Raw genomic sequence first — 284765 nt, 5'->3', positions numbered from 1 at the left:
TGAGCCAGGACTATCATTGCACTCCAGCCTGGGCAACAGAGTGAGACCCTGTCTCAAAAAAAAAAGTAAGTCGACCAGCATCTACCCATACCCGCATGGGTCACGCTCAGTGCAGAGGGTGAAGCTGAAGCTCCATCTGCTGCAGGTTCTGGAAGGTCACTCCATTCCCCCATGAAAGCAGAAGCCTTAGCCCCCTGGCCTGACGGACAGCAGCAGCGGCTGAGATGTCCCAGAGGGTCAACATGTTCTAACACTTAGCATATCGACCGGTCTAACCCTCACCAGCACCCTTGAGGAAGGTGCCATTCCTATCCCCATTTTTCGGATGGGAAGGACTAAGGTGGAGAAGCTAAATAGCTTGCCCAGGTTGCCTTGCCAGCAAGAGGCAGGCTCCTGGCGGCAAACTCCAGAGCCAACACTCGTCCACAAACAGGGAGGGTCTGGGAAGTGTCTACTGAACGGTGATCCGCTGGGATATCTGAGCAGAGACGGGTAATGAGTAGGAGCATGGCAGGAGAGAGAAGCAGGCAGTTCCCGAGGGTGGGAGGCATTTCTGAAAGCACAGAGAGGCACTAAAAATATCATCAGCCATCATGAGTGGCCCATTCTGGCTGGGACACTCATGACGGCTCTCCATGCCATACCCTGGGGAGGGGGAGCGGGGAGGTGGCTCCAGGCTGGATGTGGAGGCGCTCCCCAGGCTGGTGCTCCGCAAGAGGATGCTGAGAACTCACACTTCATCCCGGAGGCGGTGCATTCAGCCTGCAGGTGTGGACAGTCAGTGACTTAATGGTGAGGTGAGAAACTTGGTACTGAACTGTGCTGAGTCACATGGTGAGAACTGAGAACGTCTTCCCTTTTCAATGATGGTCAGTCCCTCTGAACAAAGTGAGATTTCATCTCAGCTAATGATGACTAATGTGTTTTTTTTTTTTTTTTTTTTTTTTTTGAACTGGAGTCTCAATCTTTCTCCCAGGCTGGAGTGCAGTGGCATGATCTCAGCTCACTGCAACCTCCGCCTGGGTTGAAACAATTCTCTCTGCCTCAGCCTCCTGAGTAGCTGGGATTACAGGTGCCCACCAACACACCTGGCTAATTTATGTATTTTTTAGTAGAGATGGGGTGTCGCCATGTTGGCCAGGCTGGTCTTGAACTCCTGACCTCAGGTGATCCACCCGCCTCAGCATCCCAAAGTGCTGGGATTACACACGTGAGCCACCATGCCTGGCCTTATTATCTTCCTTAACAAAATGAGCAGGCCTGGCATGGTGACTCACGCCTGTAATCCCAGCACTTTGGGAGGCCAAGGCAGGCAGATCACAAGGTCAGGAGTTCGAGATCAGCCTGACCAACATGGTGAAACCATGTCTCTAGTAAAAATACAAAAAAATTAGCCGGTCATGGTGGCATGCACCTGTAATCCCAGCTACTCAGAAGGCTGAGGCAGAAGAATTGCTTGAACCTGGGAGGCGGAGGTTGCAATGAGCTGAGATCATGCCATTGCACTGCAGCCTGGGTGACAGAGTGAGACTCCAACTAAAAAAACAAACAAAAAAAACACCCAAAAAACCCCAAAGTGAGCAGCCCTCAGGTTCAGAGCCTGGAAGGCAGTGGTGTGTATGACGAGTTTCAGAATGTCTCCAAATAATAATAATAATAATAAATAAATAAATAAAACAGAGAGAGAGAGAGAGAGAGAGAGAGAGAGAGAGAGAGCGAGCCTGGGAGAAAGTGGGAGCTGGTTCCAGAAGTGAGCCAGGCAGGGAGCAGGAGACTGAGTGAGGTGAGAAGGGGCACTTTCCCCTGAGAAGAAAGCAGGCATGGGGCCCTCCCAGCAAAGCTTATCGGGGTCTTGGAAGTGGGAAGCAAGGCCGTGGCCAGCAGTGGTTTGGGGGAGCGTCACAGGTCTGCCCAGGGGTTAAGAAGAGTGTGGAGGCTTTGAAGCAGAAGTGGCTGTGAGACGGGAGCAATGTCAAAGCCCGAGGCTCCTGCCACGCACACGGGTGGGGCTGCATGAGCCAGTGCAGATAACGCATCAATGAGGCTGGTCACCTTTGTGGGGCCCAGGACGTGCCTGGCACAGACAAGATCTCCCCTGCTTCCTAACCCCCTCACAGCACAATAAGCCCACCCCCATCTCCTAGAGGGAAAGCGCCCCTTGAGCCCTCCAGGCCTGTCCACAGCACAGCAGATTCGAGTCGAGCCCAGCAGCCCCTGCTCCATCTGCCCTAATGCCACAGACAGTGCCTGGCACACAGAGGGAGAGGCACACGTGCCTGCGGGTGGATGAAGGAATGAATGGAAGAGTCAACTCCCGCTTCTGTGCCTGATCATTGTCCAGCAAAATCTCACAGGATGGCTGAGCACAGTGGCTCACGCCTGTAATCCAAGTACTTTGGGAGGCTGAGGTGGGCAGATCATGAGGTCAGGAGATCGAGACCATCCTGGTTAACACAGTGAAACCCCGTCTCTACTAAAAATACAAAAAATTAGCCTGGCAGGTGGCACATGCCTGTAGTCCCAGCTACTTGGAAGGCTGAGGCAGCAGAATCGTTTGAATCTGGGAGGTGGAGGTTACAGTGGGCCAAGATCATGCCACTGCACTCCACCCTGGGCGACAAAGCGAGACTCTGTCTCAAAAAACAAACAAACAAAAAGCCTCACAGCACAATGGCAGCCTCAGCTTCCCTCCCAGAGGCAAGCTCCTGGTGGGAAGGGTTTGATTTTTCCCAAAATAAAAGGGTGTGGGACCGGAAGTGTGGCTCGGTGGCCCCTCCCTGACTTCTCTGGGCCGGCAGCCAGCAGACAGGTTTATTTTCGATGCTGGCCGGCGCGTTCAGTGGAGTATTTCTGGAGTGTACACAGCCTTGTTTTAGCTTTTGTGGCCACTCCCGTGCTGCTGTGAAGCCACCTACTCCCTTGTGCTCCCGGTGACTGCCTGTTGTAAGATGGGGACAGTGGCTGGTCAGTCTTCCCTGGGAGTCCCCAGAAAGGGACAGAAGACTGCCAAGGACTAAGCTGGGCGTGGTGGCTCATGCCTGTCATTCTAGCACTTTGGGAGGCTGAGTCAGGCAGATCATGAGGTCAGGAGTTCGAGACCAACCTGACCAACATGATGAAACTCCCCCTCTACTAAAAATACAAAAATTATTTGGAGGCCAAGGCGGGCGGATCGTTTGAATCTGGGAGGTGGAGGTTACAGTGAGCCAAGATCACCTGAGGTCGGGAGTTCAAGACAAGTCTGACCAACATGATGAAACCCCGTCTTTATAAATAAATAAATGAATAAATAAAAATTAGCTGGGCATGGTGGCATGCGCCTGTAATCCCAGCTACTTAGGAGGCTGAGGCAGAAGAATCTCTTGAACCTGGGAGGTGGAGGTTGCAGTGAGCCGAGATCGCACCATTGCACTCCAGTCTGGCCACAGAGTGAGACTTTGTCTCAAAAAAAAAAAAAAAAAAAGAAGGAGAAGAAGAAGAAAAGTAAAGAAAATCGCCAAGTACTGTGGACCGTGATGGGCTTCGCCCCTGCCCAAGCTGGGCCACTTTCTGGGTCTGCCGTGCCCGTCTGGGAGCTAGAAGCGTGTGCAGGGGAAGGCAGCTCCATCCATCCTGCAGAACGTCTGGGTGATCTGGGCCCCAGCCCTCACTCCTCCACGTCCTAGGGGGTGACCCCCGTTCTTATCACCAAGCCTGTCAAATGGGACAAGCAGAGCCTGCCTTAATGACAGCTCAAAGTTCCCCGAGGTTAAAACATGATGCTAGCCCTCAAAGAACTCTGGGGAAAACAGAGCTACTATGCAGCCTTAACTAACACACACGGCTCTAACGGCTCTAACGCAGTGACGGCATTGAAGAGCGAGACCCAGGCATCTCAGATCAACTTCCCTTTTCCTAAGACTGTAAACTTCCCCTTTTCATTCCTAAGACTGTAAACCAAAGCCCCCCCCCTTTTTTTTTTGAGACGGAGTTTCGCTCTTGTTACCCAGGCTGGAGTGCAATGGCGTGATCTCGGCTCACCGCAACCTCCACCTCCTGGGTTCAGGCAATTCTCCTGCCTCAGCCTCCTGAGTAGCTGGGATTACAGGCACGCACCACCATGCCCAGCTAGTTTTTTGTATTTTTAGTAGAGACGGGGTTTCACCATGTTGACCAGGATGGTCTCGATCTCTTGACCTTGTGATCCACCCGCCTCGGCCTCCCAAAATGCTGGGATTACAGGCTTGAGCCACCGTGCCCGGCCTCTTTTTTTTTATTTTTTACTTTAGAGTCTGAGTCTCACTCTGTCACTCACTCTATCTGGTGTGCAGTGGTGGGATCTCAGCTCACTGCAACCTCCGCCTCCTGGGTTCAAGTGATTCTCCTGCTTCTGCCTCCCGAGTAGCTGGGACCACAGGTGTGTGCCACCACATCCAGCTAATTTTTTGTATTTTAAGAGAGACTGAGTTTCACTGTGTTGGCCAGGCTGGTCTCTATCTCCTGACCTCATGATCCGCCTGTCTCGGCCTCCCAAAATGCTGGGATTACAGGCGTGAGCCACCGCGCCCGGCTACTCCTTTATTTTTATTTTGAGACAGAGTCTTGTTCTGTCGCCAGGCGCCAGGCTGGAGTGCAATGGCACGATTTCAGCTCACTGCAACCTCCGCCTCCCAGGATCAAGCAATTCTCCTGCCTCAGCCTCCTGATGAGCTGGGATTACAGGCATGTGTCACCACGCCCAGCTTATTTTGTTTTTTTAGTAGAGACGAGGTTTCTTCATGTTGGTCAGGCTGGTTTCAAACTCCCGACCTCCAGTGATCTCCCCGCCTTGGCCTCCCAAAGTGCTGAAATTATAGTCCTGAGCCACTGCATAGGTCCAAAAGCAGCTCTTGATTGGACATAGGATCTGTGCTGGAAGATCAAAGGAGAAAGCGAGGTCAAATTTGAGATTCTCTGTGGCTTTGTGGCTTTGGTATACTGGAACTGAATAAACGTCCTGAAGGAGTGAAAAAAAAAAAAAGAAGATATTAGGTCTCTGTCAGCAGGCTGGAGGGCAGAGTGATGCGATCACGGCTCAGTGCAGCCTTACCTCCTGGGCTCAAGTGATCCTCCTGCCTCAGCCTCCTGAGTAGCTGGGACTATAGGGGTGCACCACCACACCCAGCTAATTAAATTTTTTTTTTTGTAGAGATAGGGCATCACAAATTTCTGGGATCCAGCAATCCTCTTGTCTCGGCCTCTCAAAGTGTTGGGATCACCGGCTTGAGTCACCACACGGCTCCTTGGTGTTGAGAAGATAAAATCCTGGCCCTTCTCTACCTCCAGGCTCCACGCCCTCTCCTGAGTCTTCCTGGAACTGGCTTGCCAGGAGCTTGCTGCCTCTGGAAGATGCCTCTGATCCCATGCCCCTGGCCTTTGCCTCTGCTGTTTCCTGCGACCGAGCTGCTAGCTGCCCGAAGAGCTCCTCCTTGTCCTAGGGAATCAGCTCAAAGGTCCCCTTCTCTGGAAAGGTGGTTTGGTGTCCTGGAAACCATATGGGCCCTGGAGTCAGGAGCTTTGGGTTGAAGTCCTAGCTACACCTGTGACTTGATAAATCACTTCAGCTCTTGGGACTCAGTTTTTTTTTTTTGTACGTGGAGTTATTTCTCTTAAGGAATCATTGCTCCTTAAGGTCCGGAACTGCATTTAATGCAGCCTTGGCCCTCTCCTTCCTGCTAGTCCCTAAAAGCATGGGAATTGTGAGAGATGGGAAAGTTCTTCAGTTTATATCTTAGACTATAGTAGAAGGAGTTACGATCTCTTGCTCTGTGGCCATTATCCGCGATTAGCATAAACATGTACCCATGATAGTCTCTAAATCAGCTGCGTCTTAAATCAGCTGCCTTGACTCGCACCGCTGTGTCTGAACAGAACTGGGCAAGCTCCGAACCCTGGAGCATGCCATTCCTTATTTGGAAACCCTCCTGACCTTCTCCTGACTAGCTTCCTCTTCTTCCATGTCTTCTTTCCCCTTATCTATTCAGGAAATTTCTAAATTTTCAGCCAATCCGTCCAGCAGAGACTGTGAGGTCCCGTTCTGGCCAATGGAAACTGGACACAGCAGTAGGGCGATTGCGTCAGGATATGAAAGTTATCAACATCCCTGTCTCCTTTGTTCAGGTGTGCACTCGTGGCGAGCCTGCTGGCAAGTTGCTACCCTTCCTGCAGGAAGTAAGCTAGCCTTGCTGAGCGATCCATTGTCTCGGTGTGGAATTTTCCCTACGTTATAAACCAGCTTCCCACAGGGATATTGCGTGACTGTCTCAGGATAATAAGAACTCAAATCGCCAAGTAGCACCTATCAACCAAACAATATCTGAGCAGGTCTTGATCAGTTTAGAAAGTTTATTTTGCCAAGGTTAAGGACAGGCCCGTGACAGCCTCAGGAGGTCCTGACAACTTGGGTCCAAGGTGTTCGAGGTATAGTTTGCTTTTATACATTTTAGAGAGGCACAGCACAGCAGCTAATACATGTGAGATTCACGTTGGTTGGATCTAAAAGGGCCGGACGACTCAAAGGCGCAGGAGCTTCCAGGTCATAGGTGGATTTAAACATATTCTGACTGGCAATGGGTCGAAAGAGTTATTATCACTAGAAAGGAATGTCTGGGTTATGATAGGGAGTCGCGGAAACCAAAGTTTCATCACGCAGATGAAGCCTCCGGGCTTCAGAGAGAATAGATTGTAAATCAGGCTTGTCCAACCGATGGCCTGCGGGCCACACACGGCCCAGGACAACTTCGAACACAACTCACCACAAACTCGTAAAGTTTCTCAAAACATTGAGATTTTTTTTTTTTTTCTCATCAGCTATTGTTAGTGTATTTTATGTGTGGCCCAAGACAATGGTTCCAAAGTGGCCCAGGGAAGCCACAACACTGGACACCCCTGTGTCAGCCTCCCTCCCTCCCTCCCGTCCGTCCTTCCGTCTTTTTCTTTCTTTTTGTTGAGACAGAGTTTCACTCAGTCACCCAGGCTGAAGTGCAGTGGTGCGATCTCACCTTATTGCAACCTCTGCCTCCTGCGTTCAAGCGATTCTTCAGCCTCAGCCTCTTGAGAGGCTGAGACTACAGGCACCTGCCACCACACCTGGCTATTTTTTGTTTTTTTCGGCGGGGATGGAGTTTCGTTGTTGTTGCCCAGGCTGGAGTGCAAAGCACGATCTCAGCTCACTGCAACCTCTGCCTCCTGGGTTCAAGTGATTCTCCTGCCTCAGCCTTCTGAGTAGCTGGGATTATAGGCATGCGCCACCTCGCCCAGCTAATTTTGTATTTTTAGTAGAGACTGGGTTTCTCCATGTTGGTCAGGCTGGTCTTGAACTCTTGACCTCATGATCCACCTGCCTCGGCCTCCCAAAGTGCTGGGATTACAAGTGTGAACCAGCACGCCTGGCCGCTAGGAAGGTTTTAAATCTGGGGCTCAGCTCTTGCGGGCATTCAGTTCACCAGCAGACCACCCACTTCCCCCAGAAACACACTGTGTGCCCTCAGGGATCCAGGTCTGGGGGTTAGAGGGTGAGGATGGTCATCTAGGAGCTGGGGCAGGCTTAGAGTCCCCCCACTGTGGCCCTGGTCTGTAAAACCTGCTTTTCACCGGCAGTCTGAGATCACAGAGGAGTTACAATGGTCCTTCCTGAATGATGTGGTTGAGAAGATGAGATACAGGGCTAGCCCTGCTTTAACAGCTGACAGCAAAAGGGCCCTTCTGCCTGTGGCAGTGCTGGAGCCTTCCCGAGCCCCTCCTGAGACTGAGTCAGACTCCCTGGTGGAGGGACCGGGACACACTTCCAGGAGATCCTTCCACGTGCGTTTTGCAACTGAAGCTGCATGTGTGTGTGGAGCCGGTGCAGGGCTTGATTTCTGAGTTGTCACTGCTCAGCCCTCAACACCTCATCCCCTGTCCTTGTCCTGACAAGCCCGTCTGGGGTCTGCCCAGCTCTCCCTGGACAGCCGTTCCCACACTCAGGGAATCCTCCCCCAGGCCCTCGGACAGGCCTCCTTGCTCCCAGACACCTCCTGGGGAACCTCACGTTCAGGGTTGATCAAAACCAGGCCATTGCCTTTGTGGCTCTGTCGTTGTTACCCTGCACACGGCCTCTGTGTCCCCTCCTCTCAGCCTTCTTCATGCCACCCCCACCCTCTCATGCCCCACGCCCATGCCAAGGCCCCAACACCCCTCAAATGCATGCCCTGCTGCCTCTTCCTCACCACACCCTGCCCCACTCCCCTCTTTCTGCCACCACTTCCCCCGCACCGGCCATTCCAGCGGCCTCTCAACTCAGCTTCCCACATGGTCCCCTGCTCCCTGCAGCCTAGCCTGTGGCTGAGCCTTGAAAAATGCAAATCTTGGCCTGGTGGTGGCTCATGCCTATAATCCCAGCACTTTGGGAGGTCGAGGCAGGCGGCTCACGAGATTAGGAGTTTGAGACCAGCCTGGCCAACATGGTGAAAACCTATCTCTTCTAACAATACAAAAATCAGCTGGGCGTGGTGGCACGTGCCTGTAATCCCAGCTACTCAGGAGGCTGAGGCAGGAGAATTGCCTGAGCCCAGGAGGCGGAGGTTGCGGTGAGCCGAGATCGCGCCATTGCACTCCAGCCTGGGTAACAAGAGCGAAACTCCGTCTCAAAAAAAAATTATTGTTAACAAATTTAAGAGGCAGATAACCACCTGTGTTCCCATTTTATGGTGAAAAAAACCGAAATGTAGATTACATAGCTTCGCCAAATCATTCGTTCATTCACTTTTCAACAAGCATTTATTGAGCCTCTATGACGTGGCCAGGACCGGAGGGATGTCCCTGCTGTCACGGTGTTCCCATTCTAGCAAGAGTTACACACTTCCTGGAGGAACCGAAGGGCTGAGGTGGCCAGGCCGAGGGCTGGGTGACGCTTGGGTGGGGCAGCAGAGCAGCGGGGTTGGAGGGCAAAGGTCCTCTGTCATTCTCGGATGTGAGGAAGGAGGGGCCTACCCGTCCCAGGCGATGCCCTGCCCGTGTCTAAGAAATGTCCCACGCTCCAGGCCAACCTTGTGGGTCAGCCTCCTTTGCAGCTTGAGCTGACAGGCGGCCCGGGGACCCAGACAGGGTTGGTGACGCAAGTAAGCTCGTTTCCCAGGCCGGCAGCAGAGATGTCAGGTTTCCGGACACGCAGAGGTGCTGTGTTGGCGTTTGGTGGCCGGCCTCTGTGGCAGAGGTAGCTCACTTGTCCTTCCAAGGCTGCCAGCTGCCCACTGTCCTTGGACCACTTGCTTTTCGGCTTAAACAGCTTCCAGCTCTGTTCTGTGTTGCCTTCTCGTCGTGTTTTGCAGCTGGAGCTGGCATGAGTTTGGTTTTGTCCCAGGGGCCAGGGCAGGGCCCTAAAGAGGTCCAGGCAGGGAGGTCAGATTTGCGTTTTTCTTTTTTCTTTCTTTCTTTTTTTTTTTTTTTGAGACAGAGTTTTGCTCTGTCGCCCAGGCTGCAGTGCAATGGCGAGATCTCGGCTCACCGCAACCTCTGCCTCCTGGGTTCAGGCAATTCTCCTGCCTCAGCCTCCTGAGTAGCTGGGATTACAGGCACGCGCCACCATGCCCAGCTAACTTTTTGTATTTTTAGTAGAGACGGGGTTTCACCATGTTGACCAGGATGGTCTCGATCTCTTGACCTCGTGATCCACCTGCCTCGGCCTCCCAAAGTGCTGGGATTACAGGCATGAGCCACTGCGCCCGGCCTACAATAATTTTTTTTTTGAGACAGTGTTTCACTCTTGTCAGCTAGGATGGAGTGCAGTGGTGTGATCTCTGCCTCCCAGGTTCAAGCGATTCTCCTGCCTTAGCATCCCAAGTAGCTGGGATTATAGGTGCCCACTACTACGCCCAGCTAATTTTTGTATTTTTAGTAGAGACAAGTTTTCGCCATGTTGGCCAGGCCTCAGGTGAACCACCCGCCTCAGCCTCCCAAAGTGCTGGGATTACAGGCATGAGCGCTCGCGCCCAGCTCAGTTTTAGATTATTTTATTTTATTTTATTTTTTTTTTTGAGATGGAGTTTTGCTCTGTTGTCCAGGCTGTAGTGCAATGGTGCGATCTCGGCTCATTGCAAACCCTGCCTCCCAGGTTCAAGTGATTTTCCTGCCTCAGTCTCCCAAGTAGCTGGGATTACAGGCATGCGCCACCATGCCCGGCTAATTTTGTATTTTTAGTAGAGACAGGGTTTCTCCATGTTGGTCAGGCTGGTCTTGAACTCCCAACCTCAGGTGATCCACCTGCCTCGGCCTCCCAGTGCTGGGATTACAGATGTGAGCCACCAAGCCCGGACCATTTTTAGTTTTTTTTAAGCAATCAAATTGGTCAGGGTTTTATTTCACAGCCCTTTCCTTCCTGTTCATAATTATAAGGAAATTCCACCAGGTTGACAGCTTCTTTTTCTTTTTTCCATTCATATCTTGTATCCATCTGGAATTTATTTTGGTGGAAGGAATGAGGTAGAAATGCCAGTTTTTCCCACTATGCCAGTCCCAGTCATGATTTGCTCTTATACATTTGAAACACCATTTTACCATAGTTCAAATTTCCGTATCTATCTCCATGATGCCTTTCACTGCAAATATCAGAAAGCTCAACTCGAACTGGCTTAAATAGTTTTTATTTATTTTTCTTTTTGAGACAGTTTTGCTCTTGCCCAGGCTGGAGTGCAGTGGTGCGATCTCGGCTCACTGCAACCTCCGCCTCCCAGGTTCAAATGATTCCCCTGCCTCAGCTTCCCTGGTAGCTGAATTACAGGCACCCACCACAACACCCTGCTAATTTTTAAATTTTTAGTAGAGATGGGATTTTGCCATGTTGGCCAGCTGGTCTTGAATTCCTGGCCTCTGGTGATCTACCTGCTTTGGCTTCCCAAAATGCTGGATTTACAACAGGTGTGAGCCACCGTGCCAGGCCTTAAATAACTTTTTAAGTAAGAATTTCAGCTTTTATTTTATTTTATTTTATTGAGACTAGGTCTCACTCTGTCATCCAGGCTGGAGTGCAGTGGCGCAATCTCAGCTCACTGCAACCTCCACCTCTCGGATTCAAGTGATTCTCCTGCCTCAGCCTCCTTAGTAGCCGGGACTATAGGCATGTACCACCATATCGAACTAATTTTTTTTTTTTTAAATTTTTAGTAGAGGCAGGGTTTCACCATGTTGGCCAGCTGGTCTTGAACTCCTGACCTCAGGTAATCCACCCACCTTGGCCTCCCAAAGTGCTAGGGTTAGAGGTGTGAGCCACTGTGCCCAGCCATATTTTTTCATTTTTAAATTTCTAGACAGTGTCCTGCTGTCACCTAGGCTGGAGTGCAGTGGTGTGATCTTGGCTCACTACAACCTCTGCCTCCTGGGCTCAAGTGATCCTTTTGCCTCAGCCTCCTGAGTAACTAGGGCTACAGGGATTTCAGTTCGGATTTCTCTGATGATTAGTGATGATAAGCATTTTTTCATGTGTTTGTTGGCTGCTTATATGTCTTATTTTGAGAAGAGTTTGTTCACGTATATTGCCCATTTTTCAACGGGATTATTTGGTTTTGATTGTTAAGTTCCTGATCGATACTGGATTTTAGACCCTTGTTGGATGCATAATTTGCAAATATTTTCTCTCATTCTGTAGGTTGTCTGTTCACTCTGTTGATAGTAGTTTCTCTGCTGTGAGAAGCTCATTAATTTAATTAGGTTCCACTTGTCAATTTTTGTTTTTGTTGCAATTGCTTTTGAGGACTTAACCATAAATTCTTTGCCAAGGCTGATGCTGAGAAGGGTATTTCTTAGGGTTTCACTAGGATTGCAGTAGTTTGAGGGCTTATGTTTAAATTTTCCGTCTGTTTCAATTTTTGCATGTGGTAAAAGGTAGGGGTCCAGTTTCATTCTCCCGTGTACGCCTGCCCAGTTATCCAAGCACCATTTATTGAATAGGGGGTTCTTTCGCCATTGCTTGTTTTTGTTGACTTTGTTGAAGATCAGATGGTTATAAGTGTGTGGCTTTATTTCTGTGTTCTCTATCCTTGTCCTTTTATCCAGCTTGCCACTCTATGCCTTTTTTTTTTTTTTTTTTTTTTTTTTTTTTTTGAAGGCAGTGTTTCACTCTTGCTGCCCAGGCTGGAGTACAATGGTGTGATCTCGGCTCGTTGCGACATTTGCCTCCCATGTTCCAGTGACTCTCCTGCCTCAGCCCCCCGAGCAGCTGGGATTACAGGCATGCACCGCCACACCCGGCTAATTTTGTATTTTTCTTTTCTTTTTCTTTTTTTAAGACGGGGTTTCACCATGTTGGTCAGGCTGGTCTTGAACTCCCGACCTCAGGTGATCCACCCGCCTTGGCCTCCAAAGTGCTTGGATTACAGGCGTGAGCCACTAGGCCCGGCTGTAATTTTGTATTTTTAGTACAGGTGGGGTTTTTCCATGTTGATCAGGCTGCTCTCCAACTCCCAACCTCAGGTGATCTGCCCCGCCTTGGCCTCCCAAAGTGCTGGGATTACAGGTGTGAGCCACCATGCCTGGTACACTCTATGCCTTTTAAGTGGGGCATTTAGACTGTGGACATTCAGGGTTGGTATTGATAGGCGGGATTTTGATTCTGTCGTTGTGCTGTTAGCTGGTTGTTTTGTAGATGTGATTGTGTAGTTGCTTTAGAGTGTCTGAGGGTTATGTGCCTAAGTGTGTTTTTCTGGTAGCAGATACTGCTCATTTATTTTTTCTTTCTTTTTTTTTTTTTGACAGACAAGGTTTCTCTCTGTCACCCAAAGTGGAGTGCACTGTCATGATCATATACAACTCACTGCTCAGCTGGAAATATTGAAACAAAACAAAACAAAACAAAACAAAAAACCCAAAACAACTCACTGCAGCCTCAACCTCCTGGCTTCAAGCAACATTCCTGCCTCAGCCTCCCTAGTAGTGGGGACCACAGGCACACACTACCATGCCTGGATCATTTTTTTATTTTTGTAGTAATGGAGTCTCACTATGTTGTCCAGGCTGGTCTCCAACTCCTGGGATCAAGAGATTCCCAAAGTGGAGGGACGAACAGCGTGAGTCACCTTGCTTGGCTGGTATCGTTCTTTTGTTTCTGTATTTGACATTCCCTTAAGGAATTCTTGTAAGGCTGGTCTAGTGGTAATGAATTCCCTTAGCATTTGCTTTCTGAGACAGATTTTATTTCTTCTTTGCTTATTAATCTTAGTTGGGTGGGATATGAGATTCCTGGAATTCTTGAAATGATTGGAATTTCTTGTCTTTGGATGCTGATAATAGCCCCTAATCTCTCCTGGTGTGTAAGGTTTGTGCTGAGAGCTCCATTTCTAGCTTGATGTGGTTCTCTTTGTAAGTGACCTGACACTTCTGTCTAGCCGCCTTTAAAATTTTTTGTCTTTCACATTGACCTTGGTGAACCTGGTAACTACGTGCCTTGGGGATGGTTGTCTTGTACAACACATTTTTTTTTTTTTTCTTTTCTTGACAGAGTCTCGTTTTGTCACCCAGGCTGGATTGCAGTGGCTCAGTTTTGGCTCACTGCAACCTCTGCTTCCCGGGTTCAAGCGATTCTCTTGCCTCAGCCTCCCGGGTAACTGGAATTACAGGTGTCTGCCACCATGCCCGGCTAAATTTTGTGTTTTTAGTAGAGACGGGGTTTCCCCATGTTGGCCAGGCTGGTCTTGAACTCCTGACCTCAAGTGATTTACCAGCCTCGGCCTCCCAAAGTGCTGGGATTAGAGGTGTGAGCCACTGAGCCTGGTCTAAGTTTTTTTTTTTTTTTTTTTTTTCTGAGATGGAGTCTTGCTTTGTTGCCCAGGCTGGAGTACAGTGGTACAATCTTGGCTCACTGCAACCTCTGCCTCCCAGGTTCAAGCAATTCTCCTGCCTCAGCCTCCCAAGTAGCTGGGATTACAGGTGTCCACTACCACACTTGGCTAATTTTTTGTATTTTTTAGTAGAGATGAGGTTTCACTACGTGGGCCAGTCTTGTCTCAAACTCCTAACCTCAGGTGATTCACTCTCCTCAGCCTCCCAAAGTGCTGGGATTACAGGCGAAAACCACCGTGCCTGGCCCCGTACCAACACTTCAATTATAAGGCCACTTGTTTTAAAACAGGCAGTCCCTCAAGAATAGTAACAACGATGACATTTAGTGATGTTTATACTGGGTTGTCACTCCCAGGCCTCTCCACACCACATCTCATTGAATCTCACAGCATCCCTGGGAGAGAAAGCACCGGTGAGGGAGAAGAGACAGGCACTCGCAGTCTGAGCTGGTAGCCCTTTGCCAAGAATCTACCGATTAAATGAATGAATGAATGAAATGAATGAATGAATGGTGAATGAAGCATACAGCTCAGAGTGCCAGGAACCCAGAGGTGTGTGTTTACGTGGGCATCACCCTTCTTGGGGAGTGGGACCCCTGGGGTGGCCTGCAGTGACTCAGGTGGTGGGGGCTCCTCCCTGGGATTCCTGGCTGGAGCTCACTGGACCGGGGCAGAGTGAAGGGCACCGCAGTGAGGGGGTGTGGGCCAGGGGCGGGGAGCAGAGGCTCAGGGCACAGGGGCATGATGTGTAAGTGACAGACTCAGGGGCACGCCTGGCTCCCCTGAGAAGATGCCCTCTTGCCCTGCCGTGCCCACTCCGGGGCAGGCGCTTTCACAGCCCCACTGACCTCCCAGCCCAACCAAAAGGGAGAGCTGAGGGTGGATCCGGGACTCTGAAGTCCTGGGGTGGAGGCAGCTTTGCCTTTCCTGTGTGCAGGAAACTCGGGCCCCTGAGCCACACTAGTGGGCCTCTGATTGCTGCTGTTTACTTATTCACGCACTCAGCAAACACAGAATAAGCCTTCACTCAGAAGCCGCTGCAGAGTGCTGGAAGCGGCCCTCAGGGAGCTGTGCTGGGAAGGGCAGGGTTGGGGCAGGAGTGGGGGTGCAGGGGTCCCACTGTGAGAGTGGGTGCGTGGGCAAGGCGGCATCAGAAGGACGTCTTCTGAACCGGGGGCACTTGGGGTGGATAGTGAGGAAGGCCGTAGAGAGAGGAAACAGCCAGGGCCAGGGCTGCGGGGGAGGGGGAGGTGGGTGAGGTGTGGGCCCTGCTGTGGAGGGAACGTGGCACCCAGCTGGGCTCCGTGGGGTTGTGTACCCCATCTCATGCACGATGATGTGTGGATTAAGATTCCAACCTGGGCTGGGTGTGGTGGCTCACGCCTGTAATCCTAGGACTTTGGGAGGCCGAGGTGGGTGGATCATCTGAGTTCAGGAGTTCAAAACCAGCCTGGCCATCATAGTGAAACCCCATTTTTATTATTTTTATTTATTTTTTTATTTTTTTGAGACGGAGTTTGGCTCTTGTTACCCAGGCTGGAGTGCAATGGCGCGATCTCGGCTCATCGCAACCTCCGCCTCCTGGGTTCAGGCAATTCTCCTGCCTCAGCCTCCTGAGTAGCTGGGATTACAGGCACGTGCCACCATGCCCAGCTACTTTTTTGTATTTTTAGTAGAGACGGGGTTTCACCACGTTGACCAGGATGGTCTCGATCTCTCGACCTCGTGATCTACCCGCCTCGGCCTCCCAAAGTGCTGGGATTACAGGCTTGAGCCACCGCGCCCGGCTACCCCATTTTTATTTAAAAAAAATAAATAAATAAATTCCATCCTGAGGGATGTATGGATTTCGTAGCTGGCTTTCTCCCGCCGGAAACCAATTTATTTTTTATTATTTAGGTTTTAGAGATGGAATCTTGCTTTGTAGCTCAGGCTTTTGGACTCTTGGCCTCAAGAGACCCTCCCACCTCAGCCTCCCAAAGTGCTGGGATTGTAGGCGTGTACGACCGTGCCTCGCTCGGCATTTTTTCTTCATTCCAAACCGAAGCGCATTCTGTGTAACCCCTGAACAATATGTATGATGCCGTTTTGCTGAAATGAAATGGCAGTCTTGTGTCTACAGACTGTCACCAGGTAGGCGTGGGAGTTTGGGTGGCCCTGTACTTGCCATGTGCCTGAGGTGACTCAAATGGCCCATGATATTCTTTTTCTATATGAGCCACACCTCAAAAACCGAAATCATATGTCATTTGGCTTTCCGTGAGGACCCCATTCATGTGTTGAATTGGCCTCTGTTCCTTGGTGACCATTACTGGGAGTTGGCATCCATGATTCTTGCCATGGGGGTCTCGATTTAGTAAATGATTCAAGAAACTAAGGGCTTCTTTGATGGAAGTGTCTTTCAATTGCAAATTTCCCTGCGAAAGAGAAGTCCTGCCTTTATCTCAGCAGACGCTGGGGGACGGGTCACTCTGGCAGAAGCACAAGCTACCCCACGTCATGTTTGCCTGTCTGGTTCCAAGTGCAATTCACACAGCATTTGTGTGGCTAGAAAGCAGTCAGCAAGATGACTCAGATTAATTATCATGGAGATAAAAATGTAAAACCAAAAAATACGGGCAGAGAGCTCGTGGCTTCTAAGAAGAGTCAGGGGACTGTGTTATGACTCAGTTTGTTTCTGGCTGCTTACGAGACAGGCTGGAAGGGTGGAGGGGGCAGGGGCAGAGGCGGGAGATGAGTTGGGAGGTCACTCACTGTGGTTGTCAGGGGAAGGGCTGAGGCCCCACTGGTGGGGGTAGGGGCAACGGGGAGCAGAAGAGGTGGACGGGAGAGACACTTGGGAGTTATAAGGTATAGGAGCTGGTGCTCGGTTTAATTAAATTAATTAATTCATTAATAAATTTTGAGACAGTTTCACTCTTGTTGCCCAGGCTGGAGTGCAATGGCACGATCTTGGCTCACCGCAACCTCTGCCTCCCGGGTTCAAGTGATTCTCTTGCCTCAGCCTCCTGAGTAGCTGGGACCACAGGCATGTGCCATCACACCTGGCTAATTTTGTATTTTTAGTAGAGACGGGGTTTCTCCATGTCGGTCAGGCTGGTCTGGAACTCCCAACCTCAGGTGATCCCCCCGCCTCAGCCTCCCAAAGTGCTGGGATTGCAGGCATGAGCCACTGTGCCCGGCCTTAAACTCCTGGGTTCAAGTGATCCTCCCACCTCAGCCTCCCAAAGCACTGGGATTACAGATGAGAGCCGCTGCACCTGGGCTAGTGCTGTTTTAACTGAGGGAAGAGAGTGACAGTGGGGAGAGGAAGGAGGGTTTGCGGCGCGGGCAGCTGACTAGATCTCGGTGTCAGGCAGGGAATGGTTTCGGGGAGGCTGAATTTGAGGTATGGCTTGCACTCCTCCGACAGTGCCCATGTCCTAATCCTTGGGACCTGTGAAAATGTTCCCTTACATGGCAAAGAAATTCTGCAGATATGTTTAAATGAAGGCTGTTGAGATGGGGAGATGATCCTGGGTTACCCAGGTGCCTGATGTAGTCACAACAGTTTTTGTAAGAGGGAGGCAGGAGAATCAGTCGGGGAGATGGGAGCCGCTCACCTGCCGGCCTGAAGATGGAGGGAGGGGCCATGAGTTAAAGAATGTGGGCGGCCTCTAGAAGCTGCAAAAGGCAAGACACAGAGTCTCTTCTAGGTCTTCCGGGAGGAACCAGCTTGCTGACCGCTGATTTTTAGACCAGGGAGAGCCATTTGGGACCTCTGACGTCCAGAACTCTAAGATAAATTTGTGCTGCTGAAGCCGGTAAATACGTGGTAGCTTTGCTACAGCAGCCCCTGTGAGGGTGCCCCCAGGCAGCTGGGGTCCAGGGCAAGAGAATGATCTCGGCTAGAGAGATACCTGGCAGGCACCAGGGACCTGGGATGGGTGAGGCCAAGAAAGCGCTGTGCTCCCTAGTGGGGGGGTAAGGCTGGGGGCGTGAGGGAGCCCATGCGGGAGAAGAGCTCCTGGAGAGAATGGTCCTGAAAGCTGTCAGATGCCCTAGAGATTCAGATAGAACAAAAAAGCTGCAACAGCCTGTGACTTCAGCAAGGGCAGTTTGCGAGGGGTGTGGTCTCAGGAGCACCGAGTGAGTCCTGGAGCGGGGTGGCCGTGAGAACCCGGGCGTGTGGCATGGAGGGGCACCGTGTAACAGAAGGCAGAAGGGCAGGCAGCTGGAGGGCTGCGGGAACCTGACGATGGCGGGGGTCGACCCTCTGCTCCAGGAAACGCTATGATCAAATTCCCCTAAAGTCTCCTACAAAGCACAGCCGTTAGGACTTGCTTCCCTCTTCTTTCTCAGGGGAAAAAGGGGCCAGAGAGCAAGTAGTGGCTGTTACCTTCAACTTTCAAGTAAGCACAAGATTTATGTGTATCTTTTTCAGAAACAGGAATTCTTTTTTTTTTTTGAGATGGAGTCTTGCTCTGTTGCCCAGGCTGGAGTGCAGTGGGGTGATCTTGGCTCACTGCAATCTCCACCTCCTGGGTTCAAGCGATTCTCCTGCCTCAGTCTTCCTAGTAGCTGGGATTACAGGTGCACACCACCGCGCCCAGCTAATTTTCGCATTTTTAGTAGAGGCACGGTTTCACCATGTTGGTCAGGCTGGTCTCGAACTCCTGACCTCGTGATCTGCCCGCCTTGGCCTCCCAAGGTGTGAGCCACTGCACCCAGTCGAGAAACTCAAATTCTACCCGATTGCAAAAAATAAAAAAGAAAAGAGGAACATGGAATTTTATTTATTTATTTATTTATTTATTTATTTTTGAGACGGAGTTTCGCTCTTGTTACCCAGGCTGGAGTGCAATGGCGCGATCTCGGCTCACCGCAACCTCCGCCTCCTGGGTTCAGGCAATTCTCCTGCCTCAGCCTCCTGAGTAGCTGGGATTACAGGCACGCGCCACCATGCCCAGCTAATTTTTTGTATTTTTAGTAGAGACGGGGTTTCACCATGTTGACGAGGATGGTCTTGATCTCCTGACCTTGTAATCCACCCGCCTCGGCCTCCCAAAGTGCTGGGATTACAGGCTTGAGCCACCGTGCCCGGCGGAACATGGAATTTTAAAATTCAAGTTGCTGTTAAGAAATCATGTCCAAAACTGCAGCAGCCTCCTACTTCGGGTGGAGGCGGGGGTAGGGGGGTGGCTGTCTTGTCCCAGAGAGGTTCCGAAGATCCAGAACACCTTCCCCTTGGAGCAGCCTTTCACATCAGTGGCAGAGAAACGCTCTACCTCTGCTTCCCCCATCTGAACTGCAGAGGCTGGGGGGTGAGAGGCGGCATCTCAGGACCAGAGGCTGAAGCTGGGCCCAAGGGCTCTGCGGGCCAGCGAGGCAACATAATGACCTGTAGCCTGGCCTCTGGGGTTCTAGGTGAAATCTCATTGCTTATTTTTAATTTTTTTTTTTTTTTTTTTTTTTTTTTTTGAGATAGAATCTTGCTTTGCCATCAGGGCTGGAGTGCAGTGGTGCAATCTCTGCTCACTGCAACTTCTGCCTCCGGGTTCAAGCGATTCTCCTGCCTCAGCCTCCCAGGTAGCTAGGATTATAGGCATGTGCCACCACATCCGGCTAATTTTTGTATTTTTAGTAGAGACAGGGTTTCACCATGTTTGCTAGGTTGGTTTTGAACTCCTGACCTCAAGTGATCTGCTCACCTTGGCCTCCCAACGTGTTGGAATTACAGGTGTGAGCCACTGCACCCAGCTTCACTGCTTATTTTTAAGGCTGAGAAACAAGTTGCCCAGATTTTGGCAAGCTGTTAATATTTATCTAGTGGCCTCTCTTAGAGGGATGGGAGCTGAATGACTGAGCCAGGACTGAAACCCACGTTCCCACGTTCTCCAGGAACACTCCCTACCAAACGGTCCAGGTTACACCTACTACTGTACCTGGCAGTTTTTTGTTTTCTTTCTTTTTTTTTGAGACAATGTTTCACTTTTGTTACCCAGGCTGGAGTGCAATGGCGCGATCTCGGCTCACCGCAACCTCCGCCTCCTGGGTTCAGGCAATTCTCCTGCCTCAGCCTCCTGAGTAGCTGGGATTACAGGCACGCACCACCATGCCCAGCTCATTTTTTGTATTTTTAGTAGAGACGGGGTTTCACCGTGTTGACCAGGATGGTCTCGATCTCTTGACCTTGTGATCCACCCGCCTCGGCCTCCCAAAGTGTTAGGATTACAGGCGTGAGCCACCGCGCCCGGCCTGGCAGTTTTTTAAAAATGAAAAAGACTTCCTAGAAAATATGGAAAGCAGGACCGGGCACAGGGGCTCACGCCTGTAATCCCAGAACTTTGGGAGGCGGAGGTAGGCAGATCACAAGGTCAGGAGTTTGAGAGCAGCTTGACCAACATGGAGAAACCCGTCTCTACTAAAAATACAAAAATTAGCCGGGTCCCGTGGTGGCACGTGCCTGTAATCCCAGCTACTCAGGAGGCTGAGGCAGGAGAATCGCTTGAACCCAGGAGGTGGAGATTGTGGTAAACCGAGATCACGCCATTGCACTCCAGCCTGGGTGACAGAGCGAGATGCTACCTCAAAAAAAAAAAAAAAAAAAAAAAGAAAAAGAAAAAGAAAATGTGGAAAGTATAAATAGCTTATCATCCAGAAAATAATAGCCATGATCAAATACTGGCCACCATCGTCTGCCCAGCTGCAGAGCCACAGAAGCATTTGCGTTTTCCGGACACTGGGAGTGTGTTCTGTACCTTCCTCTTCTGCTGTAGGAAGAACATTCTGTCTCCTGAGGACGGCTGTCTGTCTTGTGCTGCTCAGCCTCAGGGCAGTGCCTGGCACAGTTATGGCAGCTGCTTGGTGAGTGGATCGATGGGTTGGCTGAACAAATGAGTGTTTCCCCCTGGCTCTGAGTCCCATCTTCCGGGGGCAGCAAGGTCGCCGCATGTTGCCATGCTCTATGGCTTTGCTGCCAGGGGCTGGTCCACCTCTCCGCTGTCCTGGGCGGGGATAGCAGTGGCCTAGCGGGGAGGATGGGTGGGACTACTGAGAATGAAAACCCAAACCCACGCCTCATCGGGGGAGGCTGAGTCACGTGGGGGCTCAGGGAGGGGCTGGGAGCCGACTCCAGTCTTGAGGCCTGAGCCCTTTCCCCCACGGTACAGGGAGATCCTGGAACGTCTGCGCTGGCCAGGAGCACGCGGGTGAGCTGGCAGACGACGGCCTGGGCCCCGTCCAGTAGTTGCTCCCAAGCAGCAAAAGATTTGAGGTGCACCCCTCACACCCGCAAAAGCCCTTCAGATCACCTGGTGTTCAGGGCCAAGCTTTCCTTCTAGGTGTGATAAGCATTCAGGGAGACACCGGGTACGGAGCACAGAACCTCTGAGAGCGGCCTCTCTTCAAGAAATATGAATACCGACCGGGTGTGGTGGCTCACACCTGTAATCCCAGCACTCTGGGAAGCCAAGGTGGGTGGGTCACCTGAGGTCAGGAGTTCGAGACCAGCCTGGCCAAGATGGCGAAACCCCTTCTTAAAAATACAAAAAATTAGCTGGGTGTGGTGGTGCATGTTTGTAGTCCCAGCTACTTGGGAGGCTCAGGCAGAAGAATCCTTTGAACCTGGGAGGTGGAGGTTGCAGTGAGCCAAGATTGCACCACTGTACTCCAGCCTGGGCAAGAGAGTGAGACGCCATCTTAAAAAAAACAAGCCGGGTGCGGTGGCTCAAGCCTGTAATCCCAGCACTTTGGGAGGTCGAGACGGGTGGATCACGAGGTCAAGAGATCGAGACCATCCTGGTCAACATGGTGAAACCTCGTCTCTACTAAAAATACAAAAAATTAGCTGGGCATGGTGGCGCGTGCCTATAATCCCAGCTACTCAGGAGGCTGAGGCAGGAGAATTGCCTGAACCCAGGAGGCGGAGGTTGCGGTGAGCCGAGATCGCGCCATTGCACTCCAGCCTGGGTAACAAGAGCGAAACCCCGTCTCAAAAAAACAAAAACAACAAAAAAACAAACAAACAAAAAAAAAACTTTCCCACTCACCCCGGGAAAATCTCTTCCCCAAAGCCAAGCTGCTGTCACAGTTACGCACGGCGAGGGGTGATGTCTCTGTTCTCTACAGAACTAGCACTGAGCCGCGCCTTGAGAAGTGGGTGCACGCCGGGTGGGGTGTACAGTGTGTAAGAGGTCAGGCCACGCTGCTGTGGGACAGCAGCCAGCTCAGCTCCACAGCGGCACCCCCAGCTAGCGATGAACTGGTTAAAGCCTGTTTCTGCTAAGTTTCTGAGGCTGACGGGGCAGGGCTACACTTCTGTCTTATCCACTGCTATGGCCTTTCCTCCTCACAAGCTGTCTGGCATCTGGAAATCACAGGTGAAGGTGGGGAGGGCTCACAGGCCGGGGTCCGCAGCTTAGAGGGGACAGTGTCCTGTGGCCTTGGCTAAGATCTCATCCACAGCATGGCACCTTAGACTTTCCCAAGGTCATAGCTGGTGAGCTGGGACAAAGAACAGCCACTTGGCTTTCTGATACTCTTGGTGGGGCAGGCAGATTCTAAAAGCGGCACGAGCCACCCTAGCAGACCGCCGTTTCCCACGGGAGCCGCTGCTCGTCAGCCAGTGAGCTGTGGGGAAGTCCGGCCATGTCCTCCCAGGCTGCAGCCCTTGACAGGGACCCTGAAACCCGCTGTGCTGGGAATATCCAGCGTATCTGAGATGAAAGAATCACCAACAGGAACGGAAACTTCTTTGTAATATGGAAGTTGTAAAGTCACGTGTTTTAATGGGATTACCTGAGAAACAAGAGGCCTGCTTTTTAAAGATACAAGATCCCACTGCCTTGGCAATTCTGTTACTGGAAAGAGTGAATTTGATACAAAATAGTAAGAAACTAGAATCACAGGACCCATAATCCTTGTAAGACGGAAGCTTTAGAGAGTGCTGCGTCTCCCATGAGCACCTAACAGATATTCTCTGAATTCGTCCTGGTGACCATCACTGTCCCTACTTAGCAGTCTGAGGAGACTCAATTCACGCAGGGGCCGAGAGCTGGACCACAGCCAGCCAGGCCTCCCCACTCCTATCCCAGGAACGCGTCTCCCCCCGACGCCACCTGACCTCATCCTCCTGTCCAGGTCTGCCCTGATGGCCGCCAAGGAAATGGCACAGATCACCCTTTCTGTCCACGGTGAGGGCAGAGCGACACAGTGGTTGAGTGTGCGCGCCGGAGCCGGATGGTGGGGGTTCAAATCCCAGCTCTCCCCTCCTCTCTGCTTCGCTCCAGTTCCTGGGCCTCGGAGCTGGTCCCCTCCGCCGTGGAGTGACACACAGTATGACTGCTCATCTGCACAGACTCTTCTGTGCTGGCCACGGTTCCAGCTTTCCAGCTACTCCCGCAGGAGCTCGTTGAATGGGGACAACAGGATCTTGCTCAGAGCGATGGCGAGGAATAAATGGAAATATCTGTGCAGTGCCAAGCCCGGCCTGGCATGGGAGAGGCATCCAGAAATGCAGCTTGAGATCAGAAGCAGCTGGTCGTTGGCTCCCTCGGCCTGGCTTCTTGTTGGGTGTTCAGTGCTGGGGTACCGTCCTTGACACCCAAGTCCAGGCTGTGCAGGTGCCTGTGGTCCACCAGGGCGAGCAGCGGCCCGTCATGACGCTTCAGAGGTGGATGCGTCCGAGTTCCACGACATCGGGGACACGGCCCCGCTCCTGCTCTGGAGCTCCCGGGCCTGCTGAAGCTCTTCCACAAGGTCAGCCACCAGGTTCATCTGGCAGGCCCGGAGAGCCCCCACCAGGTGGGCCACAGTCGCGTTCTCCTTCTCTGTGTTTCTCCAGATTCTCAGCGACTCCCTCACGCGCTCCGTCAGGTTGCGGGGGTGTCTGTCCTCAATGCTGTCGATCTTGGCGTCTGAGACTTTGAGCTGACGAGCGAGTCTTTTCCAGTCTTTCCCCACGTGATCACATATGAGGTCAAATGCTGCACCCAGGTCTGGGAGGGAAGGAACAGAACGGTTTACAGAGGTTTGGAGACAGGCGACCCCACACTCCTCCCCAGGGCTTTTTGCCACTGACATTGAGTGGACAGAGGTGCCTACACGAGGTCCTCTGCAGAGGCTAAAGTCACCTGGCAGCAGAGGGGCTGTCACCGAACGCCCAAGAGTGGCCTGATTCCACCTCAGCCAAACCCCCTGCTCTCCAATACTATCCTTGGAGGTGTGGCCCGATGAAGACTCAATTGCCAGTGGAAAGCGTAGTGGAGCCACCCACCTAGGGCAGGAGACACTAATGGAGGGGCTGGGGAGCTGTCTGAGGGAATAGGGTTGATCCCACATCCTGCCCTAGAGCAGGCTGAATGTCACCTCAAAAAGGTATGTTCATGTGAAATCGCTGAAACCACGCATGCTAACTTCCTAGGAAAAAGGGGCTTTTACAAAGGCAAGCTGAAGGTCTTGAGAGGCCAGGGTTACCTGGATGCTACCAGGACAGCTGTCCTTGTAGGAAGCACACCGGAAAGGCCGGATGAAGGCAGAGGCAGAGTCTGGAGGGAAGTGGCCACAGTCAAGAAATGCCTGGAGCCACCACAAAGCAGACCTGGAAGGGTCTCCCCGCAGGGTACTCGGTGTGAGAGCAAGTGTGGGTCTGAGACATCCTGCTCCTTCAGGCTTCTGGCCTCCAGACTGAGGGCAGATTTCTGTTGGTTTAGGCCACCAGATTTGTGGTAATTTGTTATGGCAATCACAGGAAACTAGCAGGCACCCCAGTTCTTATTTTGAAAGCTGCCCTGACTGCCTACCAGTCTTTCATCCCTGGCTACCATACTCCTCATCTGCTGAAGTCACCACTGAGATCAGGGAGCTGGTCACAGGACTATAACAGGCCGTTTCTGGAATGTGGAAAGAGGAAAGGAGAGGCAGGGCCGGGACAGGAAGTGGCTTGACGTCTCCTGGCAATTCGGAGACATCGTCGGCAGGTGGACCAGCTCCCACAGCTCTGATAGCCCTATGGGCTGGGCACCCTGTTATCATGACTGTACAGATAAGGAAACTGAGGCACAGGGAAGCTGACTGACATTCCCGAGATCGTGTAGCTATACGATGACAAGAGCCATGATCTGAAACCCTGGCGGTGTGGCACCAGAGGCCACCGTTAACCGTTATGCTGAACTTCTGGAAAGGAGTCACCCACTATCAACCTGTCCATGCCCACTGTTCACCTTCTGGCGTACGTTTTCCAACACACAGTAACTACACAAATGAAACCAAGCACACATATATCTCAAATGTCAGCTATGTTTCGTGGGCTGCCTTTAAAATGCAAATGTTTTTCCAGATATTAAATACCCTTGAAACCCGATTTTTCTACATCCTGTTTGGTTTGTTCAGCACTGTTAACGTATTTTTAAAATCTGGACTTGACTGCTTCAATGCAGAGAGCTGTTCTGTACACCTTGTCCTGAACGGGCACCAGTCCTTAGAGAGTCAAACCCATGGCATCACATTTATGCCCCATCTGGCTTGTGACTGAATGGCTCATTGCAGGCCACAGCTCGACGCCTCTGAGGGGCGTCCCCAGGCCACTCCCAAGCCTCTTCCCCCGCCTCTGAGAACAATGGGAAAGGGCTGAGAAATCCTGCTGTACTCAGGGGTTCTCATTTTTATCCTGGAAGCTGCTGCAAGCCACAGGCGAGGGTGGAGAGGGAGTGACCGAGAGCAGGACAGGAAGCCGGTCCACAATGAACTTGATCAGAGAGGCAGTGCAGTGGCTCCGCCACCCATCCGGAGGCCGGGCTGCTTGGTTCAAGCCTAGCTGTTAAGTTACCGGCTGCGCATTTCCGCAAGCCACCTAACCTCTGAGCCACGTCCTGTCCTCTGTAAAATGGGAGCAGTGACAGATAACGATATCCAAGCCACAGGGCTATGGTGAAGGTTCTGTTTAACGACTGGAAGGGTCACTGAATGAAGTATTAACTCTCAGCCGTGAAGGGCATTCGCTGGGCAAATTCCGAGGCAGAAGCGAGATGATGGGAGCAGGCTCATCTAACCTCTGTCCGCACCTTCTCTGACTCCTCCTCACCTTTTCTAAAGTGAGTTTTCTTATTGACCCAGACAGAATGGGGTGGAGGAAAAAGCACTGTGCGTGTCCACGTCCTGTGACCCTGAATAAGTTGACTTTACTGCGTTTCTGGCTCTCCCATCAGCAAAACCAGGGTGGTGCAGAGAAAACCCTCGCAAATCAAACCTGGCAAAGGAGAGGCGCCTGGAGGCCGTGGGGAGGAGCCTCGCGGCCCCCGAGCCCGGCGATCCGGCCCCGGCTCCCCCGACCCGGCCCCCGCGCCCACCTTCTTCCCCCGGCGCCGCCGCCCCCGCCTCGAAGTCGTCCAGGCGCCGCAGCAGGTCGTGGCGCCGCAGGGAGGCGAGCAGCTCGCGCAGCAGCTCCGTGCGCCCGGGCTCCAGGTCGTTCTGCTCCAGCAGCACGGAGAAGAGGTCCAGGCCGCTCTGCACGCGCTCCAGCTTGCGCTTGCCCACGCGCCCGAGGCACAGGAACTTGAGCTCGGTCAGCTCGCTGCTCGACAGGCCGGACGACACCGAGTGCAGCAGCACCAGGAACGGGTCCATGGCGCTGCCGGCCGGCGGCCCGATGGTCCGCGCGCCCGCTGGCCTCGGCTCGCTGGCCCTGGCCGGGTCTCGCCACTTGCCCGCCGGCCCACGGCTTAGGCTCCGCCCGCGCTCGCCCCGGGCCCGGCACTCCGGTGACAAATCCGGTACCGGAAATCCACCGTGGCACTTTTTCGACCGTTATCTCGCGAGAACTCCGAGGACCCCGCGCATGCGCTCCGAGCGAAGCCGTAGCCGTTTCCGCCCTGGGTGGCGGCGCCGCGGATGGGCGCGGCCTCTGCACCTGCGCCCGGCGGATCCCGTCTTTTCCGGGTGGGAAGTGGGGCCTTGAATGTCAGGAGACGCCGCCGGTGGCTCAGCTCTGTGCAGTGAGGGTGGTCGCGCCTCTGCTGAGTCTACCCGTTTGCCTTCCGCGGTGCGGCCCTACTGCGGGCAGAGCCGGGGCGGGGCGGGGTCGGCCGGCGCGTCACGTGACCTCTCATCTGTTGGTGACTAACATTACTTGGCATTCACGTGTAGGGACAGACGTGGAAATGCGTTCTTTGGTACCCTTGGGGACATCGTGTGTGTACCGAAAACACTACCCAGAAGTTTATTTGCGTTTAAAAATGTCATTTAAATAATATTTGCTTTCTAAAGTAACTGTCATTTATTCAATCAACATTACTGAACGCCTACCGTGCCGGGTAGTAGGGGCTAGGGACAAATTAGTGAACAAAGCGAGAGGGTCCCCGCGTGCCCGGAGTTTACATCCTCAGTACAAAAGCGACACTCTCCAGAAGAGAAGGTTGTGGCGGGCGCGGGGGCCCAGCTTGCCATCTCCACACTTTGGGAGGCTGAGGCAGGATTGATTGAGCCCAGGAGTTTGAGACCAGCCTGGGCAATAAAGCGAGACCTTGTCTCTATTAAAAAATAAAAATAAGTAAAAATAAGGAAATCGTATAGTATGCCAGAAATTCAGGAGAGCCAGGGAAAAGGAAGTCTGTTCATGGGGTGGGCATGTGGAGGGTGGGGGCTGGGTGGTCTGATAGGGTCTCTGTAAAGGTGCAGGTGAAGGCTGTGAGGGGCCAGGTACCTAGGTGTGGGGGGAAGTGTTGGGCACACAGAGAACAGAAGAGCAGAGGCACCGGGTGGGCTGGGGTTCCAGGAGCAGCAAGGCCATGGGTCTGGAGGTGAGGAGGGGGTGCAGACTAGGAGAGCCCTCATCAGCCAGCAAGGACAGCTTTACTGCAATGCAGGGTGGGGACAGGCGGTGGTGCCAGCTGAGTTTTTTTCTTTTTTTAAAATTGAGATATAATTCACATACCATTCAATTCACCTTTTTTTTTTTTTTTTTTTTTTTGTCTGACATGGAGTCTTGCACTGTCCAGCCTAGGCTGGAGTGCGGTGGCATGATCTCGGCTCACTGCAACCTCCACCTCCCAGCTTCAAGCAATTCTTCTGCCTCAGTCTTTTGAGTAGCTGGGACTACAGGCATGGATCACCACACCCAGCTAATTTTTGTATTTTTAGTAGAGACGAGGTTTCAGCATATTGGCCAGGCTGGTCTGAAACTCCTGACCTCAGGTGATCCAGCCACCTTGGCCTCCCAAAGTGCTGGGATTATAGGCGTGAGCCACCGTGTCTGGACTCAGTTCACCCCTTTAAAGTGCACACTTCAGTGGTTTTTAGTGTAACAACAAGGTTGAGGAACTCTTAACTACTGTCTTACTTTAAGACATTTTCATCATCCGGAGAAGAAAGCCGTTAGCATTTGCTTCCCCTCTCCTCCACCAACCGTGAATCTACTTTTATTGTCTTTCTTTTTTTTTCTTTTGTGAGACAGAGTCTCCTCTGTGGCTCAGGCTGGAGTGCAGTGGCGCAATCTCGGCTCACTGCAACTTCTGCCTCCCGGGTTCAAGCGATTCTCCTGCTTCATCCTCCCGCATAACTGGGATTACAGGTGCCTGCCAGCATGCCTGGCTAATTTTTGTATTTTAGTAGAGACAGGGTTTCACTATGTTGGCCAGGCTGGTCTTGAATTCCTGACCTCAAGTGAGCCTCAGCCTCCCATAGTGCTGGGATTACAGGCGTGAGCCACTGCGCCCTGCTGAATCTACTTTCTTAATCTATGGATTTGCTGATTCTGGACATTCCATGTATACAGAACCATACAATATGTGGCCTTTTATGTCTGGCTCTTTTCAGCATCATTTTTAAGGTTCATCCATGTTGCAGAACATATGAATACTTCATTTTTTTTTTTGAGACATAGTGTGCTCTTTTGCCCAGGCTGGAGTGCAGTGGCACAATCTTGGCGCACTGCAGCCTCTGCCTGCCAGGCTCAAGTGACTCATCTCTTATGCCCTAGCCTTCCAAGTAGCTGGGATTATAGGTATGTGCCACCATGCCAAGCTAATTTTTGTATTTTTAGTAGAGACGGGGTTTTGCCATGTTGGCCAGCCTGTTCTCAAACTCCTGGCCTCAAGTGATCCTCTCGCCTCAGCCTCCCAAAGTGCTGGGATTACCGGCATGAGCCACTGCACCCAGCCTCCTTCTTTTTTTTTTTTTGAGACGGAGTTTTGCTCTGTCTCCCAGGCTGGAGTGCAGTGGTGCCGTCATAGCTCACGCAGCCTCCAACTCCTGGGCTCAAAGGATCCTCTTGCCTCAGCCTGCTGAGTAGCTGGGACTACAGGTGCATGCCACCATGCCTGGCTAAGCAAATTGGGTTTTCTGTCTGTGCGCATGCGTGTGTGTGTGTGTGTGTGTGTGTGTGTGTGTGTGTGTGTATTTTAATTCACACTGGCAATCTCTGAGTTAATTGGTGAACTAAGAGCCTTTTCATTTAAGGTGACTATTAATATGTCACCTCTTAAGTCTGCCATTATTTTTTTCTCTGGTTCTGTTTTTATGTCTGTCTTCTCATGCCTTCTGCTGTGCCTGCTAGCTTTGGAGCCAGTGATGGGGGCTTGAACGGAGGTTTGTCTGGAAGGCCAGTGGCTCCCACATTCACAGCCTCGGCTGCCTTCAGGTCCGTTGTAAGTCAGTGAGGGTGAAAGACAATGAGAATGGAAGCCACAGGGACCCAGCGCATGCATAACATAGCAGTAGCATCTTCCTGCCCGGGTGAAGGTTGTTCTGGGGGAGACAGGTCTAGGATTGTCAGCAGGCAGAGTCCTCATGCCTCCAGGACATCTTTCTACGTGTGTTGAGCAGTAGTCTGTCCCGGCCACCTGCAGGCGGAAGGTCTGGCCACCCTAGAGCAGGCTGGAAGAGGGGCTGGGCTGCGAGAGTCCAGCATGTGTGTGGGCTAAGCCCTGGGCTGTGGCGGGTATCTGAGTGATGGGGAGGGTCACCTGGCCTCCAGAGTCCCCGCCTGGACTGGCTCTGGTCTCTGATGGTTCCTTTTTTTCTTTTTGAGATGGAGTCTCGCTCTGAAGCCCAGGCTGGAGTGCAGTGGCGCAATCTCAGCTCACTGCAACTTCCACCTCCCGGGTTCAAGTGATTCTCCTGCCTCAGCCTCCTGAGTAGCTGGGATTATGGGTGCCCACCACCACACTCAGCTAATTTTTGTATTTTTAGTACAGATGGGGTTTCGCCATGTTGGTGAGGCTGATCTCAAACCCCTGACCTCAGGTGATCCTGCCACTTTGGCTCCCAAAGTGCTGGGATGACAGGTGTGAGCCACTGCGCCCGGCCTTCCTTTTTCTTTATTGTGATAAAGTGTACATACCATTGCATTGACCATCTTAACCACTTTTTTTTTTTAAGATGGGGTTTCACCATGATGGCCAGGCTGGTCTTGAACTCCTGACCTCAGGTGATCCACCCACCTCAGCCTCCCAAAGTGCTAGGATTACAGGTGTGAGCCACCGCGCCCGGCCCTTAACCATTTTTTAAGTGAACAAGTCAGTGGCGTTAAGTGTATTCACGTTGTTGTTTCCATCGCTACCACCCATCTCAGAAACCTCTTCTTGTAAAGCTGAAACTGCACCCATTAAATAATGCCCTGTCCCCTCTCCCAGGCCCTGGCACCCACCCCTCTACTTTCTGTGTCTGTGGATTTGATGACTCTTGGGGCCTCATGTAAATGGAATCCTGCAGTATTCTGTCTTTTCGTGACTGGCTTGTTAATATTATTTTATCTTTTATTAATTTTTTTATTTTTATTTTTTGAGATGGAGCCTCCCTCTGTCACTTAGGCTGGAGTGCAGTGGTGCAATCTTGGCTCACTGCAACCTCCGGTCTCCTGGGTTCAAGCCATTCTCCTGCCTCAGCTTCCTCAGTAGCTGAGATTAAAGGGATCCATTTAAAGCCACTGCACCCCGCTAATTTTTGTGTTTTCAGTAGAGACAGGGTTTTGCTATATTGGTCAGGCTGGTCTCGAACTCCTGACCTCAAGTGATCCACCTTCCTCGACCTCCCAAAGTGCTGAGATTACAGGTCCAAGCCACCAAGCCCAGCCTATCTTTTATTTTTAGAGATGGGGGGGGGCTTTATTTATTTATTAAAAAAAATTTTAAAATTATTTTCTTTTTTCTAACCATATCAAAAGGAGAGAGACAGGGTCTTGTTCCATTGCCCAGGCTGGAGTGCAGTGGTGCAGTCATGGCTTACTGCAGCCTCGACCTCCTGGGCTCAAGTGAGCCTCCTGCCTCAGCCTCCTGAGTATCTGGGACTACAGGTACGCACTGGCGTATTTCACTGAGCGTAATGTCTTCAGAGGCTCATCCACGCTGTAGCGTGTGTCAGAATTTCTTGCCTTTTAAGGGCTGAATTATATTCCATTATATGGATAGCGCACATTTTGTTGATCCGTTCATCCATGGATGGACACCTGGATTACTTCCACGTTTTAGTTGTGTGAATGACACAGCTATGAGCATGGGTGTGCAAATATCTGTTCTAGTCCCTGCTTTCATTTCTTCTGGGGATACACCCAGACGTGGAATTGCTGGATTATGTGCTGATTCTATGTTTCATGTTTTTGTAGGAACTGCCAAACTCGACTGGGTGTAGTGGCTCACACCTGTAATCCCAGCACTTTGGGAGGCCGAGGTGGGCAGGTCACCAGGTCAATAGATCGAGACCATCCTGGCCAACATGGTGAAACCTCGCCTGTACTAAAAAAAGTTACAAAAATTAGCTGGGCACAGTGGCATGCGCCTGTAGTCCCAGCTACTCGGGAGGCTGAGGCAGGAGAATTGCTTGAACCTGGGAAGTGAAGATTGCAGTGAGCTGAGATCTCGTCACTCCACTCCAGCCTGGTGACAGAACGAGACTCCATCTCAAAAAGAAAAAAAAAAAAAGAAACCACCAACTCTTTCCATAGTGGCTGCTGTACCATTTTACATCCCTACCAGCAAGGGTCCCAGTTTCTCCATATCCCTGTCAATTCTTATGACTTTCTGTTTTCTCTTTTCTTTTCTTTGAGATAGAGGCTCTTGCTATCACCCAGGCTGCAGTGCAGTGGCGTAATCATGGCTCATTGCAGCCTCAATCATTGGGCTCAAGTGATCCTCCCGCATCAGCCTCCCAAGTAGCTGGGATTGCAAGTGTGCACCACCACACCCAGCTAATTTTTGTGTTAAAGTCTCACTCTGGGCCGGGTGCGGTGGCTCAAGCCTGTAATCCCAGCACTTTGGGAGGCCGAGGTGGGTGGATCACGAGGTCAAGAGATCGAGACCATCCTGGTCAACATGGTGAAACCCCGTCTCTACTAAAAAAAAAATACAAAAAATTAGCTGGGCATGGTGGCGCATGCCTGTAATCCCAGCTACTCAGGAGGCTGAGGCAGGAGAATTGCCTGAACCCAGGAGGCGGAGGTTGCAGTGAGCCGAGATCGCGCCATTGCACTCCAGCCTGGGTAACAAGAGTGAAACTCCGTCTCAAAAAAAAAAAAAAAAAATAGGCCGGGCGCGGTGGCTCAAGCCTGTAATCCCAGCACTTTGGGAGGCCGAGGCGGGTGGATCACAAGGTCAAAAGATCGAGACCATCCTGGTCAACATGGTGAAACCCCGTCTCTACTAAAAATACAAAAAATTAGCTGGGCATGGCGGCGCATGCCTGCAATCCCAGCTACTCAGGAGGCTGAGGCAGGAGAATTGCCTGAACCCAGGAGGCAGAGGTTGCGGTGAGCCGAGATCGCACCATTGCACTCCAGCCTGGGTAACAAGAGCAAAACTCCGTCTCAAAAAAAAAAAAAAATAAAGTCTCACTCTGTCACCCAGGCTGGAGTACGGTGGCGTGATCTCGGCTCACTGCCACCTCTGCCTTCCAGACGCAAGCAATTCTTGTGCCTCAGCCTCCTGAATAGCTGGGGTGGCATGCGTCACCACACTTGGCTTTATTTGTATTTTTAGTAGAGATGGGATTTCACCATGTTGCTTAGGGTAGTCTCAAACTCCTGGCCTCATGGGATCTGCCCACCTCAGCCCCTCAAAGTACTTGAGCTCCCACATGAGCCACTGTGCCTGGCCTATACCCAGCTAATTTTTACATTTTTTGTAGAGATGGGAGGTGGTCTCATGTTGCCCAGGCTGGTCTCAAACTCCTGGGCTCAAGCAAACCCCCTACCTCAACCTCCCAAAGTGCTGTCTCACAAGCATGAGCCACTGTGCCCGGCTTTTTTTTTTTTTTTTTTTTTTTTTTTTTTTTTTTGTGATAGTAGCCATCTTAATGGGTGTGTAAGATGGTGTCTCATAGTTCTGATTTGTACTGAAAGACTCATGATGTTAAGCATCTTTTTGTGGGTCTAGCTGCCATTTATATATTTTCTTTGGAGAAATGTTTTTTCAAGTACTCTGCTTTTTTTTTTTTTTTTTTTTTTTTTGAGGTAGAGTGTTCCTCTGTCACCCAGGCTGGAGTGCAGTGGTGCGATCTCAGCTCGCTGCAGCCTCCGCCTCCTGGGTTCAAGCAATTCTTCTGCCTCAGCCTCCTGGGTAGCTGGGATTACGGGTGCGTGCCACCACACCCGGCTAATTTTTGTGTTTTTTGTGGAGATGGGGTTTCACCATGTTAGCCAGGATGGTCTCAAACTCCTGACCTCAGGTGATCTGCCCGCTTTGGCCTCTCAAAGTGTTGAGATTATAGGTGTGAGCCACCGTGACTGGCCTAAGGAAAAATGCTTAATTTTGATGAAGTCCAGCTTATGTATTTTTTCTTTCACTGAGCCTTGTGCCTTAATAAAAGAAAGAAAGAGTCTGGGCAAGGTGGCTCACACTTGTAATTCCAGCACATTGGGAGGCTGAGGTGGGCAGATCATGAGGTCAGTAGTTTGAGACCAGCCTGGCCAACGTGGTAAAATCCTGTCTAAAAATACAAAAATTAGCTGGGTGCAGTGGCACATACCTCTAGTCCTAGCTACTCCGGAGGCTGAGGCAGGAGAATTGCTTGATCCTGGGAGAGGGATGTTGTAGTGAGCTGAGATTCCCCACTGCACTCTAGCCTGGATGACAGAGTGAGAGTCCATATCAAGAAAAAAAAAAAAAAAAAAAAAAAAAAAAAGAGAAAGAAAGAAAACAGTATCTTATGCCGGCTTTGTGAAAGCAAATTTATCTTTAATTTGTGAGGATGATGGTCAGAATTCTTTTGCTTTCTCTTGAAACAGGGTCTTACTCTGTTTCCCAGGCTGGGGTGCAGTGGCGTGATCATGGCTCCCTGCAGCCTTGACCTCCCAGGCACAAGCAGTTCTTCCACATCAGCCTCTGGAGTAACTGGGACCACAGGCACAAACCACCATGTCCAGCTAATTTTTTTTGTTTTTGTTTTTTGAGATGGAGTTTCACTCTTGTTACCCAGGCTGGAGTGCAATGGCGCGATCTCGGCTCACCGCAACCTCCGCCTCCTGGGTTCAGGCAATTCTCCTGCCTCAGCCTCCTGAGTAGCTGGGATTACAGGCACGCGCCACCATGCCCAGCTAATTTTTTTTTTGTATTTTTAGTAGAGACGGGGTTTCACCGTGTTGACCAGGATGGTCTCGATCCCTTGACCTCGTGATCCACCTGCCTCGGCCTCCCAAAGTGCTGGGATCACAGGCATGAGTCAACGTGCACTGTTTTTGTTTTTCTGAGACTAGAGTTTTGCTCTTGTTGCCCAGGCTGGAGTGTAATGGCGCGATTTGGGCTCACTGCAACCTCTACCTCCCAGGTTGAGATGATTCTCCTGCCTCAGCATCCCAAGTAGCTGGAATTACAGGCACCATGCTTGGCTGATTTTCGTATTTTTAGTAGAGATGGGGTTTTGTCGTGTTAGCCAGGCTGGTGAGCCGCTTCATCGCGCTAATTTATTTTTTACGTGTTTTGTAGAGGTGATTCTCCTTTTGTTGTCAGGCTGGTTTTAAACTCCTGGGCTTAAGAGATTTGCTCACCTTGGCCTTTCAGTGTTGGGATTCCAGGTGTGAGCCCCACGCCCGGTCTGGCTTCTTTTTTCTTTGTATTGTCTCAGTGTCTTTGGGCTATTTTTTCTCTTTTTTTTTTCTCGTTCATTTTGGTCTTTTTCATTGATGTCCAAAGCTATTCTAAGTATGCAGGCATCCTTGGCTCTCCTTGGGGGTAGTTTTTCTCCAAAAAAAAAAAGAGGCTGCTTCCTGAGGAGTGGGCTGTGTGGCAGGCAGAATGCCCCCTGATGCACACAGAATACCCTAGATGTCCACATCCCCCTGGCCCTCAGCCTGATACCCAGACCTGCACCTATGTTTGCAGGGCAAGATAGAATTTAAGATGCCATGAAGAGGTTGGGCACGGTGGTTCACTCCTGTAATCTCAGCAATTTGGAAGGTCGAGGTGGGTGGATCACTTGAGGTCAGGATTTCAAGAACAGCCTGGACAACATGATTAAACCCCATCTCTACTAAAAGACAAAAACTAGCTGAGTGTGGTGGTGCACACCTGTAATCCCAGCTACTTGGGAGGCCGAGGCAGGAGAAACCCTTGAACTTGAGAGTTGGAGGTTGTAGTGAGCTGAGACTGCGCCATTGCACTCCAGCCTGGGTGACAAAAGTGAAATTCCATCTCAAAAAAAAAAAAAAAAAAAAAAAGATGCCGTGAAGACAGAGCTTTGGGACTTATCCTCACAGACCCAGTTTAATCATGAATCCTCGTACAAGAAGAACCAGAGAAGAGGCAGTGTGAAGACGTGGTCAGCAACTGGGTCACAGGCGGGAAGGCTGGGGGCTCTGGATGCTGGAGAAGGCTGATGGCTTCTCCCCTGGAGCTTCCACAGGCAGCCAGCCTTGCTGGCAGGTCGATTTTACCCCAGTGAGAACTGTGCCAGCACCTGACCTACGGTAAGGGAATAAATTCATGTTGTTTTGGGCCACAGAGTTGGTGGTCATTTGCCACGGCAGAAAATATTTTAGGTTGGTGCACACGTAATTGCAGCTTTGCACCAACCTAACAGAAAGCTAAGCCTGACCGGGCGCAGTGGCTCACGCCTGGAATCCCAGCACTTTGGGAGACTGGCGTGAGTGGATCAGAAGGTCAGGAGTTTGAGACCAGCCTGGCCAATATGGTGAAACCTGTCTCTACTAAAAATAGAAAAATCAGCTGGGCATGGTGGCGGGCACCTGTAGTCCCAGCTACTCGGGAAGCTGAGGCAGGAGAATTGCTGGAACCTGGGAGACTCAGAGGTTGCAGTGAGCGGAGACTGCACCACTGCACTCCAGCCTGGGCGACAGAGGAAGACTCTGTCTTAACCACAAAACCAAGTAAGGTAGGTGACAGGTGTGGGGCCTTGCCCGTCCGGGTGCAGCTCCTGCAGATAGCCAGCAGAGGGCAGCAGCCACCAACCAGCCAAAGCAAGGGAAAGCATTTCTGCGGCAGAGGCTGGGGCCGGTCCCGGCAGTGGCAACAGCAGGGAGAAAGGAGTTTGGGCGGATACTTGGGATGTGCGATGACATTCGGTGTCTAACTCCTGGCCACAGAAGTGGGTTTTTGTTTTTCTTTTGGAGACAAATTCCTCCTCTGTTGCCCAGGTTGCGGTACAGCGGCACAATCATGGCTCGCTGCAGCCTCAATCTCTCAGGCTGAAGCCATCCTCCCGGCTCAGCCTCCCACGTAGCTGGGACTACAGGTACATGCCACCACACCTGGCTAATTTTTAGCTTTCTTAATTATTTTTTTGTAGAGATGAGATCTTGCCATGTTGCCCAGGTTGGTCTCGAACTCGTGGACTTAAGTGATCCTCTGACCGCAGCTTCCCAAAGTGCTGGGATTACAGGCATGAGCCACTGTGCCCAGCCCAAAAAGTGTGTATTTTTTTGTGGAAGTGGACCGTGCACTTTTGTGCAATTTTTTGTATGTTATACTTTAATGAAAATTGTGTAGGGGGGAGGGGAAGAAGGGAAGGGAGGTGGAAGACAGTAAATACGTTACTTGGCAGGGCTGAGGAAATCAGACTTGGGTGTCTACTGAGCCTTTGCTCTGTGGCCGCATTCTGGGCAGGCTCCGGCAGGGGCAGCAGACACCATCCCATCTGAGGAAGCCAGGCAAAAATGCCTGGCCTGGTCCCATGTCTCCAGGCATAAGCTGTCTCTTTGCCATTTGCTCTTCTGCCAAGGCTGTGTGAGTGAGGGGAGGTGAGCTGCCCGCTGTGAGCATGTCTTCGGGTCAGAAGGCATCACGTTTACCTCCCGCTACCCGCTTACCTCCTCCATGAACACCCCTGCTAACTTGATCCTGAGGCCCACTCTGCTTGGAGGCAAAAGACCCAGTTGTCAGCCTATTTTCCATCCATCCGCCAATCCATCCACCCATCTATCCATCCATCCATCCCCTCATCAATTCATCCATACTCATATCCATCCATCCACCCATCCATCCAACAATCCATCCTCCATCCACACATCCATCCACCCATCCATCATCTGTCAATTCATTCATCCAGTATCCATCCATCCACCCACCCACACATCCATCCATCCTTCTATCCATTTATCCATCCACCATCTATCCATCCATCCACCATCCATCCACACATCCCTCCATCCATCCACCCACCCACCCAATCCATCCATTCATTCATCCACACATCCACTCACTCATCCACCATCTATCCATTCATCCAGCATTCATCCATCCACACATCCATCCATCCTTCCATCCACCCAGCCATCCACCATCCATCCATCCATCCACCAAATCCATCCATCCGTTCATCCATGCACCCATCCATCCACCCAACCATCCATCCATCTACACATCCATCCACCCATCTACACATCCATCCACCCATCCACCATCCATCCATCCATCCATCCACCCAACCATCCATCCATCTACACATCCATCCATCCATCCATCCATCCATCTACACATCCATCCACCATCCATCCATCCATCCATCCACACATCCATCCTGCCATCTACCATCTATCCATTCATCTAGCATCCATTTATCCATCTATCCATCCATCCACCCAATCCATCCATTCATTCATCCATACATCACTCACTCATTCACCGTCCATCCATCCATTCATCCAGCATCCATCCACATATCCCTCCATTCCCCTATTATTTCATCCAATCCATCCATCCATCCATCCACATATCCATCCATTCACTCATTCATCTACCAATCCATCCATCCATCCACCCACCCATCCATTCACACATCCATCCATCCATCTATCCATCCACTCAATCCACCCGTCCACACATTCACCCACCCATGCACCCATCCACCATCCATCCATCCATCCGTCATCCATCCACCCACCTGTTCATCCATCCATCCATCCATCTATTCACCAAATCCATCTGTAGGGTCCAGCCCTACAGGGTTCTGTGAGCCCCTCCTGGCTGGTGAGGAGAAGAGAAATTGTAGAAATAAAAGACACAAGACACAGAGATTGAGAAAAGAGAGTCTGGGCCCAGGGGTTCACTGCTACCCAAATCGTGGAGACCAGCAGTGGCCCCCGGGACACTCTCAATTTTATTGAATTGCAAATCTGCGGGCAGGGTAGGTAGGGTGTGGTCTTGGTGGTCGGAGACTGGGGGCAGCGTACATAGGGCGTGACAGTGGTAGGGGCAAGTACGTCACGTGTTGTTCAGGTGAGGATTCAGGAATTTCTGGCACCCAAAGTGAGGTAAAGAGCATAATGCTTCAACACTTTTTCCATACTTATTAAGAAAGAACCAAAACATTAAGATTTATATTACTATTACTGATAATCTTTTCTAAGAAAAAAGGAACTAGGTGCAGAATTAGAGCCAGAATATGAGAGTAGCCATGGAACGTGACCACTGAAGCACAGCATCACATAGAGACAGTTAAGCCCCTAGATGTTGGTGGGCCCCCTGACAGCATCAGGCCTCCCACAAGAGCTTGGAGGAGCAGAGTTTTCTCCTCACTCTTCTGGGGAAGGAGACGTCTCAGCTATTTTGGACGTCTCCTTCCCTAGCTGGCTAAACAGCGGGAGCTTTCCCAGCACTGGCGCTGCCGCACAGCCAAGGCACCCTCCAGCAGCCCTTATGTGGGTGTGACAGAGGGCTTAGAGCATCTTGCCTTAGTGTCATTTATTTCACAATGCCACCCCGGGTTCACACTTCCGACCTGAGAGGCATTAGTAAAAGAATTAAGATCACCTATGAATAACCAAGATCACATATGAATAATAACTACTATGGTTATATTTCTAGTTACTTTCTTCTTCATTATTTATATGGAAATAGGCCGAGGCCTTTTGCTCCTGCCTCAGCATTTATGGGATCTCCCCCTACATCCGTCCACCCAATTCATCCATCCATTCACCCATCCACCATCCATCCATCCATTTATCCATCCATCCACACATCTATCCATTCACCCATCCACCATCCACCCAGTCCATCCATCCATCCATCCATTCACCCATCCACCATCCATCCATCCATCCACACATCTATCCATCCACCCATCCACCATCCACCCAGTCCATCCACCCATCTATTCATCCATTCACCCATCCACCATCCATCCATCCATTTATCCACCCATCCACACATCTATCCATCCACCCATCCACCATTCACCCATCCATCCCTCCACACATCCAACCATCCATTTATCCATCCACCCATCCTCCCATCCACTCATCCATCCATCCGCCATCCAAACATTCATCCATGTATCCCGCATTTATCTATCCATTGATTCCTCACTTGCTTATTCATCCATTCAGCACTTTCTGGTGCCTCCTCTGTGCCTGGCATTGTGCCAGTACTTCCTTCTGGCCTGTTTTCTGGCACATGTTAAAATGTCTCTTCTTTGCTGTGGCTCTTACAAAACCTGGGCAGGTAAATGAGTGTTGCTTGACATGTGAGGACACATATCACCTGGGGTTGGGGGCACATGAGTGTGTGTGTGGGACTTGGTGATGTGAGTGCCTTGGGCAGGGCTCTGAGTCCAGCCTTGGGCTGAAGACAGCCCTGCTTCAAGCACATACTTTGGCCAAGCTCTGAGTCCACTGCTGGTTCTAGATCCGTAGCCAGGCACATTGGTCTGAGGCTTGTCTGGAAAGGCCACAGCCTCAGTTGCCCCTGGAGCCAGTGGGCAGGCATGTTTGGGAGGGTGGGGATACTGGCGAACACAGGCACCATCTTGGGAAGGGCAGGCCGCACCGGACTGTGGTCGAATGTGAGAACGTGACCTGGGGGCTGTGCAGCAGCAGGTGTGACTTCTCAGGAGAACACACAAATGTGGGCTTCAAATGCCGGGTTTTTTTTTTTTTTTTTGAGACAGAGTTTTGCTCTTGTTACCCAGGCTGGAGTGCAATGGTGCCATCTTGGCTCACAGCAACCTCCACCTCCTGGGTTCAGGCAATTCTCCTGCCTCAGCCTCCTGAGTAGCTGGGACTACAGGCACGCGCCACCATGCCCAGCTAATTTTTGTATTTTTAGTAGAGACGGGGTTTCACCATGTTGACCAGGATGGTCTCGATCTCTTGACCTCGTGATCCACCCGCCTCGGCCTCCCAAAGTGCTGGGATTACAGGCTTGAGCCACCGCGCCTGGCCAAATGCCGGGTTTTTATGTATTAAGTTAACTGCAGAAGTTAACAAACGCCGAGCCTACCAAACAGCGGTCGTCTTGGGCTGGATGCTATTCGTGGTCAGCCTCCACCCTCAGAGGAGAGCGGCAGAATCCTCATGGCCGGACACCAGTGTGGCCTTGCTGGGCTCCAGGGTGCAGCTGGTGCCCTCAGACCTCAGGGCCTGCTGGGCTTGCCCCCAACCCTGCACCCAGCCACGCGACCCCAGGGACCAGTAGCAGAAGACTCTTTGCACCAGGTCTCTGGGGCTGAGGGATGGTGTGCTGCCAGCTTGCGGATGGCTGCAGTGGGGCCCTGAGCCTCTCTGAGCTTCCTGTGCCCGTCTGTGTAATAGTGGGACTGGCTGCAGTTTCCACCCTACAGCGGCCATGACCTCAAACGTACATCAGATCCCATCGCTGCCCTCAAAGACACCACCCAGCCCCGCCCAGGGCACCTACCACCAAGTTCAAAGCGTCCACTCAGCCGGAGCCCTGCACGAGTTGGCTCTAGCCACCACTCCAGCGTCTCCCGTCACCTCCCTGCCCCTCTGCTCCCGGAGCTCATCCAGCGGCTGCTGCTTCGGCCTCCGCACCTGCTGGTCCCTCTGTTGCATGTTTCTGGCTCCTGGCTGCTCAGGTCCGGGGCCTCCGGCACAGCGTCGTCACCCTCAATAAGGCATACTCCCTGCGTTACTGCCATCAGCACCCCCTTGTCCGAAGTTGTCTGGTTCCACTGTTGGGTGTCCGGTTCAGCATTTGCCTTCCTGTGTGAGGATGTCATCTGGGAGGGAAGTGGCTGTGTCCTCGGTCTCCACCCTTCTCTTCCTAGTGACACACAGTGGAGTTCATTTTTATTTTTATTTTTTGGTATCTATATTTTTAGTAGAGACTGGGTTTCACTTTGTTGGCGAAGCTGGTCTCTTAACTTCTGGTCTCAGGTGATCCACCCACCTGGGCCTCACAAAGTGCTAGGATTACAGGCATGGGCCACTGTGCCTGGTCTAACTTTTATTTGTGTTTTTGGACAGAGTCTTGCTCGCTTGCCCAGGCTGGAGTGGAGTGGTGCAATCATAGCTCACCACAGCCTTGACCTCCTGGGCTCAAGCGAGTCTCCTACCTCATTCTCCAGAGGAGCTGGGACGCCAGGTGGTTGCCATCAGGCCCGGCTACTTTTTTTTTTTATTTTTTGTAGAGATAGGGTCTTGCTATGTTGCCCAGGCTGGTCTGGAACTCCTGGGCTCAAGCAATCTTTTTGCCTGGGCCTGTCAAAGTGCTGGGATTGCAGGCATGAGCCACTGCACTCAGCCTACAGTAGGACTTCAATAAATGTTTCTTGAATGTTCCACGTTTGTGAGGTCTGGCCTTCCAAGTTTGTGAGACTTGGCATTAAAGCTTGGTGAAGAGCCTGTTTCTTTATTTCTCAGATGTGGCTGAAGCCCTCCCAGGCTCTGAGAGGACCCATGGAGACCGGAGGGCAGAGGGAAGGGGTTCCTGCGGTGCCGATCCTGGGGTGCCGTTCTCCCGGGGCCCTCCCTACAGGATCCAGGAAGTGGGGCCTAAGCTTTAGGAGGTTGTCCCCGCCAAGGTGGCAAGGTGCTGTGCTGAGGAGAGCCAGCCCGAGGGGGCGCCTGATGCCTGCCGCGGGTGGGAAGAGGCCCTGCCTGGTCCCGGCAGTGAGAGGAAGGTGGGCCAGGCCGAGGGCTGCACAAGGGGTGTCCCCAGTCAGAAGCCCTGTGCTACCTTGCTGACATTTTGGTGTTAAAAATATACATTCTTTTATGAAGTGATAGTGATTATAGGTGGTGTTTCTAAAAAAAAAAAATCCCCACTTGCCCAGATGAAAACATTGGCAACCCAAGGTCAGTCCCGAAAGGTTTTGGGGTCCGTGAAACCTGAATTCTAGTCTGCTGGGTTGTGGGATTAAAGGTTAAGACATGGGGATCTGGGAAGACCCTGCTGAGAAAGCGTGACCACAATCCCCCATCCCAACACACACACACTCACACTCAGAAGGAATACGTGGCACGTGCGCATGCATACAAGCACACACACACACCAGCACACATGCACACACACCAGCACATACGTACACACACACACCAGCACATACACACACAGCACATACGCACATACACCAGCACATATGCACACACACAGCACATACACACATCAGCACGTATGCACACACACCAGCACATATGCACACACACAGCACATATGCACACACACAGCACATATGCACACACAAAGCACATATGCACACACACACAACACATATGCACACACATACACCAGCAAATATGCACACACAGCACATATGCACACACCAGCACATACGCACACACACCAGCACATACGCACACACACCAGCACATACGCACACACACAGCACATATGCACACACAGCACATATGCACACACACCAGCACATATGCACACACAAAGCACATATGCACACACACCAGCACATATGCACACACATACACTAGCACATATGCACACACACAGCACAGATGCACACGCATCAGCACATATGCACACACACAGCACATATGCACACACACCAGCACATATACACACACACCGGCACATATGCACACACACAGCACACATGCACACACACCAGCACATATGCACACACACAGCACATATGCACACAGACAGCACATATGCACACAATACATCACATATGCACACACACAGCACATATGCACACACACCAACACATATGCACACACACACCAGCACATATGCACACACACAGCACATATGCACACACATACATCAGCACATATGCACACACACAGCACATATGCACACACACCAGCACATATGCACACACACACACCAGCACATATGCACACACACAGCACATATGCACACACATACATCAGCACATATGCACACACACCGGCACATATGCATACACACAGCACATATGCACACACACCAGCACATATGCACACACACAGCACATATGCACACACACCAGCACATATGCACACACACAGCACATATGCACACATACCAGCACATATACACACACAGCACACATGCACATACAAACACAGGCTAAGGCAAACGTGTGTGAACACTGGGGTGATGCACACTGACGTGTTTTTGCTCTGTGTCCACACCCAGCTCTCACATTTTTTTTTTTTTTGAGACAGAGTCTCACTCTGTAGCCCAGACTGGAGTGCAGTGGCGCAATCTCAGCTCACTGCAACCTCCACCTTCCGGGACCTGGTTCAAGCAATTCTGCCTCAGCCTCCTGAGTAGCTGGGATTACAGGAACGCACCACCACACCCAGCTAATTTTTGTATTTTTAGTAGAGACAGGGTTTCACCATGTTGGCCAGGCTGGTCTTGAACTCCTGACCTTGTGATCCGCCCTCCTCAGCCTCCCAAAGTACTGGGATTACAGGTGTGAGCCACGGCGCCCGGCCCAAATCTCATGTCGAATTGTAATCCCCATGTGTCAAGGGTGGACCTGGTGGGAGGTGACTGAATCATGGGCGCCTTTCCCTCATGCTGTTCTCGTGGTAGTGGGTGAGTTCTCACAAAATCTGATGGCTTGGAAGTGTGGCACGTCCCCCCTTGCTCTCTCCTGCTCCACCATTGTGAAAACGTGTTTGCTTCCCTTTCACTTTCTGGCACGATCATTAAGTTTCCTGAGGCCTCTCAGTTATGCCTCCTGTTAAGCATGCAAAGGCGTGAGTCAATTAAACCTCTTTTCTTCATAAATTAGCCAGTCTCAGGTAGTTCTATTTATTTATGTATATTTTTTTGAGATGGAGTCTTACTCTGTCAACCAGGTTAGAGTGCAATGGCACGATTTCAGTTCACTGCAGCCTCCACATTCCAGGTTCAAGTGATTCTCCTGCCTCAGCCTCCCGAGTAGCTGAGATGACAGGTCATGCCCAGATAATTTTTTTTTTTTTTTTTTTTTTTAAGTAGAGATGGGATTTCTCCATGTTGGCCAGGCTGGTCTCAAACTCCTGACCTCCAGTGATCCACCCACCTTGGTCTCTCAAAGTGCTGGGATGACAGGTATGAGCCACCATGCCCGGCCTCAGGTAGTTCTTTATAGCAGTGTGAGAATGGATAATACACACACAGACCAGGCAAACAAACACACACATTCACAAGCACACACACACTGCATACATACGTGCATGCGCAGATAGACATATGTACATGTATGCACATGTGCACGCATGTGGACATGCACAAACCCCTGCACCCATATGCACATACAAGCAAATACACGTGTGATGTACACCAACATGTAAACACACATGCACATGCACACAGCAAATGCAAATGTGTGCATATGGTAAATGCAAAGCACATGCAAATGAATAAGCACACACGTGTGCACCACAAATGCACACACTCCCAGAGAGATGAAGTCCCAAGAACGTTTAGAGCAACCCACATGCTGGCAGCACGGGAAAGAGACGCCTGCCAGTCGGTGCTGAGTTTGCGGGATCCACCGGACTTTGAGCTTCCCGGGAGGATGTCACACAGACAGCATTCAAGTGAGAAAAGTGTCGTAGACTCAAATTTATTTAGATGAATGCCCAGCCACAGTCTTCTGTGGGTTTGTGTACATTCACTTTTTAAAAAAACGGTTTCCATAAAAGGATTTTTGGTAATCGCCTACTTTTTCAATACAGTATTTATATACAAAACCCATTTCAAACTACTTACTGTACAAGAGAAAAGAGAAGCATCAGATTGCATGATTTTAGCAAATAATGGAAATCTACAACACCCACAAACTTTGATCACAGTTGGCAGATTAACGGGAGCATCAACGTCACATCAATGAGGTGTTCAAGACAAATATGTTTATGCTTTGCCTCCTTGTCTTTGCTAAAATGATGTTTCTCTTGGTGCTTGAGAAATTTCAGAGAGTTGTTTAGTATCATTGCTGCAGATTTAGATCACTCAGGTAATTTATGAGACTTGGTTTTATACACTTTTAAAATAATTGTCAACAGCAACATTCCTGTGAGTAAAAATATAGAGAAGTGTTACCAAAATAGAAGCCTTTATTAATAAAAATCTTTGGTAGTTAACAGTATTTTAAATTTCTCTCAATGATATTTGGTTAATTAATAAACTCCCTCCACCTTTGGGCTACAGAAAAAATATCCTCAATCTACCACATAATTGATTTTTGAAAAAAAAAACACACCAAAAAACCATGAATATTCTAAAGCTTCCAGGGGATTCTGGGAAGCCGAAAGACTTCTCGAAACCCTGACGCCATCTGTGGAAATGCTTCTGAGGTCCTCTCTCCCTGCCCATTTTCTGGTCAACCAGTTTTGTTGCATAAGGAAGATGAACAGCTCTGAGGTCAGCTTGGGGCCACGCGGCAGGTGTGTGGCTGACAGCAAGGCCTGCCGGGGACGCCAAGGGTGCTGGTTCCTGCTCAGTCAGGGACACCTGTGCCCACTTCTAGCTTTCCAGGAATAGCTGGGATGCCCCCCGCCCCCGTGCGGTCAGCGCTGCGACACTTCTCGCTCTGCCCAGAGTGCCTCAGCCACTGAACTGAGGAAGGAAAAGGTGATTGAAAGTCGAGCTTTTCTGAAACAGGCAGGTGACACCTTCTGGAACCAGAAGCCATCATTATTCTTTCTTGCTTTTTCCATTTTCCCTGAAGCCTCGCACCAGCTTTTGCACGATGCCTTGGCTTACCATTTTGCATCTATCTTAAGGCATTAGGGGGATTGAAAGGAGGGTTTCTATTGGCCTCTGCTCACTGCTCGCCGCCAGGGAGACTCGCGTTTCCAAGCATTCTTTCTGCAAAGCACCTGCCTTTGCTACTTGATTGCTTTATTACCAGCCATCATTTTGATTCACCTTGAAAACTACAGATTGAAAAAAAATTCCCTGCCTAGTGGCTCTGTGCAAAAACAAGGGAAAGAAAACAGAAAGAAGAAAGGAAAATGTTCTATTAGAAAGTGGTCCTCCATGTTTGCAGAAAACCCAGGAGCCTCCAGGCCCTGGTGGGAGCCAGCAGCTGCCTGCCCCGGGAGAGGGCGCCTGTCGGTCAGGATGCCCGGCTGGCCTGCCCAGCCCCGCTGGGTAGCTACAGGACGCCCCCGTGGTAGGCCTGGCTGGGGGCCGGGCTGCCGAGGCTGTCGGGGCAGGCTTTGGGGTTGTGGTGGTTGCATGGCGCCTCGTCCTTCTGCCGCTGCTTCTCCATCCACGTGACCAGCAGGTGTTGCTTGTCCTGTTCCTCCCGCATGAACAGCTCCACCATGAGCACCTTCTCCTTGTGGATCTGCTGGCTGATGTCCTTGGGGATGTCCGGGATGACCCAGTCCACGAAGTCACTCATGAACATGACCAGGTTCTGGAAGGAGGAGGGCAGTGCATGGCAGCAGGGAGGAGGGTGGCAGCTGGGGAAGTGCCCCCCGCCTCTCTGCCTGGCCCCCGCCTGGCGGAGCGCCACCCCGTGACCTCCTGGCCCTTTGACCTCCCTGCGCCTCAGTTTCCCTGCAGGTAGGAAGGAGGCCCAGAACCACCACCCCGCAGGCCCTTGAGAAATGCTGGCCGACTTTCTCGAGCAAATCTGAACTCAGTTATTGTGGGAAAATTATCTGAGTCATTCTGAATTCCTTGACCAGGAGACTCGGGAAGTGACCTGATGGGTCGCACATCGCCAAATCCAACAAGCATCGAGGCTTTGGGGGAAAGCATAAAACTAGAAAGAGCCGCAAATGGATCAAACTTTTACAGTTTGCGAAGCCTCCCAGGGTCCCCCGAACATCGACCTCCTCCATGGAGACCTTTCTGGTGGATAGAAGGCAACGTAAGTCAGTTTTTACGGAAAAACTGAATTTTGTTTTATATGGAGTCTCGCTGTTGCCCGGGCTGCAGAGCAGTGGCGCGATCTCGGCTCACTGCAACCTCCGCCACCTGGGTTTTTGCGATTCTCCACCTCAGCCTCCCGAGTAGCTGGGATTACAGACGCGTGCCACCACACCCGGCTAATTGTTTGTATTTTTAGTAGAGATGGGCCAGGCTGGTCTTGCACTCCTGACCTCATGATCCACCCACCATGGCCTCCCAAACTGCTGGGATTACCGGCCTGAGCCCCTGCGCCTCGCCTGAGAAACTGACTCTTGCTGTTTGCTGAATGCCTGTCCAGCAAGCATGTGTGAGCAGGCTCCCGAGTGCCACCTCGAATGCTGTCTTCTCCTGGTTGGCGCTCCCAGGTGCCAGCTGTGGCTGGGGTTGGCTGCTCACGCTTACAGCTGCAGAAAGTATGCCCCTCCCATCTCCCTCTTCCCAGCCTGGACAGCCCAAGCAGTGACTGGCCCATCTGGGGCTGCCTTGCCTCCAGGTGAGACCAGTCTGGGGTGCCATGTATGCTCCGGGGCTCCCTTGGGATGAGGCCGGGCTGTTTCTGGCTGACACCCCTCCTGGCTGAGCTCTCAGGCTCTGGTCTGCGGAACCCAGCCCCATACACCTTTTGCACTGCTTGCTGTGAAAAGCTGACAGATGAGGCCACCGAGCTCAGACGAGTGGAAGGGGCTGCCCTGTGACAGAGCTGGGACTTGAACCCAGTCCTGGGGATTCCAGAATCAGAGCTCTTGGGCTACTGACTTCCTAGCATCAACTTCATCAAGGTTAGAGGGACACCGGTGAGCAGAACCCACAGCCCAGGGTGCCCCCCATCCAGGACGTCAGCCGCCACTGCACAACTGGCACCCTAGCCTGGGGTCTGCTCCACGGGGAGTCCCTCTGGCCTCAGAAAGTTGGCTCAGATCCTTCCCCAGAGGCTGGGTCAGTGGGGGCTGGGTCCCATGGCTGCTGGCTGTGTGTGGGGTCACCTGAGAGCCCACTGCTCTCCTGTCTTCCTGTCTGTCCTGGCTCTGCCTGCTACCACAGACATGGTGTGAGAACGAGACGGGGACAGAGGTGGGGGCCCCTTTCTCTATGTCTCTTTCTTGCTTGTTTTTTTTTTTTTTTTATTTGAGTTAGGGTTTCACTCTTGTTGCTCAGGCTGGAGTGCAGTGGCGAGATCTCAGCTCACTGCAACCTCTGCCTCCTGGGTTCAAGTGATCCTCCTGCCTCAGCTTCCTAAGTAGCTGGACTCACAGGTGTGCACCACCACACCCAGCTAATTTCTGTATTTTTAGTAGAGGCAGAGTTTTACCAGGTTGGCCAGGCTGGTCTCGAACTCCTGACCTCAGGTGATCTGCCTGCCTCGAACTCCTAAAGTGCTGGGATTATAGGTGCAAGCCACTGCGCCAGCCCTGTCTTGTTCAATAAAGAAAACTCCGGTGGCACACGCCTGTAATCCCAGCATTTTGGGAGGGCGAGGCGGGCGGATCACCTGAGGTCAGGAGTTCAAGGCCAGCCTGGCCAACACGGTGAAACCTTGTCTCTACCAAAAATACAAAAATTAGCCAGGTGTGGTGGCAGGTGCCTGCAATCCCAGCTACTCGGAAGGCTGAGGCAGGAGAATCGCTTGAACTCGGGAGGCGGAGGTTGCAGTGAGCCAAGACGGTGCTACTGTACTCCAGCCTGGGCGACAAAGAGTGAAACTCCAGCTAAAAAAAAAAAAACAACTTCTACTGGGTTAAACCCACCAGCAAGTCCGAACCCTTCTGCCGGTGCTCATCCGGCCCCTCTCTTTGCCTTCCTCTCTCATGAAGTTGTCTTGGGCCCTGTGGGTACAGGGGGCCTGCGGCCAGCCGGGTCCCCTCCTCGGGTGTCCCAGAGCAAGTTCTCCAAGCCTCTGGTGGAGGCTCTGAACCCGTGGCTCTGGCAGCTCCTGCCTTCCAGACTGTGGGCACAGGGTGGCCCCTCAGGGCCTCCATCCCCAAACCGGAAACACAGCGGGACCCGCCGCACCTGGAAGACGATGACAAATGCCAGCCGGGCGGCCAGGACGGCCCAGAAGTCCTTGGAGATGTCGTACTTGTTTTCCGACCACGGGGGCTCTCGGTAGTCTTTGTACCTGTAAAAGACGGTGGCAGAGTCGAGGGTGGGGCTTCGGCGGGGCTCAGCTCGGGGGCTGCCCGGACAGGCTCAGCTGCCCAAGGAGGGCAGCCCTCTCTTGGGCGAGCAGCCCGTGGCTCTGCACCCGGGGAGTCTCTCTCCACAGTGGAGGGGGGTGGGCAGGACCCCCCATGGAACAGGCAGGACCGGACGGGCTTCGTGTAAAACACGTGTGGCAGGAAGTATTCCCGAGGCCCAGCTGTGGGCTCACGGAATCAAGGGTGGGGACCATGTGGACCAGGAGAGTCCAAACTTTTCTTTTTGAGACAGAGTCTCACTCTGTGGCCCAGGCTGGAGTGCAATGGCACCATCTCCGCTCACTGCAACCTCCGCCTTCCAGGTTCAAGCGATTCTCCTGCTTCAGCCTCCCGAGTAGCTGGGACTACGGGTGCCCGCCACTATGCCTGGCTAATTTTTGTATTTATTTATTTATTTATTCATTTTTTATTTTTATTATTATTTTTTTTTAAGACGGAGTTTCGCTCTTGTTACCCAGGCTGGAGTGCAATGGCGTGATCTCGGCTCACCACAACCTCCGCCTCCTGGGTTCAGGCAATTCTCCTGCCTCAGCCTCCGGAGTAGCTGGGATTACAGGCACGCACCACCATGCCCAGCTAATTTTTTGTATTTTTAGTAGAGACGGGGTTTCACCATGTTGACCAAGATGGTCTCGATCTCTTGACCTCGTGATCCACCCGCCTCGGCCTCCCAAAGTGCTGGGATTACAGGCTTGAGCCACCGCGCCCGGCAATTTTTGTATTTATTTATTTATTTTTAGTAGAGATGGGGATTCACCATGTTGGCCAGGCTGGTCTCAAACTCTTGAGCTTGTGATCCACCTGCCTTGGCCTCCCAAAGTGTTAGGATTATGGGCGTGAGCCACTGCACCCGGCCAATTCCAAACTTTTAAAAGCACTGGACCCTTTGTTCCCAAAAGAAGTCTCACTGGCAACTCCCATAGGGCCCCAAGAGTGCTGAGCCTACTTGGTTGAAGTGGTGGGGGTTCCCCAAGCTTGAACCCCCGGAACCTCAACCCAACCCCCATGCTCCGTAGAACTCCAGGATGGGTTCCATGGAACCCAGTTTGAAAACCACCTCTCCAGTCCATCCTCTCTTTGAGGGAAACTATCGAAGAAAAAACCGTAAGCGCCTCATCAGCCAGGTGTGGTGGCTCGTGCCTGCAACCTCAGTACTGTCGTCTCAGGCTGGGCAACACAGTAAAACCCTGTCTCTACGAAAATACAAAAAATTAGCCGGGCATGGCGGTGCATGCCTGTATTCCCAGCTACTCGGGAGGCTCAGGTGGGAGGATCACCTGAGCCCTGGAGGTTGAGGCTACAGTGAGCTTTGAACATGTCACTTCTCTTCAGCCAGGGCCACAAAGCGAGACCCTGTTTCTACAAAAAGCAAACCCGGCCGGGCGCGGGGGCTCACACCTGTGATCCCAGCACTTCGGGAGGCGGAGGTGGGCGGATAGCCTAAGATCAGGAGTTCGAGACCAGCCTGAACAATATGGTCTCTACGAAAAATACAAAAATTAGCTGGGTGTGGCGGTGGGCGCCTGTAGTCCCAGCTACTCGGGAGGCCGAGGCAGGGGAATGGCTTGAACCCGGGAAGCAGAGGCTGCAGTGAGCCGAGATTGCACCACTGCACTCCAGCCTGGGTGACAGAATGAGACTCTGTTTCAAAAAGGAAAAAAAGAAAATGCAAACCAACCAGCACATCAAAAAACCCAACAGAAGCAAACCCCGAACATTCGATCAAAGTAACTTAAACAGTTTATCAAACGTTTGCGGAAGAAGGAAGCTAAGCATACCGTTGGCGCAGGCAGGGGCCTGTCAGGCAGCCGGCCCCGCCCGGCCCGCCCCACCCGGGGCTCGGGGGCTTCTCCTCTTCTCTTCTGGGGCTGCCGCAGCGCCTCACCTCCTTATCTCTAGGAACACGGCTGCCCTGGTTCTCGAGTTACCAGCTTTAGTTCGATGTGGCGGACGGACGGATTCCGGGCGTGGAGAGTCAAGCTGACTCGCGCCCCTCCCCCTGAGGTCCTGCCACTGACCTTGGCTCTTCCATGGAAATGACTGGAGCCTCAGGAGGGAGGCCCACCCCGTTCATGACGGCTGCCCGTGCTTCCGTTCTCCCCAGCCCCTTCCCCTTTTCACAGAGATGCCCAGGGTCTGTGGGAGCAGTGTGAGGTCTCTGCCTAAAGCCTTCCTCCCTCCACAGCTCCCCAAATCTGGGGCATGCCACACATCAGCTGCAACTCCGTTTGAATGGAGCTGACATCCCCACCCTGCACTGGAAAAGCTTCCCAAAGCTGGACAGAAATGCCTCCACTAGGGGCAGGGTTTCTGGGGGCTGAGCTGCAGGTGTGCCCCTGCTGGTCACTAAAAGGTCAGTCAGGGAGGCCAGGAGAGGGACCAGCTGGCCCTGTAGGCATAGCCCTGGCCTGGACCCACATCCCTGGTGCTTGCCCTCTCGAACTACTGCCTTGCTGTGTGTGCCCTGGGTAATCACTTGACCTCTCTGGGCCTCAGTCTGGGCATTCCCTCACTTCCTCGTGTCATAAGCATTTATTGACCAACTACTGTGTGCCAGACCCCACTCCAGGGATGGAGAATTCCGGGGGATGCCCAACAGGTAGGACCTTTGCCTACGGAGCTTGATTTCTGGAGGGAGCTGGATGGGAGTTTCTGAGGGCCTGTTCAGCACTGTGCTGCCAACCTCTGAGACAGGATGGGGCTGGGCCATGGCTCTGGTGCCAGCTGCTGGGCCAGGCAGAAGTTGCATAACCCACTTTCCCACGGGGACGAGCAGCCCTGGCCTCCCAGTGTCAGAGGCCGCATGTGCCAGCTCCTCCCTCTTCACTCTGTGCTCAAGGCTTTGTCTGCTGGCGTCTGTCTCCTCTTCAAGTCACAGCACCCCAGTTTTTCTTAGGATCCTCCAATTCTCTATGACTTCACACCCTGGCACGTGACCCAGGCCAAGCCAAGGTGAGCCCTCCTCCTGGTGGCAATAGTGGTTGGTTCAGGAATGGACATCTGACCCAAGATGGGCCAGTAAGACTCAGTCCCTGGACGTTTGCTGACTGTTGGGAAACAGGAGACCTTTCCACAGGGCTGCAGAGCAGAGAGGGTATAAGCCAGGAGCTGCAGGGGACCCTTTCCACCAGCAAGAGAACAATGCAGACGGAGGAAATCAAAGTGGAGAGGCGGTGCCAGAGTGCAGCCTGATGGCAAACTGTAGCTCCTGGATCCAGCCATGCCTGAAGCTATCCTGGGCTTCTTAGTTACAGGAACTGGTAAATCACCTCTGATTTCCTCCCCTCAGGCATCTTTTTATTCATTTTATTTTATGGATTTTTTTTGAAATTATAGGTAGGGTCTCACTCTGTTGCCAGGCTGGAGTGCAGTGGTGTGACCATAGCTCACTGTAGCCTCAAATTCCTAGACTCAATCTATCCTCCCACCTCAGTCTCCCAAGTAGCTAGAACTACAGATGTGTGCCACAAGTCCTGGCTATTTAAACATTTTTTTGTAGAGATGGGGGGTTTCTTACTATGTGGCTCAGGCTGGTCTCCAACTTCTGGGCTCAAGCGATCCTCCTGCCTGGCCCTCCCAAAGTGCTGGGATTACGGGTGTGAGCCACTGCACCGGCTTTTTTGTTTGTTTGTTTTTTGAGACGGAGTTTCTCTCTTGTCACCCAGGCTGGAGTGCAATGGCGCGATCTCGGCTCACCGCAACCTCCGCCTCCTGGGTTCAGGCAATTCTCCTGCCTCAGCCTCCTGAGTAGCTGGGACTACAGGCACGCGCCACCATGCCCAGCTAATTTTTGTATTTTTAGTAGAGACGGGGTTTCACCATGCTGACCAGGATGGTCTCGATCTCTTGACCCCGTGATCCACCCGCCTCGGCCTCCCAAAGTGCTGGGATGACAGGCGTGAGCCACCGCGCCCGGCCTTTTTTTTTTTCCTTTTTAAGCAAGTTTGAGTTGTTTCATGACTTGCCATGATGTGAGACCCGCCCAAACCCAGGCTCTCCCAGAAATGCAGTAAACGTGGCTTTTCAAAGAGTGGGGGTCGGGGGCAGTACCTGCAGATCTGCACCTCGTAGCCCAGGTCCAGGGGGTCGCTGGGGGCTGTGCCGTTCTGGAAATCGCTGACGTTGAAGGAGGAGAGGGTATGGTTGACGAAGCCATGCATGGTCCCATCCTTACTGTACATGTACATGTACACCAGGCGTGGGATGAAGTCGGACGTGAAGGAGATCACGAAGGCCTGCGCAGGGGACACGGCGGTGAGGGGGGCCCCAGACTGGGCACAGAAGGGCTGGCCGCAACCAGGGGTGACCCATCCACAGCCACACTGCGCCCCGGCCACATGCTGCTGCCCCTGGCAGGGACTGTAGCCGCAAAGCTTTGGCATGTGGACGGAATGGATGCAGGGTCGTGGGTGCTCCTCTCAGCCCCCTGGCAGCTGAAGGAGAGCACCCGGGGGTCAGGGACAGCGCACTCCTAGGAGAGAAGGTGCCAGGTGGACGCTGGAAGCCTCTCGCTGGCTGTGTGGCCTCTGGCAAATCACCCAACCTCTCTGTGCTTCCATTTTCTTCTTGTCAAAACAGGGCTAACAACACCCACACCATGTATGCGCCGCGCCTCTGGGCGTGTTGGAGAAGGGAATGTGGCAGGAAGGGACAGTGTTTTGTAGGCTGTCGAGCCCTCACCCAGCTCATGCTGTTACAGCCCTGGCTGTGGCTGGTACGCTTACAAAAGAGGAATCGGAGGCCCAGCGGCTGCCTGTCACGTGGCTGTGTGGCCCTGGGCAAATCACCTAACCTCTCTGTGCCTCTGGTGCCATAACAGTCCCCACGTCCAAGGGCTGTGTGCAGACTAGTGGGCTGGTGTGTGGAAAGACCTTAGCAGGGTCTAGAACATTCTAGGTGCCTCGTGAATGTCACCTGTTATCTTTTTTTTTTTTTTTTTTTTTTTTAAAGAGACAAGGTCTCACTATGTTTCATTATGTTGGCCAGGCTGGTCTCGAACTTCTGGCCTCAAGCGATCCTCCTGCCTCAGCTTCCCAAAGTGCGGAGATTACAGGCGTGAGACACCGCGCCCGGCCTGTCCTTGTTGCTGCTGCTGTCGTCCTCAGGAGGTGCCCCTGTGTTCTGTAGCTGCTCACGGTGCCCGCTTGCTGCAGAGAGGATGCACCTCTGTTTCCAGCCTCACAACCCAGCACAGCGCAGCCCCTGCCTCAGGGCCCTGCGCTCCCTTGTCTGGGTGGGATAAGGAGCCGTCCCCGCGTGCACACTCTGCCTGCAGCCTCCCTATCATCTGGTGGGAGCACGTGCCTGGCAGAAGGGGTTGCCCGCTGGGAAAGGGCACTGCCCGCTGGGAAAGGGCACTGTCCGAGGGCTCTGAGGGGCCCTTCTCCGGGCCTGAGTCCCTAACTTGGCATCCCAACCTTGCAAGAGCATTGACTGTCAGCTCTGGGGAGCCACCCCACTGTCCCCCATGTGCATGGTGTCACCTTTTGGTGGGGAAGATTTGGCTCAGCTGGAGGGTGGAAGGGATGAGAGCCCTGGGGCCCTGCGACAGCGGACTCCCTGTGGCTGCCCGGGATTCTCATGCCTGGGATACAGCCTTGGGATTGAAGTATGTGCTGGGGACAGCTGGACACAGCTAAACCCAGGAGATCCAGGCCATAGGCAGAGCCAGGCAGACCCCGACGGGGAAGGCTGAGGGCCGGCCGCCCGAGCCTGCAGTCCTGGGGATAGGAGAGGCTGAAGGGGCCGCCGGGCTGGGGAGGGGGCGGAGGGGCCTGGAGCAGTGATTCTCAGCGGAGCCGTGTGTGAGGCTGACAAACGCTCCTTTCTCGCTCTGCTTCAGCATCTCCCAAACCTCCACAGAGCAGCCATACGTTTTGGATTAAGGAGAAAAATCAACTTTGTTTTCTTTAAATAAGAGAACAGAAGGATTGCCAGTGAGGAATCTCTGTGTCTCCGTCTCTGTCTTCCTTCCTATCTCTGCCTCTTGTTTATTCTCAGTGGACTTAGAGGCCAAGGTGGGCACGGTCAATGATTTTGCTCAAAGCTTGCAGAAAGGCTGGGTACGGAGGCTCAGGCCTGTCATCCCAGCACTTTGGGAGCGGGGCCGAGGGCAGACCACCTGAGGTCAGTTCGAGACCAGCCTGGTCAACATGTCGAAACCCTACCTCTGCTAAAAATACAAAAATTAGCTGGGCGTGGTGGTGTGGGTCTGTAATCCCAGCTACTTGGGAGGCAGAGGTTGCAGTGAGCCGAGATGGCGCCACTGCGCTGCGGCCTGGACCACAGACGGAGACTCTGTCTCAGAAAGAAAATTAAAAAAATTAAAAACTTGCAGAAAAACGTTAAAGAGAATTAGTTATGCCTCCTCAGAGCCCACCCTCCCGACTCCACGTGGTCAAGGGACATTTATAACCAGAGAATCCCGGCAGCCTGGGCCGAACCGTGGCTGGAGTGGAAACCCTATGCCCAGTGCTTCTCCGAGGGGCCCCCGGCCGCCTGGCAGCTCAGCCAGGACCATTCCGCCCAGGTCCCTGATGTCACTTACATTGATAATGACAGCAAGCTTCCCAATGCCTCTGAGGATATTGTACCAGATTCCTGTGGGAAGAAGAAGTCACAGTTTTAAAGCGCCCTGGACTCTCAGTCACTGCAGCTACGAGGCTGCAGCCTGAGGGGGACCACCCTTTCAGGGGCCAGGCTTGTTCCTTCTCACGGCAGTCAGTTCGCTGAGGTCCTGAGGACGTCAGGTCAGTGCCAGGGCCTGGCGTGCACCAGCCCTTTCTGACAAGCTCACCAGCTTCTGAAAGAGGTGCTTAAAAACAGCCGCTCCCCGAGGGGTTCTGCAGATCTCGCCAGGAACCTGTTTAAATACTAATTGGCTTAGACGAAACTTTTTTTTTTCCCCCTAAAATGTCAAAGATTCAATTAGGGTGGAGTTCCTAAAGCTCTGCCGGAGGATCCCCGTATTTAGGGCGAGACCAGACATGGCCTTGCAGTTGAAGAACAGGGCCAGGCCCCCGGCTGGTGGTACTGAGGCCACAGCACTGCAGGTCGAGCCGGTCCCCATCTGGCCACCTCCTTGCTCTCAGAACTCCAAGACACAGGGTTGTAGCACATCACAGGCGAACAGGAGCAGCACCACACAGCGCCGGGGCCTCGTGGCCTCTCCGTCCGTCTTCCCAGCAGCCATGAGAACTAGCAGGGCCCACGAAGGAAGCCTCAATGGCCCAGGAGGCAGGGCCTCATTGTTGCAATTCTGGAAATGGTCCCGTGTCCTGGGCTGACCCCTGCCCACCCTGACTGCGCCCTCCCATGCCCGGCACTGCCGAGTGCAGCGGTGGGGTTGGAGGCCTGTCCTGGACCAGCCCTCCTTGCCCTGGGCTGGCTCTGAGATGGGCGATACCCAGCACTCATCAGAAAGGGCCAGGATGAGGCAGGTGGACTTTCTACCTGGTTGGGGGGATGCAGGGAGAGCTGTACACAGTGCTTCCGCCCTAGTAGCCGAGGGGAGTCTCCCAGTTCCTGTTTTTGGGGTGCATGCTGGTGGCCTGCAAAGGCAGCAAGAGTTCAGACCCCTCTGTGTGGCTCAGAGCTAGAAACCACGGGCTCAGGTGAAATCTCCCAGGCAAGCTCTCTCGCCCCCTGGCCCCAGCCAGTGCCAATTCAATGAGAGACCACAGTCACAATCATCATCCATCAGAAATCCCCACTGCGAGCTGGGTGCGGCAGCTCATGCCTGCAATCCCAGCATTTTGGGAGGCTGAGGTGGGCAGACAACTTGAAGCCAGGAGTTTGAGACCAGCCTTGCCAACGTGATGAAACTCCATCTCTACTAAAAATTAGCCGGGCGTGGTGGCGTGCGCCTGTAATCCCAGCTACTCAGGAGGCTGAGGCACGAGAATCGCTTGAGCCAGGGAGATGGAGGTTGTGTTGAGCCGAGATCACGTCACTGCATTCCAGTCTGGGCGACAGAGCAAGGCTCTGTCTCAAGAAAAGAGAGAGTACCCACTGCAACCCATTGCTGGTGGGCAATTCGAGAAGTGACAGTCACACCCCCCTGCCACCTGTCTCCAGTCCTTGGGCCATAGGGGCCATCGTCTAACCCCAGACGAGGAGTTTACTGTACCTCTGTGTGGTCTTTCCCACGAGCGCAGCGCTCCTGACTTTATTTTTCTGCCAGAGCGGGTGGTGGGGCAGTCACGTGGGCTCTGCGCACTAGCGGCCCTAGGGCCCCCCCATCCTGCAGAAAGCAGCTGGGAATGCAGGTGAGTGAGGGTTGGACGGCACGGCCCCACAAAGTCAGCAGTGAAGCCCTCCCTCGGGAGTGGAAACGCTTCCCGCCCAGCTTCCCTCGGTCGGGTGTCGGGGCTGAGGGCCCGTCTCAGAGCTCCTAGGGCAGGCTGCAAGTTGCACATCCTTGTAGCTTCTGTGTCTAGCTCGGGGTCTGGCACATGGGGTGGGTGCTGCTGGGTAAATGTTTGCTGAGTGGCTGCACGAGCGCAGGAAGCCCTTTCCAAGCGGACTCTGGTGCAGGAGCAGAGGCTGCAAAGCGGTCCGGGCAGGCCCGTTGAGGCTGGATGGTCATTTTGTTGTGCAAGCCTACTGCTTAAAAATACAGACTGTTGCTTATAAACCGGGAAGCTGTATTTTAAAAAATCGAGGCTGGGCGCAGTGGCTCATGCCTCTAATCTCAGCACTTTGGGAGGCTGAGGCGGGTGGATCACCTGAGGTCAGGAGTTTGAGATCAGCCTGGCCAACATGGCAAAATCCCTTCTCTACTAAACATACAAAAATTAGCCAGGCGTGGTGGCGCGTGCCTGCAATCTCAGCTACTCCGGAGGCTGAGATAGGAGAATCGCTTGAACCCGGGAGGCGGAGGTTGCAGTGAGCCGAGATCGCACCATTGCACCACTCCAGCCTGGGCAAAAGAGAGAGACTTTGTTAAAAAAAAAAAAAAAAAAAAAAAAAAAAAAAAAAAAATCCCGAGGCTCTCCTTGGCTCTGGTCCTGGCTGGCTGGTGAATCTTCTTGGCAACTGGCTGTGGTGCCCAGGGGCACCCCCTGCAGGCCGAGCCGTGCACCCACCTCCGTCCCTGCCGCCAGCGGGCCCATTATGATCGCCTTCGAATCCAAACCCAGACTCCCACTAGAGAGTTGAACGTTTCAAGAAATGTGGGAACGGGCACACTGGTCTGCGGCCATGAAGAACTGCCCCAGGCCTTAGTCTCACATGTGCCTGCAGCCCGTGTGGCCCTGATGCTCTGAGTTTGAGGCCTCCCAGGCAGGGTGCTGAGGTGCGGTGGGCCTGGAGTGGGGGCTGAGATCTTTGGGTGTCGGGGTCCTGAGGGAGGTGGCTTCTGAGCTCGGGGCCGTGGAAGGGCAGGATTCAGGCAGGAAAGGAGGTGTACCCAGGTAATAGCCCAACAGGCCCAGAGAGAGGAGGGAACGGGAGGGGTGAGGCGGGATGAGATGGAGCTGGGAGCAGGGTCTTCCCGCCTCGGGGGCCGGGATGGAGCCTGTCCTGACGGGTCTGGGGGATATCTATGTCCAGGCAGACAGCTCTCCGTGTGGCCCTGCACATCCGCAGGATGTGTCTGAGAAATGAAGAACCGGGACCCCAGACCCAGCCCACGGAATCTACCTCTCCTGGGGTGGGGCTGGGAACCCCGAGTTATTCCAATGCATGCTCCAAGGTGAGACTCACTGCTCTAAGGAGCTCTGTAAACCAAAAATAAAATTCTAAGCACCCCCCAACCATCTGAATGGAATCCATCATCTTGGCCAGGGCACCCCCAAGTTAGCCTTAAAGACTGGTTCAGGCTGTGACGGGGCGTGGGGGGTGAGGGGGTCGGACAGGCCTCATAATCTCCTCCTCCCTTTTGGAATTCAGGAAAAGCCGACCAGCATGAGCATCAACACAGACCTTTAGTCTGCTAAACATTTAGTCTCTCTCTTTGAAGCCTGTTACCTGGAGGCTTCATCTGTGTTATAAAACCTTGGTTTCCACAACCCCTTATCATAAACCATGCTTTCCTTTCTATCGATAATAACTCTTTCAAGCAATGACAACCAGAAATTTTTAAAATAGCCTGGTGTGGTGGCTCACAACTGTAATCCCAGCACTTTGGGAGGCTGAGGCAGGCAGATTACCTGAGGTCAGGAGTTTGAGACCAGCCTGGCTAACATGGTAAAACCCTGTCTCTACTAAAAATACAAATTTAGCCAAGTGTGGTGGTGGCCGCCTGTAATCCCAGCTACTCGGGAGGCTGAGGCAGGAGAATCTCTTGAACCCAGGAGGTGGAGGTTGCGTCTTGCCATTGCACTCCAGCCTGAGTGACAAGAACAAAACTCCGTCTCACAAAAAAATAAAAAAATTTACCTATAACCTGGACGGGACCCCACCCTGTCCCGCCTTTCTGGACCAAACCAATGTGTAGCTTAGATGTATCTGATGTTTCATGTCTCCCTAAAATGTCTAAAACCAAGCCGTGCCCTGACCACCGTGGGTCCATGTTCTCAGGACCCCTGAGGGCTGTGTCATGGGCCATGGTCACTCAGATCTGGCTCAGAGTAAATCTCTTCAAGTAGTTTACAGAGTTTGGCTCTTGTCGACATCTCTTAGGAAAAGGGGATGCTGTGCTTTTGGAAACTCTTTGGACGGGCTTCTTTTATGAAAGTCCCGTTGGGGAAAACGGCCTCATTTTTACTTCCCCAAGTACATTCCTTCTTTTCTTTCCCAAGGAATGTTTCCCCTCTAGGGGGCTCTAAGCCCCATTTCCCAGAACAGAACAGGGAGGTACTTGGATACAGCCAGGTGCTTGGCGAGGCCACCACTCCTGCCCACACGCAGTGCCCGGGAGCGGAATGCAGGCTGCGCTTTCCCACCGCCAGGCTCTGAAGAACCAGGAGGAGAACAGGAAGTCGAAGCCAGAGCTGGGGAGCTGGAGCAGATTCCCACGCATGGGCTGGGTCCCCGCTGTGACCTGCCGGACTGCGGGGTGATCAAGGCACCTGCGCTTTGTGGTACAGCTTCTCCCAGCCACCCAGGGCCCCAGAGGCACAGGTCACAGGGCCACAGGGGCCCTCTGTCCTCTCAAGGAGCTCGCCTGGGGCCCCTGCACGGATCATAGATGGAATACAAAAGCCTCTTCAAGGAAAGGTTATGGTTAAGGAACCCATAAACAGAGGCGTGAAAGGACGCAGATTATGCCTTCAACCAAGCGGACAGGAACCAGGAAGTGAGTAGCTGATCCGTAAGAACTGGGCAAAGCGAGCCAGGGGCAAAGAGTCCAAAGTGGCACATGTGCTGGAGGGGCTGCAGGAAGCCAGGGCCACCCAGCTGCTGCTCTTTCACCGGGTGGGTTTGCAAGCTTCAGCCAGCCACCATCTGGGCACAGCCAGAACTTCTCGAAACAGAGGGTGTCAGAGCAAACACAGGTGCATCGTGATGTGGCAGGTGGCGGGAGCAGGGGGCACTGTCGGGTGCCCGAGCTTCAGGCCTTTGTGAGGACTCAGTGTGGGTCGCACTCTCCTTTTCTCTTTTAGCTGTACCTGCTGGAACGGGCTGGCACTCTTTTCTTTTTCTTTTTTTGAATCAGTCTTGCTCTGTTGCCCAGGCTGCCATGCAGTGGCGCGATCTTGACTCACTGCAAACTCCGCCTCCCGATTCAAGCAATTCTCCTGCCTCAGCCTCTGGAGTAGCTGGGACTACAGGCATATGCCACCATGCCCAGCTAATTTCTGTATTTTTAGTAGAGGCAGGGTTTCACCATCTTGCCCAGGCTGGTCTCAAACTCAAACTCCTGACCTCGGGATTCACCCACCTCGGCCTCCCAAAGTGCTGGGATTACAGGCATGAGCCACTGCACCCAGCCCGCCACTCTTTTCTTTACTGCCATGGGACAGAGAGTTGCAGAATTTCCGAGGACTGCAAGGCGCACCTGGAGAGCTGTCCCAGGCCTCCCCTTTTGGGGTCTTTTGGTGTGCAGGGTGAGGTTTTCAGAGGCAAACTCTCTATGCATGCAGGAGGTCCAGGGCTTGAGCTCTCTGGTTTCGGCCCTGTAACCACCTGAGCCTCGGTCTCCCATGGGGAAAGTGGGACTGGGGAGGATTTACCCAGGCTTCCTCCAGGAGGACACAACAGGCTGAGGTTCCGAGAAAAGTTAATGTCGGAGGCGGCTCCGTGGTACTGATCTTCAAAGCAGCGCTATGCCTAGGCACAGCCAGCGTGCAGTCTCACCTGGCTCTTGAGAGCGGACGTGCAAAGATGGCCATGGTGGCTCATTTTTCATTTATTCCCTGTCCCACCAGTTAAAAATGGCCTTTTACACTGTTGTTTGTTTGTTTGTTTGTTTGTTTGTTTTTTGAGATGGAGTCTTGCTCTGTTGCCCAGGCTGGAGTGCCATGGTGCGATCTTGGCTCATTGCAACCTCTGCCTCCCGGGTTCAAGCAATTCTCCTCTCTCAGCCTCCTGAGTAGCTGGGACTACAGGAGCCCACCACCAAGCCTGGCTAATTTTGTATTTTTAGTAGAGATGGGTTTCTCCATGTTGGCCGGGCTGGTCTCGAACTCCTGACCTCAGGTGACCCACCCACCTCAGCCCCCCACAAAGTGCTGGGATGACAGGTGCGAGCCACCGCGCCCCACCAGCTTCCCACATTTTTGTAAGATGATGTTTGGCCTACAGAAGCCCAACCCAAAACTATCTTCTCATGCGGGTGTGGAATCTTTATTTCAGCAAGGTGAAATCCCCAGTATTTTGTTTATTCCAATAATTAGTACGAAGGTGCTATTCCAACTAAAACGGTGTTAAATTTGAGATAAAATGCTTGTGTTTTTGTAATTTTGTTTTCACCCTGAAAAGATAGGCTCACCCTTCCCGTGAGGGCTGGCTCTGCTGGAAGTCTTCATGGGGCTCCCATGTCCCTCACCCTCCAGCACACAGTGTCGCCCTGTCTCTGCTTAAATGCCTCTGGTAACAGGGAGCTCTCTAACCCACAAGGAAGTCTGCTGTGTTTTTGACACCTCTGACTATTACAAAGTTATTATTTTTCTTTTCCTTCCCTCCCTCCCTCCCTCCCTCCTTTTCTTTCTTTTTTTTTTCAAGGTCTCTCTCTTTTGCCCAGGCTGGAGTGCAATGGCACAATCACAGCTCACTGCAGCCTTCACTTCCTGGGCTCACACGATCCTCCTGCCTCAGCCTCCCAAGTAGCTGGGACCACAGGTCTGTGCCACCACATCCAGCTAATTTTATTTATTTTTGGGGGGCAGGGTCTCACTCTGTTGCCCAGGCATGGGAACGGCTCACTGCAGCCACAACCTTCCTGGGCTCACTGATCTTCCCACCTCAGCCTCCTGAGTAGCTGGGACTACAGGCATGCACCATCATGGCTAATTTTTGTATTTTTTGTAGAGACAGGGTTTTGCCATGTTGCCAAGGCTGGTCTTGAACACCTGAGCCCAAGCTATCCATCCTCCTTGGCCTCCCAAAGCAGTGAGATTATAGGAGTGAGCCACTGTGCTCAGCCCAAAGCTATCCTTTATGCTGCCCGTAAATAAGCGTTCTCCCAAGCCCACTCCTCTCCTCCGCACGATCAAGGTGCCTGAGTGACTGGCTCAGCAAGCTGGAGTTGAGCTGCATCTTGGCTTTGATCCCCAAGGCAAGCCATGCGATGACTTGGATTGTTCTCCCCTGTCTACAGACGGGGGGTCCTTCCTTCCTTTTCTCTCTCTTTTTTTTTTTTTTTAGAGATGGGGTCTTGCTATGTTGCCCAGGCTGGAGTACAGTGGTATTCACAGGTGTGATCCCACTACTGATCGGCACGGGAGTTCTGACCTGCTCAGTTTCCGACCTGGGCCGCTTCACCCCTCCTGGGCAACCTGGTGGTCCCCTGCTCCCGGGAGGTCACCATATTGATGCCAAACTTAACGCGGACACTCGACCGGCATAGCACAGAACTCCTGGGCTCAAGCGATCCTCCCACCTCAGCCTCCCGAGTAGCTGGGACTACAGGCACACGCCACCGCGCCTGGCCCTCCCTTTTCTCTTTTGTGAACATTAAATGATGCCATGACATGCGACGTAGGAGGGCACTTGCTGAGCGGCTGATACTGCTTTTCCCTTGCTCTCGCCCTGGCTCTGGGGTCTCACAATTGCTAGAGGTGGGTGCTGTCAGCCATCGGAGAGGAAATGTGTCTCTTGCACCTCCCAAGGCAGCAGGTTGTTGCGACATTCAGATGTCTGGGACTCACTCTGCACACCTCCTCTGTGACCAGTGCATCGTGGGAGGGGAGGGTGGGGACCTGCAGGTCTTGCGTCACCAGCCCCCAGGCTCTACCTGTGAAAGGCTAAGTGAAGAGCCCCAGTGGGGACACCCGGCCAGCTCTGGCTCTAGCTTCTGAAGAGCAGCACTCCCCTCCCCAAACCCGGCACACACTTGGAACTGGTCCCCCCAGCCCACGGGCTCACTCACCAATGTCTTTGGCTCTGACCGCCACCGGCCTTCGGAGCTCGGTGACAAACTTCTTGGCGTCCAGACGGATCTCAATGATGTTGTTCAGCAGTGCAAACAGCGGGGCCAGGGGGAAGGAGGCGACGAACAGGGTGACAAAGCCAAACTGGATGACTGCAAAGAGAGTCCAGTGCCAGTCAGCACCCTGGGAGCCACAGCCCATAAGTGGGGGGGACTCCACTGCCCCATGTGCTGAGCCGCACAGGTCTGGCGGCTGCCCCACCTCCAGTGAGCCCACTTGCACGGCCCCCACCTGCAGATGCATGAGAGGGACCTCTTGGGACGGACCCTCCACGGCCCTGAGTGACCTCCAGGCCAGGAGTGGGGCCCAAGGCAGAATTCTGAATTTTGCTCCGAATCTCAGTGTTGGACTCCTGAATAATGGGAATGCTCACTTATCTATGGCTAATATCGCTCTGTCACCCAGGCTGGAGTACAGTGGGACAGTTATGGCTCACTGCAGCCTCAACCTCCCAGGCTCAGTGAATCCTCCTACCTCAGCCTCCCGAGTAGCTGGGACCACAGGCATGCACCACTATGACCGCTTAACTGTTGTCTTTTTTGTAGAGCTGGGGTTTTGCTGTGCTGCCCAGGCTGGTCTTAAACTCCTGAGCTCAGTGATCATCCAAAGTGCTGGGATTACAGGCATGAGCCAGCTCACCAGCCTACGTCAGATTAAAAAAAAATCACCAACAGGAAAAGGACTATCATGAGCGCAAAGGCCCAGCCTGAGGTCATCCCCTTGCTGGTGCTGGGAAGGGACATGGCGGTGGCCCTGCTGCTTCCATCACAGGGGCTTCCTGGGGCCCGGGGGACCTGCCTGTATCTTCCAGAGTCCCAAATTTCCCTTGGCATCGGGCCTCCTGGATCCAGGCGGGGACCCACTGCCCAGGGCAGTCCCTTGCCTCTGCCCTGTGGCCCTCCCTCTGGGGATCGATCGCCCCATCCAGGAGCCAGCTCTGGGGTTTCTCGGGCTTTGGATGAGGCATCCAACATCGGGCTGGGCTCCTAGGAGAAGGTCAGGAAAAGGTTGCTAAGGGGAACTGAATAGGAAAGCTGGTTCAGGAACTGCACAGTAGGACCCAGTCCAAGGGCGTTTGTTGCCAGGCGGTAAACAAGGAAGCCGGCAAAATGTCACTGTGTGCTTGACGGGCTGAGTGTGGGCATTGTTAGCATGTGGGATGGGCTGTGGGGGTGGCCCTGCAAATTCTCTCCCTGGGCTGTCTTGCTCGCCCTGGCAAGGTGGGCTGAGTGGGAGGCCTCTGGTCCTGCCTGAGGTCCCTGGAGGGGACGAGGCATTGCTTATGCGGGGTGGTGTGTGCTGTGCTGAGGCCTGAGGCTGTGGGTCACCCACCGGGGTGGGCTTCCCCACTTCCGAGTGGCACTGCCTACTCTGGCACTAAGAGCATGACCGGCGAGCTGGAGACGCTGCCAGGGCTGGTGCTAGGGAGGGAGGGTGCGGGGTGCGGGGAGGTGGGCATTCCCAGATGGGCTTGTTCTCCCCATCTATCCACATCCGTGGCTTGGGCCTTCTTTGGAGGAACAGACTGGCAGCCGACGGATGGGGAGAAACCCAGTGGGTGCAGAAATGTGCCTTGGTGGGTGGGGGCAGGGTGGGGCCTGGTGAGCCACTCCCTGTGTATGTGGGGAGGAGGTGCCTGCTCCAGAAATCCCATCAGGAGCTCGGGATGCAACGTCCAGCCACTCGGAAAATCAATCCCGAGAAGGGGCTGCCAGTCTCATGGCTGTGCTGGTTTCTGGGGATCTAGGGTTTCCTGTGGAAGGGGAAGGCTTGCAGGGAGGGTGTCACCTCCCAGATCCGGGCTCTCCTGGCCACATGGCCAGCACTGAGTCAAACAGCTGGGAGCCGCCCGCCTGTCCAGCAGCCTGACCCTGGTTCAGCGTGGACTTCATTCCAGGAGAAAACAGAGAGGAGCCACAGAGCACCATGCTTAACAGTCCTCTCCTCTGGAGTCAACTGCAAGGTGCTCCTTGCACAATTGTCTGGGAGCCAGGAGCGACATGTGGACAATTTGGCTAACATGCGGGCACAGGGCAGCAGCTGCAGTGCAATGAAACAGAAACGCCCCCCGCCCTCGAAGGTGCCCTTACCCCCAGGCCTTTGCGAAAAATGCGGCCTGCTTGGCTGGGTATGGTGGCTCACGCCTGTAATCTCACCACTTTGAGAAGCCGAGGTGGGCAGATCATGAGGTCAGGAGTTCGAGACCAGCCTGACCAACATAGTAAACCGTCGTCTCTACTAAAAATACAAAAATTAGCCTGGTATAGGGGTGGGTGCCTGTAATCCCAGCTACTTGGGGAGCTGACGCAGGAGAATTGCTTGAACCCGGGAGGTGGAGGTTGCAGTGAGCTGAGATCGTATCATTGCACTCCAGGCTGGGTGACAGAGCGAGACTGTCTCAAAAAATAAAATCAACTAAAATAAAAATGCCGCCTGCCAGGTCTCGCCTCGAATAGACCAGGAAGAAGCCTGGGAGCCGGCATTGTAGAGAAGTTGAGCTTGGTGGTCAGGGCACTGCACACTGGGACCCCCCTCTGCAGGAATCTCCCTGACTGCCTTTGCCTATCCAGTCAGCAAACACATATTGAGCATCCACTGTATACCTGGACCTGCTGTAGCGACAGGGCTAGGGCATGAGGAGCAAGAGAGGGCCAGGCTGCCGTCCTACCAGGGGAGCCAGGAGAGGGGTGACGGGGGAAGGCTGTCTTCTGAAGGGCGCGAACCCCAAGCAGGGGAGGGTGGGGGCTGTGTCTATGTCGAGGAAGGGCTTCCCCTTGCAAACCCAGTGGTCAGGGAAGACCCCTCTGTTGGGGGACATTCTGAATAAAGCGTGGGAGGCAGGGTGAGAGTGAGTCATGCAGGTATTTGGGGGAGGCCACATCTAGTGCCTGGGGCGACCTGGGCTCCATGGGGCTGGGGAGCAGCAAGGAGGCCAGCACACCCAGAGCGAGTGCAGGAGGCGGGACGGAGCGGTAAGTGACCAGGTCAGGGAGACTCCAGAGCTGTGGGGCCACACCTGGCCTCTTCCCAGTTCTCCTTTGCCGCCCCCCAAAAGGTATGTGCCATCCCTTGGCATCCTCCTGGCCAGTCACACAGTTGAGGGGGTAAGGCCTGATCCCTGGGTCTCCTGTGAGCACTGCTCTGTGCCGGGGGGCAGCTGTAGCTAGCCCGCAGGTAAGCAGGTCCTGGCTCCCAAAACTCAGGAGCTCACCGTCGGGAAGCGGAGGAGATGATTCACGGACCCAAAGTGGGTGCTTCAAGGGCCCTGGGGCTGGCAGGAGGGACCTCGGATTGTGTGTGGGGGGTCCCACGTGAGGCAGGAGCCTGCCGCTCAGCAGGGCTGGGCCCTCGGCTGCTGAGGGAGACTGAGGGAGAAGGAAGACCCGCACAGCGGAGGCTGGCTTGGGCTGTGCTGACAGGTCCGTGCCTGGGGATGGTGGCTGCTTGACCTGGGCCTCTGGAAGACAGGACTCCATCCAGAGCAGCCATGCCCGCCGACCCAAGGGCGTGCACCTGGATGCCAGGGTCTGCACTTCCCTCCTCCCCGCCTGATGCTTCTGGAGGGACGCTAGGCACCGCGGGGCCGGGGCATCACACCCTGTGGCCCTGCCCCACCCCAGCTGGCATGCTGGCCTGTTTCTAGCCTGACGTCGCCCGCCTGCCCCGGCTGGCACTCACTCATTTCCATGTACTCTGGGGTGAGGCCCGCGAAGGGCTCCAGGTTGTAATCCACCTCGTACCGCTGCCGCCTCTTCACGCTCTCCTCGTGGTGGGCGGGGCTCTGCCGCTTCAGCCTCAGGTAGCGGATGAACTTCTTCATCTTCCTGGGAGATGCGACATCACACAGTTAGGTTTGCAGGAAGCTGAGTTTGGGGGCTCAGGTCTGGCATCTCCAGTGATTTTTTTTTTTTTTTTTTTTTTTTTTGAGACAGAGTTTTGCTATTGTGGCCCAGGCTGAAGTGCAGTGGCACGATCTCGGCTCACCGCAACCTCTGCAGTCCTGGGTTCAAGCGATTCTCCTGCCTCAGCCTCCCGAGTAGCTGGGACTACAAGCGCACGCTGCCATGCCTAGCTAACGTTTTGTATTTTAAGTAGAGATGGGGTTTCACCGTGTTGCCCAGGCTGGTCTCAGATTCCCGAGCTCAGGCAATCAGCCCGCCTCTGCCTCCCAAAGTGCTGGGATGACAGGCATCCGCCACCACGGCTGGCCTGGGGTGGCTTTTGCCTCTCTTCCCTCTGTATCCCCCTCCTCTCCCTGCTTCTGGTGCCCCCATCTTGGTTGAGGCCCTGCGTCCACCCAGACCACGGCAGAAGCCACCGGCACACACCCCGCCCCGCCCGCCCCGCCGCTCTGACCGCTTCGCACACTCACGGGATTCCGATCTCAAACAGGTTGTTTTGGATCAGCTGCTTCCCCAGCATGATGATGCTGAGCTGGATGCAGAGTTCCATCAGGCAGCCCCCTGGCGCGCACTGTGGACAGAGAGCAGCGTCAGCCCTGCCGCGGGGACACCGGGAGAGGGGCCGCCCTGCGGGGAGACCCACCCCCATGCCATGGGTTGACCTGTGTCCTCCAAAAGAAGATGCTCAGGTCCTAATCCCGCCACCTGGGAACGGGACCTTATTTGCAAAAAGAGTCTTTGCAGATGTAGCCAAGTCAAGGTGGGGTCGTGCTGGGGCAGGGTGCGCGCCCACCCGAGGACTGGTATCCTCTTAAGAAAAGAAGGCGCGGGCTCAGAGAGGAGAGGCCGCGTGAAGATGGTGGCAGAGGGTGACGTGGCGAGTGGAGGAACGAGGAGGACTTCCGTGGCCCCCAGAAGCTGGGGGACGCGGGGCGGGTCCTCCCCTGGAGCCCGTGAAGGGAACGCAGTCCGGCTAACGCCTCCATGTTGCACTTCCGGCCTCCAGGACAGTGAGACTCAATCTCTGTTATTTGAAGCCTCCCAGTCTGTGGGGTTGAGTTGCAGCCCCAGGAAGCGGACACACCCCGCCGACAGGCTGCTGGGCTTGGGGCTGGGGCTGGGATCAGGGAGTGCGTTGCCAGGGAGTAGGCAGGCGGGGCGGGGCCACAAAGTGCCTCCTTTTTCCCAGGGCCGCCGCCCAGTCCCATGAACCAGTCGCCATCCACCGGCTCTGCCCGCCACCACGCAGCAGCCACCCCTCTGAGGCCTGATGCCCCTGACTCAGTGGGCCTCTGCCACCTTAGGCCGCCAGGGACCTGGCAAGCAGGTGACGGTCAGACACCTAAGTGGGCTGGAAGCTTAACTTGCCCAAGCAAAGGAAACACCGGGCGCAGTAAACCTGTTTTGTGTTCCAAATAAAACCTAATATACTCCAAACTTGTCTTGGAGGGCCATGCTTTCAAAAAAAGCAATTATACCATTTGCTTGATTATATAATGTGAGAAGCAGAAAAGTTCCTTTTTAAAGTTTCCTTTCTTGTTAAAAAACAAGTGTGTTAGTAGCTCTTTGTGAAGCGCTATCCTATGTAGCTGTGAGACACGCGTGCTGACAGGCACGTAGTACGTTCTATATCCTTGTACTTTCACCAAGATATCCGTGCTGGACGTGCTCACAGGCATGGCCCAGCTCTCCATGACTTTTACCCTGTTTAGAAAAGTTTTAAGTTGTAGCCAATCGGGTTTTAGTTTCCGTTGTGAGGTCTGGCTCCAGCCAACGGAGATCAGACACAGCAGTAAGGACGACCCCAAATGCGTGAGGGATGAATTTGTGTGTTTGCCTTTGTTCATTGTGCTCTCATGGCACAATGGCTAGCGAGGGTGCCCTTCCTGCAGCCCAGGAAGTAAAAACTGCATTGCTGAAAGATCCTTTGTCTCGGTGCTGAGTTTTCTTTGTGGCACCAAACATCTATTTCCAACATATGACTTCTCTAACCTGGGACAATTGTGACAGGGGATCATCTATGTCATATAAAAAGGAAAGAGCTTTTCACAAGTTTGGAGCAGATGCCCATTACTGTGGAGGAGACCCATGTCTTGGGCTGCCCCGGGCCTGCATTCAGGTAGTCGAACCTCCAGGGTTGCACTCCAGACAGCCAGATCGCCCTGTACCTGATATCCACCCCATGCTCGATACCTTATTCCACAGGATCTTTATCAAGAAGACCCACTCTCTTATCTTCCAATACGCTGAATTATTCTGTGGGTTAGAAATGCTGAGACCAGAACCTCCGACCGGCCCTGAAACCCTGGTTTGGTCTGATGGAGCCCCTGGTTGTGGGACGGACAGTGGAGCAAGCCCATGGCCGAGACAGCAGCAAAACCAGGCTGGTGTAACCAGACCTTCTGTGGCCAGAATGGCTGGGCAGAAACCAAATGGCACCAGCGTGGCGTTTGAAGGTAAAGAGATAAGCATTTCAATTTCGAGTTAAAAAAGGTAGCTGAGTTCTGTTTTGTTCCGAGTTCTATTCCTCACTAACTCATCTTTTTTCTTTTGAGCCAGACCCTTGCTCTGTTGCCCAGGATGGAGTGCGGGGGTGAAATCTCGGCTCACTGCAACCTCCGCCTTTCAGGCTCAAGTGATTCTCGTGCCTCCGCCTCCCGAGTAGCTGGCATTACAGGCGTGCACCACCACGTCCAGCGAATTTTTTGTGTTTTTAGTAGACATGGGGTTTCACCATGTTGGCCAGGCTGCTCTCAAACTCCTGACCTCACATGATCTACTCACCTCAGCCTCTCCTAGTGCCGGGATTACAGGCCTGAGCCACTGCGCTGGCCCTCATTAATTCATCTTAACCAGAGAGAAATATTCAGTCTCACAGAAAAAGAAAAGAAAACCAGATGTCATTTTTTTTTCTTTCCTTAACGCTACAGCAGCTTTATCCTTCTAGGTGGTTCTATGTGAACACACCAAATAAGATCAAAGCCCCCCTTCCCCGCCCCAGACATGTCAGGAGAATGGAAAAGGTTCCATCCGGACGGAAAGAAACCGCTCTTTGCTGAACAGATACGCTGCGGCTGCTTCCCCCAAGTGCACAGTGTGGACAGATGGTGAGCGAAACAGAAGGCGCTCCCGGGAACGAATAAAATCTCGGTTACCTCTTCCATTCGGAAGGAATGGAAAATGTACACGTAGTCTCCCGGGCGTCCAACAAACCTGAAATGACGGGGGAGGTCGTTAGAGAGATGAGCCCTTGGCTCGGTTCGGGGAGAGACCCCCCAAGTGGGGACGGCGCGGTGTGTGAGTCCTGCAGGCATCCACAGGCGGCTCTCCCTGCTGATCGCATCTGCTAAAAGATGACCACAGTGGCATGGCACGGGTCAATCATGATGCGGAGGAGGCAGCCTTTCGGGGGGGCTCTGAGATCAGCCCAGCCAGCCCCTTGCAGAAATGGTGGTGGTGGGGGCCTTGTCGTGGGTGGGCCGCAGGCCCCGCCACAGCCTGGTATGGCTTCTGAGGGTCCAGGTATGGAAGGTTTCACTCCACCAGGAGCTGTGAACAGGGCTCAGGTGGCCAGCAGCCGCACTGCCCCGCCGCCTCTCTCCTGTCCCCACTCTGTGGACTCCTCCCTACCTGTCGTGGGAGTGCATGAAGCTGGCTTCTGGGGTTCTTTGCCTGGACTCCCCGCTGCCGATGCTTCCCACTGTCTGGAGTCCCGGGGGTCCCCTCTGCCCAGGGTCCTCACTGCCCAGGGCCCTTACTGCCTGGGGCCCTCACTCCTGGGTCCTCACTGCCTGGGCTCCCTGCCACCTGGGCTCCCTGCTGCTCAGGACCCTGCTGCTCAGGACCTCAGCAGGGCCCAGGCCTTCTCCCTGCCCCTCACTGGCTGTGGGTGCCACGGTGTCTGCCCTTCCCTGGGCTCCAGGTGCCCCCCACCCGTTGGGAGGGAGCGTCCCCCGCTGCACCTGGGAGAAGCGAGGTAGGGGAAAGGCTGAAGATGTCCCTACCGGCCTTTGAAGAAAGCCACGTAGAAGATGGGGGTGTAAGAGTTCACAAACTTCAGCAGGAAGGCCTTGAAGATCAGCCTCTCCTCAAAGCTCTTCTCCGTCTTTGGAACCTCTAGAGGGAGGGGTAGGGAGATGCTGAGGCAGCGGCTGGGATGGCCCTGACAGCCTGGTTCAGCCTCTGCCGGCCACTGGCACCATCGTTTAGTGGGCTCTCACGGGTGCGCCAGGGCCTGTGCTCAGGATCTCCGTTCAGACAGGGAGCCAGGGCCCAGAGAAGGTACACGACAAGCTGAAGTTTGCACAGCAAGAGGGAGGTGGCTCGGGCCGCCTGAGTCGAGGGCGAGAGCACCGGGGGTGTGGGCACTCACCGATCTTGGTGAGCCACCGGGCTATGCAGCCGTACACCTCATCCAGGAGGATGATGACCACTAGGTTGATGATGACTGCGGTGGCCGTGACTGTGACCCGGATGTTGGAACGCACGGAGGGGGAGGAGTTCATGGCCAAGGCGGCTGCCGTGGAGATTCTATAGATGATGACGCCAAGGACGATGGCAAACGTCACCGCGATCTGCAGCGGGGGAAGGGTGCTCTTGGTTGGAGACCCACCCAGGACCCTCCTGGACCCGTCCTGTCTACTCCCTCAGCCCAGCTGTCCCCCACCTCTCCTGCTCTTCTGTGTCAGAACAAGGACTGACATTTCTTGGGCACCTGCCAGATGCCAGGGGCTTTCTGTGCACTAACCCACCAGAGATCGATGGACTAGGAGCTGGTTTCTGTCTGGTGGAAGAGGGCACTGAGTTTCAGAGAGATTATGTAGACAGGCCGGGCCACCCAGCTCAGGAGCTGGGATTTAGCAGGCGGGCTTGCCCAAGCCTGCAGTTCACACCATCTTTGCGCTCCCATCTTCCCAGAGCTGTAGTGCCCTGTCCAGGCAGAGCCCAGGACACAGTATGGCCACGATGCCAGTGACTGGTCCAAGAGCAGGCTGACTGCGGGGTGGGGCTTCTCCCCCAACTCATGGTGAGCTCAGGGACATCCTCAGATGCTTCGCAGGGCTGAGGCATACCACCCTCACAGCCACCTCCCAGGAACCCTCCCCTGGTGAAGGAGGTGGGTGTGGCCTGGGATGAGGCAGGGGTCGGGGCTGGCCGGAGGTGCTTCGGGTCCCTTCTCGCAGTCTGCTCGGAAGCCAGCAGCACCCTTCCGGCTCTCTCACCAGAGTGAGCCTTCCTCTTGCCAAACCTACCGTGGGACCAGAATGTTCCATGAAACAGGGGCTGGCGGTTGCCTGAGAAACTGTGGTGGGGGCTGGCTACCACGACAAGCTTGTTCCACACACTGCTGTCTGTCTGGGCTCCCTCGCCCTGCCCTGCCCTGCCCAGGGGTGTGGAGGCCCCATCCCGAGGGCTCACCGAGGACGGACGGAGCGGGGGCTGGGCAGGAGGGGCACACACAGAGCCAGGCTCCTCACCAGGCGTGAATCCGCCCGCGGGACACAGGCTCTGTCTTGTCACCCTGTGTCCTCATGCCCCGGGAAATCGCACATTTGCACCCATGCAGCGGTGCAGAAGGCAGGTCCCGTCCCTGCGCGCACGGTCACGGGTGGCTCCCAGACAGGCCCAGGAGGCCCGGGTTGACCTGTGTGTCCCCCAGTTGCAGCTTGGGTTTGGTCTGTTCGCCCCAGAGGGAGTCTGCAGCTTTCGGAAATCTAGGAAAGCTCTTATTTCACGTTCTGGGCAGTTACCACCAGCTTCTGCAGGCGTATGCCAGTGACTACATGGTGACCGCACCCTGCCCAGGAAGACGTCTGCAGCCACGCCACGCCCTGCTGCAAGGCGTGGGGACCACTCCCTGGCCAGCTCTGGGGAACGAGGGCTTTCCTTGGAAAACCCCTCAGTCCTGCCAAGAGGCCTCCAGGATGTCTGTCCCTGTGCCAGCGTGTGGAGGCGCAGGTGGAGTGCCGGGCCTGTGGGTGACTCAGCGAGGGAGGCCCTCCGCCCCAATGGGCACGTCCCCTGCCCTGCCACGGGGCAGTCGGGTCCACGACAGGCACACCCTGCAGCAGGCTCCCTTCCAGTCTCCCTAGCCCATCTCCCCTCTGGAATGAACCTGCGTCTCCAGGACCAGGAGCATGCGGGGCACATCCTAGGTGCTCAACTAACGTTTGTTCACGGAATGAAACACCCAAGTTGAGGACAAAGCTGTGTCCTCTTCAACCCTATGAAACCCTTGTGACCGGGGCTTACCAGGATGTCAAGGGCTGGGAAAAGAGCCGGCTAGTTCCCTATTCAATATCGTCTGTCTTTCCTCTAGCATCCTGCCTGGCTGAGCCGGCAGTGAGCTCATTCCTCAGCCTCCTGCAGAGCTGGTGGCCAGGCGAAACGGTTCTGACCAATGAGATGCAAGCAGAGGTGTGGCGAGTCTCCCGCGAAAGCACCTTCAGACAGGGGCTGCCTCCCCAGCCCATCTCTTCCCCTGCCCGTCCCCTTCTTCTGGCCTGGAGGGTGGGAGTGATGTTGGAGGTGCCGCAGCCATGTTGTGACCGGGAGGGGACCCACTCCTAGGACAGGTGAGCAGAAGGTCAGAGAGGCCAGTGACTCTGATGGCATCGTGGAGCCACCAGACCAGCCCTAGATGGCCGCCTCCTTCCCAGCCCCTCACTGGCCCTTCTGCGACAGTGCTGCTGCTTCTGCAGCAGGAGTGGCTGAACCCCACGCCAGCCTCTGCTAGGCGAGCGATGGGGAGGCTCTGGTTATCCCCCAGTCCCCTAGCCTGGCACCTGGCCCGAGGGGACACATCTCCTCAACACGAGGCCAGGTGCCCTCCCACCGAGTCGCCAGAGAGCACAACAGCCCCCAGCCCCCACCGAGGGGCTCCCCTTCTCTGGGTAAGGGGGGAAGAGCAAGCCCCACCACTGAGGCCACCCTTCTCTGGACTTCTTATGTGGGTCGGGGTCCCTGTTACTGTGCCTGAGAGCACAAGGGGACACTGGGTCCTCCCGCTGCTTCCATGACTCGGTCGGGGTTCGCAGCCCGTCACTCAACCTAGAGAACCCACGTGGTCCCTTCCTCTGTCTCTCCAGGTCCCTACAGAATGGCATGGATCTTGGAGCAGACAGTCCAGCTGACACGTGGCTTCTGCAGGCATATGCCAGTGGCAACATGGTGACCACAGCCACCGCCGCTGGCTGGCGCCGGAGGAGAGGCTGCAGCCTTCAGCCTCAGTTTCTGTATCAGTGGAAGGGGACAGCACCAGGACTGGGTGGCAGCAAGGACTGATGAGACGCTCTGGTGCGGCCCTCGGTGCACAGCTGCCAACCTGGGCCCCTGAGTACCAGGCCTCGGGGCCAGGCGGCCGCAGGAGGCTCTGACTTCAAGCTGTGGGGCTGGACGAGGCCAGGGTCATTTCTGACAGGACCACAGCTGGCTCCGAGGACTTGGCAGGTGACGGGAGCACAGCTAGCAGGTGGCTCAGGTGGAATCCATTTGGGGTTGAAGTCCCCAGGATTGAAATCCCCTAGAAGCCACAAGTGGTTTGCCCGCGAGCCACGCCACAGGCTTGCAGTCCCCTGAGTGGTACTATCATGTCCTATCTGCGCATTATTTATTTAGTGGTTTTCTTTTTTTAAATTCGAAAAATTTGTTTTTACTTAATTTGATGCTGATGCCCGTATCAGGACTCAAGTTACATTTTAGTCACAAAATACCCAGGTTTCTTTTCTTTTTTTTTTTTTGAGACAGGGTCTTGCTCTGTCACCCAGCATCCTGGCAGCCATTGCAGTGGCTTGGCCACAGCTCACTGCAGCCTCGACTTCTCAGCCTCTAGCGATCCTCCCAGTACAGCCTCCCAAAGAGCTGGGACCAGAGGCGTGCACCACCATGCCAGCTAATTTTTGTATTTTGGTTTTGCCATGTTGCCCAGGCTGGTCTCAAACTCCTGAGCTCAAGCAGTCCTCTGGCCTCGGCCTCCCAAAGTGCTGGTATTATAGGTGTGAGCCACCGCGCCCAGCCCATTTAATGGTTTTCTTGAAAAGTCTTTAGTTTCACCTTAAATGACATCTTTGAATCCCAGGCTTGAATTAGCAGATACTTAAATAACCGTGTCTCTCAAAACGAAAGCTGTGTATCAGGGACCACCTGGAATCATCACATGCACTCCCTGGTTGTGTGGAACCCTCACTGGGGGTCACTTTGAAACCCTGGTCTCTTCCCAATTTAGGGATAGTGGTGGGTCTCCCCCCCCCACCCACTGCCCTGAGGAGATGGGGCCAACGCACCCTGGCACCAATGGTACCACCACGCACGAGGCTGAACCAGGGCTTGGTGGACACCAATCACTTCCTTTTTTCCATTCCCTTTTCTTTCTTTTTCTTTTCTTTTTTCTTTTTTTTCCAACAGAGTCTCTGTCTATTGCCCAGGCTGGAGTGCAGTGGTGTGATCTCGGCTCACCGCAACCTCCACCTCCTGGGTTCAAGTGATTCTCCTGCCTCAGCCTCCCGAGTAGCTGGGATTACAGGTGTCCACCACCACGCCCGGCTCATTTTTGTGTTTTTAGTAGAGACGGAGTTTCACCATGTTGGCCCGGTTGGCCTCCAACTCCTGACCTCAAGTGATCTGCCCGCCTCGGCCTCCCAGAGTGCTGGGATTACAGGCGTGAGCCCCTCACCTGCCCAGCCGACACCAATCATTTCCTTGAGGTTTCCCCTGCCTTCCTCCGGCCTTAACCTTCTGGAACTTACCATGAAGATAATGGAGACCATGTTGGTGAGGTAGGCTGGGAACCGGTCTTTCCAGGTCAGCTTCACTTTGTCAGTCTACAACAAAAAACGACGCTGGTCACTGGCTGGAACCACCACGGCAAGACGCGTCTGTGTGTCAGCGTGGGTGCGTGTGCGTGCGTGGGCCCAGGGAACAGCTTGAACAACAGAAATAGTAAGAAAAACCTTCAAAAATGCTCGCTGGCGACTAGCCCGTGCCAACGCCTAGCGTTCCAAGAAGTACTGGGGCTTTATCACCTCTGTCACGGGATGACGGGAGTCGGAGCCGTTTCGCACTGGGATTCCTCGGTGTATGGGGCATTGTAAATGCCAGCTGCCTTTCTAAAGACGGTTAGACCCACGTCTGGGAGAAGTGTGGACTTGAAGTCCATTTCTTTTTCTTTCTTTCTTTCCTTTTTTTTTTTTTTTTTTTTTTTTTTGAGACGGAGTCTTGCCCAGGCTGGAGTGCAGTGGTGCGATCTCGGCTCACTGCAACCTCCACCTCCTGGGTTCAAGCGATTCTCCTGCCTCAGCCTCCCAAGCAGCTGGGACTACTGGCACCTGCTACCACGCCTGGCTAACTTTTGTAGTTTTAGTAGAGACGGGGTTTCACCATGTTGCCCAGGCTGGTCTCGAGCTCCTGACCTCGTGATCTGCCTGCCTCGACCTCCCAAAGTGCTGGGATTACAGGCGTGAGCCACCATGCCCGGCCTTGGAGTCCATTTCTTCAGCTCAAAGTCTCAATTCTAGGTCTAGAAGATCAAAGATGTCTTCCCAGTGCCACGCAGACCATAATAGTTATTTTCCCTTTGTGGAGCAAGTTGAAACAAGCAGCTGGCATGACAAGTTACAATGTCCTCTGTGGTGACACACGGCCCGAAGGCTCTCAGAACCCAAGACTGGCTTGGTCTGGAGAAGCCCCAATCACTAACCCAGGATGTTTTAAAGGGGATGGAATCTTCGATGGGAAAATACACGTTATCAGGTCACAGAATGCAGACAGGGGCATGGCACAGGAGGCCCCTCATTCCAGGGGCGGGTGGCATGCGTGTTAACAAGAAGACCAAGGCACGCTTGCAGGCAGTTGTGACAAGCATGTATCACGAGCTCCAATCCAAGCCCGAGCCCCCCACCCCGCCCGGCCCCCGCCCCCACGCACCCACCATAGCCATGCAGTGCCATCGCTACACGCCGGGCTCACTGGGTGCCAAAGGAAGGCAGAGAGACACGGATGTGAATGTTAAAAAAAAAAAAAAAGACACAACGGTTTGTCGATGAAAAACACGATCGCCTGTGATTGTCTGCAAACAGTCAAGACTCGCGTTGCCCGCAAAGTAGAGAAGTACCAATTTCACCCCCGCCATGGCTGTCTTAACCCTCTGCTTCCATTTGTTTGTTGAGTCCTCTGGGATATGCCGGCGCTTCTGAGGGTGGGTGGGGGGAAAGAGAGCAGGGTGCGGTGAAGCGGGAGGCGGTGCCACAGACCGCGGGGGCCCAGGGAACCGTTCCCATCTTGGCAGCAGGCCGGCCTCTCCGGGTGCCAGCGGTAAGCTCGCTGCCAAGGCTGAATCGGGTTCTGGGCGTTTTAAACGAATGAGAGATGGCAGAGACCCAGGCTGGAAAGGAACATCTGTAACGAAGGTGGTGGAGACCGGAGAGACTCCGGCACGCACCCTCCCCTGGACCTCGTGATGCCCCGTCTCACGGAGGGCGGCGGGATTCCAGCGGGAGGTAGCGGGCAAAGGCGCCGGTCACCACCAGCATCGTATGACAGCAGGAAGGAAGCCACGCCCAGAAGCCCAAGCTCAGGTGCCAATTAGGTGGTGGGTCTCTTTTTAATAAACGAATTCAGTGCCACAGCTGGGGGGAAATCAAACCACAGAGCAGCCTCTGGGAGCCAAATGAAACGGAGGAATAAAGGATATGCCCATCAGAAGCAGACAGGGCCTGGGGGTGCCTCTGTCACTTTCATGTCATCAGAAAGCCTGGGCTGAAACCAAGCCATGGGCCACAGAGGCAGAGGGACCCTGTATCCCAGAGGTGGCTTCCTTCCGGCACCCGCTGCCCAGAGTTGATGAAGTGGCTTGGTTAAGTCCCTTGCCTTAAATGGACTTGGTGTGTGCCACAAAGCCCCTTTCTCCCCCTAGGAAGGAATGAAATACCCACCCATGCTCACTCTAAGAGGTTCAACCACGCAGCCACAGGGTGGACCATCTTGGGGGCCAGACACTGACTCCCGACACATTTCCAGCCAGGCTTGGGGGCTGGGACGCCACCCTGAAAACATGCCAGGCGCTTGCAGGGCCTTAGAGATGGTGGCATCCAGGCCTTTTGCTTCTTCAGGAGGGATTGAGGGGCAGATGGCCTGCAGGGCCGGGGCGGAGGGGAGCGTGCACCCAGGCGTGCCCGCCCATGCGTTAGGTTGCACAGACGGTCTCTTTATTTTAGGGCGATAACTCCTGCTTTTGTGATTGTATTCTGCACACCTTTGAGTCCCGCCCAGTTCCTCGGGGGTGTTTGGAAAGACATACTTCCTGCCTGCCTGGAGGAGGACTGAGCTGAACCCCAGATTCTCACTGTATTTGAAGAGCTGGGCCTTGGGAGGGGGCTTTCCAGAACACCCAGTTTACCCTCCAGATGGGATTTCAGCAAGTGTAACCCCCGGCCACTTTGAACCTGTGAGCACTGTCCCCTGGCACACTGACGAGGGAAAGACAAACCCAGGGGTTTGTCCTGATCGGTCCCCGAGGCTGAAGTGCAGATGGGACACGAAGTCAGGACTGCGAGAGCTCCTTCGACTGTCCTCACCCCCCGAGGGCCAATGCGGGCATCTCCAGGCTCCGTTAGAGGCTGACAAGGCCAGCAGCTCCATGCCTGCTTGTCCCAGGCCATGTGAAAAACACCGTTAACAAAGCTTTGCCGGGTATGGTGGCTCACGTGTGTAATCCCAGAACTTTGGGAGGCCGAGGCGGGCAGATTTCTTGAGGCCCAGAGTTTGAGACCGGCCTGGGCAATATCATGAAACCCGGTCTCTACCGAAATATGAACAATTTAGCTGGGCGTGGTGGCGTGCACCTGTAACCCCAGCTACCTTCGAGGCTGAGGCATGAGAACTGCTTGAACCCGGGAGGCGGAGGTTGCAGTGAGCCGAGATTGCACCACTGCCCTCCAGCCTGAATGACAGAGAGAGACCCTGTCTCAAAAAACCAACCAACCAACCAACCCAGCAAGCACCTCTGGAGGTCTGCAAGAGTTCTGGTGGCACATATGACTGAATTTGGTTTTTGTTTGTTTGAGATGGAGTCTCATCCTGGCCCTGTCACCCAGGCTGGAGTGCAATGGTGCTATCTCAGCTCACTGCAACCTCCGCCTCCCTGGTTCAAGAGATTCTCCTGCCTCAGCCTCCCGAGTAGCTGGGATTATAGGTGCGTGCTACCACACCTGGCTAATTTTTTGTATCTTTAGTAGAGATGGGATTTCACTATGTTGGCCAGGCTGGTCTTGATCTCCTGACCTCCTGATCTGCCTGCCTCGGCCTCCCAAAGTACTGGGATCACAGGCGTGAACTGCGCCCAGCCACATGACTTAATTTAAATGAGAGGTTCAGGAAAAAAGAAAAACGCTTATTATAAACAGACAATGGCCTCAAGAACAGCACAAAACACGTCTCTCCCTCCTTCTCACAGTCTGAGTGAAACAAGGAACTGGGCGTTTGCTCAGGTGCTGGTTTGGCAAAGGCTTCTGTTTCATTGTTCGGTATAGAACGAGTGTACTGTGAAAAAGTTTCGAGGGTTCAAAGCCACATGGTTCTTGTGGTTGAAATGCTTGCTGAAATTTGAGATTACCCTCAGGATACATCAAGATGAGAGATCTAGAGCAGGTTTGATAAACTATAGCCCTTTGGCCAAATCTGGCCCCCTGTCTGTTTTTGCAAATAAAGTTTTATTGGAACACAATGCGTGGAACACAGGCCCATGTATTTACTACTGTCTCTGCTCCTTTCGCTGCTACCATGGCAGAGTTGAACAGCTGCAACCCAGGCTGACAGAGCCTACAATATTTGTTATCTGGGCTGATCCCAGGTCTACACTGTTGATGAACCCAGTTTATTGCTGGGGAAGTTAAACCACAGTGGCCACCATACCTCTTTGTTTTTGGACTCTTTCTTCAGAGACTTCTCCAAGACTCTGGCTTCGTATTCAGCTCTGGGATGATCCTGTGAATGAAACCAAGTCGAGACGGAGTCCTTGTTAGTTGTGAGTCTGGGCTCTTCAGCGACAGCATACTTGGCAAATCAGCCCCTGGATTAGCCTCAGGCACCCTTTGGGTCCAGTTCATAGTTGGCTGCTGAGAACATTTCCAGTGTAACCCGCCTCACCCCGTTTGTGGTCTGGATGGTGACCCAGGGTGATCCCGCTCGTTGGGAACCCCAGCCCATTGGGAGGGCCACAGAACCTGGCCTCTGTGTCCTCTTAGAGGTGGAGAAGCTGTGCCAGGCTGCAGCGAACGCCCAGCCATGAACTGGCCCTGAGAACATTCTATGGAGGAGCTGTGGGGGTCAGAAGAGACGCAGTAAGTGTTGGCAAGCGCGGGTAGCCCAGAGGTGCCAGGCCTTGAGGAGCTGAGAGCAGGTCAGCGGAGGGCGCTGGAAGGGAAGAACGAGTTAGGAGAGACCGAGGTGGGAAGAAAGCGGAGACCCTGCCCGAGGGGAGGAACCGCAGGAACTGCACGGTAGAAAGAGATTAGGTGCCAGAGAGGGCCCCTCTCCCAGGGAGACGGGCCGTGGGAAGATAGAGGGGTGAGTGACGAAAAATTCCAAACCTTGACAGCCTCCTTCAGGGAACCAGAGAAGTAAAAACAAAAACACAAAGATGTCATTACTCAGGTTGTTATTTTAGAAACAGGGCCTGTTCACTAAAGACAGTTTTCTTAAGAACTAGGATGGAGGCATATAGGGGCAGGTGAGCCAGGACCGGCGGGGGACCCTGGGTTCCAGGAAAGTTCACTGCTGCTTGAGGGTCGCTGTGGGCTGTGGCCTTTGCAGCTCCCATGGTTTTGGACATTCCCCGAATTTCCAAATTTCAGTGCTGGACTGAAAAGTCTTAGACTCAGCTGAGGCACACAGGGGCCACATGAAGGGACACAGAAGTGTCCTTCTGCTTCAGGGCCAGAGTCTGGGGTTCAGGCTGTGTGGAGGGGCGGCCTGAGGTTATTACTTCCAAAGGAGGCCCTGCCCAGCTGTTGGGGGCTGTGAGTGGCTCACTTTGGGAAATTCGTTCAGGCCCCTTGGCACCGTGTCCCCAGTGACTTCGGTCATCACCTCCATAATCAAGTTCCCAAGCCATTGGTGTTAGGAGATCAGGGAATGGGACCCCAAGGGGTTGAACAAAGGAGACTGGGCTCCCCTCAACTTTCCTCCAGCCACAGGGACATCACAGAAAGGGCATTTGAAATCGACTTCTGAATAAGACGACAACTGCTTTTTTTTTTTTTTTTTTTTTTGAATCTTTCTAACTGAAACAGCAAGGAAAGAGACCACCCTGAGGGCCCCGTCATGGACAAGGCTCTGGGCTGGGTCCCGGCCCCGCCCTGCAGGGCTGTGTGCCGTGGGCAGGTGGTGCTGGTCTCTGTCCGGTCATTTGTGACAGGATCATGAGACTGGCTGAGGAAGAGTGGGGAGGCTGTTGTGCGGGCGGGTAAAGGTGTGGCCCAGCAGCCACCAGCTGGGCAGCCATTTACAGGGCACTGACTCTGTGCTGGGCCGGGATCTAAGTGCTTCATATATATTGACCCATTGAGACCCCACAAATGCTATCAAGTGAGGACACTTTGGTACAGAGATGTTAAGCAATTTTCCTGGGGTCACACAGCAAGGCTGGTGCCAAATCTGGATGGCACTCAGGCAGCCTGGTCCCAGAGGCCCATTTTGTACCCTCTGAGCTGCTGTGCCTCCCCCAGAAAACTTTAATCCCCTTGCCTGTTGACAATATTGTCAGCCCAGAGCTGCCACATTTTTCTGAAGAGTGACCCTTGGATTCAGTCTGAGAGGGAGCAGATTGCGTGAGAAAATACAATAGAAAAGTAAAAATTTTTTTAAAGAAAAAATATCCTTTAAAAGAAAAATATTTTTTAGAGGAAATGTCCACATTGCAATAAAAATGCATGAAAGTTTCTCTTTTTAAAAGGGGGCGTGTGTAGTGTAACCCGGGCAACACCGCAAGACCCTAACTCTTACCAAAAATCAAACAATTAGCCAGGCGTGCTTGTGTGTGCCCGTGGCCCCAGCTACCCGGGAGGCTGAAGTGGGAGGATGGCTTGAGCCCGGGAGGCTGAGGCTGCAGTGAGCTGTGGTCATGCCATTGCACTCCAGCTTAGGTGACAGAGGGAGACCCTGTCTCCAAAAACGGGGAGCATGTCTTATAAAATGAAATAGCGGCCTGCGTGGTTGCACCTTACGGCGTGTGCATAGGGTCGCCTCTGTTGTGCTCCAAGGCTGATTGTGGGGACTGTCACTCCTCATTCCCACCGACCCTGAAGGGAATTGCTGCCGGGCTTTGGGATCCCTGGGAGTGCGGGTCACCTGGCATCCCGGGGGCCACGTAATACTGAGCGTCCCTCTCTCTGGAGCAGGCAGATGCCCGGTGCTGCCTTTCCCTCTACGTTGGTAAAGGACCCGTCCCCACTCGTCAGCCACGGCCCAGCTGCCGGCACAGAGCTGGCTCCGGGGAAGGTCAAGGAGGGAAGGGCTCACGGCCACTTTTGGAGATCCCCGGGCAGCGTCCATTCCCTCTCCACCCCCACGGGTGGTGCCGACAGCCCGGGCAGCCCCCAGAAACAATAAAGTCAGTGTGGTGGGCCCTGGCATGAGCCCGAGACCACGCTGGTGGCTGGTGTGCCACGTGAGCATGGGGATGAAAACACTTCAGCAGACAGGGAGCGGTCACTCCAGCCACGGAGGGCATTCGGAATGCCAGGGCAATACGTGGCGAGGCAGAAGGTGGGGTGGGGTGCGGGCGGCCTTGCTTCGGCTTGGACCGGGGGCGCTTTTTGACCTTGGGCTTCCCTGTGAGTCCTAAGGAGGTCCTGGGGCAGGGGAAAGGGGGAAGGGTGGGACGTGCCTGGCGCCAAACCCACTGACCTCCTCCTCCTCGAAGCCCGTGAGGTCCCAGCGGTAGTTGAGCCTCATCTGCTTCCGTTTCCAGTGCTCCATGAAGGTGGCAGCTATGGGGGCAAAACCAGAGTCTCCGATGACATAAAGGCATTCTTTTCTTTGCTTTTTTTGAGACGGAGTTTCGCTCTTGTTGCCCAGGCTGGAGTGCAACGGCGCAATCTCGGCTCACCGCAACCTCCGCCTCCCAGGTTCAAGCAATTCTCCTGCCTCAGCCTCCCGAGAAGCTGGGACTACAGGCAGGCGCCACCACACCTCGCTAATATTTGCGTTTTTAGTAGAGACGGGGGCTTCACCGTGTTGGTCAGGCTGGTCTCGATCTCCCGACCTCAGGTGATCTGCCCGTCTCGGCCTCCCAAAGTACTGGGATTTCAGGCGTGAACCACCATGCCTGGCTGGCGTTCTTTTGCCACTGTTTGGTGAGCAAGGGTGATATACTGGGGTAAGAACTTCATGTGAATTCACGCGTTCAGCCCTCCCACCAATCCTGTGGGGCAAAAACCGTCATTCTCTCTTTTCACAGATGAGGAAACTGAGGCACAGGACAGTCAAGTCCCGGCTGAGGTTACCCAGCCAGTCAGTGAGGGGTGGGCAGCCTGGCCCAGAGCCTGTGCCTCAACCCTCCTGCACCACTGCTTTCGGCGACCCTGGCTCAGAGGTCAGGAGGAATGAGGGCTGAGCCAAGGCCACTCACTCACTCGGGCTTCAAACCACCCCAGGGGTCTGCCTGCTGAACTGCACTGGCAGCTGCTGCATTCAGCTCCATATTCCCAACAGACAAAGCATGGTTCAAATGCCGCCTCCTCCAGGAAGCCACCGATCATTCCCCTCAATGTGAGAAAAACCCAGCGCCTCTTGGGACCTTCCTCAGCCTGCATCTGTCTCGCTCACGGTGTCAATGCTGCCTTCCATAGGGATCCCTGTCTCGTGACTTGTGTGTGGGGCAGGAATGGGGCCTCGTCCCCCGGATCCTCAGCTTCCAGAGGTGCCTGGCACAGACAGCTGCTTGAGTGTGCATTGAATGAGTGACTTTTGTGAGCGCACAGCTTGCAAAAGAAGAGGCCCTGACTGGAGTGTTTATCATGAATGCTTCTCCCTGCAAAAGAAAATCAGCAGAGGCTGAGGGGCAGAGTGCCAGGATGGTCACGGAGTTCCCTGGAGCTCAGGATTCTCGAGCTGTTCCACGCCAGGCATTTTTGGGAGCTGGTCAATCTACAGACCACCCCCAGGACAGGGCTCGTGCATCTGCCTGAAGACACTCAGTACAAATTTCAGGGCAAGAATACCAGAGTTCAATACCAGCCACAGAGCTCTGTAACCTTGGGCAAGTTATTTAGCCTCTCGTGCCTCTGTTTCCTCATCCGTAAAATAGTACCTTCTAATACTCAGACTTGGGATATCAGTGAGGGAGCATCAATGTTATTTACACCTCACAGTGATCATGGGAGGTAGGTGCTAGTCCCCTCGCCCCCACTTTACAGAGGGGGAAACTGAGGCTCAGAGGGATGAATGGCTTATCTGAGAAGCAGCAGCACTGATGTGCAAACAAAATGGGCTGTGGGACTGTGAGCATGCAGGGTGAATTCACAAATGTGGTCCTGGATGGAAAGCAATGTATGGCCGGAGAGAATGCAAGTCTCGGGCGTGAACCTGGTTCAGAGGCCGTTAGTCTACGTGTGACAAAGCTCTTCCCAGTAAAGTGAGGTGGGAATGGGGCTTCCGAGCGTGCACGAGTTTGTCTAGGATGCCTCCACCGACAGGATTAGCTACCGTGTCAGCCGGCCCAGCCTGGAAATAGGACACCCCCCAACGTCGCGCGGGTCTTTCACACCGGGGTGATTTCATCCTGGGACTTGCTCGCACAGGCAACGGAAGAGCTGAGAAGCCACGTGCGGATGCTGGGACCACCCAGAGATGACCCACAGTAGAAGCTGGCATCCGTTTCAGGGTGGCAGGATAGTAGGAGGTGCCCAGCGTCAATACTGCAGAAGCAGCTAGGATCACGGAGGAAGAAGGGCTTCCCGGGGGAGGCAGAGCCCGGAGAAGACGCAGTCATTGCTGGGGACGTCCCAGCAAGGGGAGGAAGGTGGGGAGAAATGCCTCGGCTGCTCCCTTCCTCCCGCCTTCTGAGCTCCCAAAAGGGCTTCCCACTGGCTGCACCTACTGGGAAGAGGGAGAGCCAGGGAGCCTGGGGATGCCAAGATGCAGACCCGAGCAGGTGAGCAAACGGCTATTGCTTAAACACCTGCTGGGAACCCGGCCGCTCAGCAGACACGCTCTGAGTGGGGAGGCTGTGGCAGGTGAGGAGGGCCGCACGGGGCTCAGGAGGAGGCTGCCAGCCCCCAGGGCCCCTAACCGTTAGCAGGCAGGCACTGAGGGCGGCCTGTCTGCAGTGGGCACCCTCCCCAGGAGGCAATGCAGGGAGGTCTCCTCCTCTTTGAGGTGTCCTTTGTCCGCTGCCACTGCTCTGGAGTACTGCGGGAGGCCAGCTGTCCCCTGGTCTCTGCCTGGTCTGCAAGGCCCCCGCCGGCACCTTCCCCAAGCTTTGAAAGCTGCCTCTCTCTGTCCTCCTCTGCCCGCCCAGAGCAACGGTGCTCTGTGACAGCTCTTTTTTAGGCTGAGCACTGCCCAGGAGGGCTGGCTGAACGCACTCCTGCAGAGCTGGTCCGTTTACCTGCTGTGATGGTTAGTACTGAGTGGCAACTTGATGGCATTGAAGGATGCCAAGTATTGTTTCTGGGTGAGTCTGTGAGGGCGTTTCCAGAGGAGATTAATATTCGAGTCAGCAGAGGGGGAGAGGCAGATACACCCCTAACCTGGGTGGGCACCATGCCCTGTGCTGCCAGCGCTGCTGGAAAAAGCAGGCGGGAGGAGGCGGAGGGGCACACTGGCCGAGCCTTCCCGCCTCATCTTTCTCCCATGCCGGACGCCTCCTGCCCTTGGACATCTGACTCCAAGTTCTTCAGCTTTTGGACATCTGGACTTCCACCAGTGTTCTGCCAGGGGCTCTCAGGCCTCTGGCCACAGACCGAAGGCTGCACTGTCAGCTGCCCGACTTTTCAGATTTGGGGACTCAGATTGATCCACCACTGGCTTCCTGGCTCCTTGACTGGCAGAGGGCCTGTCGCGGGGCTCAACCTTGTGCTGGTGTGAGTCGATCCCCCGGAATAAACTCCCTTTCCTACGTACAACATAGCCTATTTGTTCTGTCCCTCTGGAGAGCCCTGCCTCAAGCGCGCCTTCCCTGTCTTGCCGCCCCAGCTCCGCCCCTTTCCCAGACTTGGCTTCCAATCCGACACTCACCCCCTGCCGCCCCGGCTTCGCCCTCTCTGCACTTGTCAGCCTAACAACGGCCACCAGTTAACGAGGACGTATCTACGTGCTGGCCTTTCACAGACATCAGTCAACCTCATCCCCACAGCGACCACAGGCAGGAGGGATGGTTCCCATTCATAGATTTACAAAGCTGAGACCATCAGAACCCTGACATTCAGAGGCCGGAGTGCTGTGCCCAGGGTCAGCTGCAGGGGCACAGCAGCCGCTGGATGTGAACCTCATTCTATTTGACTCCAGCGTTCATGGAACCACGATACTGGACTGACTCTCTGTGTAGATATTTTGTTTTCCTCAAGGAAATAATAGCTGTAGTTGTCAAAAGTCTGAGTATTAGAGCGTACCATCTTATGGATGAAGAAATAGGGGCACAGAGAGGTTAAGTAACTTGCCTAAGGTCACAGAGCTTGGTGGCTGGTATTCCTTTCTTTCTTTCTTTCTTTTTTTTTTTTTGAGATGGAGTCTTGCTCTGTTGCCCAGGCTGGAGTGCAGTGGTGTGATCTCAGCTCACTGCAGAGGCCTGTCGAGTTCAAGTAATTCTCTGGCCTCCCAAGTAGCTAGGACTATAGGTGTGTGCCACCAAGCCGGGGTAATTTTTGTATTTTTAGTAGAGAGGGGGTTTCACCACATTGGCCAGGCTGGTCTTGAACTCCTGAGCTCAAGTAATCTGCCCGCCTCGGCCTCCCAAAGTGCTGGATTATAGTCATGAGTCACCACACCCGGCCTTGAACCCTGGTATTCTTGCTCCAAAATTTGTACTGTGTCTTCAGACAGAAGCAAGGAGCATGTCCTGGAGGTGTGTGTAGATTGAGCAGGACTCAGGCTGGAGCCTAGAACAGAACCTGTGGCTGGGGCTGGGATGGAGGGTAGAGGTGACACAAAGACGAGGCTTGTTTGGCTCAGTTACGTTTAAAAAATAAAGACATTTGACGTAAAAATGATGCCTTTCTTGCTTCTCCTCTAAAAGGCAGAAGCATAGCCAGCAGAGGGCTGGAGCTGAGCAACGATCACCCCTTTGTCAAAATGTGGGCATGCGTTTTCCACGTGGCCACAGACCCCACCATGCCCTATTGTCTGGCTTCTGTGGGCACTGGGCGGGGAGCTGGAGCTGTGGAGTCAGACTTGACCAGCAGGAAGGGAGATGTGAAGGCTCACGCTGTGCCTGGTGGGCAGCCCTCAAAGCTGGCATCATGAGTGACAGGAAGAACCACCTTCCAGCGGGCTGAACGAAGGCAGGAAGACCTCTGAGCATCATCCTTTTCGAGAGTGCTCCTGCGGCCCTCCCTCCTCACCCACACACGGTTCCCATTCCTGCCCCCCGGCTCCCAACCCTGACCCTCCTTGCCAATGTGCCAACCACATCACACAAACGCTGCATAATACCCAGCTGCCACCAGGCACTGGCATGGGGCTTTCCCATGTCTGATCCCCTCGGATCCTGCCCCGGCCCCCTCAATGTGGAGATGACGGGCTCCATTTTACAGACACGGAGCTGAGGTTCTGAGATGTCAGGGGACTTATCAAGGAAGGGCAGAAACCTAGACTCAGGCCTTTCGATGCCCACATCAGCCAGCGGCAGGGACGGGGCTTCCCATCCCCATGAGTGCACAACGAAGAAACAGCGAGAAACGGCCTTGAGCACAGCAGCCTTACAAGGTGGCCAAAGGGACGAGCCCATCCCCCCGAAATGCGGAGCCCAGGAGCCAGCACAGCACACAGCACAGCGGGTGGCAGCAAGCAAGAAGCCAGGCCGGGCGCAGGCGGGTGGTTGGGCTACCGTCCCTTCCCACATTGATTTTCACAGCAGAGTCACACAAACTTACAGAGGCGTCCGGAGGCAGCAGGTGAGCGAAAGACTCTGAGTCTGCATAGGATCTCGTCAGGGGTGAGCATGGGCAGTCGACCACACCGCTGCCAACCTCAGTCTCCACATCTGAGAAATGGGCTTGCTACCAGCGCCTGCCTGAGAGGGTCTATCATGGGGTGTCCCTGACTTCATCTACAAGCGATGCTCAGGGCAGGGCCTGCGTCTCTGTAAGGGCTTGACGGAGGCCTGCTCTTACAGCCCGGCTCGGTTGCGGGGATCTCCGCGTGTCCCCTTCAGAGGCTCAGCACAGGACAGACGCCGTATTTTGTATCATCTCATTTGCATAAAATACTCAGAACATTTATAGTTAAATCCATAGAGGCGGAAAGCAGACGGGTAGTTGCCAGGGGCTGGGGTAGCGGGGAATGAGGACTGACTGCTTCATGGGGCCAGGGTTTCCCTTCGACATCATGAAAACGTTCTGGAATTAGAGGCGTGGATGCATAACACGTGCTAAATGCCACTGAATCGTGCACTTAACATGGTTAGGTGAATTTCGCTGCAATTTACAAAAAGCTAATGATAGAATGACGGGTGCAGATTCCCCTTACGTGTTCATGTGCACCTGCCACGTCTTGCCGGAACCACAGGGGAATGGGCGGGAGGGACATCCACGTGTGGTTGGTTATCTGTCGCAGGAGTGGGGTGGGGGCAATCTGTCCAATTCCTCCGGGATTTCTCAGTGTGGGTCCGGGAATCCGAGGTGTTTCTGAGTCTCCCCAGGGAGCTTGTTAAAATGCAGATGCCTGAACAACAGAGCCACCCAGGGCCCCTGGAATCTGCGTTCTCAGCAAGCGCCACAGCTGCCCTGGAGCCAGCAGGCATCGGGAAGCACCGACCCCTCCGTTCTTCTGCCGTCCTTCTCCAACCGTCCCTCGATCCATCAGGCTAGCTGTCTCTCCTCCCAGGCTGCATCCCACCCTGCTCTGACCTATCCCAATGCCTCCACCGCTCAGGCCTCACTCCCATTTCCCTATTTCCACGGCACCTCCTCGGCTGGCTGCTGGACACCCTTTCTGAGCTCTCTCTCCCCTGAGATGCTGTTGCCAAAACCAGGGCAGTCTCAGGCGCTTCATCTGATGCTCTCGGTTCTTCTGAGCGAGCTGCCCAGTGGACGGTCCCATTTCCCCAGTGAGACCTGTGCTCACTGAGGTCGCATCTGAGCCTCTGCCCTCTACCCCAGAGCCCACCAGCTCTGGGAGGCAAGGAGGGCACAGTCCCCGACATGACCACAGAGCAGGGGTGCATCTCGCTCGGACTGTGCATGTGGGGTCCCTATCCATTCCCCTCCTTGAAATGTGACTCCCTGCTCTGGGCTAACTTGCGTCCTCCCAAATTCATGTGGAAGCCCTAACCCTCCATGTAATGGTATTTGAAGATGGGCACTTTGGGGGCCGATTGGGTTTAGCTGAGGTCATGAGGGTGGGGTCCCCATGATAGGATTCGTGCCCTTGGAAGAGGAGACAGCAGAGAACTGGCCTCCTGTCTCTCCCTTTGCCACCTGAGGACAAGGGGAGAAGGTGGCTGTCTGAAAGCCAAGCCGTGGGCCCAATCAGCTGGCACCTTGATCCGTACCCAGAACTGTGGGAAATACATGTCTATTATTGCAGGCACTCGCCCGTGGCATTAGGTGACAGCCGCTGGAGCTGACTAAGACACCCACCCTTCGCTGGAAACCACCCTTTGCTAACCCGTAGCTCCCAACACCGTGCAATGTTTGCTTAGTGCAGACTCCAATTCCACGAACTGGAGGTCAGAGCTGGGTCTCCTGGGGATCGGCAGGACCGGGCAGAGCTCCGCTCACACACTTGAGTGCTCAGGGGAGGCGGGCAGGGCACAAGGGCCTTCGGCCTTCCCTTTGCTCTGAGTCACCAGGCACCCTACCTGTTTATCCCTGGAACAAATTTAGTTCCCGCAGACGATCCCAGGGCATTCCCTACGTCCCCACCTAGCTGGGAGTGACTCAGCTGGGTGACTTGTCAACTCCACATACAATCTCAGGCCCAGCCCCTGGGAGGGTTCCAGTTCCAACTCTGGAACATTTCATTAAAGTTGAGACTGTCTTTCTCGGGCTTTCTGCTGCCAGGCTCAAATCAGATACATTCCTTTGCTCTTTGTGGAACTGACAGGTAGTTAAAACCCCGTGATTATGCTATAATTTCAGAAAACGGATCCAAGTGAATAGCTAAACAGGGCTCAGCATTGCTTAATGAGACGTCTTATTTGAGGCTTTCAAATCTCAGAAATCCCAGACAGCAAGCAGCAAGCTCAAGTCTCTGGGACCAATGTGTCAGCTCCAGGAGAGACGGACCCCAGTGGAAGCCACGATTAAAACAGCAGGCTGGAAGTGATTCATCCGCCTGAATACGGAGCCCCGCACCCTGGGGAGCCCCACACCCTGGCGGGCAGGTGGCCACGGCCAGGCTGCCGGCCGCCAGGCGGTAACAGGTTTATGCCTCTTTGCCATTGTAGGAGCAGAAATGAGAACAGCTGTAGGCAGAAAAAGAAAGGAAGCAAGGGGAGAAGAAACATCAGAGGGAAAAGAATCCCTTAGAGGGTAAAGAACAAATCACTGAACAAGGGATTAAAAACACCCAGGAGCGATCCCTGGTAATTGCCCTGACAGCCAGTGTGAAAGGGCCCCAGGCGGGGTCTCGCTCACACCTCTCAGCTGAAGTGGGTTCTTTCCTGTGGTTTCTGTCTTGATTTAGAATAAGCTCCTTTTCTCTAAAGTAAGGGCTTCTCGGGAGTGACCTGGCTGTTTTTGTGAACTCCTCCCGCCCCTGCTCAAAATGGGAGTGTGCAGATGGAACTCGTACTTGACTCCATGTGAGAGTCAGGGCACATCTGCCGTCTCCCAGGGTTGAAGTGAAGCCAGGGAGGGGTGAGACCAGCAGAGAAACCTCCCGCAGGGTCTGCAGGCACAGAGTCCCGCTCTCCCCGAGTTGGTGGGGGGAAAGAATCCCGCTCTCCCCGAGTGGGGGGTGGGTGGTCAGCAGGCACAGAATCCTGCTGTCCCAGAGTCTGGGGGGTCAGCAGGTACAGAGTCCCGCTCTCCCAGAGTTGAGGGAATGCAGCCAGCTGCTAGGAAGGGGATGGCCCGCAGTTCTTGGGGCGTGAGGCCCTGGGTGCTCAGTGAAGAACTGAAAAACAGGCAAGGTGACTTCAGGAAACAGGGCCCCCAAATTGACAAGCACAGCCCCGAGGGTGCCGGTGTGCTCAGCAGTACCGCACCTGCCCGTCCCGGATACTGGCTCGAGGCACATGTCTGCTCCCCCAAGAGGGCCCATGGTGAGGGCCTGGAGAATGTTTGGGTGCAGTGGTGGAACCGGGGCCCGCGCTGGGACCTTGGAGGCACATGGGCCGGGGTGCACATCTGAGACGTCTGTTAGGGATCTGTTAGCTGTGTGAGCTCGGGCAAGTCGCGTAACCTCTCTGTGCTTCTGTCAGAGGCATTCCCACCAGAGCAACTCCATCCTGAGTGAGGGCTAGGAACAATGAGGCCTTCATTCCCAGAAGGTCAGGCATTCCTAGCCTCCAGATGTTTACGTTAAGGGAACAGACTGATAATGTTTACTAAACAGACCCAGACTGGGAATGCCCTGATATCCTGGTATGTTGCAAACAGAGGCATTCTTAACTTTGCTTTAAAGATAATAATATTGATTATTGCAACATAGAGTAATAGAGAAAATTAATCCTTTATCACAAAACACTGAAGCCAGCCACATCTCCCCATGATTTTCTTCGTTAACCTCTATATAAACACGCTCTGCACCTAGGGTGGGCATGTTCCTTCTCTTACTTTTGGAATGCCCTATTCTGTAGCAATTCTTTCACTGGTTTTCTTTCTTTCTGTTTTGTTTTGTTTTTTCTTTTCTTGAGATGGAGTCTTGCTCTGTCGCCCAGGCTGGAGAGCAGTGGCACAACCTGAGCTCACCGCCACCTCTGCCTCCTGGGTTCAAGCGATTCTCCTGTCTCAGCCTCCCAAGTAGCTGGGATTACAAGTACACACCACCACACCCCGCTAACTTTTTGTATTTTTAGTAGGGATGGGGTTTCGCCATGTTGGCCAGGCAGGTCTTGAACTCCAGACCTCAGGTGATCCACCTGCCTTGGCCTCCCAGAGTGCTGGGGTGACAGGCGTGAGCCACCGCGCCCGGCCACTCCTTCACTTTCTTGATAAACTTGCTTTCACTTTGCACTGTGGACTCACCTTGAATTCTTTCTTGTGCGAGAGCCAAGACCCCTCTACTGGGCTGTGGATCGAGACCCCTTTCTGCTAACATTTTAGCGTCTTCACCAGAGGAAAGAACAGAGCCTCGGTCTGGGGCTGCTGTGGGGTTACAGAGCGAGCCGAGGGCCTGGCACAGAGGCAGTCCTCAGTGCAGCTCCCAAAGGGAAGGAGATGTATTTTTGTGGATATAGACGAGGAAACTATTCTAGGTGAGAGAGAAACTTGGAGGTGACCCAGTCAGGAATAAGTAAGGCACCCATTCAGCGCACATGCCAGCCGGAGACAGTTAGAAACACCCGCAGAGTAAGGCCTAGAGTCAGGTATTTGAGGCTCAAAATGGAGATTTCTCAAATAACTTAAAACATAAGTACCATTTAACTCGGCACTCCCATTACTGGGTATGTGCCCAAAGGAATATCAATTGTTCTACCATTAAGACACATGTGGCCGGGTGCGGTGGCTCACACCTGTAATCCCAGCACTTTGGGAGGCTGAGGTGGGTATGGATCACCTGAGGTCAGGAGTTCAAGACCAGCCTGACCAACATGGAGAAACCGTGTGTCTACTAAAAATACAAAATTAGCCTGGCATGGTGGCGCACGCCTGTAATCCCAGCTACTTGGGAGGCTGAGGCAGGAGAATCGCTGGAACCTGGGAGGCGGAGGTTGCAGTGAGCTGAGATCGTGCCATTGCACTCCAGCCTGGGCAACGGAGTGAAATCTCCATCTCAAACAAAACAAAACAAGACAAAAAACAAAACACAAAACAGAAAGAGATGCATGCGTATGTTTACTGCAGCACCATTTATAAGAGCAAAGAGATGGACTCGACACAGATGCCCATCCGTGGTGGACTGGGTAAAGAATATTTGGTCCAGGCCAGGTGTGGTGGCTCATTCCTGTAATCCCAGCACTTTGGGAGGCTGAGGTGGGCAGATCACCTGAGGTCAGGAGTTCAAGACCAGCCCAGCCAACATGGTGAAACCCCAACACTACTAAAAATATAAAAATTAGTCAGGCACAGTGGCGGGCGCCCATCATCCCAGCTACTCGGGAGGCTGAGGCAGAAGAGTTGCCTGAACATGGGAGGTGGAGGTTGCAGTGAGCCGAGATGGCGCCACTGCACTCCAGCCTGGGTGACAGAGAGACACTGTCTCAAGAGAAGAAGAAGAAAAAGACGTGGTCCATACAGACCCTGGAATACTGCGCGGTCATGAAAAGAAGGAAATCACGTCCTTTGCAGCAACGTGGATGAGACCATTAACCTGAGAGAACAAACCTAACACAGAAACAGAAAACCAAACGCCGCATGTTCTCACCTTTAAGTGGGAGCTAAACACTGAGTGCACAGGGACACAGAGAAGGGGACAGGAGGCGCCGGGGCCCACTGGAGGGTGGAAAGACTACCTAGCAGGTACTGCGCTGATTATCTGGGTGACAAACTAACCTGTACACCAAACCCACGTCACACAATGGACCCATGCAACAGATCTGCACAGGTAACCTCTGAGCCTAAAACGAAAGTTGGAAAGAAAAATAACTTCAACTAAAACAAAAGCTATGAGGAAGGATTTGGGGCTCAGAAATCAGAATTCAGGGGTTCAAGCCCTGCTTACCAGCTGGCGTAAGCTTGACGTACATAAAGCTATTTATCTCCTTTGGGGAGTGAGTCAGGACACAGAAGACGCTACCACAGTGCCTGGCAGAAAATAAAACTCACTTACTTTCAGCTGTGATTCTTTTCTTTCCCTTTTTTTTTTTTTTGAAACAGAGTTTCACTCTTTTTGCCCAGGATGGAGTGCAATGGCACAATCTCGGCTCACTGCAACCTCTGCCTCCTGGGTTCAAGCAATTCTGCAGCCTCAGACTCCCAAGTAGCTGGAATTACAGGTGCCCGCTACCGTGCCCAGCTAATTTTTGTATTTTCAGTAGAGCTGGGGTTTCATGAACTCCTGGTCACAGGTGATCTGCCCTCCTCGGCCTCCCAAAGTGCTGGGATTACAGTCCAGCCAGCTGTTATTCTTTTCTGAAGGAGAGAAAGTCACTGAATGGACAGAGGCCACCAAGCACAAGGTGAGAGCTTTCCTCCTCTGTGAACTGGGGACAGGTTCTCAGCTGTTCAGATACAGCGTGATAAATAACAGGGAGCTCGGACACGTGCTTTTCAGCAGTGACAGACTGCTGCTGACCTTACATTTATAATTCTAAATTTATAGTACATTTTCATCCCCAAATTAAAAACCAGAGCTGGGCTGCAGGCCTGGGGCTCGTCCCATAAACCACGTGGCCTTGGACCACATGCAGCTACCACACAGACATCACCTCCCAATGCTGTGCAGTAGCCCCAGCAAGAAGTCCTCCAACCTCAGCTTGAATGCTTCCAAGCACGGGGCGCTCACCCCCTCCCTGGCTAGCCCAGCTCAGCACTTCTCCCTGCTCACCGCTGGAAATCACTCCCTACATTGTGCTTCCAACTCACAGCTCCCATTCCCCACTTCCTCTGGAGAATCAAACGCCTTTGTCCACAAAGAAGACGGCTGCACTTATCTCGAGGCTATGCTGATTTCTGCTTATGTCTGTCCCCACCTGTGACTGGAATCCCAGGAACGCAAGACCTGCCCCTCACACTGCTCGGCCCACAGCCTCGTGTGGTGGAGCTGAGGGTGTCAGAGGGCGGCTTCCAGGCAGGGGCAGATGGCCGGCCACGGGCACCTGACCTCACTAGGAAAGGCCTCTCCTGACTCTCCCGGGCCTCCCTTGCTCACAGAGGCTTTCGGGCCCTGGCTGAGCCCTCGAACCCCAGCAGAGGAACTCACGTCTTCCCCTAACTCACTCCAGGCAGAAGTCCCAAACTCGATATCGGCCACGAGTCTGCGTTCATTTAAATCAGGACCGAGACCAGGGTGAGGCGAGGGAGGGGCCCGCGCAGGGTCTCACGACGCTCACGCTCAGGTTCGCAGGCACCTGCGATGAGATGCCAGTTTCCATGTGTACCCGGGCATCCCTCCCTTGCCCGTAAACCTCTTGACGGGTGCGGAACCCTGCAGAGGCCTATGGGACCCAGTTTGAGAACCCTGGGGGATGGGCACACTCAGTGCTGCTGCTGTCTGGGAAGCAGGCCCGGGCCCAGAGCCTTCAGCAGGAGCCCGCGTGGGTCGGCCAGCCCTGGGGCCACAGGGCCACTGCCCAGGCCAACGCATGAGGGACCAGGCGCTTGTGGGTCTCTCCCGGAACAACCAGGGTGTAGAGCGGTCTGCGCTGCCCACACCCTCTCAAAGGATGGTCTTGCAGAAGGAACTCCAAGAAGGAGGGAGGCCTGGGGGAAGAGGCTTGTTCTATAGGCTCAGCACCCACGCCTGCCCAGGAGGCACTCCCAAGGGTGACCTGGAAGGTGTGAGCGGGTGATACACTGGCATTTGGAAGAAGGAATCTGCAGTGACCAGAATGCCACGGAGCTCTTTGGGCTCCCCAAAACAAGAACCTAGCAGGCCCTTATCACAGAGCCCTGTTACCGCCCGGCACGCTGGCTGGGCGTGGGATCGCGGCAGCCCGAGACGGCTTCTTTCTCCATCGGGGCTCCTCCGGCCTCTCTGCTCCCATCCCCTGGGCATGGGCTCTCGCTGGGCCGGTAGTGCTTATGACTAGAGAAGGAGAAAATGAAATACCACGTGCTTCTTTCTCCACGGAGGAGGGAGGCCCGGTTCCGTGAGCCCAGGAATTACTGGACGTTTAGAGAGTCCCACAGAAGTGGGTGCCTTTGGAGGCCACTGCAGAGAAGGACACCAGCCAGGGGCTCTCAGAGGGCTGTGCCCTCCCAGACCGGAAGGTGATGGCAGGGATGGGCAGAACGTGGGGTGGAAGGATGTGGAGGCTGCTGTCTCCAGGGCCCTTAAACGCCTTTTGTTCATGGTCAAAGTGTGGGGATGCCAAGCCCGCCCGTGTCTCCTTAACTCTCGGGAGCAGCATGAGAACTGAAACAAAGTGTGGAGTCCTTCGGAATGATCTCTTCTCCGTCGGAGGCCCTTTCTTTGGAGAAGTAGGGAGTCTAGGGGCTGGATCGCTCCCAGCAGTTTTGGCAGGGAAAGAGGAAACGGGAAGAAGTCAGGGACCCCCAGGGCTGGGGAGGATGCAGTGAGGCTCCCAGTCGCTTTTCTCACACTTTCTAGTAGGTGCCCTTCCCGGAGTTGGGCCCCGCTATGGCACCCCTCTCTCCTTCTCTTAATTCCTGTACGAGCTCCCTCTTAGGCTTGTGGTCTCTGCCTCGAGCATAAGACAGGAAAACGTCGTTGACAGAGCAGCCGACGGCACTGGGTCCTGATTCCTCAGCATGAGCACGCTAAGTTCTTCTCAGCGTGTCCTTGCTGGCCTCTTCAGATGCTCTGACGCCCCTCCCACCTGCAGCTCCTGCCACAGCCCCGCACCCTTGCCATGGGGCCTTGGCCCATGCCGCCCCTCTAGAAACCTATACTGCAGCTTTCAGAGCAGCACATACATCAGGTTTGGTTCCTGACCCCATCTCCTGCAAAGTGGGAGCTCACAGGTAAAAATGGGGCCTCGAGTGCCTGGCACGGGGCCGGGTCTGGGATGGCTCAGTACAGGCTGCCCACTGGGGGCATCTCAAAGCCCAGCTGGCAGAGGCTGTGACCTGGAGCCACAGAGGATAGAACGGCCCTGCTTGCTGATCCAAAACCTCTGCAGAAATGCATTCAGCCACCACCCCGAAAGCTGGAGTCGGGTATCAGGTAGGACTGGGGTTAGGGAAGCTTCCTGGGGGAGGAGCCTGGTGCCTTAGGTTTGGGTGGCAGCAAAGTCCAGCAGCAAAGGGCACAGTTTTGGAATCAGGAGCTGAGTGACCCCAGGCACTTCCCAGCTCTCTTAGGCCTTTGCTTCCTTATCTGTAAACCGGCAGAGGAAGCCTGTGGGAACGCTGAAGGCTCTAGTGAGAGACGGTGTCCCCGGGGCCCAGCCGCGGTCAGCTTTCCTGCAGGGTCTGGCGGTCACCAGCAGCAGCAGCAGGGATGGAGGCAGGGCCGGGCCTCTGCTCTCAGTCAGCTGCCCTTCCCGGGCCAACACACCCTGGTGTCAGGATTTCTCAGAGCAAAATGTCCCTCCTCGGCTTTCCCTAAGGGCCTCTTGGCTGGGTCAGGAGAACCCCTGTGTGTCTCTTGATGCAGTGCAGACCCCAGTAAACTGAACACAAAACGGGGGTCACTTCCACCTCCCCCTTCGTTTTTTCCTGGCCATGCCTGCCTGAGGATGATTTCACAAAGGCAGACAGAAGGGTAGGGACCGCTCAGACTCACCGCCGCCCCAAATCCCAGCGCGCTGGGGCGCTGCTTACCCCAGAGGGCCATGAACACGGAGAAGAAGACGGTGGCGGGGTTGTCGAAGAGGTGGCTGGCCCGGGCCGTGGCGCAGGCTGAGCTCATCTTCCAGTAGCTGCAGGTCTTGTCGCAAAGCGGACACATGGTGATGTTGTAACTCTGGTCACACATCTCCATGCTGCAAGAGAGGGGCAGCCCTGGAGTCGCGGGGCCATGCGGATGGAGCGCCTGCTTCCTGGGTGCTGAGCTGGCCTGGGAGGACGTGCGGGGCCCGAGCCGGGGGTGGGTGAGGGTCCCGGCCACGGTGGACACCAGCCGGGTGCTTAGCCGTGCCCCGTCCCTCCTCGCCAGCCAGGGTAGCTTCGCAGGCCTGTGACCATGCCGTGGCACTGGCCCCGAGCTCAGCAGAGCCTCACGCTTGGTTTGACACTCCCCTGTTGCCGAGATTTTTGAACAAGGGACCTGTGTTTTCGTCTCGCATGAGGCCCTGCGGTCTCTGTTGCCGGGCCTGGGGGTGGAGTCACCCAGACTTGCTTTATGGCAGGAGATGGGCCGGGAACATTCACCTCTGGGGTGACCCTGAGGCAGCCGCCTCCAAGGCTGGTCCTTGAGCCACTTCTAGGAGAGGTAAAGTTCCCAGCCTGCGCCCTCTAATCAGCAGCCACTGTCAGGGCTGGTGCCAGTAGCAGGTGCTCGCCAGGTCTTTACGTGATAAGGCCCTGGCAAATGGTGAGAGAGGAGGGCGCTCGCTCTGCACCAGGCACTGTCCAAGTGCTGTTCTCGCAGCCACTCCATCACCTTGTGGGGCGGCTGCCTGGACGCGGCCTGGTGCTCTGGACACAGGAAGTGGAGAAACAGGGATCCCAGGACTCCTCTCTGGGAGACCGGGCACTGGGCCAGGAGGAACAGGTCCCCAGCCACCCGGCGCAGGGGAGGCCCACCCTGTAGGCTCACTCGGGAAGCAATGGGGGCCTGCCAGGACGGTGGTCCCGCTCAGTGCAGGCGTCTGCTCTGCTGAGCACGGGCAAGCCTGGGGCCAGAGCCCAACAGTGCGGCCAGAAGACAGCATCTTCGCGATGCCCGAGAACCATCTCTGCCTCCTTCCCACTCAGACTCTCTCCCACTCGTATTAGAAAACACCAATACTTCCAGGCGATCGGCGGCATGAGCCTCATCACTGGCCGGGACAGATGTGCCACCTGCCTGGACCAGCACTGGGGACCGTTACAATCCCGGAGCCCAGAAAGTGGAAGTGACTTCTTCAGGGCCACACAGCAGAGCGGGATGTGAATCCTGATCTCTGTGTCGTCAAAGCTCGAGTGCCACATGGCTCTCATCTGCTCAAGGGCCATAGGGGGCTCCTTGTGGGAGCCGGGTGGCCTGGCTGGGCCCTCAGTCGGCTACGCGTACCCTCTGTGACCCTGGCCAGGTCCTTTAGCCTCAGACTCAGTTTTTCTTACTGGAAGATGAGGAAGGGGTCAGAAGCAGGTCCCTTCCGCTCTGGCCTGCTTTGAACTTTCTCCTTTCTGCTACTTTGGACAAGGCTGTGGCTCTAAACACACACCCAGGCTGGTTAGGTCAGAGGGTCATCTGGGGGAAGTGGGTGTTTGTTTTTTGACTTTCTGGATACACTGAATTTGTGCACAGAATTATGCCTGACTCACAGCAGCCGGTGTTTAGGCAACGTCCTCCGCGAGGCTCCGCGGGGCCTCTTCTCTGCCCAGCATCATGGGCATCCTGGTTCAGTTCTCTTCCTTCAGTCCCTAAACATTTATTAAAAAGCGGTGTAGGGCCAGGTGAGGTGGCTCACGCCTGTAATCCCAGCACTTTGGGAGGCTGAGGCAGGCAGATCACTGGAGGTCGGGACTTTGAGAACAGCCTGGCCAATGTAGTGAAACTCCGTCTCTATAAAAATACAAAAATTAGGCCAGGCGCGGTGGCTCACACCTGTAATCCCAGCACTTTGGGAGGCCAAGGCGGGCAGATCATGAGGTCAAGAGATCGAGGCCATCCTGGCCAACATGGTGAAACCCCACTTCCACTAAAACTACAAAAATTAGCTGGGCATGGTGGCGTGTGCCTGTAATCCCAGCTACTCAGGAGGCTGAGGCAGGAGAATCGCTTGAACCTGGGAGGCAGAGGTTGCGGTGAGCCGAGATCACGCCATTGCACTCCAGCCTGGGTGACAGAGAAAGACTCCGTCTCAAAAAAAAAAAAAAGTGGTAGGTACTGCATGTGCCGGGCACTGTGTTGAGCACAAAAGGTGGGCAGGTAAGAATGATTCACTGCAGCCATGGCTATGCCTGGAGCATGAAGGAAGCATGTATGTGTGTGTGAGTGTGAGTGTGTGCATGGGAGCAGGGGCTGGGTGGGGTCAGCAGGTTCACACAGGTGTGAGTGTATGTGTGTTTGTGAGTGTGAGTGTGTGAGTGTGTGCATGGGAGCAGGGGCTGGGTGGGGTGGGCAGGTGCACAGTGTGAGTGTATGTGTGTGTGTAGCAAGTGTGAGTGTGTGTGTGAGTGTGTATGTGTGCATGACAGCATGGGCTGGGTGGGGTGGGCAGGCACACAGTGTGTATGTGTGTGAGGGTGTGAGTGTGTGTGTCAGTATGGCAAGTGTGTGTGCGTGCATAGGAGCAGGGGCTGGGTGGGGCAGGCAGGCACACACGTGTGAGTGTGAGTGTGTGTGCAGGGAACAGGGGCCAGGTGGGACAGGCAGGCGCATACAGGTGAGTGTGTGTGTGTGAGCGTGTGCATGGCAGCAGGGGCTGGGTGGGGTGGGCAGGTGCAATGTGTGTGTGAGGGTGTGTGTGTGTGTGGTGTGTGTGTGTGTGCATGGGAGCAGGGCCCAGGTGGGGTGGGCAGGTGCACAGTGTGAGTGTATGTGTGTGAGGGTGTAGGGGTGTGAGTGTGGAGAGTGAGTGTGTACATGGGACCGGGCCAGGTGGGGTGGGCAGGCGCACACAGGGGTGTGTGTGTGTGTGTTTGTGAGTGTGTGTGCATGGGAACAGGGGCCGGGAGGGGCGGGCAGGTCCATACAGGTGTGTGTGTGTGTGTGTGTAAGTGTGTGTGTGTGTGTGCATGGCAGCAGGGGTTAGGTGGGGTGGGCAGGTGCACACAGGTGTGTAAGTCTGCGTGTGTGTGTGTGCATGGAAGGAGGGGCTGGGTGGGGTGGGCAGGCGCACACAGGTGTGTGTGTGTGTGTGTGTGTGAGTGAATGTGTGTGCATGGGAGCAGGGGGCTGGGTGGGGTGGGCAGGCGCACACAGGTGTGTGTGTGTGTGTGTGTGTTTGTGTGTGTGCATGGGAACAGGGGCCGGGAGGGGCGGGCAGGTCCATACAGGTGTGTGTGTGTGTGTGTGTGTGTAAGTGTGTGTGTGTGTGTGTGTGTGTGTGTGCATGGCAGCAGGGGCTCGGTGGGGTGGGCAGGTGCACACAGTTGTGTAAGTCTGAGTGTGTGTGTGTGTGCATGGAAGCAGGGGCTGGGTGGGGTGGGCATGCGCACACAGGTGTGTGTGTGAGTGTGTGTGAATGTGAGTGTGTGTGTCAGTGTGAGCCTGTGCATGGGAGCAGGGGGCCGGATGGGGTGGGCAGGCGCACACAGAGGTGTGTGTGTGTGTGTGTGTGTGTGTGTGTGCATGGGAGCAGGGGCTGGCTGGGGCGGGCAGGCACACAGAAGTCGGGCGAGAACTTGCCCTCCGCGGCTGGCTAGCTCTGGGTTCGTATCTCAGCTCTGGCATTTGTGATCTGTGTGGCCTTGTTTTCCCGTCTGCAGAATGGGTTTGCTGATAGTGAAGAGAAGCTGTGTTAACAGCTTGTCAAACAACCAACAACCAACAACCAACACGAGTGACCCTCGGAGCAGCGCCTGGCAGCCCTCAGCCGTCATGTGTCACCAACACTCTTGTCATCATTATGCAGTAGCCGGGCGCCTTGCAGCAGCAGCGAGCTTTAAGCAGAGCCAGGAGCGGCCTCTCGGGGCTCATCTCTTGCCCCTCATTCAGCCTCATCTCTTCTGGGGCCTCTCAAGGGCAGAGGAGGCAGCGTGTTGTAGGGCAGGATGTCCCTGGTTGGGCACAACGCGAGCCCCACTCTCAGAGAACAGGCATGTGGAAGGCCACCCCCGTCATCGTCAGCATATGGCCCAGCCCACAGTGACCACCTGGGCTGAGGGTGGCCTGGAGTCCACAGTGGTGGGATCCGGGACGGGCAGGACTCAGGCGTACACCCACGGCCTGCCGTGAGCCCTGCGGCTCTCCTGGGCTCTCCTCCCCGCCCACTCAGCTTCCAGCACAAACACTATCAGCCCCACAAAAAGCCTTTTCCTGCCAGCTTTAAATCCTCCTCCGCCTCTCACTTCACCACCTTTAGCCAAAATACAAAGAGCAGGAAGCTCTGTTGCGCAGGGAGGCCCAGAGGTGCAAGGGCGGCAGGCAGCTCCACACTGGGCGCGGGCTTCCCTGCACACTTGGGGGATGGGGTGGACCCTGCGGGTAGCACGCACCTCCTGCTTCGTTCCAGGTCACCCGTGGGGCGGGGGCCTTGGCTTTGGCCTGGCCGCGCCCCATGGTGGCTGAATCCTGAGTTAACTGCTGTTTCTGGCCATGTGGTGGAAGGGCCAAGCTGGCAAGGCCAACCCCTGGGAGGCAGAGCCTCCCTGCTGAGGCCACCCCCAGAGGGAGGAAGGAAGGAAGATGGCCGTCCCCCAGGCTTCCTCGGGGGTCATGGTGAGAATCCCCACCTTGCACTCACCATGGCCCTCTGGCTTTGAGCTCTTCGCCTAAAGCCGGCATTATAATCCCCACCAAATCTGGGCTACTGTGATTTTACCACAACCAAACCCAAGTGCCCATGACCTCCTATCACATGAGCAAACACAAGGAAACGCTCTCTCCTGTCTAGGCCCAAACAGCGCCAAAGGGGAGATAAGCCAGATTCCTCGGAGCTTCGATTCGGGTGGGTGGAATATTTCAGGTGTTATTCATGTATCAAAACAGCATTTAAACAAAAATTGACCAGATATAGTCTTTCCGTGCAACTAAGAGTCAGTTTCTTTCCTAGGGAAGACTGACTGGGTCTTTCCAGACAGGCTCAGCAGACACAGTTTCCGAACTGTAGCTCTGCTCTAGAGACCTGGCAGGAGTGGGTCGAAAATAACCAAACTGACATTTTAGGGCTTTTCTGAGGTTTTAAGCCCCTGCAGGCCAGCCCAAATTCCCCTTTAGAGTCGATTCCCTGGCGGAGCGATTTGCACACCGAAGGCACTGCCTGTCGGCACAGGGTCCCCGCCAGAGGCTGCGAGCCTGAAATTACCCCCTGGTTCGTGTCAGGAAATCTAAGAAATAGCTACAAAAGCACCAGAGGGGCTCTGCACACTGAGGCTGAGCTTCTGAAAACTTGACTTTTTTTCTTGTGGCTATAGGGTCTCACTCTGTCCTTCAGGCTGCAGTGCAGTGGTGAAATCACGGTTCACTGCGGCCTCGACCTCCCAGGCTCAAGGGATCCTCCAGCCTCAGCCTCCCAATGTGTTGGGATTATAGGCATGCATCACCACACCAGGGAAAACTGGACTCTTGTTCTGGAGTCACTTAGGGGAACTGCGCCCCTGAGTGAGGCTTGGCTGTCTCGGGCCTGGGCCTTCTTCTCTAGGCTCCTGACATCTGACGTCCCCTTGGTGAACAGCAGAAGGCACATGGGATCTACATTCAGACGCCTGGTTATGCTGTGCGGTGCAATCCTCCATTATGGAATGGTTCCTGCAGCATCTCCTGGGGCCGTGGGGATAAGGGAGGCAGGTACCCTTAGGAAGCTGAGTGGGTAGAGCCTACTGCACAGCCTGCCAGTGCCAGCCTGCGCCGAGGCCACTAGCCTTCACATCTCACCTCCCCGAGTGCCAGCCTGCACCGAGGCCACTAGCATTCACGTCTCACCTCCCACGAGTGTCAGCCTGCGCCGAGGCCACTGACCTTCACGTCTCACCTCCCACAAGTGCCAGCCTGCACCGAGGCCACTAGCCTTCACGTCTCACCTCCCGTGAGTGCCAGCCTGCGCCGAGGCCACTGGCCTTCACATCTCACCTCCCGTGAGTGCCAGCCTGCACCGAGGCCACTAGCATTCACGTCTCACCTCCCGTGAGTGCCAGCCTGCACCGAGGCCACTAGCATTCACGTCTCACCTCCCGTGAGTGCCAGCCTGCGCCGAGGCCACTAGCCTTCACGTCTCACCTCCCCAAGTGCCAGCCTGCACCGAGGCCTAGCATTCACGTCTCACCTCCCACGAGTGTCAGCCTGCACCGAGGCCACTAGCCTTCACGTCTCACCTCCCGTGAGTGCCAGCCTGCGCCGAGGCCACTAGCATTCACGTCTCACCTCCCGTGAGTGCCAGCCTGCGCCGAGGCCACTAGCCTTCACGTCTCACCTCTCACGAGTGCCAGCCTGCACCGAGGCCACTAGCCTTCACGTCTCACCTCCCCGAGTGCCAGCCTGCACCGAGGCCTAGCATTCACGTCTCACCTCCCACGAGTGTCAGCCTGCACCGAGGCCACTAGCCTTCACGTCTCACCTCCCGTGAGTGCCAGCCTGCGCCGAGGCCACTGGCCTTCATGTCTCACCTCCCGCGAGTGCCAGCCTGCATCGAGGCCACTAGCATTCACATCTCACCTCCCGCGAGTGCCAGCCTGCGCCGAGGCCACTAGCCTTCATGTCTCACCTCCCATGAGTGCCAGCCTGTGCCGAGGCCACTGGCCTTCATGTCTCACCTCCCGCGAGTGCCAGCCTGCACCGAGGCCACTAGCATTCACGTCTCACCTCCCGCGAGTGCCAGCCTGCACCGAGGCCACTAGCATTCACGTCTCACCTCCCGCGAGTGCCAGCCTGCACCGAGACCACTGGCATTCACGTCTCACCTCCCCAAGTGCCAGCCTGCGCTGAGACCACTGGCCTTCATGTCTCACCTCCCCAAGTGCCAGCCTGCGCCGAGGCCACTAGCCTTCATGTCTCACCTCCCCGAGTGCCAGCCTGCGCCGAGACGTCTAGTGTTCACGTCTCACCTCCTGGCTGCACAAGGAAACAGATAATTTTCTTGTCTCATAATGACCGAAAATGAAAAGGAACAAGCCAACCAGAACAACCTCCAAGAATGAAAACGGTCGGATGTCTGTTTTATGCCTTTCTCTTAACAATACAGCACAGCCTAGCACAGCTGGGGCTGAGATGGGCACTCAGACTCCTAGATGGCTTCAGACCTCGCCCTTTCCTCCTGACGGCTCGTGGCTTGATGTGAGATTTCCTCTGTACAGGAATTGGTGTGAGAGGCCTGTGTCCCAATGAACGCTGTAGCTGGGACAGCAGGAGAGGGCTCCCTGGTGTGCACGCGGGGGAGGGCTGCCGCCTACCTGGGGATGTTTTCATCCATGGTGGCGCATCCGTACAGGAAGACGATGATTCCCACGACGGAGGCAGGGATGAGCATCTGGGTGTACACGCCCAGCCAGGCGAAGTACAGGCCGATCTTCTCCCCAAAGTACTTCCTACACCGGGGGGCAGAGCCAAACAGAGACAAACCCAGTGTCATTCCCTATCAGCAGGGCCCCCAGCAAGGAGCAACTGCACCAGGGGCACTGGGTCTCTTGTCCCAGAGCAGAGAGGGGTCCTGGGCTGCCCCATCAGGCTTGGGGTGCTCACTGCTTTTCTGAAGCCCTTCGCTCTTCTCTCTCTCTTTTTTTTTTTTTTGAGAGGAGTTTTGCTCCTGCTGCCCAGGCTGGAGTGCAGTGGCACGATCTCAGCTCATTGCAATCTCTGCCTCCCGGGTATAAGAGATTCTCCTGCCTCAGCCTCCCGAGTAGCTGGGATTACAGGCACCCACCACCATGCCTGGCTGATTTTTTTTTTTTTTTTTTTTTTTTGAGACGGAGTCTCACTCTGTCCTTTGTCACTCAGGCTGGAGTACTGTGGCATGATCTTGGTTCACTGCAACCTCCACCTCCCACGTTCAAGCTATTTTCCTGGCTCAGTCTCCCTAGTAGCTGGAACTAGAGTCATGTGCCACCATGCTTGGCTAATTTTTGCATTCTGAGTAGAGATGGGGTTTTACCATGTTAGCCAGGTTGGTCTCGAACTCCTGACCTCAAGCGATCCACCTGCCTCAGCCTCCCAAAGTGCTGAGATTACAGGTGTGAACCACTGTACCTGGGCAATTTTTTTGTATTTTCAGTAGAGGCAGGGTTTCACCACGTTGGCCAGGTGGGTCTCGAACTCCTGACCTCAGGTGATCCACCGCCTCAGCCTCCCAAAGTGCTGAGATCACAGGCGCGAGCCACCACACCCGGCCCCCACTTCTCTCTCACGGAAGGTGGGTGCATTTCCGTGTGCGATGGCCCACGCTGGTGGGTGTGGACGTACTTTCCCTGAGGCTGTGGGCTTGGTTCCAATCCCTGCTCAGCATAAGGACCGGAAAGAGCCTCAGCTGGGAGGTGCCAAGAAAATCAACCGCTCCTCATGTGCAGCGTGGTTGGCACCTTGATCGCTCTGGTCTGGAAGTTCCCATGGGACACACACTGCCTAACCTGGTCCACTCCGCCTTCCTGCCCAGTGGGGACAGAGATCCCCTGGGGAGAGGAGAAATTCTTTCACATCGGAGGTAGCCTTTTCCTTCCACTGTACGTCTCAAAGCAGGAAACTCCTCCAGCCGCCCAGGGAGGTCGGGTCAGGCAGTGAATGTGATAGAAAAGAGCCCGCCCTCCAGGGAATTTGAGTAAACTGGCCCAGACCGTCGGCCCTGCAGGGACACTTGGGGTCTTCCTACACAAGGTCCCAGGTACCGAATATTCAGAGCAGTTGAAACCCACAGGGATGAATCTGACTGCCATCGGACTAGGGACTTGATTCCCCCAGGGTGTGGGGCGTTCTTACCTGACCAGGTCGATGGGCTGGTACTTATAGAAGACCCCATAACGCGCCCACTCTTCATACAGGAGCTGAGGGGAGGAAGCAGTGAGGTTAGTGATGATGTGGCACTCTGAGAGCTGCGGGGACTGGGCCTCAGTGACATCATTCATTCATCCCTCAAACGCTTCCTGAGATGGGCTCTGCCGGCAAGAGCAGGCCTCCCTTTTCAGGTGAACGTGGGGATGGGAAAGAGGCTTCTGGCAGGTTACGGAATCTGTGCTCTTCGTGATTTGACTTGGAATTGGCCTAAATGGGCCGGACGCTGTACGGCTTCTCACATTTAGGGTTTTTGGTCAGCCCCGTCAGACACCAAACCATTCTTTATAAAGGGCACAAAACCACCAGGGTTTTGAGCAGAGAAACAAATACCAGCGGCGAAAATTTAAAAAATCTCATGGGATGCAAAAGATACTCGAGGTTTATCTCCCGCGTTGGGCCGTCTGATTAACAGCGCTTCGTGAAATAAATGCAATTGACACACACCCTGTTACCCCCCAGGCTTTGGGCAGGGACGGTAGTGAGTTTGGTGGATTGGAAGCCTTGTGTGAACATGCAGAGGGTGTCCTAAGGAAGATGCTGGCCTAGGACTGCTGGTGATAAAATAAAATTAAATAAAACCAAGCATGTGGGTAGTTAATGCCTTCCAGACCTCAACTCCAAGCCCAGGCTCACACATCACGCGCGCCCAGCTACAGGGCTTCCCTCAGGGAAGGGCAGGCTGCAGGTACCATGAGGGGCCCAGAGACTGCCCACCAGGAGCCAGAGGTGGGGCCAGCTGCCCTTCTCCTCAGCTCAGAGCCAAGCTGGGGCCAAGCTGCCTCCCAGACTCTGAGTCAAGGTCACCGCTGGGGGACAGGGAACCCCCCGGAGCCTCCGTAACTGCTCCCAGTGCCTGGAGGCCGGGAAGCGGGTGTGAGCCATCTCCACGGCTGACGGAGCCCGGCGTGCCCGAGCGTCTCGGGTAACACTGGGGCTGTGGACTATGGAGACTCCCACAGACAAACAGGAGAGGAAGGAGCCCAGGCGCACCCATGGCTGCCCCCACCCAGACTCACAAGTGGAGGGCTTCCTGAAATCCACAAAGGGGCCGCCTGCTGCTGCACAGCCCCTCGAGCCACCAGCCCCACCTGCAGCTGGGCATGTCCATGGTCAGAGGGACTTGTGACTTGCCTGTGACCCTGGCCAGGCACCCCTGCCAGTTGAGACTCCTGGACGGACCGCCCCCCATTCCTGCCTCCTCCTTTACACTGAAGATGCCATATCTCCTCCCCGGTCACGGAGGGAACCCGAGCCACAGAGGGAACTCGTGTAAGTTGGTGATATGTGAAAGGCAGCATGGTGCATTTCGTTAGGCAGACAGCGACGAAAAGCCTACAGTTTTCCTGTGTACACAGGGAGCCCTCGGCCAGCAAACCCTGAGGAAGCCGAACCTCGCCTCTGCAAAAGCGAAGCTGCCATCGCTAACCTGGGCAGCTTCTTCCCCTCACCTAGAGTCAAACCGCAGATTTATGCCAAGATAGGTGGAAGATGCAGCAGAGAGGGAGGAGGAGGGAAGGAGGAGACAGAGAGACGGAGGGAGGAAGAGGCAGAGACAGAGACATATGGAGAGACAGAGACAGAGAGAGAAGGAGAGAGGCAGGGAGAGAGACAGTCAGAGAGGTAGGGGAGAGGGAGAGACAGAGACAGAGAGAGGTGGGGGAGAAAGAGAGAGACAGAGACAGACGGAGAGACAGAGACAGAGAGACAGGCAGAGAGAGGTGGGGTGCGGGAGAGGGAGACAGGGACAGGGAGAAAGGACAGGTGAGGAAGGACCCACCCTCAGTGGCTCCACCCCCAGCTTCCTACATAAACCACTTGACCTCGGTGGACTTTTCTTCCTGCCAAGAGGCGACACCAACCACCCTGCAATGTCAAGGCACAGAAATCCAACTGAAGACTCCACTGTTAGTGCTGGAAGGAATCCAAGGTGGGCACCTTAGCCCTGGTGAGCGGGCAGGGCGTGTCCAGGCATAGGGGCCGTGGGCTGGAGAATGAGGCCAGCCAGGCGGCTGCAGCCACTGTGACCTGGGAGCCTCCCAGCACCCGGACCCTGGAGGGATCCCAACAGCCCTCAGGCATCCATCTCGTCGTGATCTCGTGCCTGGACTCACACGGCTGCCGCAGGCCTTGGTGACGTGGACGCAGTCTTTAATTAGTGTGCGTCCTTGCCCCTTGCCCTTCCCTCTAGAAACGGACGACCAACCAGAGGGACCCGGTTTGTCTGGTCCCTTCTCACCCTCCGGGCCCCCAACAGGGCCTGCAGGTTTTCAGTAAGTGATTGTTGAATGAATGGACGGATGAATCACAGGTTGAGCTCTGTGGCTCCCAGTGTAGCCCAGGGAGGCAGCAGACCTCAGTCCACACCGGGAGGAAATCCCCCCATGACCCAAGCCAGCCCTCCTCGGGGCCCAGGTGGTCCCACTCTTCCAGCACCCTGGCTGCCACCACAGCACCTTCTGCGCGTCCAAACACAGACCTGCGGGCATGCCTTGCTCCGCCGCAGTGTAGTGCTGTGTAGGTGTGAACTCGCCCGCGTCCTGGAGGAAGGGGCTCACTCCCAAGTTCTCCTGTGTGTTTGTGATCCCATGATCAGGCCTGGAGAGAGTGATGGCTGTCCTGCCATGGCCCAGACCTGCCTCCTGCTTAAACTCCCCACACTGTCTCCTGTCCACACTCCGGCTCAGCACGGGAAAATGTCCTTGGCTGCCCTGTCCTTTCTGCTCTGTGAGGTACCCAGGGCCAGGCACCCGGGCTCCGGCCACTGATGGGAACGATAATGGAGAAGCCACAGCCTCTGTCACTGGAAAGGCAAAAACTCGGCACCAGGCTGTGATGTGGAGACATCGTGGGAGAATGCAGAGGACTTCCCCGCAGCTCTGAGTGAGGACCCAAACACCCATCTAATCCTCTCTCCCTCTTCTTCTTCTTTCCGCCATCCACCCACCCACTCATCATCCATCCACCCATCCACCCATCTATCCATCATTAATTATTCATCCCTCCAGCCTCCATCCATTCCCCTACCCATCCATCCACCCTTCATCCATCATTCATCCTTCCATCAGTCACCCACTCATCATCCATCATTCATTCCTCCAGCATCCATCCATCCATTCACCCACCCACACACCCACCCATCGTCCATCATTGATTCTTCCATCATCTACCCATCCACCCATCATTCACTCCTCCAGCATCCATCATTCATCCTTCCATCAGCCACCCATCCAACCATCGTTAATTATTCATCTCTCCAGCATCCATCCATTCACTTATCCATTCACCCATCATCCATCATTAATTCCTCCAGCATCCATCCATCCACCCAGCCACCCACCCACCTATCACGCATCATTCATTCCTCCAGCATCCATTATTCATCTTTCCACCAACCACCCATCCATCTATCATTAATTATTCATCCCTCCAGCCTCCATCCATCCACCCACCCACCCATCATCCATCCACCCGTCCATCCACCATTAATTATTCATCCCTCTGGCATCCATCCATTCACTTACTTCCCACCAACCCATCATCCATCATTCATCCTTCCATCATCCACCAACCCACTCATCACCCGTTATTAATTCCTCCAGCATCCATCAATCCACCCAGCCACCCACCCACCCATCATCCATCCACCCATCCACCCATCATTAATTTTCCATCCCTCCAGCATCCATCCATTCACCTACTCATCCACCCACCCATCATCCATCATTCATCCTTCCATCATCCACCCATCCGCCTATCATCCATCATTAATTCCTCCAGCATCCATCCACCCACCCACCCATCATCCATCATTTATCCCATCATCCATCATTCATCCTTCCATCAGCCACCCATCCACCCCCCACCCCTCATCCATCATTAATTCCTCCAGCATCCACTCATCCACCTATCATCCATCATTAATTCCCCCAGCATTCATCCATCCAACCACCCACCCACACACCTACCCATCCATCAACCATCCATCTCTTCAGCGTCCATCCATGAATTACCCAGACAACCATCGATCCATCAACCATTATTCATCTCTCCAGCATCCGTCCATCCACCCATCCATCATTTATCCCTTCATCTATCAATCCATCTATCCCTCCATCCACCCGTTGTCTATCCATTTATCCATCATCCAGTCATCCATCTCTATCTCCATCCATCCGTCTATCAGCCATTAGTCCATCCATCCACCGAACTGTCATTCATTACTCCCTGACTACTCCCATGGGCCAGTCCTTGTACCCACTGCTGGGACCTAAAATTAAATGGGGGGTGGGAAGCATTCCAGGTAGAGTGAACAGCTGGCCCTGGACAAACCCACCCTGTGTTGGCTGGGCCTGGCACAGAGTCGTGCCCAGTAAATATTTCTTGAATGAATAAGTAACTGAATGAGCTAGTCCTGGCACAGATGCAATCATCGGCCGAGCAATCCTGAGATTAGAAAAGCGGCCAGTGTGGCTGGGGCACGGAGGACGGAGAGAGGGGTAGGGTTCAGGGGCTTGTGACCCAGAGAACCGAATTCAGCCAGAAAGGGGCTGCTGGTGTCCATGGCAGAAGCATCTTTAGGGGGAGGACAGGCATCCGCCAAGCGCCAGAGGGGTGCAGAGGAACGAAGGGGGCTGGCTCTGAGGCTGGAATTGGTCAGGACCGGCCCGTGGAGGGGATGGTCCTTTTCCAACAGAATCAGAGCAGGGAGTTCTGCAAGTCATGGGGTCTCAGACGATGCCAGATGTTACACTAAAAATAACCAAATATGTAACTTGTGCTAAGTCAGATAGCATCTTCATCTGCATTCCCGGGCGGGCAAGTTGTATCAAGTACCAAAGGTTAAAAAACATGTTTGGGGACCTGGGGGGAGGCTGAAACGAAGAACATTCCAAACACAGAGGTCCTGGCCCCTGGGAATTGGGACAAGGCCACTATTGTGAGGCTGTCGGAGAGGCATCTCTACCCACCTCCTCCAGAAGGACAAGCCATCGGGGCAAGGGCTGGACGTGCAGGGTCAGGAAGGACTGCTCCCCCTGGGAGGGAAGGCTGGGCAAGTTTGGGGAACAGAGGCTGATGTGGAGGCCTGGGGGGGAGGCTGAGATCGGGTGTGGACGCATGGTTGGGGGAGGGAAGAGCAAATGGCTGTGGTGGGGAGATGCTCTTTTGGGGGCATGGCAGAGGAGCAGAGCTTCCTGGGAAGCCTGGGTGGGAGGGGTGGAGGTCCCGCGCTCAGAGCGAGGGGCAGAAGATGGGGACCGACGCTTCGGGTAGTGAGGGAAATTAGCAACAGCCGCTAAAGAATAAAGGGAGCAGCTGGGTGAGGGTGCTCACTCCTGTAATCCCAGCACTTTAGGAGGCTGAAGAGGGTGGATCACTTGACGCCAGGAATTCAAGACCAGCCTGGCCAACATGGCAGAAGCCCATCTCTACTAAAAATACAAAAATTAGGGCCAGGTGGGGTGGCTCATGCCTGTAATCCCAGCACTTTGGGAGGCTGAGGTGGGCGGATCACACGGTCAGGAATTCAAGACCAGCCTGGCCAATATGGTGAAACCTCGTCTCTACTAAAAACATACAAAAATTAGCCGGGCATGGTGGTGGGCGCCTAGGTAGCAGAGCAAGACTCTCAAAACAAAAAGAAAAGCAAAAATTAATCGGGCCTGGTGGCAGTCACCTGTAATCCCAGCTGCTTGGGAGGCTGAGTCAGGAGAATCACTTGAACCCGGGAGGTGGAGGAGGCTGCAGTGAGCTGAGATTGCGCCATTGTATTCCAGCCTGGGTGACAGAGTGAGACTCCCAAAAAAATTAAAAAAAAAAAAAGGGGTCACCTAGTATTTCCCAAAGTATGTTCCCTGGAACACTAGCTCAACCACTTCTCCATTTAAAAGGGTTCCAGGTCAGGTAATGTTGAGCAAGGCTTCACTGACCACCATCAGAGAGTCCCCCAGTGTGCTGCTGGGGGCCACTGCTCTCTATGCACCTGGCCTCAGTGGTTCTCAAGTGGACTCGCCTGGGAGCCCTGCGGGATTAGGCCACATGCCAGCGGAGACTGCTGGAGGCCCAGGCAGGGTTCAGGTGGTCCTGAGAAGATAAGGGAGAACATCGTGCCAGGAGCGGCCCCTCCACGCGCTCACGGCCACCTGCCAAGGGCACTTTTGAGAATCAGAAAGAGGAAAACAAACCAGCTACACAGTCCCTGACTTTCCTCCTGAAAAGGTGAGAGGGGACACCTGCCACCAGCCCCCCACCTTGAGCACCCTGGGGAGACCCTGCAGGCCAGCGAGTCCTCTGTCCTGCTCCCAGGCCCACCCCGACCCAGAACTGCTCCCAAGCTCACCCCACCCCACCCAGAACTGCTCGCAGGCCCACCCTCCCCAGAACCGCTCCAGGCTCTGACAGAGCCGCCTCCTGTCCGCTCCATCAACTTACTTTTCTGTCGTTGAACTCGACGTTTTCGCCCTCATAGTCTCCCTGTTAGAAAAGAGGACAGGGACATTCTTATCATCCAGTGGAGCTTCTGAGCCGCCCGCCTCCATAATGTCACAACACATAAGCCCCAGCGACCCTCGCCGACGCAAACTGAGACCATCCCGGGACACGTCACACGGATCGTGAGGGTTGCTCAGGTATGCCCCCTGTTCTGATAGAGAGGCTGTGCACAACCCCGTTGGCATCCACCACTGGGAAGGCCTGAGCTGCCTCTTCCCTCGACACAGAGGGGAATCAAGGAGAGGATCCATGGTCGGGTCCTTGGAACCAGAAACACAAAGGAAAGGGGGCTTTCAGGGGCAGGAAGAGTCACATCAATCGGGTGTGCATCTGTCCCACTGCTCAGATGGTCCTGGTGTCTTGCCCCCTTTTCACCGTGGGGCATCTCAAGAGGGACAGTACACGACATGGTCACTGTCGTCTAGATCAGTGAGTCCAGCACTCCCATTTTACAGATGGAAACTCTGAGGCTCTGAGAAGCAAACTGACACGTCTGAGGACGCACAGCTAAGTTTGGTCAGACCCCGACCTGGATCCAGACTTTCAAACCTGAAGGAAGAGAAAGGTCTAAGGGTGGAAAGCCGGTCTTGGGACATGGTGGGTCTAGACTGCCTGTGGCTGTCCGCACGTTACCCTCGAAAACACTCGGAAATGATACTGAACTGTCATTCAGGAAACCCCAGGTAGCTACGTTGACATGAGTAACTGGGGAGGAGCAGCTGGGCGGAGGTTCAGGGCATGGCTGGCCTGGCCTGGCCAATGGTTGTTTTTTTTTTTTTTTGAGATGGAGTTTCGCTCTGCCTCCCAGGCTGGAGTTCAGGGGTACAATCTCGGCTCACTGCAACCTCTGCCTTCTGGGTTCAAGTGATTCTCCTGCCTCAGTCTCCCGAGTAGCTGGGACTACAGGTGCCCGCCACCACGCCCAGCTAATTTTTGTAATTTTAGTAGAGATGGGGTTTCACCATGTTGGCAAGGCTGGTCTCAAACTCCTGACCTCAGGTGATCCACCTGCCTCAGCCTCCCAAAGTGCTGGGATTACAGGCGTGAGCCACTGTGCCTGGCCTGGCCAATGGGTTTTAAGAATATCCAGACAGATCAAGCTCTGGGGCTCTTGGGGGCCTCTCCAGTGTCCTCTCCACTCACCAGCAACTTGCATGACCCCTTCTAACCCCCGCCAGGCAGGGAGGACTTGACCACACACTCAAGCAGGCAACCCAGGGTGGGTGGTCTTGGAATGAAGACGCTCTGAGAGCAGTTTAACCCATTTCCTTTTAAGTCTTCAGAGGGTCCTCACCCACCCAACCGTGACTCCTTTACTGTTTCCCAGTATCTTTTCATGGATGGGACAGCCACACGATCCCAGCAGCACCTCATTTATACGGTGGCCCGTATACTGGTGCCCTCAGACAGGGAGGTGTCAGCCAGGAAGAAAAGTAGCCAGCATCAACATCAAAGTCCTTTCAGTACAGGTGACACACTCCGAGGCCTGGAGACTTCCTCGGGGTCTCGCGGGGAGCACGGGACTCTTACACACACAGTTCTATCAGGTCGTTATCTGGCTGACAGTGGCATTCGCCAGATAATCTTTTTTGTTTTGTTTTTTTTTTTTTAGATGCAGTTTTGCTCTGTCGCCCAGGGTGGAGTACAGTGGCATGATCTCAGCTCACTGCAACCTCCGACTCCTGGGTTCAAGAAATTCTCTTGCCTCAGCCTCCTAAATGGCTGGGATTACAGGCATGCGCCACCACGCTCGGCTAATTTCTTTTTTTATTTTTAGTAGAGATGGGGTTTCACTATGTTGGCCAGGCTGGTCTCAAACTCCTGACCTCAGATGATCCACCCGCTTTGGCCTTTCAAAACGCTGGGCTTACAGGTGTGAGCCACCATGCCTGGCCAAACAGACATTCTTTTTTTTTTTTTTTTTTTTTTGAGACGGAGTTTTGCTCTTGTTGCCCAGGCTGGAGTGCAATGGCACGATCTCGGCTCACCGCAACCTCCGCCTCCTGGGTTCAGGCAATTCTCCTGCCTCAGCCACCTGAGTAGCTGGGATTACAGGCACGTGCCACCAGGCCCAGCTAATTTTTTGTATTTTTAGTAGAGATGGGGTTTCACCATGTTGACCAGGATGGTCTCGATCTCTTGACCTCGTGATCCACCCGCCTCGACCTCCCAAAGTGCTGGGATTACAGGCTTGAGCGTGATCCACCGCGCCCGGCCTCAGATATTCTTAATGGATGAATGAATGCAGTCAGCACAGGCTTGGAACGGGGTAGGGTATAGGACAGCTTAATGGTGAAGAAGATGGAAGCAAAAGGTGAAGGCAGAACGCCAGAGCATGCAGTGAGAGCCTCCCCAGGACCGGCAAGGCCAGTCTGAGCTTCTCCCCCGTCGGTGTTCTGGGTAAGGACGTGGGTGCATGCAGCTCAGACCAGAACCAGTCATCTCCCCCGATGCTTAAACATTAGCTTTGGTACTTAGCAGCAGGAGTGCCCTTCAGGCATAAGGAAAATTTGTGGCTGTAAAATTCCACATTCCCTAGGGATATGTGACACCTCCAGCCCGGGGCTTCTGAGCTCCCCTCCTTCCTGACTATGCGCCCCCGAGCAAGGGGCCTGAGCCCCTTCAGCCAGTTTTTCTCTTTCAAGTGGGAACAGACATGCATGGCTGTATAAGGCGTGATGAAGATTCTGAAAGAGGAGATTCTCTACTGGATCTTGGAGATGCTTCTTGTGAGACTGGCTTTCTGACAGTAAACAGATCCAGTTCTGAGGAAATTTTGTGCCAGTCAATTTAAACTCTTGACAGTCAACCCCTAAGACAAATGCAGTAGTGGCAACCAAGAAGAGGGATACATGTGGCCTCCATGACGGGATGAGGTGGGGACGCGGCGGGGGGGCTGGCATAGCAGTGGGACAGCTTTTGGCCCCAGCTCCTCCGCAGGGGCTGTGTGACCTCAGGCAAGTTACTAAACCTCTCTGAGTCTCTGTGTCTGCATGAGCTAAATGAGGTACAGTTTCTCCTAAACACTGGGATCTGCACACAGTAGGTGCTCAGACATGTTGATTTCTCCCCTTTCCCTTTTAAGACTTAAAGGGCTGACTCAAAACAGGCCAGAAGCCCAGACACATTTTGGCTTCTGTGCCTCAACCTCTCAGCAGGGATTACCCGCTAAGAGGCCAGTCAGGAGCATGGATGTAGCTCTAGGCTGCCTTCTTGGGGTCATGGGCTGTGCCAGACAGGGCTGTCTTCTGGCACCCAGCCGGAGACCGCACAGGGTGAGGCAGAACAGCTGGACCGGCCAGGTCCTCAGGAGGAAAGCCTGACAGAGTGGAGGAGTGAGCCCCTCCAGACTCAGGGCCTCAGGGCAGGAGCCCGGAGCCACTGCCAGGACCCTCGGGGCCTGAGCCTTCCCTGGAAAGCTCCTCAGACCTGCTGGTCACTGGCTGAGGCAAGCTGACTCAATCCAATCTGAATCGACACCACATTTATTGAGCATCTACTAAGTGCTGAGTGCTGGGGCTTCTTGAGACGACACACATCACCAAAGGTGGTCAGATGGTGGTGTCTTTGCAGGATAGGGACCGTCCGAGGCCCAGAGAAAGGAGGAAGAAGCCACCAGTCCTGGGGCGGAAGGCTACAGGAAGGCTTGGCGTGGGTGCCTCTGTCCACCTGGGGTGGGGTGGGGCGGGGCGGGGTCAGGGAAGAGTGCCGTAGCAGAAGGAACAGCATGTGTGGGTGCATGATGGGGGCGAGCTGGGCTGGTCAACCCCAATCCCCGGACCTACAGTGAGGAGGAGGCCTGGACAGAGAGCCAATGAGGTGGCGGGTGGGAGATTGGCCCACACTCTTTCCTTTGGGGTCAACCGTCTGAAGAAGACACCCCTGGACAGACTGCCCCGCATGATGCCTGCACCTTACGTTTGTCTAATCCAGTGTTTCTTCCTCAACAAGAAAGGAATTAGGCCGGGTTCGGTGGCTCACGCCTGTAATCCCAGCACTTTGGGAGGCCGAGGCGGGCGGATCACCTGAGGTCAGGAGTTTAAGACCAGCCTGGGCAACATGGAGAAACCCCGTCTCTACTAACAATACATAACATTAGCCGGGCGTGGTGGCGGGTGCCTGTAGTCCCAACTGAGGCTGGAGAATTGCTAGAACCCAGGAGGTGGAGGTTGCAGTGAGTCGTGATCACACCACTGCCCTCCAGCCTGTGTGACAGAGCGAGACTCTAAAAAAATAATAGAAATACAAAAATTAGCTGGGCGTGGTAGTGGGCATCTGTAATGCCAGCTCCTTGGGAGACTGAGGCAGGAGAATTGCTTGAACCCAGGAGGTGGAGGTTGCAGGGAGCTGAGACCGAGCCATTGCACTCCAGCCTAGGCGACAGAGGGGCGAGACTCTATCTCAAAAAAATAAACATAAAAATAAAAAAAAAAAAGAAGAGAATTAGGGCAAGGCGCGATTCTTCCTGACCCACAGATGGGGACACTGAGACTCAGTAAGACAAGGGGCTGACTCCACCACTCGAGGCCGAGATGCGGGTTCAAGTGGCTGGGACCAGAATCTGGGTCGCCTTAATCCCAGGCCTGTCTCTTCTCTCCTGCTTCTTGGCCCCCGGCCTTTGCACATTTGCAAAGTCTCAGAGCTCGTCTGTCCGGGATTCCCACACTGTGTCGGCCCGGCGGCCCATTCCCAGAGCCCTGCTGAACTTGAGTGCCTGTTTCCATAGGGACAAGAAGACAGTCCTCCCTCTCCAGCCCAAGCCAGCCACGGACACAGGCTATATTTGTCAACGGGAGACCAGTGGGATCTGGAGATTCAGCTCAGAAAGCTGGCCACTGCTCTGCAGAAATAGATCCCCAGTCACTCTGCAAGGGCCCCGGGGCCAGCGGGGGTCAAGGAGGCCGAGCCGGGAGGACATTGTCCGGACTGGCTGGGCTGGCTGCGAGGTTCAGAGAAAGCTGGGGCAGAGCAACTGCCACCCGTGCCCCCGTTTCAGTGGGACTGTTCTGCAAGAAAAGATGGCCCTGTGTGTGACTTTTCGTTCCTCACACGGGGAACAGGGAAGGCCTGTGTATGGTTGACATTTACAGTGAGAGCCAAGCAGGAAACTGTGACCACAGGGTAATTACAGCTCCCGGGGGGGCGTGGCCCGGCAGGATTTGGGGAGTCAAATGTCGCAGAGATAAACCGTGTGTCAAGGTTACTCACGTCGTGCAGTGGGTATGCGGCCGCGTACACGCCATTGGCCAGCAGGCTCGTGATGCCTTAAAAACAGAGGCAGAGAGAAGGTTATGGAGCGGGCGGGTCTCCGCTTCACATTTTAAAGTCACAGAGGTCACGGGGCCCTCTCAGCCACCAAGAGCTTCTCAAAGTGAAACGAATCTGACCACACAGAGCCCCGACACCTTTCCGGGGTTTCTTTCCCAGGAATGACAGGGCGCAGCTGGGTTATTGATCTATCTGCTAGGAGATGACGAAACACATGCTCGATTGGCAGAATTAGGAAGACCCAGAGAAAACCCCAAGAGGCGGCTCCGTCTCAGAGGCAGGCGGTGCGAGCGGACCGGACGGTGGCCTCACTCTGTCGCCCCCAAGCCTCCGATTCACCGGATCCCCCCACCTGTCCGAGGGCAAGCCTGCAGATGGGGAAGGTGGATTGTAAGTGGTTAGAGAAGCTGAATCATGAGGAAATATACGGATGGAAAAATTGATGGTGTCAGAAAACACACATACAATTTGGAATTAGGTTTTAGGTTGATTGGGAAAGCCGGAGGCGGCCCACACTTACCATACTTCCCACATTTCCGCCTTTTACTTAGAAGGGCGGAGTCCTTTCTTCTTCCCTCGCCTTGCCCTGTTTATACATTGCCTATTAGTGACGTGAAGGGCCGGAGAGGATCAAAGCCACATTTGGGGCAGCAGGTGCCGGTGGCCAGCGATTCCGGCGGACTCAGGGCGGTCCAGTGCTCCCAGAAGCGGTGGAATGCTGGTGAGGTCCCTTTTCAGGTGACCCCCAGGGCCTTCACTGGGCACACTATTAAAACACCACACCTGCGTGTCCTAACAGGTGCGCATGCAGGCGCCCAGCCCAGGAGACTACGAGAGAGGGTGGGACGACCAGGGCCAAGTGTGGGGAAGGGGCTTCTGGAAATCTGATCTCGCTCCAGACACATCATAGGGGCCCAGCATGGTGGGGGCGTTTCCATGGGACCCTTTGCTGCTCACGGAACCCTCTGCCTGGCTGAAGAGGCCTCCTGGTCAATAAGAGCGTCAGGTTTTCACAGCAGCCTGGGCAACCCACCCTCTGAGACTCCACCTGATAGCGGTGGGAAAATGGCTCCGGAAATCCCCTTGAAAATGAGCCATCTCTGTGATCAGCGACCTGGAATAATCAGGGGACCTGAAGGATACTCAGGGGAAGGGGCTTCAGCCACACATGTGACTGAAAAGTTTGTCTGCAATAGGAAGTGGACCTGGGGCCTGACCCAGGCTGGCCGGCCTCCTTCCTGCTGCTGGGACGCTCCAAACCCGGTGCCGCCTGCCGCAGGGCCTTTGCACATGCCGCTCTCTCTATCTGGAAGGCCTTCCCTCAGCACAGTTCCTAAATCCCCCAGCCGGCCCCGCCCTGCTCATCCTGTAAGACTAAGGGACACAGCCTGGGGGGGGGGTGACGGGAATCCTCCCTACTTGAGGATGAATTTAGAGGCGGTCGACTTTCAGACAAGGTGCCACGGTGAAGCAGGGCTGGAGAGGAGGACGCGAATCTATCTGCCCGTTGCCAGGTGCAGGGGACCAGCCCTGCCCTGACACAAAACGGGTGGGAATATGGAGACCCTGTGTCTCCAGGGACCTGAGAGTCAGCCCGGGCTGTGCAGCCCAAGGCACCCTGGACTTTTACTGCAAACACACACGTTTCTACTGGAAGGAATGCTGCAGGGACCCAGGGGGAAAACTGAGGTCCGAGACCCAGCCTGGGACCAGAACCATGCCTCCTCCTTACCCTAGTGACCAAGGCTTTGCCCTGGCAGCGGTGACCTAGAGGAGCAATTTCAAAAACCCAAACTCCCAGCGTCACCTTCCTTTCTGCCTGAGCTCGAAGCAGTCGTGTGGACCAGGGTTTGGCCACTCGAGAGGTTCTCGGTCCTCTGCACCCTGGATGGGACTCCTCCACATTCCCGTTGACTTAGGACATGGACTTAGAGATTTTGGGCCTGCCAGGGTATCCCTGTGAGTGACCACAGGCCACATGGTCGGGGGCGAAACAGCCACCAGAGGTGGTCAAGGGTTCATTTTCTGTCTCCTGTGCCTGACCCTGGGAATTCAAGTCCCAAGCCCTTGACTCCCACTGCTCTCCATTTTACTTCCCACGGCATTCCTTCCACCACGGGAAGCCAAGACAGCAAGATGGTCCCTCTTGTACGCACAGACTCCAGCTCTCACCAGCCCTGCTGTGCTCCCCGGGAGCTCTGGCCTCGTCATTTTAGAGGCTTCTACAGAGTGCCGGATGCTCCCCTCTAGCACGGCTCTCAGCAGGGCATGAAACAGCTCAAGAAGGAGGGCAGGAAAGGCTGGAAAAGGCTCTGCAATGTTTTTGGCACAAACTGCCGGCAGCTGTGGGCAAGGGACCCACTGTGGGGGACGGTCCCCAGCTACACAATTTAACTGGGAAGAGTTTGTATCTATGGCTTCAGGGGTTCTGGAAACGGTAGCCAGGGAGTCTGGTCAGGATGGTTTTGTGGCAGCTTCAGGAATTAGGCTGTCTGTACCTGGTGGTGCCTGGCCAGGGAAACTGCTTTCCGTGAGCCCTGGTGTGCCTTTAAGGGTCCAGAACAGCTGCACGGTGATCCCCACCCTAAACCCTGATTATTTCCCGATGGACTGTGAGGGTCAAGAGAGGGCCCAGAACCCTTGGTCACCCCTAGCGCTGCTCTGTTTCCAGCCTGGATTTACCACCTCTGCTGGGAGAGCCTGTCCACACGCTCACAAATGGCCAAAGCGGAGGCTACCTTCGTACCGAAAAGTGCTGGGCCATAAAACTGCACTGCAGCCTCCCAACCCAGCCCTCCAGCCCGAAACTGTCACACAGGCTTAAATCAAAGGCCTCTTCAACACCCTAGGCCGGCTGCCCAACCTCCCACAGAGATGGCTCGGAGTGAGATTCCCGCTTGGAAAGCAGCGCTGATCTCAAGCCCCAGACACGTGCTTACCCATGCTGTACTTGGCTTTGGTACACGTGGTTCTCTTCAAGATCTCATAGACCTATTGCAGAGACAAGACGGAGGGTGAGCAGTTGTTTTGGGCACATCCTTCCGGCAGAAACGGTCCGTCTGCTGTGGTTGCAGTGGACCTGGTTACCCATGACGCCCTCCTTGAGCTATTTTCCAAGGAAGGATGGTGGCCTTTATTCAGTGGGCCCAGCTTGAGATTCTCAACAATGTCAGAGGCTCGAGGTCCTCAGGGAGAAATGGCTGCATCTGCAGGCCCCATCTTTCACTTCCCAACGTCGGAGTCATGGCTGCTGGGCCCAGCAAAGCAATGCAGGGCCCTCCTGGGCCTAGTGCTGGTGTCCCATGTCACAGCTGGGCCCCGTCCCCAGCCTGGTGGGTTGACAGTCCCCTCGTGCTGAGAGATGAGTTCGAACAGCACCACTCAAGGACACAATCCTGAATGTTCTAGGACCCTGGGGGATCGGTGGGAGGACAGGCTTTGGGATCCATTCCCCACGGTGGCGGCAGGAGGTGGCCGCCATCGGGCTCTGGGGTCCCGGTGCCTGGGCTGAGCTCTGCTGCAGGGATCCCACCCTGGGTATGTGCCACTTGGCTAGTGAAATGTCTTGTTTGGTGGCCTCGGCAGCTCCGGCTCAGGAGTCCTTCCGCCTGGACCCGGGCGCCGGCTCTGCCCCTTGCAGCTATGCGATTTTGGACCAGTGACATCGCCACCCTCTGCCTCAGATTTTCTATGTGTAAACTGGGGTGAGAACAACTGGTCCTGCTGCACAGATGTGCATTTCAGAGCACACAGATCCTGCCTCGTCTCGCGGGCAAGGCCAGCGTCCTTCCAGGGGCCCCAAGCCCAGGGGGTCGGAGCTCTTCCCCTGCACCTCTGTGGAACCCACCCATGCAATAACCCCGGCTGCCTCTCTCACTTTCCAAACTCACTCCCGCAGCCGCAGGGCCCCTGCCCACCGGCCGGATCAGAAATGCGCTCAGCGTCTTTTTCCTCCCACCAGGCTTGGGCACACAGCAGGTGCCCAACACATCCCTGCTGAATGAAGGAAAGAGTTGCCCATTCAGCTGCTCTCAATGGCTCCCTCCCCATCATCCCTGAGATCTCATCGGTCCTGACCTTGCTGATTCTCCTGTAACCACCTCCTCCCTTCCACGCGCAGCTGCGGCTCCCACTCATGACCACTGCCATGGGCCCTCCTCCACCAGTCATCTGGCCTCCCGCAGCTGGCCTCTGGCAGTGATCCTTCTAGAACAGATCTGACCACACCCTCAACTGTACCCCACAACCTTCCATGGCTCCCCGGTGCCTGAAGGCCAAAAGTCTAAGACCCAGGAGAAGTACAGTGGGCCCATCACTGTCAAGCACTGCTGGTCTCCGACTCCCACCCACTTGTACCCTGGGCCACCCCAGTGCCAGGACAGAGTGAACAGTGTGGACGAGAGGAGTGGGGAAGGGCTGGTTCTTTGGAGCACGTTGGCCGTTTAGGAACTGGCCTCTGGGGTCTCTGGGAGAAACTGCCCGTCCTCCCCACCCCAGATCTGCCTGTCCCAGGAGTGGCTCAGAATCCCCGGTGCTGATGTGACCTGCACCGCCCTGCTGCTGGCTGCCTGCCAGGCTCAGGTGGTGGCCATGAGGAGCAGTCGTCTGGACAAGGTCACCCCGGCTGCCTCCTCCCAGCCCTCCGTCTCTGCCCGGCCAGGCTGGGCTTTCTGGGCAGGGAAGAGAGAACACGGCAGCAGTTTGGCTGCCAGGTTCATTTCTTGTTTCGATAGAAGTTGGGTCCTGAGCCAGGCACAGCCCCAGTTTGGCCGGTGGACAGGTTGGCGGCCGACGGATAAACACAAAGCCAGTGCCTTGAGTAGGGCAGGGTGGCCTGGTCAGAATTACCTCGGTCGGCTCCTCTGGAAAAGGCCTGGGAAGAGATCCTAACCCACGTGCCTTCGCCTCCCCCGCCCCTCCCTCCTGCCCCCACCTCTCTGCTCCAGAAACCCCCAGTTGTGGCCTGATGGTCAGGCCCACACAAGCCCACCACGAGCAGGCTCTGAGGCTCTGAGGCATGTGCTGGGAGCTGCACAGACACGGGAATGCCAGCCTCTGAAATCACTCTGGGGGGCTGGCGTCCCTTCTGCTTTCCAAGCCCCATGCTTCCTCCCTTCTCCCAGCTGCCCCAGCCTGGGGCACGGCCATCCCCTGGGCCCCTCGCTGCCCTCTCCCTTTCATTATTCTAATTATTTCTGTCACAGACAATTAGAGCCGGCTTCCACCCGAAGGAGTTTCACCAAAATGAAATTATCATCTGCTTCCCCAGGGCCACCTTGCCGGTGAGCTGTTTCCAGGAGCCTGTGATACTTACAATCGTGCTCCGGGTTTTGCTGTCGAAAAAGGAATCCTTATCAGACAGGTCAAATCTGTGGAAATACGGGAAGGAAATAAGATACGGTCCAGTTCCTCTGGGTTTCAAGGCCCTGGGAAACCACACTGTCCCCATTAGCGGTGGCCCTGAAATGGACGGAACTCTGCCCGCACATCAGGTATGACCCGTCCACCCCTGGGCCTTCGGGACGGCCTGTGTTACCGCCCCTGCACCTGGGTGAGGCCTGAGACCTACACAGCTGGGAAGTGACCTGAGAGGCAAGCATGGCCAGACGCCCCCGACCCCCATCCCCCATCCCCCATCCCCCATCCCCTACAGCCCCCACAGGCCCCCGGAAGATCCCGGCTTGATGACATCTTCAGCAGGCAGTTTTTAAAGCCTCTGCTTCAACAAGGCGAGGGACGGGGGCAGTGCCACCACTGCCATCAGACAGTTTCAACCTTGAAAACCATCTCCCTGGACTTCTAATGGTTTGGGTCTTGACGGGCCACACAGGGATTGCCTGAGGCTTCCTGAGGGTGGAGGGGCATCTTGAACACACTTCCTGCTCTCCAAGGCACTTGAGGTAGAGCTGGGGAGGGCAGCTGGGCAGCTGCCATCTCCATGGGGCCTGGAGGTGAGACCAGCCCTGGCCAGGCAGCGGGGCTGACGGAGGCGTCTCAGGGCAGAGACAGGGGAGGTGGGCAGGGGTCCTGGAAGGAGGGCAGTTTCCTGTAGTGCCCTAAGCCCCCATTCTGGAGCTGGAGGAGAGGGCTGGGCTTGGGGGTGCTTCCTTCTCTCCGGGGGAGTGCCCTGTCCCCTCTAGGAATTAGGACCTGGTAAATGCATCCTCTGATACTCACGGCTCCACCCCTCCTACATTAACAAGCAAGGACCCCTGTGGGCTGGGGCACCTGTTCGTCCTCCCTGTCCATTCTTCCCGGGCCCCGACTCCGTGAGGACCACTGTCCAGGAGCCCTCCTGCCCCCGCGGGCTTTCATCCAAAGTCCCTCTGGGTTCCCATGGCTCAAGCTTTCGATTCCCGCCTCTGCCCGCACTCCAGCTCTGCCAGTGAGGCCAGCAGAGGCTTTGCAGTCACTGCTGACCCCGGTGGCTACGCCCTACCGCCCCTCGGGAGCGGGGGAGGAGGGAAGGTTCCAGAATAGGCGTGGCCCTGCCAGGCAAGTCAGCTGGCGGTGAGTCCCTGGGGCCTCAGGCCTCCCGCCTGGGGATGTTTTTTAATTTCTGCCACAAGGAATGAGACTTCCTTGGGCTCAAGGCTGCCTGGGCTTCAGGAGGCCTGGGTACCCAGACCCGGGTGGGGGAGGGGCGGCGGGGGGGGGGCGGCTGGGGCGAGGGGAGGCAGGTGGAGACAGTGCTTTGGGGTTCTCACTCAGGCTGAAGAAGTTTTTCCTGTGACCCAAGCAGGACATGATGCTGTGGCCCCCTCACTCCTCAGATAACAGGGACCCTGGAAATCATTTCCACGGCCTCTTCTGGGTTCAGTAACCACAGGGCTCTTACAAGAATACGCTCTTCTTTGGGGGACAGAAAATCAACCCACATTTCTCAAGCTAGAGGGTTAAATCCCCACACACAGGACCCTTTGGGGAGCAGGATGGGGGCCCCCACTTACAGATGCTGCTTCTCTCGGGAGAAGGGATAGGAGAGTATCTTCATGGTCTGGGGTCTGTGGTCAGCCACTTTGGGCTGGATGGGGTCTGTGATTTTCTGGAGCACAGAGTTGATCTTTTTCAGGAGGCCACGGGTCTCATTAATGTGGTACATCTGCAGATAAGACAAGGGACGGGGAGATGTGTCACCCTGCTGGACCACGGTCCGTGTCTGTCCTCAGATGGTCAGAGAACGATCCCACCCTGGGCAATGGCACATCCTGTGAGCAGAATGCCTGGGTGGGCCAGAATGTCCCCCACCCCCCGCCCACGCTGTGAAAGCCCGGGGTTTCAGGAGCGCCCAGCCAAAAGCACAATTATAATGCGTTCCAGAGAATTTCCCCCTACACTTTACTCATGCTTCACAAGAGGAATCCAAGTGGTCTCTGAGGCCGAGAGGCCGAGGGCTGATTTACTGCCTAGCCTGCTTCACCCTTCTGCCCGCCAAAGGAAACACTGACTCCACGCTAAGCTTCTGGGAAAACACTGTCAAACTGTCTTTTAGATATAAAGTTTTCACAGATTAAAGAGAAGAATCCCAGTAAGCCCGCAAATGTAATTAAAATGAACCTGATAAACGGAGACGCCACAAGCACAAAAGCACCGGGGCCCCAGGAGTAACTGTGTTTGCAGTTACGGTAAATTCCCAGGGCGGAGAGGTGGGCTCCTCCGCCTGCACCGTCTCTTGGTGGGGTTTGCTCTGCAGTCTCTAAAGACCACCTGGGGCTGGGTCACATTCACCACGGTCAGGACCCCGGAGCTTGGGGGCCTTGTCACATCAAACCTCTTTGTCCTCCCAGGGGTAGCCTTGAAGCCTGCTCGGCTTTTTAATAAAACTCAGGGCCTCCAGGTAGGTATGCTTCCTGTGACCCAGGCAGGCATTCAAGTGACGTGGAGACTTGACAATACATTTCGAAACAGAACCATCAACACTAACCTTCTTCGTCGGCATCTTCAGTTTCAGAAACTCCGCCTCTCTGCACAGCACATTCCAGGGGGCGTGGATCTTCACAAACCCAACTCCATGGATTTTAGTCTAGGTAGAGGAGGAAAGTTCTGGGTCAGGGTGGGCGGACCTGTGTGGAAACCCACCTGGATCTTCACAGGTGACTGCAGTTCACTGAGCAGCTGCTGCGCACGGCTGCTTGCGCTGCGGTCTCACTCCATGTTGATACTTTGAGGCGCTGCCAGAATCCCTTTTTTGCAGATGGTGGGACGGAGTGCAGGGGGTTACGGGGGTTCCCCCAGGTCACATGGGAACCTTTAAGAGCCAGGAGGGTCTAGAGGAGGGTCCCCAGGGGTATAGACTCCAAAGCACCTGGGAAGTTCTCAGGAGGGTTTAGCCGAGGACCGCAAAGCAGCCCAGGCCACAGAAGAAAACCTTTCAGGATGCAGAACCCAGGTCCCCCGGCCTCCACCTGGGATCACTCAGGGACCTGTGAGTCCCTGAGCAGTGCTGAAGAGGGTCACCCTCTGGGTCTCTTCCCGCTGTGGGTCAGGACCACACCTCTGCCTGCTCCGGGTCCACTCCCTGGGGTCCCTTGTATCTGCACTGACTTTATGCTAAAAAGAATGGGCAGCCTCACGTAGGGGCTCGAAGATGGGCCCGAGTTCAACTCCGGCTCCCCCCCGAAATGGCTGCAAGCTTGGCCAAGTCACCTCTCTCTGGTCCTGAATGACAACAGTGCGTAGCAGAGAGTCACCGATCGCTGGCTGCTGAGGAGGTGGCATGAGCTAGCGGCTTCATGGGAGCCCACTCCGTCAACCTTCACGGCAGCTTGATGAGAAAGGCCCCCGTCACAGATGGGAACACTGAGGCTGAGGGAGATGAAGTCGCCGCAGCCTACAGTCCTGCTGCCAGCAGAGTGGAGCTGTGTTCAAACACAGGCAGTGTTGCCCGGACTCGCCACTTTTTTTTTTTTTTTTTTTGAGACGGAGTTTCTCCCTTGTTGCTCAGGCTGGAGCACAGTGGCGCGATCTCGGCTCACCGCAACCTCTACCTCCCGGGCTCGAGTGATTCTCCTGTTTCAGCCTCCTGAGTAGCTGAGATTACAGGCATGTGCCACCATGCCTGGCTAATTTTTGTATTTTTGGTAGAGACGGGGTTTCTCTATGTTGGTCAGGCTGGTCTTAAACTCCTGACCTCAGGTGATCCACCTGCCTCGGCCTCCCAAAGTGCTGGGATTACAGATGTGAGCCACCACGCCCGGCCTCCCACTCTTAATTGGGGATCAGATGCAAGATGCCCTCAACATCTCCAGCTTTCCCTCTCCCCTTGGGATGCCATGTTTAAGACAGTCCCTTTATCAAATGAGCAGCATCTATGCAGCCACAACGTATTTCCCATCAAAGACACACGTCACATTGATCGGCCTTTCTGTCACCCTGAGACCACTCCACTGCCCAGGGTGTTGATGTAACTAGCAGCAAAACAGCGCTGTGCCTCCCTGAGCCAGAGCTGCCTAGGGGCAGTGGGGGCCTCTGTCCCCCATGGCTTGGGGGTCAGGCTGCAGCTTCCGGACTGAGGTCCCATCTGCCTCTCCTTTCCATAATTCTGAGACTTAAAGGAACGAACAGGAAGTCTTGGCAGAAAGGGATGAGCCGGCGGGAGGAAGAGCGAGCGCCGGCCGGGATCCCATCCATCTGCTCTGGGTGCGGAGCGACCAGCTGCAGGCTCCGGGCCTGACCTTGCTTCTGGTCCCCCTTGCCGACAGCAGGCTGAGTGTGTGACCCAAGTACATGGGTTCATTGCCGCTTGTGGACAGAACGCAAAAACTCATCCCCAAATGACAATGAAGCCAAAGTCACTTGGGGATGAGTTTTTTTTTTGAAATCATTTTTTTTGTTGTTTTTTTGAGATGGAGCCTCGCTCTGTCATCTAAGCTGGAGTGCAATGGTGTCGTCTTAGCTCACTGCAACCTCCACCTTCCGGGTTCACGCGATTCTCTTGCCTCGGCCTCCCAGGTAGCTGGGATGACAGGCGCCCACCACCCCGGCTAATTTTTGTATTTTTAGTAGAGATGGGGTTTCACCATGTTGGTCAGGCTGGTCTCCAACTCCTGACCTCAGGCGATCCGCCTGCCTCAACATCCCAAAGTGTACTTGGGGATGAGTTTTAAGTAAACGAAATCTGAAATGGTTCAAGTAAATGCACCCAGCGAGAGGCTTGGTGGAAGCCCGTGAACGCGACAGTCCCAGGGACCCAGGCGAAGCTTCCAGGTCCAGCAGAGAGAATTAAAGGAGGAGCCCCGGCACCTCAGGGGACCCGCCGAGGAAGGGAGGGGCTCCCTGACGCCCCAGCTTCACCCCAGGCTTCTTCCTGATCCACCGAAAAGCAAATGCCTATGGGGTGAATCCCGTCTGGCCACTCCTCCCGAAGCCTCCTGTGGTGGCTCATGCTTACGGTGAGGCCCACGGCTGCATCCACGAGGCCCGCCCTACGCCATCCTCTCCCCAGCACCACTGCTCAGGCCTCGTCTGTGCTGCCCTGCTGTCCACAGCAGGCTCAGAGCAGCCACTCCGCATGTATTTATGGAAAGAATGAACGAAGGACAATCATACAGTAATAGTAACAGTCACGTGGATGGAGGCTGACAGTCCCGGGCTGGTCCCTGCTGCATACATGCCGTGGGTATCAATTCATTTAATCCTCACCGCAAGCCCGTGAGGTGGGTTCAGTCGTCGTTCTCATTTTGCAGCTGGGGAAACTGAGGCCCTGTGGTGTGTGCCATGCTAACTATTGTGGGAGCCTCATGTGGCTGCTGTAACATGTGACTGCAGAGTGGGCGGGTTAAAACTACAGAGGTTTATTCTCCTTCGGCGCTGGAGGCCTGAGATCCACAAAGCATCTCCAGGGCTGCGTTCCCTCCGAAGGCCCTAGGAAAGGATCCTTCCTGCCTCTTCCAGCTTCTGGGGGCTCCCGGCGTTCCCTGGCTGTGGCCACGTTGCCCCAGCTGCTGGCTCCTCGGTGGCATGGCCTCCTCTCCTCGCTGTGTCTGGAATCTCCCTCTGCCAGTCTCTGCTACCGGATTTATGGGCCACCCTAAATCCAGGATGATCTCATCCAGAAATGTTTAACTTCATTCCCTCTGCAAAGACCCTTCTTCTAAACAAGGCCACGTTCGCATGCTCCCGGCGCCTGTGGATTGGGGCCACCACTCAGCCCCTGCTCCCGCCCTGAAGCGAGGCCTGTCCCAGCGGTTAGGGGAGCAGAAGCGTGGACCCAGGAGCGCGGGCTTGAGGCGGCTTCAGAGAGACAGCAGGACCAGGCCACCCAGGCACGGTGATTGGACAATGTGGGGTGTGAAGATCCTTGTGGGGAGCCCAGGGCAGAAGGACATAAGGTGTGGGCTTGGGATCCCTCTGAGAACTGACGATCTCAGCGTGAACTGGAGGAGGCAGCACCAGGGGCTCTGTCAAGACGAGCCCAGACCCTTCTGCGGCCCGCCAGAGGCAGACTGAGTGGGCATCGTGGTTAGAGGCCTGGGACGGGGTGGCCTGGGCCGGAATCCTGCCCTGGCCCTGTGTGGTTTCCACAGAGTGACAACTTCTCTGAACCTCCATGTCCTCATCACAAACTGGGCATTACAAGACCTGTTTCCCAGCAGGGGAGCCTCTGGTACTCTCAGCAGCCCTAGTCCGGCTGAGTCCCTGCCTGTGTAAGCATGGGCTCCTTCGGCCAAGAAGCTTGAAGCCGCCTCCTCAGCGCTGGGGGGCCATGGAAGGTACTGAGGCTGGAGAGGTGGTGGGCTCCCATCCTGGTGACCCACAGGAACAGTGCTGACTCCACGGGGCACCTCTGAGTCACAAGAAAAGATGGCCCACGTGCGGGAGAGCCTGTCTTTTCCTGTTACAGACACAGATTTATTTCTGGACTCTGCTCATTCGCACGCAAAGACCCAAAATATGTTCCTCTGAGTCCAGGAAGATATCTGCACGGTAGTCAAGGAGCCGGTGCCTGCTGCTGGCCGCCCTGGGAAAACATGCACCCCTGTTTATGAGAGCAACGGGGTCCCTCCCAGGAAACATCTGGCAGGATTCGGGAAAGGGGTCATGGGACCAGTTCAGGGAAAAACACGTGGGATGTTTTAATGCGTGGTGCCCGGCCTGACCACAGCCTGTCCCCAGCAGAAGGACACTGGGAGACACAGCGGTATCCCCTTTGCCCCCAGCTGGCACCCTGAGGAGTATGTTCTGCCCCAACCCTGGCCCCTCAAGCTGGGGTCTTTTTTTTTTTGAGATGGAGTTTCGCTCTTGTTGCCCAGGCTGGAGTGAAATGGTGTGATCTCAGCTTACCACAACCTCCACCTCCTGGATTCAAACAATTCTCCTGCCTCGGCCTCCAGAGTAGCTGGGATTACGGGCATCTGCTACCACGCCCCACTAATTTTGTATGTTTAGTAGAGACGGGTTTCTCCATGTTGGTCAGGCTAGTCTCGATCTCCTAACCTCAGATGATCTGCCTGCCTTGGCCTCCCAAAGTGCTGGGATTATAGGCATGAACCACCATTCCCCGGGCAAGCTGGGGTGTTTGAGGTTCACGAGCCTACTGGGCTGAGAGCCACAGCTGTGGGGGTGGGGAGGCCTCACCTGGCCAGACCACAGGGCTCTGTGAGGGGACAGAGTCAGGTCCCCCAAATAGCCCCCAGTCAGAGGGGGCAGAAGATGCTCACCTCACTGCAGAGACTGACCACGCAGGCTGAGAACTCCCTCTGAGCGCAGCCCAAAAGAACTCTGACCTCCCTGGAATTGCTTCTGGCATTTTTGTTTAAGAAGGAAGAAGAAAATCACAAATAGGAAGGACAAGTGAGTCCCCCGTGGAGGATACACAGCGGGCAGGTTTGCCGAGGGGTCTCCGCTACAGTCCCTGTGGTCCGAGGGCCTAGATCCTCTGTCCGCACGGTGGGCCCGAGGACTTCCATCATCCAATCGTGGCCACGCATGCGACTCCCTGCAGCTGGAGCGTGGGCTCAAAATTGCCAGAAGATTTGAAAGTTTGCACCCCTAAAAATCAGACCTGCATGGTTTTCGGGTTGCCCTTGGCTTCTTTCCTCACCCACCCTGGTCCTACAGGTGGCTCCGTGCTCTGGAGGGCACTGTTCACTGTGGACGTCCGGCCCTTAATCAGGGGGTCGGGGTGCTGGAGGGCTGAAGCCTGTGGGTCAGGGTGCCACTGAGAGAGGCCTCCCCAGACAGCATCTCCTGCGTTGGGCAGGAGCCACAGGTGTGTGCACTGTGGCCCAGGCTGCTGGGTCACTGGATGCAGAGGAAAGCACAGGAGCCCCGTCGTCAGTGGGGTTGGCACCCGGAGGACCTGGAGCATCACAGAACAACTGGGCAGATCCGCATCTCTCTGTTCTCAGCGTCCTCAACTACCAAGGAAGAGAACAGCCAGGCTGTGGGCCACGGTGCGGCCCCATCGGGAGGACACAGACCTCTTCTAACCCTGTCTGTCCACAAGGATGTGGGGCTGCTGTGGCCTAACCCTCCTGCTGCCGGACTGGGGGCCAGACATCAGGAGCCTCAGCGGCTTCCCCAAGCAGGTCACACTCTCTGCCATAAATAGGCTTTTAGGGCACGTGATGCCCAGGGCTGCATCCCTGCTCAGCCCTTCATGACCAGGCAAGTTTTTAGCAGCCCTGGCATCTGCTGCCTCTCCCCGTTGGCACCAGTTTCCAGCACGGATAGGAGCTGGAACACTGGGTCTGGAGCCAGGTTTATCTGTGTCGTTGACCGATGTGTACCTAGCACAGACAACAGCACTGGCCACAGAACAGGTGTTCAATGATAGCCCCTGAGGGAGGGAGAAGGAAGAGGGAAGGCGCCCGACTCTACGAGGTGCCTACTGTGCGCAGTCAAGGACAGCCCCGCCTTTCAGACTCCATCCACCTTCTCTCCCACCTTTTGGTAGCTGTCGGGGTGTGTCCACATCAATAAATATGGGAGGGGGCAGGGAAGGCCTGGAGCCCCTCGTCCCAGGCCCATGACCAGTACATACGGAGGGGGGTCTCAGCCTGACCTTGACCTTGCAAAGCTCACGCCTACTCTCCACCCGCATGGCTCCAGAGGGCACGCGGACAGGACAGTGACGCTCTCAGCCCCTGGGCACGGGTCTGCGTGGAGAGGTCACGGGACAGCGACGCTCTCAGTCCCTGGGCACGGGTCTGCGTGGAGAGGTCACGGGACAGCGACGCTCTCAGTCCCTGGGCACGGGTCTGCGTGGAGAGGTCACAGGACAGTGACGCTCTCAGCCCCTGGGCACGGGTCTGCCTGGAGAGGTCACGGGACAGCGACGCTCTCAGTCCCTGGGCACGGGTCTGCGTGGAGAGGTCACGGGACAGCGACGCTCTCAGTCCCTGGGCACGGGTCTGCGTGGAGAGGTCACGGGACAGCGACGCTCTCAGTCCCTGGGCACGGGTCTGCGTGGAGAGGTCACGGGACAGCGACGCTCTCAGTCCCTGGGCACGGGTCTGCGTGGAGAGGTCACGGGACAGCGACGCTCTCAGTCCCTGGGCACGGGTCTGCGTGGAGAGGTCACGGGACAGCGACGCTCTCAGTCCCTGGGCACGGGTCTGCGTGGAGAGGTCACGGGACAGTGGACGCTCTCAGTCCCTGGGCACGGGTCTGCGTGGAGAGGTCACGGGACAGCGACGCTCTCAGTCCCTGGGCACGGGTCTGCCTGGAGAGGTCACGGGACAGCGACGCTCTCAGTCCCTGGGCACGGGTCTGCGTGGAGAGGTCACGGGACAGCGACGCTCTCAGTCCCTGGGCACGGGTCTGCGTGGAGAGGTCACGGGACAGCGACGCTCTCAGTCCCTGGGCACGGGTCTGCGTGGAGAGGTCACGGGACAGCGACGCTCTCAGTCCCTGGGCACGGGTCTGCGTGGAGAGGTCACGGGACAGCGACGCTCTCAGTCCCTGGGCACGGGTCTGCCTGGAGAGGTCACGGGACAGCGACGCTCTCAGTCCCTGGGCACGGGTCTGCGTGGAGAGGTCACGGGACAGCGACGCTCTCAGTCCCTGGGCACGGGTCTGCGTGGAGAGGTCACGGGACAGCGACGCTCTCAGTCCCTGGGCACGGGTCTGCGTGGAGAGGTCACGGGACAGCGACGCTCTCAGTCCCTGGGCACGGGTCTGCGTGGAGAGGTCACGGGACAGTGGACGCTCTCAGTCCCTGGGCACGGGTCTGCGTGGAGAGGTCACGGGACAGCGACGCTCTCAGTCCCTGGGCACGGGTCTGCCTGGAGAGGTCACGGGACAGCGACGCTCTCAGTCCCTGGGCACGGGTCTGCGTGGAGAGGTCACAGGACAGCGGACGTTCTCAGTCCCTGGGCACGGGTCTGCATGGAGAGGTCACAGGACAGCAACGCTCTCAGTCCCTGGGCACGGGTCTGCGTGGAGAGGTCACAGGACAGCGACGCTCTCAGTCCCTGGGCACGGGTCTGCGTGGAGAGGTCACAGGACAGCGGACGCTCTCAGTCCCTGGGCACGGGTCTGCGTGGAGAGGTCACAGGACAGTGGACGCTCTCAGTCCCTGGGCACGGGTCTGCGTGGAGAGGTCACAGGACAGCGGACGCTCTCAGTCCCTGGGCACGGGTCTGCGTGGAGAGGTCACCGCCCTCGCCCTGGCGTTTCCCACGCTGTGGTTACTGCTGAGCACGTCCTCGCTGCACGGGAAGACCTGGCTCCCATGGCACAGACGCCGCTATGAAGTACAGCTGAGGGACCGTCTCTGGAGCAGCGCACCCCACGTCATCCTGACACGGTCTCCAGACTAGAGTCTCAGGCGAGCTGAGGACCCAAGGAATGCAGCTCCGTGGGTAAATCTGGCACCCCTGCTCTTTCCTGAGCATGGGGCAGGGACTGGGCCATGGGCAACTTTAACCCCAGCCCTCTCCATGGGGTCTGGCCCTAGGCCTGCTCGGTGATGCCTTGTTAAAGAAATAAACGGTGGGTAAGTCACCAGAAACACCGTTTCACATTCCTGCTTCTGCTGAAGGTGGTGGATGGCTCAGATCAACCCTCCCAGGACGCACAGTGAAGAAGGCATCACAAGAGAAGAAACGAGCAACGGTCTGAAAAGCGGTCCCCGGGCTTTTTGGCAGCAGGGACTGGGATCATGGAGGGCAATTTTTCTACAGGACGGCGCTGGGGTGGGCGATGGTTTTGGGATGAAACTGTGCCATGTCTCAATTTTTTTTTTTTTTTTTTTTTTTTTTTGACACAGAGTCTTGCTGTCTCCCAGGCTGGATTGCAGTGGCATGATCTTGGTTCACTGCAGCCTCCACCTCCCAGGTTCCAGCAATCCTCCTGCCTCAGCCTCCCAAATAGCTGGGACTACAGACACGTGCCACCAGGCCTGGCTAATTTTTCTATTTTTAGTAGAGATGGGGTTTCACCATGTTGGCCAGGCTGGTGTCGAACTCCTGACCTCAGGTGATCCGCCTGCCTCAGCCTCCCTAGGTGCTGGGATTACAGGCATAAGCCACCACACCCAGCTGAAACTGTTCCACCTGTGATCATCAGGTATTAGATTCTGATAAGTAGCAAGCACACAATACGGATCCCTCGAATGCCGTTCCCGACAGGGTTTGCACTCCCCAGAGAATCAGCTGCTGATCTGGCAGGAGGCAGAGGTCAGGAGGGAATGCTCATCCGCCACTCATCTCCTGCTGTGTGGCCCGCTTCCTAAAAGACCACAAACCGACATGGGTGCCCAGCAGAGCAGGAGGAGAGAAAGGGAAAAGCAGGAATGGAGACCACCCTGGGAAGCTCTGGCCCCTACAGCCATAGCGCCTGCGAGGGCCTGGACGCCTCGGACAGTGGCTTTGATTCAAGGCAGTTCCCGTCTACAACGCTGTAAACCTTTCTGGACAAGGTCACCTTCATCCCAGGCTTTGGGAAACGCCACAGATGATAAGAGGTCAAAGACTAGCAGACGACAGAACCAGACCCACCCCCCGCAGGACAAGAGACAGCCCTGGGAGGAGAACCAGCTGAAGTGACCGAGGTAGAAATCAGCCCACTCAGCTTGGGATTAGGTAACGATGAGCTGGGTAATAAATCAGCTCTGCTCACCTCATTTAAAGATGTAAACCCCAAGACAGAAAAGATCCGCAAAGGACAGGAAACTATTAAAACACTACACGGCTGACTTGGAAAAGAACCAAATAGAACTCCCAGAAATAAAAGAGATCGTAAAAAGAATGAAAAACTGAACAGACATGTTGGGAAGCGCTCAGCCCCTCCAAAGATAGGGAGACGCAGGAGGCAGGGGCGCTGCTGGTGAGCCGCTCTGGCAGGGGTGAAGGGAGCCCTGATCTGCAGCATCGGCCGGTTCCTGTGGTGTAAAGACCACACCGTGGCTGATTTCAAGCCAGCAACGGGTAACAACCAACTTGCAGAAATGTAGAAGGACGTGACTCCAGCACACCATAGGCCTGGACACAGAAGAGGACCACAGAACCGCAGCCAGAATGGCAACGATTTCACCCCAGCGGCCGGGATGCCCCGGGGCAGAGCTGTGCAGTGATGGTCCTGGGGTCACTTAAAAAATATGAATTTAATAAAAGGTCGAGAATTTACTTTATTTATTGTTTGAGACAGAGTCTCACTCTGTCACCCAGGCTGGAGTGCAGTGGCACGATCTCGGCTCATTGTAACCTCCGCCTCCCCGGTTCAAGCAATTCTCCTGCCTCAGCCTCCGGATTGGCTAGGACTACAGGCACCCATCACCACGCCTGGCTAAGTTTTGTATTTTTAGTAAAGACAGGGTTTCACCATGTTGGCCAGGCTGGTCTTGAACTCCTGACCTCAAGTGATCAACCCGCCTTGGTCTCCCAAAGTGCTGGGATTACAGGCGTGAGCCATGGTATCCGGCCCGGAATTCACTTTTAAACAAGTATGTTTCCATGAAACCAAGACAAGCCTAAAGAAAATCAGGCAGTGGACCGGGCACGGTGGCTCACTCCTTTAATCCTGGCACTTTGGGAGGCCGAGGCATGTAGATCACCTGAGGTCAGGAGTTCGAGAGCAGCCAACCAACATGCAGTAACCCCATCTCCACTAAAAATACAAAAACTAGCCGGGCATGGTGGCACATGCCTGTAATCCCAGCCACTTGGGAGGATGAGGGTAGGAGAATCGCTTGAACCCGGGAGGCAGAGATTGTGCCACTGCACTCCAACCTGGGCGACAAGAGCAAAAACTCCATCTCAAAAAAAAAAAAAAAAAAAAAAAAAAAAGAAAGAAAGAAAGAAAAAAGAAAATCAGGCAGTGATAAAAAGTCACCCTGAGCTGAAGACAGGGGAGGCATAAAATCTTAAAGGGCCAAAGAAATCTGTAACAATGGAATTAAGAACAGATAAATCGCTTCAGGACTAGACTGGAGGTCCTTACATTGCACTGTGCAAGAGGCCTGTTCTTCCTTCCTGGGGACCAGGAATGGGGACTGTAAGCTTTCGGGCAAAGAGCCTGTCGGTGAGGTCAGGGCCAGGTTGTCACGTCAGGATGGCATGTCTGCCCCACCTGTTCAGGGTTCTGGTGGGAAGCCCACACGGGGTGGGGAACTGACCAGTCTCATGACCACGTTCATTGCTTTTATTTGTGCTGAGGAGCTGGGATTAGACCTGAGACTCCTCAAATTCCAGGCCCCACCCCCGATGCTCAAATCTGTGAGGGTCTCTCCCCAGCCCTGCCAGTGCCCAGGACCTGCCGACAGTGACTGCAGCCCCAGGACTGCCTCCCACACCAGCCCACATCCACAAGGCCCCCATGGGAAATGAGGAGAAGTGGCTGCCCCTCCCTGTCCTGAGGCCAGGACAACCTTGCCACCACCCTTCCTGGTCACCTGGTGGCAGACAGGTGGGTGTTCACAGGTAGGGAGACCCTTCTCTTCCGAGGGGGACTTGTGGTTCCCCTCTGGTGGGAGCAGTTGGGAGGGGTGAGGAGTGGGCTCTGTCCCAGGCCTGTGGTTGAGGGGCGTTTTTGGCCAGCACCGGCCAACACTGTCCCTGTGCAGGCTCCAGGATTAACTTTCTTAACCCTCTCCACAAGGAAGGTCACACCATCACCTCCATTTTACAGATGGGGACGTTGAGATTCAGAGAGGAGAAGCCACTTGCCCAGGGTTGCTCAGCCCCGAAGTGGTTGATCTGGGTCCACGGCCAGGTACTTGACTCTCAGCGGGGCTGAGTGGGGTCTGAACCCACACTCGGAGCTCAGAGACTGCGTCTCCACCCCCCACACATCCAGCCCGGGGCTTTGTCTGAAAGCAGCAGCGCTTCTCCCATGGAGTCCGACCTCACTTGCTTTTCAAAAGTAGCATCTATGAAGATGGGGAACAGATGGGCTGGAGCGGCCCCGCCCACCATGGGACGCATGCGGAGAGCCAGTGGCGAGCCAGCGGGGTGCAGGCTTGAGCCCTGCGCAGCCGCAGGAAAGCAAACAGACTTTTATAGGGTTCCAGTGTTCACGTCCTTCACAGGACCTACCAAAGCCTGGGTCAGGTTCAACATCAGGGCAGTGGGGGCCTCAGCCACCCCCCAGAACACACAGCCAAGATTTCAGTGTGTGGTGTTCTCCGCAGTGACCCCACAAACATAAATAACGTCCAGCAGGCTTTGAGGTTGGACTTCAAAAAGGCTAAGGGGTCTTAGTTGCAAGAAAATATGTTGGGACAAAACAATCTTCTTTTGTCCCTTTAATGAGAACCCTGGAAGCTGACCATGGCTGTCAAACGGGCAGAGACAGAGGGGGAGGGAGAGGGAAAGAGATGGAGAGGGAGGGAGAGGGAGAAGGAAAGAGATGGAGAGGGAGGGGGGAGGGAGGGGAAGAGAGATGGAGAGGAAGGGGGAGGGAGAGGGAAAGAGATGGAGAGGGAGGGGGGAGGGAGGGGAAGAGAGATGGAGAGGAAGGGGGAGGGAGAGGGAGAGAGAGAAAGTGAGGGAGGGGTGGAGTGAAAAAGAGGGATGCAGGAAGAGAGAAAGAGGGGAAGAAAGGAGAGAGAGAAGGGAGAGAAACTTAGAGGAAAAGAGGAAGAACAGAGACAGAGGGAGAGAGAAACAGAGACAGAGAGAAGTGAGAGAGAGAGAGAGACAGAGGCAGAGATGAAAAAGAGGCGAGGAGGAGGAGAGATATGAAGAGAGGGAGACAGAGAGTGAGAGAGAATCGGGGAGAGAGGGAGCGAGAGGGGAAGAGATGGAGAGGGAGGGGGAGGGGGAGGGGAAGAGATGGAGGGGGAGGGGGAGGGGGAGGGGGAGGACTCCTGAAGCGCTGGCCCCTGCCTCGGCCCTTCCCTGCCCTGTGGAGCCGTCCTGGGACCTCCGAGCCCCTCCTGTGAACGCACGTTGAAGGCTGCCCCGTGATCTAAACGCCCCTGCCTTCTTGACCCACCCCCAGGTCTCTCTGGGACATGGCTTCGCCCTCCGCTGGCTCTTGGCTCACTGGAGTTGGCGCAGGCTCTGGGGTGTCACGCGGCACACCAGGGCTCGCGTGGACGCTGGGGTCTTGCTCTGAGGAGGCCTCTCCTAATTTGCACCAAAGGCCCTTCCCACACTCCTCACACCTCAAAGCACGGTTTGGGAAGGACCGGCCCCTCAGCCGCCCCAGGAGCCGGGTCCCCCAGATCAGCTGAGCCCAGAGCCTGCATTTTGACAACCCCGGGGGTTCCTGTGTGCCTCCTCGACCCTGCAGCGAGGCAGACCAGGACAAGGCTGGAGCCTGTCCCTCTCTCTCTCAGACCATCCGGCCTGCCCTGGCCATGACCCTGCCCCATGCTGCTACCTTCCAGCTCCAGCCTGCGCTGTCCAAGGCAGCCCACTCCGGGATTACCTGCCCCGTGCAGCTTCTCAGCTACTGGAATGGGCTGAAAGGCGCCCCCTACAAAGACATGACCAAGTCCTAAATCCTGGAGCCTATCAATGTGAATCGCACTTGGAAGCAGGGGTTTTGCAGATGTAACGGAGTTCAGATAAAGGCGTAGGGGTGGGCCCTAACTAGAATGGCTGGTGTCCTTACAAGAAGGGGACACACAGAGACACACAACAGAGAGGGCCGAGTGACCACAGAGGCTGACATTAGAGTGATGCAGCCACTAGCCAGGAAGATCTGGAGACCCAGGAGCTGGGAGAGGCAGGAGGGGTCCTCCCCTGGAGGCCGCAGAGGGAGCATGGCCCTGCTGGCACCTTGATTGTGAACTTGCTATGACAGCATCCGTTTGTGTGATTTTAAGCCCCTAGCCTGTGGCCCTTTGCTATGGCGGGTGCAGGGCATGACATAGCTGTTACCAGGTCTCCAAGAACTGGCCCCATTGTGCACTCAGCCAGGCCCGTCTTCCAGGTCGCCTTGAGATGTCTCGACACAATGAACCTCCCAACTCGGTGAGGACGCACACACGGGGGCTGGGGGCTGCTCACAGCTGTGTGGGGCTCACAGCGCACTTTGTCCAGGAGCGACACAGAGCGTCACTCCCACGGGCACCCCAGGAACAAAGGCCAGGTCACACCTGCACAGCCGGCGACCTCCGAGAGGCTGCCTGTCCTGGCCGCAGCAGAAAGTCCTGGAGGTGGCTGGCACCCCGCAGGGGACCCTCTTGCTCATCTGTCCCCTGGTCTCTCCCTCCAAGTCCGCTTCTGCCTCCACCTCCACATCCAGCCTTCAGAGCAGGATTCTCAACTGGGGGCGGTTTTGCCTCCATGAACACTGGCAATGTGTGGGGACATTCCTGGTTTGTTTTCACAACTCGGGGTGGGGGGTGGGGGATGCTGTTAAATATCACCTGCTTCAAAGCAACCAGTCCTCATTCTGGGGGAGGGTTTCTAGAGTGTGTGAACGTCTGATAGACTGAAGATCTTTCTCCCCAGGAAAGCTCACATAAGCCCTGAATTTTGCTTCCAGTTGGGTAAGATTGTGCAACTGGGCTCTCTTCGAGGCAGTCTTGTTTCCAAAATTGCAAACCCTTTGCTCCTTGTAATCTGAGCACACCTCCGGGAAAGGTTCGTTCCCAAGAGTGCCTCTTACCCGTGAAATGAACACGGCCGCAGCTCTGTCTGCTAACCAGGCTGGCAGGGGCCGGCACACACCTCACACGCTGCAGGAGCCCAAGCAACCTTTTAATAGATCTGGCTCTGCCCGTCTCCGGGAGAGCAGAGAAAGCAAGAGGCCGCCCAAACCATGGCTCCTTCCAACAGCCCTGGGGGCTGGTGCAGCGCAGATGAGAGCTCTGGGGTTTCCAGGAAGTCCTCATAAAGCAGTTTATGGTTTGAGAGTCTCCAGCAGGGATGTGGGAACATCTCAACTTCAGCCTTTGAAAACCTGAACAAACACGTCTACCCCACAATCAAATGTTGGGGTCATTTCACTGGTAAAAAGTAGATCATTTCGGTGACAGCAACCCATGTCCTTATGTTTAGTTTTTTATTTCAAAGTCATGATAAAGAAGATGAAATGTTTAAAAAAGATATTTATGAGATCGTATTTAACAAGAAAGGGTCTTTTCTCGCCCTAACTGCTGCTGTAATACACGGTACAATATCAGCCAAGAACCTGCCGCAGGCCCGACTCGGAATTAAGCACTTTGCAAAGGTTACTTATGATCACTCAGTGATGCAAATACTCTTGCTATCTCCATTTTACAAATGGGGAAACTGAGGCCCAGCCTTTCCACCAGGATGAAGTGGGAAGTCTGGGATCTGGCCTAAGTCAGTCAGAATGCCCAGACTCCAGAAGGTTCTGTGGAGCATAAGACCTCAGAGTTGTAGTCAGGAAGGAAGGGTGGGGCTGGAGCGTCAGCCCCTTGGGGAACAGACGAGATGCTACGACCACGGAGCTCAAAATCCAGCTCCCTCAGCGTCACCTCCCGGAGAGCGGCCTCGGCCCCCGAAGCTTCCCTGGTCTCTCGTGTCCCTTCCTTCAGTTGTCACTTGACATGCTGAAACAAACCCTGGATAGTAGCTTTATTGTTCTGAAAGCCACAGGACTGGCGGGAGAGACCCCGTGATAACCTAGCAGGAATCGACCTCTGGCCTCTCTAAGACAAAGTCGGGCAGGACACGGTTCCCTTGCAAGTCCCTGTTCCCCAGCTGCTGCCCCCAAAGCCAGGGAGAAAGTCTCTGAATCCTTGTTGGGATCAAATTTTTGCTTCCTGAACATCAACATTTGGAAGGCCCCTGCCCCAGCCTTGAAAGTCCAAAGACACCCATCTGGGTGGCAGAACTCACAATCTCCTGCCGGGAGAAGGTGAAAGGAGACCCAGACAGATGTCCCCGGTTAAACAAGACCTCTTGACTCACTAGCTCAGGGTCCAGGGAGGCCCCACGGATCAGGTTGGATCGTTTCCAGGGAAAGTGATAATCTACTTGTCGCAAAACAGAGGTTTCCTAATTAAGCTGCTTTTTGAGCTAAATGCACCAAAGGCATTCTTATCACTGGACCAAAAGCATTTGTGACGTAAGGACAGGGCGGTGCCTGTGGATCAAATATCAAACCAAAGCCACCTTTTATTTTCGGCATTCGCAGGTGACGCCGTGGCGTCCTAAGTTAACTTGCCGACGACTTTTCCTGCTTTCCATGTGTTTTAGAGACTCTGCTGATTCTCGGTTAATCTGCACAGTGATGGCTCTGCAGGCTGGGGCCCTTGCCCCGATATTCATGGGAGGAAGGGCTCCCGTGCACACAGAGGTTAAGATGTCAGCCGTGGAGCACACAGCAGCCCCAGAGCTGCTGCAGGAAGCACGCTGTGCCAGGGCCACTAAAGTCATTGTCTCTGCACACAGCTGCACCCTCGGCCTCACAGCAGCCAGGCGCACGAGGTGGGCTGACCTTTTGTTCTCTCTCGAAATCTTTCTCCTAGGAAGATTCACAGGCTTTGCTACGGCGCGGGCTCCAGAACCCTGTGTTACAGAGCCACAGACTTCCAAGCACCAGGGACGCCCGGCGTTCAGCCGGACCCATACCTCGTTCTACAGACGGGAAACTGAGGCCCAGAGAGGGGCCGATGCCATCCAGGAAGACTCCCAGGAGAGCTTCGTCCTCCCTCCCCCGATCGGGCAAATCTTCCCAGGAAAGGAGCGGACCAGAAGCAGGAAATGCTGTGACCCTGAGGTCGTGGCTGTGAAGGCCAGCCCCTCTCCCAGAGCAGCTGTGGCCGGAGGAGCGGTTTGGGGCGTCCCCAGCGCTGTTCAAAAGCAATTTCTACCCCACCTGAACCAGAGCGGGGTTCACTCCTGAAGGAGGTATTCACTGCTCAACAGTCACCAGGGTGCCAAGCCACACAACCTTCCCCCAGAAGACCTCCTGGTCTTCTTTAAGAACAGCTTCAAGCTGAAATAAGATACCAGCCTCACCCCTTCTCAATATGAAAGCAGCCCCCCCCGCTGCCCCCCACGCAGCCCACCCACACAGGCCGGCGCGCAGTGAGATACTTACGTCCTCGTCCCGCTCCAGCTCCAGGCCGGCATCCAGGAGGTTGCCCTCGTACTCCTCCCTGCGGAAACGCTTGTCGTCCTCGTGGTAGTCCACGGGGGGCTCGGCCGAGCCTGCGTCCAGCGGTGCCCCCTTGCCCGGCAGGGGGTGGTCCTGCTTGAGGCTGCGAGCCCCAAAGGGGGTGTCGCCGTGCTGCGCCCTCCTGGCCAGGGTCCGGCTGCCCGAGGACCTCTTGTGATGGTAAACCAGAATGTAGTCCACCTTGCGCCGGCCGTCCCGGAAGTACAGGCCATACCTGCACGTGGCGTCGGGGTCCACAGACAGGGAGTTCAGCAGCTGCGGGCGGAAGAAGAGAGACGCCATTGAGCATCGGGTGCCCCTGACGGGCCTTCGGAGGGCTCCGGCTCCCTGCCCGGCCTCACTCCTCACTCACTCACTCAGTCAATCACTCACTCACTCAGTCACTCACTCAGTCACTCACTCACTCAGTCACTCAGTCACTCATTCATTCACTCAGTCACTCACTCAGTCACTCAGTCACTCACTCACTCAGTCACTCACTTAGTCACTCAGTCACTCAGTCACTCACTGACTCAGTCTTACTCATGCATTGAGTCACTCACTCACTCACTGAGTCACTCATTCACTCAGTCACTCATTCACTCAGTCACTCAGTCACTCACTCACTCAGTCACTCACTCAGTCACTCATTCGCTCACTCAGTCAGTCACTCACTCCTCACTCACTCACTCACTCAGTCACTCACTCAGTCACTCCCTCAGTCACTCAGTCACTCCCTCAGTCACTCAGTCACTCACTCAGCCACTCACTCACTCACTCACTCACTCATTCACTCAGTCACTCACTCAGCCACTCACTCACTCACTCACTCAGTCACTCACTCAGTCAGTCACTCATTCAGTTACTCAGTCACTCACTCAGTCACTCACTCACTCACTCACTCAGTCACTCAGTTATTCACTCACTCACTTACTCAGTCACTCAGTCACTCAGTCAGTCACTCCATCACTCACTCACTCACCCACTCACTCACTCCATCACTCACTCACTCACTCAGTCACTCACTCACCCACTCACTCATTCCCTCACTCAGTCACTCACTCAGTCACTCACTCAGTCAGTCACTCACTCAGTCACTCACTCAGTTACTCAGTTACTCACTCCTCACTCAGTCACTCACTCATTCACTCAGTCACTCAGTCACTCAGTTACTCAGTCACTCAGTCACTCCTCACTCACTCTTCACTCACTCACTCAGTCACTCTCACTCAGTCACTCATTCACTCAGTCACTCACTCACTCAGTCACTCAGTAACTCACTCAGTCACTCACTCACTCAGTCACTCACTCACCCACTCACTCATTCCCTCACTCATTCAGTCAGTTACTCACTCACTCAGTCACTCACTCCTCACTCAGTCACTCACTCAGTCACTCACTCACTCACTCAGTCACTCACTCCTCACTCAGTCACTCACTCACTCACTCAGTCACTCACTCCTCACTCAGTCACTCAGTCACTCAGTCACTCACTCCTCACCCAGTCACTCACTCACTCACTCAGTCACTCAGTCACTCACTCCTCACCCAGTCACTCACTCACTCACTCAGTCACTCAGTCACTCACTCCTCACCCAGTCACTCACTCACTCACTCAGTCACTCACTCAGTCACTCACTCACTCCTCACTCACTCACTCCTCACTTACTCAGTCACTCACTCAGTCACTCAGTCACTCACTCACTCATTCACTCACTCCTCACTCATTCAGTAACTCACTCATTCACTCACTCAGTCACTCAGTTACTCAGTCGCTCACTCAGTCACTCCTCACTCGCTCACTCACTCTTCACTCACTCACTCACTCAGTCACTCTCACTCAGTCACTCATTCACTCACTCACTCACTGAGTCACTCACTCTTCACTCACTCACTACTCAGTCACTCACTCACTCACTCAGTTACTCAGTAACTCACTCAGTTACTCAGTCACTCACTCAGTCACTCACTCAGTCAGTTACTCACTCAGTCACTCAGTCACTCACTCAGTCACTTGCCCACTCACTCCTAACTCCCTCATTCACTCACTCACTCACTCACTCGTTCAACAAACAGTCCCTGAGCCTCCTCCACAGGCCAGGCGCCGTCCTAGGGCTGAGATACACCTGGGACCACAGCAGCAGACGCTACCTTCAGGGAGCTGAGCTTCGAGAAGGTGGTATTCACTGCTAATCATTCTCCAGGGTGCAAAGCCACACACTGGTCCCCCAGAGACCTCCTGGTCTACGGAACCAGAACAGGCTGGGTGTCAGGAACCTCCCTGGCTGCTGGCAAAAAGCTATGGTAGGCCGGGAGAGGTGGCTCATGCCTGTCATCACAGCCCTTTGGGAGGCTGAGTTGGGCGGATCACAAGGTAAGGAGTTCGAGACTAGCCTGGCCTATATGGTGAAATCCACACGTCTACTAAAAAGACAAAAATTAGCTGGGAGTGGTGGCGGGCACCTGTAACCCCAGCCACTTGGGAGGCTGAGGCAGGAGAATCGCTTGAACCAAGAGGCAGAGGTTGCAGTGAGCTGAGGTCATGCCACTGCACTGCAGCCTGGGTGATAGAGTGAGACTCTCTCAAAAAAAAAAAAAAAAAAAAAAAAAAAGCTATAGTAGGGGGTGGTTAATGGGTACAAAAATAATGAGAAGAAATAAGACCTGATAAGACCTAGTATTTGCTAGTGCAAATTAATTGTGCATGGGCAAATAACTAAACGAGAGAAACTGGATTCTTTGTAACACCCAGGATAAATGCTTGAGGTGAGAGATACCCTATTTTCCATGATGTGATTATTACGTATTGCATACCTGTACCAAGATATCTCATGTACCCCGCAAATACATACACTCACTATGTATCCACCAAAATTAAAAATTAACAAGCAAACAAAAAATCCCCCAACAACATCAAAAGCTATGGCAAAAGCTACCAAGTGAACAAGGGTTCCCCGCGCGCATGGGTAGGGGCTGAGGCAGAGCTGAGCTCGGGTTTTGTGAGTGCAAACCTCAATCTCTGATGCCAGCGTCAGGGGCAGTGCCACATCAAGGTGGCCACAGGGCCACTAACTAGTTGTGTGTCCAGAGGTGAGGCTTTCATGTCTTAGTCTGGGCTCTCCCCCAACAGAGCCTGAGTAGAGCCAGGGCTGCTAGTGTTTTACTGGGGAGGTGATTTCAAGGTGCCAGAGGAGGGAGAAGGGGAGGGAGGCTGGCAGAGGTGGGGTGAGGAGCAGCCACTGCTACACGCAGCTGGGTGGGCTCCATCCTGCTGGGGACCTTTGGAGTGACCGTGAAGGGCACACCCCAGAGCCAGTACCCAGAGGGTGAGGAAGCTGGGCAACCATGTACCCGCTCCGGCCCCTTCTTGGCTGGAGGTCACTCCTGGGGTGTCCATTCTCCTGCAGTAGCACCTTCCCCACATGTGGCCTTCAGCAGTGCCTGCATGGGCGGGTGCCTTTGGGTGCAGAGGACAGCAAGCCACTGGTATGGATGGGCACTGCTAGGGGGTGCCCTGGGGTGACCGAGGGGGCGGAATTAGGGCTCCTACAGGGCCTGCCTGCCACAGCTTCCTTATATGTGGGGGCCACAGGAGATAGCAATGTGGAGGGGTCGGTTTAAAACCCAGATATTCCCACAGTGGCAGTGTGGTGCAGCCATTGCAAAAGCCGAGCCTGCGCTCCTGGGACTCCCGAGGGATGTCGCTGGTTGTCAAGACGGACAGGCCAATCAGAACGGTCCACAGAGCTGTGCCGCATCCCTGGAGCTGGCTGCCTGGTTTCCACCCCAGGTTCCTGGGTCTACCTGCGGATGCTCCCTACAGCGCTGCCAGTCCCTGAGGGGCATCGTCTGAGGAGAGGGCCTCCCTGATGGAGCGCAGGGACGGCGTGCTGCGCCACGCAGGGCCCGAGCCCCCGTAGCCTTTTGGACAGCTGCACTCACGCCTTGCTGGCCTGGACGGTCTCCCCACGTGGTCACCCGGATCCCCTGGGCGGCTTCCGGCTGCACCATGCCTCTAGGTGGCTGAGCACTGGTCAGGAAAAGGAGCAGGCAGAATCCCTCATTCAAGGGGGCGGGCCGTATACAACCCCAAAGTGCATCAGGGTGTAACCCCTCGCCAAACCATCAGCACTGCGGTGGGGGACAGGGGAGAGGAGGCCTCAAGTGGAGCTGTCCGCTTTAGTTGCAGGGTAAGGAGAGAGGAGGCTCTGGGCCGGGGCTGCTGGCCGGGCCCTGCCCCACCTTTCACAGGTGTTAATGGCAAGGGTCTAGACTCCTCCGCCCCTGGTTAGGGGACAGGTGGGGCCACGCCCCTGGCCCCTTGGCCTCTCTGGCTCTAGGATGCCTCTCCTGGAAACAGCATTGCTCATGGGAGGGCCCGGTCAGCATCGGGTGCCAGCAGGAGGCTGGGACTAAGAACTGACTTCTCTTTACAGTAACACAGGGCCCTCCTGCTCTGGTGGCTTTCAGGAGGACCTGGAGGCAGCGTGAATGCCCCGCCCAGATTGCCCTCTGTGACCAAGTCTGAGGGTTCTTAGGGGCCAGGACCACGCCCATGTGGGCGGGTGGCTTGGGAGGGCTCAGGGGGCAGGGTGGGGGAGGGCTGGCTTTTGAGGGCAGTGGGTTCCTGTGCCCAGCCCCATGTGGGAGGGGGTTCATGGAAGACCCCAGTGTCGCGTGTCTGCAGCCAGCATGGGGGTGGGGGGCCTGCACGCCTCCTGCGAGAGAAGCACGAAAGAGCTGTTCTTCTCAGTGTGCCGAGGAGGAAACTGAGGCCCGGCGGGGCAGGAGAGCCCCGGGTTACAGAGCAGGAGGGAGGCTGAGCTCAGCCTCAAGTACCGTCTGCACACCCAGGATGCGGGTCCCCTTAGGAGCAGTGACTCAGGGTGACGCTGTTTCTTGGCCTGGGTATGTCATCTCGCTGCGTCCCCAGAAGCTGACCCTCTGAGGGGAGCACTATAGTTAGGTCTCTTTGACCTGGAGGAAACTGAGGCTCCCGTGGGTGAGCTGCCCAACTCAGGGGCCCCGAGTACCAGACTCCTGCTGGCTGATGCCCGTGCAGGGCTCTGCCTCTGGTGCTGAGGGGCACAGGGAGAGTGCAGCCAGCTAGCAGGCCTCTTCTGTCCCAGCCTGGGGCAGTGGCGAAGCAGGACAGGTACACACAGCAGGTAAGCACAGGCTGGTGGGGAGGTGTGGGTGACACCAGGCCACAGGTATGTTTGGGACAGCGTGGGGCAGCAGGTGAGGCTGGCCCAGGACAGGGCAGTGGCTTCGTGGCAGGCCCCGTAGTCAGCCAGACCCGGCTCTGTGCTCAGGCTTGGCCCCTCTCCAGCTGCAAGGCCTGGGGGAGGTTCTGGAGCCTCTGAGCCCCAGGGTGGGTTTCTGCTAAATGGGGAGTGGCTGGGAGGCTTCACCGAGGGGATGGTGGTCTCTGCGAAGCTCAGCACCACGCTGGCCAGAACAATCTGGGATGGACGCTCCATGTAATTGTGGGGCCAGGCGCCTGGGGACCATCCCCTTCACCCCGACTGCCACCCAATGGCAGACTCGTATTCCCCTCAACATCTCAGGGAGGTCAGACGAAGGCAGGGCCGCAGGGAGCTGGCGACCAAAGGTGCTTTTCTTTTTCCATGGCTGAGCATGCAAAGGAGCCAGACCAGAAGCTGCTCTGGGAAGAACGAGTGAGGCACAGGGAATGAGCCGGCGCCCAGCAGGTGAACGAGGGTCTCCAGGGGTCGGAGGCACACCCGCCAGAGTCCCAGGCATGCCCAAGGGCTTGGGCTCTTCCTCCTCACCTCCTCCCCAGCCTCCTCTCCCCCTCCTCTAGGCCTTCCCCAGCCCCTCCTCCTTGCCTTTGATACACTCTGTCCTTCTCAGCCCTTTGTAATTTGACCTGGTTTTCAGGGCACAGGGCAAATCCCGCATCCTCTGGGACCTGAAGGTGGCCAGCCCCTCTGGCTTCTGCAGGTCTCTGTGCTGGGACTGCCTCTGAGCCGTCTACCCACAAGCTTTTAACTTGCAAATCAGCCCCAACGCTGGACGGCAGGACCCCAGAGGCCTGGCCAGGGACTGTCTAGAGATGCGTTAGAACACAGCTCCAACCTGACCTCCACGCACAGGGACTCAGAACCCGGTGGGGGCCCCATAAACGCCCCTGGTTGGCAGTGGTAATGGTGACAGCAAACAAATCCTTAGAGAAAGGGAGGAAATTCATAGGGAGCCCTTCAAGCCAGAGAGCAGGGAAATTACACTAAGGAGTGGCCAAAAATTCTCCATCAAGGTGAAACAGGAAAGGTTGCCAGGTTCAGTACGAACCCCCACCATCTGTCCAATGGGGTCTCATGAGGGGATGCAGCCACCCTCAGGGGCCTGGCAGAATTCGGGAGAACAGGAGCGTCACCCAACTTCCCGGCACGGTGAGGGAGAGACAGCATGGCGGCCTGATCAGGAGTGGGCATCCTCCCACCTGCATTCAAAGACCAGCTCTGCCACTCACCAGCTGTGTCACCCCAGGCACACAGCGTCGGGTTTTTGTCTCTCCGTATCCCTAAGACCTCCCTCATGTAATCTGACCTCCCTCACGGGGTTGCTGGAAGGACAAAACCTGTTAACGTACGTTGTAAAGCATCTGCAGCAGGGCCTAGCATCGAGGGAAACTTCGACAGAAGTTTGCTCTAATGTGGAATTGAGACACAAGCACAAATAAAGAACCAGGGGAGGACAGGGGAAAAACAATCTTGTGGCCACAGTGGACCACCAGCCAGACTTTAAAAAGTTACAGAAGGAGCTGGATGTGATGCTGGGACCAGCAGGAGGCAGCACCAAACACAGGTGTGGGAGTCCCAGGGCCTGACTCTGTCACTGACTTGTGTGACCTTGGGTAAGCTGCTTTGTCTGTTTAGGTCTTAGTTTTGTAAAGTGTGGGCTCTCTCCCATCTAAAGGGCTGGGAGGGCCCCAGGGTCTGGAGAGCAATCCTGAGCTGGGCTTAGAGAGAGCTGGGAGGTGAACGCACAGCAAGGACCAGTGCGGTTGCCATGGTGGTGTGTGACTCTGTGGTGGCGTGTGACTCTGTGGTGCTCTTCCACGGAGCAGTGGTGAGGGGGGCCTTTCTTGTGTAGAATGGGACACAAAGGCAAACATGTAATTGCAGCGGGAGGGACGTGGGCGGGACTTCACATGGAGCCTCCCAACCTGAAGGCCTGGGAAAGCTTCAGAACGTTTATGTTTCTGTATTCTTTTTTTTTTTTTTTTTTTGAGGCGGAGTTTCGCTCGTTACCCAGGCTGGAGTGCAATGGCGCGATCTCGGCTCACCGCAACCTCCGCCTCCCGGGTTCAGGCAATTCTCCTGCTTCAGCCTCCTGAGTAGCTGGGATTACAGGCACGCGCCACCATGCCCAGCTAATGTTTTGTATTTTTAGTAGAGACGGGGTTTCACCATGTTGACCAGGATGGTCTTGATCTCTTGACCTCGTGATCCACCCGCCTCGGCCTCCCAAAGTGCGTTTCTGTATTCTTAAGAAAGAGGCAAGCAACACCTTGGTGCACCTTTGCTGAGGGCAAGTGGGTTCTTTCTCATCTTTTCTTTTCGGACGAAGTCTCGCTCAGTTGCCCAGGAAAGCAGTGGTGTGATCTTGGCTTACTGCAACCTTTACCTTCTGGGTTCAAGCAATTCTTGTGCCTCAGCGTCCCGAGTAGCTGGGATTACCGGCATGCACCACCATGCCTGGTTAATCTTTGTAATTTTAGTAGAGATGGGGTTTCACCGAGTTGGCCAGGCTGGTCTTGAACTTCTGACCTCAGGTGCTCCCGCTGCCTTGGCCTCCCAAGGTGCAGGGATTAGAGGTGTGAGCCATGTGCCCAGCCCTCTTATTCATCTTTTTGATGGCTGGCACTGAATATATGGTTGCTGAATGAATGAATGAATGAATGAATGTGGGCATGTGTGAATGAACAGCAGAGGCTGGGTCTCGTGTACTGTGACTGGCTGTGATCATCAGAGCCAAGGATACAGAAGCTGAGACCCAGCCAGGCCAGCAACTTAAGCACCACAACTCCCCAACTCAGAGCCTCAATTTCCTCATCTGTGAGATGCCCACAAAGCCACCTGGACTTAGGTCACAGGATTCTTGCAGGGACGAAATGTGCCAGGCGCGGTGGCTCCCACCTGTAATCCCAGCACTTTGGGAGGCCGAGTCGGGCAGATCATGAGGTCAGGAGACTGAGACCATCCTGGCCAACATAGTGAAACCCCATCTTTACTAAAAAACAAAAATTAACCGGGCGTGGTGGCACGAGCCTGTAATCCCAGCTAGTCAGGAGGCTGAGGCGGGGGAGTTGCTTGAACCTGGAAGGCGGAGATTGCAGTGAGCCAGCTGGTGACAGAACAAGACTCCATCTCAAAAACAAAAAAAAAAACAACAAAAAAAAAAAACAAAAAAAGCACAACAGTGATGGACACGATCTGAAGGTATTTGGAGGACTCCCTTCTGCATAACTGGGGGAGTACTCCTGGAAGGCACCCCCCAAGGAAGATAGGAAAATGGTGGAAAAGAAATACTTCCCCGAGGCCACATGGGAAAATGTGAAGGACAAAGGTTCCCTTCGCAGCAGGAGTATCCTGGAAGCCCTGTCCCGGGCACCAGGAACGGTGAGAGGGCAGCCTATATCTGGTCCATACCTGCCTCTATGAACTCCTTCCTCAAACTCCAAGGAAAGGACAGAAGGGGGGCGGGACTCCTACAGCCACACTTTTAACTCGGTACTGGGACTCCAGGCATTGGGTTATTCAGCTCTTCTCTGGAGCTGCTGCTCCCGGAACTGAATTCATCTCCATATGAAATGTCTTGATCACTCAAGGGAATCTACAAAATTCACTTTCTCTGAAAATGGGCTCAATGCAATCAGTGACCGGTAAAATTTCTTTTGGTTTTGAGACTCTTCCAGTTAATAGTTAAGAAGGGAACATCAGTTTTAAACGTCACTTGCCTTCTAAAACATTTTTAAAATCGGATCACTACGTATCAGTGTGTGACCATGGGGCGTGCTGCGTAATCTAGAAGCAGATCACCTCCAACAGCAGCTATGCCAGGAAATACTGGGCAGACGCCGGCAAATCAGGAACCTCGGGAGTGTCTGGGCTTGTTCGGGGCACACAGATCCCAGGCCACTGACAACCACCAGGTTCCAGGAAGAAAGTAGAAACACTCAAATATCAACACAAAGAAACAGAAGTGAATTGCATTCAACCTGGTCTCTGGATTTCAAATCATTTCTTCTTATATCTCACTGCACAGAAACAATGAAGTGATTTCCACCCTGGAACCTGGGAATGAGGAGAGGCAAAAGCCACAGGCTGGGAACCCCAGCCTGAATTGGATGAACTTATTCTGTGGTTGACTTATGCATGCATCAGTTGCATGCCTGAGAACGGGGTAGGGACTTTTGAAATGCGGCCCATGCCCTCTGGCCCTCGTGTGTACAGAGCCGCCTTCGCTGAGTGACTCAGGGTAATGACTGATCAACTTCTGTGGGCTTGAGTTGTGCCGGGGATGCCCTGGGAGGCTCTCCCTGCCATGCTGCCTGCCCTGAACCGTCAGGCCCCCGCTCCAGGGCTGCAGTCTCCAGCCTGTCTGGCCATCCACCAGCAGATGCTACTCCCAGGCTCTGCCCACTGCAGCGAGCCTCTGATTCAGCCTTCCAAGCTCACAAAACCAAGTATGGGCCATGGAAGTGCTGTGTGCAGCCTAAGAGTTGATGGTCTCATCTGGGCCCAGCGGCCTCTTTGCAGACTTTGCGTCCTTCACCTGGGTCTGCAGGAGGCAGATGGTTTCTGGGTCTGGATGAGCGACAGGTCCTGGAACAAAAACTCCAGAAACCAGGGGCTCTTCACTAAAGGGTCCATTTCTTATTGAACGCCAGTAAGTCCTGTCCCGGTCACCCCCAAAGCATCCATTTCTCCACCGCCCTGGCCACACTACCTTCCCCCAGCTCCTGGCTGTCCCACCTTTGCAGCTTTGAATATGCAATGTCTTTGAAAGACTCAATCCCATCCGTCACGGGTAGACTTAGCGCCTTCTACAGAATATTGATTCTTCAGGCAGGCTTTCTGCAGCTCCCTGGTCTGTGGCCTGGGCCGTTCCTAACTGTCCTCCCCGCTGGTGGGTGACTTGGAGCTGGTCACCTGCCCCTCTGGGCCTCAGTTTCCTTACCTGTAATAATAGCACCTACCTCACATGTGTGAGAGTTGAATGAGGTAAGTCACAGCAGGGACCCAGCACTATGGAGTTGTCCCTGTCACTGCCCTTAGGAATGGGTAACGTTCACATGGATAACGGGTAATGTTCCATCACCATTTGTTAAGTAAGCTCCAGATGGGTGGAGCCTTCCCTGTGGCATTCTCTGAGGGTACCCAGGGGCCAGCATACATAGCCTGGCACGTGGCTTTGATCAAATGGCAATCCCTGAACTCCTACGGCCAGTCCTGAGTCATAGGTAGACCCCTCTCCAGAGACACCTCTGCCCAGTGCTCCTGGCAGCTCTGTGCAATCTCAATTCCTGAAAAGACCCCCCCCAGACCACCCCCCTCCACTATGACCCGAGGGGTGCAAGGCCTGACTGACCAAGGCCAGAGTCCCTGCTGTCACTGGAATAGAGACCCAAAGCCGGAGCTTTGTCCTTGCTTCATCCCGGCCTCTCTGTGTGCCCCAGGGACTAGGGGGACAGACCAGGGCCGTCCCCATCCTGCTGGGAGCAGCGGTGCTGGGCAGGACGCCCAGGGAGGGGCCTTGATGGGGCTGCAGGGGAAGGAGGGACGGAGGAAGGAGATTCTGTCCTTAAGTCCCACAAAGCGCTGTTGAGAGCTCCCCTCACCCCAAGAGGAGCAAGCCAGTCCCAGCCCTGTCCTACCCTCTTCTGGAAAACTTTGTCCTTCAAGCCAAACCCTTCCTGGGAGAATTCTGCCCTCCTCCCTAAAATGTAGGGATCCCTAGACTTCTGGGTCTGGCCCTAGGGAGGGTGGTGGGGATATTGAGGACCTCAGGATGGGGTCCCCAACTTACATGACTGGCTTCCTACCAGTGCCCCGACCTGAACCAGGCCTGGGCGCCCAGGGGAGACAGAGACGAGGGTAGAAAGCAATCTCCAATGATTGGCATGCCAGTGCCAGGGTACCAGGCCCCGCGCCCTGGGCACAATGTGCGTTTCTGGCAAGCGGGGACCCTGGGTTCTGGCCCGGAAGGTGGTGAAGCAGTGGGGCCTGGCAGCTACCATCATGCCAAGAGTGGCGACCCACTTGGCCTTCACCCAAGACCCCCACCATCATCACTGCCCCAACGGGCACTCCTGGCAGAGAGCCAGGAAGGGAAAGTCCCATCCAGGGCTCCAGCCGTAAGCTCTTGGTTGGGCTCTGAGCTCCAGCCCCGGGCGAGACGTGTTTGGGGACTCTGAGCTCCGGAGCCAGGCCATGCCTGGGGGCCCGGCGCTGCGTTGGGCCGAGTGGGCACCTCGCTCCAAACGCGCAGAGCGCAGGCTGGGCGCACGCACTTGACCGGGGCCGGCGCGCCCTTCCCCGGACGCACGTGCGCGGGTGGGCGCCGCGAATCCGGCGCAGAGGGTGCGGCCCGCGCCCCGGGGTCCCGGGAGGCCCCGCCGCCCGCTTCCCGCCCTCGCCGTGGCGCAGGTGCGCGGCCCTCCCGCCCTGGTCGCGGCCGCCCGCACTCACCGTGCCCTCGGACGGCAGGTAGCCGATGTCCTCGATGGCGCAGATGTTGATGATGTGGACGCTGCGGTCCTCGGCCGGGAGCGTCGAGTACTTCTCGTTGACCCTCATCGTGGCCGCCTGTGCGCGGGGACCGCCGGGCGGCGCGCCCTCCCCAGCCACGGCCCCGGCGGCCTCTGCGGGCGGAGACGGCAGCGTTCGCGGCGCGCTCGCAGGGGGCCGGGCCTCCCCGCGCCCAGGCCCGCCGGGGACGTGGCCGCCTCCCGCTCCGCCCGCCGCCCTCGCCCGCCCGCCCGGCCCGCGCGCTCCGTGCGGGGTGCGCCCGAGCCTCCGGAGCCGATCGCGCCGCCGCCCCGCTGCGGGCCCCGCGTCAGGTCGGGAACTTGGACGCCCGCCGGCCGGCCTTTGCCTTCAAGATATAAGCGCTCTCCGCCCGCCTATGGCAGGGGCGGCGGCCGCGCGGGTCAGATTTTCCGTAGAAATTTAAACACAGGAAGAAAAAGGATTCCATTCCTGCGGGCCCCTCCGAGTTTTATTTTTATCCGGGGAAAGTGCCCCTTTGGATTTTTTTTTTTTTTTTTTTTAGAGGGTTTTCATACCAGGTATGAAAAGGGGGGACTTTCAATAAAGTCCCCGAGTGGCAGACGCTTCTGTGACGGGTCACCTCCGCCTCCGGGGGAGTGAAGCTTCTGAGATTGGAGTCTGGAATGTTCTCCCTGCCCCTTTCCCTCCCCTCCACCCTGGCAAACTCCTGCTGTCACTCACCGCTCACCTCCTCCAGGGAGCTCGCCTGGTTCCTGCCGACCCGCCCCTCACCAGCTGCCCGTGCTTTTGGGGGAGGCTTCCCTGGGGCTGTCATCTCTCTGGAGCCCACCGATGTTACCGGTGCCCGCCCCCCCCCATCCCCAACCGCCGCCGTTTACGGAGCGCTTAGTGTTCTGTGCCCAGGCGCGTGCAGCCTCCCTGATGCAGGGCATGCGTGTGTATCATCTCATTTAACCCTACACCTGCAAGGCTGGAACGTGGGTCCTCACTGTGCAGAGGACACCCAGGCTTAGGAATGCCAAGGAACGGTCCCCATCCTCTGAGGTGGGGTGGGGCTCCTGCAGAGAGCTGTCCCCACTGCAGGGCGAGGCTGTCCTGCTTTCGGGAGGGGGGATGGTGGCTTTGATCGCTCACTCCGGGCCCCAGCAGGGGTCTGGCACACAGCAGATCTTCAAGTCTTCCTCCCCTAAGGAGAGTAAGGCAGGTCCCCAGGGGACAGCCACACTCTGGTTAAGCCCCAGGGGCCATGCTGGTAACCACATCCACTGGGAATAAAGTCTCCCTCTGCCTCTCACAATCCTGTGAGTTCTTCATGGTGTGTATCAGATAGCACCTCTGGCAGGAAGTCCTCCTGTATTCTCCCGCACTGCTCCCTTCCCACCCAAATACATGGACCTTCCTCTCTACCCAAAGAACCTGCCTGAACCTCAACTAGCACTTCATTTATTCCGCCTCATTTTACAGTGGGTTGTCTACCATGTTCATACAGCTGATGCTCAATAATTGCTTATTAAATGGCCATTTGGGAACATTCAAGGTCTACAGAAGTGATTAGAAAGTTGTCTTTCAAGGTCACGAGGTCATCAGCCTGCCATGGCTCCAAGCGTGGAACCTGGAGTCAGCTAGGATGGGGTTGGGGAGAGGGGGTGGGGGCTCACTCCAGCTCTGGCACCTTCCAGCATTGTGACCTTGTGCCAGCCTCCTCCTGGGCCTCAGAGCCTCCACCTTCTCATGGGAGTCTTGAGCATGTGTGAAGCTGTCAGGCTCAGCAATGGTCACCGCTGTCACTGCTACTGTCATCTTGTCATATCTCCCGTTTCCCAGTGCCTCAGTGAGAGTCCCCCCCCCGCCCCCCATTTAGGCCCAAGTCTGTGACTTCCTTGAACTTGGGTGGTACAGGAAGGCTATTTGGTTCTCAGGCTGGTGGTGCCAATGGACGCGGAGTGGCCCTAAAGGACCCTTCGTCTGCACCTTGGACAGTGAGAGAGGGTTTGGAGGGGGGCCCCAGGCTGGCCAAATCCACACCAGAAACAGTGCTCCATGGCCTCTGCCCCTAAGAGTTCAAGTGTCCAGTGCTGGGAAGAATTCCACGCAAACATACGGAGGATTATGTAACTTCACCTGCTTATCCTTGTTGGTAAACGCTCAGCACTGCCCAACACTAACGCACTGTCTTTCCAGATCTACGTTCCAGTGGCAAAGGACCTTCCAGAGCTCCACAAGGTGCCGTTTGCGGAAAAACAAAAAGAGTAAAAATATACTTGACCAGATCTGATACACTGGTGTTCCCAAAGGTTTAGGAAGTGACACTTCTGGCCTGAGAGGGCTCTGGGCTTCAGGGGCTGCCGGGTGGGGGGCCATCTCCTAGGCAGGATGGCCCCACCTTCTCCCCAGAGAGCACCCCTTGTGGCTTTACTCAAGACACAGTGTTGAACCTCTGGTTTCTGTGATTTATGCTGTAGCCGGGCTCAAGGCATCTGCTTGCCTGTGAGACTCCACCTTCTTTGCTATTTCTGGTATGTTTCCTTTTTTCTCTCCAGTATCCCTGCGTTCTAATTCCTCTTGCCCCTTTCCCAAGTCTTCTGAGGTGGATGGTGTAGACAGGCACAGCAAGGGCAGAGGAAATGCAGCGTGACCTCTGCACAGCAAGGGCCAGAGAGGATCAGCTCTGCCCCCAGGTCTCTCCTGGCCTTTGCCGGGGGTTCACGGGTCTAGGGATTTCAGGGATCGACACAAAATAAAAACAATCGTCTCTAAAATTGGAACGAGAAGAGAGAATTCCTGTGAGTGGCGATATCTCCCAAGTCAGGACGAGTTTACAGGGCGCTCTTTGTTCCATAGGTGGTCCATTTCTCTAGTCCCCTGCCCTCATCTGTGTCCTATGGGCCACTTTGCTGGGAATCTCTCTCCCCTCTAGTCACTAATTGCTTACCCGTGGGGCCACTCCATAAATGCTTGCATTCATTTTTCTTTTTCTTTTTGTCTCAGTGATTTTCATCACTAAAAACCCCACGGGAACAGACTTTGCGAACAGGACTAATTCCCCGCTCATGAATTAGTAAAAACCTGGTCTAATTTGTCCAGATGGTACATTTTGTTACGGGGAGCTCCGGACTTCCCAGCTGGCCTGTGTGGTCCTTCAGTGTCATTTGATGGCACGCGCCAACTGATACAGGTGTCTTTGCAGACATTTTAATAGTCACCGGGGGTGTAAGTGTCAAGTGGCAAGGAGTGGAGGCCAGCAAGCTGTCGGGAGGGTGGCCTCCTGGTAAGAGGCTGCAAAGGGGAGCCCTCTCCAACTCGATTTTATTCCCATCCCGTTGGCATCGCCCACGGGGAAGAACATCTCTGAGCACTGGCTGAGCGGTCTGCAACTCAGTGGGAAGTTGGACAAACCAAACTGGACAAAGGGAGCAGAACGAGGTGCCCCAAATCATGGAGATGCAGGGACTGGTTACCAAAACCACAGACCGGAAGCCCGTTAACCACCCTCACAGCCTTGGCGTGCCTCGATTTCCTTTTTCGTAAAGTGAGGCATGACGTCTCTCCCTTTGGATGGTGGGTGAGGGCCAAGAGGCCCAGCACCTGGCCATGGTGAGTCCAGGCCAGGGAGGCAAAGACCTCTTTCTTCTTCTTCTGCTTTTTTTTTTTTTTTTTTTTTGAGATGGAGTCTCACTCTGTCGCCAGGCTGGAGTGTGGTGGTGCAGTCTCGGCTCACTGCAACCTCCACCTTCCAACTTCAAGCGATTCTCCTGCCTCAGCCTCCCAAGTAGCTGGGGCTACAGGCCTCTCCTAATAAAGGAGCTCTACAGTGGGGGTATCGGGACTGTGGATGTGTGATCCTTCTCCGTGGCGGGGACTGTCTGTGCCATGTAGGATATTTTGCAGCCACCCTGGAGACCTCTACCCACCCATGAGATGCCAGCAGCACCTTCTGCCTCTAACCCCAATGTGACAATCAAAAATGTTTCTTGATGTTGTCAAATGTCCTCTGGGGACAAAACCAGCCCCAGCTGAACACCACTGCTCTCAGGCTTCTCCGCGGCCCTCACCTGCCCTCTCACCTGGACCTGGGGACCAGCTTCATCAGCCCCTGTTTCACAGGTGCGCACAAGATCAGGGAAGACACCTGGAGAGGTGACACACTTGGCTTTCATTCTAGGTCTCCTGACCCCCACCCACCAAACCAGAGCTCACTCCGTGAATTCAATATGCATCCAGAATTTGGGAGGTGGCATAAAGCGGACTCGGTTTCTTTTTACAAAATAGAAACGCCCGGGTGCCCAGGTTGCCTCCATTGGTTGAGGTGCTGGCACCCTCACAGCCTGGGGGCGCTGAGCCTGCTCTGCCCTCGGTTGGCCCAGTACAAATCTCCGCATTCAGAGGGTTCTAATAAGTGCTGTTGACTCACTAACAGCCCAGGGGAGGGAAAGCGGCATGGAAGCAGTGAGCAGTCGTGACTCAGGGCCATTGTGAGCGCCAGCGGCCACCCGTCCCTCTCCCACGCCAGCCCCACGCTGCCGGGCAACCCGAGTAGGGCAGAAACAGAGGCCAAACAGGTAAATGATGTCACCTCCCAAAAGCAGCTTGGGCTGTAATTACCCGCGGGGAAGATGTGCCTGGGGAATTTACAACCGAGATACGACGAGCGGGCGGGCAGGAGACGGGCCACGGTCTTTTCCTTCCCTCGCATGATGTCAGCGCCGGAGCAGAGGCCGGCCAACCGCAGCCTGGGCTCTGAAAGTGGCAGCCAAAGCTCTGACACGCGGCCAAAGCATGAAGTTCTGTTGGGGGGGATTTTTTCCCCCTCCAACAGAATCCACAGGCATCCCGTTTCCATAGGAGGGTTTTCAGATTCTTACTGTGTTTTGTGAACCCAAGGCCTGCCTTCTGAGAATCCCAAGAGCTTTAAAGCACACCCGGGGCAGCTGAGACCCTGGCCAGGCCATCTCCTCCTGGAAGCCTTTCTGGTTCAGCTCAGACGGCATTGCTCCCCTCTGCTCCTTCCACCCGTGGCTCCAGCCACTCAGGGTCCCTTCTGCCCACCATCTTCAGTTTTCCGGGCTTCATTTCTGCACTGTTTACTCTCCTTCCCATCCTTGGCACACTATCGATTTTCCCCACTTATGTTTATTTAACAAGCAGCCGTGCAGTGCTTACTACGAGCCAGCACTGTGCTAAGCTCTTTACAAATGTTAAGTCGCGCTCTTAGGGTGATTACAGCCATCTGCAAGTGCGTTCACACAGGCGCGCACTCCTGGAGCCTTCATCGGGAGGTGTGGGGAGAAGTGTCGACGAGATCTCAGACAGCTGCCTCCTCCTCAGTGACTCTGCAGGAAGCACAGCCTTCCTCCCCAGGATGATGAGTGCATCGGCATCAGACACCCTGCCGGTGGGGACAGGGGCCGCCTCCCCGCAGCAGGACAGCACCTGCCCACCCTGACAAGCAGAGCCTCTAGCTGCCCACCGTCCGTTCTTCTTCCTGGGGTTTGAAAGAATAAAAGCTCCAGATTGCTGTCAGTTTCCTTTCACCAGCTTATTTCCCGAGAATAAGGAGCTTCCACCTTGCAGAAGTGCCGGCCTCAGTCTGAACTTGTGTCACTCCAGAGGGACGAGGCTGACCTTTGCGACTTCCTCTGAGCCCCAACCCTGACTGTATTTTCTCCCCAGACACGGCGCAGCTTCTGATAGTGAAGGACAGGTCCTGGTCCTCCTGGCCTCTGGTCTGAGTGGCTGAAGGTGACTTAAGGCCCCAAGGCAGAGGAGCTGGGACTCGGGTTGGCACCCCCGCACTGTTGAGGGCATATGAACCCCACGAGAGCGGTTCTCTGCAACAGACTCCTCCCTGCACCTTCCACGGAGCATGTGCTGGGTGTGGGCACACCAAACCTGCATCATTCCCGTGTCAGTGACCCGCCCACGCCACCGATTTCCGTAAAGACCCGTCTCTAAGGCCTGAGATGGAGCCTAACGTTACAGTCATTGGCAGCAGCAAGCGTCTTACCCTGGAGCGAATCCTCTGTGTCCTCATCAGACCCTCCCTTCCCCAAAGCCAAGGAGACCACAGCTCCTGGTCTCACCTGTCCCGCCAGCTAAAAATGGTCTTTTATACTTTTTTTTTTTTTTTAAATTATTTTCTTGAGATGGAGGCTTGCTCTTGTTGCCCAGGCTGGAGTGCATTGGCGCAATCTCGGCTCACTGCAACCTCCGCCTCCAGGGTTCAAGCGATTCTCCTGCCTCAGCCTCCCAAGTAGCTGGGATTACAGGCACCCACCAAGGCGAATTTTTGTATTATTAGTAGAGACAGGGTTTCCCCACGTTGGGCAGGCTGGTCTTGAACTCCTGACCTCAGGTGATCCGCTCACCTTGGCCTCCCAAAGTGCCGGGATGACAGGTGTGAGTTACCTTGCCTGGCCTCGTTCACTCATTCTTTTCTATCCCTTCCTCCCCTCACCCCTTACCGACTCTATTTCTCCGTGGAATCTGCCGATCCCTGCCTGCGGGGGAAGTCGCTTCCTCATCTTGTTTTCGCGTCCCCTCCCCTCACCCTCCTTGGCTAGAATGGCGGCTCCAGGCGATTCTGTCATGATTTGATGGCTCATTTTCATGCCTGAAAATGACGTGAGCCACAGAGACCCAGAAAAATGCACAGAATTGAGCCAGTTATTCAACAGAGTCGGGCCCCAAGGCGCGTTGACTCTTAAAACATAAGAAGGGTCTCCTGTAAGATCTGGCAAAAACAAAAACAAAACAAAACAAAAACAAACAAACAAAAAAAGACGTAAGGAGGGGAGGAGGGGAGAGCGTGAGCCCGAGTGCCTCTGAGACAGGCAGCCGCCGCAAAGGCCAACAGCGAATTAACTCAGTCATTTCAATCCCTTTGCTTGTGTAGACAAAACCCAAAGGTCCATGTCCTACAGAGCTAGTAAGTACATGCATACACACACGTGCATGTGTGCACACGCACTTGCACGCATACACACACGCCAACTCATCCCAAAGGGTTAAAAATGGACCCAACGGGAACTCCTCCCTAAAGGCACACATCATCCGTGGTTCCCGTGTCCATCTAGAAGCCCTTCCTGAATACAGACATTTAAGATCTGTAAGCTCATCACAGCCCACGTTCTCCAAGACACGTGGTTATATAGAGCCCAGGGGCCCCACGGCTGCCTGCCCTGCCTCTCACACAGACCATCGTTTTCCAAAAGCTATTCCTGAGACCCAGCATCCCTGCCTCTTAAACAGGAACAATGGCGTCTGGAATCAGGCTTTCTGGAAAAATCAAGTGCCCCCGTCCCCCTTTAAGCTCATCACAGCCCAGATCCTTCAGGTTAAACAGATCTCAAATCTGTTTCCCTTAACCCCCTCGGACGGAGTTTATTCACCGATTTTCGCTTCACTCTTTTATGCTCAGCTTAAGCACCTCGAGATGTTCTTGGCCATCCGCTCCTCCATTCCTGTTTCCTTTCGGTTTGATGTTGAAGCCTTTCCTCCACCCTTAGAAGGACCCTTTCAAAGCCACAGGTTCCTTCTGGATCTCTCTGCAGCACGCACTCCCCGGTTCCTTCAAGACACATTCCAGAAGAGAAAGGCGACCCTCTGCTTGGTTAGGGAGGACGCTGGGGCTCCCAATTCTTTCCAAAAGGAAAACAGGATAAAAGAAAAGAGCTCCTGGGGCTCCTGGTCCTCTGTGAGTGGATTCAATGGCCTGTTCCATAAGCAGGGGGGCCCCGTGAAGGGGAACATTCTGCCATCTAGGGGGTCCTGTGGCATGAAGCCCGGCCTTCGTAGATGCACCTAAGAAAAGACATGGGCCCGGCCCCCACCCGCAGGCCCTCGGAACTGGATGCGTCTGCAGCAGCTGGTGACATTGGGGGCCAGCTTGCAGAGAGCATGGTGACACCTTCCCTTTCCTACTGCTGCCTGTTACAGCCTTGTTTACCTTGGGGACCAAACAGAGAGGGACTGCTTTTCCTTAAATGACCACGGGGATACCCCTTACCCGCCTTCCACGTCAGAACAGTTGGAGGAGTGGGCTGGGGGGTGTGCCAGGGAGCGCCCCTCACCAGGGAGCAGACACAGGCCAACGCCTCCTCCTGGGGGTTCACTGTATTCTCTTTGGCTGGACTTCAGTTCCCTGGGTGCTGTGACCCTCCCTCCTGCCCTGCTCTCACGTCTCCGAGGCTTCTGCTAAGAAACCTCTCCTCCAGGGTCTTCCCTGGCCCTGCTCCCAGCCCCTTCCCCTGCTTCCCCCCATCTGTTATCTGACAGCGTATTCTCTGTGCACCAGGAGAGCAGGGACGTTTGTCTTCTGCTCTCTGTATTCTCAGGACCTAGCAAGCCCGGCACACAGTAGGCATGCAAAATATCTTTTGGAAGGATGAACCCCTGAGTGAATGGACACCGTGTCCTTTGTCCACGTCCACAGATTCTAGCACCCGCCTAGCAGAGCATGGTAGAGTTTATCCACGGGTCAATGTCTTTCCACTCAAACAACCCCTGCACGGATGCTCGCTTCTTTTTTTTTTTTTTTTTTTCAGGCAGAGTTTCGCTCTTGTTACCCAGACTGGAGTGCAATGGCGCGATCTCGGCTCACCGCAACCTCCGCCTCCTGGGTTCAGGCAATTCTCCTGCCTCAGCCTCCTGAGTAGCTGGGATTACAGGCACGCGCCACCACGCCCAGCTAATGTTTTGTATTTTTAGTAGAGACGGGGTTTCACCATGTTCACCAGGATGGTCTCGATCTCTCGACCTCATGATCCACCCGCCTCAGCCTCCCAAAGTGCTGGGATTACAGGCTTGAGCCACCGCGCCCGGCTTGATGCTCGCTTCTTAACAGGAGGCTGTGGAGTCTTCACAAACAGGTTCTCCCCAGGGGCAAGGATGGAGTTGCTGTCTTAACATTTTCCAGCTGGCGGGGCTGCCGGGGAAAGCTGCTGAGGCCACTGTCACCCATCACAAAAGTCCCATTGAGAGCTGGGCCTTCTCCAACACGTGTGTTCTGTTCGGGGAGGAGGTGGGCTGGGCCCTCCTGGTAGGAGCATGCCCCCTGCACAGGGGCAATCAGTGTATTTAGGAAGGTCCTACTATGTATTGAGCTGTGAGCCCAGGGCACAGACCCACAGGTGTGGAGCTGACAGTCGTCCAGGAAGTCAGAAAAAGGACAGCCACGGAAAAGTGCAGAAGGACCAGGGAAGGAAAGGTCATGGCCAGTGCCGGAAGGCTTTGCAGAGGGAGTGGCTTCTCAGCTGAATCCGAAAAGGTCACTGGGAACGAGGAAGATGAAGAGGAGGGGTCGAGTGCCCCACGCCAGTGTTGGGGGTGGGGACGCCAAGGGACGGGAAGGCTGGGAAGGGCCTCGGGGCTGTCCGTGCCTCCACAGGGTGCCAGGCACTGGGCAAGAAGCAGCCAGCAAAACACGCATGACTCCTGGTCCTCTTGGAGCTGCCGTCCAGCGAGGGGCAGGCAGACCATCGACAAAGCAAGCGAGTGACATGGCGTGTGGCTGCTCGGAGGTGGGGAAGCCCCACGGGGCAGAGGGGCTGGAAGGTGGGGACAGCAGCTTGTCATGGTGGCCAGTACAGAGCTTGCTCTGTGAGGGGCCCTTCACTGCTCAGCTATATATGACTGCTCGGCCGTATACGACTGCTCGGCTGTATACGACTGCTCGGTTATATACGACTGCTCGATTATACGACTGCTCGGTTATATACGACTGCTCGATTATACGACTGCTCGGTTATATACAACTGCTCGGTTATACGACTGCTCGGCTGTATACGACTGCTTGGTTATACACGACTGCTCGATTATACAACTGCTTGGCTGTATATGACTGCTTGATTATACGACTGCTCGGCTGTATATGACTGCTCGGTTATATACAACTGCTCGATTATACAAGTGCTCGGCCATATACGACTGCTCGATTATACGACTGCTCGGCTGTATATGACTGCTTGGTTATATACGACTGCTCTGTTATATACGACTGCTCGATTATACGACTGCTCGGCTGTATACGACTGCTCGGTTATACACGACTGCTCGATTATACGACTGCTTGGCTGTATACGACTGCTCAGTTAGACAACTGCTTGGCTGTATACGACTGCTCGGTTATATACGACTGCTTGATTATACGACTGCTCGGCTGTATACGACTGCTCAGTTATACAACTGCTCGGCTGTATACGACTGCTCAGTTATACAACTGCTCGGCTGTATACGACGGCTCGGTTATACGACTGCTCGACTATATACGACTGCTTGATTATACGACTGCTCGGCTGCGTACGACTGCTCGGCTGCGTACGACTGCTCGGCTGCGTACGACTGCTCGGCTGCATATGACTGCTCGGTTGTATACGATTGCTCAGTTATACAAGTGCTCAGCTATATACAACTGCTCGGTGTAAGGAAACTTTGTGAAGACTCAGACAACCAGCCTCCATTTTTATGCAAATAAAAGGATTTTTGGTCACATGAGTTAGGAAAACAGCAGTGCCCACTGTAACCCCTGGACACCCCGGACAAAGTGGCTCCCCATTGGAGGGTCGCTTTTCCAAGTGTTTCGGGCCCCTTCCAGGCACTGCCTCGGCTGGACTCACAGCATCCGTGGGTCTGGCCGGCAGCATGTGGGCCGGGGCAGAGTGTCCCTCCTGGGGCTCACTGGTCTATGACTGCAGTCAGGTTGTGCCAGGGCCGACTCCAGGGTGCTTTGCTCCACCGTGGAGCTACAGCGATGGGGTAGCTGCATCCCTGTCGCTGAAGGAGATCTAATCTCCACTGGAGACCAGGCTTCTCTCCTGTGCCGTCATTCAGGGAGGCCGAAGTCAGGGCTGCCACACACCCTCAACCAAGTCATCAAGGAGAGGAGGACCCTATGTACCTGGACACGTAGCAAGCGCTCGGCAAGTGCGGGGGGATTGTCCCAGGAGACTGTTGGGCGTGGCTGATTCATCCACCAGAATGGAACTTTCTAGACACTGATGAGGGGTGCCAGGCACAGGCCTCTTCCCTCCCCATCCCTGCAGCCCTGCAGGGTATTTTTGGATAAGTCACATGGGCTCTGGGGCCCCTGTTTCCAACTCAGTCCCAATAAGAAGACAGGCTGTCGGGATGCTGAGAGCGGGCCCCAAAACACCCAGCATGGGGTCCCTTGGGGATACAGGCTCAGGGCCAGGGACCTCGGTGCCCATGAGGGCAGGCTGGCATCTGGCCCTCTGCTCATAACCACTGTTTATTACCACAGCTGTCACAGATTCAGCCATCTGCTCCAGTGACCTCAGAACCTGCCACTCATTCATTCACACAATGGGTGTTCCTTCATTCATTCACTCAGTTCAGTAAACTCTTCCATGTGCCCGACACAGAGCTGGGCTGGTCATGGAAGAAACAGTGCAAACAAGTCCCTGCTCTACTTCCACGGAGCTTACCTTCCAGCGGGGAGCACCAGAACCGGAAGCCGGAAAGGGGAACAGATGCACACATGGGAATATGGATGGTGGGCTAGCGAATGTCGGGGCAGCTGTCGGGGGACACAATGTGGGTGGTCATGGAAGGCCCTTCTGGGGAAGTGACGTCTGAGAAGATGCCTTCTTCCCAGAAGCCAGCCGTGAGAAGATCTGGGGTGGAACATGACAGGCAGTAGCAGAGCCAGGCGAAGGCCGAGAGGCTGGGAAGAGTTGTGTGTTCTGGGAACAAGCCCTGAGGTCAGCCAGGCTGGGCATCTTCCCCCAGGGGGTGATGGTGGGGGGCAAGGGCAGAGAGGAAGTGGGGAGGGTTAGGCCTTCAGGGCTTTCAGGTCAGGAAGGAACTGGGATCTTCTGCTGGGCAGAGGGGCTGGCAAGGCAGCCCCCACAGGGGACCGATGCCATCGGAGCTGTGAGGTCACAATGGTCCCTGGGCTGCTCCTGCGTTCAGCGAGCTGGGGGTAGGCCCCAGGAACCACATTTTAGCCAGGGCCCCCAGGTATCTGGTCTGGCACAGCCCTGACAATATGCAAAGCCTCCTCTAGTGATGGCTGAATCCCGGACACCCTAACCCCCGGGATGGAAACCTCGCCACTTCTAGAGGCAGCTGATGACTCCTGGGGCAGCCCCGCCCTGCTCAAAGGTAATGCGCTTCACAGAGCCAGCCCCAGCCCTCAGGCTTGGAGCCACACAGGATTGCTCCTTTTCACAAGAAAAAAAAAAATCAGAGCTACAGAGTCAGCCGTCTTAGAAAGCTCCCTGCGTTCTCGCCTTGCCTAGCCAAGCAGCCTCAGTTTCCCCAATCCCTGCACCTGGCTGGGCTCCAAGTCACTCTCAACCACGTATTTTTAAAGTCCTTTGTCCCAGACTATGAATGACCCACAAACCGATCGAGGACTGGGGGTGGCAGTTTGTGTATGTGACTGCTTGGGCTCTGGAGGGCCCCTCTCAGGTCAGCTCCCCACCCCCACCCCCGTGTCCCTGTAATGGCCCCAAATGTCTGTAACGCAGCCCTAAGCTTTTAATCTGCCAGTGAGACTCAGAGAGCAAATAGCTCAAGAAAAGACAAACTACGGATCAAATTCATACGAAAGTATAAATGACTTTCTTCTCCCAGATAACTTTGATAGTGAACAGGACAGTCAGCATCAGGCCCACAGACAGCGAGGGAGGGAAGGAGCGGAGGAAGACAACCTCCCTGGCGAGGGGAAAGGGAAGAGGGAAGAGGCATGGTGGGGCAGGGGACAAGGAAAACCTTTATTTCCTGCTCATCTGGCCCGTACTGAGCCAGCTCCTCCCCACCCACTGCCCCAAACAGGGAGGCCAGCACGCTAGGGAGGGGGCCAGCGTGTGTCCGATCCCAGCGGCAATATTAAAGTTTCCCTCAGTCCAGGGGGTCCATCCGAAGCATTGGGGCAAAAACAGAACTGAGAACAAAGAGAACCAGGTTAAGACGCGGAGGCACAAAGGGACTGAGAGACGATTTCTCAGCTGCCCCTCTGCCCTTTGGAGACTCCTCCCTGCCTGTCTGTGTGGCTGGGGTCCTAGAACCCCCACCGGGAGGGTGAGGGGGAGTGAAGGAGAGACCTGGGGCTGCTCCCCGAGAATGTGCTCAAGGGCCAGGGGCTGTGGCCCAGCCTCGGTCAGGCAGGACCTGCCCCTGCAAGCCAGGGCTGCAACCGACGAGCGTGACACAGGGGGCTGAGGGGAGCAGGGTGAGCTCCGCCTGATGTTCCCTGAGCTTCCTTCCCTCCCTCAGCCGTCAATCCTCCAGGGCAGAGAGAGGGTCCTCTCGGCTGTGCCCAGCCACAGAAACAACCTCCGTGCCTTGGGAAAAAATGATGCTGGCGGGTTGTATCTCATTCACACTCGTGAATCTACTCCAGAAGTCTGAAGACATTTTTCCCCAGGTAAAGAAGAAAGAGGAAAGAAAGAAAAGAATGGAAGGGCAGAAAAAAAAAAGAAAAGAAAAGAAAAGAAAAATGAGAACGAAGGAAAAAGACAGCAAGATTCAGAGGCAGGGCAGGCCTGAGTCTGAGGCAGGGGCGGGCGCGTGCTCTGCGGGTCTGAGGCACGTTCCTTCATGTCACATGTCGGTGCTGGTGGTGACCTGATTTTGACTCATCCAAAAAAAATGATCAAAAGAGGGAAACAAAGACTAGATAGGACCAGGTCTTATTTCTCCAGAGCAAATGGGCTTCTGAAGAGCTGGGTTCATGGGATTTGGAGTCCCCATCTTCAGAGGATGGCAGGGGTCCTCTTAGGAGCTTGGCATTTCTGCTAACACGTGTAATGGGGCACCAAGAAAATCATGGGTGAGGTACGCGTGGACTGCTTGGCTTCCTGGCAAAGGGCAATTGGTAAGACGTGCATTCACGTTAATTTAACCTCATCTTTAAGAAAGGCAAAACTTGGGCTGGGCGCGGTGGCTCACGCCTGTAATCCCAGCACTTTGGGAGTCTGAGGCGGGTGGATCACAAGGTCAAGAGATCGAGACCATCCTGGTCAACATGGTGAAACCCCGTCTCTACTAAAAATACAAAAAATTAGCTGGGCATGGTGGCGCGTGCCTGTAATCCCAGCTACTCAGGAGGCTGAGGCAGGAGAATTGCCTGAGCCCAGGAGGTGGAGGTTGCGGTGAGCCGAGATCGCGCCATTGCACTCCAGCCTGAGTAACAAGAGCGAAACTCTGTCTCAAAAAAAAAAAAAAAAAAAAAGAAAGAAAGGCAAAACTTGCTCAGCAAACATGCATGCTCCTGCTGTGAGGTCACTGGTTCCCACCCCACTGAGGGGATTGGGATCTTTCTGAGAAGATGACAGGTCTGGGCCTGAGGAGCTGGAATTCGCCCTGATCTTGCCCCTCTCTACTGCCTTCCCATTCTCTCCTCCCCTCCCTGCCTTCGTTCGACAAATGTAATAGACACATTCTGGTTGTTGGCAATTTCCTGCCCCAGGAAGTCCAGTGTCTTGTCCAGTTGTTACAGGGTGCTGGTCTAGGTAGTCACTGCGTCACCCACGGAGCTTTCAAATATCCAGATTCTGGGACTTCACACCCAGAGACGTTCAACAGTCCCTCGTGGGCTCAGAGGACAGGTAGGTTTGGGAATCCACCCAGCCTCATGAAAGACAGACATGCATGCAGGTGACCGCGGTGCCAGAAGCCCCTTTCTGAGACAGGCACGGAAATCCAGGGCAGGGAACGCTGGGCTGAGTACCAGAGGGAAAGCAGCTCCCGAGCCCTCCCCCACCTCACCCCAGCATGTTCCGTTCAGAACGCTCAGCCCCCAAGCACAGGGGTTCTCAGTCCTTCTGCTTCGTCTGTGTCTACTGGGGGACCCTCCCACAGCAAATGGTTCTTGTCCTAAATGTGTCCCTATATTTGGAGTCGATTGCATTTTTATCATTTAAAAAAATCAGTGAAGCAGTGACTATCTAGATGAGCACTCTGTATCTTTTTTACCTCCAGGCCGGGTGCAGTGGCTCAAGCCTGTAATCCCAGCGCTTTGGGAGGCTGAGGTGGGTGGATCACCTGAGGTCAAGAGTTTGAGACCAGTCTGGCCAACATGGTGAAACCCCGTCTCTACTAAAAATACAAAATTAGCTGGGTGTGGTGACATGCATCTGTAATTCTAGCTACTTGGGAGGCTGAGACAGGAGAATCACTTGAACCTGGGAGGCAGAGATTGCAGTGAGCCAAGATCACACTAGTGTACTCTAGCCTGGGCAAAAAGAGTGAAATTCCGTCTAAAAAAAGAAAAAGAAAAAGAAAAAAAAAGTTACTTCTCTATCTCTAAAGTGTCATTGATTGCATACCATATTGCTCAGTCTCATGCAAAGTCTATGAAATTGTTGGACCCATTTTGCAGATGAGAAAACTGAGGCCCTGACAATTCTTGTGGTTTACTCAAGATCTTGCAGTTGGAAGCAGCAGAGGTAGAGAACCCTCCCCTAATTGCCTGACCCTGAGAGCAGACTTTTCCTCTGTTGTTGCTCTGAAGCTCTAGCTGCCACAAACACTCCTCCATGTGTACAACCATCTAAGGCATAAGGTGCTCCAGTAGGCCACTCTTAAGAAGCCTCATGGAGAGCTCTGCTTCTGGCCACAGAAGAGTAGCTGCTGTGTCAAGAGCATCTATACAGGTTGGATTAAAAAACAAACAGAGAAACTCAGCTGCTAGAAGGGATTGGAAGACACGGAGACAGATGGAACTTGAGGGCTAAGGGAAGAGAGCTGCAGAGAAATAAGCTCAACGTTCTCAGCAGGGGGGCGGTGGAGGGGGTGGGGGGTGGGGAGGGGAGAGAGAGAGAGAGACAGAGACAGAGACAGAGATAGAGAGAAAGATAGAGAGAGAGAAAGAGAGAGAGAGAGACAGAGACAGAGATAGAAAGAGAGAGAGAGAGAAAGAGAGAGAGAGAGACAGAGAGAGACAGAGAGAGAGAAAGAGAGAGAGAGACAGAGACAGAGAGAGAGAGAGAGAGAGACAGAGACAGAGACAGAGATAGAAAGAGAGAGAGACAGAGAGACAGAGATAGAGAGAGAAAGAGAGAGAGAGAAAGAGAGAGAGACAGAGAGAGACAGAGATAGAGAGAGAGAGAAAGAGAGAGAGAGAGACAGACAGACATAGAGAGAAAGATAGAGAGAGAGACAGAGAGAGACAGAGATAGAGAGAGAAAGAGAGAGAGAGAGACAGAGACAGAGATAGAAAGAGAGAGAGAGACAGAGAGACAGAGAGAGAGACAGAGAGAGAAAGAGAGAGAGAGAGAGAGAGAGAGAGAGAAGGGAGGATTGGAGTTCAGGGTACTCTAAAGAGGTAGAGTCTTAGTAAACTCTCCAGGCTTTCAATTAAGAACCCAGAAAAAGACCTGCCTTCTGTAAATCCTTAAGTCTAATCTCAACTCATCTTCAACCCTGATAGAAACCAGCCGGTCTTTTCACATTCTGCCTGCCGAAAAGACAAGAATCCTCTCGGAAAAAGAGAACATCGTCTGGCATCTCCCCATTTTCCACACGTGATATCCAAGATTCAGTTAAAAATCACCACACAGGCCAGGAAGAGGAGCTAAATAATTAAGAACCACAGAAAAAAAAAAAAAACAAAGTAAAACAAGCAAACAAAAACCCAAGCACAATAGAAACAGACCAACGGCAGATCCAGATATTGGGGTAATTAGACACATCCATTCATAGGACGAATACAGTAAATACAAAGATGGAGAATTTCAGTGGAGAGTGAGAATGTGCAGATAGAATCCAATGGGAATTCTAAAGCCAAAAGTGAGAATTCAAAGCATAGGCATAACCACAGATTAGACAGAATGGAAGAAATCAGATACACTGAAAGATGGGTTAACAGAAAGCATTAAAATTGAAGCACAGGAGGAAAAAAAAAAAAAAAGACATAAAACACAGAAAAGACCATGAGAGACATTTAAGTCTTGGTGAACATATGTACGGTTGGAACTCTGAAAAAACAGAAGGGAGAGAACGGGGCAGGAGCAATGTTTGAAGTGTCCGACCAAGAATTTTCCGAAACCGATGAAAGACATCAGGCCATGTTTAGTTAAGAATATGAGAAGCTTTATGAACCTCAAGCAGGGTATAATGTCAGTTTTATTTTTTCCTTTTCAATGCATAGCTTTTAATTTATTTTTCTTGTCTTATTTTTTTCCTAGGACATCCAGCACAGTGTTGAAAAGTATGGCCCAGATCCTATCAGAATAATCCAAGCGCATCATAGCAAAATTGGTGAAAACAAAAAACAAGGAAAAACATGGCAAAACAGCCAGAGAAAAAAGACATCTACTTTCAAAAGATTACTAGGAAGGTGAATGGCTGGCTGTTCAACAGAAGCAACAGAAACCAAAGACAATAGAGTGACATATTGCAATTGCTGAAAGAAAATTACTGCCAATATAGGGTTCTATATCTAGAAAAAATATCTTTCAAAGAAAAATGAAGTAAAAAAGAACTTTGGAAAGAAAAATATATATGAGTAAAACCTAAATGGATGCTGATTGCTTAAAATAGCATCAACAATGTCTTGTTGGGATTAAATATAAGTAGCATTAATACATGACAAAAATAACACAAAAGGTGGGGTGGGCGAAGTGAAATGGAGGTAAAAGCATTTTTAAAATCTTAAGTTAAGGTTTTCACATTGTACAAAGGTGGTATGAATATTGTTTTTAAAAAGACTCTAAAAAGCCAGGGATGCATGTGTTAATTTCTAGTGCTACCACTAGAAAAATAATAAAGAAATGTATAACTAACCAAATAATAGAAGAGAAATGGCAATTTAAAAAAGAATCGATTAATCAAAAAGTAGGAGGTAAAAATGTCCAAAAAACAAGGACAGCTATAAAACTTACAGCAATATAGTGGATGTAATCTCAGACATGTATCAGTAATTATAATAAATATGAATGGCCTAAATATTCCAATTAAATGACAGTTATGAGACTGGATTTTTTGAAACTTCAACTATATTCTATTTATAGAAGACACACTTTAATATAAAGAACCAGAATGATTAAAAGTCAAAGGATGGAAAAGATATTAATATGCCATGCAAACACTTGAAAGAAAGTTGGCACAGGTATAGAAATATCAAATAAATATATTTCAAAATAAGAAGTTTTACTAGAGATAAAAAGAGATGCCTTATAATGGTACATCCATTAAACAGAAAGATCTAACAATTTTAAATTATGTATACATCAAAATACATAAACAAAAAGGCTGACAGAACTAAAATAAGGAATAAACCATTAATTGTAATTGCATATTTTCACTTAAAATGTAATACAACTCTTTGAGGAAGTGGTAGAATTTCACACACTCACAAAATCAACAAAAAGTACTAAATATACATATTTTTTAAGTGTACAAAAATCATTTACCACAATAGTTCATGTTGAGCCATGAGCCAGCCTCGACACAGTTCAAAGGACTGAAATCTTGTCCTCTGATGACAACAGAAACAAGTAAAGACCGATAATAAAAGGACAACCATAAAAAAACTCAACATTTGGCGATTAAGTGATACTCTTCTAAATTACCTATAGCACAAAGATTAAATATCAGTGAAAATTTAGGAACAGTTTGAACTGGATAGCATGAAAATATGATATTCCGTATCATATTATGGTATCATCATATGTAGCTAATCTGTGTTTGAAAAGGATTGTACAGCCCTAAATGCATTTGAGCCCAGAAAGAAGGCTGAAAATTAGTGATCTAAATTTATGACTCAGGAAGCTGAAAAAGAACAGTATATTAAACCCAAAGTAGAAGGATGCAACTTATAAAGAACAGAAACCAACAATTTAGAAATCAAATTTATAATGGAGAAATTAACAAAACTAAAAATTGCTTATTTAAAAGACTAATAAAATCGATAAAACTCAATCAAGACTCAGGCCTGCCCTTCACACGAGTGGAGACCACATGCCACATGTCTAAACAGTTAAGTTATAAATCAAGCTAGCAAACTATTGAATGAAGTATGTTCTCTTTCTACTAGGATGAATATACCTTCCTACAACAGAGAAGGATAGGCTAGGCTCAAATTTAGGAGTCTCAGACTCCTTGGAGATGTGTGCCATCAGGTGAGGTGGTGGGAAGATGGTGCCTGCTGCCCACTTTTGCCACCCTGGCACAATCCTGCCCTGTGAGGGGCCTGTACCTCCAAGGTCTGAGCACAGCCCCACAACATCTGCTCCTTAGCTACCTGCTTGGCCTACACTGTGCTCCCATGGCTTGCCTTTGAAAGGACAAACCCAGTGGGGAGGACTTGCAGGCTCTGGGAGCAGGCTGGGGGCCATTAGTTAGGGACATTTGGGGTCTGAATATCTAGGGATGGTCTCGGAAGGGGTGTGTGGGCCCTGAGTGTGCAGTTTCCTTAGCCCCATGGACTTGACATCTGTGGCGAGGGGTGAGGAGGGGGAGGACCAGAGCATGGCTTCTGCAGCTCAGGGTCCTGAGGAGGGGCTCCTGTTGCCTGGGCCTGAGGGCCATACTGGAGACATGGTACGAAATAGGGAAGACAGACACAAATGATGGCTACCAAGAATGAGAAAGCAGATATTACAACCGTTTCTACAGACAGGAAGAAGATAACATGAGTACATTGTTAATAGCTATTCAAATACATTGGAAAATCTAGATGTAATGCATCATTTTCCAGAAAAGCATCACTTCCCAACACTTGCGTAAGACGAGGTAAACGATCACCGTGTCCTATATCTAAAAAGAGATTTGATTCTAATTAAAATTCTTTTTACAGAGAGAACTCTAGGTACATATCACTCCACTGGTAAAATTTTCTAAACATTTCAGGAAGAAATAACACCATCTTCCACAAACTCTTCCAAGAATAACTAGAGACCATTTCCTAACGAATTTGAACCTGAAAAGGATGTTACAAGATGAGACAATATCTCTTAAAAATCCTCAACAAAAATACCCCAAACCAATTCCATTAACAAGGTTAAAATATTATGATCAGACTGAACTTCTTTCAGGGATGTAAGATTGGTTTAATACTCAAAAATTAACAAAATAAAGAAAAAAACCCAAATGATCATCTTGACAGGTGCTACGAAAAACACTTGGTAAAATGTAACACCTGTTTATGATAAGAACTCTCAGCAGATTAAAGAGAGATGACTAAACCTATAATAAATATCATGTTAAATAGTAAGCTATTGAAAGCTATACTTTAATGCTGCAGCTGAAACACAGACGCCATCTCCACTCCTATTCAATATTGTAGGGGATATTCTAGGAATGTAATAAGGCAAGAAAAAGAAATAGAAAGTTATGGCTATAAAGGAAGAAAATAAAACTGACATTATCCCAAAAAAGCCTGATTTCGAAAGGAGAAAATCCAGATGAAAATTTGGCAAAGCCACCAAATAGAAGATTAACATTCAAAAGTCAATTGTTCTTCTGTATACCAGAAATAAACTCCTAAAAAACTCATGCCTTTTAAAACAACATTTAAAAAATTAAATGCATAAGAACAAACAAAAAAGATGCATGACCTCCGTAAAGAAGAATCACCAAATATTACCAAGAGAGATGAAAGAAAACCAGAACGAATGGCAGGACAGCCTATGTTCATGGATTGGAAGACTCAATATGGTATAACCATCAATTCTCCCCAAATTTGATCTTGACCTATAGATTCAATGTGATCACAATCAAAATGTCAGAAAGCATGTGTGTATGTGCATGTGTGTGTGTAAAAGAGAGACTGACAAGCTGATCCTGAAAATTATACAGAAATGCAAAAGGCCAGTAAGAGTCAGGATGCCCTCAAGGGAAAAGTGAGAGGATGCATGCTATGTGATATTCATATTGACTGACAATAGTTATAGTGGTGTAGTATTAGTGCAAGGAGAAATGGATCAAAGCAGAGATTGTAGAATCCGACCTGTGTGTATTCCACAATTGGATTCACTACAAAGGTGCTGCTGTAGTGCAGTGGCAGAAAGGACTGTGTTTTCAATAAATAGTGTGTCATCAGTAAGTGGTGTGGAATCAATAAACGGTGTGGAGAGTCTCAGGGAGGACGCTGGACCTTGACCACCTACCTCACGTCATTCACAAAGCCAATTCCCGATGCAAAAAGGCCAGCCATAAAGCTTCTAGAAGATACCACAGGAGACTACCTTCACAGCCTTAGGATGCACAAACATCTCTTAAACAGAACACAGAAATCAGTAACCACAAAGGAAAAGATTGATAAAGCTTCAATAAAATTAGAAACTTCTTTTGATCAAAAGACAACATTAAGTACGTGAAAAGGTAAGTCATAGAGTGGGAGAGGATATTTGAAATTCATACAAATCTCGAAGAACTTGTCTCCAAGATATGGAAGCTGCTCTTACAAAGCAACAGAAAAAGATAATCCAATTTTAAAAATTCTCCTATGAGCTCTTCCTCAAAAGAGGCTCTTCAACTGACCCATATACATATGATATGGTGACCACCAGCATTAGCCCCCAAAAAGACACAATGTAAAACCACAATGAGATACCACAACACACACCCCAGAATGGGTTATAGTAAAACAAAACCAGACCCCAAACCAAAACCTGACCATGCCAGGTGTCAGGGAAGATCTGGACATCTTACACGCCTGCTGACTAAGTTTTGATTGGTACAACCACTTTGGAAAACGTGGCAGCAGCTCCTGAAGGGAAACATAAGCCTGTCTCATGACCCCGAAATTTCACTCTTACATAGGAGTCCAAACTGGAAACAACCCAAATGCCCATCAACAGGAAAACTGTGGTGTGTTTATACAACAGAATACTCGAGAGCAACAAGAATGAAGTCCTGGTGCATATAACCATGTTGAAGAATCTAACCTAGGAGTTAAGAGAAAAAGCTCGAGTCCACTGAATTCAAAAACAGACAAGCGGAATCCACAGTGATGGATGGAGGGCAATGACTGGGGGTGGGTGGGTGTCATGAAGAGGGCTTCAGGGAAACTGGTCATGTTCTTTAGCTTGATCTGGATGATAATCATCGATACATTCAAGTTGTAAAAACCCATCAGTTATGATCTGCACACCTTTATGAATGTCCACTACCATAAAAACTGTTTGCTCTCAAATAAAACAATGCACACGGCAATGGTAGGTTCTTGACCACAAACAAGCCTAGGTCGATGCTGGCACTGGCGGTCAGCCATGCATCACGCTGCTTTCCGTCCTCATGAGAATTTCCAAGCATGTCCTCTCCCTTAGTTTTCCTATAACCCTGCTAGTATCCCCATTTTACAGGTGAGGAAACTGAGGTCAGAGGTGTGAGTGAACTTGCCCTAGGTCACACAGCTAGTGAGTAGCAGAGTAGGATTTGAATCCAGGCCTTCTACCTTCAAATACCACATCTTCTGTCTTTTAATGTAACTACTCCTGAGGGAAACCAGAACCACAAGCACTAAACATTTGTGAAGTGCCTACGGGGAGCACTGTTCTTGATGTTATAGAAGTTAGGGCTGGGTGTGGTGGCTCACACCTGTAATCCCAGCACTTTGGGAGGCTGAGGCGGGCAGATCACAAGGTTAGGAAATCGAGACCATCCTGGCTAATACAGTGAAACTCCATCTCTACTAACAATACAGAAATTAGCTGGGCATGGTGGTGTGTGCTTGTAATCCCAGCTACTTGGAAAGCTGAGGCGGGAGAATGGCTTGAACTGGGACCTGGGAGTCAGGGCTTGCAATGAGCTGAGATCATGCCACTGCACTCCAGCCTGGGGTACAGAGTGAGAGGAGCAGGAGAAGGAGGAGGAGGAGGAGGAGGAGGAGGAGGAGGAAGAAGTTGCTGTTGTTGTTAGGAGGAAAAGCTTGAGGGCAGCCCAAGGGAGACAGCCAGAGCCCCCAATAGTGGTGCAGCAGTTACCTCAAGGGTGGTGGAGGTGGGACCAAGGTCAACAGAGAAAGGAAAAGCACTAGGGAGGTGGGAGTCAGAGAAGCCGCCAGGGAGGAGGAGCCACGGGGCTGGGCTCCCAGTGAAGGGCTCTGAGTGTGAAGCAGCAGGAGCAGCAGTGTGATGTGGTGCTGAGTAGGTGGGTGGGGGCCTGCAGCTGCACTGTGGGGTGGAGGACCCGGCTCTCCAATCCTGCAGCCTGTTCCCAGCATTTCTGTGTCAACAGTCATGGAAATTCAAACCTCACCTGTAACAGGTACTAAACAGCTGTGTTATCACAGCTGCTGTGGATTTCAGGGTTTGGCTAGTTTTGTCATTATGTATCTTGCACCCTGAATAGGATACAGGGGTTTCCAGGTGAAGGGACCATGCCAGGAGGAAAAGCACTAGGCAACATTCAGGTGATTTTCCCAGAATGCAGTCTGTCATCTCCAAGGATGGACGAATCATTCCTAAAGCAGCCCAGGGTACTATCTCTATTGCTTAAAACACAGACAGCAGGTAGATTTGCAGAAGAGTAGATAGACATATTGCTGTTCATTCATTCATTCACTGACTTCCTGGAAGAGTTATCCCCACCATTACCTTGTAGCGTTATTCCTCCATCCCCAGTGCCCATAACAGCTCCTGGAACACAGGAGGTGCTCAGAGCACGACCTGCTGAATAAATAAACCAACTGCCACTTATTCCATGCCAGCTATGTGACAGGCATTGCACTTCATGTTGGTTGTTCTGGTTATCTTCAAGACAACCTTTGAGTCAGGGACTGTGATATCCCATCTGACAGATGCGGAAACCATGGCATAGAGAGGCGAAGTCACCCGTCCAAGTGTGAACAGCAGAGTCAGGGTTTGAAACCGGATCTGTCAACTGCAGAGCCGGAGCAGCCAGCCATGAGACCACAGGGGTTTCTGCTGTCTCTGATGGGTGACTTGGGAGCAGGGAGAAACACTGGAGGTGGAGCTGAGCTTCCTGTCCCCACGTCATGCCGGGTTATGGTTTAGCCTGCTGGGCTGGTCTTTTGGCATCTTTATGCATCTCAGATGTCCACCTCCGAGATGTCACAGCCAGCTCCTCCCATAAGCCACCAGAAAGCAATCAGGGGCCAGCATCAGTGGCAACTGCTGTGAAAAACAGTTGTGGTTCAGGAAGAAAACATATCCTGCTTGTCCGGGAAGCGTACACCCAGGTGTTCACAGGACACAAAACACACAGACCCGAAGAAATCAGGCGTGGCCCTCGGCATTCAAGAAGAACCTGTTTCTACTGGCAAACACACTGCACACTGCCCAGGATCCTGTCTGTCCACTTTCTGCTGTAGCAGGGAGGCCCCCCTCCAGGAATATAATTTCCTGAGTAGAAGAAACCAATCACCAATTTGGAGAGGTCTCCAGCGCGCACAAAACAGCACCTAGTGGCCAGAAAAGGTAACTGCATCAATAACCATGGTTGGGGTTGGCATGGGAGGTGGTCATGGGGTGGCCATGGGGTGGGGGGGTGGAGAAGACTGGGGAGAGGGGTAGAAGGGGAGGAGGGAGGAAAATGGGGGGAGACAGAGGGAGTGAAACAGACGGAGACAGAGAGAGACAGAGAGAGTGGAAAAGAGAGAGGGAGGGGGGAGAGAGAGGAAGAGAGAGAAACAGAGACAGAGAGACATCCCAGACGAAGTTTATTTTAAGGTTGGGATTCCTGAACTTCGCTCTTAGGTCTAATCGATACACCCCACTCATTACATAATCTCAAAAACTTGATTAGCGCAAGCAGAGATGACTTCCATAACCATTTTTGATACAAGGTGGGGAGGAGGGGAAGACTACAAACTGATTTGTTAAAAAAAAAAAATTCTATGTGAACCTTAAACTTTATTCAACCTTAAAAGAAGCTAAAACATCTGATAAATATCTGATAGAGTTTATAGAAACTAGATAGATTATCAAATAGGAAAATGTTTACTATGTTTCAAAATTTCAGATCCACCAGTTCATCCATTGGGTAAATGTTTATCTAAAAGTTCAGGGGCAAAGTTAAACAGTTGAAATAAAATGGAATTAAACCTTAATATTTTGTTTTACTTTGAGTACAGATGGAAGACAAAAATAATATCTCGTAAAACGGAAAGTTTCTATTTTCACCAAAATATTTGGAAAAGTCATTTTATTTTAAATTTGGACACCTAGATTCAATATAACTTTTGCAAGGGAGGTTTCAGCAGGATCCAGGAAGCTGGAGCATTTGGAAGCGGGCTTTGATTATTATTTAAAACATTCTCATTCCACCAAGACACAATTTATTTCAAAAAGTGTCCTACCAGCCAGAAACTGCCTGTAACTGCAATACTTGTGAAACTCTAATGGCTCCAGAGAAAATCCCATTCTTCCTTTCCGTCATTTGCCCATGTCTCAGGTAAAAAGGGAAGACCGAAGGGGATTGTTCTAATGGATGCTGTTGCCTCCATTTTTGAGATTTTTCTGGGTCTTTTAAAAACGATTTTATTATGCAATCATCAAGATTATTTTAGAGTGTCATGAGAAGGCTGAATGGCAAAAAGAAGCCATTATGATTCAAACCATTGTACACAAAATGTTGTCCCTGTCTTCAGTTGAGAAGAAAGTCTTCAGAGACCCAAAATACAAACTGAAGTTATTCTGGATCGGAGAGTCTTTCTTTGGTCTTTTGTCCTCTACCTCCACTGCAGGGAGAGTATTTAAGCCAAATTTTCTATCTTCTTCATAGTTTGTCAAGCTGTGGCCTCTCATGTTAGCGTGTTCTCTCTCTCTCTCTCTCTCTCTCTCTCTCTCTCTCTCTCTCTCTCTCTTTCTCTCTCGCACATCACTCAAAGATTCTTACATCTCCAATGGGTTTCAATGTATTGTAGCCATAATTCTTATTTCTCCATATAATTAATTCTTTTTTTTTTTTTTTTTTTTTTTTTTTTTTGAGACAGAGTCTTGCTCTGTTGCCAGGTACCAGGCTGGAGTGCAATGGAACAATCTCAGCTCACTGCAACCTCCGGCTCCCAGATTCAAGCAATTCTCCTGCCTCAGCCTCCCAAGTATCAGGGACTACAGGCGCATGCCACCATGCCCAGCTAATTTTTGTATTTTTATTAGAGACAAGGTTTCACCATGTTGGCCAGGCTGGTCTTGAACTCCTGACCTCAGATGCTCTGCCCACCTCCCACCTTAGACTTCCAAAGTGCTGGGATTACAGGTGTGAACCACCACGCCCAGCTTAATGTCCTTTTTATTTTCAGGATCCCACCTGGCATCGTCATTCTTTCCGATGCCCAAATTGCATCATTTTTGGCCAACAAGAGCCCCTCCAGAAGCCCCTGTGTCTTTCTGACCCGACTCATTCAGCTCTGAGGAGTTCTTTGCTACCTGGACTTGCAAGATCCTCTAGGCTCATTAAGTCCTTTCTCATCCTGGGACATGGAATTGGCCACTTCTCTCAGTGTCTGGGTGGTCTCATGCTCCTCAAATGGCCATATTCCTAGAAAAGCTTGAAATAGCCAGCTGTGTTGTATTTATTTCTTCCAAACACTTGACCTGCTTTTGTGATATTCTTAGCCCCTTCTTTTGCCCAGGTAAGTTTGGCTAAGCTGTCTCCTGAGTCCACTTCACTGGAATACAGGAATCTCAGAGCTTCACTTACCGGTTAACGGCGTCCCACCCCCAGACAGGAAATATTAGCTTGACAGCAAACAATGACCAGCTATGATGTGTGCCATCCTTGCCCTGGCATGCAAATGCTCGAATAAATAAAAAGAGTCCTGCAAATCATTTTGCAGGGAACTATATGTGCTTTTATTTAAAAAAAAAAAAAAAAAACAACGGAAAATTGGCGCAGTGGCATAGACCAGCACTGGGCATTCCTGCTGATCCCAGGGAGCTCACCTTTGTTCCAAAATTATTCCTGCACCTTTGTTCTGCACCCAGAGTCCTTTGTGCTCATCCCTCTGCAGCCCATGTTAACTTGAATCATGGCCAGACTCAAGGACAGAGTCCCAGTGATCTGGAGACTGAACTCCCCCATCCTCTCCCTCACCTGCTTTTTGAATAGAGTCATTTAAGTTGACAGGAACTAGATATCCAGAGCAAGAAAAGACTGGATGGAGGGGTGAGGCACATTCTTTTTTCCTAAAGTTCAGTTCCCAAATGAATAAAACCCTCACTGTCTTACATTCACATGTTTCCTGATTTTTTTTTCTTTTTCTTTTTTTGTTTTTGAGATGGAGTTTCTCTCTTGTTGCCTAGGCTGGAGTGCAGTGGCGCGATTTTGGCTCACCACAACCACTGCCTTGTGGGTTCAAGCGATTCTCCTGCCTCAGCCTCCCTAGTAGCTGGGATTACAAGCATGCACCACCATGCCTGGCTAATTTTGAATTTGTAGTAGAGATGGAGTTTCTCCATGTTGGTCAGGCTGGTCTTGAACTCCCGGCCTCAGGTGATCCACCCACCTCAGCCTCCCTAAGTACTTTTGTCTACGTCCCAATTTCATCTGTTGTCATTTTCCTTTTGCCTGAATAATGTCCTTTATCATTTTTTGCAGTATAGGTCTGTTAGCAATGAATTTTCTCAGCTTTTGTTCTTCTGTAAAAGCATTTATTTCACCTTTGTTTTTGAAAGGCATTTTGTTTCTTTCAGTACTTTAAAGATATTGTTCCACTGTCTTCCGACTAGCATATACTTTGATGAGAAGTATGCCAACTCTTGTTCCTCTTTACATAATATGTCCTTTTTCCCTGACTCCTTTTAAGATTTTCTTTTCTTTATCACTTGTTTTCAGCAGTTTGATTATGATGTGCCTTGGTGTGTTTTCTTCATGTTTCTTCTGATTGAAATTGGTTTTTTTTTTTTAGGATCTGTGGGCTTATGCTTCTCATTAACAATGGAAAAACTTTGATCACCTTTTCTTCAAACACTTCTTCTGCACCCCACCTCCGTTTCTTGGACTTCTAGTACATGCATGTTGGACCACTTGGTCCACAAGTCGCTGATGTTCTGTGTATTTTTCCCAGTGTTTTTTTTTTTTTTGTCTGTGTGTTTTATTTTGAAGTGTTTCTATTGCCATGTCTTCAGTTTTGTTGATCCTTTCTTCTGTAGTACACTATCCATTGTTAATCCCATGCTATGTATTTTTCAACTATAGGAGTTCTATTTGGATCTTTTCAAGAATATCTTTCTTGTTTTCCTCATCATTTCATGATTCCCTCTACTTTCTTAAACAGGTGTAGCATATTTTTAATCACTTTAATATTATTTTCTTCTAATATTATCATTTGTCTCATTTCTGGGTCTATTTTTGTTGATTATTTTTTCTTCTAGTAATGAGTCACATCCTCTCACTTCTTTGCTTGCCTGCTGATTTTTTACCGAATGCTAGATATTCAGATTTTATGTTATCGAGTGCTAGATTTTATTGCTTATTGTTTAATTTGTGTTAGAATCTGTATGGTCATGCAATTAAGTTGCTTAGAATCCATTGAATCTGTTCAGGGTTTGCTTCTACACTTGGATAGGGCAGATCCAGACAAGTCTTGAATCCTGAAGGTACCCTTCTGAGATCCCTGCTCAGTGATGCCCTGTGGATCTTTTCACTTCAGCTGGTGTGACCATGAGCTATTCGCAGCCCTCTGTGAGCCCTCAGAAGTGCAGGATGTACTACCTTTGAGTGGTTCTTGCCCCAGCCCTGGGAAGTTTCCTCTCATGCTTATGCAGATCAGTACTCAGCCAAAGACTTAAGGGCACCTCTCTGCAGGTTTCTCTCTCTCTCTTCCCCTACCCATCTCTGCGTGTGTGTGTTTGCTTGTGTACATGCATGTTTGCATGCAACATCTCCCTCTGGGGTATTCTGATTCAAAAATTTTAATTTCTTGGCCTCTTTGAACTCTGATCTTTGTATCTCTGATACAGTGAGACTGCTTTGGTGGCTGAGTTCCTCTCCCTGTGTTGCAACCTAAAAACTACCTCTAGGAAGGGAGATTCAATGATTATCATGTCTTTAAGTTGTTTGCTTCACTTTTCTCAGTAATCAGCCCTGAGCTGCCTCAGGGCTGCTGTCCAACATTTCAAAGCCACTGCTTCCCATATTCTGCTTGTTTGTTGCCTGTTTGTTGCTTAAGGCTGGAGAAGGGGCAGGTAAGTCTGACCCCCGGTACTCCATCATGGTCAGAATTGCAAGCCTCTCCTGCATCCTTCTGCTGTGTTCTTATGACCATCCAGCTCACCTCTGCTTTCTCATGCACTCTGAGGCTCCAGCCTCTCCTGTGCTTTTCCTGCCTCAGCCATTTCTCTGAGGTGCCCCAGTTCCTTTTGATGGAGAATAATATTTAGAAGCCACAGTCCAAGTAAACAGACATGCTTATTGCTGATGGTGTGTTGGCAAATTTTTAAAAATAGAAATTAGAGACATATGCATTTAACCTAAGGAAGGGAAATACCCAGGAACTTGAGGAAACGTCCCTTGTTCTTTGGTCTTGAAAAGAAAACATTGCAGGCTACAGAAAATTTCCTTCAACATCCTCCACTAATAGGGAAGGAAGGACAATGGAATTACTGTTTTTCTCAACATATTTTCACTGAGAACCTCCTTCCCAGCAGGGTTTGTTCTAGAAGTTGGGGATTACAGCAGCTATCAAAACACAAAAATCTCTGCCCCTGTGGTTCTGACACGAATACCTGCTGCTATTATTTCACTGCTGTTGTCTGAGCTCACATCTTCCTTTCCTGAAAGTCAGTGTAGCTCTTTCTACATAGTTCTACCATCTGGATGAAACGTGGCAATGTAAACCCTCAAAGTGTGTGTGAGTCTAGAGGTCAGGTTGCCCCTAGCCTAAACGGGTGAGTGTGTATGGATTTAAATCTCAAATCTCAGTATGACATGTATGAATGTCCTACTGAGAAAAAATTAATGACACAAACCCAGATGTGAACTATTGAGTGAAATGAGTAAATATCGGGATGAGGAGTAAACCCTTGCTTTGCCATACAAGGGTCAAGGTTCACTTTCTGTCTTCATCGTCAAGGTGGAAGAGTCACTGACCAGGCCTCGCTTACCAGTGGGCTGAGCAGTGCCCCCAGAAAGGCATGCCTCTGCCCTCACCTCGGAACCTGTGACTGCCAACTTATTTGGAATGAGGGTTTTTGAAGAGTGATTAAGAATTTCGAGATGAGGTCACCCGGGATTATCCAACTGAGCCCTAAATCCAGGGATAGCTGTAAGGGACACACAGAGGAATGACACAGGGAGAAGAGGAGAAGACCAGGTAAGGACAGAGGCAGAGACGGGTGTGACGCCTCACAGCCAAGGGAGGCCTGGAGTCACTAGGAGATGCACGGGGCAAGGAAGTCTTCTATTCTGGATCCTTCTGAGGGAGCGTGGCCCAATCGGCACCTTGATTTTGTACTTCTGACCTCCTAATGGTGAGGGAATAGATTTCTATTGCTGAAGGCCCGAGCTGGTGGTGGTTTGTTACAACAGCCTCAGGGAACACTCCTACAGCTGGGTGTATACCGGAAGGATTATAAATCATTCTGCTATAAAGACACATGCACACGTAGGTTTATTGCAGTACTATTTACAATAGCAAAGACTTGGAACCAACCCAAATGCCCATCAATGGTAGACTGGATAAAGAAAACGTGGCACATATACACCATGGAATACTATGCAGCCATAGAAAAGAGTAAGTTCATGTCCCTTGCAGGGACGTGGATGAAGCTGGAAGCCATCATTCTCAGCAAGCTAACACAGGAACAGAAAATCAAATACTGCATGTTCTCACTCGTAAGCAGGAGTTGAACAGTGAGAACACATGGACACAGGGAGGGGAACATCACACACTGGGGCCTGTGGGGGGGTGGGGGGCTAGGGGAGGGAGAGCATTAGAACAAACACCTAATGCATTCGGGGCTTAAAACCTAGATTACAGGTTGATAGGTGCAGCAAACCACCACGGCACGTGTATACCTGCATAACACCCTGCACGTTCTGCACATGTAGCCCAGAACTCAAAACAAAAGAAAAGAAGACAACAGCTTACTGGACTACCAGTTAAAACGATTGACGATTTGCAAGAATAGGACAAAGGTCAGTTAATAGGTATAGAAAGAAGAAATAATCAACACATTAATAAATTATTATTTTGCTTTTGCTTAAAGAAAAGAAAAAGGATCCTAGTAAGTGAAAAGGTCGCCAGGGCAGGGCTTGGCCCCTCCCTCTTCTCTCCACACGCTTAGCTGTCAACGCTCCGAGCTGGCCGTCAGGAGCTGACAACTTCTGCGCGGGGGACACAAGCCTCCTGGAGGCCTGGACCTGAGACACCAGCCCTGGCCCGGCTGCCACACTGCTCTGCAGGTCACAGCTCTCGGCCGGCTGGGAACTCGTTTCCCCATGCACAGCCCCGCTGGGGATTCCCGGGAGAGGAAAGGAGGCTCAGCCAAGAGGGGCTCTGGTCCCGCTGCTCCCCTGGTCCTTGGAGCGTCTAACAGCAGCCGGGTCCCATGGGGGGCCCCAGCATGGGAGCCCGCTTGGCTGCAGAGGGGAGGGCGTGGCCCTCTAGGTGTTGCCGTTCTGTCCCTTCCTGGTCTGGATGTGACAAGAACAATACATTTGACAATTCAGCAAATATTGACGGAGCAGAGTCCCTGCTGTGCTGTTGCCTGTCTGGGCCTCCCTGACCCTGGCTGCACCGTGTACTGTGTGTTCAAATGTTCATTTTTCTCTTCACCTTTTGCATTAGGTGCAAAAGTCCCAATATTTTAAACTGTCACTTGTGCAGAGCCTTGAGCGTCTTTCTGTGGGGGGATTGGGAAGAGTGCCTTAGCTCCTTGCTCAACCTCACAGGGATTTCCTCCTTAGATGCCCTTTGTCCGTGGCCTCTGTGTGTGTGGTGTCTACAGTGGCCCGTCTCCTGCAGCGGAGACCATTCCAGCTTGGGGCTGCAGCAGCAAAAGGAATACCAGGTAGACAGAAATCAATGGTAATGGCTCCTCTTCTCTTCTAGATGAATAATTTATGTTGGTTTTTTATATACTTTGCTTTGATCATGAAGGAAAAAAGGTTGACTCTCCCTCCTGGCATGGTGGCATCTGAGCTGCCCTTGCGGTCTGTCCCCTACTCAACCTCCGGATGCCTCACGGTGCCCAGGGCTGCTGCAGGCACTGCATCTAGGAAGCTTCCTGAGCCCCGCAGCTAGGAGGAGTTTCACTGTCCTGCAAAGTGTTCTGAGACACTGCGCTGGCCGTCCCGATGGCACTTGACACTTTCTAGCTTGCATTTGTCACAAGTCAGGCACCTGTTTCATCTGCTAGATTGGGCATCGGCCGCCTTTTTCTGTAAAGGGCCGGGTGGTAAGATTTTTAGGCTTTGTGGTTCACATGCAGAGGACCCGCTGCATAACTGATAGGGCTCCGCGCAAAATGAAAACACAAGGTTTGCGGAGCAGGTGGTCGGCAAAGCTTTGTTGAATGACGGATGCAGGAGTGTGTGGATGGGGATGTCTGCCTTCAAGGAACCCACAGATGTACGGAGCAGGGGTTGGCAAACGCCCATCCATAGGCCATTTATATGAATTCTTACTAATCTCTTCTCTCTCTCTCTTTTTTTTTTTTTTTTTTTTTTTTTGAGATGGAGTTTTTGCTCTTGTTACCCAGGCTGGAGTGCAGTGGTGTGATCTTGGCTCACTGCAACCTCTGTCTCCTGGGTTCAAGCAATTCTCCTGCCTCAGCCTCCCGAGTAGCTGGGATGACAGGCATGTGGCACCACACCGGCTCTGTATTTTTAGTAGAGCCAGGGTTTCTCCATGTTGGTCAAGCTGGTCTTGAACTTCTGACCTCAGGAGATCCACCCGCCTCGGCCTTCCTAAGTGCTGGGATTACATACCTGAGCCTCCGCACCCATCTGCATTCTTACTAATTTCAAGCTAGTGACAGCAGATGGCCAAGATGGCGATGCAGACCCCTATACAACTGTGCAGGGCACGTGCCCATGAAGCGAACCTCTGTTGGCTTCTTGGCAATGACTCAACTGTAATGCAAAAGTAGACATAGACAATATGGAATGAATGAACATGGCCACATTTCAGTACAGCCTGATTTATACAAATGGCTTAAGGATAGGAGTTTGCCAACCCCTGCTCTGTGCATATGTGAGTTCCTTGAAGGCAGGCGTCCCCCGTCCGAGCACTCTTGTACCCACCATCCAACAAAGCTTTGCCGACCACCAGCTATGCACCAGGCACGTGCTCAGCGTGAGGCCAGAGAGGGAAGAGAAAGCGGTGTCTGTTCTCATAGACGCCTCAGGCTGGAGGGGACACAGAGGCATCCTGGGGAACACGATGCCAGAGACCCACGGCAGGAGCCCTGAGGGAACCGAGGTGCCATTCGTCCTCACGTTCCCACAGGTCCTCATGGGCAGGAATGGGACAGAGACGCACTCGTGGCGAAGTGAATCATGAATGAAAGCGGGTTTTGCTGATGTACACTCTCGGTCAGGAGGGTTTGTTGGAACCACAGAGAAGAGCTGGGTCCAATCCCACCTGTGCCTTCTGAGGCTCTGGGCAAATGACTTCATTTCCCCTTCAGTTAATCCTTGTTGGGAAAATGGGAGCAAGAAGGTCCCCTGGCAGGGCTGACAAGAAGATGGAGTGAAACAGTCCCATGAAGGCCATCACTGGATATTGGCCCCAATAGATGGCCACGTCCCCACCCTTAGAACCCGTGACTGTGTGGCCTTATGTGGCAAAAGGGCTTTTGTATTAACAGATATGATGACATCAAGGAGCTTGAGATGGGAAGGTTATTCGGGTGGGCCCTAATGTCGCCACAGAGCCTTTGTAAGAGTAGAGGCAGAGGAGAACTGAGGACAGGGAGGACACGGCCGGGAGCAGCCACCAGCCGAGCGTTGCCGACACCACAGGACAACCCCACTGCCAGGCGTGGCAGGCCCTGCTCACACCTCATTTGCTCACCCATCCACCTCATCAGGCAGGCCTGTTCTGTTTGTGCATTGAGCACCCGCAGGGGCTGCCAGGGACCCAGCAGAGCCCTGCCTTCAAGAAACTTAGGATCTGTGCTGGGCACAGTGGCTCACTCCTGTAATTTCAGCACTTTGGAAGGCCAAGGCAGGCAGATCACTTGAGGTCAGGAGTTCGAGACCAGCCTGGCCAACATGGCAAAATCCTGTCTCTACTACAAATACAAAAATTAGTCAGGCGTGGTGACGGACACCTGTAGTGCCAGCTACTCGGGGGGCTGAGGCAGGAGAATCGCTTGAACCCAGGAGGCGGAGGTTGCAGTGAGCTGAGGTTGTACCACTGCACTGATAGACTGAGACTCTGTCTCAAAGCAAAACAAAACAAAACAAAACAAAACTAAACTTAGGATCTGGCTTGATAGAGAGGTGGTCCCACCCCCAGGATTTGTCAGAGCACGCAGCGGAGGACCGGAGTCTGCCCCTGCCATGCTTAAGCTCTTCAAGACCCAGACAGGGTCAGGGGAGGTCCTATTAGGAGACAGAGGGGCAACTTCAGCCCTGGGGTGTAATGCGGGCTGAGGAGCTAGAAAACTTAGGAGCTGGATTTTGAGGGTTCAGACAGGCTGCAGCTGAGGGGGTGTCTGTCCAGGAGAGACCATCAGATGAGGCATTTTAAAGTCTCAGGGCTGGCCTTTAAGGGATTGGGCACTAGAACTGGGTGTGGGGGAGAGCTAGGGGGGCGCCAAGTCAGCACTTTGTCCCTGGGGCAGCAGAGTGTGGACTTCAGAACTGCACCTCCGGGCTTGACATCCGGACATGGACTGAGGCGCACAGGCTCCTGCCCTTAACCTTAGCTCAGCATCAGAGAAAGGTGCCTGCTAGAGCGGGGAGGGGACTGGGCCCAGCAGTTCCCCCTTGAAATAAACATGAAATCCCCAGGCACTGCCTGCTAATGATCAAAAAAGTTAGTAGGGCCTATGTGTGACAGACTCATCTTTAAAGACACTCCAGTGAACCTGACAGATTTTAAAATGTGTTCACCTCCCTTTGGCAAACAGAACAGTTGCTCATTCAGATCTATTTCTTCTGAGGGAAATCAGTAGTACCTTAACTGCTACTGAAATCTATTTTCTAAAATCACAAAAAGAAAATGCTTTTAAAAAATCCACCAGTGTACTTTAATTATTTTGAACACCAACGAAAAACCCAGATGACTTAACACAAATGTTAAAATGGCTTTCTGCAGGTGAAGTTTTTCATGGTCTTCAAGATGTGCCTGACACTGTGCTCTGAGGATGCGCCTCCGTGGTGGCAGCTTAACCACTTTCACCCAGGCGAGCACCACCTCACCTTTTCCCATTAGCAAGAAGGGCATGTCCCACCCCTAGGAAGCGCGCTGCACCCCACACCTCCCCGGGAATCATCCCTGCCCTGGTACGCGCAGCCACAACACGTGACCTCCCGCCCAGACTTGACTCTCGTTATTTCCGGGTGACAGAATTGGCACCTGCTGTTGATTCAACAGCAGACTACAGGGCTACTATGTGCAAGGTCCTGTACTACGTGCTGGGGAAGACAGTCCCCAACTCCAAGTGACTTAAAAGTCAGTGGTTTTGGCCGGGCGCGGGGGCTCACACCTGTAATTCCAGTACTTTAGGAGGCTGAGGTGGACGGATCACCTGAGGGGTCAGGAGATCAAGACTAGCTTGGCCAACATGGTGAAACCCTGTCTCTACTAAAAATACAAAAGTTAGCCGGGCATGGTGGCATGTGTCTGTAATTCCAGCTACTTGGGAGGCTGAGGCAGGAGAATTGCTTGAACCTGGGAGGCAGAGGTTGCAGTGAGCAGAGATCATGCACTCCAGCCTGGGCAACGGAGTGAGACTCCATCTCAAAAAAAAAAAAAAAGAGCGGTTTGATAAATGAAAAGCCACCCAACACAAATGGGCCCTGACTCATGATAGTTCCACTTAGGATTATTTGGCTTTACAAATGTGTCAAAGCATGAAAGCATGACACCTTCAGTAGATACTGTGCTTCGGGGACCCATACAACCATTCTGTTGTTCACTTCCAGGATTCAGTACGTTCCGCAAGCTATTCAGCACTTTAATATAATACAGACTTTGTGTGAGATGCTTCTGCTCGGCTGTAGGTTAACGTAAGCATTCTGAGCACGTGTAACGTGGGCCGGGTTGAGTTAGGATGTTTGCTGGGTTAGGGATACTCAATGCATTTTTGACCCAACAATATTTTCAATAATGAGTTTATCGAGCTGTAACCCCATCACAGGTTAAAAAGAACCTACTTATGGTTTGCCTGGGAGTGATGAGTACTACGAAGAGAAACAAAGCAGGAAAAGTACATAGAAAGCGTCAGTCTGATGGGATGTGTTGCTGCCATACTTAGGAGGACTTGGGGCACACCCAGCCGAGGAGGTGGCCTTTGAGCAGAGACCTGAATGAGAGGAGGCCTTGGATTCCAGGGACACAGGGAAACGTGTCCCAGGCAGAGGCCCTGAGCTGGAAACACACCTGGTGTTTGAAGACCGGTGAGGTGGCCAGTGTGGGTGGGTGGTGAGCAAAGGGAGAAGGTCCTGGGATGTGAGGACAGCACAGTGGCAGTGCCAGACCTGGCAGGGCCTTTGGAGAGTTGAGAGCTGGGGAGGTCAGGATCCGAAACTCAGAAAGGCTCAGCACTTGGTAAGAAGCCTGGAGCAGGACACTGATTCAATGTCTGCGTGCTCGCTGCAATCTCCTGACCACAGCGTGTTTCACCAGTTTGAGAAAGTGACCCTGGTCTCTTGAATGACTGCAGCAGGGATGATATCGGTCACCACCTTCATCATCATCATCACCACCACCACCACCAACATTACTGTCATCATCACCATCATCACCATCATCACCATCATCACCAGCATCATCACCATCATCATCACCATCATCACCATCACCATCATCATCACCCCACCAGCATCATCACCATCATCACCATCACCATCACCATCATCACCACCACCACCAGCATTACCATCATCACCACCATCATCACCAGCATTACCATCATCATCACCATCATCATCATCATCACCACCACCACCACCACCATTACTGTCATCATCACCATCATCACCATCATCACCATCATCACCAGCATCATCACCATCATCATCACCATCATCACCATCACCATCATCATCATCACCCCACCAGCATCATCACCATCATCACCATCACCATCACCATCATCACCACCACCACCAGCATTACCATCATCACCACCATCATCACCAGCATTACCATCATCATCACCATCATCATCATCATCACCACCACCACCACCAACATTACTGTCATCATCACCATCATCACCATCATCACCATCATCACCAGCATCATCACCATCATCATCACCATCATCACCATCACCATCATCATCATCACCCCACCAGCATCATCACCATCATCACCATCACCATCACCATCATCACCACCACCACCAGCATTACCATCATCACCACCATCATCACCAGCATTACCATCATCATCACCATCATCATCATCATCACCACCACCACCATCATCATCGCCATCATCACTGCCACCACCAGCATTACTGTCATTATCACCACCATCATTGTCACCACCATCACCATCACTATTTTCATGATCATCACTGTAGCAGACACCAGTTTTTCCTTCCTGGTGGTGCTCAGGTGTTGGACGGCACTGTCTAACCCTTACTACCACCTTATATGTTGCCCATTCTGCCACATGCCCTTGTTTGGATGAGGAGCCTGAGGACTAGAGAGGTGAAGTAACTTGCCCAAAGTTATCCAGCTGGCAAGGGGAAGAGCTGGGCATGGAACTCAGATCTGAGGCCAAAGCTGTGCTCTGAGGGGCAGCTCTAGCCCATCTGGTTTCCTGAACAGCCATGGGAGGCTTTTATTTTCATTTTCTTGTCCATCTTTTTTCCTCCAAATGAGAGCCTCAGATGCTCAGACATCACTGAAGCCCAGCATTTCAGCACCAAGTCCTTAAAGCTGTCTGTCCCCGCCCCACAGCACCCGCCCGCTCCCCCCTCCCCCCGCCAACTCCCTGGCTCGGCAGAGCTTCCCTGCTGCCCTCGGAGTGTGCCTGTGGGTCACTGGGGGCTCTTGGTGGTCCCTGCCTCACAAGAGGAGAAGGTCAATAGGAGAAGCAGACAAGTCTATCTTGTGCGCACCTGCTAGGCCAGGTCCTCCTGTCAGGGGAGGCAGCTCAGGCTGTGGGAGCCACCTATGTCTGTCCAGGCTGTCAGCGGAGCTTCCTGGCTGGTGACTGTCCAGGGGGATGTAGCTCCGTGAGCTGCTGAGAGTGGTGGTGGTGGCGAAGAACTTGGGAGCATGAGTCAAAATCAAAGTCTCTGAGCCCAAGTCTCCCCATCTGTGAACTAGGGAGAGGGCCACAAACTCCGACTACCCAGGGATATTACAAGGATAAAAGCAGACATTCCCGGGGAGCCCTTGGCACAGTGCCAAGCCCATCACCGGCATGAGAAACCTCAGCTGGGACTGCTCTTCGGGCCACTGTCTGAAGCTCCCTTGAGAAGAGCTATTCTCTGCAGGAGGAGTGGGGCTAGTGGGCGAATGTCTTCTGCCAGGCACTTGCTCCCCACCTTGTGCCGTTGATGCCCTGGTTTTCCTTAAGGAAACACCACTGTCCCCTTTCAGCCCATATGGTTTAGGGGCTATGTGTCCCCCAGCTCCAGGTGGTTTGGGGGATCTGCTTCTGGGTAGACACAGCTAAGCATCTCCCAGGCCATTGTGACTCATTTAGGGATGGTCAAAGACCTCAGGCAGGGCCGTCAGAGCGAGGCTTGGGCTCCCTGTTGGAGTGCCCAGGGGCAAGCTCTCTGTCCACTGGGGCTGCTCAAGGTGAAGCCGGGAGCTGCACCTGTCATCTGGACACTAAGAGAGTATCCCGGAGGGTGGGCCCAACCCAAAGAACAGAAGAGAGACATGGAGTTTTGGAGATATTAGATCCCTGGATTCAGCTATGCCTGAAGCTGGCCTTGGGATTTTGTCCTGGATAGTATTGGTAGGTTGCACCAAACCACCTGCATTTTGTCGTCAAGATTCTGGTAAACTTGAAATCCCTGAAATGGAAAGCACGAAGCAAGTATAGACCTACAGGTCTTCTTCCCCACCCTCCTCGCGCCGCTCCTTTCTTTCTTTGATTCTTGGCCCACAAGTGACTGGGATAAAGACACACTCCTGGCCAGGTACAGTGGCTCATGCCTGTAATCCCAGCGCTTTGGGAGGCTGAGGTGTGCAGATCACACAGCAGATAGAGACCATCCTGGCCAACAGGGTAAAAACCCCGTCTCTACTAAAAAAATACAAAAATTAGCTGGGTGTGGTGGTATGCATCTGTAATCCCAGCTACTGGGGAGTCTGAGGCAGGAGAATTGCTTGAACCTGGGAGGCAGAGGTTGCAGTGAGTTGAGACCGTGCCACTGCACTCCAGCCTGGGTGACAGAGCAAGATTCCATCTCAAAAAAAAAAAAAAAAAAAAAAAAAAAGACATACACTCCTATGCAGATGCTGGGAAGGAAAGGTTCAATTAACATGGCCTTTATTATTTTAAGCCATCTAGGGATGGTTTAAATATTTGGCATTTCTTAAAATAAACTGAGATCTTCCCTGGTGAGCAGTCTTGCAGAACGGGCATGAGGCAATGACTTCTAAACCAGGGCAGAACAAAAGCCAACCTCCCTAAGCCCTGACGTTGGTGGCGACTAGACCTTCTCCGTACTGGGCTGAGTCTCACCCCCAGAAGAAAGGGAAGTGCCCCCACTCCCACCCAAAATGCCCCATGGTCACCTCCATTTGGGGAAGGATAGATTCTGCACTGTGGAGCATTCATTGTGTCAGCATCTGAGAAGCCTCCGACAAGATGGGCTGTGAACTAATCCGCTCGACAAGGTTTAGCCTGGGCTCCCCCAAACAGCGAGCTCCAGAGGGCGGAGACTCAGTCTGACTTACACATGGCCATAGTCCTACTAAATGGAGTCAGTGCTGACAGGTGCAGGCACTACCATATGCCAGCCCAGCCCTGATTAAGCCTCCGAGCCACGGCAGGCATTTCCCCTCGCCTCCCAGTGCACGACTTTCCCACTGCGCGGTGGCAGATCACCAAAGCTTAGTGGCTTCAAACATCTTAAATTCTAGAAGTCCAACATGGATCTCACTGGGCTAAAGCTAGGGTGTCAGCAGGGCTGTTCCTTCTGGAGGTTCCAGGGAGAGCTCGTTTCCCTGCCTTCTCCAGCTTCTAGAGGCCACCTACAGTCCTTGGCTTGTGGCCCCTGCCTCCAACTCAAGCCAGCAGTACCTCCCTCTGACCTCTGCTTCTGTCCTCATGTGTTCTCCAACCCTGCTTCCTCTGCCTCCTCTTACTTATAAGCACTCTGCGATGACGCTGGGTCCAACAGCTGGTCCAGGGCCCTCTCCCCGCCTCGAGGTCAGCCGATCAGCAGCTCTGATTCCATTACAACCTTAACTCCTCCTTGAAGTGCAATAAAAGAGATTCACAGGTTCTGAGGGTCAGAACACAGGCATCTTTGGGGGTGGTGATTCTGCCTGTCACACCCACTGAGTGATCCCACCCAAACTTGTGAGAAAGGAAGCTAGATGAGGCTAAGTGGCTAGCCAGCATCACTCACTCATGCAATTTTTTTTTTTTTTTTTTTGAGACAGAATCTCATTCTGTTGTCCAGGCTGGGGTGCAGTGGCACGATCTCAGCTCAGTGCAACCTCTGCCTCCCAGGTTCAAGGAATTCTGCTGCTTCCACCTCCCAGGTAGCTGGGATTACAGGTGCCCACCACCACGCCCAGCTGATTTTTGTATTTTTAGTAGAGACGGGGTTTCACCATGTTAGCCAGGTTGGTTTCGAACTCCTGACCTCAAGTGATCCACCTGCCTCTGCCTCCTCAAGAGCTGAGATGATGGCAGATGGGAGCCACCATTCCCTGCTTGGCATCCTTCAATTCAGTAAGTCCTTATTGAGCACCTACTGTGTGCTAGGCCCTTGATGTGTGCCGGGGTTCACAGTCTCGAAGAGGCCAGATCAAGCAAGACCCTACCTTCATGGGGTCTTTCCATTAAAATAGAGGTGAAAGCAGACAGATGAATCCAACTTGACCCAGAGGGCGAGCTCAGCCTTCAAGGGGCCAGTGTCAGAACATCTTTTTTCCTCTGGGACTTCTGCTCAACATGAGCTGTCAAAGCGGCAGGAAGTGGGACAAGGAGGGAAGGGCCCCATCTCCAGGGAGAAGCAGGGCCTCGTCCGGTCGGGTCTAATCCGAGCACACAGCAGCATACTTTATGCAAGGTTTCGTCTGCTCCTTTTTTTGGACATTGTGATTTTTGGGGGAAAAGCTCTTGTGTGACAGCAGCTCGGCTTTAAAATACTCTGTGCGCTCTTTGGGATTCGGTTCGCACGCTCCTGCCTATCAACGTCACAGGCAGTGGGACACGAAGGGGCTGCTGGCTGGGCAGTGGACACAGAGGGACAACTTTATGGGGCTCGAGCTTTGGTCTCTGGAGCCTTCCCGGGCAAGAGCCTGGCTCCCGGGGTCTTGCCCAGTCTCGGGCAGATGTTTAACAAATGTCACCGCTGGGATTTCTCAGACGCTCGACATGGGAAAAATTGAGGAAGAGAGGGACCAGGAAGTGGATGCATTAAAAATAATGAGGCCGCTTTACATGGACCAGGTTCTGGGGCAGAATGGGAACCACGTCCTCGGTTTATTTAAAAATACACTTTATTTTCCATTCTGTCTCTGTTTAATTTCTTCTGATAGAGCTAAAAAAAAAACAAAAACCCAACTCTCTTTATTCTAAGAACTGAAGTCTGTATATAGCTTTTCAAAGAAAAAAAAAGGGGTGTGTGTCAAAAACATAGGTCACAACAGCCCCCTGCACCCACCGTGGTCCCACACATGCAGTGGGGCTCACCCTGTTCCTCCTGTCGGTGAGAGTGCTGGTATTTGGAATTTAGGATGAAACAGAGCCTTTGCCTTGAGCGTAATGACAATGTTTGGCATACAGAGAAGTTCTATCATTTTTCTCTCTCTTTTTGTTGATCAATATTTTTTTCTCCACTAGATGATTCCATGGGGACAGAGGATGATAAGCACGCATGCGGGGGGTGAGGAAGATGGAGGTTCAAATCCCTCCTCCCACTTGGCAGCTGAGCGAGTTTAGGTCTAAGTCATTCTTCCCTGCGGAAGAATGCGAATTCCCTCAGCCAGGCCGTGTGCTCACTCACGGCCTGTCTGGAAAGGACATGCCCATCACGCTGCCCGCCGCGACGCACCCCTTGGTAAGTGACAGTTACTACTGCGAGCGATGATTACCCGTGAGGGATAATGGTCACTGGGCCTGCTTTTCTAAACATGTTAGCTCTTTTTTTTTTTCCGAATTAAAAAAAAAATATATCTCCAGCCTTTTGATGCTCGGAGAATGAGAATGTGTTTCGTGCTAGTTTCTGATTTCAGTCTCTGCTGAGACACCTCCGGAAGGCTTCCTCTAACTCTGCCCCTGCGTCTCACCTGGCACCCACACCGCGCGCTCTATCCCCCTCTGGGAACCTGTGTCATCCCAGGCTGTCAAGATGGCCCCTGCAGGCTTGGGTTAGGCCGAGGCTTCACACTGTGGCAGAGAGGAGGAGTGTGAAGCGTGTCTGTGTGCCTGGTGCGGGGGCGGGGGGACCAGTACCCTTCTGGTCATCTTTGGGCGGACCCACTGAGCTTGGAAGGGCGAGGGCCTTCTCAGCTGTCTGAGGGAGTTGCTGCTTTTCCTTCTCCCGCCAAGGCTGGAGACAGCCCCAAGGAGCCCCTGGGGCTAGGGGAGGGTGGGGGTCTGGCTCTGCTTCCAGGCAGCTCTGGAGGAGGGTGGCATGCATGTCTTGTGCAGTGGAGCGGGCTGTGCTGAGTGGGAACCGACCACCACCCGCAGAGATGACGGGCTGGGTAGGGAGGAGGGAAGAAGGGTGGGAGGTTCCTGTGGATATGAAGTGGGCTGCTGGGCGGGAACTGGCCAGGAACGAGGGGTCCCAGGCTTTCACTGTCAGATGTAAGCGCTCAGGGGTTCCATCTGGATGCTTTCGTGACCCCAGGGTCTAAACAAGCCACAAGAGTACCCTCAAATGAGTCAGCTTAAACATCTGCTCCAGCTGCGGGGACAGAGCTCACCAGATCACCGGCGCCCGCCCACCAACCCCGACCTCCCTGCCCTGCTGGCCTCTCCCCCAACCCTGGAGGGTCCAGGGGAAGCCTAGAGATTGGGGAGGAGAGAGGGAAGAGAAGCAGAAGCAGGGAAACCCAGAGCGGGTGGCCCCAAGCCCCCTCCCCACTCCGAGGCCTCAGCCTGGGGCGGGCTGGGCCAGTGAAGCCCGAAAAATGCTGCTTTTCAGCGAAGACTCACACGGGACTGGCCATCTCAGGGATCCACACGAGACCATGTTTTTGTGATTAAAAGTGGCTGGGAAAGCTTTCATTATGAGATAACCAGAAAGTCATGAGGCCTGCCCTGGAATTACCCGGGGGGCTGAGAAGAGCCAGCCCCAGACAGTGGTGGGTGGGTAAGCCGGCCCTTGGAAACAAAACAAACCGGGGCTGGCCTGCGGCGCCTGCCAGTTGTGGGGGTGTCAGCCTTCCCATCATGGTCTGCTTTCAGCTCCCAGAGTGATGTCACTGAGTGCAGAGTCGGGAGACACGCACAGTTGGCTCGGGTGAGCTGTGTCCGGGCGAGCCTGTGTGAACCGGGCGAGCCGGCTCCCGCGCACACAGAGGGCACGGCTGCAGGGGCAGCGGGGGAGTCCCGGACCATCTCCCGCGGCACCCTCTGGAGTCCTGTTCGTTAGTGTAACGGTTTCCTTGCGTTCTTTCCCTTCGGAACCTCCCTCTCCTCCACACATCTTACGTGTGCGTGCATGTGTGTGAGGGCACCGCATGTGTGTAGGGTGCCGACGTGAGTCCGTAGATGGGGGGATGCATGCGTGCGTGTGTGGGGTCTTCCTTCCCTCCCCTGCATCCCAACGTGCAGGAGAATCACACTGTTTTGATCGCTGCTAAACTCTCCCACAGAGGCCTGCCTGGGTCTGGCTCAGAACAGGCTCTCAGCATTTGTTGAATGAGTGAATAAATGAATGAATGGGGCACCTCCTCCAAGAAGCCCTCCCTGGCACCCAGGCGAGGACAGGCCCCCTTGCCACAGGCCTGCACAATGCCACTGACTCTGCGTCCTTACTGACGAAGCGTTTTCCCAGCTGCGTGGACTGACTGTGCACACGGCCGGGAGGAGCGCCTCCGGAGCCGGGACCGCGGCTGCCTATTTCTGGCCGTGTCCCCGGGACTGAGCTCCACGCTGAGCACTTAGCAGACCCTCAGGAAATACTCTCGGCGGATGAACAGACGCATAATGAATGTGTGGTCTCTTGCTGGCACAGACATCTGCCCCAGCTGCGGGGATAGAGCCCACCAGATCACCAGGCGCTTCTTTCCCCCAGGGGATGGCCTTCTGCCTGCGACCTCGGTTTGTTCTTCAGTCTTTCCACTGCCCTGGAGTAGCTGTTCAATGCGCTACATCCTGCTGTAGCACCAGCCACGCCCCGGTCCTCAGGACTTCCAAAAACACTCTATTTTCTGCTTGTGTTTCCAGTGCCCACGCCAGGCTGGGAGAGGGTTCTGCTCAGCATGGTCTGGCAGGATCTGGGCAGATGGCACAGCCACCATGGCAAACACTGCCAGGCGCAGAGAGCACAGCGGGATCTAGAAGCAGCAGAGAACTGCTCCAGCCCAGACACGAGCTATGTGAGCTCCACTCACCGCTTGATGGCCAGGACCAGCTCACAGTCATCTTGCCCACACAGGGCCAGGCCGCACCATCCGTCCATGATGCTGGAAGGATCTTGAAATTGTTGGTTTTTTTTTTTTTTTTTTTTTTTTTTTTTTTTCCTTAGAGACAAGGTCTCATTCTGTTGCCCAGGCTGGAGTGCAGTGGTGTGATCACAGCTCACTGCAGCCTCCACCTCCAGGACTCAAGAGATCCTCCCACCTCAGCCTCCTGAGTAAATGGGACTGCAGCTGTGTGCCCCCATGCCCAGCTAATTTTTATTTTTATTTTTTGTAGATTTGGGGTCTTGCTGTGTTGCCCAGGCTGGTCTTTTACTCCTGAGCTCAAGAGATCCACCTGCCTCAGCCTCCCAAAGTGCTGGAATTATAGGCATGAGCCACCACGCCTGGCCTCTTCATGATTTTTGAGCAGAGCCTGCAGTTTTGTTTTGGACTGGGCCCTGTAAACTATGTAACTGGTTCTGATGGGATGGGATGACTGGGGAAGCTGATCTTTCTCAGAGGGGATCGAGGACGCTCTTGGAGAACATCTGGGAAAGGGGCTGGTGGAGCCGTTGGTGGGGGAGCTACAACCTACCCCTGAGCCACTGAGGTAGGCACGTGGGTGTTTTGTGGACAAGTCTTCATCAAAAGCGGGAAAATAGGCCAGGTACAGTGGCTCATGACTGCAATCCCAGAGCTTTGGGTGGCTGAGGCAGGAGGATCTCTTCAGCCCAGGAGTTCGAGACTAGCCTGGACAAAATAGTAAGACCCTGTCCCCACACAAAAATAATTTAAAAGTTAGCTGGGTGTGATGGTGCACCCCTGCAGTCCCAGCTACTCCAGAGGCTGAGGTGGGAGGATCCCATGAGCTCGGGAGATCAAGGCTTCAGTGAGGTGTGATCATGCCCCTGCGCTCTGGTCTGGGCAACAGAATAAGACCATCTCTCAAAAAGAAAAGAAAAGAAAAAAAAACCTGTTGCCTAGGCTAGTCGTGAACTCCTGGCCTCAAGTGGAAAAAAAAAAAAAAAAAACCATGAAAATAAAAATGGAAAACGTGTTCTGAGCTGCAAAAGAATTTCATTTGATCCCCAAAACGTTTCCTTTTATGATTCATTGTGCAGATTTTGTGCAGTTCTGTTGGCGTGAGGGAGAAAGAAAGCACAAAACCGCCCTGTGTGAGTTCACAAGAAAAGCATTATTAGGGCGTCTGGCCTTCGCTGGGACCGCTAAGCCCCATCCTCCCCCGGATGTGGAGGGAAGGCACACCTTGGCCATGTGGGAGATTGTTCATTCATCGAACAAGTATTTGGCGGAGCCCTGCTGTGTGCCAGGCATCTTTCTAAGGAAAGGAGCAGTGAGCCATGCAGACAGGAATCTCTGCCCCGGGGCAGCCTGCGTTCTAGAGGGGAAGAAAGACGGGGAAAAGAAAGAAGGTGAACTAAGTAGAATTTCTAGCAGGAGGCACCGTGGTACTGGCTAGGTAGAGGAGTGAAGCAGGGACGGGATGCCTGGGGACAGAGGGCTGCAGCATGGGACGGGCAGCCGGGAAATGGCCTGGTTTAGTCACAGAACATGGTAGAAGCCCTGTGTCAATAGCAGATTCCCTCTCTCCTTTGCCCACAATGTCCAGAGCGCAGCCAGATTAAGGAAGAGCTCCACAGCCCTGCCTCGAGGCCTGACCTGAGCCATGCGTGACGTGACCCCCTGCAACTCTTCCACGGACCCTGAGGTCCAGGGCGGGACTGTGCAGGAAGACAAATGAGGCTGTCACTGAAACGCATGCCCCGGGCTCCCACGAGCTCCCAGGCCTGACGGTGGCAGAGCGGGGCCCCAGCAGCGTCCTAGTTTTAGCTTCCTCTGTGGAATTCCCCATCCTCAGCATCCCAGGCTGGTCACTGTCCTGTGACCATAATCACATGACCCCAGAGGGGCTGAGGAACAGGGCTAGGACCACCTCATCTTCTCTTCACTTCCAGATCCGGGTTCAACAGCACGGGTAAGCTGCCACCACATCCGATCGCTGGTTCTCACTCCCACTACGCGTTCTCAAGTTCCATTTTACTTTGCCCGCAATGCTCATAGAAGTCGAGGAGTTCGCCGGGCGCGGTGGCTCACGCCTGTAATCCCAGCACTTTGGGAGGCCGAGGCGGGTGGATCACGAGGTCGAGAGATCGAGACCATCCTGGTCAACATGGTGAAACCCCGTCTCTACTAAAAATACAAAAAATTAGCTGGGCGTGGTGGCGCGTGCCTGTAATCCCCGCTACTCAGGAGGTTGAGGCAGGAGAATTGCCTGAACCCAGGAGGCGGAGGTTGCGGTGAGCTGAGATCGTGCCATTGCACTCCAGCCTGGGTACCAAGAGCGAAACTCCATCTCAAAAAAAAAAAAAAAAAAGAAATTGAGGGGTTCATCTTCTGCGCCCCTGTTGCTGTGAGGTCTACCGGGGCAGAGGGCAGGGAGGCAGGATAGCGTGTCTGGAAATGGAGTGCACTGTTCATGGCTGTGTGGCTATAGATGTTCTCAGCATCCCTCCGTGTGAAGTCATGTGGACCCTGCCCGCACCCTCTCCCAGGCCCTTCTGGGTCCCTTGCGGGGCTTCAGGATGACATATCTGAGGACCTGAGGCTGAACCACAGCTGCTGCTGTCCCTGAGTGCTACAGTTCTTCCCAGCGATGAGCCAGGAGCCGAGGTGGTAAGCTCTGATCATTTGGCACAGGCCACCAGACAGACGTGAAAAGATAGCCTGGGCAAAACCAGCTCTCTGGACAGCCCAGGGAGCTGCGTGGAAGCGGTGACATCAGCAGCAGCCTGAGTCAGAGTGAGTGCGGCAGCAAGGCCAAAGGAAAGTGGGGTCCTGCCACCCTCAGACACATCAAGAACAGGGTCTCCTTTGTCCCTCCCGCCTAGGGCCAGGCTGCCTCCAGGTCAGTGAGTGAGCCCACCAGGTGACGCTCCTTGCGGTGAGGCTGAACCTGAGCTGGGCTGTGTCCCGGTGCCCTCTGGATGATATTCCTCTGAGGGCAGGGAGCGCCTGGATTGTTTTATAAAATGCCATCAATAAATATCGTCTCTGGGCCCAAGGAAGAGGGAAAACATTTCCTGAGACATTGACTCACTTGTATTTTACCTGCCTTTCCCTGTGGTTTGGGGATTGTCAGGTTTTTCAGCAGACAATCACAACAACGAAAATGCCCAGTCACGGCTCCAAGAAAGGAACGATAAAAAGACAAGAGAGATGGGCACTAGCACGAAAGCTTTCCAGCCCGAAGGGACAGCTGCCCGCGGAGCCCTGGCACAATGCTGGCAAATTGCTATTGGGTCACATGCCTCCATCCCCTGGTCTCCACCCTAGACCTGGCCACCTCCCCTCTCCTTTCTCCCCTGAAGCACCCTTGGTCTGGCCTCCCCACTCCTGTTGCCCACTCTTCATGCCATAGCAAAGTGATCTTTTAAAAAAGCACGATTGTGCCCCTGCACTCCAACCTGAGCGACAGTGAGACCCTGGCTCTAAAAAAATCAAATGAAGACGAATGAACACGTGCTGAGAATGCAGAGCACCCGGATGTCCCTTGCAGTGCTGTGCGAGTGTCAGCGGGAACCGCTGTTTTGGAAAACGGTGAGACATCATCTCTTAGAGCCAAAACTGTACGTACCTACAACCCAGCAATCCTGCTCCCAGCATGCTCTCAACAGGAGCGTCCCCAGACATTCCCCGAGACCCTCGCAAGCCCACTGGAGAGAGCGGCACTGTCCCCAGTCACCCCTAAACACCTGCTGCCCAGCAGCAGTGGACTCTCAAGTGCAACAGGACTTGGCAATGCCAGTGAGTGAACTAGAACAGCACGGAGGAATCTCGGGAGCAGGGACTTGCGGGAAAGGAGCCGGGCGGGCACCCAAGACTATGCTCTGCCCGACGCCGTTGATGGTGACGTCAAAACCAGGCAAAACTGCTCTATGGTGTTGGAGGTAAAGGAATGGTTCAGGGCGGGGGGTGGGGTGCCCCAAAGAGTTCCTGTACATCGTCCTGGCTGGGTCACATTCTTTTCCTTTATCTTCCTGCTGGTTACGAGTGTGTTCACTTTGTGAAGATCCATTGAGCTCCTAAGGAGTGAATTGTGCATCCCCCCAACTCATATGTTAAAACTCTCACCCCCCAGTGGAACTGTACTTGGAGACAGGGCCTTTAAGGGGGAAACTGAGGTTAAACTATGGCCCTATAGGGCCCTGATCAGATAAGACTGTTCTTATAGGAAGAGGAAGAGACATCAGAGATGTCTCTCTCTCTCTTTCCCACTCTCTCTCTCTCTCTCTCTCTCTCTCTCTCTCTGTGTGTGTGTTTGTGCACAGAGAAGAGGCCAAATGAAGACCCAGAGAGGAGACGGCCATCTAGAAGCCAGGAGAGAGGGCTCAGCAGGAACCAGCATAGGCAGCACCCTGACCTCAGGCTTCCAGTCTCCAGAACGTTAGAACAACACATTCATGGTGTTGGAGCCCAGTTCGTGCCAACTTTTCTCACTCTGTCACCCAGGCTGGAGTGCAGTGGTGAGATCTCGGCTCACTGCAACCTCCACTTCCTGAGTTTTAGTGATTCTCCTGCCTCAGCCTCCTGAGTAGCTGGGACTTCAGGCATGCACTATCACGCCTGGAGGTATATATATATTGTATTTTTAGTACAGACGGGGTTTCACCATGTTGACCAAGGTGGTCTTGAACTCCTGGCCTCAGGTGATCTGCCCGCCTTGGCCTCAGCCTCCCAAAGTGCTGGGATTACAAGTGTGAACCATCACGCCTGCAGACACTTTGTTACAGCAACCCTCGCTAACCGATAACGTATGCCTGGAACGTGTGCAATTTTCTCTATGTATGGTAGATTCAGTCAAAACCTGCTTTAAAGAAAAAGGCAAGCCTAGTGTGGCCCTGTTGTTTGCAATTTTTCTCTGGCTTCTTGTCTTCTCTTAAGATCAAGTCCAAATTTGCAACATGGTCTTGAAGGTCCAGCATGACCTGGCCCCTGTTGGCCTCTCTAGCCTTGGTCACTGCTTTGGCTACTCTGACCTCGTTTCAGTTGCTTGAACATGCCAGGCAATTCCTGCCTCAGGGCCTTTGCACTGCTGGCCTCTCTGCCTAAAACACTTTATGTTTTTGCCCAGCAGTTTCCTACTTATCCTTCAGGTACCAGATTAAATGTGGTCTTTACTTAGGAGGGTTTTCCTGATCCCACACTGGGTCAGATCCCTCTGGTGTAAATTCCCAAAGCACCTGCCCTTTTCCTTCATTGCACCCATCCTAGTTGGAAGTCAATGAAATACTGTTGCCTATTGTCTGTCTTCCCCAGTAGACAGTGAACTTTTTGAGGGCATGGTTGGTCTTGTTTTCCAGTGGGACCACTCTGCTCACTGTGAACGAAAGGACGGATGAATGAATAAACAAATGAATGGATGGATGTGTGGATGAAAGATGAAATGATAATATTAGAGAGATGGATGGATGAATGTGTGGATGAATAGGTCATTGAATGAATGGATAGATGGATGGAATAATGGATGGATGGATGGATGGATGGATGAATGGATAAAGGAAAGGATGGATAGATGGAATAATTGTGAATAGATAGATGGAACAATGGATGAATGGATGGATGGAAGGATGGATGGATGAACAGATGGACAAATGAATGGATGATTGTGTGAATGAATAGACTGATAGATGAATGAATGACACATAGATACAACAATGGATGGATAGGTAGATGGAACAATGAATGGATGAATGAAAGACTGGATGAGTGAACAGATGGACAAATGGTTATATAGATGTCTGAATGAATGGACAGATTACAGATGAATTAATGGTTAGATAGCTGCAACAATGGATGGATAGATAGATGGAACAACGGATAGATGGATGAATGGATGGATGGATGGATGGATGAATGGTTGGATGGGTGGATGGATGAATGGTTGGATGGGTGGATGAATGGATGGATGGATGATGGATGGATGGATGGATGGATGGATGAATAGATGGACAAATGGATGGATCGATGGAAAAATGGATAAATGGTTGATTGGTTGGTTGGATGAATGGATGGAGGAATGAACTTATGGAAAAATGGCTGGATTGATAGCTATCAGTTCTCAGTAAATATATCTTCCACAAGTAACAATTCTTCTTTACAACGACTCTGCTATTATAGCTGTCTATTGATTCTTTGAGGTGTGTGGATGCTGCAAGAATGAGTCAGCACTCAGCACTCTGTGGGTTTTCAGGGGACGATCTAAGAATCCACTTCCAAGCTTTCATCGATGAGGCAAATAGTGGGCCTCTTCAAATATTTATGTTTTGAAAGTGCTCATGTTTGGAAACACCTAGAAAATTCTCCTAACTGTGATGCTTTATCTTAGAATGCCTACTTGAGACCTTCCAGCTATATAGACTTCGTAGAGGCAGCGGGGTGGGGGAGAGTGGAATTTATTGAAAATGGATGAAGGACATATTCTCAGTAACACACTGGGTGATGTGAAAAAATTCTGGTCCGGGTACCTGGGTGTGTGGGCCGCTACCAGAAGCCCAAGGGATGCTTCTCTGTGAGCTGCAAGGTCAGACAGGCAGAGACACGGTAGGTCCTAAACTCACCTGGCTGCCAGGCACTAAATGTCCTGACACCCGCATAGCTGCTGAAGGACACTTCCCATCCCTCCCTCCCCTGCTCACTCCAGCGAAACTCCATGCCTTTCAGTTCCTCCACCCTGTTCTCCACGCCCCACCCCAGGCCTTTGCACATGCTGCTCCCTCTGCCTTGACACCCTTCCTGCACCTTTCTGTCTGACTAACTCCTACTCATCCTGCATGTTGTCAGAGTAAAGATCGCTTCCTCCAGGAGGCCCTCCTGAACCCTTCTATATATAGTGTCAGACTCTCTCCTAACTAAATCATTGCACCTGGCACCTCACTTGTATATTCTATCTGCATTCACAGAGCAGTGTAGACACCTGTTTAGGCACTGGGTGTGCAGTAGTGAACATGGTTGTGGAGGAAACAGTAGCCACTATAAATATGCGGTAAGTCTTATGGATAACAGAGAAAGCGAGAAGAGCCCTCAGGCAGTGTGGGAGGGTGAGGAAGGCATCTCTGAGGCTGTACCATTCGAGGTGGGCTGGGCCCCTCTCCAGAGGATCATATCCCAGGTGGGAGGAGCAGCGAGGACCAGGACCCCTGATAGGAGTGGGGCCTCCACTGTTGGAGGGACAGTGAGAGGCTGCTGATTCTATTGCTGCTTGGGTCACTGTCTGTCTGTCCGTCTGTCTGTCTGTCCATCTGTCCCTTGACTCCCCAGGCCCTCACTGCAGCCCCTGCCCTTGTGCAGCGTCCTGTACACCACTGACCCCCTCAGCTGCCTAGGATGCAAGCGCTCAGGCCTTGCTATGCTTTGTCCCTCAAACCTCCTGTTCAAAGCTGATGCCCAGTGTCACAGGTGGGGTCTAATGGGAGGTGTCCGGGTCACAGGAGTGGATTCCTCATGAATAGATCAGGGCCCTCCCTGGGAGTAAGGGAGTTTTTCACTCTAGTCATTTCCACAGAAGCCACTGGTTGTTACAAAGAGCCACTCCTGGGTATCTACCCAGAGGAAAATAAGTCATTATATGAAAAAGACGCTTGTACACACGTTTATAGCAGCACAATTCTCAATTGCAAAAATATGAAACCAGCCTAAATCCCCATCAACCAATGAGTGGATAAAGAAAACATTGTATCTGTATTTCCTTTTTACGGCTGAGTAGTATTCCATGGTGTGTGTGTGTGTGTGTATATATATATATATATATATATATATATATATATATATATATATATAAACACCTATGGACTATATATATAGTCCCGAAAGGACTGTCTGGGGCCAGCGTTAACCTCATGTGGGACAGGACTTAGTTTGGCTGAAGGCTTTGGCTGAGCCACACTCATCCCACCGATGTATATATACACCATGGAATACTACTCAGCCATAGAAAGGAATGAAGTAAGGATACTCACAGCAACCTGGATGGAGCTGGAGACCATTATTCCAAGTGAAGTAACTCAGGATGAAAAGGCAGACGTTGTATGTTCTCGCCTGTAAGTGGGGACCAAGCTATGAGAATGCAAAGGCCTAAGAATGACATCGTAGGCTCTGGGATTGGAGGAGGGGTGGGAGGAGGGTGAGGGATGAAAGACCACACTTTGGGTGCAGCGTACACTGCCCAGTTGATGGGTGCACCGACATATCAGAAGTCACCACTAAAGAACTTATCCATGGAACCAAACATCACCTGCTCCCCAAAAACTATTGAAATAATAAAAAAGAACGCAACGCCTCTCTCCTCTCTGCCTTCCTCTCTCACTGTGTGCTCTGGACGGGTCTAGCCCTTTTGCCTTCCACCTTGAGAGGAAGCTTCCTGAGGCCTCACCACATGTCCAGTCTTGAACTTCCCCACCATTGAAACCGTGAGCCAAATAAACCTTTCTTCTTTGTGAATTCCCCAGCCTCATGCATTCTTTTATAGCAACAAAAAGTGGATAGATAGATGATAGAACAATGGATGGATGGATGGATGGATGGATGGACAAAGACGGGCCTTTTCAAAAAGCTTCTCAAATTCCTCTTTCCTCCCACTGCCCTGCAGTGCAGTCGGCCCCACGTAAGGATGGAGAACTCAGGCCCAGGTAAAGAAGAAGCCACTTGTTACAGTCAGACGCGATCAGCAGCAGCTGTCGGAGGCCCCAGGTGACGCCGCCAGGGACCCCAGTCAGGGAGCACAGTTCACCCGCCTCCTCTGAGAGTTTCCAGAACTCTCAGTTTCCAGCTCTGCGAGAGTTCTCACGCAGAACTCCTCTGCGTGAGAGCTGTTATCCTCTGTCCCAAGAAAGAGATGCTTGACTTCACATGACCACACTTGTAGACCCTTCCTGACCTGCGGGCTCCCAGACGGTCTTGGCTCATGCTTGGTGACACAGGGAGAGACCACTCCACTCTGTTCCTTTGTCCTTTGGTTTCCAATTGGCATAAATTCTGCTGGGTGTTAACAGAAAGAAATAATAAAAACCTGCTAAGAACACTCCATTGTCTCCAAATGACCAGGAATGCGGGAAATGTCCGTGGAGGTCCCGTGAGGACTGTCCGGGGGCCAACACTAACTTCATGTGGAACTGGGCCACGCGCATCCCGCCGATTCCTTGACATTTCCCCACTCAGATGTGTGGGACACAGGCTGCATCCACGTGGGTCTCCTGGACAGGTAGCTGCGCTCCTGGAGAGTCTGTGAAGGTCCCCACTCAACAAGAGGGAGGAGAGACTGTGTCTTCCCCCGTGGCCAGATACCTGGATGGTACTCTGGATGCCACAATCTCCCTTTGTAAGGTGTCTTGGTCATCATGTGCCACGCAATCTAAAGGGCACTTGTTTCATTAAAAGTTGGACGAAAAATTGAAGCAGTTTGAGGTGCATGTTGCCAACGATGAAGGCAAATATTACACCTTTCAAGGAAAGGACAAAAGTAGAATCGTCGGCACTGGCAGGAAGAAGGACACACGGGCCAGTGAAACAGAACAGTGAGCCCAGAAATAAACCCTCCTGGACGTGGTCAAATGATCTTCCACAAATGGGCCAAGAGCACTCAATGGGAAAAGGACAGTTTGCCAAAGGTTGCTGGGAAACCTGGCCATGCAGATGCAAAAGAATGAAGTTGGATCCTTGCCTGACGCCATATAAAAATGAACTCAAAATGGGTTAAAGACCTGGACAAAGACCCGCAAATACAGAACCGCTAGAAGAAAACCCAGGGCAAAACCTATGGCATGACTTGGTATTGTTTCTTGGATATGACATCACAGGCACAGGCCACCAAAGCAAGATGAGACTGTATCAAGCTCAAAAACTACTGTACAGCAAAGGAAATGAAAGAGCGAAATGGCAAATTTCGGCGGGAGGGCAGGGACTGAGTCCCACTCGGTCACCCAGGCTGGAGTGCAACGGTGTGATCTCAGCTCACTGCAACCTCTGACTCCTGGGTTCAAGCAATTCTTTTACCTCAGCCTCCCTAGTATCTGGGATTACAGGTGACTGCCACCACACCTGGCTAATTTTTTGGATACTTTTTTTAGTAGAGATGGGGTTTTGCCGTGTTGGGCAGCTGGTCTTGAACTCCTGTGATCTGCCCGCCTCAGCCTCCCAAAGTGCAGGGATTACAGGTGTGAGCCACTGCACCTGGTGTGAAATGGCAATTTACAGAGTGGAGGAAACATTTGTAAGGCATACATTTGATAAGGGATTAATATCTAAAATATATAAAGAGTTCCCATAACTCAACAACAACCACAAAATCAAATACTCTGATTTTTAAGATGAGCGAAAGATTAATAGACATTTCTCTAAAAAAGATGCAAATGGCCAACAAGCATATGGTAAGATGCTCAATGTCACTAGTCGTCAGGGAAATGCAAATCAAAGCCACAGTGAGATACCTCCTCATGCCCACGGGGACAGCCACTTTTAAAGAAAAAATAACCTGAAGCATAAAGTAACATGATTTGATGAGGCTGTGGAGAAACGGAAGCTTCGTGCACTTTTGGTGGGAATGTGAAGTAACATAACTGCAGTGGAAACAGCATGGAGGTTCCTACAAAAATGGAAAATAGATCCGGTAATCCCACTGCTGGGTGTCTCCCCAAAGGAAATTAAAGCAGGATCCCAAAGAGGTATTTGCACACCTAGGTTCATTGCAGCCTTATTTGAAATAGCCAAGCAAATGGTGGAGGCAACGTAACTATTCACACCGACAAACAGAGAAGCGAAATGTGGTCTATCCATACGATGGAACATTGTCAAGCCTTAGAAAGGAGGTTCTGCCATATGCTACCGGCTGAATGAACTTTGAGGAGATTTTGCCGGCTGTAGTAAGTCAGATACAAAAAGGCGATTGCTGTTGGATTTTGCGCATATGGGGTATGTAAAACAACCAAACTCTCAGAAACAGAAAGTAAAATGGCGGTTGCCAGGGGCTCGGGGGGTGGGGACGTTGCTGTTCTAAGGGTACAGAGTTTCATTTTTGCAAGATGAGAAAGTTCTAGAGATCTGCTGCACAGCGATGTGCACACAGTTAATACTATCGTACCGTACACTCAAAATGATTAAAGTGGGCTGGATGCGGTGGCTCACGCCTGTAATCCCAGCACTTTGGGAGGCCGAGGTGGGCAGATTACCTGAAGTCAGGAGTTTAAGACCAACCTGGCCAACATGGCGAAACCCAGTCCCTACTAAAAATGGAAAAATTAGCCAGGTGTGGTGGTGGGCACCTGTAATCCCAGCTATTTGGGAGGCAGAGGCAGGAGAATTGCTTGAACCAGGGAAGTGAAGGTTGCAGTGAGCCGAGATCATGACACTGCTCCAGCCTGGGCAAAAGAGTGAGACTCCATCTCAAAAAAAAAAAAAAAAAAAAAAAAAAAAAAAAAAAAAAAAAGTGAAACAAAGGCTGTTTGAAAGACTAGAATTTGTGGACAAGGGTCTGTGTGTGGGGTTCGGGGCAGAGAGCAGAGGTTGGGGAGATGGGTGGGCAAGCATAGGGTGAGCCTGGGTGCGCCCACCCCAGGCCGTCTCTGGACTTGCAAGTTTGTTTACAGCAGGCGTCCCCAAACTTTTTACACAGGGGGCCAGTTCACTGTCCCTCAGACCGTTGGAGGGTCGCCACATACTGTGCTCCTCTCACTGACCACCAATGAAAGAGGTGCCCCTTCCTGAAGTGCGGCGGGGGGCCCGATAAATGGCCTCAGGGGGCTACATGCGGCCCGCGGGCCATAGTTTGGGGATGCCTGGTTTACAGGGCTGGGGTCAACTTCAGATAAGGAAGAGATGTAGGCAGGAAGAAGCCATGAGGGGTAAAATGCGGTGGGGAGGGGTTGGATGGGAAACCAGGCTGACAATGGGAACACACCCATGGGTGGAAGAAAGTTTTAACATCAAATTGGATGTGAAAGTCCTAGACTACTTCTTGCTCGCTGGACACCATGCCAGTGGGGAGATTGGCTTGCAGGCGGAGATGGGTGTTCTCACCCCCGAGATGGCGCACTGGGCAGCCAGGTAGGTGTGTTTAGGGACCCCAGCATGTCTCCATGTAGGTGAGAGCTGAAGATGTCTCTTCCCACCAACGTGATCATTGATCGCCTAACTGGTTGCACTGCCAGCCCAGAGTCTGCAAAGCTTGGGTGTGCTGGTGTTTTATGTGCCCACACTGGTGCAGAGTGTTCTACAGACTGAATGGATTTATCACGTGGTCCACAACGGCTTTGCTGCTGTCAGTTATGAGAAACAGAGCTTTCACATAATTACCACCAAAAATGATCAGAATCCATCCTCTGATGGGACAGACACCTGCTTCTAACTAGGAGTCAAAAGCCACGACTTTGGTGGTTGAGACAGAGAGACACTTTGAAGGCCGGACTGTCCCTTCTCGGTCACTCCCAGGAATGCTTCCACTTTGATTCTTTGGGGCTGGTCAACTCCTTGGACTGGTCAACTCACTTGTGAATCATGCACAGGAAATAAAATGTGTGTGTGGAGAGAAAGGCATGGCTTTATTTATGGAAACCTCATTTTGCTATTCATCAAATAAATAAACACAACCCACCTCACACTAAAAATATGCCTCTGCAGATCAACAATGAGGCCATGTTTGGCTGACTCGGCAGAGAAGCGGAGATTGCAAACCCTAGGACTTTCTCACAGATGTGTCCCAGAATAATCCAGGACAGTGTGCCGACAAGAACTTTTTATTTCCATTGACATTTTAAGAAGCATGTCATCTCCTCCCTGGTTCTGAAGCTGGCAGAGAAAAGCCTTACACTTTGATATATCAGTTCGGGCTGTGTGACTTCCGCTGTGTTCCTTCACCTCTCTGAGCCCCAGCTTCTTCCCCTGTGAAATAACGATAATGGTATCTGTCTGTGAGGGGTTTTGTGTGAAGTGCATGAGATCAGAGACACATAACAAAGTTCTAAAGTCTAAAGAGATGTTTAGTGGCCAGTGGTGACACTAATAAAATAATTTTTCTGTCACCAATTCTTTTCTTTTCTTTTTTTTTTTTTTTTGAGACAGAGTCTCACTCTGTCACCCAAGCTGGAATACAGTGGCACGATCTTGGCTCATTGCAGCCTCCGCCTCCCAGGTTCTAGGGATTCTCCCGCCTCAGCCTCTTGAGTAGCTGGAATTACAGGCACACATCACCACGCTTGGGTAATTTTTGTATTTTTAGTAGAGACGGGGTTTCACCATGTCAGGCAGGTTGGTCTCGAACTCCTGACCTCAGGTGATCCACCCACCTCAGCCTCCCAAAATGCTGGGATTACAGGCATGAGCCACCACGCCCAGCCTCTGCCACCAATTCTGATTCTGCAAGTTGAAGCTGTTCACAGGTGTGCTGGTGTAACTCAAACTCACTTGTGCCCATGCTGTGAAATCTCTCCCAGTAGTGCTGAAAGCTTATTTGCCAAGTCTGAAAGAAACCAGGACAACCACCCAAAAGGTTTCTCCATTGCTCCAAGATAGTTTTTGAGGGCAGTGTGACGGAGGAGCCCATGGTTGCAAGCCCTGAGAGCCGGGAGATGCTGTGTAACGTTACTATACCCTTTATTCTCATAGCCTCATCTGAGAGTGGCCCGGAACCCTGCGAAGCCTGTGCTCCCGCGGTGTGGATTCGAGCACTGGCTCCACCACCTTACAACCATGCGACTTTTGAGGTTGCCTCGTCTTAAACTGGGGAAGGAGCAGTGTCCCCCTTGAAGGGCTCAATGACAAGTCATGAGATGGTCCCTGTAAGGGCACATGTAAGCATCTGGCGTGTGGCCACACACGGCAAATATTAGCCACTGTCATTTCTAATAACCACCTCATTTTGTAACCTGTTCTTTTTATACACACACTCTCTCATTTAACTGTGTTCTGGACCACATCTGACTACTGTAAAGTTCACGTCTGGCACAGACCAGATGCTCCAGACACATTTGACCAACAAGATGAGAACACAGCTCTGCCTTCATGAAGATGAAGTCAGGTGGGGTGCAGCGTGGTGAGACCACTGTGTGAAGAGGACCCCACTACAGAACCTGGGGCTTCAGGGGCCACTGAAAGAGCCCCCGATGGGCTCCTGGGGGACTGGGAAGATGTTCTGAGGGAAGTCCACAGGATGAGAGCAGGAGTAAAGCGCCTCAGGCCGAAGGAGGAGCCTGTGGGGAGGTCTGGACGGGAGGTTGTGCCTGGATTCTAGAAGTCGGAAGAGGCTGTACAGTTGGCATGTGGAGGCTGAGAGGACACGGCAGGCGCTGAAGGCCAGGACATAGCAGCCTCACACTATTCCCTGTGGGGTGTCCACGGGTAGTCATCCAGCCCTTATTTAGGGCCACTTCTACTTTTTCACATTCTATGTGAAAGTCTTTGCTCACCTGCTCAATCAATTCTGTAGGATTGGTATCTAGAATTGGAGTGATTTGATCAAGTGATAAACATCTGTTTTATTCACTCCATCCTCTTTATTAATCCAATTACCTATCCATCCACCCATTTATCCATCCATCTATCTATCCATCCACTTAACCATTCATCCATCCATCCACTCACCCATTCATTCATCCATCCACTCACCCATCCATCTATCCATCCATCCATCCATCCATCCATCCATCCATCCATGCATCCATCCATCCATCCATCCATCCACTTACCCATCCATCCATCCATCCATCCATCCATCCATCCATCCATCCACCCACCCATCCATTCCTCCATTCATCCACCCACCCATCCTTCCATCCATCCATGCATCCACCCATCCATTCCTCCATGCATCCACCCATCCATTCCTCCATTCATCCACCCATCCATCCATTCACTTACCCATCCATTCATCCATCCACTCATCCATCCATCCTTCCATCCACCCATCCATTCCTCCATTCATCCACCCATCCATCCATCCATCCACCCATCCATCCATCCACCCATCCACTTACCCATCCATCCATCCATCCACCCATCCATCCACCCATCCACCCACCCACCCACAAACGATTAAGCCCCAGTTCTGTGCCAAGCACTGGAGACAAAGGGTGAGGTGCCCTCTCAGCACAGAGTAAGCTTCCTGCAGCCTAAAGACAAGTATGGAAGGAAACACTTTCCATGCTAGAGCACCCTGCATCCAGGAGGTTCACAGTAAGTCTGTGGGAGAATTGGTGATGACACTCTGCCGAACTGTCTTGAGACCAGTGGGACCATATCAGAGTCAGGACACAGCTTGTTTTCCACAGGCTGAGCCACTGCAATATTGACTGATTTTGCCAATTTGATGAGCATGTCAAAGGCTGTAATGTGCATTTCTCTGATTACGAGTAAAGGTATCTTTTCTGGATGGTTAGCCTATTGTGTTCATGCTGATTTTCCCATTGGTGTGTTGGTCTTTTATTTTATATTGGTCTGTAAATACGTGTATTTTAGAGTGACGGAAACAACTCTCTATTGGATACTCAGCAAATGGTTACACCCACCCTGTTATTTTTCTTTCCGTTTTTCTACTGTGTTTATGATGCTGTTTCTTTTTCTTAATCTGTGAGAATTAAACATGTTTCTTTTACAGTTTTTGGGTTTGCTGTTGTGCTCAGAGAATCTTTCCTGAAGATAATGTAAGTGTCCATCTTATTTTCTTCTAGAATATTTATGATTTTATGTTTGCACTTCATGATTTCGTTTTTTGCACTTAAATCTTTACTTTGCCTGGAACTCACTTGGGGACACTGGGGATATAGAGTCAGACAGGAACAAGAATTTGCTTTTCCCTCAATGGTTGTTGGTCTTTTCCAACTGACAAAGTGCTCGATGGCACCCATGACTTCTTTAAAGCTGTTTCCTGACCTATTTCTTCCAACTGAATTGGAAAATACAGTCATGCACCACTTAACCACGAGGCTTCTGAGAAACGTGTCGTTAGGCGATTTCATCATAGTGTGACTATAGACTGCTCTTACACAAATCTATGATGTAGCACACTGTATAGCTAAGCTGCATGGCGTGACCCATTGCCCCTAGGCTACAAACCTGCATAGCATGTTACTGCAATGAATACTGCAGTCAACGTAATGGTAAGTATTTTTATATCTATACATAGAAAATGTGCAGTAAAAAATACGGTCTTACCATCTCATAGGACCATGCAAGACCGTCACACCATAGACTGAGACATCCCATCTCATGGGACAGTGTGGGAGCGCTGTTGCTCTGTACCCGGTTCATCGCTGACCAAAACATGATTACAGCACATGGCTGTCATTTCAACACCTGTTCCGTTTCCAAAAAATGCTTTTCCTTGTCTCTCTGCAGAACTCAACACGTGCGGCTGAACATGGTTTTGCTGTTTTGTTCGCGTCGGTGTTCTGTTTCTCTAAAGCTTACTCCTAGGGCGTTGCCACTTTTCCTCCTGCTCTTCTGAATTGGATCTTTTATTCGTTACAGTTTCTTGCTGGTTACACCCGTTCAGGCCACGATCAACTATGTGGAGTTCTTTAGTAATTGACTTCCTCACTGAGCTCTCCTTTCAGTTCCAACCGTGTTTCAGCCAAAACTTTGGCTTTTCCAGGTAGGCCATCACATCACCTTCAATCAGTGGTCATTTTATTTCCATTTTTTAAATAAGAATTAGAATTTAATTTTCTTGACCCGTTGCACATTCTAGAACTTTCAGATCACAGATAAATAACAGAGATGAAAATAACACAGATAAAAAACACAGCATCCTTGGCTTGTCCCTGACTCTCACAAGCCCCCTTTTAATGTGTCACCTTTAGGTGTGGTGATGTCAGCTCCTGGTTTGAAATAGGTTTTTAAAATCCTGTTACCAAGGTGGCCTTTTTGTTATTTTTAAGAGTTGTCGGTGGGCAGAAGATGTTGCTTTCTATCAAATGTCTCCTTTAGAATCAAGTCAAGAAGATCACAAGTGTAGTGAATTGCAAAGAGGCTGGTTTTCCCACCTCTCCCTATTTCTACGCTCTTTATCGTGCCACTATGTGGCTCTTTCCATCGAGAGAGAGTTTTTCCGTCCCTTGAGTCTAGCTGGTCTTGATTTGTTCAATGGAATGAGGCAAAGGGACAGGCCTCAAAAGTGCTTACATGGTTCTGCCCTCCCTTTTAGACCTGGCCGCTGCCCTGCAGACAAGTTCATGCTAGCCTGTTGGAGGCCAGGAGACACATTATCCCATCACCCAGCCAACAACCAGCTCACCTACCATTAAGCCTGGCCACTCTCGACCAGCCAGCCCCAGCTTACCTGCCAGATGACCTCAGGTGCATGAGGAAGCCCAGCCCAGATTAGCTGAACCCAGCCAAGATCAGCCTCTGACCTGTGGCCTGATGAGTCACAAAAAAATGGTTATTTGAAGCCACTAAGTTCTGGGTGGCTTATTGTGCAGCAGTAGAGAACTGCTACAAGATAACTTCTCTCTGTTGACCTACTTAACATCAAACAGCTAGCTATGCCACTGTCACAGCAATCAGGGGTGCTACCCATATTTGTGACTCTGCTCAACCCTTCTAACTTCCTGCTGAGTGGCAAAAACCTTAGCAAGTTTGGTGAGACACTTGGTCAGACATGGCATTGCCTCAAAAATCTTTTCTACGTTACAACCTGTAGGAGAGGATGGGTGTGGCCGGGGTCTGAGCCTGCAATGGTTAAAGGAGTGTGACCGTGAATGTCCCTCACAGTCAAGAGGCCGGGTGGGAGGGGGCAATACTCGGGAGGTCCTTGGGGTCCACAGGTGCAGGCCAGCTCATGATTTTACTGGCCACAGGCCACTTGCTGGCTGGATGGGGACCAGGCACAGCTGATTCCATCCTATAGTTAATCACAGACTCTAAGCCAAATGAAGCTTCCTTGAATACTGGCTGTTGCTGGAGCTTTTGTGGTGGCTTTAAAATGTGTCCACAGATTCTTTGAGACTCCCCTATCCCAGAGGTGGAGCCTGGCTCCCCTCCCTTGAGTGTGGACGGGACTTAGCAACTCGCTTCTAACAAATAGAGCAAGGCGGAAGTGACAGTGTGTGGCTGTTGAAACAGAGTCATAAAAGGCATTCCCGCCTTCCTGAGCCACGCATTCCGGGTGAAGCCAGCTGCCATGTTGTGAGCACACTTGAATAACTCTGTGGGAGGCTCTTGGAGGTGAGGAACTCAGGCCTCCTGCCCACAGCCACGTGAGTGAACCATCCTGGAGCTGGACCCTCCGGCCCCAGGCAAGTCTGAAGGTGAAACTGTAGCCCTGCCTGACATCTTGACCAGAAACCTCATGCGAAGCCCCAAGCCAGAACCATCCAGCTGAGCCACCCCTGCATTTCCGACTCACAGCAAGAAACTGAGATAGCAGAATAACTCTGCATTGCTTTAAGCCGCTAGGGTTTGAGGTCGTTTGTTATGCAGCAAAAGGTAACTGATACAATTCTCATGGCGCCTCTGAATGGTGATGAGCATTCATGCTGGCCAACTTGTTCTCCTTCCCGAACTGAAGGGTCTGGCGCAGCTTCCTCATCTCAACTGCCCACGGGTACAGGGCTCTGCCTCTTTGTTTACTGAACATGCTGTTTAGAATGCAGGCCAGCCAGCTGCCTGACCAAGCAGCAAGCCGGGGTTTCTCAGACCACGGCTGTACGTGAGGAGCGGGTGGCCTCCGGGAGTGTCGAGCATTTGCTGTAGCTGCCCTTGTGCAAGGATTGGTGGCTGGCTAAACTCCACAAGCAGCTCAGGATACTGGGTATAGACAGACAGAAGCCCGTCAGAAGTCCACAGCAGGAGTTGGGGTCAGTGGGAATGATTTGCTGGTACAGCTGCTGTAAAGGGTTTAAAGCAGAACTGGCTTCTGGCACTGCCCTCTCTTTAGTTCTTAAAAACATCTTATTGGGTTGGGTGCGGTGGCTCGTGCCTGTAATCCCAGCACTTTGGGAGGCAGAGGCGGGTGGATCCCCTGAGGTCAGGAGTTCGAGATCAGCCTGGCCAACATGGTGAAACCCCGTCTCTACTAAAAATACAAAAATTAGCCGGGCGTGGTGGCAGGCACCTGTAATCCCAGCTACTAGAGAGGCTGAGGGAGGGGAATCATTTGAACCTGAGAAGCAGAGGTGGCAGTGAGCCGAGATTGCAGCACTGCACTCCAGCCTGGGCGACAAGAGTGAGACTCCATCTCAACAAAACAAAACACACACACGCACACACACACACACACACACACACCTTACTGAAGTATCACAGATTCACACAGAAAAGCACCTGCAGTATGCGTGCAGCTCAGCATGCTTTTGCTCACACCTGCCCGTGCCCCCAGCCTCAGGCCACTCTTCTAGTCTCTGTCCCCATGGACCCATTTGCCTGCTTTTGTGTGTGATGGAATTGGCATCAGGCTCTCTTTTGCATCTGGCCTGTTTTTGTTCAACGTGAGGTTTGTGAGATTCAACGCGGTTGCTGGGAGCCCTCGCAGGTGGTTCTGCCCGTTGCTGGAGGGGGTGGCGTGGTGGGAAGGGACCACGGGGTCGTCATCCATCCTGGCGCCCCAGGGTGGGCAGGCCCTGCGGGAGCTTCCAGTTGCAGGGTACCACGATAGTGCTGCTGGGGACACTTTGACTCATGGCTTTAGATGTGTGTGCATTTCTGTTAAGTAACTGCCCGGGGCTGGCTTTGCTGGGCCACAGACTACCTGTTTGCTCAGTAGTAAATCTGCCTATCAGGCTTCCAGAGTATCAGTTTCCCCACCCACGAGCAGTAGGCAAGGGTTCCAGTGGCTCCGTGTTCTTGCCAAAGCTCCATATCTCATGCTTTGCATTTTGGCCACTCTGGTGGGTGGGTGCATGACGGTCTCACAGGTGGTTTCGCTTTGTATTTCCTGATGCCTAATGAACTTGAGTGCCTTTTCTTATGCTTATCAGGCCTCTTCCTTTAAAATGCTTTTTAATGACCTGACACGACTTTGAGATCGGTGGGGAGGGTGCGAACCCCCCATCTCTATCTCTCCCAGCAAACTTTCCCCTGTAAAGCCGATGACTCATTCCATTTTCTTCCCCTGTGAGTACCTCAAACACACAAATGAAGCGTCCAGCTAATTACCGGCAGAAAGAAAACCTCGCCATTCATTCATTTTTTTTCCCAAGGGATCACTTTGGGTAGCTCCGTCCCCACTTTATCATCTCCATCCCACAAGTGATCTCAGTTGGTTGCAGTTACAAAGGTTTTCTCTCCCCTGGGACTCCTCTGTGAGTTCCTTCCTGAGACGTTAACTCTGCAGCAGCCAGCGTCTGGTTACACCCGGCTCAGAAGTTTTCCACAATAAAGCACTGTGGGCCACGCTCTGAACAGAACCCTTTGGGGTATCCCTTCCCTTTTGTCCCAGTGCTAGGGAAACCCTTAGTACTCTCATCGGACACTCCCCAGGGTGGCCATGTGATAGCCCACCCTCCTGTCCCCAAGGCCTCCACGTTCACAAAAGGTTAGGAACCTCCACCTGTTTGATCCTCAATAAGGCATAGTATCCTCAGCACCCTTAGTAAGGGTCCCTGGCCAATTTGCAGCAGAAAGAACAGCTGCAGTACAAAGGCTTCATTCATTGAGCAAGTGTTTATTGAACATCTACCAAGCACCAGTCCCTGTGCTAAACACTGATTCAGAGATGAGCCCAAGAGACATGGCCCTTTCCCCCTGGCGTTTATGTTAGTGGGTGAGGAGGGGCAGATGGTGCGTAAGGCCAACACATTAGAATCCCATTATGTTCTCAGATGCTGCTGGTGGGCTTGGGACCTGGCAATGTACTCTGGCAAATTTTGGGGGATTTTCTTAAATCAAGGCACTTCCGTCATAACACAGTGGTATAGTTTGGATATTGTCCCCACCCAAATCTCATATTGAAATGTAGTCTGTACTGCTGCATGTGGGGCCTGGTGGGAGGTGATGGGGTCTTGGGGACAGTTTATCAAGCATGGTTAGTGCCATGCCCTTGGGCCTGTCCTCATGAGAGTGAGTGAGTTCTCATGAGAGCTGGTCATCTCAAAGTACGTGGCACCTCCCCGCTGTCTCTCTTGCTCCTGCTCCGGCCATATGACATGCCTGCTTCCCCTTCACCTTCCTCCATGATTGTAAGTTTCCTGAGTCTCTTCCCAGGAGCCAGGCAGATGCCGCCATGCTTCCTGTACAGCCTGAAGAACTACCCCAGATTCAGGTTTTCTTTTTCCCTTTCCTTCTTTCCTTCCTTCCTTCCTCTTTCTTTCTTTCTTTCTTTCTTTCTTTCTTTCTTTCTTTCTTTCTTTCTTTCTTTCTTTCTTTCTTTCTTCTTTCTCTCTTTCCTTCTCCCTCCCTCCCTTCCTCTCTTCCTTCCTCTCTCCCTCTTTCTTTCTTTCTCTTTGTTTCTTTCTCTCTTTCCTTCTCCCTCCCTCCCTTCTTCCTTCCTTCCTTCTTTCCTTCTCTCTTTCTAAAAAAACTTTTTTTTTTTTTTGAGACAGTCTCACTCTGTCACCCAGTCTGGTGCAATCTTGGCTCACCAGACTCAGGTATTCCTTTTTTGTGTTTTGAAACAGAGTTTTGCCCTTGTAGCCCAGCTGGAGTGCAATAGCATGATCTCGGCTCACTGCAACTTCTGCCTCCAGGGTTCAAGCTATTCTCCTGCCTTAGCCTCCTGAGTAGCTGGGATTACAGGCACCTGTCACCATGCCTGGATAATTTCTTATTTTTAGTAGAGACGGGGTATTGCCATGTTCGTCAGGCTGGTCTCAGACTCCTGACCTCAGGTGATCCACCTGCCTCAGCCTCCCAAAGGGCTGGGATTACAGGCGTGAGCCACCGTGCCCGGCCAGGTATTTCTTTTTGGCAACGTGAGAATGACCTAATACATCCAGTGATTCTAGTTGAATATGTTTATCAGAGACATAAGAACACATGTCCATAAAAAGATGTCTTCCTTGCAGCTTTATTAATAATGACTCCAAACTGGAAAGAGCCCTAGGATCTTTCTAGAAGAATAGATACTCCATGAGGACTCCCACACAATGGAGCATTAAGGGACATACTACTGAAGAGCATGAAGACACTCCCCCGAACAGAGGAAGCTGGACACTCATGCTTTTATTTATGGGAAGAGCTAGAATAAGCAGGATTATGCCCTGGGACAATGGGGTTGGGGGTTGGTGGGGAAGGGGCAAGAGGCCACTTTCTGGGGTGATGGACCTATTTTACATCTCATTGGGGTGTAACTGTTTGATTTGTGTTATAATTGATCCAGTCGTTCACTTAAGATCTGGGCGTTTTGCTGCGTGTAAATTACAACTCAGTCTAAAACACCTAATGACAAAGTGCTATCCAGGAGAGAAAGCCGTGTGAGGACAGTGGCGAATGCATGCTCACAGCTGGACGGAGTGGTCCAGGAGGGTCTCTGTCCAGGTGACTTTTAAGCCAAGAGAATGAGGAAGAGGCACAGGGGAAAGGGTGCTCTGGGAAGGATGGATCGAGCCATTCCTGCACTGCAATAAAGGAATACTGGAGCCCAGGTAATTTATAAAGAAAAGAAGTTTCCACAGGCTGCCCAGGAAACAGGGTGGCATCTGCTTTTGGGGAGGGTTCGGGGAGCTTTGACTTATGGCGGAATGCAAAGGGGGAGCAGACGTCTTACAGGCGGGAACACGAGCAAGAGAGAGAGAAGGCGGGAGGTACGACACACTGTTAACACAACCAGATGAACACTGGTTCATGAGAACTCACTACCACGACGAAAACACCACGGGGAGAGGAACCATTCATGGGAAACCGCCCCCCGATCCAGGACCCACCTCTAGCACTGGGGATTCCGTTTCAACCTGAGATTTGGGCGGGACACAGTTCCAAACCCCATCGGAGGAGTGTGCTTGTGCAAAGTCCCCGTGGCTGCCGTGGTGGGGGGAGTGGCTGGGGGAGAGCTCTTCCCGAGCCGCCCGTCGATTCCCATTTCTGGGCCTGTAGCCAGTGGGACCGGTGGGTCTGGCCTCTTAGAGCCGTGGTCCTGGGCTCACTCCTGGCATAACCACTTCCTGTCCCCATCCTTGGCTTCCTTCATTTTTGCCTTTCATCCCGATGTAATTTAAGCAATTTTCTTATATTTTACCCACCTGTACAAACTGTAATATTTTATGCAGTGGAGGCGGTGGTGGGGGTGACGGCAGGACAAGGAAGGGTAAAGTTGAAAGTGCAGAAGAAGCGGAAAACGTAAACCAGCGTCGGGTACGCTTTGGGAGCGATCCTCCTGCTTGCGGGTGAGTGAATATATTCAGATTGAACTCGAATGGATGCTTTCCCCCAAAAGAACAGTGATACAAGCACAAACGTAAGAATGCAGGTGGTTCCACCCACCACTCACGACCCAGGGAGTGGAATCCTCAGAGGGTGCCTGACTTGTGGGAGGTGACCCCACTGTTTCTCATTCAGGTCTCAGGGCCTGGTGCCCCTCAGCATGCAGACATCGCCCCACGCCCTGGGAGCCTTGTGTTCAAGGTGACCCGCACATTTTCCATACAAGCTTCCCTCTAAACCCAAGCTTAGAACTTCATCTGGCATTCTGTTACAGAGACAGGCAGGAGGAAACACTTAGGGTGCTCGACCTATGTTAAAGGGTGGTCTCCAAGATGGCACTCCTGAGAGATTTCCAGGGATAATCATGCTCAGACTACAACCTCCTCATTTGACTTGAGAGCTGGGGAGAGAGAATGCTGAACTTGGAGCCAGCACACCCATTCCTGCCACGAAACTGCTGTGTGACCTCAGGAATGTCACTCAGCCTCTCTGAGCCCTACTTTCCACCTATTACCAGTTCAAGGAGGAGGTGGGACCCAGCTATCTCATTCAGGGGTCTCTAGATAAAATGCAGGTCATTCATTGGCCTCTTTAAGGGTAGAAAAACACCTGTTCCAATGACTATTTATTGAAGTCAATGCCATGATCATTTAAACATTTCCCCCTTTGAAATGGAAGTTGGAGAGCCTCTGTGGGTATCACGAGGTGGTCAGTAAAGGTCAGGACTCAACTTACAGTTCAGCTGAACACTTCTAACCACCTGCAGAGCTCTGGCCAAGGGGATGTTTTAAAGTCTTTTTCTTCTTATTCACATATTGTCTAATTGATAACTACAATGAACTGTCAGGAGCACGAAGAATGCTGACGTGAACATTCTTATGAAGGAGGATCCCAGCATGATCAACGTTCAGCAAATTCAGCTCAAGATGGTCTCATAAGTTTTATAGATCTTCATTTTTTTTTTTTTGAGATAAAGTCTCGCTGTTGCCCAGGCTGGAGTGCAGTGGCATGATCTCAGCTCACTGCAACCTCCACCTCTAGGTTTAAGCAATTCTCCTGCCTCAGCCTCTCAAATAGCTGGATTACAAGTGCATGTCACCATGCCCAGCTCTGTGTGTGTGTGTGTGTGTGTGTGTGTGTTTGTGTGTGTGTATTTTTAGTGGAGATGGGGTTTCACCATGTTGGTCAGGCTGGTCTCGAACTCCTGACCTCAGGTGATCCTTCCACCTCTGCCTTCCAAAGTGCTGGGATTGCAGACGTGAGCCACTGCAGCTGGCCTGAAATCTCCAATGCTAGTATCTTTACGATGGAGAAAGCTGATCGCCCTACTGCAGCCAGGTCATTGGGGTTCATGCCAGCAGTGATAAGTCACCATGACTGCATGTACCCCAGAAATGATGCCATAAGAATGGCTCTTTACCTTGCTGGTCTTCCTCCCTCAAACTAATCATCCCAGCTGAATAATAAGAAGAAAGTTCCAGTTGAGGGGCCGTCTACAAAAGACCTGACCAGCACTTCTTGAAACTGTCAAGGTCAACAACCAACAAGGAAAATCTGAGAAGCTGTCATGGCCAAGGGGAGCCAAAAGAGTCACGAGGACTAAGGGCACTGTGGTGTTTTGGAGAGGATCCTAGGAGAGAAAAGGATGTTGGATAAAAGCCAAGGACATCTACACACATTATGGGATTTAGTTAAAAATATGCCAGCAGCTGGGCACAGTGGCTCACACCTGTAATCCCAGCATTTTGGGAGGCCAAGAAGGACAGATCACGAGGTCAGGAGCTCAAGACCAACCTGGCCAACATGGTGAAACCCTGTCTTTACTATGAAAATTAACTGGGTGTGGTGGTAGGAGCCTGTAATCCTAGCTACTTGGGAGGCTGAGGCAGGAGAATCGTTTGAACCCAGGAGGTGGAGGTTGCAGTGAGCTGAGATCATGCCATTTCACTCCAGCCAGCTGGGGTGACAGGGTGAGACTTCACCTCAAAAATAAATAAATAAATAAATAAATAAATAAATAAATAAATGCCTGCATTGGTGCATTAGTGGTGGTATGTATACCATCCTAACATAAAATGTTAAAAACAGGGGGACTGTTGTGCAGCATGTGAGAATTGTCTGTATTGTCTTTGCAATAATTCACTAAAGCTTAAACTATTTTAAAAGAAAAAGTTTATTTAAACAGAAACGAAGGAGTGATGGTGATGATTATAGTGTGATGTGAATATGCCTGGCTGGAAAGGAGCTCTGCTCATGCCTACTGTGTGTGTCTGGTGGGGAAGAGCTTGTGAAAAGCAGTCTGAGGTCATTTTATAGAAACAAGCCACGAAAAAGACAAAACCCAGCTGGCTGACTTGGGAAACGTAACGTGCAAGCTGATAGAAGCAGTTTGGGGCTATTTTTGGATGTGACAACATCACCCCAAACCAGTCATAAAATGAACTTTCTTGTTTGCATTTGAAAAATGATACTTCCTCTTTACCAAGTATTAAAGGGAGTTAGCTCTGAGCTTTTCTTGCTAAATGAGTGAAAATTTAAAACTGCCATAATATCTATAAAGATTATCTGTGTTATACAAAACATATAGCAACCTCTTTTCCTCCCTCCTTTTGTCTGCCTATCTCCATCTCTCCATCCGTCCATTCTTCCATCTCTCCATCCATCCATCCATCCATCCATCCATGGAGCGGGAAATGAACACATCGATTTGGACCTTTCAATAATAGGTCAGCATCTGAAATAAAATACTTTTTTTTTTTTTTTGGCTTAAAATCACTTCTTCATCATAAAGCACAAAAATGAAATAAAATGGTGGGTTGAATTCCCACGAGTCTTCTAAGACTGAGAATGCTACGCAAGGGTTTCCCAAGCCCCAGTGGTGATGCCCAGCTAGTCCATGCACTGCTTACATCTCTTTCAGCTGTGGCTGTGGAATAGGGGGTGGTTAAGGACAAATTGGGGGTATAAAATCAAGCCTAGACCTGCCTTTTGGAACTTGACCAAGTACAGGGGGGAGTGACACTGACCCAGTCCTCATAAAAACAAATGTGGGGCAGCTGTGTGAGTGCCCAGGGAGAGGGGCCTGAGGCCGCATTGCAGAGGGAGAGATGGAGCTACAGGCTGAGTGGCTGCATATGCCAAGACCCAGGAGCAGGGAAGAGGAGATGAAGGGCTATAGGAAGACCAGTGAGCCCAAATGGAGAGGGCAGCTGGGGGAGAGAAAGGAATCTGGAGAGGCAGGTGAGTTCGGCCTGCAGGAGGCCATGAAGAGAGAAAGAGTGAAGTCACCTTGTTTGTCTGTAAACACGGAAAGCAGTGGACAGATTGGAGGAAACATAGGAACGGGCACCAACCGCACTAGGCAGCGGGCTGGAAGTGGGGGCACAAGCCATGGGGCAGGGATACAGTGACACCCACAGTTTTGTGACTTGAATAAGGGATGGAGGCTGGGGAGATCTAAAGACACAGCTGGGACTAGGAAGCAAAAGCGACCTTTGGGCCCAAAGCCGGCAGAGCGCCCACCTTGGTGAAATTGGCAAGCAGGAACCGGAATATAGCTCGGAGCCGTCTCCCATTTCCCCCAGATTCCCAGTCTGCCCCAATATCGAGCGGTAGATGGTCCAGGAAACACAATGCAATGAACATTATGCCAGATTATGCCTCCTTTCTAATTGCTCACATCAATAGCTCCATTTCCACCATGTTCAGACTTTTGTGTTGAAGTGCCATGTAAATGCATTAAAAAATCATTACACACCAGAGGCCATATGTGGGCAGAAATAATTCCAATTGAGTGTAAAAGGGAAAGAATTAAGTCTTGGGTATCAAGGGTAGTGTTTGCACACCACACCCAGGGGCAAACAAGGGTGGAGCTGGGGACAGGGCGCTGTCTCAGGAGTCGGCGGGTGGCCTCACGTGGGTGGGGCTGATATTCTCAGGGTCTTGTGGGTTTGGCTGCATGGGGGGGCCTAGAGCCCAGCCGAATCGTGGCCGAAGGCCCAGAAGAGGCAAAATGTCCCCATGAGCTGCCATGAGAAAGGAAGCTGAAATTACCAGGAAGGCATCCGCTGTATGTGGGGGTCCCCTTCCAGGACTAAATGCACGAAACTAGTAATTTGTCTACCTAATGGCCACGTGACCATTGTCAAATGGACCTCTGAGGGCTGGGAAGGCTTTTAATGCTTCATTACGCAGCATGAAAACCCTGGCATGTGTGCCCCGTGCTGAAGGCTGAGGGCCATGACAGACGTTGATGAGGGAACAATGCCAGGCAGAGGCAGGTGCGGGGAGAGCCAAAGCCCTCGCCAACCAGTCCAGCCTCTCCAGTGTGGCTCCCGCAGCAGCAAGGCAGTCACAGAGACATATCTTCTCTCCAGAGAGCTGGGGAGGCGGCAGCTGAGTTGGTGAGGATCCAGGCCGAGCCAGGAGACAGATCGGCATTCCTCATCCGGCCATGCCTAACTCTGGAAGGTCTTGTCTGTCAGCATCTGAGTCTCAGGGTCCTCCCCAGCCCAGTCAGGTGTGGCTGGCCCATCCTGAGAGTTTCACGGAACACGTTTGGCAGTGGGAGCTTGGGCATGTTCCTTGCTGTCTCAGCTCCTCAGTTTCCTTGTCTGGAGTGGAAAGGGGCTCCTAATATAACTTAACAAGGGAGTATTAAAGGGAGTGACATGAGTAAAGGGCTTGCAATAGTGCCTAGAACAAAATAAGTTGACAGCAACTGTTAACTACCATCCATCCATCCATCCATCCATCCATCCATCCATCCATCCATCCGTCCATCCAGCTGTCCATCCATCCATCCGTTCATCCATCCATCCATGCAGCCGTCTGTCCATCCATCTGTCCATCCATCCATCCATCCATGCAGCTGTCTGTCCATCAATCCATGCAGCTGTCTGTCCATCCATCCATCCATCCATCCATCCATCCATCCATCTATCCATCCAACCCTCCATCCACTATTCATTATCCATTCATCTACCCACCCACCTGTCCATCCATCCATTCATCCATCTGACTTTCACCAGGCCTGTCATGGCCAGGCTCTGAGCTAGGGCTAGAGAAATGAATGAGACATGGTTCTTGCCACCAAGTAGACCAAGTCCATCAAGGGAGACAGAAGTGGTGAACGAAATTAACTGAGACCCAACCTGTTGCATGCTCTGAGAGAGGTGGGGCTGAGCTCACATGGCATCAGCACAGAGGTAGGGGGCCTGGGCTATTGGGGTGAACCCATTATCAGCACACAGAGCTTACTTGGCCAGAATGAGAACACTTCCACAACACAGATCATAATATAAATCTGCATAGACTAAACTCTATGAGAGCAAAGTTATAGCTACACTGTGTTCCCACCTTCTGGTCTTACGGCTACATTCTCTCACAGTTCCTGGCATTATGGATACGTTGTATCCCCTGTTTCAGGTGCTGTAACTGTCCTAAAGGAGACACATCTATATGTGTTTGGTTTGATTTGAATGATGCATCCAACTGCAGAGGCAGAAGTTTCCTCAGTTATTTATGTCACAACATAGAAGAGAAACTCACTGTGTGAACTATTTGCACAGAACATTGGGTTCTGTCCACAACTGGGATTTGCCCATCACTGCAGGTGGCATGGTGGTCTCCTGGGCAATGCCTCCTCCAGCCTCTGCATTTGGCCACAGAGGACAGGGGGCAGGCTCCTCTCTAGATGGGTCATTCGTACCCGTGTTATCAGTGGAGGAATCTGTCTCTGGTGTTGGGTTAACATTGAGTCTGTCTCCTTGTGAATGTCCACAGAGCATCCCAAACCTACCCCGAGTTCAAATACACCAAGTGCTCTGAATGACAGCTGCTGTGCAGGAAGTGTGCCAAATGTCAGCTTTTGTGATTGTTGGAATTATTACTAACATGCTCAAAAGCAAACCCCTACAGAATAGTCTCTTCAACAAATTTGTGCTGAAACAAATGGATATTCGCATGCAGTAGAAGGAAGCTGGCTCTTGACCGTACTCCACATACAAAGATTAACTAAAAATGGACTGGCCTAAATATCCGCACGAAAAGCATCAAACTTTAGAGGAAAACATAGGGGTAAATCTTTGCAACCTTGATTGGGCAATGGATTCTTTGAGATGACGCCAAAAACATGAGCCACAAAAGAAAACGTGGATAAATTGGGCTTCATGAGAATTAAAAAATTTGTACATCAAAGGACATTATTGAGAAAGTGAAAAGATAAGCTACAGAGTGGGAGAAGATATTTGCAAATCACACAACTGATTAAAGTTTAACATCCAGGCTCTATAAAAACGCCTGCAATCCAACAGCAAAAAGGTAAACACCGCAATTAGAAAATAGACAAAGAAATTGAGTAGATATTTCTCCAAAGAAGATAGACAAATGATCTCTAAGTACATGCTCAGTATGATGACATGGTGATTAGGCCAATGTAAGTCAAAGCCACAGTGAGATACTACTTCATACCCACCAGGATTGCTGTAATCAAACTCTCTATCTGTCTATCTATCTATCTATCTATCTATCTATCTATCTATCTATCTATCCAGTGCCGGTGGATGTGAAGATGCTAGAACCCTCACACACCAGCTGTGGGCCTGCAGAACGGAGCAGCCATTGTGTAAAACAGTTTGTCAGTTTCTTAAAAGGCTAAAGATAGAACTCTATGATCCAGCAGTTTTACTTCTAGGTATATACCTCAAAGATTTGAAAACAGGAACTCAAATAGACTCTCACATGCAAATGTTCATTGCAGCATTTAAAAAATTAGCCAAAAGGTAGAAATAACCCAAATATCTCTTGATGGATGACTTGATGAACGCAGTGTGGTATGTCCACGCAATGGAACGTTATTCAGCCGTAGAACTGACGATTACTGATACGCGCTACAGCACGGATGCCTTGAGAACATGCCAAGTGAAAGAAGCCAGACACACAGGGACAAATATTGAGTGATACCATTTATATGAGGTGTCTAGGAGAGACAAATTTATAGGGACAGAAATCAGAATAGGGGTTACCAAGGGTTAGGGGAGGCAGGGTAGGGTGGGGAAAGGGGAGTGACTCTTTAATGGATACAGAATTCCTATTTGGGGTGATGAAAAGGTTTTGAAAATAAGATAATGATGATAGTTGCATGACACCGCGAATGTATTTAATGCCACTGAATTGTACACTTAAAGCGATTACAATGTTATGGTACATATAATATCTACCACGATTTAAAACAAAGCAACAAAGAGGGAACCCCTCACTTATCCCCACCCAAACCTCTCCCTGTGGACACTTCCTTCTTCCAGGCACTTCATTAAAAAATCTCAGAACCATTCTTGACTCCTCTCCTGCTCTCAGCCCTCATGTCCCATTTGCCGGAAATTCCTGTGGGCCCTACTTTCAAAATAGACCCAGGGCCACCCTCCCTTACCTGCCTCGTGCACCCAGATTATCGCCAGAGCCTCTGAGCAGCCTTCTGCCCCTGCCCGATCAGCCTATTCCCTGTGGGACAGCCAGAGGGGTCTGCCAGAACCCGAGTCAGCTCAGATCTGTTCTCTGCTCCAAACCCTGTTGCAGTGGCACGTGGCAGGGTCGGGGTGAGGGAGGTGTTACTTAGCTCCCACAGTCGCAGTGGCCATGGAGACCCCCACACTGGCTCCACACCTTCCATACTTCTTGGATTGCCCTTCCTGCTCCCTCTTTTCCTCCCCCTCCCCTCCCTGAGCTCTCTCCTGGCTGGTCCTGGAACCCACTGAGCACACTCAAGAAACCTCAGTGCTGAGGCTTCTGTACTGGCTGTTCCTTCTGTCTGGAATGTTCTTCCCCCACCTCCTTCAGGTGTGTTCCCACACCACCCACTCAATGTGTCAGGCACAGAGTGGGTGCTCAATCGCTCTGTGGGTGAAAGCTTCAGGAGGGACAACTCTTTCCGTCTTTGCTGAATGGGTAAGGTAGCACCATGATTAAATGCACAGCTTGCTTGCCTGGAGTTCAAATCCTGCCTCTGCCACTTCTCAGCTACAGGATCTTCCATAATCTCTCTGTGCCATAGTTTCCTCATGATAAATGGGGGGAAACAATGGGACCCACCTCATACAGTGACTGAAGGTTGCAAATGATGAGACAGATATCAAGGATTCTATGGGTGCCTGGCATGAATTCACCTCAACAAGCATTAGCTAGCTTCATCTTACTCCCTCCCTCCCTCCCTCCCTCCCTTCCTTCCTCCTTCACTTGGTGCCCAGGGTACCATTAGTACAGAGAGGCACGTGGGTTGATTTCCAAGTACACGGGATATTCCAGCTGGGTTTTCAGGTTGCACAGGAGCAAACTGGGTAGACACATCCCAGTGGAAGGACGCCGCAGACCTCACCCTAACTCCGCCTGTCGTTGTGGGAGGTTCAGACCACCAGAGGATAAATAAAGAGCTCATTACAGATTAACTAAGGAGCTGCCAAGAAGGCAGAATGGGAGGGGCATCTGTACCAGTCAATTGCTCCCTGGGAGCCTGGGCTTGTGGTTTTGCTGGGGAGTGAGAATGAGCAGGTTACAGGATCAATCGCAGAGCACTGAGTGTGACTTCAAATCCGGGTCATATGGATGATGCTTGCAGTGATGACATTGATAATGACGGCAATACTCACTCATGCACGGAACGGAGCCAGGTACCTTGGAAAGGCTATAGACTCAAGTCGTTTTCACAGTCACCCTCTGGGCTTTACAGATAAGGCGCAGAGTGGTTAAGGGAGCTGGCCACGGGCACAGGAATGCAGGCGGCAGAGCTGGGAGTCAGACGTGGGGGGCTGGCTCTGGAATCTGGGCTCTGTGTGCATCACAGACAGGTGCTTCCCCACTGCAGGCCTGGGTACCCAGGCAGGAAAAAGGGGGACCTCAGATCTCTTTCTGTCCTCCAACTCCGTGGCTTTTTAAATTTCCTATTTATCAGCGAATGCCACTGACAGCCTCCAGGTATAAATGACAAGGACGGAGCAAGAGTGGCGTGGTGCTGTGAGGCCGTCCACGGAATTTCCTCAGGCCTGCTGCAGTGGAACGGTGCACCTGGCGACAAACCGAGAAAGGCTGGGACACCCGTCCTGGGGTCTTACTCCTGACACTGCTGATACCCAGAGCAGAGGGGAGGAGGCGAGATTCCACCCCCCAAGCAGCTGAGGTGCGGCAGGAGTTGTGGGGGGGGGCGGGGGACAGGAGACGCCCGCTCTATGGGAGTGGAGGCTGTGGCCGTCACCCATCCCTGATTGTGGCTCAGATCTGATCAGCTGAATCCTCCAGCAAGGACCACTCCAGGTCCTCACATTGGAGATACGGCCTGTGCCCAAATGGGGCAGCCTGTAGAGGCCAAGGCGAAGGGCTCCAGAACACACCCTTGTGCACCGGGAACATTTCCTCAGGATGTCCCAGACGCATTGCTGGGTGATCCTTCCTGGGGTGGGGGAAGGGAGAGACAGTGGCCTTACAGCAGCTGGACTTGGATATCCTGGGTTCCAGCATTGTTTGTTTGTTTGTTTGTTTGTTTGAGATGGAGTCTCGCTCTGTCACCCAGGCTGGAGTGCAATGTCTTGGTTTACTGCAACCTCCATCTCCTATCCAGGGATTTTCATGCCTCAGCCTCCCAAGTAGCTGGGATTACAGGCACATGCCATCATAGCAAGCCCATTTTTGTATTTTTAGTAGAGATGGGATTTCACCATGTTAGCCAGGATGGTCTTGATCTCCTGGCCTCGTGATCCACCCACCTCGCTGGAATTAGAGGCGTGAGCCATGGTGCTTTTTTTTTTGGGGGGGGGGACATGGTCTTGCTCTGTCACCCAGGTTGGAGTGCAGTGGCACAATCTCGGCTCACTGCAGGCTCAAGCCACCCTCCTGCCTCAGCTCCCCAAGTAGCCAAGGACAACAGGCCTGGGTGCTAGTCTTGGTACCACCAGTGACTCGCTGTGTAGCCTTAGATGCTTGTCTGCGCAACGAGGATGACGATGCACCCGGTTACAGGGTTGTGCTGAGGTTAAATGCGAGAAGCATTTTAATCAGTGCCTGGAGCTTGGTGGGACGATCATACATATGGAGCCGGGGCTGTTTCCAGCTGATCACAGAACAGATCGCGTCTACCTGTGAGTTTGAGGAAGCCGCCCAGGAAGGCAGGAAGCCTGGCCACGCAAGGGCAGGCCTTGGGGCCCCACTTCAGCACCCCGGTTTTTCACCTGCTCCGGCTGGAAGGGCCCTTTTCTCTTCCGCCTGGGCCTTTAGTTTGATGAGTATACAGTGTCATTTCTAGCAAGAAGCCAGACCTGGCTGTTTGAAAGGCACGCATCAGAATAAGTTTCTCCATGGGAATTCAAAAAGAAGAAAGTCGGGGGAGGGAGGGAGGAAGAATAAAAGGAGGGCTTCCCAAGCTATAGTTAGCTGTCCCCGGTTGGCAGTGGCATCCTGATTGCAGGGCACTGCCTCCTACCCAGGGCTTCAGAAGGGCGGAGCTCAGCGCGTGATTAAATAAAACCCACTCCACACTGCTGCCCCTTCTCACTACCCCACTTTTAGGTTTATTTAATAACCTCTGAACTGGGAGGGGAAAATCATCCAAGAAACATTGCTTGGGTCATTTATTTTAAAATTATTGGTACAAAAATATCCTTGGTGGTGATTTATGTGCCCGGGAGGAGAAAGCCCGGGACTCCCTCTCCAGCCTAGCGTCCTGGCCTCATTTGTCTCCGGCTCTCTAAGTTCCTTGCAGTTTCCATTATGATTTCAAGTCATAGTAGTGACTTTATATCGCAAATAAATCTCCAGAATAGCACGGAAATATTATGTGTATTAATAGCGCCTGTAAAAACATCCGAAAACCTCGCATCCGCTGCAAGACGCTCCTCCGGGACTGGGAACGGCCCAGCCGGCCTAGCAGATCCCTCCCCAGGGGCCAACCAGGGGCCCCTGCCCAGCGGCGCCCCCAGCCCCAGCCCAGCCCCGGGCTCTGTCTGTCCGCTGTGTGCCTGTCAGGTGCCCCAGCAACTGACCTGTGACCGACGCAGTCCCTCCCCTCTCGCCTTCACCGGGAGCAGCGCGTGGGGACCGTCTCTGCCACAAGAGATGGGGGTCCCTGTCTCCTGCTCCCCTTGCGCCCCTGTGTCCTCCGCAAGCCACTGTCACTGAGCCGTCCCAGATCCGCTGCAGCCCCCCCACATACAGCCCTGGATACTCACCGGCTGTGGGGGCTTCCCTGGGGGGCAGCCCCTCCAGGCTGATGTCGCCCTCCTGCATGGCGCGTTCGCTGCGCGGCTGGGTGCACCGGGACCCAGCGAGTCCAGAAGAGGGAGCGATGAAGTCCCCCTTGGAGGTCTGCGGCGACTCTGGGGGCCAAGGTCTGAACCCCGCTCGGGAGGGGACAGTCCCCTCTCCTCCCCAGAGGCAGGACGCGAAGCGGCGCGTGCTGGAGGCAAACTTGGCTGCCCTCGCGCACGGCCGCGCCGCTCCTCCCACTCGGCGTTTTGGTCTGGGGGTCCCAGGCAGACCTCCCCGCCCCCCGAGGGTTACCTGCGGACACCGTCCTCGCCCCGCCCCGCGCTCCCCCGATGCCCAGCGAGCGGCGCGGGACGCTGGCGGCAGAGGAGCAGCCGCTGGTCCCCGGGTCCCGGCCCGCCCCCGGCCTCCCGCTGCGCGGGGCGCGTCTCCACCGCTCCGGGACCGTCTTATCAGTCGGGGCGGGGAGTGGGGCCCCCAAGCGGCCCTGCGAGGTGCGCCCCCAGCCAGGGCCCCAGGGATGGAGTGTTACTACCGGAGGGGGCCTTGAGCCAGCCCCCGAGGGCCGGGCGCAGCCTGGGTGGCCCCGGTTCCCGCATCAGGACAGCGCCCTGGCCCCCTCCCCCAGGCGGCAGGACCCCGAGGAATCAGTGTCAATTTGTCACAGGAGGAGGCTGAAGGCCAGGGATGGAAAGGAGAGCTGGAGGTTACAGGGCACTGGGGGCCTGAACTCGAATCCAGAAATCCGCCTCGGCCACATCCCCAGCCACAGCCTGTGCAGAACGTGAGAATCTGGATGAAGTGAGAACCGTTTCAAAGCGGGGGAAAGCCCGGTTATGTGAAGATCGCAGTTAACTGAGGCTGAGGACTGGACGCGGGGTGCAGCCAGGGGCCAGGCAGGGGCTCTGTCACACGGCCTGTCCCCGGCCCTCCCTCTTTCCCACCTCATGAGCTCCGGGCAGGAAGCCAGGGGTGTGGCTCTGCAACCCCGTGGGGGTTAGAAACTCAGGTCTGGACAATTGAGCATCCTCCACGCCAGCAGCGATGTGGGCACCGCGGAGGGGTGGGGAACTGCAGTGCCGGCGCCTCCTTGTGTACCCACAAACCTCACACCCCTGACATCTCCAGATAAATACCATAAATTCTCAGGCAGAACCACCATAAGCAGAATGCTAAGTGGCTCCCTGGCCACAGGAGAGGCTCTGGGGGACACTGCGGCCCCCCTCACCTTTTGAAAGGTCATCAGACAACTTCTGCACCCCAAGGGAGGAGCTGGTTTGGTGCTGAGAACCAGCCCAAGCCAGGGACCCATGGATCATCCGCCAAGGTAACACTTCACCTGGTGCCCCACTCTGGCTGGACCCTGAGGGAGAGAGACCCAGCCACCGCTGGAGGACAGACCACATCCCCGTGGAAAGGATTTGGATGCAGAAGGAGGCGTCCTCCTCCTCACCAGGCCTGCTGGGATTGGTACCCGAGGGCACTGCCCCAGGACGAAAACGCTGGCTCTGGCAGCAGCAAACCCACAAAGAAATGTTTCCTGCCGGGTCTCCTTCCCCTCCCCCACCTAAGTGCTATACTGTACAAGAGGAGACGCAGGTTCCTTCCTTGAAATGAATCTGGAAGAAAGGTGACCTGCCATTCTCCTTAGCAATGATCTCGTTTTGGTCTGGACTCAGAAACTGGAAGACAGGCACCCAGAGGGATTGTATTCTCTGTGGGTGGCAGGCTCACCCCTAGGAGAGCTTGCTGGGAAGCTCTGGGGCGCTGCCCCAGGAGGGCAAAAGAGGATGTGTGGACATCAGAGCCGTCCTGGACCCTTGCAGGGGCTACACGCATTTCACAGAACTTTTCCTTCTGACCATTGTTGTGCAGAGGTCGAGATAAAAAGTCATTTTTCTTGGAAGGGTCTGATAGCTAATGTGACACATAGCAATTGCTCAGTTATGTAAATACACAGAGAAAATTTTAGAATTCTTACCCTTGGAATGATGAACTATAAACCAAAAAGGCTCGAGGGGGGAAAAATGTAAATACGTACCGGGACTATTTTTAACTGTCATTGTTTACCTTTTTGGGCCAGGGATGGACTATTGTATATTTAGCCAGATTTAAAATGCACATTATTTAATGCATGATTATTAGCAGAAATATGTTAAATAGCCATTAATAGATGTTGATTCATTCCGATTGAAATTGCTTTTTTTTCTTGGCTCCAATTAAGTTTCGTTCAGATGAAACCCTTGGGCTGTGGCCAACATATGCAGAAACGCCAGTCGAAGACCCAGACGTTTAAAAATGGCATTTTAGTAAATACCTGAACCAGCTCATTTTTAAAAAGATTGTGCTCAGCTGCTATTTTGGTACGTGTCATCACGTGACAGCGATGCCAGGCTGAGGAAGGCTGGCTGCCCCTGCGGCCTGCAGGAGAGGGTGGCCTCAAAGAGGAGCACCCAGAACCCCCCCTGCTTATTTTCCAGGGAGCCCCGCACTGCAGACCCTCTGAAGCTGAGGGCCTCCCCCACACCCTGTGCATGCCAGGAACGTATTTATGTCAACAGCAGAGTGGGGCCAGTGTACCGGTTCCCGGAGGTGGCGTGCCTGTCATTACGGAATACAGTAATCACACAGCACAATGCTTGTAATTACAGAAAAATGGTTTCCCTTTTCGGCAAGGTGGCGAGGGAAGGAGAGAAGGCAGCTCTTGGTGAGGCCACCACTGGGACTCATCCCCTGAATTGGGCTGGGTTTAAAATAGGCTTTGTAGGGGGAGGCCCTGGACCCGGCTTGGGGGTAGGCACAGCCCTCCGCCAAGCTGGGGTATGATCAGACTCTGGGGCCTTGCAGGGACTCTGATCTTGCAGTGGTTTTATCAAAGGCACCAGCACGAGCATCTGTGTCTCCTCTGCTCCCCAGTGATCTGGGTCTTGGGAGACATCAGCTCTCAGCTGAGTTGGCCGGCAGGCGACCACCTGCAGCCACACCCCTCTGTGCATCTCTGTGCATTTCTCCTTTCTTCAGTGACCTTTCCTGGACCCTCAGATGACTCAGGACATGCCAGATTGTCACCTACACCCTGCCCCCACTGCCACTTGTCAACAGAACACATACAAGGTCACGGGTCATTTAAATACCAATTTCTCACAGTCTCGGGAAGTCTGTTTCCAGTGTGGCTTGGCTCTCAGAGCGCCTGGTGTGGGTAGAGCCCTTACTTGGGTTGGCAGGGGGATGGGAGGTGCAAAGGTGAGCGAAGCAAAGCCCCAGGCCTCCAGGGCCAGCCTCCAGCGGAGAAGTGAGCAAGGTGCTGCAGAAGCTGAGCCCACGGCCTCTGCAGCCTGACAGGGTCAGTCTCATCTCCGACAACTGCTTCTCAGCACCTGGGTTTATGCATCTGTAAAATGGGTCTTGGCAATCGGTTGGAATTCTGTGAAGATAGGGCAAGGATTCAGCTTCCCAAACCTGACACACCTCCGGGACTAGAGGGCATTGTTATTCGCATCATCTTCATCCCAGTCAGACAGGGCAATGTGGTAGACCATGGAAATGCAGGCAGAGGCTGCTTCCTGAAGAGGAGATGGGAGCGCATGGTGGTCCCTGCCCCGGGGCGAAGGGAGAGTGGGTGGGTTTTTCCAGGTGGAGGGTGGCTTTAGGGCGTTCTGGCAGAGGCTGGTGGAGGCACCGAGGTGGGGAAGTGGGCACTCAGACAGGGACGGGAGCTGCCCAGCGTGGCAGCTTCAGGTTCAGTAACAGGGAGCCCCTGGTGGCTATGCTTCACAGGGTTAAGGGGATCTTTTTTAGTTAAAATATTCACTGGGGTGAGATTCATATAAGATAAACTTGATCATTTTTAACTGTTCAACTTGGCATTTAGTGCACTCACAGAGCTGAGCATCCACATTTCTCTCCAATTCCGGAACTTTCCCATCCCCCCAGAGCAAAGCTCGAACCTGCTAGCAGTCACTCCCCATCTCCCCTCCCCCAGCCCCCAGCAACCACCAGCCTGTCTTCTGTCTCTATGGATTTATCCATTCTGGACATTTCATGTAAATGGAATCATACATTACGTGGCCTCTCATGTCTGGCTTCTTTCATAATGTTTAGAGTTCGCTCCACATTATAGCATGTATCAGAACCTCATTTCTTTTTATGGCTGAATAATATTCCATGGTTTGGGTGTACCACAATTTGTTTATTCATTTCTTCATGGACAGCCATTTGTTTCCAAAGCGTCTTTGGAAGGGACTAGAGAGAGCCCCCGAAGGCGCCTGCAGAGGCTGGGGCTGGACAGACAGCTCAGGGGCTGTGCTGGGCTGGTGAGGGAGGAGGAGGGCTGGGGCATCGCTGGGAGCCCAGCCTGCGAGGCAGCTGCTCACCACTGATACCAGACGCTCCCAGCAGCAGAGCGCGGTTGCTGGAGTCACAGTTCTCCGCCCTGCCGCGCGGGACCTGCGGCTGAGGCAGGTTTCCCTCTGTGGTCTTAACATGCAGAGGGGCCCTCGGACAGACGAGGCCAGCTCTCTGCCTGGGCTTCTCCTCAGGCAAGTCTGTTTGTTTAACAAACACTTAGAGAGCACTTCTTGCGTGCCAGGCTCCATTCCAAGCACTTAATAAATATCGGCTCATCGAATCCCCACAGCAAGTCTGTGTCGTACGAGCGACTATGGTTCCACTTGACAGACGAGGAATCTGAGGCTCAGAGAGGTGAAGTGACTCACCTAAGGTCACACAGCAGTAAGTGGGAGAGTGGATCTCACAGCCCGGCAGCCCAGCTCCAGAGTCTGTGCTCTGCCCCTGTAAGGTAGAAACCTGACTTTTCCCAAACGGCAGTCATCCAAGCTCCACGTCCCTCATGTGAGCCAGATTCATGACTTTCCTGTGCCATGATTTCCTTCATATTTTTCTTTAACCCAGCTCAGTAGGTCGCACTTTCTTTTCTAATTGTGATAAAATGTGCTTGACATAAAGCGGATCATTTGAGCCATTTGTAAGTGTGCAGCTCAGTGGCGTTAGAGCTTCCACGTTGCTATCCCTCATCACAGTCATCCATCTCCAGACCTTTTTTATCTTCCCAAACCCAAGCTCTGCACCCCTGAAACACTCACTCCCATTCTCCCAGCCCTGGTACCACCATTCTAGCTTCTGTCTCTGAGAATTTGACGGCTCTAGGGACCTCAGCTAAGTGGACCATGCCGTGTTGATCCTTTCGGGACCGGCCTCTTTCACCTGGTGTCATGTCCTCGAGCTTCACCCATGTTGTAGCCTGTGACAAAGGTTCCTCCCTTTTTAGGGCTTATGGAGCCTTTGTTTGTTTTTGTTTTGGGTTTTTTTTTTGAGACAGAGTTCTGCTCTGTTGCCCAGGCTGGAGTGCAGTGGTGCTATCTGGGCTCACTGCAACCTCTGCCTCCGAGGTTCAAGCAATTCTCCTGCCTCAAACTCCCGAGTGGCTGGAATTACAGGTGCACACCAACACACCCAGCTAATTTTTGTATTTTTTAGTACAGATGTGGTTTCACCATGTTGGTCAGCCTGGTCTCAAACTCCTGACCTCGTGATCCATCTGCCTCGGCCTCCCAAAGTGCTAGGATTACAGGCGTGAGCCACCACACCTGGCCTGAAATTTACTTTCAAAGAACCCAATATCACTGCTGAAAGTGAAGGAGAAGAATCACTGACTATCAACAGGAGTTTCATAATACAGCATAAGAATGAACTAATGCTTTTCAATGCACTGGGATCCCCTGGGGAGGCTCCGTACCAGGGCATGGCACAGCTGGCCAGGGAGATTGGTGTGCTACAGAGGCATGAAGGACCTCCTGGCTCCAAGCTGAGACTTTCTGCACGGCATCCGCAAAAGACAGCAAGAGAAGTGAACATTGATCTGCGTTCTCACCACGTGTTGCAATTCTCCTATTGGACAAGCCCTTGTGCCACTTCAGATGAGCTCCCTTTGCTCCTAAAAGAGTTTTGGAAGGCCGGGCGCGGTGGCTCAAGCCTGTCATCCCAGCACTTTGGGAGGCCCAGGCGGGTGGATCACGAGGTCAAGAGATCGACACCATCCTGGTCAACATGGTGAAACCCCGTCTCTACTAAAAATACAAAAAATTACCTGGGCATGGTGGCGTGTGCCTGTAATCCCAGCTACTCAGGAGGCTGAGGCAAGAGAATTGCCTGAACCCAGGAGGCGGAGGTTGCGGTGAGCCGAGATCGCGCCATTGCACTCCAGCCTGGGTAACAAGAGCGAAACTCCGTCTCAAAAAAAAAAAAAAAAAAAAAAGAGTTTTGGGGAGGGATAACATGGCGAGAAATGCCAGATTATGCGCCTAAAGTTAAATAAATTAAAAAAAGAAAAGAGTTTTGCAGAACACTCGTGGCTGGGCTGTACATTTGGAGGAGAAGGAAGAATGAGGATTTCTTCTGCGTGTTCCGCAGGTTCTGTGAGCCGATTCCGAGTCCTGCCTGGTACCCTCCTTTTACTGGGCAGGGAGGAGTCCCCAGGCTCAGAGAGCTTGGGCAGTGGCATGCAGCTGGCATTAAATATCCACTTCATTATTTTTATCTCCGTCGTCTCATTCCTGTGACGTGTGAATGACTGTTCCCACTTACAGCTCAGGAAACTGGCGCAGGGAGGAAGAATGGCTTGCTCAAGTCCACTCAGCCGGTGAGCGGCAGAACTCGGATTAAAATCCGGGTCTGACTGATTCTGGAGATCTCTAGTCAACTCGAGAATTCTTTCCGGACCACCATGCCAACCTTCCACTTATCTCTCATTTGGAATTGGCATGGATGCACTCAACATGCCATTTGCAAAATGTTACCGCCAGGAGTCATAAGAAGAGGATGGAATTAACGGGGAAAATCCCAGATTTAGGCCCCGTAATTTAACTGACAGCCCCCAGCCCCATCCTAGCCTCTGCAGGTGCCTTCATGGGTTTTCTCTAGGTCCCTTCTAAAGACCCTTTGGAAACAGTGGAAATGGCGATCCATGAAGAAATGGATCAACAGAATCCGTCTCCAGGCTCCTGGGCCTCTCCGCAACCTCCCCGTGTTTGTTTGTGGGGCTGAGACAGGTGAAAGGCCCGAGGGGGGCCTCTGAGCATGGAATCTTCCAGGTACCACTAACATCCAGAGGCCTGTTTACCGTTAGCATTAGAGGTTGCCCTATCGTTTGAGTTTTTGGAATTAAACTGACTCTAATTAACAGTGCAAATATTTACGCTCAATATTTGATCAAAGAAAACACAGCCTGGTTGTCTCAGCATGAATAGCACCAATGCCAGGGCTCTGGGCAACAAGACAGCAGTGAGATTACGAACTCTAAATAGGTATTCAAGTGATTATTTGAAGATGGCAGCTTCATGTGGAAAGTCCCTTCTATGATTGAACACACTTGGGGGGTTTTCTCCTCCCATGGTTACAGGAATATTCGATTGGTCCTGAGAAGCGAGATTAGGCTTCCATCCAGGGGTCCATGGGCGAATGACTCTCAAGAGAAGGATATCTGACATGGAGAACAAATAGGACAATCAGGAAGGTGGCCTGGGCCGGGCGTGGTGGCTCACGCCTGTAATCCCAGCACTTTGGGAGGCTGAGGCAGAGAATCGCTTGAGGTCAGGAGTTGGAGATCAGCCTGGGCGACATGACGAGACCCCATCTCTACAAAAAATGCAAAAATTAGCTGGGTGTGGTGGCACACACCTGAAGTCCCAGCTACTCAGGAGGCTGAGGTGGGAGGATCACCTAAGCCTGGAGTTCAAGGCTGTAGTGAGCCGGGATGGTGCCACTGAACTCCAGCCTAGGCAACCGGGAGTGAGACCTGTCTCCAGAAAATCAAAAACCAAAAATTGAGAGAAAACACAGAAAGTGGCCTGCAGGCACCCGGTCCATCCACTTCTAGAGCTGGGCCCTCTCGGAGGTGCTCTGCCAATAAAAACCCTCGCTTTTTTCATCGGACCCGAGACGGCGGCCTGGGGGAATGAGCCACTGAGTGGTTCCAAATGCCACCCCCTTCCAGAAACCAGGACAGCACAGCTCAGGGCCACGCTGGTTCCTTTGCACCAGGGAGCAGTGTTTGTCCCCGGGTCCCGCCCTCTGGTTTCACGTGGGTTTAGGGGACGCCGGTTCCCAGGGAAAGAAAACACCGGGCTGAGCTGCCCTGGGACACTGGCCCTGTCTCTGCTCTCAGAAACCCTCCTCGAGTGTCCCTTTGGGAAGCTTTCCTTGACCCCCCTCTCAGCCACAGTATACACATGACAGCCCCTCAAGAGAGGACTATTCACAAAAGCCTGCTTTGGAGAAGGGAGATAAAGCGTTCCCAGTCGTCTGCAGGGTATCTGAGAAGGAGAAGCTAAACCCGACCTCAGATCTCTCCAAAGCGCTCAGAGCAGCCACGGCCTCTGCGCCCGTCTTCAGGGCGCTGGGTCTCTGCGCACAAAGCCTCGGGCTGCAGTCCTCTGGGGGACTGCCCTGGTGAGGAGTTGGCTGCATTGTCCTTGAAATCAGTGGGTATGTCTGTGTCCCCAGGCCACCCCGGCAGGGATGGGTACTGTCCCCCTCATGACTCATTTGATCTAAAGATCTCTCACAGAGGGAAGGACCCAGGCAACGCCCAGCCCTCAGTCGTTCTGGAGCTGATGGCCTGCGCATTGTCAGCTCTGCAGGCTGGGAGGGTTGGGGGCCATCTCATTTTGAAAGGGTCACCTTGCCTCCCACCCACTCGCACAGGGCTCGCTCGGCAGCGCGCCCGGGGGCTCAGGCCCTCGCTGCAAGCCGGGATCTTGGGGCTGTGGGCGGGACTTGTCCATCCGTGACCACGTTTCATGGTCTGGGACATCTAACTGCTTACAGAATGGGGACTATTTCTATGGTCTTTGAGTGTGATGGCTGGGACCGCTGGAGTGGACTGGACCTTCTGGCTGTGACCGTGCACACAGAACAGGACTTGCCTGGTCACCGGAGCCAGGGTTGGTGTGACAAGTTGGGTGACACCTGAAGGGTTACACCTGGCCGCCTTCTTTTAACTTCACCCTAAAGGATTTCGTACCTTTTCTGGCAAGCTGGTTGGCCGCCTCCCTGCTCTGCAAAATGAGCTCTCTCATGCTTGGAGAAGCAGAAGAGAGTGGGTGTGCCTCGGACTGCCTGGGCCTGGCTTCGTCCCCACGAGACCCTCAGCAGAATTCTCATCCGTCTTCCAGAATGACGGCAGCCCCCGGAACAGCCATCTCCCGGGGGGGATGAACATGAAGCTCACCCTTGCCAGGGACATGGCAAACACCAGCCTTGACCCCTTTCAAGCCCTGACATTCTTAGCTGTCATGTCATCGTCATGGCATGTGAGGTCAGGGCCTGGCAGGCAAGATGACTCTCTCCACAGGGGTTCCACATTCATCTTATCCAGCAGATGCTGCAGACGGGGTGCTATAAACCATTCACGGTCTCAGAGGCTGGAGGCTGGAGTCCAAGGTCAAGGCATGGTAGGGCTGGCTCCTGCTGAGGCCTCTCTCCTTGGCTTGCAGATGGCCACCTTCTCCCTGTGTCCTCACGAGGTCATTCCTCAGTGTGTGTCCTAATCTCGTCTTCTTAGAAGGGGCCAGTCAGATTGAATTGGGGCCCACCTTACCAGCCTCATTTTAACTTGATATAGTCACGTGCTGAGGTCCTGGACATTAGGCCTCTAACAGGAACGTAAGGGGACGTGACTCAACCGAAGACAGGATTTACTGAAAGGAATATTCACAGAGACACGGCCCAGGTGAAGCGAAGTCAGCAGTGCATCCGTGGCCCAGTATGTGACGGGACAGGTGGGCACCGTCCCTGAAGGCCAGGGCTTCCCCTCCCCAGGGTGCAGAGGACAGCCGCTGGGGGTGCTGAGGGTCTCAGCACAGCATGGTACATGAGTGTTTTGTCTCCAACTATGTGTGCAATGCCACAAACCAAGACAAAGTTCAGCTGCCACGCTCCTGCAGTCAACAGGATTCTGGGCCAGCTGTGCTAAAATGTGGGTTAAACCGCCTGCCAGGCGGTGCCAGCCTTCACGAGACCAGGGAGGCTGCTTTGTGGAGGTTTGTCCTGGAGAGCGGAGCCCAGAGCCAGAGTCGCACAGCTGCCAGTGGAGGGAGGGATAAACCCCGAAAGGAAGGTTTGCACATTTCCTGGGACCAAGTGAGGGGGTGTCCCTCTACTGCCCTAACTGCCTACGAGCTTCTGTGCTAGAAGGAGCCCAAATGGCCCCTGAAGGGGGCTCCAGCGCTGGCCCTCAGGAGCTCGCTCAGCTCCCTCAGGTTAGAATCCTCCTTTCCACAGAAAGGTGCCAGTCCCCTCATCCCCCACGTCAAAGACAGTGACAGCCTGTGGTTCCTAGTGGGCCCATGGGAGTCTCTCCTCCGGGGATTCCTCTGGGAGGGTGTGGTAGGCGGTTGTCATTTTGGAGAGGGGGCTGTCCAGCACCAAACTCTCCTTCCATTTGGGGGATCCCCCACTGGTGTCAGATTGACGGGTACAGAGCCTGCTGCGGGGAGGGAGGAGGGAGACCACGGCTGCATCACCCTGGCAGCTGGGCCAACAGGACAACGTGGACGTGGGACCCAGGCTTGGCCAATCAGATGAGCCCGTAAGAGGCTCAGCCTCTGGCCGGGAGAGAGCAGGTTAGGATTCCCTTGGTGCCACCAGTGGCCACAGTAGCCACCTGCAGGGACGGGGCTGTCCCACAGCAGCGTGGGGTGAAACACTGGCCCCTCCACCTCCAGCCACTCCCAGGCCGCCTTCACGGCTGCCTCCCAGGGCTTTCCACCCTAGTCTTTTTCAGATGAGAGCCAGACCCCAATCCCATTGCTTGCAGCTGGGAATCCTGACCCACAGAGAGCAGAGCTCACTCCTGCCCCGAGGGCTGCATCTTCCTTCTGAGGCACAGGTGTGGCCAGATTTCACGGGCACCATAAACTGAAGAAGAGCTTGTGTTTCCCTCCTAGAACTGGCGGCTGGGAAGCTCAAGGACAACATGGGGAGGTGCCCTGAGCAGTGCTTAGGGCCCCAGGCCACCCACAGGTGGGTCCCCCATCCCTACGTCCAGGTGTCAGGGTCAAGAGCATGAGGTTCTGCTGGCCAAGAGACTTCCACTTCATACTTTGGACCAGCTCAGCCACCTTGGGCAGATGTTTTTCTTTCTGTGCCTCAGTTTCCTCATCTGTAAAATGGGCATTCATGACAGTACCTAGCCCAAGGTTTATCAGTTTGTCATGGAGAACACGTGACCAAAACCAGGTGGAGCAGCCTGTGTCTTGCCCATGGTAACATCTCTAAGTGTTAATTAAATATTATTATTATTATTTTTGAGACGAAGTCTGGCTCTGTCTCCGAGGCTGGAAGGCGCGATCTCGGCTCACTGCAACCTCCGCCTCCTGGGTTCAAGCGATTCTCCCGTCTCAGCCTCCTGAGTAGCTGGGATTACAGGCGCCTGCCACCACGCCCGGCTCATTTTTTGTATTTTTAGTAGAGATGAGGTTTCGCCATGTTGGCCATATCTGGTCTCAAACTCCTGAACTCAAGTGATCCACCTACCTTGGCCTCCCAAAGTGCTGGGAATACAGGTGTGAGCCGCTGCGCCTGGCCTTAAATACCATTTTAAACATCTGATGTTCGGAACCCTGTTTGCCCTGTGCCTCATTTTTCTTTGTGAACTTCCAAATTGTCTTACTTTTTTTGAGGAATTAAAAGCATTTTGGTAAGCTACCTCACAACTTTCTTGGAACAAGCAGGAACGGAAAGGCCTGCAGTGACGTGGAAGACGCGCCGTGACGCCTCGCGCCGCCCGAGAAGGATGACCCCCGAGAATCCCGAGACGGACAGAGTCACAGCTTTTTTCCTGCTGAACAGGGTCTTTCGAGGCCAGTGGAAAATATTCAGAAAAGTGGAAGATGTCAGCCAGTCAGCATTTCCTGGAGCACCTCCGGTCCCTCGGACATAGTTCTAAGTGCTGAGGATACAGTGATTTTTTTTGAAAAAGTCTCTGCATTTAGGAAAATTATATTTTTGCCGGGGGGTCGGCGGGTGGGTAATGGAATGAGCAAATATATCATGCCAGATAATGAGAGAGTTTTGAAGAAAAACAAAGCAGGGTGAGGGGACAGAGTAAGTTGCCAGAGAGGGGCTGGGGAGGGTCCCGCTGAGGGTGGGGGTGTAGAGGTCTGAGTGGCAGCCTCCTGAGTGGAGGAAAAGGCTGAGTATCCGAAAAAGAAAAAGGGAGAAGGAGGAGTAAAAAGAAAAAGGAAAAAGGAAACTTTGTTTTAAAAGAAACTTTTAAAAAGTTTCTCTTTTCTAAAGAAGAGAGCAGCAGCCTCTTTATACAAATTCAACCTGTTAAAACACTGACCGTCATTCAGCCACTCAGCAAACACACAGACCACGTGCCAGGCCTCCTTCTAGGATACAGCAGAGAACAGAGCACACAAAAGTCCCCGTCCGAGCAGAGCTTCAAGTCTAGAAAGCTCCATGAGGCAAATTGTGTGGGACACAGAGTCACACGTGGTCTAGGCTGGAGAGGACCCAGGGACCAGGGGGACCAACTGTCCCCTTGTACAGATGAGGAAACTGAGGCTCAGAGGGAAGCAGTGAAACCCCAGGTCTCCGTGTTCTTCCCCAGAGCATTCTCCAGGTGATCTGGGGAAGAACATCTTGGCCACGCAGACGCTCTGAGTGCAGCCGGCTGTTGCCTACACAACATGCTGAACTCTCTTAGGCGTGCCGTCTCTGTCAGGGTGAGGACGTGGCGTTCTCTTAGATTTGTGAACTGTGTCTCCAGGCAAATGTTGATATAGCGTCTTGACACAGGAATGTCTTATCAAAATACAGGGAAAGCAATAAGGACAAAATCCAACGGGTCGTGAATTGTTTCACAGCTCCAGGAAGATGATACATACGATGTTAATTACAGTGCTTCACAGTTTTCAAAGGGAAAAACGACACAGCAGGTGCGCGCCTGGAAACCCTGTCCAGGAAATGAGGCGATCCATTGTCTACGGGGCGGTTGTCTCACAATTGAGCGGGTGCCAGCTGCTTGTGCGTTTGCGGTGGCACTCCTGACCTGCAGGACTGAAGTTTGCACCCAATGACTGAACACTCATTTCAAACACAGTCTAGCCACCCATGGCTCACACTGTACGTGTCAGGCCGAGATAAAGCTGGCATCTTCAACCACAGCCTGTTGGTCAAACGCCTGGCATGCTGCTTTCTCTGATTTCGCCTTCACTTTTTTGTTTTTGAGACAGTCTCGCTCTGTCACCCAGGCTGGAGTGCAGTAGCATGATCTTGGCTCACTGCAACCTCTGCCTCCCGGGTTCAAGTGATTTCCAACTAACTTTTGTATTTTTTTTTTTTTTTTTTTTTTTTTTAAGTAGAGACAGGGTCTCGCTGTATTGGCCCGGCTGGTCTCAAACTTCTGACCTCAAGCGATCCTGCCAGCTTAGCTTCCCAAAGTGCCAGGATTACAGGCATGCACCACTGTGCCCAACCTCGCTTTCACTTTTCTTTGCAATGGGACTCACTTCCGGAAGCAGTCAGTGTCTGCTTGGTTCTCTGCCAAGTAGGTGCCTTTCTGGCAGACGTGAGAGGCGAGAGTGACAGGCGCACATGGAGAGGCCACCCCTACGGGGCCTCAAAGCTCATCCAGCATCAGCCTCGGGCCTCCCCAGGCCTGGAGCTCTGAAAGTGAGGGTGGGCTTTGAGTCTGTCACTCAGCCTCCTCCGGCAACCCAAATCCATGTTCTGGGAAGCGAGGCAGGGAGGCGGCCAGTGAGCAAAAGGCTGAATATCTAAAAAAGGAAAGAAGAAGGAAGACAGGGAGGAGGAGTAAAAAGAAAAAGAAAAAAGGAAACTTTTTTTTTTTTAGAAACTTTTAAAAAAAGTTTCTCTTTTTTAAAGATGAAAGCAGCAGCAAGTCGCCTCTTGATACAAATTCAACCTGTTAAAACACCGGCCATCATTCAGCCACTCAGCAAACACACAGACCACGTGTCCGGCCCTGTTCTAGGACACAGCAGCAAACAGAGCACACAAAAGTCCCCCTCCAAGCAGAGCTTCAAGTCTAGAAAGCTCCATGAGGCAAATTGTGTGGGACACAGAGTCACACGTGGTCTAGGCTGGAGAGGACCCAGGGACCAGGGGGACCAACCGTCCCCTTGTACAGATGAGGAAACTGAGGCTCAGAGGGAAGAAGTGAAACCCCAGGTCTCCAGCTAGTTGGTGGCCACCAACCAGCACAGGGACTAGGAATTCCGTCCTCAGCCTGGATCGCAGACCGACAGTTCTCCTCCCCACCCCCAATATGTATTCTTGGCCTTTTTCTCAGCAAGAGATTGCCTAGTTTTTACCTGACCTGTGACAGCCCAGAGCAAAACTGCATGTCCTGTTCTTTGCAGCCAGGTGTGGCCGTGGACTAAGTCCAGATCGGTGGGCAACTTCCGAGAAGGGAGAGTGCCCCTCTTCGCCCTTTCTCTTTCCTGCTGGCTGGAACGCATATGTGATGGCTTGAGCCCAAGCAGCCATCTTGGGCCACAGGGTGGATGCCCATGCTGAGCATAGGAGGGCAGCCTGGGAGAACCCAGGGTCTCTGACGAGTGCCTGAGGTCCCCACCAGCCTTGGAATCCTGGAATGCCCACCTCTTGACTCACTTTATGTGAGGGAAATGAACTTCTACCCTTTTAAAGATGGCATTTCTGCCACTCACTGCAGAATAAGCAGAGGCCTTCCCTGAGTCCCCATTCCCGGCAAGGTCACTTTTAAACTCCTCTCTCCTCATGACAGAGATGAGCAGATAGCCCCAGAGAAGGGGAGTGACCTTGCCGAGCTCAGAGAGTTCCTCCTATGTAAACATTTCGCCTCAGGCCTGTGTGAAGTCGTTGCTAAAGCAAACAGCCCCTGCCCCCCGAGTGCTGGTCGGGACCTCGGCTCATGAACCTTTCCCAGCATAACGTTCCCAGGAGGCCTGATCGATGGGGCTGGTGACGCTTGGAAGGCCAACACCACGGTGCTGTCAGCCCAGCTCCAGGCCCCGGGGGCTGCTGCTCCCCGTGGCTCTGAGAAAACCCTTCCCTTGAGGCCAAGGCTGGGGCAGGGACCCAAGCGCAGTGCGGGGTTCTGGACAGCGGTGCTCACTGCAGCCCCAGGTTCTGCTTGGGCTTCTGACTTGGAGTCTCACCTCCTTGGGGTCTTCTCAGGAGAAAGAACTTCCCCCCGCCTTCTCTCCCTGGCCCTCCTCTTCCTCGCTTTCCTCTTCCTCTGCACTTCCAGTCAGCAGGATTCTCTCTGCAGCTCCCAGCGTGCTGCCCCCTCACCCCTGCGACTGCAGCCCCCCTCCCGCCCCGGGGGACGCCCTGCTCTGGTTGATGGGGAGGGGCATGGTCCATCCTGCCACGCTCCTGCATCCAGGTCTCTTGAGGCTCCCAGACCGCCTCTTTCTCTTGACCCCGAGACCCTCAGCTGCATTTCACAACTTCTCTTGAGAGAAGGAGAGACGCACTTTCCTACGAGAGCTGGACGCTCAGGTTCCCAGTCCAAAGAGGGAGGGTGCAATCGCCGGAGAAAGACGCCTCTCCCATCCAGCATCAGACGGCGAACAGCACCAGAGAAAGCGGGGCCACTTGACTTCTGTCCTTCCAGGACTCTCATTCCCGTTTTTCCGGAAGAGGGAGCTGAGCGCGGAGGGACTCCCCAGATATCCCCAGGTCCGTCCCGGCACGGGGATCCAGCCGCATCTCAGACCAAATCCTGTGGTTCTCCTATCACCCTTCTTAGCCTCTGCCTTAGAGGAAGACTATCCATGGCCCAGAGGAGAAACCCAGGGGCTTTGGTGACAGCAGGAGAAGGGGCACAGCTTCCCACGGGTGGCCGTGCACTCCAGCTCCTGTCGGGGACCCTCCCTGTGGCCCCGCAGCCCTTGCCGCCCCGTGGCTGTCCAGCATCCTGAAGGGATCCCATTTCCACTCAGGCAGCGGCCACCAGGAAAGACCCCGGCTGGCTCCATTTATACTAGAGTGTGACTGACTGCCACGTATCTAATTGCTCCCCTCTGGAGAGGCTGGAGCCGTAATCTGGGCTCTGAGAGCCGAGAGTTTAGTGACAAAGGCGTGAAGGCAGGAGGGTGCTGCTTCCAGCAGCACAACAAGGGGCCCTGCCAGGGAGCTCCCTCAAGGGACAGCCCTGTGCTGCCAGCACACACTGAAGGCTGGGTCCAAAGTCCAGGGGCTGTGTAGTTGGCATAGGAGTACCATTTCCTGCTGCTCCTGGACAGAAATCCTGTCCAAGAGGGAGAGGTGGATGGAGGCTGGCCTCTGCGTGCCCTCTGCCCTTGGGGGTACAAGCGCTGGTGCCCTCTAGGTGACTGGCTCAGACCACCTGGGAAGGCACCCTGCCTGAGGAATGGCAGAGCCATGCCACCACGACCCCGCATCCCAGCAGGGGAGGAAATGGGTCCTCGGACAATCGGAGTTCAGGGATCACGGCACTTTGGCAGCACCCTGGAGTCATTCAAGGCTCCTTGGTAAACACTTTATTGCTAAATTCACATTCCTCCTCCCTCTGTCTCGACTCTGACACGTTGAGAACAAACCAAAAATATAAATCAGTTCTTTCCCAGCTAATTGGCTCATTCTCGCAAATGCTCACTCTGCCTGCCTCTGCCTTTGGAACTTGCTGCCGAAGGAGGGCCCCAGAGGGAGAGGGTCATTCCCGGGGCCGTTCCTGCCTTGGCCCAAGTGGTCTCTGGGAAGGCAGCTCCCCACCCCCCACCGCCCCAGACTCAGGCACCAAATATGGCCTCCTCTTCCTGCTTTGTCCTGCAGGAGAGGACATCCCAGCCAGTGTTCCCGGGTTCCTGCAGGGCCAGGGAAAGTGGGTCAGTTTCCTCATTCGTTCATCCATCCATCCATCCATCCATCCATCCACTCGATAAACCTTGGGATGAAGGATGGGGCTGGTTGGATGGATACACTGTACCCCAAAGTCCCCCAGCCAATCCCTGATGCCAGGACAGCCCTCAGATCCCCCATCTCTACTGAGCAGAAGCACCTCTAAGACAAGATCAGTGCCAGACACAGCAGTCCCTCCACGAGTGTTGCTTAAAATGGAATCTCTTATCCAACAGGGACCCAGGCCCACAGAGGGGAGCGGGCTGCCCAAGTCCACACAGAGAACAGGGCAGGCCTCAGGTTGGGGCCGGGTCTCTGAATTCCCAGCCTCCTCTTGCAATGTCTCCTCTCTGCACAGAAGGCTCTACAGAGGAACATCTAGAGTCCCTCACAGCCCTCACCGGACCAGGTGTGTGGCCCTCGGGCAAGCGACTGGATGTTTCTGGGTCCCAGCTTTCCTCTTAAGTAGACCAGGGCCATGCCAGTGTTCCGCAGGTGCCAGGCCCAGTGCTTAGAGTCGGTGACATGTTTTATCGTATGCACCTTCCCTACTGCAGAGTCCTTTGGGGTGGATGCCGCTATTTGCCCTGCTTACTGATGAGTAAACCAAGGCAGAGAGAGGGGACGCAGCTTGCTCTAGGTGGCCCGGCTGCTGAACGAGAAGTCTGAGATGGAATGCAGGGGGCCTGGCCCCAAAGCCTCGACCAACATCGGACCAACCTCCTAGGACCTGACCAGGCTCAGGTGCCTCGTGGCTGAAGGCTACGCTCGGAGCGGATGCCTTGCTAATGCGAGAGAGACACCCGCAGTGCGCGGTTCTCCAGGGAGGCAGGTCGACGGGGCCCTCAGGGGACATTGGGCAGTGTCTGGAGACATTTTTGGATTGTCACAACAGAGGGTGGGGGTGCACCGGCCTCTACTGTGTGGAGGCCAGGGATGCTGTAAGCATCGCCCAGTTCCCAGAACCCCCCCAAGACAAAGAATTGTCCCCCTGCAGGGTCACCAGGACTGCGGCTGAGCAGCTCTGGGGTTAGTGATGATTGTTCTTAGGAGGGGTTGTTTGCCATCCGAGAAGGTGCCTGCAGCAACTCACACACTGTTGGGCCCTGCCCACCTCGGGGGCACCTCTCTTGCCCTCACCCCACTGGGCAGGGGGCGGCACTGCTTAGACATCTGCTGTCTGGGTCCTCCCTATCCCCTCTGCAGGGTCCCAGAGGGACAGACTGGGTGTCCTGCCTGGGCAGGGCTGACAGCAAGTGACACTCCCCTTGTCCCCAACTCTCACGCCGAGGCCCCCGCCCTCTCCTTACCGGCCAGCAGAGGGTCCAGCGCTGTCTCTTCCATCGCCGGCTCCTCCCTCGCTGTGTCCTCCATCCCACTTGCCTCCCACGTGCTGGCCTCAGGCTTCTCGGTAGCAGGTCCGAATGCCGGAGCCACCCCACCCGGCTAGGCAACACCTCGCTGCTGGAATCTCAGGTGAGGCGGCGTGGCGGGGGCCGCTCCCAGGGCAAGCGGAATTTGCAAAATGAGTCAGCAGGGCAAGAAGGCTCAAAGCCAGGCGGCGCGTGTGGGTTAATCATTACCCATAGACACTTCTCCTGGTTGCCGACGGACCCCCAAGGGCAGGGCCTCCTCCAGCCGTGCCCATGGTCATGGGGGTCCCAGGACCACTTAGCTGTGGACAGCTGGGGTCAGTGCCAAGGACCCTCTCTCCCTCCATGGTATGGCTTCAGCTTTGAAAAGCCAGGTTTGCAGGTGGCCCCATTTCACAGCCCGCAGTAGGCCTTTGAGCAGCGGTGGTCCATTGCGGGGTCACCCCACTGCCCTTCCCTGAGCGCCCCCTCTGTTCCCCACACAGTGCCAGGTGCTTAACCCTTTTTAGATATTCTCGCCAACGCTGCCACGAAGAACTGTGCCTCTCCGTCTCACAGCGAGCCAGGGCCTGAGGAGGGCTGTGTAGCAGCAGAGCCTGCTAGGAGCCAGGAAGAAAACATGTTCTTTCTTTGGGGTCTCTGTTTCCTCAACGGATACACGGGGGTCGCAGCTGCACCTGCTTCTCAGGGCTAGCTTGAGGATTAAATGAGGTAGCCTGGGTAAAATGCTGAGCATGGTGTCCCAGCATGCAGTAGGCGTTCAATAAATGTTGGCTGATTTTCGTGTCGTTGGGTTGTGTCTCAGCAGGCTGGGGATCCCGGTCCGGTGTGCATGCTGATGCATCAGCACGTGGCCGGTGCTGGGTGAATTTCTGTTGGATGAATGATGAGATGATGTCATGTGACTTGGTCAAGGTCAGTGCAAGCTGGAGGCTTGCTCCGGGTGGGTCTCACGTCCAGTGATGTACCCTCTTAAGAAGTCATACTGTGGGCTGGCACAGTGGCTCATGCCTGTAATCCCAGCACTTTGAGAGGCTGAGGTGGGCAGATCACCTGAGGTCAGGAGTTCGAGACCAACCTGGCCAACTTGGTGAAATCCCGCTTCTACTGAAAATACAAAATTAACTGGGTGTGGTGGTGGGTGCCTGTGGTCTCAGCTACTTGGGAGGCTGAGGCAGGAGAATCACTTGAACCGGGAAGGCGGAGGTTGCAGTGAGTGGAGACTGTGTCACTGCGCTTCAGCCTGGGCGAAAAGAGTGAAACTCTGTCTCCAAAAAAAAAGTCACACAGGGTCCCCAGTATTATCGGCCGTCCGGGTCCCTGGTATTATTGGTCATCTGGGAAGGTGCATTGTACTTTCAGGCAGTGGGTTTAAGGCAGCAGTAGCTGGGTGTGGCCACGGGGCTCTGCCCCACATTGCTGCACGGGCGTCCTGCTCTGCCTGACAGTCCACCATCGTCACAGACTCAGGGATGGCAGATCCCTAGCAACAGTGACAGTGGTGATAGCACAGCCACCCTGCACACAGGCCACTCACCTGGGGGGTATATCGGGTGGGGCCATGAGAGCAGCTGTGGGAGGGGGCTGGGGGCAGCTCTGAGCTAGAAGGGTGACTGTCGGGGCTGGCAGGTAGGACGGGTGGGGACAGATTTGCTGCCCGAAGTCCACTCTGGGTTCAAGAACTGTAATCTGCTTGGCGCCCCAGGCCACTGAGGATCCATCCTACATACACTGAGATTCGAGGGAGGCAGAACCTGTCATGGCCAAAGGTGCGATAACACATTTCACTCATTTCCTCATTCTTCCTTTCAGAGAGAACCTCTCGGGAGCACCCAAAGGTTCTGGAAAGGGTGCCTAGGTAGGGAGAGCAGAGGTCAAAGTAGATGCAGTCCGCAGCCTCATGCGGTGCCTGCGGAAGTGCCCCCGGTCTCATGGGACAGGTAAAATCCTATTTTGAAGCTGAGATTGATGCTGCTTCATTTTGTAAATCTACGCCCTCATCGCGGCTCTGCAAACATGGTCTACACAGACTGCACTGAGTTTTGCTGAAGTTGCTAGGATTCCCCCTGGACTTAGAATATTCTTCGCTGGAGGTCAGACTAGTCCCCATGCAGGGTGCAAATGCCAACAAGTTGAAGCTTTGTTTAGCATTTAAAGCCTCCTAATGGGTTTTAAACATTTACACTTGTCTTATTATTAATACCAATTACTAAATCCCCACGCTGCCAACCATGTCTCTCATTTTATAAATACTGTCGGGACAGAAAGGTTGCCCAAGGCTCTTAGCCACAGCAGCAACAGGTCTTATTTGTAAAGAAAAGTTTGCAATAAATTCTCAGGGGAGAAAAAGGCACCTCACAAATGGAGCTCTGAAATCTGCCCTTTAAGAAATGCCTCTGCTTTCACTCAAGCCCTGGAATAAATTTTCAGGGGCTCTCCCCACCTCTAAATCATGAACGTGGAAGTTCAAAGCCAGGTTCTGCCACTCAAGAGAACCGATGGCCCGGGACTGAGCCCGGGTCACCTCTCGGGTTTTAGTGTGTATTTTAAAAATGACACATGGTTGTTTCTGTAAGGAAATGGTAACTGGCCTTGGACAGAACTTTGGATGTTGGAATCAGAGCCGCAGCAAGAACTGAATTTCTTCCCAGTGCCCTCCGAGCCACCCGGACCAGGGCCTGCTATAAACAGTGAAATGTAATATTGCCTTATTTGGTCACAGAGCCAACCTATCACTTGCGGAGGCCTCTTTGCCTTTGACTTTGTGAGAAACGATTAATTCAGCGTCCTTGCCGTCTTCCGGCCCCCCATGCGGATGGAGCTCCCAGAGTCTGATGAGGTTTTTGTTCATTTTTCATGCACGCAGTGTGGGGTGCTGTCTGCACTGAGCGAGCGAGGGATCTGGATCCCAAGACCCCTGGAGGATTTTGCAGAACCAGAATAGGTGTCAGAAGAGACTTGTGGGCATTTTTTGGGGTGCAATGTATAGGTAACTTACACAGATTTTTCCCTCCTCCTCCACCTCCTCCTCCTCCTCCTTGTTCTTCCTTTATTTTATTTATTTATTGTTTTTGAGACAGGGTCTTGCTCTGTCACCCAGTCTGGAGTGCAGTGGGTGCCATCATAGCTCACTGCAGCCTCAGTCTCCTGGGCTCAAGGGGTCCTCCCACCTCAGCCTCCCCAGTAGCGGGAATTATAGGAGTGTGCCATGACACCTGGCTAATTTTTAAAAATTGTTTATAGAGATGGGTTCTCACTGTGTTGCTCAGACTGACCTCGAACTCCTAGGCTCAAGCGATCCTCCTGCCTTGGTCTTCCAAAGTGTTGGGCTTACAGGCGTGAGCCACCGTGCCTGGCCAGTTTACACAGATTTTATAGAGCCAAGCTGAGTGTCTCAGAGCGGAGTGGGACTCAGGGAAGGCAGGTGTCTCTGGGGTTTTGTGGTGTTTAGGGAATGCACAACCCGAGCAGGACAAGTGACAGGGAGACCGTCAGGCTCAGGGCTTGCCACCTTGCCGTGCATCCTGGACAGAGCTCATTGCGTAAAGGAGGGGATGGTGTGTTTCCACTGGAGGGGCTGTCCTGCTGAGCCCCTGGGGCTTGAACCTAGGGTGGCCTGGTAGGAGCCAAGCAGAGGACTCTCCTTCCCCACCAAGAGCAGCTGTCTGCCCAGGAGGCTGCCCGGAGAGGGCCGCGTGCATGTTCCTCGTGGGGCCAGTTGCCGGAGTCCCTGGGTGCAGGCAAAGGAAAGTCCCTCGTGCCTCTCCGTGAGAGGCCAGCCCCATGGAAAAGTGGCCATCGCTGGTGGCCATCTGCTGGCAGCACAGTCTCTCGCTGAGGGCCTTCCTCCTCACAGCCGGTCGGAGCTGGCATGGGGGTCTCTGCGGGCTCAGATGCCTCTCTCCATCCCTAGGCGTTTACTCTGAGGGACCATCTGGGATGGACGGGACCACTGCCCCGGGGGCGGGGGACTGTGTGAATCACAGGAAGGGAAGAGGAAGTACAAGAGGCTGTGACTCACTGGGTGGCAGGGATGGGGCAGGAGACTCACAAAGCGTCACACAAAGCAATGGGCAGGGTGGAGTCGGGGTCTGCATCCGCCAGCCCTGGGCTCTGGCTTCAGTCTGGCCATGTCCGCAGGTGGAGGCCACAAGCAAGTCAGCTCCCCACTAGCCTCTGTTTCCTTATCTGTAAAGTAGGCTTGCTGGGACCTGCCTTGGAGGGCTGCAGTGAGAAATTCCTGCAATGAATTTGTATTGCATAGAGGCCAGTGGTGCTAAATTCATGGTGGAATTGATTAATATATTAAATGAGAAAAGGCCACCTAAATTTTCCAAAATTCCCTATTATTTCACTTACAGTTCATTGTAATGGCACATGAGAGTGCAGCTTCCAGGAAGTATCCTAAAGAAAGGGGCGTGCCCTTCCCTTTTCGTCTCTCCCTGCCTTGTGGTTGACACAGGGCAGTGATGGCTGGAGCAACAGCAGCCATTTTGGATCATGAAGCCATGAAGCAGCTTTGAGCATGAAGGCTTCACAACACAGAGTGGGAAAACTTGAGAAGTCTGTGCCTGAAACTGGGCACACCCATCCTCATCCATGAACACTGTGAATTTCTTTTTCTTTCTTTTTTTTTTTTTTTGACAGAGTCTCTGTCTGTTGCCCAGGCTAGAATACAGTGACGAGATCTCGGCTCACTGCAACCTCTGCCTCCTGAATTCAAGCAATTCTCCTGTCTCAGGCCTCCGGAGTAGCTGGGATTACAGGTGTGTGCCACCACACCCAGCTAATTTTTGTATTTTTAGTGTAGATGAGGTTTCACCACGTTGGTCAGGCTGATCTTGAACTCCTGACCTCAGGTGATCTGCCTGCCTCAGTCTCCCAAAGTGCTGGGATTATAGGCGTGAGTCGCCGTGCAGGGCCTACCCTGGGATTTCTACATGGAAAATGAACAAGCTTCCATTTGCCTAGGACACTGCATGGAAGCACTTTGCGTGCTATGAAGAGCCCTGCAGACGTGAGGTAAGGACCCCGGATCCAATTTCCAGGGCAAAGGACAAGTGAGTTAACCCTCTGCTGCCCGTTCCTCACCTTCACAGTGGGTCCAGCTTGAACTATTATTCAGCGTCCCGTCTTTGGCCCCTCCCGGCAGTAAAGCCTCTGAGCCCACTGTCACATCTGGTGTCCTTGCTCTGTCCTCTCTGGCCGTCCAGCCCTCCCCACGCCCTCCTGCTCTGTGCTCCCCACCCCAGGCCAATTGTCCTCCCCTGTCTTCAGCATTCAGAGTGGGACCCTTACAGAATCCTGGGACCTGAGGGCACTTTAGAGAGAGCTGATTGCAGCTCCGCCCAGCATGTGACACGCCAGTGACATCCCCCCCCCCCCCAACCAGCTTCTGCTGAATGGCTTTCAGGGACGTGGCGCTCACCACCTCCCTTGTGGCCTGATGGTCATTGGCCAGCTCCCCCTACCACGAAGCGATTTCCAGAGCTCAGCACCAACTGCATACCTTGGGACATCCTCCTCTACCCTGGGTCTGCCCCTGGGACCCGGGAGATCTGGTCTCCTCATTTGTTCATTCCGTAAGGCTTCCCTGAGCCCCTGAGCTCTACGATGCTGTACTAGGCAGTGAGGGGGCGGGCACAGGCGAGGATCTCGCTTTGAGGAGCTCACTTTCCAGTGAGGACCACTACGGTGTGAATAATTATGGAAAAATGAGCCAATTAATTGTAAGGACCACAAGCACCACCAAGACGCCCGCGGAGCTGTGGGTGTGTGAAATGGGAGCTGTTATAAACTCAGTGGCCAGAAGGACAGGTTACGGGGACCAACCAACCCGCTCTGCCTGGGACCATCCTGGTCTTAGCGCTGAGAGTCTCACATCTCAGAGATCCCCCTCCGTCCCGGAAAACCAGGTGACTGGTCACCATAGGGCAGTCTCCCAGTGCAGTCACGTCTTGTGGCTCTCATGAAAAGTCACAACAAACTGGGCGGTTTAAACAGTTCTGAAGACCAGACGCTTCAAATCAAGGTGCTGGCAGGGTGGGTTCCTTCTAGAAGCTCTGCTCCAGGCCGCGCTCCGGCTTCTGGGGGCAGCCGGCAATCCCCGGCCGTCTAGGTCTGCAGACGCGTGGGTCTGATCTGCCTCCGGTGTCAGGCGACCTTCCCTGCGCGTCTCTCTCCGTCTCCTTGTCTGTCTCTTACAAGGGCAGTGGTTGCTGGAGGGAGGCCCACCCTTGTCCCGGTGATCTCATTTCATAGTCCTTATCTTAATGACATCCGCAAAGACCTATTTCCAAATAAGGTGATATTCACAGTGACAAGAAGCCAGGACTTGAACATGTCTTTTGGGGGCTACTACTTGACTTGTGAGACCAGAGAAAGGAGTTGTTGCTGGACCTGGAAGGACTCAATGATGTATCGAGTCAAAGAGGTGATGGGAATTCCAGGCAGAAGAAATAGCAGGTGCAAAGGTCCTGTGGCTGGAAGGAGACTGACCCGTTAGCGCTCTGAAGGAAGCCGCCCAGCGTGGCTGCAGTAAGCGGGGGAGGAAGAGGGCACGGGGCCCCCAGGCAGGACCCTAGAGGCCACAGGGAGGAGTCTGGCCTTTTTCCTGGGAGAAAAGGGAACCCTTAGTGAATGACAAGCTGGCGGGGCCTGGAGCAGCCCTTCTGGTGCCACCCTGGCTGCTCCAGTGCCCAAACCTTGCTCATTTCCCCAGAACCCCATCTGCCGGGCCACAGTGGGTGACGGCCAGGTAAGCAGACGGCTCTGCCTTCACCACCTGCTCTGGGAAGGATCAAACGTGGGCTGTGGAGGCTCACGCCGGAGCAGCGTCACTGCTGGGGAAGAAGCCTGCCAGGGCCTCACCTCCGGGCCGGGAACACCTCTTGGGGGCTCAGCTGCTGGCTCCAGCCCCTGGCGAGACCAGCCCTGCCTCTTCTTCCTGTCTGGATGGAGCTGGGCTGACCCACTTGTGTCAAGGGCAGGGAGGTGAACTGGCCGGCCGCCATCCTTGCTCTGTTCCTTGTGAGCTGTGTGATTCTGGAGCGGAGCGGTGATTCACTTCCTTACTTTGGTTTCCTCATCTGTGGAGTAAGGGGATGCCTGGGTCCCTATTCCGGGGTATGTTGTCAGGACGAAACAAGTGAAAACCCGGGCCAGAGCTGGGGCCAGGTGAGCAGTGGCGAGGAGCAGAGGGCTCCCGGGGGGCGGCCCCGCCCTGGCATGCCAAGCTGCCTCACCTGCGGCCTGGGCACCTGCCTCTGTCAGATCTTCGGGAGGGGACCTTGGTGATGGGACAGATGCTGGACACTGGACACTTCCTAAAGCTTCAGAGGATGCCCCGCCCTTTTACAAACCTCAGGTTCTCATTTGGTGCCGACACCCACTCACACCCATTTAGCTGGTAAGAAAACTGATACCCGGAGAAATTTATGCAACTGACCAAAATCACCTCTTGGGGAAGAGGTGGCACTAGGACCTGGATTTGGATTTCCAGGCTGGTGTCAGCATTGAGAGGCTGTGGGGTGTTTGAGTCTGGGGAGGCTGGAAGCCCCACACCCCCACCAGTCCTGACACCCCTGCCTCCCTGGGGAGAGCGGAGCTTGCACCTGGCTGGGCTGGGCTCATTCTTGGTTGAGATAAGGATGTTGCATGTCCAGAAACATCTCTTTGGAAACTTAAAAAAGTCCTGGTCATTCAGTGACTAAGTAGAGAGGTTCTCCCTGTGCAAACACCTGATCTGAGAGCTGCTCCTTTTCCAGAAACCCTTCCCACAACTAAGAATAGTGGGTTTCTTTCTGCCCATTAAACTTGAACCCTGCTTATCATTTTCCTACGCATTATGTGGTTATTTTGAATTGTCTGCAAAAATGCCTGGAGCTAGCGGGGTTTGGCAGGCATCCCATTAGATGCTTTTGTTTGAACCTAGAGATACCATTGTAGCTGTGTTATACTGAGACTCGAGAAAAATTGGAGTGTGGTGTTTTTCCCCTTCTAAGACCGTTTTGAGTTCTGCCTTCTGGGCTGGGATCCTGGGGGAATGCATAGGAGACCTTATTTGGGATTATTGAGTTCCTCGGATTTTATGGGCATTAAACACTCGCTCTAAGCGCCACGTTGGAGCTCCGGTTTCTGCTGCTGTGATGGCTCAGGAGGCTGAGCTCGGAAGGGAAAGGAGGTAGCGGCAGACCTGGTCACAATTTGGGGCTGCTGTGTGGCCTGGGCAAGCTGCATGACCTCTCTGCAAGGGGCCGGTGCTGGTCCCCAAAGGTGCAGGATGAGGTAAGAGACCGTGGAAGAGAGAGAGGAATCCCTGGTGCTGAGCACTCTGGGAAGGATGCAGAGAGCCAAGGTTTGGGGAGCACTGGCCGTGGGCCAGAGCCAATGTAGGCACCTCGCATGCTCATTCGGCCCTGACAGCAGCCCTATAGAACAGACAGGGAAACCGAGGCTCGGAGAGGTTGGGTAACTAGCTTGAGGGCGTGCAGCCCGGGAGTGCGGGAGCTAGAGCCTGAGCCTAGATGGGTGCCTGCCCAGCAGTCCGACCACCCCTCGGCCACTCTCCACCGTCTGCTAGACGCAAAGTGCAGAGGCTTTGACCCATTGCTGGTAGTCCCCTGGGCAGCTCTGCAAGGGAAGCGCTTCAGACGCCTTTTTGGGGGGATGTTAGACGGTGCATCCACTGTGGAAGGCAGATTGGTGCTTCCTCAAAAAGTTAAACAGAGAGTTACCTTATGACCCAGAAATTCCACTCCCGCTGTATACCCAACAGAATCGAAGACAGGCAGGAGCCCGTTAGATGCCTCATTAGGTGTTCAAACCGAAGCTGCTACATGAGCGTTCATGGTGGCACCATTCACAGCAGGCAAAAGGTAGAAGCAACCCACGAGTGCACTGACAGACGGACGGAGAAGCCACGTGTGGTCCATCCACCCAGCAATCCCATTACTGGGTGTAAAGCCAAAGGATTATAAATTGTTCTATTATAAAGACACGTGCACACGTATGTTCACGGCAGCGCTGTTTACAATAGCAAAGACCTGGAACCAACCCAAATGCCCATCGATGATAGATTGGACAGGGAAAATGTGGCACATATACACCATGGAATATTATGCAGCCGTAAAAAGGATGAGTTCGTGTCCTTTGTAGGGACATGGATGAATCTGGAAACCATCATTCTCAGCAAACCGACACAAGAGCAGAAAACCAAACACCGCATGTTCTCACTCATAGGCGGGTGTTGAACAATGAGAACACATGGACACAGGGAGGGGAGCACTACACACTGGGGTCTGTTGTGGGGGAAATGGGGGAGGGACATAGGTGGGTAGGGAAGTTGGAGAAGGGTAACATGGGGAGAAATGCCAGATATAGGTGACAGGGATGGAGGCAGCAAACCACATTGCCATGTGTGTACATATTCAACAATCCTGCATGTTCTGCACATGTACCCCAGGACCTAAAGAGCAATAAAATATATATATATATATATATATATATATATATATACTGACTGAACACAGAAACAACAAACAAAGTGTGGTCTGTCCACAGGGTCGGGTGTCATTCAGCCACAAAAAGGAGCGATGCACCGACATGGGCTGCAGTGTGGTGGAACCCGCCAGCCACTGGGCAAGTTGAAGAAGCCAGTCGCAAAAGAGCGTCGATTGCATGACTCCATTTATAGGAAGTGCCCAGAACAGGCAAACTCATAGAGACAGAAGGTGGGTTCGTGTTTGTCAGAGGCAGGGGGAGGGAGAAGGGGGAGTGACTGCTAAAGGGTACGGGGTTTTGTTGAGGGGGTGATGGAATGTTCTGGAATGCTGGTGATGGTTGCACAACTTTGTGGATGCAGTGCGTGCCACTGAACTGTGCACGTTAAAAGGGGTCACACGCGAATTTCATGCTGTGGGGATTTTTCTACATTTTAAAAAATCTCTTTTATATTTGGGGAAACTGAGGACGCATCCCACAACCAGCAGCCACGTAGGGGAAGGGTGGGAAAGGCTGGGTAAGGAGGGCTGGGCTCGTCTTTGGAGAAGGAAGTGAAGAGAAGCATTGTCCGCTCTGAGTCTCACAGCGGCCACTGCCGCTTTGCAGTGTGGGCACCGCCTAGGTCTTGCCCAGCAAATCTTCAGGAAAAGGTTTTCCTTGCAGAGTCTCTGATTCCAGTGGATGGTGAAGGCTATGATGTGCTGAGTCTCGAGGTCAAGGCAGGCTCGGAGGGAAAGCAGATGTTGGTTAGCTGGCGCCGAGCTCACTGGCCATGGACGCTGGGGGTGCACGTGCGTCCTGTGCCCTTCCCAGCCCCCCATGTCTGTGGTGGGCAGCAGACAGCATGCTCAGGCCTCATGGTCCCGCCTCTGCCTTCTGGCCCTGGGTTCCCCGGGGCCGCCCTCTCTCCCCCTACTTATGAGGCCCAGAATGTGCCAACCTCTCTCTCCAGCGGCAGGGCAGGCCCGTGACCCAGGCCAGGCCTGGAAGCTCTGGAAGCTCTGGAAGCCCTGCGCCACAGTGCTAGGTCCAGGGACAGCTGTGGGACACAGGCTGGCCCAGTGAGAGTCAGCCCTGGGCATTTGGCTGGACCCTGGTGACACAATCCAGAGCTGCTGGTGGCATCTCAGCCACCCCTTGGGGACAGCACAGGGGAGCCAAGCCCTGGGCGGCAGATTCCCCGTGTGGCTCTGCCGGGCCCGGGTCAGCGGTCCTCAGGAACTTCTCAGCAACATGCCCTCATTGTTCCCTTCCCTAAGCTTTAGCGAGGTTTCTGCCACCTGCATTCAGAAGCACCCTGAGAAACGCAGGAATTGTGGAAATCTGAGCTGCCCTGGAGGCTGGGGTGGGCGCCATTGGAACCAGCAGCAGCTGGAGGGCCAGAGCACCCTGGCACTGCCATGCGGGGCTGGGTGCAGGAAGAAAGGGGAGTTTGAGGCCTGGCCTGCTGGGCAAAGTGGAGGGGTGTACGCAGACACCCCTTCCTCACTGTGCTCTTAGGGGCCACGCCTCCTTGGCCACCTGGTTTGGGGGAAGGAGTCCTGACTTTGGTGCCAGACAGACCCTGGTGTGGCTCCTTCCCAGCCACTGCCAGCTGTGTGCCCTGGGCCTGTAAGGTGGGGATGGAGGTGCCCAACACCAGGAGGAGGCTGCTGCTCTGACTGCCTGGGCCGGCAGCCTGGCTCACACCCTGCTTTCCTCACCGATTAGCCTTGGTTTCCCCATCTGTAAAATGGGGCAATAAGGGTGCCTCCTTCCCAGGGCTGCTGTGCAGCAGAGAGGCTTTTGTGAGTTTAAATGTGCCAGAAGGTGGCTGGGCATCCCTTGGTGAATGTCAGCTGTCCCTGGTCCCTCCTAGGGCCGTGGTGAAAACAAAGGAGACAGTCTGGGAGGCATCTGGGGAGGAAGACAGAGGAGGCTCTCCCGCTGGGCACAGGCGCCTCGACATTCACGTCTTCCTTCTGCACCCCGCTCCACCCCTGAGCTGTTCCAGGAGTCAGAGGTGGCAGGGCTGGCTCCTTCTGGAGTAGACCGATTTGTCTCCTGGTGACAGCTGTGCCTTCAACTCTCGCCCGGTCCTCAGCTGTGATGCCAGCGTCCAGGAATGCACCGACCCTGAGCCTTCGCTCTCTTCTCGGGAAGCTCATGCATTAAGGCTGAAAGGATAAATAAATGCCATAAGCTGTGCGGGGGCCGCCGGCCCCACCGATGCAGGCGTCTGCAAACGCCAGGGTGCACGAGCCACACGCTGGTGTGTGTGTGACGGCTTTGACTTCTCCCTGTTAAAAATGGGGTGCAAAGGAGGCCCCACGGAGGAACTGGCAGCGCCACGTTCGTCCTGGTGGGCAGGGACTGGCCTCGCCTGGCCTGACCCTGGCCCAAGTGTGCCTGGGCTTCTGTAAACCCTCCCTCCACACCTCCGCCGGGACCTCTCCCCACACAGACCAGCCTGTGCCTGCCCCCTGCTCTCTCACCAAGTGCCCGCCTCTGCCAACGAGCTATTTGCTGTGTCCTTCCATTCTCGCTTTCTCGTTTTTTATTTGAGACAGTCTCACTCTGTCACCCAGGCTGGAGTGCGGTGGCGTGATCTCGGCTCATTGCAACTTTCGCCTCTGAGGTTCAAGCGATTCTCCCGGCCTAGCCCCCTGAGTAGCTGGAATTACAGGTGTGAGCCACGACGTCAGCCACCCCAGCAGAGATGGGGTTTCACCATGTTGGGCAGACTGGTCTTGAACTCCTGGCCTCAGGTGATCCACCCGCCTCTGCCTCCCAAAGTGCTGGGATTACAGGCGTGAGCCCCGGTGTCTGGCCCTGGCGTTCTGTTTTCCTCCTCTCTCACCCTCGCCTATCTCCTCCCTCCACCCCACACCAAAGCTTGCTGGAGATATGACCGGCTCTCCTCCTGCTCTTCAGGGATTTGGATAAAAGCAGATTGAAATTAAAATAAGAGCCAACTAGGTCTAGAAACCTTGATGTTAAAGAGAAAAAGAAAGATGTTAAATGAAATCTGTGCCCCTAATTTCACCCCGATGGGAAGTAGCTGTACTCATTACGGGAGGAACGTATCATTTATAGGATTTGTGACCTAGATAGGATGCAAAGGCGTGCCCATCTCAGGTAGGTCCACTGGCTTTGCACACAGACCAGGGGGTCCCAAGAGGTAAGGAGAAGAGTGGCCGATTTCAGAGCCCTGCAGGCGTGGGACCCCTGTGGCCCACACAGCCCCGCCGCAGACAGGCCCTGCGCGTGGTTTCAGCTGTGCAAGCTCTTCCTTTGTCACTGACCGCGTGTGTTAGAGTGAGAGCTGATGGAGAGTGCACGAGAGCAGAGGCCACAGGGGCGCAGAGACGTTCACCCTTCACGGCATCCACGGTGCAAACACCCATAAAGCCCAGAGTCTGAGGCACCCACGATGCCGGACGTTCAGGGAGGCCCACAGTGAGGATGAAGTGTGTGCAGGCTGAGTGCACGGGGCCCTAACAGCCCCTCGACCACGCGTTCCACTCAAGCCAGAATTCACAGAAGAGGGCCAGAGAGTGCTAAGAAACACGAGTGACCAAGCAGGCCATCCTGTCATTTCTTCCTGCTGGCTGGCCCCTCATGCTGGAAATGGCGACCTAGAGGGAACAGGAAAGAAGTGAAATAAAAAACAGCTGAGTGGCGTTCTGCTTTGTTTCCGCTACTCTTGCAGAATCTAAAACACACAGGAAGCCCGGCGCGGTGGCTTACGCCTGTAATCCCAGCACTTTGGGAAGCTGAGGTGGGAGGATCACTTGAGGCCAGGAGTTCGAGACCAACCTGGCCAATATGATGAGACCCCATCTCTACTAAAAATACAAAATAAATTAGCCAGGCTTAGTGGTAAGCACCTGCAGTCCCAGCTACTTGGGAGGCTGAAGCAGGAGAATCGCTTGATTCCGGGAGGCAGAGGTTACAGTGAGTTGAGATTGCGCCACTGCACTCCAGCCTGGGTGACAGAGTGAGACTGTGTCTCAATAATAATAATAATAATAATAATAATAATAATAATAATACCTAGGTGTATATGAGCTATGAGATGGAGTGGGGTAATTTCCGTGATTCCACACGTGTGTTAAATGTTCTTCTAGTTGCACCTTGCAAGGTAAGCATGAGCATGCTAAGTCGCATGGCAATCATTTAAAACTTTTACTTTGCTCTACAGCAATAGTAAAGGCAAATACAAAGCATCCTAAGAAGCCAAAAAGGCCGGGCGGGGTGGCTCAAGCCTGTAATCCCAGCACTTTGGGAGGCCGAAGTGGGCAGATCACGAGGTCAGGGGATCGAGACCATCCTGGTCAACATGGTGAAACCCCGTCTCTACTGAAAATACAAAAATCAGCTGGGCATGGTGGCGTGTGCCTGTAATCCCAGCTACTCAGGAGGCTGAGGCAGGAGAATTGCCTGAACCCAGGAGGCGGAGGTTGCGGTGAGCCGAGATCGCGCCATTGAGCTCCAGCCTGGGTAACAAGAGCGAAACTCCGTCTCAAAAAAAAAAAGAAGCCAAAAAGGGGCTGCTGACACGAGGAAGCAGCTATCTGCTGTGCGCCTGGAGTCGTACCACTGTTCCCTGTTTTATGAACGAGGGACCCTGCATTTTCATGCAGCACTGGGCCCTGCACACTACGGAGCCAGCGCGGCCCGGTTGTCATCGGCTTTCTTCTGCGGCTCTCTGCTTATGAACGTCTCTCCAGCAAACGCATCCATTCAGTCGTGCCGCAGCACGGGAGGCCACCTGGCCGCCTGGGCGTCCTGTGACAGGTGCTCCGTCCGGCTTTCCTCTGCCCCGGAGAGTGGAGCAGCCTGGCCCTTCGCTCCACCAGGACTCAGGTCCCTCGGCTGGTTCCTGCGCCACCGGCTCTGCCCTGCCCGTGGTTTCAGGAACTCCTCATCCCGCAGGACGCAGTCTGTTCCGCTTCTGCGTGGGCTCCAGCCCGGCCTGCACTTTCCTTCCCAACCCTAACCACGGCCCTCTTTTACCAGGGAACCCCTCGCCACCGAGACAGACCACCTGGGCTTCGCACACGCCACTCCCACAGTCCGGAAGGCCCTGCTTCCTCTGCAAGCTGCTCCTTTCCAGCGCTGAATTCTCAGTGAAGATGACGCTGTCCATCTCCTGCTTCCCCATCCGGGACATGCTCCCTGTAAGGGCTCTGGACTTCCCCAGCTAGCCCGCTCCGTCTCTTCCTTTCTCTAGCTCAGTCTCTGTCTCCTCTGTGTGTGTCTCTGTCTCCTCTGTGTGTGTCTCTGTCTCCCTCTGTGTGTGTCTCTGTCTCCTCTGTGTGTCTCTGTCTCCTCTGTGTGTGTCTCTGTCTCTGTGTGTGTCTCTGTCTCCTCTGTGTGTCTCTCTCTCCTCTGTGTCTCTGTCTCTGTGTGTGTCTCTGTCTCCTCTGTGTGTCTCTGTCTCCTCTGTGTGTCTCTGTCTCCTCTGTGTGTGTCTCTGTCTCCCTCTGTGTGTGTCTCTGTCTCCCTCTGTGTGTCTCTGTCTCCCTCTGTGTGTGTCTCTGTCTCTGTGTGTGTCTCTGTCTCCTCTGTGTGTCTCTCTCTCCTCTGTGTGTCTCTGTCTCTGTGTGTGTCTCTGTCTCCTCTGTGTGTCTCTGTCTCCTCTGTGTGTGTCTCTGTCTCCCTCTGTGTGTGTCTCTGTCTCCTCTGTGTGTCTCTGTCTCCTCTGTGTGTCTCTGTCTCCTCTGTGTGTCTCTGTCTCCTCTGTGTGTGTCTCTGTCTCCTCTGTGTGTGTCTCTGTCTCTCTGGCTCTGTCTCTCTCTTCTCTCCTATTTCCGTGGTCTTTAGAGCTGCCTGTCCATCTGCTGCTCCGCAACAGGGAAGCGGTCGTGACCACCGTCATCGCCTGCCCCTTGTGACCTGTGTGTGGCACACGGGCGCATGCTTGGCCGTGCTGCCTGGGCTGCGGACCTCTCTCGGCCTCCCTGGCTCCTGTTGTGGTGACTGGGCTATGGCGCGGATCGTCACAGAAGCGCCCTCATCCTCCCGTTCTCCAGATGAGGCACCTGGGGCTCTGGGAATCTGAGCGACTGATTCAGTGAGCCCGGCTCTGCCCACTCCTGCCCTGGCCCGGGCAGACCAGGTGCCTTCTAAGCATCTGTGGGGCCTTCACCTGCCTGATCTGACCCCGAGTCAGGGGCGCCAGGACACTGGGCTTAGCTGACGGAGGGAACCCTGACCACTCCCCACTGACAGGAGACAGGGCTGCCGAGTCGGGGGGAGCTGGCGACCATGTCCCTGACCCCTGAAGGCAGGTTTCTGTGAGAAGGAGCCCATGTTAGTTCATGGAGGCCACCACGGTGACTCGGGCTTTGGTAAGCAAGGCTGGCCTCGCGCCATTCAAGTGACCCCCATGTCTCTGAGACTGTGTGTCCAAAGGGGGCTGAGGCGGGTCTGAGCTCCCGGGGCGCTGGGAAGCGTGAGCCCGGTGGGTTTTCCGTACGGGCAAAGGCCGGCTCTGTCTGCTTCGGCTCCACCACGGAGGATGGCTGGGGCACTGGGAATTCAGATTGTCCCCAGATGCCAGTCCTTGGCAGCTTAACTCTGGCCAAGGTCACTTTGGTGAAACCAGAGTGTCTCCTGGGGGCAGCACGGATCTCACAATGGCACTGGGGAGTTCAGGGTACACAGAAGGCAGTCCTGCTAACGTCTCCGGCCTGGGGCCAGCATCCTCCTCGACCTGCCCAGAGCTCAGCCCCGTGAGGCCTCGGTCCCGGGTCACCTACCCACCATTGCCCTTGACTCCCTATCCTCACGGGGGCCAGGACAGAAACATTCAGTGCAGAGGCGAGAGGCGGAAGAAATGCAGGAAGCGTCGGAGGATGTTGAGGCTGTGGTTTCAGGGGTGACCTGCTCCACCCCCCGACACTGCCCACGTTTCCTTTGACTTGGCTGTGAAGCCCACCAGTGAGTGAATAATTAGGCTCTGAAACCACTTTTGTAGAAAATGCTCCTAGCTCTTAGAGGGGTCACCATCTATCAGCCACTCTCACTTTAGTGTGAATTCGTTTGTGCAGCGTGTTCTCCTACTGAAACCCAAATGAAGACGCCGGGCGCTGCTGGGACAGGCTCTCCTGGGGTGTGTCTGGGATCCCAGGACGTAGGGGAACGTGAGTGCCACTCGGGTGAGCTTGAGCAAGTGGCCCTGGGGTACACGAAGCTGCCAAGAAAGGAGGAAGTAGGACAAAATCCCATTTCTTCTGTTTCAAAATGTTCCTTGCAGTGCGGTCCTGAGCTTAGGAAAGGGGGACTTGCTCTTCCTCCCCTTTCTTTTCCCCTCCCCTGTTGCCTCTCCCTGCCCAGCTTCCCCTCCTCCCCCTCCTCCTCCTCCTCCTCCTCCTCCCCCTCCTCCTCCCCCTCCTCCTCCCCCTCCTCCTCCTCCCCCTCCTCCTCCTCCTCCCCCTCCTCCTCCTCCTCCCCTCCCCCTCCCCCTCCCCCTCCCCCTCCCCCTCCTCCTCCTCCTCCCCGTCCCCCTCCTCCCCGTCCCCCTCCTCCTCCTCCCCCTCCTCCTCCCCCTCCTCCTCCTCCCCCTCCTCCTCCCCCTCCCCCTCCCCTCCTCCTCCTCCTCCTCCTCCCCCTCCTCCCCCTCCTCCTCCCCCTCCTCCTCCCCCTCCCCCTCCCCCTCGTCCTCCTCCTCCTCCTCCCCCTCCTCCTCCCCCTCCTCCCCTCCTCCTCCTCCCCCTCCTCCAACTCGAGGTCCTCCTCCCAGAACTCAGGGTCCAGGCCATTAGCATCGGCATCAGACTTCAGTTCCAGCTGGCAGGGTGTCAGGAGAGGTGAAATGTCGCTTTTTTTATTGTGAAGGCTGGGAAGGTACCATCTGTTTTTCCGACCGTGGGGATCAAGACAGTGGTGGTGTGGAGAAAGGCGAGATCTCTGGGCTTGGAGCGGATGGATAGCAGAACCTTCCATGCCCGACAACCTCCTTCCCTCCAGTACCCCTGATGAGCTGCCTGCTGGGAAGGAAGTGGCCAGTGTGTCCAGGGAGCAAGGAGCCTCCTGGGGGAATGGGAGTAGGAGCCCGGGCCCCCTTAAGAGACTCTCGAATGGACTGGAGTGGTTCCGGCTGAGGTTCCTGAGCGGTGGAAGACTCCAAGAATCCACGGTGCTCCAGGAGACCCCATCCCTCGGCTTCCCAGCTGAGCACGGGGTTGCAGGGAGCTGGTTCTCCCTAAATAGCAATGGGGGCTCCTGATGGGGAACAGTGACCAGCCTTGAATCCACAGCCCTTTGGAGCCAAGCATGGGGCACCAGCAGGGCCTGAGCTGGTCCCCCCATGGCAGGGAGCCTGGATGCACAACCCAGTGATCAACAGCGACACCCTGTGGTGGCAACAGAAACAACTTTGGTGAAACTCTGGGGATTGAGGGTCTAGTACCCTCTGTCTTCGGCTCGGAGATAAGAGTGAATCCTTGTGTGATTGTGAATCCTGTGTAATGCCCGATGCTCTCGGACAGTCTGCATCAGCGGGCGAGGCTTCGGGAGGAAGGGTCTAGGCTTCCAGCCAGCATGGGCAATGGTGGTGCCATGAACTGGAAAATGGACTGATTGTTTTGGAAGCAACTGCAGCTGTATCTAGGTGGGTCCTCGTCATGCTGCTGGTCGCACCCTCTTGGGCACGTGTGTGGGCGCTGGACCTGGAACTTCATTTTCCTGGGATGCGTTTTCCTGCTGAGGCAAACAGCTCTTTCTCTCCCCATGACCTGTGGAACCTGCTCAGCCCCATCCAGTTCTTGGGACTTTTCAAATTGTTGGACAAGGCCCCTCGCTCACTCTCAGGGTATCCTGCCTCCCTGGCTGAATGGTGAGCCAAGAAGCCAGCCTCCCCGCCTCTCTCCGGCCCTCCTGGGGGCCACTGTGGGTACCCACCACACTGCAGCGCCCAGAGGCGGAGTCCAGTCGTGGGTGACGTAGGCGAGGGGCAGCTTTGCACTTGGAAGGGAAATCCATTCATTCTCAAGAAGGCAGACCCTTACTGTCTCATCATTCCTGCCCAGTTTGTCATCCAAAGAGCTGCCTCGCCACTCCAGGAGAGGCCTGGCCTGGCCTGTGTGAGCCAACTGCAAGTTCCCTGTGGGGAGCCTGAGCCTTAGCACTGGGGGGGGGGTGACATCACCCAGCAAGTCCAACCCGACCCATAAGCTCCGATGGCCAATTCCAAAGCAGCACACATGCCCGCAAAGCTGGCGCCCCCTGTGAACTTCTGCTCAGTATCCTGACCCTGCTAGGAGCTAGGGCAGTGGTCCCCAAATTTTTTACACAGGGGGCCAGTTCACTGTCCCTCAGACCGTCGGAGGGCCGCCACATACTGTGCTCCTCTCACTGACCACCAATGAAAGAGGTGCCCCTTCCTGAAGTGTGGCGGGGGGCCGGATAAATGGCCTCAGGGGGCCGCATGCGGCCTGAGGGCCGTAGTTTGGGGACGCCTGAGCTAGAGCCTGGCTTGCCCCAAATTCTTCCCAGCAGCAGACTTGACTGGCCACCCTGGGTCCCTAGGAGCCACCGTCCACCCTCCTCCCGGCCCTGTGCCCTGGGCGCCGACCTGCAGGGCTGTGCTTGTCCCCGCGTCCTCCTTGCCCTGGGTCCTGTGCTCAGTTTGGCCGATGGGAGAATGATTTTCAGAGGAGAGAGAAGTTGAGGAATGTGTCCCTGGCCCCCTCTCTGCCATGACCTGCTTCTTCTGCTAAAGGGGGGCGGCTCCTCCTGGGTGGTCCTTCCTCCAGCCTGGCTCCAGCTTATTCTGCCCCTTTTGGGACAAAGGACACCACAGCTCCCACCCGCTGCTGTCAGTGCAGGGGCTCTGGGCACACCCCCTCCCTTGGATTTCCCCTTTCTCTGCTCACATGTTTTATAATACCCCTTTCATTACACTCTCTCAGATCCCCCTCCCGGGTGGGTCACCATCACCCCTCCTCACTGGTGCACTTCCAGGGAAGGGGGCTCAGTCCTCTGGGAAGCCGGGCAGCACAGGCTGCCAGGGGGCTCTTTCTCTAATCGTTTAGAATCTGTCCCTTATTACAGCCGCTCCCGCTCCTGAGGACAGCTCAGATGGCCGCTCCCTCCACCATGAGTCAGCCTCGCAGATCTCATCGGGAGGCCTCCAGCCCCGTGCTCCTGGAAGTTTGAGCCATCAGGTCCTGTCTGGCCCCTCCTCTGCCCGGTCTTTGTTCTCTGGACACACCCCGGTGACTCAGGGTCTCCTTGATCAAGTGGGCCTGGTGTGAAGTTGTGCCCCCCTCGCTGGCGTCAGGCAACAGAGAGGCTCAGATCTGCAGGGAAGACCCCGGACCTGGAGGCCGGCTGGGAGCAGGGCTGGGGAAGCTCCTCCCCACTCACTAGTGGGCACGTCCGGGAGCGTGGCAGGTGGGGGCTGGCCGAGGCTGCCTGTGGACTCGGCATTCTCCACCCAGCACCGGTGGGCTCTGGGGTGCCACACGCACGCTCACTGTGAGGGCCAAAGGCTACCCAGGCAGCAGGAGGAACCACAGCTCCACCTGGCTGTGAGTCAAAAATGCCAGAGAGGGTTTTTTGTTTGTTTTGTTTTGTTGTGTTTTGTTTTTTTAAGAGGGAGTCTTTGTCATCCAGGCTGGAGTGCAATGGCACAATCTTGGCTCACGGCAACCTCTGACTCCTGGGCTCAAGTGATTTTTCTCCTGCCTCAGCCTCCTGAGCAGCTGGAGTACAGGTGCCCACCACCACGCCTGGCTACTTTCTGTATTTTTAGGAGAGATGGGGGTTTCACCATGTTGGCCAGGCTGGTCTCGAACTCCTGACCTCGTGATCCACCCATCTTGGCCTCCGGAAGTGCTGGGACTACAGGTGTGAGCCACGGGGCCCAGCCAGAGAGTTTTAAGAAAGCACTGGTACCCGGGCCTTTTGTAGACCCACAGAACCAGACTCCAGGATTTCGAGGAAGGTCCCAAATGGTCCTGAAGCACAGGATGTTGGGTTGTGCGGCCGGCGTATGGCCATCGCCGGCTGCAGAGCCGAGCTGGTCAGCTCAGGTGGGTGCCATGGGCTGGGGCAAGGCTGGGCATTTTCCCCTGTGCCAAGGAGCACATGGGTAAACTGGTTCAGTGTAACTCAGAGCAAGGCCTGAGGCCCCCGGGGTATTCCCATGAGCTGCAATGCTCAGAGCTGCACGGCCTGGGGTTTCCCAAATGTTTCGGAATATTCACGGACCTCGCAGGGTTTTCATCTCTTTGTCTCACAGTGTAGAACATCTGGAAGGATGGAACCTGATTGCATGGGTTTCCTTGCCTCCAGGCTGCTGAATTCTGTCTTTTTTTTTTTTTTTTTTTTTTTTTGAGACGGAGTTTCGCTCTTGTTACCCAGGCTGGAGTGCAATGGCGCGATCTCGGCTCACCGCAACCTCCGCCTCCTGGGCTCAGGCAATTCTCCTGCCTCAGCCTCCTGAGTAGCTGGGATTACAGGCACGCGCCACCATGCCCAGCTAGTTTTTTTTGTATTTTTAGTAGAGACGGGGTTTCACCATGTTGACCAGGATGGTCTCGATCTTTCGACCTCGTGATCCACCCGCCTCGGCCTCCCAAAGTGCTGGGATTACAGGCTTGAGCCACCGCGCCCGGCCGAATTCTGTCTTGAGCTCACACAAAAGGTGGCCTTGCTTCTAGAATGGCAACTTTATGCAAGTCAGATCTAAGTGCTCCTTCCACAAGACACACCACTTCCACCCCGCAGAAAACCGAGCGAAGAACAAGGTCTGTGCTGAGGGTCACGCTCCCGGGGTGCCGTCCACTCCTGGGACGCCAAACGCATGCTGATGTGGGGGTGCAGCTTCCACCGAAACCCAGGCAAATGCTGAACCTGGAGCTTTTATCTTCAGGTTGTATCAATAATTTCATAAAGGAACCGAGGGGAGGGGTTGCTGTGGGTTGAATGTTCCTATTTCCTGGGAATTCATGTGCGGAAACCCTCACCTCTGATGTGATGGTTTTAGGAGGTGGGGCCTTTGGGAAGTGAAGAGCTCAGGGTCCTCATGATGGGAGAAGAATCGCAAAGAAATGCTCTGTGTGTGTGTGTCTCTGTGTGTCTCCGTCCCTGGTCTCTGTCTTCCTCCCCACCGTGTGGCGACGTGGCGAGAAAACAGCTGTATTCGCCCGTTTTCACGCCACTGATAAAGGCATACCTAAGACTGAGCAATTTACAGAAGAAGGTGGTTTGATTGGACTTAAGTTCCAGATGGCTGGGGAAGCCTCACCATCATGACGGAAGGCAAGTCCCGTCTTACACGGACGGCAGCAGGCCAAGAGAGAACGAGGAAGATGCCAAAGCGGAGACCCCCAATAAAACCATCGGCTCTCGTGAGACTTACGTTCACTACCAAGGGAACAGGATGGGGACACCACCCGGTGATTCGAGTATCTCCCACGGAGTCCCGTCCACGACACCTGGGGGTTATGGGAGTACAATTCAAGATGAGGTTCAGATGGGGACCCGGCTCTCCGAAAACCAGGAGCCGCGGAAGGGAGCCCTCCCCAGACGCGGCGCCGGCCGGGACCTTGGCGCTGGACTTCCAGCTTCCAGAAACACGAGGAGTAAGTGTCTGCTGTTGCTGCGTCCCCAGCAATCAGACGTCGTGCTGAGCACGTCGCCTCTACGGCAGGTGGCCTCCAACATCCCCACAGACACGTCTTTTCTCTACCGCGGGTGTCTGTTTTCCTCCTGTGGCCATCAGAGCTCCACCTTCTCTGCCCAGCTCCTTCCAGTGTCTCTTCTCTGAGTCCTCAGCTTCCCCACAAGAAGTCAAGCCCCTTCAGTAAAGATTAGCCTGCTTCCGTGAGCGGCCCCTCCCTCGACAGGGCAGTGGGGCCACCGCGTTAAAGCTTAAGCCGCAGATTGGAGAGGGCGTGTCCCTGCCACCTGTGCCCCAGTGGCTGATCTCTTCTAACTCCCTCTGCCCTCCCCGGCAGGCATTCTGGGAAGCAGAGTTCCCCTATTTTGTTTCATACAGAAGAGCACAAAGAAGAAAGTTAAAACCCTAAGCAATCTTGCTGCCCAAAGGCATCTTCTATCAGCCTTCTGTCCACCGTGAAACACCTTTCTATGGTACTGGGGTTCCCTGCTACGGAGCATGCCTGAAACACAGAACCCACTCATTCACCAACCCATCGACCCACAATCTACCCATCCATCATCCATCCCTCCCTCCATCCATCCCTCCATCCACCCATCCATCCATCCATCCATCCATAATCCACCCATCTATCCATCCCCCTTCTATTCATCCCATCTATTTATCTATCCATCCATCCCTCCTCCCATCTATCCATCCACCCATCCATTTACCCATCATTCATTCACACATCAACCCACCTATCCATTCATCATCCGTATGACCGTTCACCCACACGTCTACCCATTAATCCATCCAGCTGTTCACCTGTCATCCATCTACACATCCATCCACCCACTCATCCATCCAGCACTCACATTTCCTTCCTCCTTCCCTCCCTCCCTTCCTTCCTTCCCTCCCCTCCCCTCCCCTCCCCTCCCCTTCCCTCCCCTCCCCTCCCCTCTCTCCCTCCCTCCTTCCTTCCCTCTGTCCTTTCTTTCTTCCTTCTACCCATCCAGTAAATACTGCCAGGCACCTGGCATCTCTACTGTTCCTGCATATTGTTGACTATAAAATGAATTTTTCTTTATTGAGGTCCCTCAATAAATGTGGGTTCCAGGGGCGGACCTTCTGGGTTCTTCCAGCTCAGCAAAGGGCAGGGCGACAGAACAGAAATGTGGCGTTCTTTTCGCATGAGCGGGTGGAAGATTAAAATCCCCTCTGGTAGAAAGGAATCTAGTCTGGCCTGTCCTGCAGATTCTCGGTCAGGTCACTTCAAATGCTTAACTTGATGCATGGTTCCACCAAGTGACAGAAACGTTGAACGCAGGTGGGGCGGTGGAGCCAGCCTGTCCTGGGGAGGAGACGAGGCTGGAGGAAGGAGGGAGGCAGGGACTCAGCCGAGGGTGCAGAGGGCACTGAGAAGACGTCCCACGGCTGCTACCGTTTAGCTCCAGGGAGTCCTGCCATCTGACCAGAGAGAAAGGAGGCTCACAGACCGCAGGCGGGGTCCCCGAGAGTGCGTGCCTCCGTGATGAGGTCTCGTCCCGGCCCCAGCCCTCTCCCACCCAGAGCCAGAGCCCAGAGCCCTGGCGCCGGCAGGTGCTGGATTGGCTGGTGCTGCCAAGGGTGGACCTTGACCTCCGGGGACCCTAGACAGCAGCAGCCTTCGTGACCTCCCCTGCGCGCTCTTTCTGCTCACGGGGCTTCGGTCTCAGTTTCCCCAGTGTTCCAGCCCTTTCTGCACCTAAGTGGGAGCCTCTCCCTGAACCTTCTGCAGCTTGGCTGGGGTCTGGGGCCTGACTCTGCCATCGCTTTCCATTCCCCAGACACTACGTGCAGCGCCGCCATGGGTCGGGAGGTGACCCTCCTGCCCTGCCTCGCCCCCAGGCCCCTGAGCCAGCACAGTTCCAGAGTGGATGAAAAGGAGGATCCTGCTGTCATGTGAGGTGCCGACGGCTTTATCGGCCGGAATCAGCCTTTCCAGGGAGACGCGTGTTTGCCGGGAGACTGGGTGGCAGAAGCCTTTGAACTGATCTTACCGAGAATCTGCAGCACGGGCGAGACCAGATTCCTTTCTCCAGGGGGATTTTAATCTTCCACCCGGTCATGCAAAAAGAACTCCACGTTTCTGTGCCGTCACCCGGCCCTTTGCTGAGCTGGAAGAACCCAGAGGGCCCTTTCCTGGCTCCCACCTTCACACAGCACCCCCAGTACCCCCTTGGGGAACGGGCTTCTTCTCTTTCAGTGACTGGAGCCCAAAGGTTGAAGTCAGGAAGGGCTTTCCAGGGCCCTGGGACCAAGACCTGGAGCGGAGCCAGAGGGGCCCAGCCCTGGACAGAGCCTCGTTCTGGGGCCAGTGCCCGGTGGGCACAGAGTGGTCACTGAGGAGGTCCTTAAGCCTCTCAGCGGGGAGTCTTCATGGCTGTTCTCACAGGGCCGGTCCTTGGAGACTCTGGCGCTGGCTTCCGGGTGTGCCCGGGTCGGGCCCTGTAATCACCTCCCTCCTGGGACCTAGTCTGTCCGCTGCAGCTGAGGAGGAGGCGTGGGAAACAGCCGCAGGCTGGGGCGGCCTCAGGGCCCCTCGGATGTGGCCCCACCTCTCTCAGGTCAGCTTCCCCCGGAGGCAGGAGGGACCCTGGGCAGAGCCAGCTTCCCGTCTTCCGCATCTCCTCCCTGTGCAGTGGGAAAGTCCACTCCCCCACGCCTGTTCCCATTTTCACGCTGGTCACTCGGAGACTCCCCGGGCCTCAGGCTCTGAAGAAATTCCACTCACAAAGCTCTCTTTTCGCCAAGCCCTTTGTGTTCCATGCTTCCTGCCTGCCAGACTAGCTTCGCCCAACCCCTGCCAGGTCTCAGCAGGGGACTGAATTCATGGCAGTAGCCTCGGTGGCCCCTAGTGGCCTTCCCGTCTCTGAAGTAGACCTGATCTGGCCTCAGGGCCTGGCTCGGCCTCAACACCTAACTGAGACCTCAGGCTCCCCACTGTCCCGCAGATGGTCCCTCAGCGCCGTTGCCAACCTTCAAAGGTTTCCACCGTCTAGAGAAGCCACTCAGGGCGCCGGTGGCTGGGCTGGATGGTACCTTCAAGGGCCAATTGCAGTCTGGAATCTGGCGCTCTGCAGCCAGAAGGAGAGAGAGCTGTTGTCCACGCCTATTTCATCCATCCATTTACCCGCCCAATGGCTGTGGATCCAGCCTGCGGTGCGGTGACCATTTGGTGCTGGGGACAGACAGTTTAGCAAAGCACAGCCCGGCCTACCTTCCTGGAGATTAAAGTCCAATGGGGAATCAGGCACTGAGCAAAAATTTATAGTCATGGAAAACAATATCTGGGATTGGTGGAGGCAGAGTGGCCCCTGATGCCTGCGTGCATCTGTCCTTCGCTTTTGGGGTGCAGCATGCATTGGAGGGGGTCAGAGTGGAGGTGGGGTGGGCAGCTAGGGAGCCAGGCAGCTGTCGGGTGGGAAGGGATGGGGCTGGGCCGTGCGGTGCGGATGCGGGGAGCAGACACATTCGCCATCTCTGCAGAGCCGCTGCCCCTCCTGAGATGAGCCAGGTCGCCGCAGGTTCTGGTCCTGACGTCCAGCACGAAGGCAGCCTGAGCCCTGTCATGGCTCTGCCTTGCCGGCCGTCCCTGGCTTTTGCTCTGGGGATTTTTCCAGGGTCACTGCCAGATCGTTGCCCCTCCACCCTGTGCCTACAATGCTGCCCACGCGGTGGTCCCTGGGCCGTGGGACTTTGCCTCGGCTCCCCCGATGAGTCGGCCCTCCTTCAGCTGACCCTTGAGCACCTCTTTGCAGTAAAGGTCTCTTGCTTTCCTACCCTGCTCCAAACAGGCACTGTGCACTTGGCCCTGCCCTACTCAGTCACCCCTGCCCACTTGGCCCCAGACGGAGCCTCCCCTCCTGTGTTGAGTGGGGTGGGGAGGAAGCAGCCCGGCCACAACCTTGGGAGGCAGAGCTTGGCATCAGGATGGGACCCTTGCTATCTCCCTCCCTCCTTCCTGCCAGCTGGGGTCTGCTGAGCCTCCCAGGGAATGGCTAGGCTGCCCAGGGCGGGGGCTCTTAATCATTGAGAAGTTGGCCCCTGGGGACTTCGAGCTACATCTGGAGATACTTCTGGTTGTCACAACTTGGTGGTACTATGGGCATCTAGTGGGGAAAGACTGGGACAGCTCCCCACAACTGAGATGGCTCCAGCCCCACATGTTCGTAGTGCCAAGGTGAGAAGCCCCACCCCAGGGAGCCCAGCCTAGCCTTGGGAGGCGTGGTCTCTGGGGTCCTGTGATTCTTCTGCACTCACATCGGCCCCTTTGGGGCTGAGAGCAGGAGTCCACTATTTTTCCATCTTTTGTAAAAATTTGCTGTGGAAAACAGGTGGAGATTCCTTAGAGAACTAAAAGTAGAACTGCCGTTTAATCTAGTCATCCCACTCCAGGGTGTCCACCCAGAGGAAAAGAAGTGATTGTACGAAAGGGATATTCCAGCCGCGTGTTTACAGCAGCACAACTTGTAACTGCAAAATCGTGGGACCCACCCAAATGCCCATCAATCACCAAGTGGATAAAGAAACTGTGTGTGTGTGTGTGTGTGTGTGTGTGTGTGTGTGTGTGTGTGTCTGTATTTATACATATATATAGGATGGAATACTGCTGAGCCATAAAAAAGGAATCAATTAATGGCATTTGCAGCAACCCGGATGAGACTGGAGACTATTATTCCAAGTGAAGTAACTCAGGAATGGAAAACACAACATCGGACCCTCCCTCTCATGAGTGGGTGCTGAGCTATGAGGAAGCAAAGGCATAAGAATGACACAGTGGACTCTGTGAACTTGGGGAAAGGGAGGGAGGGGGTGAGGGATAAAAGGCTACAAATGGGTGCCGTGTGTACTGCTCGAGTGATGGGTGCACCCAAGTCTCAGAAATCATGTAAGCAGACACCACCTGCTCCCCAATGACCTATGGAAATAAAAACATTAAAACCAAAACAGAACAAAGATGTATTGTTTTTACGGATCATACAACCAGGAAAAATAAAGAGATAGATAAACTAAAAATACCCGCATCCGTCAGGACTGGCGGAGTCTAAGTAACAGACACCGTTCCGTGTTTCTTGGGCTGCATAATCCTTGGAGTCTAGTTTGGCCATGCCTAATGAAAAGAAGTACACTCTCGAATCCCGCTTTGGAGAAATGCGTACTGAAGCATTTTATGCAGTGGCAAAAAAACAACCTCAATATTCATAAACAGCAGAAATCATTGAATAGATTCTGGACATCTGTAAAAAAACTTGCGGTGGGCAGTGGCTGTGCTTTAGGAACACTAAGGAGAATACAGCTTGAGACGTGCAGAAAGAGCTCCGGTCAGCGGGATAGCGCCAAGACCAGGGCAGCTGCAGCCTAACGTGGTCCCTGCTGCCACTGGGGTGACAAAGCACAGCTTCGGAAGTGCGGACTCCTAATCAGGAGCTGTACCTGCCTGCTGGACACAGGCTTTGGGGTGGACGGAAGACAGCCCAGAGAGATGGGCTGAGAGTGTGCGCAGGGCCTGAGGAACCGCCTGTGGAGGGAGGGAAAGGTTTGCCCTGGAGCCCCTCGCACCAGACCCAGCTGGGGAGCGGGCGGGCAGTGACTGCTCTGCTGGCTTCCCTTGTCCTTCCCTGGGTTTCCTGGGTCCCCAGCTCACATTCCTCCAGACTTTGTACTTCACTATCTCTGGGGGAAGAATGCTGGTGGCAGCCAGACCATCAATGTGAGCTTTAAACATAAGAAACAGCAAATCCTGGGTCACTGCCCTGGCTGCACAGAGAAGAGACATGAAAGAGAACATTCCCTGCTCCCGCGGAAATACGCCAGGGACAGCCGCGCTAATGAGCCTGGGAGTCTGCCCAGAGACCGGGCCTCAGCTACCCATGAGCTCTCCCAGAACCGAGTGACCCCTTCTCACAGCACACAGGCGGGGGAGCGGGTGGTGCCAGGGGAGGTGGGAGCCATGGCCATGCCTCGGCCCCTGGGCACTCAAGGGTCCGGCGAGCCCGCGGAGGGCCTGGCTGAAGGACGGGCACGCTCTGCAGCTGTGGCCCCTGGCTCTGCTGTGCAGACTCTTCCTGCTTGGTGCCTGCATTTCCCAAAGAGATGACAACCTCGCAACCTCTCCAAGGGCCCGAGTGCAGAGCTGATGAGGCTGGGCTGCAGGGCGTTGGGGAATGCAGTGAAGATGGAATGATACTTGTTCAGAAATTCCCCAAGTCCAGCCTGGGGCGGCGGGGCCTGGAAGCAGACAGGCTGACGTTTTAGGAACGTGACATCTAAACTTTCGGCACACCCTGGGTACTGGGGCCGGGGAGCCTGACTGTCTCTGCAGAGCCTGTAAATTTCCTGAGTCCATGAGTTCCGCCTCGACAGGCTCCAGGACGCCCCCGCCTCCGCCGGCCACTTCTGTGGCTTTGAGCTCTGAGCCGCTGCCGCCTCCGTGGGAAATGTGTGTGCTGTAGGATGCTTAAGGTAGCTCAGAAAAAAAATCAAAACTCAGGAATACCCTTAAGTGCAGCCTCTAAATGGGGCCCAGCACCTAGGAGGTGCTCCCTGTTGGCTGAAGCAAAACGAATGTATGCGTTTAATAATGGTCATCATGATTCTGACATGGATTTTTTCTGTTGTTTTACTGTCATTGCTATTTTGAAAAGATCCGGGGATAATGCCAAAAAAAAGTAGCAAAAATCTGAAACCATCAGTCATCTGAAAGTCACATCCATCCCTGAAAGTTAAAATAGCCCTCTCCCTCTCCCTCAAAACAAAAAACAAAACACACAAAACAGAGACAGGATGGAGGCCAGGGGACACCAGGTCCCCGGGGAGTGGCACGCTGTGATGACCTCACCTCCCCCCATGGAGGACTCTAACGTCTAATTTACTCCATAATACATTCAGTGTTTTGCATTTGTTTTTGAATAGGTAGTGCCTGTGCTTAAAATTCAAAAGATATAAAAAGCAACTTTAGGCCGGGTGCGGTGGCTCATGCCTGTAATCACAGCACTTTTGGAGGCTGTGAGCCTGCGGTGGGCGGATCATGAGGTCAGGAGTTCAAGACCATCCTGGCTAACATGGTGAAACCCCATCTCTACTAAAAATACAAAAAATTAGCCGGGCGTGGGGGTTAGCACCTGTAGTCCCAGCTACTTGGGAGGCTGAGACAGGAGAATTGCTTGAACCCGGGAGGTGGAGGTTGTAGTGAGTTGAGATTGTGCCACTGCACTCCAGCTTGGGCGACAGAGTGAGATCCTGTCTTAAAAAAAAAAAAAAAAAAAAGAAAGAAGGAAAAAGAAAAAAGCACATGGTATATTTCCATTTATATACAATTCAAAAGTCTGCAATGAACTCTACCGCCTAGGGATACGAATATACATGGGGTAACGACGAATGTTTCACTACCAGGCTGAACATTGAACAAACGGTTGGAAGCCCTTGAAGCTCTTTCTTTCCACCTGGCGTGGTGGACTGGCAATGTTTGAGAGGGTCAAACATTCTCTGATGAGCAGAGAATGTCCGCAAACCCTAGACGGACGTGTACCCCAAGACAGAAAGAAATTCCTGTGCTTCTCAGCCGCCACCATTTGCGGGCTGTTTTGTGACTGCTGCGTAACTTATCACAAATTCACTGGCGCTTGGTTTTATCCGTTCATGAAAGCTCTTATTTGTTAGAGAAATTCACCCTGAATATATGCTATGAATGGCTTATATTTTATGTATTTTCTTTTGACATTGTGGAACCACTCGCCATTAAAATAGGACAATTTTTGTATAGTCGAATTTATCCATGTTTGTGTCATGGATTTTTTTTATATATAGGAAAATTGTCCCTTTTTTTCCTTTTCTATGGCTTTATTGAGACATAACTTGAATGCTATAAAATTCACCCATTTAAAGTGCACATTCACACAGTTGCACAAAGTAACCACAGTTTAACTTTAGACAATTGTATCACCCCAGAAAGACACCCCATGCCCTTTGAGGTCACCCTCCATCCTTCTCTTTCTCTACCCTTTAAGAAATCATTTATGCAATCTGTTTTCTGCCTCTACGGATTTGCCTGTTTACACACTTTGTATTCTGGTAACCGTCTTCTTTCACTTAGCACAATGATTTTGAGTTTCATCCGTGTTACAACATGTCATCAGTACTCCAGCTTTTTTTCATGGCTGAATAATATTCCACTTTATCAGTTGAGAGACATCTGGGTTGCTTCTACTTTTGGAGTATTACAAATAATGCTGTTATGCATGTTCATGTACAGGTTTCTGTATAGTCACATGGATCCATTTCTCTTGGGTATCGAAATTATTGGATCGTATAGTAACTCTGTGTTTACCATTTTGAGGAATTGTCAAACTGTCTTAAAAAGTGGCTGCATCATTTTTCACTCCCACCATCAATGAATGGGGGTTCAAATATCTCTACATCCTTGTCAACACTTATTATTGTCTGTTTTGAATTTAAGCCATCCTCCTGGGTGTGAAGTGGTATCCTTGTGTTGTGACTTGCATTTCTCTAAACGCTCATGATGTTAGGCATCTACAATGTGCTTATTGGCATTTTGTGGATCTTCTTTGGAGAAATGTCTATTCAAAGACCTTGCCCATTTCTAGGTTGAACGATTTGTCTTTTTATTGCTGAGGTGTAAGACATCTTTGTATATTCTAGAAATGAGTCCCTTATCAGACACATAACTTAAAATGTTGTTCTCCTACCCTGTGGGATGTGTTTTCACTTTCTTGACGGTATTGTTTGCAGCACAAAAGTTTTTAATTCTGATGAAGTCCGATTCTGCTACTGTGCTTTTGCTGCTGTGTCTGAGAAGGCTTTGCCTAAGACCAAGATGCACTCTTAGTCCTTCCTTCCTTCCTTCCTTCCTGCCTGCCTGCCTGCTTACTTCTTTCTTTTCTTGACAGAGTCTCACTCTGTCATCCGGGCTGGAGTGCAGTGGCATGATCTCAGCTCATTGCAACCTCTGCCTCCCAAATTCAAGCAATTCTCGTGCCTCACCCTCCTGAGTAGCTGGGATTATAGGCGTGAGCCACCATGCCCAGCTAATTTTTGTATTTTTAGTAGAGATGGGGTTTCACCATCTTGCCCAGGCTGGTCTTGAACTCCCGACCTCAAGTGATCCACCCGCCTCGGCTTCCCAAAGTGCTGGGATTGCAGGTGTGGCCACCCCGCCCAGTCTACTCCTAGTTTTGTGATTTCAACTCTTGCGTTTAGGTCTGTGATCTAAGGAAGGGGTCCAGCTTCCTCCTTTTGCGTGTGGAGGTCTGACTGTTGAGCATCATTGGTTGGAGAGACGTCCCTCCCTCACTGCATGGTGCTGAGGAGGCAGTCTTTGCGTGCAGTCTGACCATGCTCAGCCACCTAAGAAAGGACTGTGGGCCTGGCACACTTTC

The 284765-nt window shown here is 53.5% G+C and overlaps 2 protein-coding genes across 12 annotated transcripts; both read right to left on the bottom strand.

Annotated features, from left to right (window-relative positions):
- Nucleotides 1-22556: 22556 nt before the first annotated feature.
- On the bottom strand, nt 22557-26621 carry FADD (Fas associated via death domain). The gene is made up of 2 exons (XM_039471456.2): nt 26153-26621; nt 22557-23803 (listed from the first exon to the last, which is right to left on the bottom strand). The coding sequence occupies exons 1-2, from the start codon at nt 26427-26429 to the stop codon at nt 23463-23465; spliced, it is 618 nt and encodes a 205-aa protein (XP_039327390.2). The 5' UTR covers nt 26430-26621; the 3' UTR covers nt 22557-23462.
- An 18350-nt stretch (nt 26622-44971) lies between these two features.
- On the bottom strand, nt 44972-253357 carry ANO1 (anoctamin 1). 11 transcript variants are annotated; one of them, XM_074401809.1, is made up of 28 exons: nt 253167-253357; nt 155536-155708; nt 143759-144091; nt 127272-127370; nt 126298-126449; nt 124662-124716; nt 122287-122338; nt 119868-119933; nt 119288-119343; nt 114020-114061; nt 107516-107580; nt 106000-106134; nt 98626-98786; nt 83819-83901; nt 81502-81513; nt 80825-80896; nt 78027-78104; nt 76663-76737; nt 72291-72492; nt 71923-72034; nt 71074-71131; nt 68389-68489; nt 67695-67840; nt 63956-64108; nt 56030-56082; nt 53533-53717; nt 49298-49403; nt 44972-46787 (listed from the first exon to the last, which is right to left on the bottom strand). In XM_074401809.1, the coding sequence occupies exons 1-28, from the start codon at nt 253228-253230 to the stop codon at nt 46521-46523; spliced, it is 3156 nt and encodes a 1051-aa protein (XP_074257910.1). In that variant the 5' UTR covers nt 253231-253357; the 3' UTR covers nt 44972-46520. The 11 variants fall into 11 exon arrangements, with proteins under 11 accessions (XP_074257910.1, XP_074257911.1, XP_039326933.1 ...); XM_074401810.1 differs by having other exon boundaries at nt 78027-78101; XM_039470999.2 differs by lacking the exon at nt 253167-253357 and adding an exon at nt 234924-235314.
- Nucleotides 253358-284765: the final 31408 nt, after the last annotated feature.

Source organism: Saimiri boliviensis, chromosome 6 (genome assembly GCF_048565385.1).
Source record: "Saimiri boliviensis isolate mSaiBol1 chromosome 6, mSaiBol1.pri, whole genome shotgun sequence".
Classification (NCBI taxonomy): Eukaryota; Metazoa; Chordata; class Mammalia; order Primates; family Cebidae; genus Saimiri; species Saimiri boliviensis.
This window is presented reverse-complemented; position numbering and strand designations above follow the sequence as displayed.

Coding starts and splice junctions, on each gene's coding strand:
- FADD (XM_039471456.2), bottom strand. CDS start 26,429: ATGGACCCGTTCCTGGTGCTGCTGCACTCGGTGTCGTCCGGCCTGTCG. Junction 23,804..26,152: donor GGCGGCGCCGGGGGAAGAAG/GTGGGCGCGGGG, acceptor CTTCCCTCCCAG/ACCTGGGTGCAGCATTTGAC.
- ANO1 (XM_074401809.1), bottom strand. CDS start 253,230: ATGGAGGACACAGCGAGGGAGGAGCCGGCGATGGAAGAGACAGCGCTG. Junction 122,339..124,661: donor GCAAAACCCGGAGCACGATT/GTAAGTATCACA, acceptor TCTCTGCAATAG/GTCTATGAGATCTTGAAGAG. Junction 107,581..114,019: donor TCGAGTTCAACGACAGAAAA/GTAAGTTGATGG, acceptor TCCTCCCCTCAG/CTCCTGTATGAAGAGTGGGC.